The sequence below is a fragment of the Sander vitreus genome, chromosome 12, assembly GCF_031162955.1.
Source record: "Sander vitreus isolate 19-12246 chromosome 12, sanVit1, whole genome shotgun sequence".
In the NCBI taxonomy this organism is placed as follows: domain Eukaryota; kingdom Metazoa; phylum Chordata; class Actinopteri; order Perciformes; family Percidae; genus Sander; species Sander vitreus.
Genome location: NC_135866.1, coordinates 21062786 through 21295442, shown reverse-complemented (window position 1 = coordinate 21295442; position 232657 = coordinate 21062786). Strand labels below are relative to the sequence as shown.

At 41.0% G+C, this 232657-nt stretch overlaps 11 protein-coding genes across 15 annotated transcripts; 3 read left to right on the top strand and 8 right to left on the bottom strand.

Moving 5' to 3' along the window:
• Nucleotides 1-5481: 5481 nt before the first annotated feature.
• LOC144526923 (leucine-rich repeat-containing protein 52-like) lies at nt 5482-17761 on the bottom strand. Its single transcript, XM_078264669.1, has 2 exons — nt 16689-17761; nt 5482-10795 (listed from the first exon to the last, which is right to left on the bottom strand). Exons 1-2 carry the CDS (start codon nt 17335-17337, stop codon nt 10467-10469), a joined length of 978 nt encoding a protein of 325 aa, XP_078120795.1. The 5' UTR covers nt 17338-17761; the 3' UTR covers nt 5482-10466.
• Nucleotides 17762-22742: 4981 nt separating this feature from the next.
• Nucleotides 22743-24902, top strand: mgst3a (microsomal glutathione S-transferase 3a). The gene is made up of 6 exons (XM_078264546.1): nt 22743-22863; nt 23238-23363; nt 23539-23612; nt 23743-23800; nt 24008-24080; nt 24203-24902. The coding sequence occupies exons 2-6, from the start codon at nt 23247-23249 to the stop codon at nt 24337-24339; spliced, it is 459 nt and encodes a 152-aa protein (XP_078120672.1). The 5' UTR covers nt 22743-22863; nt 23238-23246; the 3' UTR covers nt 24340-24902.
• Nucleotides 24636-32297, bottom strand: LOC144526851 (uncharacterized). Its single transcript, XM_078264544.1, has 5 exons — nt 31892-32297; nt 30665-30961; nt 27818-28129; nt 27557-27723; nt 24636-26923 (listed from the first exon to the last, which is right to left on the bottom strand). The coding sequence occupies exons 1-5, from the start codon at nt 31956-31958 to the stop codon at nt 26879-26881; spliced, it is 888 nt and encodes a 295-aa protein (XP_078120670.1). The 5' UTR covers nt 31959-32297; the 3' UTR covers nt 24636-26878.
• Nucleotides 32298-32520: 223 nt separating this feature from the next.
• LOC144526853 (importin-13-like) lies at nt 32521-40963 on the top strand. The gene is made up of 21 exons (XM_078264547.1): nt 32521-32817; nt 33456-33581; nt 33787-34427; nt 34507-34647; nt 34805-34946; nt 35096-35262; nt 35473-35593; nt 35797-35944; nt 36162-36343; nt 36888-36914; nt 37040-37174; nt 38040-38186; nt 38425-38505; nt 38736-38873; nt 38964-39060; nt 39162-39214; nt 39301-39367; nt 39649-39707; nt 39823-39912; nt 40018-40199; nt 40861-40963. The coding sequence occupies exons 1-21, from the start codon at nt 32602-32604 to the stop codon at nt 40952-40954; spliced, it is 3054 nt and encodes a 1017-aa protein (XP_078120673.1). The 5' UTR covers nt 32521-32601; the 3' UTR covers nt 40955-40963.
• Nucleotides 40331-47941, bottom strand: fzr1b (fizzy/cell division cycle 20 related 1b). Its single transcript, XM_078264543.1, has 14 exons — nt 47738-47941; nt 47206-47388; nt 46460-46561; nt 46273-46336; nt 46027-46154; nt 45757-45839; nt 45203-45386; nt 44982-45047; nt 44753-44855; nt 44394-44575; nt 44013-44246; nt 43233-43337; nt 42325-42417; nt 40331-42038 (listed from the first exon to the last, which is right to left on the bottom strand). The coding sequence occupies exons 2-14, from the start codon at nt 47281-47283 to the stop codon at nt 41997-41999; spliced, it is 1464 nt and encodes a 487-aa protein (XP_078120669.1). The 5' UTR covers nt 47284-47388; nt 47738-47941; the 3' UTR covers nt 40331-41996.
• Nucleotides 47942-54502: 6561 nt separating this feature from the next.
• Nucleotides 54503-93672, bottom strand: LOC144526847 (3',5'-cyclic-AMP phosphodiesterase 4B-like). 4 transcript variants are annotated; one of them, XM_078264538.1, is made up of 16 exons: nt 93616-93672; nt 86556-86803; nt 80700-80894; nt 80570-80606; nt 78621-78691; nt 77859-77908; nt 68635-68747; nt 61114-61207; nt 59517-59734; nt 59328-59426; nt 58541-58705; nt 58130-58229; nt 57737-57891; nt 57391-57513; nt 57111-57293; nt 54503-57014 (listed from the first exon to the last, which is right to left on the bottom strand). In XM_078264538.1, exons 1-16 carry the CDS (start codon nt 93655-93657, stop codon nt 56646-56648), a joined length of 2262 nt encoding a protein of 753 aa, XP_078120664.1. In that variant the 5' UTR covers nt 93658-93672; the 3' UTR covers nt 54503-56645. The 4 variants fall into 4 exon arrangements, with proteins under 4 accessions (XP_078120664.1, XP_078120665.1, XP_078120666.1 ...); XM_078264539.1 differs by lacking the exons at nt 86556-86803; nt 93616-93672 and adding an exon at nt 82968-83068; XM_078264540.1 differs by lacking the exons at nt 86556-86803; nt 93616-93672 and adding an exon at nt 82398-82450.
• A 14069-nt stretch (nt 93673-107741) lies between these two features.
• LOC144526844 (leptin receptor gene-related protein) lies at nt 107742-110921 on the bottom strand. Of its 2 annotated transcripts, none has more exons than XM_078264535.1 (4): nt 110797-110921; nt 110341-110416; nt 109523-109709; nt 107742-109293 (listed from the first exon to the last, which is right to left on the bottom strand). In XM_078264535.1, the coding sequence occupies exons 1-4, from the start codon at nt 110810-110812 to the stop codon at nt 109177-109179; spliced, it is 396 nt and encodes a 131-aa protein (XP_078120661.1). In that variant the 5' UTR covers nt 110813-110921; the 3' UTR covers nt 107742-109176. The 2 variants fall into 2 exon arrangements, with proteins under 2 accessions (XP_078120661.1, XP_078120662.1); XM_078264536.1 differs by having other exon boundaries at nt 110347-110416; nt 110797-110920.
• Nucleotides 110922-114768: 3847 nt separating this feature from the next.
• Nucleotides 114769-121018, bottom strand: LOC144526444 (phosphoglucomutase-1-like). Its single transcript, XM_078263927.1, has 11 exons — nt 120761-121018; nt 119679-119841; nt 119267-119413; nt 119033-119158; nt 117564-117754; nt 117316-117470; nt 117001-117116; nt 116771-116906; nt 115966-116149; nt 115666-115794; nt 114769-114941 (listed from the first exon to the last, which is right to left on the bottom strand). The coding sequence occupies exons 1-11, from the start codon at nt 121016-121018 to the stop codon at nt 114852-114854; spliced, it is 1695 nt and encodes a 564-aa protein (XP_078120053.1). The 3' UTR covers nt 114769-114851.
• Nucleotides 121019-124601: 3583 nt separating this feature from the next.
• On the bottom strand, nt 124602-128117 carry LOC144526737 (angiopoietin-related protein 3-like). Its single transcript, XM_078264365.1, has 7 exons — nt 127611-128117; nt 126866-126976; nt 126274-126394; nt 125898-126011; nt 125446-125541; nt 124921-125193; nt 124602-124813 (listed from the first exon to the last, which is right to left on the bottom strand). The coding sequence occupies exons 1-7, from the start codon at nt 128115-128117 to the stop codon at nt 124602-124604; spliced, it is 1434 nt and encodes a 477-aa protein (XP_078120491.1).
• An 8293-nt stretch (nt 128118-136410) lies between these two features.
• LOC144526435 (KN motif and ankyrin repeat domain-containing protein 4-like) lies at nt 136411-149137 on the top strand. Its single transcript, XM_078263913.1, has 10 exons — nt 136411-136570; nt 141700-141779; nt 141886-143325; nt 144402-144486; nt 144972-145271; nt 145458-145542; nt 146213-146432; nt 146520-146662; nt 146755-146955; nt 148458-149137. The coding sequence occupies exons 2-10, from the start codon at nt 141761-141763 to the stop codon at nt 148548-148550; spliced, it is 2586 nt and encodes an 861-aa protein (XP_078120039.1). The 5' UTR covers nt 136411-136570; nt 141700-141760; the 3' UTR covers nt 148551-149137.
• Nucleotides 149138-152189: 3052 nt separating this feature from the next.
• Nucleotides 152190-231842, bottom strand: LOC144526940 (low-density lipoprotein receptor-related protein 8-like). The gene is made up of 18 exons (XM_078264699.1): nt 231735-231842; nt 230976-231092; nt 204614-204736; nt 191853-191981; nt 180886-181275; nt 178088-178210; nt 176568-176690; nt 172059-172178; nt 171335-171460; nt 167125-167296; nt 165714-165941; nt 163828-163946; nt 163318-163457; nt 159717-159858; nt 158769-158921; nt 157756-158046; nt 155966-156034; nt 152190-154173 (listed from the first exon to the last, which is right to left on the bottom strand). The coding sequence occupies exons 1-18, from the start codon at nt 231799-231801 to the stop codon at nt 153833-153835; spliced, it is 2973 nt and encodes a 990-aa protein (XP_078120825.1). The 5' UTR covers nt 231802-231842; the 3' UTR covers nt 152190-153832.
• Between the last annotated feature and the right edge of the window lie 815 nt (nt 231843-232657).

The window sequence follows — 232657 nt, the reverse complement described above, 5'->3', positions numbered from 1 at the left end:
AAACAAGCACCAGATGGGAAAAGGATATTTTACAATAACTTAAAATGCACCACAAAGCTGGCGAGTTTCAAGTGAACGCACCGTCTGTGTTGTTTTTCCGACAACGGCAGCTGCAGTCAGACTGTTACGTCCCGGTGTTGAAATCCTCTACAGGGAAATACAGTAACACTTTAAACCGTTTAATGTTAGCTGTCAGCATTTTAACCATTGTGTTTAATCCAGCTACTAGCTAACGGTAATGTATCGTCCCGTGCAGCGATGCTTCTGAAAAAAAAAAAGTCAGGCTCCGAAATGAGGCACCGAAATTTTCCTTCTTATTCGGTCTCGTTACTACTGTTTATGTCGGAACCGGTGCCCTATTGGCACTGCGTTTCGGTACCCAACCCTATTGCAGATACAGTATTAAAGTGCAGGCAGTTCACATCAGTAATCTTCAAATTTAAGTTAAACGGAATAAATTATTTGTTATATATTTAATATAGAGAAAAACTGTTTACAGACAGTAGTGAAAGCACTGTTTGAAAATGTTTGACCTTAGTGAAGTGTTCCAAATAAACTGAAGTTAGAGACAGCTTGTGTTGTAAATCATGCATAGAACCAACACCTGTCACTAGAGGGTGCTTTGGTACTGTAGCTTCAGGGCTGTTTTTTTACTTAAGTTTGCAAAATATTAATACTTGAATGCAAAATATTCAGTCATCAGATGTTTGGATTCAAGATCATAATAAGGAGCAAGATATCAATAACCTGAATCTGCTGTATTTATCTGTCTGTAATGAGGACCCCCCTTAGTTTGTTTTATATTTATGTTCAGAAATATCTCCCTCTCCTGCTCTCTCTCTCTCTCTCTCTCTCTCTCTCTCTCTCTCTCTCTCTATCTATATCTATATATATATATATATCTATATATATATATATCTTTCTCTCTCTCCTGGTATCCTAGATGCTGAATTCATTATATTTTATGTAACAGCTGGAAGACAGAACTGCTCGCAGGCATCTACAGAGTCTATTCTAAGTTGGCCTATTAATAAATCCTTTTGAAAGGTGGATTAACAACCTCTCATGAATACTTGAGTTGTACCACCATGTTCAACTTTTAACTGTCAAATCCCCTTTATTCATATTTTTAAATCCCCCAGAGGAATTCGAAGGGCTCTACTATGCAGAATATGGCTTTTGCGTGTTTGTGATTCAACCAGGTTAGTCATCCCTTTGCCAGTGGTAGGCTATATATCAAAAAAGAGCTGCAGTAACTGATCCAGGGTCAGCATTTAACTACCGCTTCAACCCCTAAACATCAATGTCACAGTGGCAGTCCTGTGGGGTCAAAGGTCAAGTGCCCTATAGTGAACATGGTGTGATGTTACCGTGAGAAGTTCAAGGCAAGAGAAATGTGGGAAAAACGCTGCTTTCCTGGGGCTGTGTAGCGTGCATGGTGACTTTGTACTACATGGAAAACGTAGCAACGTCAACGTGAGGAGGTAAGGTGAACAGAAGAGCCAAAACTTAATAGTGGTGTGCATTGCCTTACTTAGGTTTTATGTGTTTGGCTCAAAAAGCCTATCAATATTCAAGTTATTCACAAGGCAGTAAGACAGAAGGCAAAAGAATTGTAAGAGTGTTGTTCAACATTTTGGGAAAAGCGCATATACACTTTTTTTTTCTGTTCTTCTTAGAACAGAAGTGATGTCATTCTCAGGTCTGTAAGTTATGATAAATATGAAGTTACTGCCAGCAGCTGGTTAGCTTAGCTTTGCATAAAGACTGGAAACAGGAGGAAACAGCTAGACTGGCTGTTGAGCGGTAACAAAACCAGCACCTCTAAAACTCACTAATTAACATGTTAATCCAAAGTGTTAAAACCACAATTTGGAAGGTTAGGTGCTGGACTAAGTCCAAGATATTGTCACACTAACCCCTTGTAAAAGGGTGAATAGTTGGTTTTACAACTTTTGTTTTCATGGTTTTTAATGTTTTTAATATTTTGGGTTGACAGATTTTGTTATCCTCCTCCGACAAAGCCAAACTATTGGTTTCCCCATGTTTCCAGTCTTTATGCTATAAGCCAGAGATATTCAACAGGCGGTACAGGACCAAATTATAGTTTGATAATTTTTTGAAACTTAAACGGTCTTACACATTAACATGACATATTACCAGCAATGATAGATTGACGTATTTGTGAATTTTGTTACAGGATTACTGGCCTACAAGTAAGGTAGCCATCCACAGATACAGTTATGCTTAAGGATTCACTGTGTCACATGTGTGTTGCACATTAAAACATAATGTATAAATATATGAATATGTCAACAATTATTAATACCATAGTATTGTATGCACCATAAAAAGCTATGTGTAAAGGCTTTAAGCCACCCTAGACGTTATTGTAGGCCCTGTTTAATATGCAACTCAATTTTATACAATAGTAGTAGGGGTCCTTATCCTTAGCCTGAAAAACGTTGAGAGACCCCTGCTAGAAGCTAATCTGCTGGCCGTAGCATATTTACCATACAGACATGAGAGTGGTATCAATCTCCTTGTCTAACTCTAGGCAAGAAAGCAAATAAGAACATCATTTCAAACTATTCCATTAAGAGAACAGAAGGATCTGCACTGGCTAGACAGATAGAAATAGAGATGTCTATAGGTAAATTGACAGGTGCTAAAATAGGATTTATGGCCAAAAATATCTCTAGAGATAAATAATGCATGGGAGGGATAAAGAGAGACGTGCTGGAGAAAAAAGTAACAGAGTGAGTCAAAGGAAATTCAAGACCCTTACATGCTCCATGAGACTATTTGCAAAAATACCAGAGACCAATTTGCAGATTCCCTGTCTCAGTTTGAAATATCATTGTGCTGCATTTGAGTTGGAGCTTAGTGTGAGTAAGCATCTCGTTATCTCACTTTTGCAGCCAGCTCTAATGGATTAACATAATCGTGGACCAGCCTGGGCACCCAGAATATACTAATGTACAATGCAACACATCTCCAGCTGTGAGTGTGTGCGTGTGCCAATGCACGTGTGGGGCAGAGTTTGCAGGGTATTTGTGCAGCTATGTCTATGAGCTAAAAAAGCCCCAGTGTAGATAATAAGGCAGCCATACTTTGACTTGGATGCTAATTAAGACACCCGCCAACCCTTTAAATACCCAGAGAGCAAAAGAAGGGATAAGGACATTCAAAAAGCAGGACGAGAGGTTGAACAACAAGACAAAGCAATAACAAAAAAACACTTCTCCAGGCAGAACTGTGACGCACAAAAGGACACACCCTCTCCTCTCAAATGACCTTTTATTGCTGGGGAAGGATACAGAGTTGGCAGGCCCTTGAGCCTGTGTGCAGATATGTAACAGCAGTAGAACCATCCTTCTCTCTGCCAAGTGGAGGCAGGGGCTTACTCTTCACCATCAATCAATAGCCACTTTCACAGAGGAGGGCTAAGCAAAGCTTGTTAATATCAAGTCCTATAGAAAAAAAATACAGATGTAACATAGGATCGAACACAATCATTTGAAATAAATCCAGCTGACAAATAATTTCTGATGTGATAATGATAGAGAAAGTGATGGAAATGAAACTGGACAAAACTCACTCAAAAAGTCACTCTTGGCCTATAATGAAAACCAGGCATTTTGCTTATTCCTGTCCCTCTTTCTGCGCTTTAGTGTGGTCAAAATGTGAAGGTTCAAATAATTAAAGCAAAAGAAAGTACAAAGCAGGAACACTTATTATGCACGGTATGTTTACAATCGTAAGCATAGGAAATATATTTAAAGTGCCCGTATTATGAAAAAAACACTTTTTCTGGGATTTGGGGTGTTCTTTTGTGTCTCTGGTGCTTCCACACACATACAAAATCCATCCATGCTGTTTTGAGTGAGATACGGTTTCTGAACGTGTCCTGCCTTCAGTCTCCGGGTGAGCTGTTCGGCACGGCTTGTGACGTCACAAGCCGAAACGAGCTGGCTAACCGCAACCGTTAGCTCGTAGCGTGCTAATGCTAACGCTAGCATGCTACCTCGTTCTCAATAGCAAAGCACTGCTACAACACACACAAGTTCACCATAATCTACAAAAGAACTACTTACATGTGCGCCCTCATTTAGAAGTATCCCAGCTAATCCTGCCTTGTAACTGACCGAAGTTTGAGAAACAGCCTTTCTTTTACTGTCTATGGAGCTAGCTAGCTGACATGATCTACATCTGAGCTACTGCGCATGTGCGAGTGCAATCAAACATAGTACAGAAGAAGAAGAAAAGAGGTCTCACTCTGTAGCTAAAACAGAGACCAGGTGAAAAGAGGATCTGCAGCAGTGAGAGAGAGCTGTGCAGTACAACAAAAATATGGTGTTTTTTGAAAATTAAACCATGTAAACCTATTCTAGTACAACCTTAAAATACAACTATGAACCTGAAAATGAACATAATATGGGTGCTTTAACTTAATATAAGTTGCAGTAGTTCCAGCTTAGCACAGCAGTATGGGAGGTTGGATTTGGCTGACAGTAATTTGGTGCTGTCATCCATATGTGGCAGTGATTAATGATGACATTTTCTTGAAATAACTGAAACACACAGGCATCCATTTTCCAAGCACCAGTCTCTGGAAATCCCATAATTTTAACTTTGGTGTAAGTAATACCACTGATCCGTGATTTTCTTCCTATTTTGTGTGTGTTTGTGTGTGAGTGAGCGTGTTTTTAAGTAGATGTGTCAAAGGGGCTATTACGGTCAGTTAGAGCCACTCTTATGTGATGTCACATCGCCCATCTGCAGCATTTTAAACAGTGGCCGCTTTACTTTCAGCTCAGTAGATGCACACAATGGTGCAAACAACCACAACCATAGAGGAGGAAACACATCTGCAGGAGCTTTTGCATCCAATAGTGCTGTGTATTTCCTTGTCTATTCCCTGAACTGGCTCGCCGTCACAGCTGTGCTATTGATGTGACCGTAACCAGAGTGCATTTCTGTCCTGAAGCACATCCTGACTACTACCTCAGACTGGCTGGTAAATGATGGCATACAAACAGTTCTCAAGCACAACAATATACCCATTAGTGCCACTGTATGTCATCTTAAAGCAATAGCTCAATATTTTGGGAAATACGCTTATTTGCTTTCTTGCCAAGAGTTAGATGATGAGAAGATTGTTACCCCTCTATATGTCTGTACGCTGACACTACAGCCAGTAGCCTGTTAGCTTAGCTTAGCTTAGCATAAGGCTAAAAGCAGGAAGAAACAGCTCAGTCGCCCACCTGTAATTCTTTTTGCATTAATATAATGCAGAGCATTGCATTGTGGGATTCTTAGCACAAACTAGTGTACATGCCGTGTCTCCATTTTGTAATTGTATTAAATAAATTATAAATTACATAAATTATACATTCAGATTTGAGACACTCAAATAAAATGGGGGAGGGTAAATATACTATAGGGCCTATATTTACCCTCCCCCATTTTATTTGTATTACTACAGTATAGGCTATAGTAAATAGTGAGTGATTTCGGACACAGACAAGACAGTTCTGGTGTCACTATGAGGTTGCCAAGAAATATATATTTGTCCTCACAATTTGTCATTTTTACACTTCATATTTTTGAATGGATTAAACAAACAAGATAACAATGTGTTAAATAGTGAGCTGGGTGTGGTTGGTTGTTTTTTGGGTAGAACTAGGCTAGTTGCTTCCCCCTGTTTCCAGTCTTTATGCTAAGCTAAGCTAATCAGCTGTTGGCTGTAGCTTCATAACAATGCAAAAACAATAGAACAAACATGTATACTAGTTTGTGCTTACAACCCCACAATGCAATGTTTTTTCATATGCAAAAGAATTGCAGTTGGTTAACTGTTTCATCTTGCTTCCAGGCTTCAAGCTACAGGTTATTGGCTGTAGTTTCAGTGTACAGACATGAAAGTGGTCAAACCTCTCATCCTAGTCTCAGCAAGAAAGAATTTCCCAAAAGAAATAGCTCTTTGAAGTTTTAAATTTTGTAGTTTTGATGATCTGGGAAGGTGCTGTTCTGGTTGGTGTCAGTAATGTACCGTTAGTGAGAGCAGAGCACTCTTTCGAAGCTTTTACACAGTACATTGTACTCAGAGGTGATTTGTGTTGGAGTCGATTATGGATAAGAACTGATGCTTTTGTCTCTGTCTGTCTGAGCACATGCATACATGTGCCTAAATATGGTCTGGGTTTGCAGTGTGGAGGTGTAAAATATTGAAATTCAGGTCATCCATTTAGTACATTATATTATTGAAACACAGCATATTCAGCTGCTTTACAGTACCTCCAAATGCCCATATGGAGCAAAAACTGTCAATGATGAGAGTTTTCAGAGCCAGGTGTTACACAAGAACAGCAACTACAGTATGTACATGTTTGTTACTTGTCATTCCATCTGTGTCACTGTGCTGACATGTATTAGGGCAACCAGCTATCCTATTTCCAGGCACCCTCGCCTCTGGCATTACATGGCCTAATCAGCGTGCTTAGCAGAATGTAATACACCCTCACAGTTGAAACTAACCCATATTTGTATGTGTTGTATGTAGATATAGATAAGAGTTTACTACACAGACGTCAATACACATGCGATGCATTTTCTATATACTGAAGGAACCCATGCAAATATTACACCCAAAGCCATGAGAGCAACCAGGAACCAAATATTCAGCATCTCATCATACTGCTTAAGTAGGAAATTTACAGGTACAGTACAGTACATGGATTACTATCTTGGATTGACACTTTTGGCATCCAGTTACGTATGCCATGCCAGTAAATGTTTAGGTTGGTACATGCATAGTTATGCATACTGCCATGAGTCAAGATCACTCCCTTATATGATGAGGGAGTGCAAGCAAACACACAGACATACACACACGATTCATTCCTGACTGTCTTATAACAGTGGAAAAAGTACCCCACATTTTCACCAACTGCAACAGGAAAAACCTTACAAACAAAACGTTTGACCCTTCATTGCAGGGACAGCACAGGTGTAATACCTTTAATGATGCATGAGACCAGGGCCCTAAAAGTTGAGCACCTAAATGGAATGCAGCCATCATTTACATTATACATCTTTGCTTTTCATACAATAAGACGAATGGTTTGAAAATGGGTCTATAATGGTCAAAGCAGGAAATAACTTTGCATTCGACACTGACACAACCATCCATATCAACAATATGCACACGCCAGTAAATGTGTGAAGAAAGGTTTCTCAGTGGTATTGCAGATCATTACAGAAAGACAACAGATTGTGTGGAGTCAGAGTGCAGTTGAACTGCTCTATCTTCACCCCATTTTTATTTTATTGATTGTGTGTTTATGTGCCGCCATTCTTGTTCTCTTGACTGCCCAAGACAAAGTTTTTCTAAAGGAGACAATAAAGGCGTATCTTATCTTATCTTATTTTATCATAAGTTAAAGACACATAATGCCAAAATAATAGGTGTTTTTAACAAAGACATTTTGACTTGTCATTGTAGAAAAAGCACAGATGTTAATAATAATATTAGAAATGGCTCCGTTAAATTTGATAAGATATTGAGGCAGCACGCCAAATACCCGGACCCAGAAATTGTAGCAGGTAAATGAAATTCAGACATCATTCATTTTATTGGCTACACCTGTGCTTTTCTCACTGTGACATCAAAATGCCTTTTGCAATAAAAGGTTTATTTTACGTTGCTGGCACAGCTGCAAGATATCAATATTATTAACACTTTCATAATAAAAACTTGTATGAAGTAAAATCTGCACAACATAAAATGAGGGGAAAACAGCTGGTCCAAGAGGAAGTCCTTCCCCTCAGATCCCTCTGAAAAAAAATGTTCCTAAATCAAAGATAATAACAATTCAGAGACACAACTGACTGTACAAATACAGTACACACACACACACACACACACACACACACACACACACACACACACACACACACACACACACACAGAGGACAGCACAATGTTTTCCCCTAGTCCAACAAGGGTTTTACTTCCTGCTCCTTATGTTGATAACAGTCAATGTCAGGGGAAATGAAGTGGTACAGCCACATGATAAGCGGTCATTCTGGGCTAAATTTGTGATCTGGGACATTGCAAACTGGAGGCAAAGCCTCAAACAAACCAGGTGTTGGTACTATATTTAGCATTATGGGCTTAAATGATTCTGGTCCCTGTTTTTCCTGACAGCATTAGCTGTCTTATTGCTCTAAAACTTTACAGTTTTTTAAACACCAGGTTTGGAGTAAAGTCCTTGTAATTTCACTCAATGAAAGTGTAAATAAAAAGTGTAAGAAAAAAATAGGAGCATGTTTTTTTTTTTTTTAGAATAAGTCTTAAATGATTACACTTAGGATATTCTGTGTTTAAATCCTGTGTCCTTTAATTAATTGAATTAGCTTGTACACACCTCATAAGGCTTTTTGGTGCATCAACAGTGCATGCAGAAACATATAGGACACTGCAATTAAACTAGTTACCCAACAAAGAGAGGATGAAGTAGAAATCAGTTATCACATTCTCCTGTTTACTTGCTATCCAGCAGGGCCCACTGCCAAACAGACCTCAGCAGTTGGCACATGCTGGCTCTCAACTTCACTAACCGATCTTCAACAACAATCTGCCTTGACTGCAGATTGTTTCTGGGTTTATAGATTAGAACTATCAGTACAAAACCACACTCCACTGGAGCAAAGAAGGAAACCCTCACCCCTATTTTCCACCAGGCGCGTCTGCGTTGCGTAGATGTGATTGTTCTGTAAAATACTTTTAGAGACAATAAAATCTGCGAGTCTGGCAGCAAGCGCTTCTGAGACCTCCTGGTTTGGTATGGCCATAGACTGAAAAAAAGAATTATCATATTAACAGTCTATGGGTATGGCGCGTGACGGAGGACGGAACAAAACCGGAACGCAGCACAGACGAGCCCAGTGGAGAATTGGAGTCCACATCTGCAAAAGCTCAATCAAACCTGCAGCCACATGGTACACACTAGTGTGTACATGCGTGTGCACACATTTATTCATCTACGCTGACATAAATGCATTGAGTAAATGCATTTTATCCTTTCCTTTCATAACTAGAATGACCACCCCACTTTAAATTCCACATAGAGGCTGTGAAGCTGAGTCACAATTCTCCTACTATGCTTGTTACCATTATGGAGGTCCACTGGTATTTTTTTTTGTGCTACCAAAGCTATTCAAGTAGGGTCTAGAAATAGGCAGTCATATTATTTAGTACCAGATGTATCTATCCAATTTGTAACATTATATGTACAAACTGATTGTATAATATGACGTGCTTGTTTCTCAATAGCCCAATTATGATGGTCTGAACTGGGTTTTGATGAGTATTTCTGCTCCTTTGTTGGTCATAGCTGGACCCAAATGGTGTTAAAAGAGTAGTTGGACATGTTGGGAATTACTCTTATCCGCTGTCTTGCAAAGAATTTGATGAGAAAATAGATACCACTTTCATATCTGTCATTTAAATATGAACCTACAGCCTGCGAACAGTTAGCTTAGCTTAGCACAAAGACTAGCACTGTCCAAAGGTAACAAAATGTGCCTACCAGCACCTCTGAAGCTCACTAATAAACATATATCGTGTTTGTTTAATACATACATGCACTGAAGTGCCAAAATTACAATTCACCGTTTTATGGTGGGTTATGTGCCTGATTATTTCTTGGCTGGGAGCAGTTGTCAGGTGTCCTTGGTAAGTTGGGACTCCTGGCCAAGGAAACAAACAAAATAGAACATGTTAATTAATTAACTTGGTGCTGGAAGTTGGATTTTGTTAACTTTGGACAGAGCCAAAACAGCTGTTTCCTATTGTTATGGGCCAGTTTTTATTATCTAAGCAAATATGGCTGTATAGCTTCATACTTAACAGACAAATATGAGAGTGGTTTTAATCTTCTCATCTAACTCTTGGCAACAAAATGAATAATCACAGTTCCCAAACTGTAAAACTATTTTTCAAGTTGGTAAATGTGACCATTGATACTAGTACAGAAGCAAAAATGAGCTAATAATCACGTAAAACAATCTGCTACGGTCAGACCAGCTAGCTGCTTCCAAGATAACCAGCTTGGCTGATTTAGGCTCCTTTGTCATCCCGTATGACCTCATCCCAGTCAAATAATACAAATTGATAAACCATATAGCACAGTCATACATTTGCATACATGGTGAGTTAATACCCAAGGGCTGGGGACCTCCACAATGGCAGCGAGAGTGTGTGTTACATCACCTGAAAGCCCACTACAAATGAGAAGAATGACATTGTGCTGTTGAATCCTCTCTTTTCTCTTTTAGAGCTAGGGCTGTTAAACAGACTCAGTTTGACTGGAGTGTAATTAGACTTCACAGGCAGTCCTGGAAGTTGACAGGAGGCACTATGGGAATCCGTGATGGGCAGAGTGGGATGAAACAGTATTTTAAACAGTGTGTGATGTTTTCAAATTCCCGTTGCCATGGTCACTCCTGGCCCGCGAGGTACGACCCGTCTCACTGGATTCTTCCTCGTCGTCTACATCGAGCTGTTCATCTTTCTTCTTGATGTAACGCTCGTAGAGCACCATAATGACGCCCATCAGCCAGGCCGACACGGTACCAGCAGCAAAGATGACAAAGCCGATGACGACAAAGAAAAGGTAGTCCCAGGAGCCCAGAGTCTGGTGACATAACGTCCGTAGCTGGATACCCACCTCTCCCAGACGACGGCCCTGCATGTCAGCAGGTGAGCCACACACCGTCTGACCCTCATCTGTCACACAGACACACATCAGGAAGGAATGATTCAGGATTAGTCATAGCTCAAAAGATTATATCAACATGTTTGGTTTGGAAATATAATGTAAAAATATTACACTGAAGTGCACTGGAGGCAAAGATTTTTTTCTCTTTTCTTTACATAAAAATTCCAGGCTGGTGGTGTTAACAAACAACAATTAACAAACAATGTCACTCAACATCATTCAGACTATTGAGTCAGCTTGTTCTGGATTGCATAAGCAGAGTTAGCATTTTAAGGCCAGTGACACTCTTAATACACATAATTATCCAAGAAAATCTTTGTCTATAAAATATTGCTATTGTTTAGTATAGCGGGATAACCACATGCATACAGAATCAATTGTAAAGCCCCTGGAAAGTTAGTTTAAAATTGTAATTTTTTTTTCAATAACATTACATAGTCATTACTAAATAAGCAACAATCAAAATTAAAGTAGAGGAAAAAAACACCCTTAATTGTTATTATTTATTAAGTTAATACTCAAAAGCTAATCTGCTTCATCAGGTCTTTGATCGACACTGATGGTAACATAACCTGATTGGTGCTGACATCACCTTGTTCCAACAGAGCCCCGCCCCCCTCAAACCAGTGAGAAAACCAAGAACCAAAACACAAACACAGAAATCTTTCATGTGAAATAACTAAAACTATAATGTAGGACTAAACTTTACGTAGGACCCCTTCACTCAGAGTAAGCAGCTGATTGAGAAAATATATTTTCGGTGCCTTTAAAGTTCGTTTAACTGCTGATCAAGTAACTTTACTTAAATACAGCATACATAGAGACAACTTTGAAATATAATTATCACAAATCTTTATCATCATTTAAAGGATCCTTTGATGTTAGAGCCATAACAAAATGCACAAGTGACTTAGCAAAGACACATATGGTAATTTAACAGAGCAGCCTGTTAAATAATTCATATATTACGTTATATGGTTTTGCATAACATTTGTAAATGGCAGCAAACTGAGCTGAAGATGCCCATGAAATTATCAGGCACACACAGCCGCACTAGCATTACAACCTTGCCTTCTTTATCAGAGAACCACAAGGGTTTAGCAGCTTCACGTTTACTAGAGTCTTAAGTTGGTGCGGCATTGAATGAAAAAAAAATCATGGATGAATTATTCAAACCTCTTTTCTCCCCCACAGGATTAGATAAGGTTTCCCATCATCAGGCACCATGTATGACTAGGACTAAGACCTAGCTGAAATCCACAAATCGTTATAAAAAAAAGAGAGTAGATGGATACCATTTTACAAAAGCCCATCAGTCAAATACGCCACATGATGGATGTTGCTCTGCAGCAGCCGAGAGGACTTTTTTTCTGAAAATAATCCTGAAGCCTGGCTAAGTCTTTTATTACCGTGAGCAGAAACACAGCACAACATCTCCATACGACCACTGTTTCTAATTGGCTTCTGTTTTTCAAAGCTTTTGTGCAAGGGGGAAGTCCCACTGGGAGAGATTTTTCTCCCAGAAGTTTCTGCACAGGGAACAGTTTTCTGTTACTGCATGTAACAGCATTGAAATATGAATCCTTATTTTGGTGGCATATTTTTCTATGAAATAAATGTGGTTTGTGCACAAATGTAGACCTAATGAATAGCCTACAGGAACATTTGCAAAATCTGCTTTGCGATATTTTTGGAAAAGGTGAACCATGATGGAATAATTGTATAATTATTGTAAAACCTTACACAAATAATTCATTAATATTGTAATGGTGTTATAGAAATGGTGTTGTTGTTTTTCTTACCTTCTGAGAGTCTGATGTTATTTGGTATAGCATTATATTATGTTTCACTGATTTCTTGTTTCATACAATGACTGCAGAGGCACACACATTATCATCCTTTAGATCGGAGCTCCCGAATGACTTCCCGTCATGTTCCAAATGTGTCCATTTCAATCATATTTCAATGTGGATGTTAAAGTGCCCATATTATGAAAAAATCACTTTTTTTCTGGGATTTGGGGTGTTATTTTGTGTCTCTGGTGCTTCCACACACATACAAACTTTGAAAAAAAACCATCCATGCTGTTTTGAGTGAGATACGGTTTCTGAATGTGTCCTGCCTTCAGACCTGACCTGTCTCCGGGTGAGCTGTTCAAAATCTGCAGGGTTTTCTACGTAACTAGCCGAGACGAGGGGCCTAGGGGGCTAACCTAATCTACAAAATAAATTGTATAGAACTACTTACATGTCCCTGTTCTGCAGGTATTCCACACAAAGTTGGAAGTGCACCCTCATTTAGAAGAAGTCTCCCAGCTAATCCTGCCTTGTACAGGCTGAAGTTGCAGAAACGGATAGCTAGCTCATGTGATCCTTACCTAGCTACTGCGCATGTGCGAATGACAACAAAGATGTTTCAGAAGTTACGAGGTCTCACTCTGTAGCTAAAACAGAGACCTGACACAGGGTGAAAAGAGGAGCTGCAGCAATGTGCAGTACAACAAAAATATGGTGTTTTTTGAAAATGAAACCATATAAACCTATTCTGGTACAACCTCAAATTACAATTATGAACCTGAAAATGAGCATAATATGGCCACTTTAAGTAACACGAAAAAGTGTATAAATTGTTGTAAAAAAACAGAATTGTCAATGTTTAGGTTTGGTCTAGTTTGCATTCTTATGACAACCACAAAGTGGCACTATTTATCTATCACTTTAAGCTAACTTAACTCTTTTAAATTTCAGCTGTTTCACTTGTTTATCCTGTCTTAGCTAATCATTTTAACTGTTTAGGCCTATCTATTACTTTTAGATAACTGTGTCAACCAAACCATTTATCAAACACTTTTAACCCACTATTTTAACTTGTTTAGCCATTCATTATAGATAATTATATCAACTGTTTGTTTATTACATTTGGCTAATCATTCAAATGTGGATCGTCTTTTAGCTGACTATCAAATAACTATTTCCAAATTCTCTGCCAGCTTGCTAAATAGTTTTTATGCACTCTCAGTAGCAACACGTGGTGTTAAGGTGTTTTTACTGACTCAGGCTGGTGGGAGGTGTGATTAGACAGGGGGAGAGGGTTCATGCCGTGGCTTTCAATCAAATCACTTGATATGTTAACTTCATGGGATGACAGAAATGTATTTTATTAATTAGAAGCATAAATCTCCATTCTTATCCTCAGACAAGCTCTTCTGTAGCTCACAGATCTGAAAGCTGAAGAAGCAAGGACAGTCAGCCTCTCTAAGCTCTATCTACCACAGAGAATTCAAAGCATACTCTGATCCTCTCAAAGGCTGCTGCTGTGCACTGTTCACACAATATGCTGTTAGATTATAACAAACACACAAACCATGCATGCACACTCCGTCTAAAACATATATGAAGGCTTAACTTTCCCATCTTCTTGCAGAGTCTGTTAATGTGTATGTGTGTTTGTGTGTGTGTGTGTGTGTGTGTGTGTGTGTGTGTGTGTGTGTGTGTGTGTGTGTGTGTGTGTGTGTGTGTGTGTGTGTGTGTGTGTGGCTGTCAGCTAGGAAGGAACCCCTTCTGGCTTCACCCCCCTTTCCCACTTTCCACCCAAAGTGACTAGCATCAAAGAAGAGGGCTTTCCCTCCCTCCTTCCCCCATCCACACTCTGCTCTATTTCTAGACACTCTCCTTATATAACAGCTGAAAGCGTGATAATCTAGCCAGGAAGGCGAGACAGAGGAGAATCTGTTGGTTCCTTCCTGTAGCTTTCTCTCTCGCTCACTCGCTTGCTATTGATGTGTTTCCCTAAACCGAGGAGACAAGCGAGCAGTGTTGCATGGACCAGGTGAGACCCAGACGAGACTTAACAAGGCTTAGGAGACAGAGCTCGCAGCTGAAACACAGTTGTCTCCAAAATGTTATCCTTCTCTTTCCCCACTAAAGCATTACAAGTGTGCTTCAGCTCCGTTGGTGTGTCTAAATGTGTGAAGCAGTAATTGTTTATCAGTGTGTGTGACTTTCCACATGCTTTAGGAGACTAAGCTTAGGAGAGGATAAGGTATTGCCTGTGCTGTCTGCTCGAAAGAGATGAACAGACCGTGTGTATACATAAAAGAGGTAGAGAATGCGTTTGCCTTCTCTCTTGCTGGCAGCTGTCACTGGAAGAGGCTCCTCTCCAAATTAAGCAAGACGAAATGGAATGAGCAGCAGGAAAATAGGACAGCTCTTGCAGGACTTGTTTTGGACTTGGCCTAAGCAGCACAGGGACCATGGTGAACTATAGTATGTGTGTGTGTTGTGTGTGGGAGAGAGAAGCAGGGGATGCCTTTTCAGTAAGCGTGGTGAATGTATTATAGCTATGGTGTCAGAATTATGACTGGCTTCTTGCTCAGTAAGACACATTATAAATAGCAGCTGGCCTTTTGCATAGTGACACATCCACACCAAAGCATTAGCATAATAACTCAAGTAAGAAAGATTGTTGAATATCAGACACATCTATCAGCTTGACAGTAATAAAACAAAGGTGGGGATCGATTTTGATGGTGCAACTATGATCCATTAATCACATCTAGAGCACAGTATGGATGGCTGGATAAAATAGGGATTGATTAGTCATTTCAAGATAAAAGACTGTCTTGTTTTCCTCCCCAACCTCAAAAACAGAGAGCTGAATTAATGAACACAGTTGTCAGAAGAGAAATCGAATGACTCCCTGCCTCCGATCTTCTTACACCCTCTTTGCTATTTGATAGTCTGAATGCTATCACGCTTGACCGCTGTCACCTGCGTCTCATTCCACTGAAAGCTGAGAAAGGGGTGAACATGGCAGACTTCTCCAAACTGCATGGTGGTTTCTATGTGTATGTACGGTACATATGCAACAACATATTTTGTATGACACACATTGTATCTGCCACAGTGTAATAGTATTGTGGGTGATGATGGCATGGTTTCATCTGTTGCATGTGCTCAAAGGTGCAGACATACATTTAAGTAACATGATGTGAGGGAAATCCAGCAGTGAGGGCTCTGCGTGTGTTTGAAAAGATTGTTAGCATGCAAGTCATAACTTCCTTGAAGGCGTCTGATGGAGACTTTTACTGCCATTTTGTAATAAAATCACTTTTACTATTCTTATTTATTTATTTTTTTTACAGCAAGTTATTTTTTTAACTCATCCTTTTTCCTCATTTATATGTTTAATTGGTACCACCTTTTAATAAGCACCCTTTAAGGGTTTATATAGGCTTTATAAATGGCTAATACATTCTAGAATGTTTTATAATATATCACTTATAAAACAGTAGTAGCAACAGTTTTAAGGTTGTTGGGTTGTTAAAAAACAGCATGGCTGTACCAACCACTGCCTGCCCTGTGTTTTACTGCTAATTGAATTGAAACAGAGGGAGCACTAAAGCACAATATCAAGTGACATGTTAAGGTGGGTCGTGCTTTATTTTGTAATTTTAAGGCCTTGTCAAAATCTAGTTTTAAGACCTTTATTATTCCGGTTTTGCTCATATTTGTTTCATTTTATGAAATTTAAGGTTTAAAACATTAGTAAATTATAACCCCTTTATAAAGGGTGCATTATCAGAAAGTGGTACCAATGTTATCTGCTATATCTGCTTTCTCTTTCATAACTATTTCTAAGACGTTCCCAATAATATTTAACGCTGCATTTCTTGTATGGAAGATGCTAGATAAAAGAAGTTTTTTTAGGGGATGCAGGCCGATTACTGAGGGCAGCCACCAGCAAAAGGCCACTTTACACGGGCATTAGCGCTATATAATCATTAATAACTGGAGCAGCAGTCCAAATGATTGGCTCTCTGGGGCCTATCCACTTAGGAAAAAGCAACAGTAAAAGGTAATCCACCTTATATGACAATATAAAATAGAATTTTGATAAAACCTTGGAACTTGAAGCCCTCCAGGTGGACCCACAGACACAGGTCCTCGTTGTCGCACTCGCAGCTCCACGGGTTCCCGCTGAGCCCCACCGAGCGCAGGGCGGTCAGTGCGATCAGGGAGGTGATGTTGACCACCGTTAGGTTGTTCCGACTTACATCCAGCACCTGGAGGTTTGCGTTTTCCGCAAAGGCGTCCTGGTGAATCTCCGAGAGCCCCGGGTTGTCGGTCATCCTCAGCATCACCAGGCTCGCCAAGGGGCCGAACGTCCTGTCCTCGATCCGGATCAAGGTGTTGAAGGAGAGGTCCAGGTAGGCCAGCTTCCGCAGATTCCCAAACGTGGACTCGGATATCTCTGTAAGGGAATTGTTGCTGCAGTCCAGGTACACAAGATCGGAGAGGTAGTTGAGCGCGAGCGGTGGCAGCTCCACTATGCGGTTGTTGGAGATGATGAGCTGCCGCGTGGCCAGCGGCAAGTTGACCGGGAAGGTGGTCAGGTGCTGCCCAGCGCATTGAACCACCAGCTGGTCATCACACACACACCTGTCCGGGCAGCCCGAAGACAGCACCGGGGATGTGATCACCCCCGCGGTGAGGAGGAGCAGGACTATGAGCCGCAAGGGTTGCGCGCTTGGCTGCGGGGCAAGACGCATGACACCGCCGAGGGCTTCATCCACCCCGTCTGGAGAGAGTCAGACGCGGTCACATTCTTCATTGATACATCCTCCGCACCAAGTTGTTTGTCTCGGAAATGATTCCCACAGAGGTCAAAGCGAACGCGTGCCCGTGGCAACCTCTTGCGCGTAATGTCTCAGTTCATCCTGTCGTTGGATCTGGATCCAGTGCGCATTCACTGTCTGGAACTTGACAACCAGATGCCTTCATGTTGTTTCAAAGTTGATTGATGTATCGGGTTTCTTCCATCAGAAAACAGCTATTCACACATTGTAAACGCTCACAACGTCCTCTCTGCTGCGCTGCTTGAAATGATCACGGTCAGTTGTTCCACTACATGTTTGTCATCGCTCTCCGAAACCGAATCCAACGAAATGAGGGGGGCGCACTGAACTGCGCGCGGTTGGGGGGGGGGGGGTGCGTTGTCTAGTGATCTCACGCTTTGGAGTGAGCTAGAGCGAGAGGGGAAGCTCTGGGCAGCAGAGCTAATGGAAGTAAAAAAAATGGAGTCCAGAAAATTGTAATCCATGCATGTTTGGAACCCACTGTCATAAAGGTGACCCACAATGCCTCAGCTGCAGGTACAGTGATCACCATCTACACACACCTCAGGTGTGTGTTGTATATCCATATAAGATTTTAAAAAAACGTGTATGTGTATGTAAACATCTGTTTGTGGGCATATCATATATGTGTTGGATTTTTTTTTTAGCTGGCCTCAGGTGTGTGTGTGTGTGTGTGTGTGTGTGTGTGTGTGTGTGTGTGTGTGTGTGTGTGTGTGTGTGTGTGTGTGTGGAGGTTGAACAAAAAGCAGGCAACTTCTACCTGCGGGAACCATATTGTGGTCAGATCACATGGGGTTTTTAGGCTTTGTGAACAAGAAAGTGAGGCAGTGATAAAAATGTGTTGAGAGAGGGGATCAGTATCATCCTCTAAACCACTCGGACCTATATGTAAAAGGCCGCTTTTACAGTAATTTATTTTTTTTTAAGATCAATTTTTTATTGTCTTTATATTTTTTTTCACACAGAACAGACAAACACTGTAATTTCTGACATATCAGCCATAGGCAGCCAACCAACCAGCAGATGATGGGACAAGATGAGGTGGGACAGGGTGGTCTCAGGCAGCAGTTGTTTTTCTCCTCTCTCCAATCTCAGTATGAGCCCTGGCTGAGTCTATTCTTGGTTTTATGTGTAGGTGTTGAAGTGCTGAATCAGACTCAGCATGATGGAGGAGGAGGAGGAGGAGGAGGACAGATGTGCCGCAGACAGTCCGTGAAAGAATCTACCCCAAGTCAACAGTCAACAACCTGCTGTACAATCACTCTTATTCTCTCTCGCACACATCCACAAAATTAAGTTGAACATTTTCCCTGTATGAATTCCCTGGTGTCAAAAATAGAGCAGGAGGCCTATAGGCATGATAACCTAATGCCTTTTCACACTTTCCATCCTGTGGACTGAACTAATCTGCACAACTGTTTCTGTCAAGGATATTCAGTGACTTAATGAGGACATCTAGTGATGAATACTTGGTAATGTTTTACACAGTGAGCAGCTGCCATGCAGCAATCGTCTTACACACTTTCTTTTTTTAAAGTGTGGTTTGCAGCTTGACTGGTAATTACCCAAGACCCATACTTAGGACTATCCAAATGTATCGACTTTATTATTTTGGATGGCACATAAAGCACCAATGTGTTCTTTATCCTCTAAACAAGCAGTGGTTCATTCATAACTCATGCTGTTCAGAGAAACATTGTCCAAACCCAAAAAGCTTTTATTTAAAATTCTGGAGGAGATCCCAAAGTTGCCAAAGATACCAAATATGAATTTTTGGCAAATGTGTATAACAATGGTGCACAAGACATCTAGAATATTTCCACTCGATGAAATGGTGCTGTCATAACAACATGAATTATTAGACTTAAATATTTTACTAAAAATCATATAGCTTCATTGAGGAGTTGGAACCATATGATAATGTCAGACTTGGTAGAAGATGATTCTAACAGGCAGTCAGTACAACCAGTTTTGTGTGGCACATCCACTTGTTGCCTAAACATATGCTGCCATCACACAAACCAAATCTCTTCAATATACAGGCTACATGTTTTCTCTTCAGTAAACCATAAACTCTGGCATATCTTCATCTGCACTCTCATAACTTCCTCTCTTTGCCTAAGCATGGCCTAGTCGTTTGATTCACCTTAAACATTTTTTTCCACTGTCATGCTACATTAGCAAAATGTAAAGGAAAAACTGAACATACTGTTTGTCTTAAGTAATCCCTTAGAGTTGTCAGTCATGTTTTACTAGTTGCACCGACTTGTCCTCCATACTTCTCTCTATGGTTAATCTGTGTTCATGAAACCTGTTTTTGTTATCACCACTAACATGTGGGTTGATCTACTGTACTTCCAACAAGTGTTGGCATGTTATAGGTCAGACAAAGACAAAAAAAGACACCATCACTAGAGCACCAAATTGCTGTTTAAGTGACATGGCAAAATATAATATAATATGCAAATGGGCTGCATTTATATAGCACTTTTCTAGTCTTAACGACTCCTTACAGCGCTTTTACATACAGGCAGTGGTGTAGTCTACGTGATACGCATGTATATGCAGAATACCCACTAAGAAAGCTCCAGGATTTCCATATACCCACTTAAAAATGCCCAATGACATGTAACAATATACTTTGCATTGTAATTTTGAAATATTTTAAATTGTCATCTGTGTTTTTCTTCTTCACATAGGCTAAATAAAGGTATTTCCACCGCAAATTGGTGCATGAAAGTGTGTCAGAATGCAGGAAATGAAGTCGATGATGCTCAAAACTTCCCTGGGGGAGGACACCCAGACCCCCCACTATGAAATGCCCCCCCCCATGGGACATGGGACTGCAGGGCCAGGGACTGCCCTGCAACCACTGACCTCCTGATTGGTAGACGACTGCTCTACCACCTGAGTCACAGCCTGGGTCTGCTGAATAAGACACACCACTAACAGTGGTTTGCATACCTCAACTTGACCTGATATGTGATACAGGAAACTCTGACCTGTCAGATCCCTGGTCACCTTAATGGAGGGCAGATTTTCCAGCTGCCTTCCATTAAAAGGAATTAGAGCCCTGGTATTATGAACTCGCTCACTGGCACGGCGTACTGCACTACAAAAGGAAGGAGCCATCATTCATTTTATTACTTGCACCTGTGCTTTTCAGGTTATGCCAAGTAAAAATATCTGCCATAAAAAGGCAGCAAAAGTTGACACTGTCAGATAAATGGATGCCTTGTTGAATATCTCAATCAGTCACATACAGAGCATATTCTGTTTTCCTGGTAATTGGACTATTAGACCCATCACTTTATATCTGCAATATCTGATAATAATTAACCATATTGAATAATCTATTCTGTGAATATATTCAAGCAATGATACATTCAAGATTCAAGATTCAAGATACTTTATTGTCATTGTATGAACACTACGAAATTTCGTTGGTGGCAATCAGTGCAGCAGCAGTAAATAAATAATAAAAACAAGTTAAAAAAACAAATAAAAAGATTATTTTTTTTAAATACACAAAAAAGGCATTGCACATAGTACTAATATGAGCATTTGCAGAGTTTTTTTTGTAGGTTTTTTGTTTTGTTAAAGTGATATTGTGCTTTCATGACAGTAGTCCTTAGCAGCTACAGGTTGTATTTGTGTGCTTGTGCATGGAGAGGGAGGGTGATGGAGGCTACAGCTCTGGGGAAGAAGCTGTTCCTCAGTCTGTTAGTCCGGGTTTTGATGGTCCTGTAGGCTATCTCTTTCCAGATGGTAATGGGTGTGGGATGTGTTCCTGGGTGTGTTGTGTCCATGCTGATGCTACTAGCTTTCTTCTGTAGGCGGCCAGCATACACAGCATCTAGGTCTGGGAGCACTGCTCCTACAAACCTCTGTGCCGTTTTCACCACCCGGGCCATGTCCTTTTTGTTCTCTGCTGTGCAGCTGCTATACCACACTGTGGCACACTGACAGAGGATGCTTTCTATTGTGCTACGAGTTGCATATCTGTAGCCTGGATGCCAGCCGAATTTATTCCCGCCCACAACATTCGAGGTCGGGAAGTTACTTCCTAGAATCTGAGTATGACGCATGGGTGTATTAAGAGAACGGTATGACGATGTCAGGCTAGCATAGCTGCAGAAGGTGGAGCTAATTTAAACAATTTTATAATCTTGTTCTTTTGATAATGTTGTGTGTGTAAAATCTTTTTTATTTAAAGTAACTAGCAACTAAAGCTCTAGTGGATTTAAAAAGTAAATATTTCTTGCTGAAATATAGTATATCATATAAAGCTAAAATCAAGCAATCTGATTGGTTCATAGCCATGATATACAACCGCTATGATTCGAATTTTGTCCCTCCTCATCTGAGAAAAAAACGTTAGCCTAACAAATTGATAACTGGTGCCACGGAGGTAAGCCGTTCATCTGTACACACAACAACAGCGGTTTTACTTCGCAGAAAACGGGAATTGCTCTTTTACTGCTGTCTCGATCGGTGGGTTTGTTTGTGTTATTGTGTGCCTTTCTTTAGCTTTAAGCAAAATAAATACTGTACTCTGTGCTAGCTCAGCTGCTAGTGAAGGCTGACGTTAACGTTACCTCCATAGCAACCGCCCGGTAAACAGTGAGCCCAGAAGGGCCTATTTTATTGTGAACATGAATTGATACAAATGTATTTAAATTGGAATGTGACAAACGAATAACTTGCATATTTCCATCTTGACTTGATCTTTTATATAAAAGCAACAATGTTAGCTCACAGTCCGTGATATGTTGTGATTAACGCTAGCTAGCTATATCATAGCTAAGGTCTTTTCAGACGGTAAGCGACACTCGGGCGAACAACGCCCCTGGGACAATTCTCGTAGGGAAATCACCGTAGACAATTAAAGAAATCACCTATTGTTGCTGGTTACCAAGGTAACGCGCGTACCAGAGTGATAGAGGCTCTGGCGCGTACGTATACTAGCATCGTAGCTTTACCTGCGTCTATGGTCTAGAGTTCTCTTAATACATCCATGGTCTAGGGCGCATGTCAGCGAAGTGGAACTGATTTTTGGAGGAAATGTTTCTGTGGAGCATTGTATCACTCAGGCTGAGTAACTACATTTTAGACAAGTGAAACCGGATGTTCCAATATTATTGTTATTATTATTATTAAATAATAACATTTAGCACATATTAGCTATAAAAAGTATCGAGTATTAATTTCCCAAAAGACAGACATTCTGTAGTACAGTAGTACAGGCGGCCACCACGCCCTCACTGTGTGTGTGTGTGTGTGTGTGTGTGTGTGTGTGTGTGTGTGTGTGTGTGTGTTACGTAAGCCTCTACGCACACGGATACATTTGAGCTGGAAACTTCATTGGGGTCGGTTAGTCAGTCACTGTGTTTTCATCTGAGCGTTACAGCTGTCAACCTTGTACACTACATCCTTAAGGTAAACGCATATATTTTGTGAGTGCTTCCTTAAACTTGTTGGTCTAACATTAATGGCGTCGCTGGTGTGGTATCCTCATTTGACCTTTCCATTGTAAGGCGTCCTTGCTCTCCGCTTGGTTTTACAGCCTTTTCTCCTGTTTTGACAGATTTATAAAGCATTTGTTTGATAAAGATGGCAAGGAAACATTTTGTGCCTGAAATATAGCTCCTCTATTTTCTTAACTAGAGCAAAAATGAGAAAAGTTAGGCTAAAATAAAAATGTAAGAGGTATTACTATCAACATTTTTCAAAAGCTGAAAGAATAACACAATATATATGCACTTTTTATTTGGAATTAGGACTCTAATCCGGTTTATGTTTCCTCTTTCAAGTTTGCCAGGATGGTTGTGCTTTCCAAAGAATATGGATATGTGGTGTTGACTGGCGTTGCCAGTATGGTGATGATTGGACATCTGGCCATTAAAGTTGGCAAAGCCCGACAGAAGTACAATGTACAGGTGAGCAAAATAGCAGGATATAGTCCACGCTTTCCATTCATATTGTTTGAGAGCTGCACCCACCCATTCAAACAGCACCACAACAAGTTTAGCTTCATGCTTGGGCAGTGTCTTTTTGTGGCTCGTGTAAAGCACTTTTAATTGCTTATACAAATAAACTTGTCTTGCCTTGCAGTATCCCCAGATGTACAGTGACGACCCAGAAACTGGAAACATTTTCAACTGCATCCAGCGTGCACACCAAAACACGTGCGTATGAGCAGAAATATGAGCAATGCAACTTTTGCACCCACTATACTGATATTGGTACACTTTCATGATTCATGGTAACAATGGGAAAAGAGGTGAAAGTTAACATGCTGTTATCACGTCTCACCAGCCTGGAGTTCTACCCCGCCTTTCTTTTTTGCCTGGCAGTTGGTGGTGCACATGCTCCTGTAAGTTTATTATACTGCTGTAGCGCCAACACATATGTATGCATATACAATCTTTAGCAATTAAAACACATCATTTTTTAACTGACAGGATATGTAGGGATTGTGGAAGAATGTCTACTCTTCTTATAGAATCCTGTCATAATAAATTAGTGTTTTACATTTGCTTGTGTGTGTGTGTGTGTGTGTGTGTGTGTCTGGTTACCACAGCGTCTTGCCAGTGGACTTGGAGCTGTATGGATTGTAAGCAGAGAGGTGTATGCACATGGGTACTCCACAGGAGGTAAGAAAATGTTGGGCAGTCCATGTATTATTTTTTTTATTTTCTGCTTTTGTAACAAGGCAGGGTGGAAAGGTGATATTATTATTATTATTATTATTATTAATGCTACAAATCTCAATTAGATCCTAAAAAACGAAGGTGGGGAGCGTTTGGGAACGTGGCTTTTCTCGGGTTGATGCTGTCCACTGCCTGCTGCGGCTGCACCCTGCTTGGTTGGAAGGGACCACGGAACTCCTTCTGTGGTGGAAATTGTTGCTAGTAAGGACGAAGTCTTCAGGATGGACTCACTCAGTCATTCACCTTATAATAAAAGCCACTCTTCATAACCCCTATACATTGCAACATGTGTAACCTCTGACCAATATAACCGTTCTCCAGAAAGAGAAATTCCTCATTTATGATAATGGATGGGATGTATTCATTGGTCGGCACTCCCACAACATGCATGCATGCATGTTTGTCTTATATGATAGCATTTTCAACTGCACCCTGATTTGGAAATTTGAAACTAGCTGGCCACTTGACATGAAATATCTTTCATATTTTTGCAATAGAAAAATGAAGACGGTGTTATAAAATAGGGACATTTCAGAGGGAAATTGAACTTACATGTTGGATGGACTTTGTATTTGCTTAGCTGAGAAAAATCCAATTTTGGACATTAATGAATAACTTAACATGGCTAGTCAAAAATATTGCTGTTGTCCAGTAAAATGATTATAATTATTTTTTTATAGAGATATTTTTTAGATCTTTCTTTTTAGATCTTTAGAAAAACAGGGTTTATACTGACAATATTAAATATACATTGGTTATAAACTATATTGTGCTTTATTTGTTGGGAGGTGAATGGGTATTAAATAAATGTGAGGTTTTGTTAACATTGGTGTGTGTTTAAGGGAGGGGCTTTATTTTTCTAAGCAGAGTAATTGATCAAAGTCCACATTAATTGTTTTGGTGGGTGGATTTATATCTCTGCAGAGGCGTTGGGCTCAAATCCAACTGCCAAATAAAATGCCACACTGGTAACAATGACACAGCATAATGCTTTAGAACTCACCCACATCCTATAGCTGTAATATCTTGTACAGTATGCAACAGTATATTGTGGTTTCTGTTTTATTATCAAACAGGAAATCCTAATATCAGTACATTCTTACAGTCTACATTTCAATGGCATACTATCATACATTTACATACATTTATAGTGTAGTTGTTTTTAATGTTAAGCACGTTGTGATTTTGTATCTGAAAGGTGCTATATCAATAAACCTTACTTACATCACTGGTGGCACTTAACAGCAAAGTAACTCAGAACACACTAGGTACAAACTGTGATACAACAGCTAAGTTCCAGTACATTTGCAGGATACTCCAGCTAATACAAGTAACAACAATCTCAACTTTGGAAACTTATGCCTCTTCTCAGTCTCCACTTAAAGCATTTGAACAACCTTGTGCAGAAACAAATACAATCTTTATAAATATGTATTTTACAACACATTTAACAATAATAGTGTGTTTTACCGTTACAATTTGCTCATATTAAAGTGTTTAGTGTAGCGAGGTCTCTTCTCTGTGTGCTTTGGTGGAGTAAACATTTGTCATTGAAAACAGCATAACCTTATTCTAGTTTTATATACCAGCATCAGACCATAATGATAAAACTTCAATAACACGTGTAACTGCACATTAAAAAGGCTGCAACAATAAATGTTTTCCGCATATAATTTGGGGTAACTTGGTAAATTTGAATGCTATTTAGTGTGTAAGATATGGCTTTTGAATTGTAAAGTCACTTCAGATTTTTGTGTGGATTTTCTGCATGACCTCAGTTTTAAGACAACACGTGCAACCTGGCAATTTAGTTTGAAAGTGCACTTCACTTATATTTGGTCACCGGGATCATAATTTATATTCCTTAATCAATTTTAGGCATGTTGGCGACTCTCCCATTTCTCTCTCACTCTCTTATTTCTCACTGGATAACCTGAGGTTGTTAATTAATTACATCGGAGGACTTCATGCAACCTTGATCCACATTACCTCAGATGTCCCCTAGGGGGCAATGCGGCCATTCATGCCACATTAAAGTGCTGTGCATACATAGGGAGTCAGTCAGAGGTGCAGCTCAATATAATACGTCCATGGTGCAGAACTCGTAATAAAAAGGCAGAGCGCTTGCACACACAACAGGGTGTTCAACTCACCCCTGTTTCAGTTTAAAAAAAACATGTTGCTACGTTTTGTCCGGGCTCAACGTGGCCGTGGTAAATGTTTGTTTCAAACTTTACGCCCCCAGTTTGTAACATATGCTTTCTGTTAAAAATCTGAACTCTAAAGCCTAAACTGAGATAAACCCTGATGACATCATCAGGGGGTTATTTTCCTCGACTTAAAGGAGAAGTGTGTCGAATTTAGGGGGGAAATGTAATATAATATTCATTATGTTTTCGTTAGTGTATAATCACCTGAAACTAAGAATCGTTGTGTTTTTGTGCAGCTCAATATAATACATCCATGGTGCAGAGGCACTATTTACTCAAAGAGTTTCCACTAGACTGAAAATCTCCGGGAATGTGGAAAAAAGTAGTTCTGAAACCTCCTAATTAAGAGACTTTATGGATCCGTCTCATGGAACTGCAGATACATATTTGTTATCACTGACCCCAAACTCATCTGCAGAGATGCAGCTGCATCCAGGCAAAGGCTTTTCTTCAGATCCACACTGGTCTTCCTTTGGTGTCTGCTTTGCTTCTGTTCTCTAAGTAGTGGAAGGGGGTAACAGGATGCTTCCATTAGTAGGTGTATCTGGAGAGTGGCGTGTCCTCCATCAAATCATCCTGGAGAAGATGATTAAAACCAGATTTAGACTAGTTGTTAAGAAAGAGTTTGCAAATATGAAAATGCTGATACAGGATTACAAGGGGTTCTGTATAATGAGTTAGAGAGACAGAAAGAAAATGGTGCCGCAGAGGCTGCGATATCCTGACTTTTAATTTATAGTATAGGTCCAAACCTCCAAAACCATTACATCCTACATTTCCCATACAACACCTGGATAGTGTAGTTCCTTCGACCCTCCTTGCCTGGGGAACGTTTAATCTCAAAATGGTGTGCAACGTTTTGTTATATGATATCTGAAATGTGTCTGCGAGGGACTGGCAAGCCTCTCGTCTTGCGTTTTTTAAACTGTACACATCGCCCTTGAGTGCCGACACCCGAGCGCCGAGCCAACGCCGATTTGCTTCTGATCTGGGGCTTTTGTCGGGGAGCTCTAAAAACTATTGGCGAGTTGAAAATCAGGTCTATAGTCCCATAGTGGGAGCTTGCCATTAGAGCCACAGCAGAGATTATACAACTGTTTTCACCGGCTGAGTAGTGCTCCTAAGGACAAGTAAACTGAATAAAAAAAATCACTGGAGTGCCCCTTTAGTCACAACCTTACTGCATTGTAATTGACATATGTATCTTACCATGGGTAGATCCTGCAGCCGATGGAACTCTGGGTGATTTGTTCGCTGGCGGAACTTGAGGAAGAGGATGACGAAGACGATAGCAGTGGTGACGATGAACACTGACAGCAGACCAGCCAGCAGGGGGTCTAAAGGGGAGCTTGAGCGGTAGCGGGGGCCCTTGAGTTCTAAATGACACAAAAATGGATAATCATAATAAAACACTGAACACATTTTTAGAATGAAACAATAAAGTACAATACAATATACTCATCACCAGACCTTCATCTCCAATATTAAGCTCAGACGGGACCTCCCGGTGCGTTGGCCCAGCAGGACCCCGGCGTGGAGCTGAGGTCAAAGGGCGTCCTGTGGTTGTCGGCTGTGCGGTGGCTGTGGTTAGTGATTCAGACTGTGGCTGGATGATGGAGGTGTGGGCTGTGGAGCTTGTATCCTGCACTGTGTGGGTTGACTGAGATGAAAAGGTTGTGAAGGGATCGGTGGTCAGAATGGCTCTGCCATCTGTGGTTGCAATGTGCTGCAGAGGTGTGGTGCTCTGTACAGTCGGCGCAGAAGAAAGGCTATCTGTGGCAGCTGAAAGTGGGGATGTGAAGGCAATGCTGTATCAATTCAAAACAGTACAGATAATTCTTCAAAGGAAACAAACTATACACCGGCAGCCAGAGGTAACTCTACACCAACCTGCTCATGATAATGGATCCCTCTCACTGACATTAAAGCTGCTATATGTAATGTTTTTGTTGTCATGTCCCCCCTATCCTACATGACAATGCCAAGAAACCCTGTTAAGCACAATGTTACCTGTTTTACACACTGTATTTTCATGCATAAAATGACAGCATTCTAATGGTGGTGGTGAATGCCACACTTTGCCCACTACTGCATCTTTCTAGTTTTAAAATGGCTGATTCAGATAAACAACAGGTATCCACGAAAATGTGGTGAGGGCGACAATGTGCCAAACTCTCAGCTTTAAGTCTGTCTGTCCTTCCTAAATCCGTTTATGCTAGTCTATATCCACGACGTTCCACTTCCGGGATTGCTCCGGTAGCGCCGGAAATTCTGCCGGATGTCGCTCTTTTCAGTCGGATCTCCTCCGCTTTCTTTGTGTTGGAATTTTAAACTCCGGTCGATTTATCAGGGCTATGGTTAACTGCTCCTCAGATCTCTGCAGGGTAAATTGAGACGGCTCCCAGACCCTCCTCCGCAGCAGTGTGGAGGTAGGTCCGGCAAAGCGAGACTAGTTTATACAAGCAACAGTACGACCCATATTTACGTTTATTATTAGGCACCGTCCTCTAGTGGCTGTAGTAATTATGGTGGGAGTTTCACAACATTCACACCGACGTGTTTATAACCTGCTTCCGTAACGTTTAGCTATAAGGACGGAAAACGCTCCTGTGGGTCGTATTTCCTGCCACCGCTAAGCGTGGTAATTTATGAATGGCTCCTTTATTACAGGGGAACTAAGACATACATTAAATGATTGTGGTGTTGATTGATTTAACATCAGAAAATCCAAAACGAGATAAAGTTTTTACTCTTTTATGTCAGTAAACTGACAAAACAAGACATTTGAAAACGCAAGTATGGGTTTGGGGAACTTTACATTGAACAGACCAATTGATTAACCATATAACTGAGAAAATGAGTGGCTTAATCGATAATAACAAAAAAAGGTTAGTTGCAGTCATAGTGAATACAGTTAAAGGTTTTTACAAATCCAGTATTTGTTACAGAACTGTTCTGTTGCATTATAATTTACAGGAGTTTCTATTTTATATTTTTCAGTCACTGCTTTATTATTTTGATAATGTTTTTATTTTCTCTGTGAAACTGCTGAATATAAGATAAACACACCAAGCGTACTGGATTTTCCCTCTTTCAACATGAGTATATTCTTACTCCACCTGACATGTGGCTGTTTACATCTCGTTTGACAACTCATGCTGACAACGGGAGGGGGCTGGGAAAGGGGTGTGTTCAAGGAACTTTGTACGCTGTATAATTACAGTCAGACTACTGTTTACATGTAGGATAGAGTGAAGGGGCAGACAGTCATTAGTGCTCCTGTGGGCCAAAGATAATGGTAAAGAATTGTTTATAAGCTGAGAGTCAGAGACCATAATAGTATTATCCTTGTGCATATTCTGCATCAAGTCATAGAGCCATGAAAGTAATTAGTGATGTAATAATCTCGCATTGCCAGACCTTCCTCCACAGCGCTGCGGAGGAGGGTCTGGCTAGTCCACACAGCATTCCGGGATGGGAGAAAAACGTGCTCTGGTTTATTGTCATTTCTTTAAACCAATCAAAATCGTCTTGGGCGGTGCTAAGCGCCGGACAGAGCCACGGTGCCACTGCAAAATAGCCTCAGGAGGGAACTTGTTTTGGTGGAACGTGTACGATCAAAGGTTGTTTTAGTCGTGCAACAGAAAACTCAGATTGGACGGATAGTCTAGCTAGCTGTCTGGATTTACCCTGCAGAGATCTGAGGAGCAGTTAACCATAGTCCTCATAAATCGACCAGTGTTTAAAATTACAACACAAAGAAGCAATCCCGGAAGTGGAACGTCGTGATTGTGATTGATGTAATGTTTAGCTTTTGAAGTGAGAAACTCCCAACAGCAGCTTTTGCCAAGTGATAACTTACACATTACTCTACAGGGAAGTGACGACAGCAGCTAAAAAGGGGGCAAGGGCGTGATCTGGATGGCAATATGTCATGTTTGTTGTTTATGGGCTGTTCAAAGAGGCAACATGGCATCAGCGGAGAGGGTTATATTTATCTGATCTATAAAAGGGAAGCTCTAACATGAGGTTGCGACACACATTCTCAATCTCAATGCAGTCATGTGGGGGTCAGGAGGAATATGTTCCTGGAACGCTGCTGGCAGTGGAGCTGATTCTGTGTTTGCAAACAGGCCGCTTTTAATGTGTGGGATGATTTATTTTAAGAATCTGGACAAAGTAGACAGACTGGACTGGAAAATTATAGATGCACAATTATAGAATTATGGACAAAATGATGACTATAATTTCTATGTCTCTAAGTTAAAAGCCTATAGAAAGAAGCACAAACACAGTGCATGCAGGTTTTCTGGTTACCTGAAAGTGAATTCATGACGACAGGTACATTTGTGTGTTCAGATGTAGCCACTGCAGAGCTTGCAGTCAACAAGTGTGTTTTATAGACTGCATTTGTCGCAGTGTCTGAAAGGACCGTCCCTTCTGTCTTGGTAATGGTGGTGGTTTGAGTTGAAGTTTCATCCCCGCCTGCGGGATTATGTGTCTGCTGTGAGACCTCATTGCCAGGATCCTCTGTCAAGTCAGGAGATGCTGAGCTTCCAGCATGATTCGGGAGGGCAGCCAGGGTGAGGACAGGAAGCAAAGCACTGCTCTGACCTATGAAATAAAAGATTTTTGTCTTTTAGTCAGACCAACAGTCCAAAACCAAAAGATACTATAATAAAAGACTAAAATAACTGAAATGATTCACATGTGAGGAGTTGGAACTAGGGAAGTTTGGCACGTTTCCTGAAAAAAGTACTCAAAATGATTAATTACCTATTATTGCATATATGCTATCATAAAAGATCAACAAACTCTCATATTGTAGAAGCTGGAACCAGAGATTTTGGATTTTTTATTTTTTTTTGCTTGCAAATGACTCATCCGATTAATCTATTATCAAAATAGTTGATGATTAATTTTCTGTCTTTGACTAATCAATTAATCGGCTAACACATTTCAGTCTTCCTTAGCAGTGTTAGCAATTTTAATTCTTACTCATGTGTTTGACTGTTATATATTTTGGTGCTGTCCTGCATCACATTCTGTTAGTTAAAACATGAGATACAATGAGAAGTCTAAATTAAGTTGGCCTGTATTAAAACTTCAAATAAATAAATAAATAAATAGGAGCCTGGTGGACACAAATCATAGTAAAAAAAAAAGAGTTACCAAGAAACGCCCACCTTCTTGAACAAAGGAAATCAAAATGATCTGCTGAGGTGCTAAGCGGACTATAAGAAGTTAATAAAATAACTGGACATAATGATAAAATGCAACCAACAGCCTGCAGCTCTGCATGAACTTTCTATAAGATCAGTAGGCTGTCGAGAGCATCATGTGAGGAATCGATAACGGCTCCAACTCGCGTCAGCAGGATGTGAAATCCGTCCACATAGAACACAAAGACACACACACACACACACACACACACACACACACACACACACACACACACACACACACACACACACACACACACACACACACACACACACACACACACACACACACACACACACACACACCAAGGATGCCACCTACCTCTTGTCTGCAAACAGCCGGTAAGCACCACCAACACGCAAAACGCCATATTTATTTCAGATGTCATCTCCTTCGCGGCCTTCCCCTGCAGATCACAATAAAAACGAATCAGAGCGGGCTCTCCACAGAGGCTCTGCTTCTTTAGCTCTGAGGTTGTTTCCGTTACGTGATTTGACAGGGCACATCATCAGCGCTAAAAATATCCTGAGGGAGTCGGGCAGAAGAGAGGCAGGGGTGGGGCTGCACGGCAGGCTGCATATGCGGGCGGTGGTGGGAGCAGAAAAGGCTGCACGTGCTTTATTCTAAAGAGCAAAACGCGTCACCGATTTCACTGAAAATTTATGTTTTAGTCTACTCTACAGCTCTTTCCTTTCCCTACCAGTGTCACTCATCTCTGCATCTATTCCTCCGACAGTTTGCTGTCGCTGTTGCTCCGCTGCTCCAATCAGATGTCAGTGCGTCAGAGACGCAGTTGTCTGCGCCAGGAGCGCCTGTTGTAGCGCCTGTTATAGCTGTAGCAACTGTTACTGTATTCATGTTTGCTGTATAGGCTTGGCGGCAATGGTAGTTTCTAGACATTAACGGTGCTAGGTGAATAGGTGTCAGTGTTTGCTGGTGGTAATGTGAGAACAACTTTTCAACTCCCACAGAGGTCAGTGTGTCGTCATGCCTGAACGCACTGCCCACATGTGTACTGTATGGACAGCTGAATGACCCGCTGCGTCCTCTGTCATCGTGCTTTGACACACTTTAGAGGACAGCGTCTCGTTTTAATAACTAATTTTTTTTTGCCGATCAGGCTTTCATTTCTGAGGGATTTTCAACGACAACGGGGAGACAACTTTACGTTGCGCCAGATGGAGCCTCCAGCCAATCCGGGAGTCAGCCCGGCGGAGTTGGAGTTAACGATGGAGAATGTGGAGTCGGTAAGTTACTCGTCAATAACCAGCCACTTCACTGGATGATTGTTTATTGAACTATGGCCACAGATGGAGCTTCTGTAACACCATTCAGAACACGAAAGCTAATTTGAATACATATGTTTGTCAAAAAGAGGAGCTGCAGCATCATCTCATAGATTTTCATAGATGTAGATCTATTTTATTTGATAGAATAACTCAAGTAACAGGCTAAAACAAAGTTGGTCAAATAGAAAATGGGGGTTGTTTAATTGTAGTTCAACACAGGGAGATTAGACAAACTGGACATTTTGTAACATGATACCAGCTATAAGCATATGCTGTCCTAATAATAACTTACACCATGTGCCTTGGATTAGTTGCTATGACAACACATTTATTTTATTCTATTCAAACAATTAGACATTCAGCATGCATTATTATTCATGCTTGTTGTCAGTGCAACTCAACAATTCAATTAACAACCTGTTCCACAAGATGCATTTATTGTCATTACTATACCTCCTCTGTCAGGAAATATAAGGGGTACTGATTGTTATTATGATTTAACCAAATATGCCACATCATCAGTACTATCCTTATCAGTTATTACCAAATTACATTTTGTTCAAGTGTTCCCTTTGTGTTCTTCTCTCTCCCTCCAGGCTCTCTACCAGCTGTACTTTGACCCAGACATGGAGCATAAGAATGTGGCCCAGAAATGGCTGACCCAAGCCCAGGCCTCTTCACAGGCATGGCAGTTCTGCTGGGCCCTGCTTGGCCCTGACAAGGTCAGTTGTGCTTCTGCTCAGACATCTTTACAACTGCACCGTCAACATTTGCAACTATTGCATTATGCAAGAACATTAGGCATAATGCAGTTAAGAAAGACTGGTTGGATGTCAGTGCTGATTAAAGCTGCAAAACATAAATATTGTGTATATGTCGACAGCATCTGTTACAGTATCTCCATAATGTGAGTCTGTCGCTTTGCAGCTCCCAGAAGTTCAGTTTTTTGGCGCCAGCACCCTCCACACCAAGATCTCCCATCACTGGAGCGACCTCCCCACAGACCGGCATGAGAGCCTAAAGATGCAGCTCCTCTCCCACATCCTACACTTCTCCTCTGGGCCCAAACTGGTGCTAACCAGGTTGTGTGTAGCCCTGGCTTCTATGGCTCTTAACTTGATTCCACAGGCTTGGTCCCAGCCGGTGGCAGACATGGTGAGGGCCTTCCAACCGCAGAAGCCTGACTCTGAAGGCAGCTCTAGTGCAGAGGCCACCCAGGACCCTCATGCACACTGCCTCGCACTGCTGGAGCTTCTCACTGTACTTCCAGAGGAGTTTCAGAGCAGCCGGCTTGCTCATGCTCGTCGTTGCCTGCTGAGGGAGGCCCTGGCTGGGGAGTGGGCGGTGGTGTGTCCCATGCTGCGTCAGCTGCTCCAAAGCCAGGACTCCTCGATCCAGGTGAAAGAGAAGGTGCTCCGCTGCCTGTCCAGCTGGGTGGGGCTGGATGTGCCGATAGGGGAGAGTCATGAACTGGTCCAGGACTGTTTCACTGCACTGTCCAATGCAGAGCTGTTCGACACGGCTGTGGAGACGATAGTCAATGCAATCTCACAGCCTGACAGCCAGAGGTGATAAGCACACTGCATCATAAATTCATTCAGGTCACAGTCTATTTCCGGGTGTGTGAACCAGAACATGTGTGTGCAGGTACATTGAGGCTTTGGTAAACTTGATGCCTCTGGTGCTGGGTCTCCATGACCAGCTGAAGACAGCGGCTCAGGATGGAGACATGGAAACCTCACACGGTATCTGTCGCATTGCTGTTGCTATGGGGGAAACACACTCCAGGTACACATAAAGGGACACACACACACACACACACACACACACACACACACACACACACACACACACACACACACACACACACACCGCCATCCTATAACCGGGCCTTAGTGAATGGCTTTCATTTCTTAATTTGGAACAATGTGTTTGTGTATGACAGGGTTTTGTTGGAACAGGTGGAACACTGGCAAGAATATCTGGCTTTGGTTAACATGATTCTTTTTTGTACTGGCATCCCTGGGCACTACCCAGTCAGTGAGACCACCAGCTCCCTGACACTGACCTTCTGGTACACTCTGCAGGTAAAAATCATAAATGAATGAGATAAATATATATATTTTTGACATTAAATGTTTTTTCTTCTTCTTTTCTGTTAAATATGCTACTCATGTAACTGCATTAATGCATTAAATCACCAAGCGTTCTTTCTATTTTTGTCTTGCATGTTCAGGATGACATCTTGTCATTTGAGGAGGAGAAGCAGGCAGTTTACCTGCAGGTCTACAGGCCGGTTTACTTCCAACTGGTGGACGTGCTACTACATAAATCCCACTATCCCTCCCAGGAGGAGTATGCATCCTGGTCTTCTGATGACAAGGAGCAGTTCAGAATTTACAGGTAAGACACAAAACTAAAGCTGGTTAAGGAGCTCTTAAACTGGATTTGATCTTGTTTCTCACAAGAAAGAAAGTCTTTGGATTTGAGTGGACAAAACGTACATTTCATGGCAATCCAGCCAATAGCTGTCGAGACATTTCTGCCAGCGGGGCTTAAGATGGTAGCTATATATATCTCCAAATATGTTTCCACGTCTCTTTTGCATTTCAGAGTGGACATTTCCGACACTCTGATGTATGTGTATGAAATGCTGGGGGCAGAGCTGCTCAGTAACCTCTATGACAGGCTTGGCAGACAGCTGATGGACCCCCAACAGTCAGCAGTATGGCAGGTAATGTCATGATTAATCACTGATTAATCTACTACTACATCTACTATCTCTGTAAAGTTTTACCTGCACAGTATTTTACATAGCAGATTTGTTTTTTTCTAGACACTCTTTCTTACTGTGTGTAACTCTGTATTCCTTCCACCTCCTGATTGTGTTTTCTCTTCCCCTCTCTTGACCTAACGCATTTTTTTTCTCCTCTTCAGGACACAGAGGCCCTGTTATTTGGCTTTCAGTCCATAGCTGAGACAATAGATGTGAACTACTCTGACGTTATCCCTGGTCTTATTGGTCTCATCCCCAGAATCAACATCAGCAACGTTATGCTGGCTGACACCGTCATGTACACAATAGGTACATAACAGACACCTGTTTCCTATTGTGTCCCTATTAATATAGTCTCATGACTTTGTTTTGTTTAATGTTTTACAATAAAGCAGAATTTTACAAAATACAACCAGGATTATTTATGGCCATAGATGTAAATGTTGTCTTCTGGTCTGCACTCAAACCCATTTACACTCACTGTCAATGACATGTACCCCCTTACTGAATTACTCCTGTTGGCCAGGATCCCTGGCTGAGTGGCTGGCTGATCACCCCGTGATGTTGGGTGGCATATTACCAATGGTGCTTCAGGGCCTTGTGAAGGCAGAACTGTCTGTGTCCAGTGTATCCACTCTAAAGAGGATCTGCAGGGAGTGTAGACATGACCTCGGCCCCTACGCTCAGGACATCCTGACTGTGTCTCAGGTCTGACACGCAGCCTTTTTTTTTTAAACATCGGTGCGATTACTGTCTTTGTATTAAAGGTCACATATTGTAAAAAGAAAAAGAAAAAAAAAAAAGAAAAAAGCTGGTTGGGTACTATATAAATACTGTGAAAGAATTACAATGCTCAGTCCACAGAGAAATGTACACAGCCCTTATTCAGAAACTGGGCTTTTAAATGAGCTGTCAGGACTTCGGTACGGTTGTGATGTACTATGCTACTGTATATAATATATAGGTAGAAGAACATGACGATACAGTGCTTTTACAGTTATTCCCCTGTTTTAACGGTGCAGACACACTGACCAATCAGAACAGACCAGGCTTTTTCGGTAGGGAGGGCTTAAAGAGACAGGCGTTAAAACGGAGCGCTTCAGACAGAGGGTGAATACATGCACATTCAAACAGATAGCATGAGAATAATAATTTATTTTTTGAACATTAAGAATGTAAACATGTTCTAGTAGAGACCCAAAATAAGTATGAACCTGAAAATGTTCCCTTTAACACTTGTGTTCCTCTCCAGGATGTACTGGTAAAAGAAATCCACAAGGTGAGTAAACAGCCTTCAACATTCACCAGTTCTTCTCTATTCTGTGAACACTAGTGCACCAAGCGTCTCTCTGAGGACATCATGCGTAATGTGTGCTGTGTGTGTTTCTGTGTGTCTGTGTGCAGAGCAGCCAGTGCATGTGGTTGATGCAGGCTCTGGGTTTCCTCCTGTCCGCCCTGCCGGTAGAGGAGGTTCTGGGCAGACTTCACTCTCTTATCACCCCTCACGTCCAGCAGCTGGATACACTGGCCCAGCAGGAGGTACATCCAAAGAAACTCCACAAATGAAAACACAAACTAATAAATAAATATATTGTACTAGAGGTGGTTGTGCCTAAGTACAAATTGAATAAAGCAAGTACACTATATTATACTTTAAGTAATGAGTACATTAGAAGCACTTTATTATTTTGGTGCTGTATTTAAAAACATATTAATACTGTATTTTACTGAAAGTTAGGGTATTTGAAAACAAAAAAAAGCCCAACAGTTTACATTATGGTTACAAAAGCTTAAAGGTACAATTTCATTTTCATACACTATTAATGGGTACATTTGATTGATTGCTTTAAGAAATTTATGTTTGTTGCAGTATCTTTTGAAAGTAACGTTACAGTAGTTGTAGTCCCAGCCTGCATATCAGTTTAGGTTAAAAATAAAGTTGGGCCTCCTGCCGAGTCATACAATGTAGTATACTGTAAGTAGATTCGATATATACTTAAAATAAATATTGATAATAAATAACACTCTACTAGTAAGCAGTAATGATCAAAATAAGTACATTGAAATATTCCTTCAATTATAATAAAGTTTAAATATAGTCAAAAAGTACACTTCAACATAATGCAGTGCACAGTTATCAGAGTGCTGATAAAATACATTTTAATGAGCTAAGTGACACTTATCCAGGGTGACAGTCAGTAAGGAGGTCTGAGATGTCTGTTGACAGACTCAGATACTACTGGACACTTTTTCTTGCAGCATTTGACACAACTTTTACACTAACAACTTATAAATTGCACTCTGCTCTCACAACCGCTGTCACCTTTGTCAATATCTTTACTTCAGTTGTGACTGCTATCACAAGGCTACATATCAAACCCATCCTTGTTGTCTCCCTTTACAGCCTGACCCTACTAACAAACAGTCTATTATCCACATCCTGGGGATGCTGTCCAGTCTCTTTACCACTCTGGACATCAACAAACAAGCAGACAGCTCAGAGGGAGCATCCAGCCCAAGACTCACTCCCTCACAGATCACGCAGAATCCAGTGAGTTTGCCATAGAAATATACAGTATATATCATACCAGCTACTATGTCCGAATATTATCAAATTACCGTAACTGTTTCCTTAAACACCAGTCAAACAGTGGTTTATTCATCAATCCTCAGAATGGGCCTTCTGCATCTAAATTTCTGAACATGCAAAATATTTAAATATGCTAAATTGAACCAAACATACTTATTTTAAATACTATATCTCATATATATTCAAATTTTGTTTTTAGGTTGTTGTTGTGCTACAGCAAGTGTTCACGTTGATCCAAACCGTCCTCAGCAAGTGGCTTGATGACTCAGAGGTAGTAGAGGTAAGAGTAAGAGTTTTGTTTTTTACTGCTTGCATAAATATGTGTGTGTATGATGTTGATGTAACATCGTCACATTTTTTAAAAGGCTCTCCTTTGTAACAGAAGAAAAAACCTGATTGTGTGTGTGTGTGTGTGTCTGTCCTCACCAGTGTGCCTAGTGTGTCTGTGCCTGTATGATTTATCTATGTGTGCGCTTACTGACTCACAGCTCTCTCCCTTTCCCTCTCCAGGCAGTGTGCGGGGTATTTGAGAAGTCAGTTCGAACCCTCCTACATGATTTCGGGCCCATGGTGGCTCAGCTGAGTGAGATGCTGGGGCAGATCTATAGCGCCTATCCACAAGCCTCAGCTCTGGACCTGGCACGGCAGGTACGCCCCCAAAGATCAGAATGTGGATAAAAGCATTATCCCTCCAAACTGCAATTCAGACTCTTTAACATGTTCTTTTTTTTTTTTAAGATGGTTCACATATTTGCCGGAGAGGAACACCACATCTCTAACATCAAAAACCTTATTGAGGTGTTGACTACTGCCACACTCACTATATTTCAGCAAGGTAATAAACATATGAAAATATATATAATAAAATATGCACTTAATTCCTATTTACTTTTTAGACATATGTTTTTCTGGTCTTATCTTATATTTATTTTACAGGTCCACGGGATCATCCTGATATTGCAGAATCATTTATGCACCTTCATGCTCAGGTGGGTTGAATATTCTTGTCCATTGTTGTCCATTGTTATGTACATTTGCAGCACACAGAAAACTTAATCACTTTGTGTTCATTTAGATTCTTAAAAGGAAACCTGATATGTTCCTGTCTGACCAGCTGGATGTTAAGGGGCTGTTTTACAGCGGTGAGTATCACTGCATACTTGTACTGTATACAGGTCATTCGTTTTTTTGCATGTTAAAAAATTGTATCAAAACTGATTCAAATTAATTGTAGAGGATAATTTGACCCCCGACCCCTGTTGTATAAGTTTGATTCAATGCAATCTGAAATTTGACAAAGCTCACTTTTTCTTTTTTTTTTTTTTTTTTAACACATTACCGTTTAAAATCAAGACACAGCCTTCCTCGCCGAAGCGTTTTTTTGTGTGTGGAAAAAAATCTTTTTATCCTCTGTTTTCTCCAGGGATTCTATCACTGAAGTTCCCAGAGACACCCACAGTTAAAGCAGCCACTCTATTCTTTGTAAGTTGAGGCAGAAATGTGCAAGTTTTAATTGTAAGCTAGTTGTTTTTTTTTTAAATCTCATTTCAACTCATGGGCTCATAGATTCTTGTGATTTTTGCCCTGTCCCTTGCAGACAGAGCTGTTGCCTCGTTGCAAAGACATGCCCTCGCTTGGTGAAGTGTTGCACAGAGATGGAAAGCTTCTGACAGAGACCATACTCCAGGTGAACCAGTCATGAGATACAACTAGATATGAAATATTTATCAGTAGTACCCTGTAGGGCCAAACTGTTTTCTAATGGAAGCGTATGCTTTTATTTCTGTGTCAGGCGGTTGGGGGCGAGTCACCTCGCAGTCTGACGGATCACTTCTCGGAGGTGTTGTTGAGTCTAAACAGACACTGTCCAGCTCTGCTGTCCCAGTGGCTGAAAGAAATACTACAGACCCCAGGGTTCCCCTCTGCCCAGGTCTCCACAGAGCAGAAACACACCTTCAGTCAGCAGCTTCTGAGGTGATCATTATCTACCTGTTACACCTTAACGGTTTTTGTTTCAAAAGGTGTTAAGTACTCAAATCTCTTCATTCATTAAAAAACAAAATTCCATGCAGGTGTCTAAAAAGAAAATACTGTAAGAAAACTCATTCAAGAGAGAAAAATGACAAACAAACTTTATCAAATCATAAGTTCATTGGGTCGCCTCACAGCAAAAGGGATTCTGGGTTGGAAGCCAGCAGCCAGCTTGGGCCTTTCTGTGTGGAGTTTGCATGTTCTCCTTAGCATTGGTTTTTCCCTGTGTGCTCCGGCTTCTTCCCACAGTCCAAAGACATGCAGGTTTGGTTAATTAGGTAAATTGGCCACTTTAAATTGGCCTGTACGTCTGTACATTCTCACACAATGAATGAGTCAACACAACAGAAACACATTTCTCTTCATTACAGTAGGAACATGATAGGGGATATTGAGAGCAGAAGTCTCTCAGTCTGCAGTTGCATTAAATATTTAGCAAACCACATTTTCTGTGCAATAGTAAAGTGAAAACAGAACTGCAAGTAAAAAAAAACACAAATCATAAACTTGGATGACAGATTTGTGCCAAAGAGACACAAACATACAGTGCAATAAAGTGACATGTTTCGACAAAATTCATACATCTTTTTTTCCTTTCTTCCAGGGAGCAAACCAACAAACGTCGTGTTAAAGAAATCGTGAAGGAGTTTTCTCTGCTCTGTCGGGGCCTGCAGGGGTCTGGATACTCAGATTACTGAGCTGCTAGCACTCTGAGTTTAAAAGAAAGTTCAAGAGAATGAGAAAGTAACAAAAGAAAACCCAGAATCTGAATTTGTTTCAATGATAAATGGTGTCAAATAGGACTGTTCAAGTGGCATCCCACAACAAAAAACATACTGTAATACTTGGACTGAACCAAAGCAAAAACACGGATTAAGTGGATGTGGAGGTTATTAGGATGACTGGACCTCTGTGCAACATTCTTGATAAAATACCTTTTTAACTTCCCAAGCAGGATAAAAAGAAAAAAGTGTCATGTTGCCTTTTACTGATCTCCAGCCATGGATCTAAACTTCCACTCCTTCTGACAAACTGCGAGACGCCAATAAACAGTTCATTCTTTGCAGCTGCATGAGAAACTGTGTGTGTGTGTGTGTGTGTGTGTGTGTGTACCTATGTATTGTTTCTCTTCTCTTGTATACTGCTTGTACTGTAGATCATATTCACACATTATCAAAATATAGAAATCCCCCCCAAAAAAAAAACACACACACACACACACACACACACACACACACACACACACACACACACACACACACACACACACACACACACACACACACACACACACACACACACACACACAGGCTTCTTCTTCTTGTTACAAAGGAGAGCCTTTTAAAAAAATGCGACGTCGTTACATTATATAGCTTATAACTCTTGTACATGTATACTTCTGCTAATATATAATAAAAACAATTTCCTCACTTCCACAACAGAAAAAGAGAACAAGACCGACTTTTTTTAAGCAGACAACGTGTCCTGGCAATAGACTGCTTGTTTTTTTGTTTTTTGTTTTTTGTTATCAGTGACGTCACTGTGAGAGATGGCAGTTGTTGGAAGTTGGGGCCGCATCCTCTGTAGAAAACGTGGATTTGAGGAGGGCTGTAGTGGTGATTGGTGCACTGAGATGAGAGGACTCTAAGGGCTAGTCTGTGAGTGTCGTTGGTGACTCTGTGCATTTCAACCACAGCTCAGTAGGCTCCTCCTGAAAGCAGTCCTGACCCGGGCTGCTCACTATCGTATTCTTGTGAAGAGATTCAGCACGGACTTTGACTCCTGGGAATAAAAGGAAATTAAACGTAACGACAAAAATTAAAACACGCCATATCTTTCGTTCCAAAGATTTCCAAGATATCCAAGTTCTTGGTTGGTCAAATTCAACTTAAACTAAGACCTTATTGACATGTTTTTTATGATTTTTGTCAAATCAACTTTCAAACTGTTGAATCATCTACACAAAGAGCCCTCAGCGTTTACAGAGAACTGAGAGTAAGTGCTTTCAAGAATTCATTCAGTAACAAAGACATCAGACCTGTGTATATAATGGATATGTGGCAGGTACCTTGGTGCAGCGTGTCTTACTGAAGACGTTCCAGAAACGTAGCGTCTCGTCCCCAGCTCCTGTAACGATGGCCTCTCCATCTGGTGACACAGCCTTGAATGGGAGGACAAACAGAGAAGAAATGGTGAGAGGGTGAACATTTTGGTACGTGTATATCGGGAGAGTTCCCACATTATTTCAGGTTCATACTTGTAATTCTTTTTTTTTTTAATTCTTTTTACTAGAACATGTTTTCATACTTCAATGTTCAAAAAACATTATTTTTCTCATACTGTCCGTAATACTTTGTATTACATATGCATTACCCCAAAAATCACCCATGTAATAAGGAATAGTAATCCAGCATTAGTCATTTAATAATTATTTATCAACTCAGACGGATAGCGCTGTTTGTTGTGTGTGCGGTACTGAAACGGATTGGAGGAGATCGATAGGCAGCAGACAGTCACTTAGTTCGGTTTCTTCCCTGGTTGCTTTTTTACTAAGTGATAAGTATAACTATTTAGGCTCTACTATGTTCTTATATGAGGGCTCTGATTAAAGGCAGACTTTTCAACCTCCGGCTAAAATGCAGCCTGTCCTTTAATGCATTAGTAGTAATAAATCAATAATGTAAATTAAATATAACAAAGGGGGTCCACTCAGCATAATTACTTTTGATACTTTGAGTACATTTTTCTGATACTAGTTGTGTACTGATTTTAAATGCCGGACTTTAACGTGTAACAGAGTATTTGTACATGGTGTTATTGCATCTGAATACGTCTTCCACCACTGGATAAATGTATGAAAACATGACATGTGTATGCTTCCTGTGCATTTCAGAAACTAAAGGCAGGAATGAGTTGGCAGTCCAGTTACATTGACGCTGAACCTGCATGGCCATTGCTTTAAACCTGCAGTCTTACCAGGTACAGCACTCTGTAGGAGTGTCCTGTCAACTTAGCCACCTGTGTTAGTGACGGATACTTCCACACCAGGATCTGGTTCTGAGAGTAGCCGTGCGTGCTCACCTGTAAACAAAGAGAGAACAATTAACTAAAAATGCAAAACATGTACACGTCTACTTAGTTTGGAGTTCTGTAGTGCAGCGCTGTACTGTATTATATAGAAACAACTGTCAGTATAATTAAATCCAATACAACACTGACACTAAGTACAGTACAGTCTCACTATACAGCTGAATCACTTGAAACACTTACTGATACTGTACTGTAAGTGAACAGTAAGCTTCACATGCAGTAAATTGCTAATGCAGAAATATTGCATGGAATCATATGTTATTAAACATATGTTATGAAATATTGGAAACTAAGTGAAAAATGCAATAGAAATGTTAATTAATGGCTACATACCATTCTAACATCTCTACACTGGAAGAATATCATTTGTTTTCTGATAATGTAACACGTTTCACACTATCTAGCCTTACACTGTAGTAATACCATTCTACATGGGGGCTGGCTGTTCTCATTTTTATCCAATGTGATTACATTTTTTGTTAATTTATTACATTAATGGATTAAGAAGGATGCTATTTATTTATTTTTACGAAATATTAAATTACATTTAATTGATCATTATTTTGTCATTATCCTTACACTTGACAATTTCTGCTCCGGGGTGGCATATACATTTGTGTGTGTGTGTGTGTGTGTGTGTGTGTGTGTGTGTGTGTGTGTCCTCACCAGTTCGTTGGCGTGTTTGGACCATGCCAGGTTGCAGACCTGGGAGCCGGTGTCTGTGCTCTGCAGCGCCTGACCCGTCAGTGTGTTCCAGAAGCGCAGGCAGCGGTCGGCGGTGCCGCCCCCCGACGCCAGCAGCCCGTGTTGGTGGGGGGACCAGGCGATGGCCTTCACTGCCGCCAGGTGGTCACTGTACTGCTGCACAGGGAGAAGGCTGGAGCTGTTCCACACCAACAACTGGGCAGGAGACAACAAGGAATGGGTTCTTCAAACTAGAACATGTTCACTTTGACAGCCACAGATTATTTAGGCTAGTCTCCGGATTATTTCATGCAAAAATCACTGACAAAAAAACCAAAACATTTGAGTTTTAAACTCTCTCACCTTATTGTCGTTGCCTCCGGACGCGAGGTGCTGGTGGTCAGGAGACCATTTGAGACCACACACTTCTTGTCTGTGACCTTGCAGCCTCCTTTCAGCCGAAGGGGGGGTTCTGATGTCCCGCTGTAGGATCACTCGGTCCCGACTCCCTGACGACAGCTGCTCTCCGTTCCATGCCAGGGCGCCTTGAGCACAAGGGGGGGGGGGGTCTCATATTTCATTTCTTATATGATAATAACACGTTTAGTGGTACAATACACAGTATATGTTGGAATTTTGGGCTATTAAGTAACAAAAAAAGCAGACTCAAACTGATTTTAACCAGCAGTCTGTAATTCCACTTTACTCCTGCTACAACTGACCTACACGTGCCGAGTGACCCTCCAGGCTGGTCAGCTTCCTCCCTCCTGCTGCGTCCCAGATCTGAACGTAACCCTTGTGGGTTCCGACAGCAACAAGACTCCCCTGATAGGATAAGAGTCAAAGTCAAATCACGCTGTTATTTTCCCATTATTTCTGTCCTACAAGCAGTTCATGCTCTCTTATACTACTGTCGTAAATAAGCAGTTCAGTTCAGTTCTGGTAGCTCACCCTCTCATTCCAACAAACAGATGTAACAGAGTCTCCATCCACTGAAAGGTCACATAATCGTGTCACCTGTTAGAACACAAAGTACATACATTAACCATTTCCACTTTTCTCTTAGGCAGATCAGTCACAGACTTTCTTCCTTCCCTCCTAGGCATCAAGTGAGAAGAAATTCTGCAATAAAACTCAAAGTGTAAATGAAGTGCCTGTAGTCCTCCTCTGACCTGGCTGGTGCAGGCACTCCACAGGTAGACGCAGGCACCCAGACCGACACTGAGCAAGTTGCCTGCTGACCAGTCCACCAGGTTGAGGTAGAAGTCATCCTGCAGCTCCGGCGCATCCAGCACTTTGAAGGGGATCTTGGAGATCTTACGGGCTGGTTTACGAGGAGAGCGGAGCAGCTTGTGACTACAGAAACATCGAGACAAAATAGGGAAAGTTAAGTTATCTAACAGCATATTAACAGGGCCCGGGACCCCCACTGACACAGTCTCTTAAACCCATCCTAGACACTACACGTTACATTAACAAACATCCTGGACTGTCCATTCCATACTACATATCCTGAACTTTTGCACATCCCTCAACATTTTTGCACATGCTGCACTAAACCATTCAACATGTTTTCTTATTGTTAAACAGTTATATTGTACACACACACATATATATATATATTTATTTATTTTATTTACTTACTTGGGAATAAATCCTTTTCTGATGCTGAGCATAGTTTAAGCAGTGTTTCTGTTCAGTGTGCAGCATGTGAGATATGTCATACCTCTTGTTGCTAAGTGGAGAAAGGGAGTAGGGTGAGACTTCATTATCGCCATCGAAAGGCACTCTCTTAGTGTGGACAGTGTACTGCGGAGAAAGCAGAATTATAGTCTAGGATTATTTTTGCAGTTAAGTCACTCTAGCAAATGAGTTATTATCATTACTACTAGCTTTACAACTTCATCATTACAACGTCAGTGTTAGTGTCTTTAAGGAGCTTTTTGGAAACAAATTAGTCTGGAATTGGATAGCCATTTTTTTTCACGACTCATACCCTAAAAAGGCTGTGAGAGTCTTGGGAGAGGACTGCATGCCGCCGGTCATCTGTGTGAGGGTCTGGCACAGTCTCTATTCCTGCCCCCAGTAACTCATTCCTCAACAGGGCAGCATACGCCACAGCATCTGGAGGGGTGGCAGTGAAAAAGGTGATGGAAACACAGATGGTCGAGAGCTATATAGCTCAGAAAAAAAAGAAGAAAAAAGACAACTGGGGGAATTCATAGGTGTACAAATGTCTGACCTTTGCTCGAGTCTGAACTGGCATCCTTTGCTTTATGATTCTGATTTGGGGAGCGGCAGTTCTCCTGCAGAGAGAAAAGGAAGGTTTTGCAAGTTTTTTTTATACCTTTGACTATCAAACTGTGTTTTTGTAGGGCAGTGTAAAAAGTCAAGTAATTAGGTAACTGAGGAGATGAAGAACTGCTCACATTGGCGTAGTGGAAGTTGATGCTCCAGTTGCTTCCAGCGCGGGTGGGAATGAAGCGGTCCCCTGACTTTACACTGACAGGACTGCAGGTAACACTTACACACTGGGATGGAAAAAGAGGGACAGTGAATTTGCAGCAGGGTTTTTACTACCGGGCACAATATTATTCAGGGCATGTTTAAATAAACTAGTCTAGATTTATTTTACTGGTCTTTATCTTGCATGACAAGATGACTATCATGATTAAGGTGGCACATGTATGACCATGATGCAACAGGATTTGACTTCTGGGAGGACACAATCTACTTATTCACATTCACTATGTGTACTGTCCCCCCTGACCCACTGTAATCCTGTGGTCTGCCTGCACTGTAATCCACACACACACACACACACACACACACACACACACACACACACACACACACACAGTGCGTCTCACTATCTTTGTGGGGACCCGTCATTGACATAATGCATTCCCTAGCGCCTTACCCTAACCTTAACCATCACAACTAAATACCTAAACTTAACCCTCACCATAACCTAATTCTAACCCTAATCCTAAAACCAAGTCTTAACCCTCAAACAGCCCTTTAAAGTTGTGGGGTCCAGCATTTTGCCTCCACAAAGCTGTCCGGACCCCACAAGTATACTGTATTCCCGGTTTTTGGACCCCACGAATGTAGTTAAACAAGAACACACACACAAACATAAACACAAGATTTACTCACATACTCTGTATCTCACCTTTGACAGGCGGGCCTCTGTCGGCAGGTTCTGGTGGTTGATTTGCCTCAGCAGCCGTCTCTCGTACTCTTGGTCCATCTCCTCAGGGCTGACGAGCAGCAAGGCCCCTCTGCTGCCCTCCCCGCCCCCCCCTTTAAACCTCCGCTCCCTCCCGTTGAGGAAATCCACCCTTGAGCCCCATCTCTGTGGAAAAACAGGTTGTCTTAATACAGAAATACAAAGATACAAGCAGCTCTTTTGGCTGTGTTATTAACACATACCAGGTGGCCTGTTTAGCACGATGTCTGTACATGTCAGCGCATGTCAGGTGGTACTAACGTTACATGTTGTCGTTACATGGTTTAAAAACCAAGTGTGCATTTGCCGTTTCTTGCTCGCATAAACGTACACAGATATCAAAGTAAAATCAGATCCATAGTGCGCTAATGACAGCTGCGTCGTTGTCATGGCATCGTGCGCACACAACAACCCATTAAACAGCAAATGTTACATCAGCTCACGACCCTGCTGCTCAACAGCGAGGCTTTCTTACCCGACTGGCTCAGGTGACCAAATCAGCTGTCATCTTCGGTTGAAAATGTCAGCGCTGCTGCAGCGGGGAGACTATGGTCGCTTTTTTCCAAACAGCGGTACATCCAAATGCCAACGCGACTCACTGGTGTTGTTTATGTTCGCGACAAAAATGGCGACCGAATCAGCTGTAGCAAAAATTCTTTGGTTGACTTCTGCTGTCTGTGCAGTGTGTGCAGTCAACGCAGTGCGCAGCTCAACAGCGACGCCCGCTGGCGATAGGCCGGCCCTAAATGCTCGCTGCATTTCAAGTCACACTGTGATTAATCCCTGTGGCCACAAGGTGTCGCTACTGCACTGGTAAATAATTTACCCAGCGCATTAAAGAAGAAGTATTCTTATCAGGTATTGCATATTTGAAGTGGGAGAAGTGTAACAGAAAACCTGTAAAAGAAATTTGTATGAATTAAATTAGGCCATTAATGTATTTGATTCGGTTGGTCCCACATATTGAACATTGTTTTTAATCTTTATACTTTATAACCTTTGCTTTTGTGACATGATTTTGAATTGCTCATGTTTCAGAATATATATTTCAAACAAAAGCAATGTATACTTGTTCACGCATAGCCCATATAACATATAAAACACCACATATTTCCGTATTTGGTGCAATAACAATGCTGAATAGCCATTTCTATGTATTTTAAGGCACTTTTAAAACCAACCTCACTTAATTTGTATACCATCTGTGCTGTCATCAATAGCTGTATGTCAGTAGAGAGTGAGAGCACTGGTAGCACAGGCTTGACTGAGGGCCCCTGCCTGAGCAGGACTTCAAAGTAAATAAAGATCTTACATTTGCCCTCACTGACATTTGATTTTCCATCCCCTGCTAACAGCACCAGAGAGCACATTTTGCAAACAAAACCGGCAGATAAAGGTTTACTCTTTGAACTCTTTCATGTGTGGTTTTTGTTCTGAACCACTAAAACACTGAAGAGAGGGAGGGAGGGAGGGAGAGAGAGAGAGAGAGAGAGAGAGAGAGAGAGAGAGAGAGAGAGAGAGAGAGAGAGAGAGAGAGAGAGAGAGAAGAACAGGAAAACTGGCCTGCTGCTGTCTGGGGTTTAATGAGTCTGACATGGTAGAGTGGAGACAAGGCATGGCATATCTGGTGGCACTCTGATCTTGCACGTAGGCTACTCTGCCACGCTGCCCTTCGACATACAGCGAGACGCTCAGCCTACGTCTACGTTTACATTGTGCTTAATAATGGCGTCTCTGTTTTCAAAACAGACAAAGCGCATATACAGTATACAATACTCAGTTATCAGCAGTGGAAAGTATTAGCCTTTGTTGTCTTGTGAACCCTTACAAAAAAACTGTGTTGATCGGGGCCCTTGCTCCGTTTCAGATGTTTATGAGTTGTCAGCAGTTCAACCAAAGAGTTATTCCCTTCTTAATGTCTCACTTATCTTCATTTAAATAACTGCTTGCATCCCATGAATACCAATTTGTATAGCAGAATTAATTTTTTATTCCCATTTAATCATCTCCACCCCCGCCCTGGTTTATCATGTGACTATGTGGAGTAGAGTAGTTAAAACTAGCTCCAACTCTACCAGCTATAGGCCTACTACAGATAATTCAACTTGTGCAATAATGCATCAGTAACAATCTAACAACGTAATACACTGTAAAATATCCTTCTGCAGAATGAGTATGTTTACTGTTTATACTTTAAGTAGATTGACAATTTTGTACTTTTTCTTGAGTAGGATTTTTTAGATTGTAGTATTGGTTCTTTAACTTAAGTAACATGTACAGTATGAGTCTACCACTGTATAGGCATGTTTACACCACTCACCATGCACACATTCCACATTCCATGTGCAGACATGCAGAGACACAAACACCACAATTACTTGCAAGAAGCTATCTGACCATCATCAAATTTTGTTTTTAGACAGCCCAGTCACAACAGCCTCTCTTATCTGCATCCTCCATCAGTTCCACACAGAGGCCCACGTTGGAGAAGCCAGATGCTGACGTGGAGGGCAGCGTCTGGGGGTGTAGAGCAGCTGTCTGCCCCGGTCAGGGTGGAAGGGGGAAAAGCTGAGGCCTTATCGCTCTTATAATACAGTGCAGTTCAGTGGGCACAGAGGAAGCTGGGCCTGTGCTTGCAGACTGTGACGCTCTCAGATCCTTACTGGAATTCAAAAACAACGATGTGACTAATCACATCTCTCGTACGATGACAAGAAAAACAATAGTTTCAATATGATAAAAAAAAACATGGGAGAACTTTACTTTGTACTGTAGGTGTTGAACACAGAGCATTTTTCCCGGCAAACCTGTATAGCTGTATTGTTCAGAGGTAGTTGTTATGGAAAGGGTTGCGGTGGTGAATAATAATCTGAAGTCTGGAAAATACAGCAACAACAGGGTATTACAGTAAAACAACACTCTTATCTTTAATTCATCAGCAGTGACACATGTTGTTAACCATAATTAGATGTATGTGTGTAAGAAATAAAGGGACAATATGCAACAATAAAGCTTCCCCTGTTAGATTCAGATCTAAGCCGTGGGCGTAGATGACCTTTGAGTGCATGTGCGGCACCGAGAATGTTTTGTTTATCTCACCCCAATAGATGTGGTATATTTGATATTTTCATTTGGAGTAGGCCTCCTCTCTCTCTATTTTTCTCTCTCTCAGTTTCTTTCCCTCACAGACTGTTTCACTGCAGTGCATGTTGTCGAACATCTCCTCCCACGCACTCGCTCACTTTGACACACCAGAGAGCTACAGAGCTGCATTCCCTCCCCTTTCTCTCTCTGTCCTTGTGTCAAATAAGGACGATTATCGATGCGACCAAAATCAGGAGACGGACATGCAGGTTAAGCGTGATTTGGTTTACAGTAGATTTTTATCTTGATCTGAGCACCATGAAACCAAATTTCACAGAGGGAAAGTCTTCATTTGTGCGGTTGCAATGCTGGTGGGGAACATTGGCAATTTTAGACCCTTTTTGGATAAATTTCATCTCAGCCCACCCTAAAAATTATAATAATAAAAACAAAGAAAATCAATTTTAGTGTTTAAAATTAGAGAACTTGTCTGTTAGTGACAGAGGACAAACAATTACAGGTTCAAAGGGCTTGAAACAGGTAAATATCCTGTGTCGTTTTCGCCGATGCTATGGCCTACCTGTAACCCCGTCAAGGAAAGGGTTAACAGAAACGTAGTTTTGGCCAATCGGAGGTTATGGTGCCAGACTTCCGCCTTGTGCTGAGTCTCGCTCTATCTAATCTATCAGAGAGAGAGCGGGAACCCCGAGCAGGAATGTGGTTGTGAAGTTTAACGTTGGTAGTTTGCTGGTCCCCAGAGAAAGAGAAGAAGTTGGTAATTTCATGGCGCAGATTAGAACTCAAATTAAAACGTAAACCACCAAAATTGCATTGAGAACACTGTGTCATATTGGTCCTTGCTGTGACTTATAAAGTGTTCTGTTTAGTTCCGTCATAGTGTTAATAGTGTCAAAAAACGTTAGCTGACGTTTAGTAGCTAGCTCAGAGATTATCGGCTAATGAAATTACTGATTTAGCACTTAACTTTAACAATGATTAACTTAACTTTAACACTTTTGCAAGGCACTGTATCCGTGTCACATTCTCATTAGAGGCTGATGAGCCCCCCAAAAGGTCTGATCCTAGAATCGCCCCAGGTGGGGAAGTCGACATCCGCACCGCATATGAAATGAGCATGTTCACCTGGTGTTTGGATGGGTTCAGGTTGTGTGTCTGTACATGCATAATCAATATTCACCATTCCATCTTTCTTCTTTTCCCCTCAGGTGTAACAGGCTCCCTCCATCCTCAAGTGTCACATCTGTTCATCTTTTATGTCACACAATTTTCTGTGTGTGTGTGTGTGTGTGTGTGTGTGTGTGTGTGTGTGTGTGTGTGTGTGTGTGTGTGTGTGCGAGCATGCGTGTGCCTCAGTGCGTCATGTTTCAGTATGCATGTATGATCCCAGGGGTGTTTTATTTATTTATTTATGTTTGGACAAACAAGGATGACAGTGTGCTCTTGTGTGCCGCTGCGTCCCAACAGGGATGTTCCCTTCCATGTCTGAACAATTCCCAGGCTTGCTGCACGCTGGGTAAAAGAGCCCAGAGGAATCAGTACAAATGTCAGGCTGGTGCCATGTCCTTAAATGCATCATGATAAATGTGATTTGACACGGACAAGTGCTTTAGACACAGGCTAATGTCCGAGAATCCACTTATTTTTGTAATCACATCCAATGAAAGCATTTTAGGAATAATTCAAAAATGCATTCATCACACAGAATTTCCATACTATTTGTATCCCTAATAAAGTATTATTCAGTTTTTTTCCCCCCGTAAAGACAAATGCTGATACATATTATCTTATATGTTGGCAGTAAACACTGCATGCATGGTCCCCTTTTCCCTCATGGAAAGGTCAGAAAACCATGTCTTACATTTTGGGTGTGTTTTGACATTTCACATGCATTTGCTCATTCTGAGGATTATAGAACTGCTGCCATACACATTCCATGTATTTGCAGATATTTGAGGCAGTTGCATGCAAAGGCAGATCCACGCTGGTTAGCAAACAATGGCATATCAATGATGACTGCCGCCATGTTTGATAACTAGATGATTTGTGACATTTTCTGGGAAGGAGACATCCTGTTATTGTCCTAATCCTGCAGTTTACAGTCCATGAAACACAAGACACACACACACACACACACACACACACACACACACACACACACACACACACACACACACACACACACACACACACACACACACACAGTCCTCAGAGGATGCTGACTGCATAATCTGATCTTTTCCAGATTCATAATTTTCTTTAGAGCGAGGCAGAACTGTTTCAGCGCACTTCCTTACCCATCTGTCTCAGCCACTCTGAGCTGATCTCTGCCACACACACACACACACACACACACACACACACACACACACACACACACACACACACACACACACACACACACACACACACACACACACACACACACACACACACACACACACACAATCCTGGAATTAGCCTGTATTTCTCCAAATGACTGCCCAATTGACTTCAGTCCTTACTGTCAACTCAACTAAAAACAAACAGCAGCTGGCCAGGAGAAACTTCAGGAAAGACATTTGTTTTTATAAAGTGAATATGGAGAGAGCAGGTTTGTTTTGCTGGAAGTGGTTCTCTTCCTCTCTTGCCGTGGGCCCTTTCAGAACCTGGCTGGTAGAGTGGAGAAAGGAGGTTGACTGGCTGTCAGCTGGATCCACTGGCAGAAGGAGCCTCCGGCCCAGGCTGAACCCAGGCGGTTCACAGACACTGCCGCCGGGGCAGGGGCAGTCTGCCTTCAGCCAACTGACGTCAGTCACCAACAGACCACAAGACTTGTGTTAGAGACAAACAACCTCACTGCCCATTGCCATGGCAGTATGGACCACCACCATGGAAAACACTTGTCCTTGTCTGCGCCCGTGTTTACCATCAACAGTTGCCTCAGTTTTGCTGAATCTCAGAAAGGCGGTTTTCAGGTTTTCAGGTTTCTGGTCGTCATCCAGACATCGACAAACTCCAAAGTAAACTATATCTAACGTCTCCAAAATGTATGTGATGTATTAATTATAAATCACTGATGGAGCACATGTAGTACATTTTAGGGCAGTACACTTTTTGCATTGTGTCAGGAACAAATGACGAGTACTGCCAAGTTTTTTCTCCTACAGTATCAAGTAGTTTTCACAACTAAGTAATGACTTAGTAATGAAGTAATAACTTAAACCTTGGTGACATGGTGAATGCAATAAAATACCACATAATGAGCAGTGAAGATGAGATTAAATAATTAAATGTCTTCCTCCTTCTCAGAAACTGAAATCTTTAAGTCATCTCTGGCTTTGTGCCAATTTTACCCAGAATGCCCTCCTGCTAATCACGTATTCCAGATGCTTATCTGCTTGGGTCAAGGTGCTCACGGCCATGGGAGAGTGAATGCCCTGAGGGCCCGCCACATAGCATGGCTATCTCTCCCCTTCCTGTTTACATTGCTGGCTCAGTGTCCAGCAGTTACTGAACTCAAATCAGAGGGAAGATGTGTCACTGGTGTCAGTGCAGGCGAGTGACTGAAAACTCAATCACGTTGTTTGCCTTCTTTTGTCATTTGTGGTTTTCCCCTCAGAGTTGCAAAACTGGAACCATGAACAGAGTTGCAAAACTGGAACCATGAAATCTACAAAACCACATCAGGTTTCACGTAATTGCTCTGACAATGGATCTTATTTGTGTTGTCCTTAATACAGCCGAGGGATGGCGTTTAGTCTTGATAAACAGGTAAAAAATTCCAACATTTCATCCCTCCTCCACGTTGATGTAAAGTTCTGAGACGAGGATAAATAAATATACATATATAATTATAACAAATAAGTCCATCCATCCATCCATCTTCGTCCGCTTATCCGGGGTCGGGTCGCGGGGGTAGCAGCTCCAGCAGGGGACCCCAAACTTCCCTTTCCCGGGCCACATTAACCAGCTCCGACTGGGGGATCCCGAGGCGTTCCCAGGCCAGGTTAGAGATATAATCCCTCCACCTAGTCCTGGGTCTTCCCCGGGGTCTCCTCCCAGCTGGTATTACATTCAATAACAAATAAGTATTTATGTAAATGACATTCTTATGATTTGTTTGCGAATGTGATCCAATAACACACAGACCAGAAAATTCTGTAATACATGCCCATTTTAATAATCCGATAGAAAACATCTGTTGAGCACAACATACACCATTTTACCATAAATTGTGAGGAAGACACTGAAAAAATATAGTTGAAACAATGTTTATATATTTCAGCAAATATTCCTATCGCTGTACAATGACCTGTCACTGTACACAATATACTGCAGTAAATATCCATCCTTCATAATCCGCCACGAACAAAAGACAAAAAACAAAAGCCAGACTTCTTCTGCACCTCACGTGAGGTGTTGGTTTAGAAATGGTTCTGAAATTTCAAAAACAAACACTTCAAATTGTCAAAAGTGATCTGCGAAACTTCATGTTACGGTCTCAATAGCAAAACAGCTTGCTAAATACAATAAAACAGAACCACCAGACAAGTTCAGTCAAACTGTGGTAGTGCATATAAATAATATCAAATATACAAGGAATATTAACAATCAATATCAATAGTATCATATACAAGGAGAACAATAATAAATACACTGTTACAAACAGCTGAAGGATTGACACAACACAGCTGGGTGCAACAATATTGTGCAACTCTGTGACAACTTACACACACACACTTACGCGCACACACACACACACGCACGCACACACACGCGCGCACACACACACACACGCACGCACGCACGCACACACACACACACACACACACACACACACACACACACACACACACACACACACACACACGGGAGATATCGTGTCATGACGCGATATTGACCCCTCCACCCCTTTATACTGAAGGTTTCACCTTACATTGTGGTACCTTTAAGGTAGTGTTGGACAGATCAGCAACTAGCTGCGCAACTGTCGACATATTCAAAGTGCTGGAATAAAAACTACCATATACAATTATTCTATTACTAACAGGTGTTTTTTTTTAAATGTGCACACAGTCTTACAGTCATTCAAAGTTCAAAAGCTAATGAAACGGGGGAATTACAAGGTGGAAACAGATTTTCCATACGGGGATAGCTCAGCACAATACAAGGTGAGGAGATTTCTTTCCTTTGTCTTTTACACATTTGTGGTGAAATTTCACTTCATTATTGGCTTTCATTTGCCTGATATCTTCATGCAGGTGCTACCCGACGATGTCAAGGTTCAATTTGACTTCTGGTCGGAAGTTTGATTAGTTACAAGTATTATTATTAGTTACACGGGATCACACTCTTCACAGGCGGCAGTGGAATCATCAAAGTGCTTTCTTTACAGGATCTTTGTTTTTGGACTCAAAAATACAAAAAATGTTTTCCACTTTCAAGGGATTTGATGCATGACTTATTTAATTGCTTGTGAAATTAATTTTTGGAGAGAAAAAAAAAAAACTGTCGACTAAATCAAATTATTTTGGTTTTACATGTTTACAATAATGTAAATTACGGATGCTTTCCACGCTCTCTTCGTCCTATGCCACAAAGTGCAAATTGTGCTGGGAAGTCGTCTGATTTTAGAAATACATCCACTGAACGCTTTTGTTAGAACAAGCTCATACTATTGCCAGAACATTAGGAAGACTGTGTGAGACAAATGTGTCCTTTCTGTAGAAAATTTGACACATTTTACAGCTACTTGAATGTTTTCAATAAATTATAAAAACACTTACAAAAAGACACGGTTGTTGAAAAAAAAGGCACACAACTTTCTTTCTTTTTTTGTGTTAGAAAAAACTACTTGGGTACAAATAACTTGTAGCTTGAAGCTGACCAGTAGTTTTTGGTTGGACACTTTACCAGTTGGCATCTAATCCCAACACAATACAAAGAATCAAACATAAACATAAAAAACCTCCTGAAGTGCAAGTTTAGAATTTTTACTAGTCCCAGTACGTGGATCCATATCATCCACTTCACCTTCTTTGTCTGTGAGATTCAACCCTGCCTCTGCAGTCTGACGGTAGTCCCTTAAAGAACAGACCTCTTCCAGCTCCCTTCTAGGGGGCTGAAAAACAAACTGCCACAGGTGTCCAAACCTTGTTTGCAGGGGTGCCCCACATGCAGTCAGGCCCTCTCTGCCAGGCAGCTCCAAAGAGCCAGATTGCAGGATTGCTCTACTGCAATTAAATGAATTCAGCCAAAACAGCAAAACTTGCTGCACTCTAAGAACACCCTCAGTTCAGCTATGTTTCTGCTGGTGAGACGTCACGTGTCGCCATTTCTACCCCGTCCTGATCAGAGGCGTGATCTTGGAGTATCACACCGTCAGCTGTCTCCATCATCGCGCTCTCCTCGTCTCCACACTGTCCATCCTGGTCATCCAGCGTCAGCTCAAACTGAAATTTACCCCCCACAGGTCCGCCCTCCTCCTCCCCATGTGGGCCGCCTTCCCCGTCGCTGGCGTAGAAGGGAGGGGAGGGACTCTCGGGGATCATGCTCTGGTACCAGTTCCTGTTGTCCTCAAGTGTGTCTAGGATGTCCTGGGCGTCGGGGTGGACCAGGTCGGCCCACGTCTCCCACAGAGGGTGGACAATGTAATCAATGAAGCCAACCTAGAAAAGACAACAAGGCATGATGTCAGTAAAAACAAAAGAAATAACTACAATATTAACTTTCTATATTTGGAGCTAGATGTGCGTGCTCTCTACCTGTGTTCTCTCCACTGAAGCTGTGTGCTTGTCGCACATCGGACTGATCTCCATCCCCCTCTCCCTTTCTCTGTCTCCCTGGTGGAAGAACTCATCCATGATCCTGTCTGTCCACTGTCGGTACAAATCCAGAGGCTTGGTCGGGTTGCTCAGGTCCGCACAGTGAACCATGTTACGCAAAACCTGCAGAGAGAAATAAATAAATAAATAAAATCAACATCTTGCATCTCTTTCGTGTGTACTAATCTAGTCTGCATCATGTGGGTGTAAGAGCTCTTACCTGCATCCTGTCTGTGTAGTTGTCCAACAGCAGGACTCCAGAGCTGGTCACTTTCTTGGTTTCCACCATCGTCTTCAGATTAGCCAGCAGGCTCATGTGTTTAGACATGTCAGTTGCCAATACCTGGATGAGAGAAAGACACAGAGGATGATGTAAGAAATAATTTAAGAGGGAAGCAATAAAGCAATCAAGACATTCACGCACGCACGCATGCACGCACACACAAACACACACACACACACACACACACACACACACACACACACACACACACACACACACACACACACACACACACTCTGAAAGCTGTAACTGGCATCAGACAGTTATAATGAGGTTTCTTCACCATGTCGATGACCATCCTCCGGAGCGTCTGCCTCTGCTTTTTGGTGAGGTTTTGGAAGATGTCGCAGTTCTCCTCCTGCAGCAGCTTGAAGCCCACGGCCAGGTGGTGGTTCTCCAGCACTGACTCATCGTTGTACATCAGAGCCAGCTCGGAATCTGAAGGCAGAGGAGGGAGAAATGACAGGAAGAGAGAAATTAAATGGAGCTCTAGCTTTTTAAACTCAGGTCAGGTAACTATGGCTACCATGCAATGTCCCTTAAAACCCCACATTGTTGCATTTGGGGACAGATCCCATTAAACCATGCAAATATATCTGCCTATTTTATAAATGTAAACTAAACAAAACGGTGTGACTTTTTTGACGGACCACAAGTGCCAGTAAAGAGCACTTACTGGTGTTGATGAGGAACTGGTTGGACACTCCTGGGTGGTCCACGTCGTGAATGGCTGCAGCGAAAATGGCTGCCAAGATCTCCAGATCTGTGAAGACAGCCTGTGTTTGAGGAAAGGAAGAAGAATACAAGGAGATTAGCTTCACCGTCAGTAAACTGGCCAAACAAGGTAAGGTATTAGACAATTGTTTGAGGCCGAGCCTTCTATCTGTCATCCTCTCCGGCACGCAGATTCACTAGCATGCCAGTATTGGTGACGTTAATGCCAGTCACTTCAGTAAAGCATAATAAGTAGCTTGAGAAAAAGGTGTGAGCGATAGTGCCACACTTTAATGGTGTCAATCCGATAATTACCCAGAAATTAACTTATTAAAATAGTGACATTACATCACTATCCGAGTAAGTGACTTACATCAAGTGCGGGAGTGGACAGGAGGATATGTGTGGACTGGGCAACATCAGCGGCGTGCAGGCTGTTGTGGTAGGCCACGTCGGAGTGATAGTGGCCCTCCAAGGTCAGCATGAATGTCACAAAGGTATCTGTTGGAATCTTGAACGTCCTCATCAGGTCTCGCTCCTGCATGCGACACAGAGGGAGAAATTCAGAAAAAAAAATCAGAAAAAATACAACCAATCTTGGTTGTATTTTTAAGCATCTCCTACAGTCAATGCATTCGTCAGCAGGCTAGTGATCTGACCTTAAAATCGATTCTTAAACCATATTCGTCAAATTATAAATCATATACAACAGTTGGCTCTCCTGCCAGCTAGACATTTCTTTAGGGCATTTTAGGCCTTTAATTCCACAGGACTGATGAAGATGTGCAAGGGGAGAGAGAAGGGGAATGACATGCAGCAAAGAGCCACAGGTCTGAGTTGAACCCACGGCCCCTGCGTCGAGGAGTAAACCTCCTCTATATCCTGTATGTGCGCCTGCTCTACCAACTGAGCTAAACCACCCACTAGAAATCAATTTCAAGTGCTAATGTCCCTCTAGCAGATCGTAACAGACTGTACACATACTGTACACACTGAGGTGGCCTGTGCCTCATGACTTCTATAGCCGTGTGTGTGTGTGTGTGTGTGTGTGTGTGTGTGTGTGTGTGTGTGTATAAACGCTTTCACACTTTTTTTTATGAGCTCCTTCTGACTTGACGATGAGGTGGAAGATGAGGAGGATGAAGAGGCAAATCACTGACCTGAAAGATGGTGTACATGATGCATGTCAGCGGGCGGTGGTGGGAGTGCTCGGCCACTTTGAAGATATTCAGGCCCCATTTGTTGATGTCCTCCAGGTCCTGTTAGAGAAGACGACTGTAAGTGTCTCAGCCAGTCACATAACTTACATGTTATATATTTCGTTGCTGTACAATCTGTCCATCGCTTACCTTTGACAGCAGTTCCTCCTGGTCCGTCTTGACCCCAAAACGATTGCTGGTGCTTCCAGAGATGCTGGGCGTGTGGCTGACCTTCCTCACCCCACTGATCTGCGTCATCATCCCACCCTGCTGCTGCTGCTGCTGTTGCTGCTGCTGCTGGCCCTGTCTCCTCTTCCTTTCCCTCGACTTAGGAACTGGACATGGAAGTTCCAACTCATTCTGCTTGTCTGGAGAAAATAGAAGACACAAAAAGAAATTGTTTCAGTTACTCCAGAGACAGAAGAAGACTAGGCTAGGGTATGTTGTATAAACATCATGGCTTGTACCGAAAGTTAACACTGAGAAATAGTTGACCTCTCACACCTACGTGACAACACATTAAAGCTGCACTGACAGTTGTTTAATAAGCAAGCAATCCTTCGGTTACAATTTACTTAGCTAAAAATGAATTTCTCTTGACAGTGAAAAACTAAAAAAATAAGAATTTCAAGAAGGGTCAAGAAGTGCTGATGAGATGTTGTGATATCTGATAATGCTCCAGTGGCTTGTGCATTCTGAGAAACTGAGCCCTGTTGCAATAACAATCCACAGATTCTTGGAAAGCTGGCTCATAGTCGGCGAAAATGTTATTGTGATGTTGTGTTTTGGTTAGTATGCGGGTTTGTTTGGTGTATGTGATTCAGTCCGTCTGCGGGCTGAATGTGATTCTCAAATGCTCTATGCAGGTGTTTGTACTGTATGTAGGTGATTGCAAGACTCCCTTGGCCTGAATATGTGCACCACATACACCGCAGTGAGAGAAACATATCTCAGTGGCACCCTCCACAAAGCACAGAAAGAAAATGATCTCACTACACCTGACAGGTGTTAGCTGCAATACAGACAACAAAACCACTAAGCTTCAAAAGATAAGCTGAGTTTCTCTCTGTGCTGTTTGTCTCTTCTCTCAGCTCTATCATGCAGAAATCTCTTTCACTGCACCACTTCTATTGTTAGGAGAAGTACCGTCTTTTCACCATACATGCATCCAGCCTGTCTTCCCATGTAGGCTTTGCTTCTCGGAGAGCGAGAAGATGGAGGCATGTTTACTAGCAAGAGCAGTGCGTTAGTCTGCACACAGCCCTGATAAGATGGCTTGTCTGGGCGCATGCTGATGGTGAGTTGAATGGGAAGGTGGAAAACCTGAGGGGCAGACTGGCTGGCTGTGAGTCACAAAAAGCTGCCGGGCTTTTAAGAAACAAGGAAATACTGCTGTCATCCTGATGAATAATGCAGTGTCTATCTGAACCTGATGGCACCGCATGCACACAAACATTCTCCCTCTTCCCTGCTCGTAGCCCCTGATCTCTCCAGAGGGCAGTATTCCCCAAACCCCCCCCACATCCCTCTGCAGTCAGAAAAAGGGGACTCTCTGCATCTCCGATCCAGACCAGATCAGACTGGTTTAAGAGCAGTGAAGCAGACCAACTACGGGTTTCTCCACTACTTAGCAAATGCTTTGGGTAATCTCACAACCTCTGCCACATAAAGGCTGTTGGCTCATTTAAGTCTTACATTGCACTTGTGCAATTCATATTTGTGTGTGGATATGTGCTGCAGTGCTCACCTAGGAAGGTGTTGGAGATGTACTCTGACACTTGGTTGCCTGAGCGACTCATCTCAGACAGGTGGCTTAACTCCCGGTTCAGCATCCTCTTGAACTGGAGGCATAGAGATAAAAAATAATAATACATGAGGTTAAATGAACCATACAAGAAAATACACATTGGTTTATTAATTTTGCTGCTGTTTCCGAGCAGAGGAATAAAGCATTTTCTGTTATTTTCCACTGGAATATGTCCCATGAGAACATGGCCTCTGTTTTTCTATGCGCCATATAAGGTCTGTGTTTGTTTTCTTGGTCCTGGTTTGAGTTAGCCACTAAGAGTGACTTGACTGTCAAGCATTTCAACAAACAAAATACAGTGTCATAATGTTTATGCTGAATTTTTCCAGAGAAACTAAATGTGTTTCTCAGTGCACGCCACCACTGAGCTAAAGCAGGATGACAGGATCTTAATCAAACACATCCAAGTGTGCAACTGAAACACAACAAAATCAAAGTGGGAAATCTGAGACATTTCACGAGCTACAGTGAAAAGACATGAATATACAGTATGTGCATGTATATATACACACACACACACACACACACACACACACACACACACACACACACACACACACACACACACACACACACACACACAGTCCAATCTATGCCATCTCCTCTGGGACACACCTTGATGTATCCCCAGGACACAGAGAACAGGTAGTTGGCCTCAGGCATGGTGCTGAGCTGTGCTGAGCCCCTGGCGCTCCCCAGCAGAAGCCCTGTATGCTCCTCTCTGAGTGGATCCCCAAGGCTGAGCTTAGCTCTACAACCTGAAGCTCAAAGTGCCACTAAATCCCCGCACTCCACCGGTCGACTATGGTAAAAACGCCCCAGCTGAACTCTCCAAAGAGGGGCTGTGGCGGACCCCTACACCCCCGGCCTAATGCGCCTCCTCATAGCGTCGCCCACTGTTTTCCAGGATCGCAAGCCGCTGGCAAGAGTGATGAAATACCCAGGGATGCAATCAATATTTCCTTTCCTTTTCTTCGGTTCTCGCAGCCTCTGTCCTCTCTCTTCTCCTCCTGCTACCATACAAATGTTATTCAGTGACATGCAAGGGGGAAATCCAGCCTTCCCAAGCCCAGATTGAGCAAGGCAGGGAGGCAGGCTCTAAAACAGAGGGAGAAAGGAAAGGAGGGACGGAGAAAGGCAGAGAGGAGGATGAGGAGGGTGGTGCGCTCTAGCTGTAGAGTCCCCTGTGGCAGACAGGCTAATGGAGTCTCTCTCTCTCTCTCTCTCTCTCTCTCTCTCTGCCTCCCACCCTTGCTAAACACTGAGCCATGCACAGCACTGCAGAAAATCTGAGTTTGGAGAATCCCCCCACATCTTTCCCTGTCTCTCTCTCTCTCTATCTTTCTCTCTCACTCCTGTGCTCTCTGCAAACCCCCTCCCACTGTCTCTTTCCTCCACCTCGGTTTCCCTCTCTCCTTGATTGGCTCCCCCTGCTCAGTAATGCAGAACAGATCCAACGCATACTGCGCAATGTGAAGCTTCAAAGCATCAGAGCGTTTATCACATGGGTGAGGAGACGCCGGGTATTAATTTACCAGATTGGGGTTGAGTCTTTTCATGGCAGGAGTAGAACCATAAGCTGCTGTACACACTCCAGTCCCTAATCATTGCAGTACATCTTAAAGGCCTGTTCTTGTCCTCAATTTCAGCAATTGTCTACAATATTGTCCAAAAACAGTGCGTTTCCTGTCTCACTGCAGCAGTTTTCTGTATTAAAAGACACAAAAACGGATATTGATGAGAGACAAACAGATGAGAGAGTTTTCAGTCTGCCGCCCACCAGTGTACCACCAATTGCACGACAACCTGAACGCCATGGCAACAGAGTCACGTGGCCCCCTCCATCGCTCTAACGGTGGTCCCCACTCTAAACTCATTGCATCACACACACACACACACACACACACACACACACAGTGCGTTTCACTATCTTTGTGGGGACCCGTCATTGACATAATGCATTCCCTAGCCCCTTACCCTAACCTTAACCATCACAACTAAATGCCTAAACTTAACCATTACCCTAACCATAACCTAATTCTAACCCTAATCCTAAAACCAAGTCTTAACCCTCAAAGAGCCCTTTAAAGTTGTGGGGTCCAGCATTTTGGTCCCACAAAGCTGTCCGGACCCCACAAGTATATTGTATTCCTGGTTTTTGGACCCCACAAATACAGTTAAACAAGAACACACACACACACACACACACACACACACACAACTGTAGCAGATATGCACTGGATTGACACTACTAGGCTAGACTATTTTTTTAAGGAAGGCAGATTCTGATGCAAAACAGCTTTTCTTGTCAAGAAAGAGAAGCACTAATGCAAAAGCACATCCTAATCGTTATAATATAAACAATGGGATAATGAAGCAATCAATCTTTCCTGAAAATGTGATTGTAATGTCTTCAAAAGACCCAGCCATGATTATGCTTTTTGCCAGTTTTTTTTATTTTTATTTCTTACAATGTAGTCTTTTCTCTTCTGGTCTCAACAGCTGTCTAATAACAGTCAAGCAGACAGCTAACATCTAATTGACTGTGAAACTTGAATCCCACTTTCAAAGCATTGGCTGCACTCAAAACCCAGACTGCCAGAGGCAGTCCATAAAAATCAAAGAGAGCTCGTAAGGACAAAAATTTGAGCTTGGAATCAGAATGTTTTATTCTATTCAAAGGGAACTCGTAATTTATTCTTTAAAAAAAGCATAACAGCGTGGATTTGTGTGACCTCTAGGAAATGAATCAGGCACAGAGCCATATTTTAGTCAACCGGGGTCATAAAGTTCAGCTCAGACGCACAGCATACTCTCACAGCATGGTGACAAGTCTATGAGTGTGTTCAGGACAATAGATTACTCAATGCATGGTGTTAACTCATACATCCTTTTACGTTAGCAAAGATTACTCGCACTCTTAGGAAACTTAGAGAAGTTTCATGAACTAAAAAAAAACGTGGTTAGTTCTCAGCAGATAATGAGCTGATGCCTCATAAAGTTTGAATATTCAAAATAGATGCCTGGAGCCAGCAAAATAGCAATGTAAATGATATGTTTGAGCTCATTTAAATTAACAAACAAAAGTGTCAACAAGTTTTTTAAACCAAATATGGCACCACACTACTGTTTTTTCTTAGTGGCCTGAATCCTAAAACAAATGAGCCATAACAAGACAGGAACATCTCAATGTAATAAGTAAAAAAGAAAAAGCAAACTAAATTCAATATTTAATCATGTTTTCTAAAGAAATCACCTTAGATCAAACATTATTATGGCAGACCACAGTCCCACAGCACAATGCCAGCTGCTCGAAAATTAACTCACCTTTTTCCAACTCATATGCATCCCAAGGTTTTGCTTTTCCTTTTCAGAACAACATAGTCCCATTGTCACTTAACAAAAACCAAACACAACCCAAAAGAAATCTTGTAAAGTTTCACGAGCAATAACTCTGTTCAGTGTGTCTCAGACTCTGTCTGCTTCCTCTCTCTCTATTCTCTTTTCTGAAGTGGAGTCAGGCAGGAAACATATAGCAATAAAGCTGACTTGACTGACTGGCCCACACAGTCTAACAAGAGGTAGATGGCTCCTCCCTCCCGACACAGGCCCGAGCATGTGTCTCCACCTACTTCCCCTTCACTTGATAGAGAAATTCACTGAGGTCATTTACTGGTAGACTTTCTGCTTCCTAACAAGGCCTCAAGCACCAAACAATTAACATACCTGAGCTCATTACTGAAAAGTCCAAGATAACAAGTTTAGCACATAGCCATGAGGCGGAAAATCACAAATGACATGTATGTATTCCTTTGAGACAGGTCTTTAAAAGTTGGCTCAGTTCTTATAGCACACTCTGACCTTTACTGAAACAGAACAGAGATCGAAATGGGATTGCACGGGACCAGCTTGACCTCATATTGCAATAACTCGGCTGTGCAATCTGACAAAGCCCAGAGTGATCCAATGCTGCCTCTGTCCCGTGTGGCTGTTTACAGTGTCAACACACAGTGGATTATCTAACAAGTTTTCACAGTTAAGTAACATTAGAAAAGAAACATTTCCTAGAAGGTGTTGATGAGAACTAGATAAGAATAGGTTACAGTTCACCTTTATCATTTTGGCTTATTTTCCATGATAACAGCAGATTACAGAAGTTTTTAATTACATTTAGGTACCATAATCACTACTGCAGCTTGTCTGATCTGCTCACCACCCTTTCAGTCAAACCGAATCACAACACTATAATTTAATGTACATTACCCATGCTGCAGCTACAGACCCACCGCTACATCTGTTTCAATAATTTTGTCATTTTTTCCCCTCTGAAGAAAGCGGTGCTTCAAAGTTGAAGTGACCACACGTGAGTTAAAGTTTCCTACTCGCTCGTGCTCTGCTCGGGGGCACGCTCGCACGCAAACCCGCAAAGCGCTAAACTCCTCTAACTGGATTCAGATGGCAGTGTTTGCCCAAGGCCATCACAAGCATCAGCATGGAAGTGTGGCGAGGCTAATGATAGTGAGGGGCATGGGAGCAGCTCCCCGCTCTGAGGTCACAGCGACCAGGCTGGCGGTCAGCAGGGTGTGTGGTCCCCGTAGCCCCGGATACACCTGTGCCCTTGGACACTGAAAGTGGAGACACCCTGGGTTTCATCGTGGGATCAATTACATCCCCTCTGCTTCTGAAAAGAAACGGGCTCTTTGTCAAACATCACGTCATATAAATGCTGGGAAGGAGCAAAAGCCTGCAGATGCTGCATTAATGGTGCAATAATGAAACTGTATTTGACACCAATTTTGGAATTTAAACATAAGAGGATCAATAAATGATTTCTTTCCATCCCTGTACAATTGCACAACAAGCTAGTACACTGACACATCATAACTCTAACATCATAAACTGTTGACCTCCGTTCTTTAGAAAAAACACCATTGGTCAACAATGCTTGGTGGTGGTGCTGGGTCATACTGGGAGGACTCTGACTCAGGGCGGACAATGTGTCCGGCCTGCCTGCCCGAGCGGCTGTGTTGCTGTGCGCATTCAGGGCCTTGTGCTCATTGTCTTGACAATCCCAGTGACGTGGTTGTCTGTAAAGACTCAACCTGGCTGCATGGTGCAGCTATTGTCGTCTGGTAACCAGGGAGCAACAGAAGAGAGGGGGCTGCGGGGGGCACAGGATATAAAGAGACAGGAAACGGGAGTCACGGTCACAGTCACCCGTTATGGTCTGACAACCACCCTCCCCATCCCAATCCTCCCTCAGACCACAGTGTAGAATACAGACGGAAATGGACAACACCACCCTGGGTGTTTATAATTGGACGCCGCCATACAGTCTCCACTGTCTGCGCGGGGGTTGAGTAATACTGGGCACTGTAGTAATTTGGTTGAGTTCTGCACAAATGAAATATGCACAAAAAAACATTCATCAAAGCAAGCAAAGGGAAGTAATTAGTTCTAAATAGCTGCTTTGTGTTGTCTTGAAACACCACAATGTGTTTATTTAGATTCACTTAAACCAAACCAGAAAGCTGATGTTTTTTTTTTAAGGTTTAAAATAACTGGATTTATCTAATCTGTCAGTCCAATTGATGAAAATGGATGCTTTATCTTTTTAGCCATGCTGGCAGGGTTCTCCACGGGTGGCAACATTTATTTGTCTGTGTTTGGCAAAGACCTTCATGGTGCCCAGAGGGCGTTCCAATGACTTGTCCTTGACTTTTCCTCCAGCATCATCATAACATTTCTGTTTTTTTTTGTGTGAAAACACTTCACAAGTATTGGATGGGTTTCCACAAAATGTGGTACATACATTCATGTCTCCATCAGGATGAATGTAATGACTTTGGTTATCCCATAGCTTTCCATATAGCATCATCATCAGGTCAGATTTTGAATTTGTCCAAAACCTTGGTAAATAATTAAATATATGCAAAACTAATTCCAAACATTTCCTTCAGGCTCAGCTGTACTTAGACTATTTGGTAATTAGTCTTAAGCGTGATTTATGGTTCTGCTGAGGCGCCACCCAGAGCTTTCGCCGTAGCCTACGTAAGTGGCCTGAAGTTCATACTTTTGCGTTGGAGTGTGCGTCAATCCAGCATGTGTGTGTGTGGGGAGTGTGTGGTAGAGCGAGGGAGAAGTGAGAGAGTGACAGTGATTAGCTTCGGACTCTAGAGACAAGGTGAGAGAAACAAAGTGTCTCCCCTGTGCTTTCTGACCACAGTTGGAAATCTATAGCAGGAAAAGTTAACTCTCTCCTTGATTTCATGTTGTTTATGGAGAAGGAGAACCAGGAAATAAGTAGGGGGAAATGCAACAATGCCAAGACATGACGTGCGTCGTGGCGACGTGTTAATTTTTTGAGAGGTGTACGTCAGGCTACGGCGTAGGGTCTGCCGTAGGTCAGTATCTCCAACATCCACAACACACTAAAATGAATGACAAATGCATCTGTGTGCACATCTGAAGCTCAGCCTGGTTGTACAACATGCCATCCGTCTCAGGTAGTCTGAATACCGTAATTAAAATGAAGCAGAACAGCACCTTCCATGGAACACAGGCAATTATGCCATTAAAAGACAACAAGAAGTCAGTAGTCAAGTATGCAAAACACTTTTACACAAGTTCCATAAAATTATGCTACCTCATACACAACCACAGAATGGCTGTTACTTTGCAAGTGCGTCAGTGTGGCAAAAAGCAATTTACATTTTTTATACATTATGAATTGACAACCACACTGCAACAAAGACCAATTGTACAGCTGTGTACAAGTCAGTCAGGTCATCATCATAACAAGTTCAGTCTCAATTTCATGTCTTCTGACAGCGTATTACAAAATACATATTGTGATAATAATAATTATGTAATATTGATCAGCTATTAGATGTAAGACTGAACCTGTGAAATTATCGTCTGCACTAAATCTTGTTAATTTTGGTTTGGGAGACATGACACTGTATAGTGGCGGTGTGCTGTGTGCCTGGGAGGTCTGCTGATCACTGTCTCAGTGGATAGAGCAGGCAACGGCACAGTTAAACATATATTTCTAAGAGTTTAAGCTGCACTGTGAGACGTGATCATAAATATCGGTCTTTAAGAGCATATTAATGTTTATATGACAACTTTACAACTTGCAATTTGGAGATTAAAAAGGTTGAGTTGATAAAATCGTCTGATACCTTGTAACTTCGGAGAGGCGCTATTTACAGTACCTGAAATCCCTCTATACATGATACATGATTCCCTTCAGGTAATTGTCTAAAATATGACAGTGTAATGTTTTGTTTTGAAGAGAAATGTATCTTGCATAACAAGCAGCTCAAATGAAAATCCCATCCATCATTGACAGACTTTTTGAAAGTCACATCATTGGATATGTGGATGCAAAAACTTCCTAGCAACAACAAATTTCACTGTTTGCACACATATAATAATATGTGGGCTAAATTGTCCTACCTTGGTGGAGGCCATGTCACTGACGGAGCGGTAGGTCTGAATGGTCTCCAACTGGTCCAGACACCAGTCCAGCTCCTCCATGGTCTCCATAGCAAGCTTCTGGTAGGACTCATCTGCCAAGAGACACATGGACACGTAATCAGGCCCAAGAGGATCCATATCCATAGTGGAGCCCCCTGACACCATGCGTGGAGGTCCAAGGGTCCCAGTGTGGCTTGATCTTACAGAGGACTGGCCTGCAGGACATCCGGGAGACGCAGAGGAAGAGGGGGAGGTGTGTACACACAGCTCCTTCATCTTGTTACGCTCCACCACCTCAGAAAGTTCAGGGAAGTCGTACTCATAGGCAAACTGAGGGCTAGAGTTACTGTTTGCAGACTCTCTCTCTCTCTCTCTCTGTAGTTTTTCTCCGTACCCTCTTTCCCTAACTCTGGTGCTCTTCAAACCCCCTCCCACTCCTGTCTGGTTCCCCCCGCCCCTCTTAGGCGCTCTGTCGTTCGCTTATCCCCCTTCTCAGTATCACTCTGCTGAATGAGTGGCGTGCAAACTTGGCAGTCTGCTGCTGTCTGTGTCATTTAAACACATGCAAAATATGTGTAAAAACAAAATATGGGTTTTTGGTGAAAAAAGACCAATCTGGCTTTGCTTTTTTATACTCCCTTCATTATGTTTTTGACCCAAACAAATTCATCTCTATATCTAATATACTAAAGCTACGGAAAGAAGAAGGGGACAAAGGAGAGTAAGAGAGAAAAACCTACATCAACTTATTGGATGCACTTTGTCACTGCTGCAAAGAGAACTGCTCAAATGATGACTTCCTTTCTGAAACATGCAGACCACTTCAAGGGTGTACTCTGTTGAACTGCAGCAGCACACACCACACCACCATGCTTCACAACTGGCTCTCTCCCCTCTGTACCTCTCTGAGAGAGAGAAAAAATTGTATCAAACACCAAACTCGGTGTTTGCACAAGCAACACGAGAGGCAAACTTTGACTCCCTGAATTGGGGGGAGGCCAGGCTGGGGTCTTGCTGTGTGCCAAAGAAACCAAAGCACTTCCTCTTTGGCCCTGAACTCACACAAAACATGGAGCGGATTTACTGAATGGCGGAGTGACTGCTGAGGACAATCATAGCTGTCATTCGATGAAATAGTCGTTAGTGGCTATGACTCACATGTGGTAGGTGCAGAAGCTTCAGAAGGAAAAAAGGAGTTTCTGAGAAATGCACTGAGTTGATAACATATGAAACAACACATTAAGAGGCATCATTCTCTGATATACCAAGGAGAATGTTGATTCAACAAATTTCTGCCCAGAGGGAGTGAACGCTGAGCGCATCTGGATCTCCCCACCTTCCTTTTTCTATGGAAAAGACTGATCTCTACTTCATAGGGCTTCACACATGGAAGAAATTTACCCCATATGCTTAGCACAACAGGACAGCCAGCGTGCTGCTCCCCAATTTACGTCAATATAGTGGATCAAAGCACTTCAAAGCACAGTGATGGCGTACAGACTCTGAATTACCGGTGTTTAACAAAAAACTTTACTGAAATCTCAGACAATTTATGTGCAGTTGAGGAAACCTACTTTTGAAAGATATCAAAACAACATGATGACAGCGACTCTTGACCAGTTGCGTTTCAACCGCTTAAGTTTGACTGTGTTTTTTAGAAATCAAGCCACTGGCTCCTCAGATTACAGGAGCACAGCTGCTTGCACTAGCCTCATTCCTCAGGTTGGACCAATTTTCCTTTACTTGAGCTCCAGGTTGGAGAATTCAAAGAACCCTTGGCTACAATATACCGCTGGACGCCAAACTTCGCGGTTCAAACTATTCACAGGAACAACTGGCATCCAAGCCATGTAAAAGTCAGTGACACAGAGCAGAACGTACAGCATCAAAGCAGCTCATGCACAAGGCGATGAGCTGTTGAAACTGGGTATACACCAACGTGCGGCCGTCTTGAGCCATATGGGCAGGAGACGTTGCCAAGAAGGTGTGACCACATCCTGCCCCCGTTCCCTCCAATGAGGGCATATAGAGACATTAGACATTTTAACAGGGAAGTCGAGAACCATCAAAGGCTTGGCTCATCCACACCGCCTGTATGACCGGGATTCAGGTCATTTTGAAGCTGGCGGCTGATTCATACACCCAGTCCAGAATCTGATGGCAGTAAAAACCCTCTGATGTTGACTGCAGAACAAAAGTTTTACTGGTTTTGCTGTCTGGCTTCACGGCAAGATCACTGAAGCAGAACTTCACATATTCATCTGTTGTTGTTTCCTAAAAACGATTACAGCTGGATGCTTCTCTAACATGACACATGTTATAATTAAGTTTGAGTTGAAGTTGTAATTAAAACTAAGTTATGCACACACATATGCACATAGGAGTAGATGGGACTGCTGACTGCATCATCACCTCTGGTTGATCATAAATACAGTGCTAAATGGGCTGACAGACGATTTGACAATGTCACCAGTCAAAGGTGGCGTGACGCAGTTCCAGTCTGAAAACCTGCTCCCAGACAGAGTGCGAGGTACTTTTCCGCCTGTTTTTTTCTGTGGAAGTATTACTTTTTTTCTTCTGTGAGACCTAATGCTTTGGCCATATGCTGGAAGCTGCCGAGAGGACAACAGACCTCAGTGTGCAGACAGACCCCGTCTGCCTCCCCTCTCCCTCCCTTTTCCCTCCAACTCTCTCCCCTATAGGGCCACAAACCGGCCTCTGTGAGAGCCATCAACTGCACCAACGACCAGGGCTGTGCTCAAACATCCCCCCACCTCCATTCCCGCCCGAGACACCTTCCGCTCAAATCCACCTCACACTGCCCTTCTCTGTGCTCTCAACCTACCCCCAAAACTGGTTTCCCTTGCTGTCTGGCTGAAGCTTGGTGTGCAGAACTGGACTGCCTCATCTATTATACCACCTACTGATAAGTAATAGCCAGTGGTGGAAGAAGTATTCAGATCCTGTAAAAGTAGTAATCAAAAAGTAATCCATTACAATTAAAAGTCCTGCATTCAAACATTTAAAAGTATTATCAGAAACAAATATTTTTAATTTCTGTCCAAAATTAAACTAGTTAGTTAGTAGTTAGTAGTGGTATATATATATATATATTATATTATTTTTTTTATTAATGCAATAACGTGTAAGGAGCATTTTAATGTTGCAGCTGGAGGAGATAATTTCCCCTACTTTATATGCTGCTGGGTAGTTCAATCTATAATAATATCTATAACAATGCATTTTATTTCATATTTTGTATGTCAAATCTTAACATGCAAAGTAGCTAGTAACTATACTGTAACTGTACTCTGGGGAAAAAAATTACTATATTTCCTTCTGAAATGAAGTAGATTAGAACTATAAAGTAACAGAAAACTAAAACACTCAAAACGTTCTTCAGTACTTGAATAAATGCACATAGGAACTCTTGCTGTTGCCACTGGTGGTAACTGAGTAAGCAGCTTTACAGGTTCACAGTAAAGTTGAGGTGTTCATGTAGTATTTGTTTTCATGGCGAGGTTGACTTTAACACAGTGACTAATATGGCTTAAGTCTTGTTATTCATACTAATGTTACAGGAAATAATGGGGCCGGTGAAAAACAGAGGGACAATAAAAAAAAAACCTTGAGTCATCACCATCATTTAAAGTGTAAACAGCTCTGAGCTATCTGCAAGTACGTAACCACATTCCTCATCTTAACCTTGCCACATTGTGAAGGAGAAAAGAAACTTTGACACTGATATGTGCATATACTGAATCACCTTTGTATCATGCCCAATGTACGTCAACGACATAAGGAAACAGACTAACAGAATTGAGAAAGAAAATATGGGAAAGTGCCTTAATTTTACCACATATTTGTCCAATCAGATAGCAAAACAAAGGAGTTATCAAATGTATACAAGTGAACACTCAACTCAGTACACACCTGATGGGAAAATACAGTAAAAGTGTAAATATCTTAAATTTGCTCAGTGACTTTCATCCAGCAAATTTCACTGTTTGTGAGTAACACAAACTTTGCTCTTGGGTCATGGAATTTGCATCGTGCCATTGCTTCAAATTCATAAAATTAATGCTCTTCTTTGGAACATGTTCTTCCAAATACTGTTATGTATTATAAAATGTATGTTTTATGTATTAGATTGAAATATTTATTTTTATTATATCATGTATGTGTGCATTTGTGTCTGTATATTCTGATTACTTGTGTACCTGTTGTCAGAACAATAAAAACATTTTTTTTTATACCTCACTAAAATAAGTGACAACTGTATGACACATTTGATACTGTATACTGTAATATAACTGTAGGAGAAGGATGTGATGTTTGAAGGAAGTAATCTCTGGGGAACCTATAGTGTGATGGACATTTACAGTATGTCCAGCCCCGAAACCACACAATCACCCTTTGTCTTCTCACACAAACAGCCTTCACTGCTGATTATGTCTCTTTATAGTTTACAATTGTGGCATAATCTCCACACCTGTCAAAACAAAATGCTTCAACAATTATACCAACAAACACACAGCTCATCAGAGGCCTGTTTGACAGCTCCTTAACAGTGCACCATGGAGGTGTGTTGGCATGGGCCAGCTTGAGGGATGGGCCGCAGCGAGGTTTATGACTGTGCTGACGTCAATGACATAATTCAAATACTTAACCAGGCTGCATGCTTCCAGCCCTTTGGATCCTGTCCTCTGGCTACGAGCCTGGAAAACCTGACATGGATTGCAGCTGCGGAGCAGAGTAACCACAGCAGACAGGAGTGGAGCGGACTGACAAATGACTGGTCAAATGTGTTCTGGCTGTCAGTTTGTGGTCAGCTGTCTGTCTGTGTGTCCACCCACCCGTCTGTTTATCATTATTTTAAATGTGACAGAGTACACTTCATCATCAGTAATGATATGTAAAAACCTGTCTCATGCACAAACAATATGGGCTTAAATAAGAAATCAATAAATCATCACACTAAGAGGTTTGATCACTTTGATCAGAATGATACCACAGTGTTACCAAATAGCATACTGAATGTAATTTCAAATTTTGGAAAGTTTTCTGCTTTGCTTTGTCTTTACATAAGGCTTCTACAGTATATGTCATGGTACATATGTGTATGCATGCACACACTGACTTGAACATGCACAACTATACATGAACAATCCTGCCCTGAAGTTATTACTCCCTATTTGGTATCAAAGCGCAAATTACCGGTGATTAACATGTGCTATTCTTCCTCTTTATTCTGTCAAAATAACCCGTTCCAGATTAGTCTTTCATTATTTCTCTTTCAGGACATGTTGACAAAAAGAGACAAAAGATAAATGAGTAATGCTTGTTGTGTGGGGCCCCACGCCCTAAGCAGTTTACGCACATAGTCACGTGTCTGTTTAGTTTCTAAGTCTGTAGGAATTATTGTATAGAAAAGAACATATATAGTACATCCTATGAGCTTGACGGGTATCTACAGTACAAGTTCCAACAATAAATGCTACAATAGATATAGAAATTATTTAAAGGAATAGTTACTCACAGTTACTTATTGTACACTTATTCGCTTTCTTGATGTTAAATTAAAAGATTGATACCACTCCCACAAATGTCTGTTAAAACTACCTGCACCTTTAAAGAATCTCACTTGTTAATCTGGATTTTTGACAAAGTGTAAATGCAACAACTTGTTGTTTTATGGGGGGTTTTGTGCTGGACTACTTCAAACCGCAACTTCTTGTTTTTACACTTCGTTTTTTGTACTGATTAAACTAATTAGTAACCTTGCTGCTAGGTGAGCCAAGCTAGTTTTTTCCCTTGTTTCCAGTCATTATGCTATGCTAAGCTAGGTTAACTGGCTGCTTGCTGTAACCTTCTAAAGTCTAAAGAAGAAAGCAAAAAGTGAATTTTCCCAAATGTTGAACTTGAATAAATGGCTTCCTTTGCCGAGTTCAGTAAAAGAGGTACAGTATATAAAAAACGACAACTGTATATGGTGAAACTGTGTGACATTCATAGTTCAATTTACACAAAACTCCATTAGTTTGTTTTCCTATCATTAGTGTAAGTCTTGTAGTGAGATCAATTAGAAGTATGTAGGTCCAATATTAGGCTTCAATCAGAAATGCAATTAAGCATTGTGGAATGTTCATATGATGGGCCAAATCTAAGGTTAAAGTGCCCATATTATGCTCATTTTCAGGTTCATAATTGTATTTTGAGGTTGTACCAGAATAGGTTTACATGGTTAGATTTTCTCTCTGTTCTAGCTACAGAGTGAGACATCTCACTTCTATCCCATCTCTGTTGGGAGTCGCACATGCGCAGTAGCTAGGTAAGGACTACTAGCTAGCGGCGCTAGCAGCAGCGCTAGCAGACGAGGGACATCAGCCACTTATATTTTTTACCAGCCACTTTTTTGGAATTCAAATTCATAAAAGAAAGTGCACTAGCATATTTTGAATTGCTTCAATACATTATTTTTTATTATTAATACATATTTTAGCTCCAAGGTTTTAAGGTAGTGCCAACAATGGATACATTGTGCTTAGAGGTAAAGAGATGGTAAAGGTTTCTTTTACCATCTTCAGTATTGATGATGATCTAAAGCCACCATGGTTATGCGCCACGAAAAATACCTTCTCTTTTTCTTTACTTCGCTCTCAACAGCTACTGCTGACTCTGCAGCAGGCCTCTTAACACCGGGGACATGTCGCCACATTTCTTTTACCAATAATAAACAATGAGGTGGCTAATCTCAATGGCAAAACACTGCTAAAACACACACAAATTCACCCTAATCTACAAAAAAAATTGTATAGAACTACTTACATGTCCTTCATCTGCAGGTATTCCACACAAAGTTGGAAGTGCGCCCTCGTTTAGAAGAAGTCTCCCGGCTAATCCTGCCTTGTACTGACCGAAGTTGGAGAAACAGCTAGCTGATGTGGTATTAGCTAAAGTGGTTAGCACACACCAAATGTTTCGGCCGATGATGTAGATAGCCCTGCCGATTTTGACCAGGTCACCCAGAGACTGAAGGCAGGATATATTCAGAAACCCGTATCTCACTCAAAACAGCATGGATGTTTTTTTCCCCAAGTTTGTATGTGTGTGGAAGCACCAGAGACACAAAATCCCAAATCCCAGAAAAAGTGTGTCATAATATGGGCACTTTAACTAAAGCGTCATACTTTGGCCACCAGGCCCGACTTTGAACAGCGAAGCCTTAAACATTGATTTCTTAAAGGCATTGTGTAAACACTAATTTCTTAAGGCCAGTCAAAGGGAACATTCGCTCCAAGAACATGAAGCGGTTTCACATCCCCTTCTTGGTTAAATGACTAACCATGTGACAATATTAATATAATGCTAGTAATAACCATCACAGATTAATCACCAGTCATTGGCGGTGAAAGATGTCATGATCAAGCATTTTCCCCAAAAGTGCTATTTATCAGGCGTAATATATAGAGCAAAGCCTTTAATCTGAATCAGTCAGGGAAGAGGGAGCCCTTTGTTGGCCGCGGGGCTCACGGGACTCCATGTGATGGGGCCAAGATGGTTTGTGAAGCGTAAACTGCAAACTCACATGAGGAAAACTACAATCCCCTCACATTACTGGAGTAAAATCCATCTGAGGACACATTTGAGGTATTTCCAAGTTTCATAGAGCTCCTAATCAGCCATCTTTGCTGAGCTCATGCCCAGAAAGACGCATGTACTCTATCTTTTTTCACAACTATAGATATTGCCTCACTAAACACAGATGCAAAACAGGAAAAATCTGTTCTCCTTTTCCGGTCAAAGAGTTGACGAAAACGACACAGAAAGCAGCACAAGGGAGGATATGAGGGCATCTTTCCTTGTGATATTGTTAATTGTTGTAGTCTTCTCCTGAACAATTACTATTATTTACTGTTGTGGCAGGTGTATTGTATGTTCTTTGTATGCGCAGGAAAAGCGGATGACGGTGATATTCTATAGTGGGACTAGAGTAGGTTGGACGCTGTATTAGAAACACAGGTCTACTGTGTGTCAGAGGTTTCAAACTAATTAAAACAAGAGTTAGGCCAAGAGTTAATCATACTTGTTTTTCTCATTCCATCTTCCTCATGCATCATAATGGAAGTCAACAAACGGGATGGTTTTACTCGTTAGAGATTACTTTGAGTAGGTCAAGGTTTGTGAGAAGTGTGGAGAAGGACGGAAAATAAGAGACTCGTAGTTGTCTGTATTTTTTCCTGCTGTGGTACGCTCCCAGCTGCCCATCTGTGCTGATAGGAAGTGGAAAGCACCCGTGTGCAGGCCGTGCTGACGTCAATCAGGCTTGAAGAACCAGTGCAGCAGGAACCAATATCCCCAACTCCTTTTCTTTCACCCGTTCTTTTCTTCCTTCACTTCTACCTGATATCAATCTCAACCATTAAATCTCTTTACATGCTTCGCACCTTCTTTCTTTCCTTCTGTCCAGTAACAATGTCAGTGCATTGGAATGTTTGTATTGTTATCAAGTCATAGTTTCCTGTATTAATAACTCAAAAGATTACAGTTTTTATTTGCATGTGTAAACGATAACAACATTTCTGCTGGTTGTGTAATTCTGTGTTGACATGGAAATGGTCATTGTTGTTTTTACACTTTGATTTTATCATGTTAGCTGTTTTAGGTTTCCAATTTTAGTCTCGCCTTCTCTCTATTATTGTCTTATTATATTACATTATGTATTATTACCTATAATGCACCTTTTATTTCTTTAATCGTGTGTACCTGTATTGAGACAGAGCCTATCCCATCTGCTCCGATTGGAAAGCCCTTTGGGTCAACTCCTGTTGTTATTAAATGTGCTATATTAACAAAAGCAATGACAGCTCAACCCAAAGCCCATGCACACTTATAAAGCATCTGCATGTTGAAGACTGAATATGAAATGTGAATGTGTGCTGTGTTAGCACAGTCTATTTTATTGCCTGCACAGGAATGAGACTGTAGTAACTTGCTGTACTGTATGCCACTGCTATTCATTCAAGTTATAAAAGTTGTTTACAACTGTGCAGATTCTAGTCACATGCAAGTCAAATTTTATTTTTCATTATTTTGTATCTTTCAAATCCTGTAACAGCCAAACTTAACTATTGACTTCTTTGAAACTCATACAACTACCACAACAAAAATTGCATTGCTAATTGCAGGCTGATGGGACTTACCTGACAGACAGACTTTGGTGAGAGAAGGCTGATTTGCAGCAGGAGACCTCCTGCAACCAGTGAAAAACAAGCCAGTAACTTTTAAAATCAGATGTGTAATACATAGTTGCCTATTTATTTTATTTTACAGGAGTTATTGTTGCCACAACAGAAAAACAAAACATATGCTCCCTCATTTCAGGTCAGATTTTCTACCATATGACATTGTCACGTTTAATTTAGTTTTGTCTCACAGTGACCCCTCTCTCTGAAGGTTGTATTGACTCTGTGTCCACCTCTGGCAACCCTGATGCAACTGCAGCAGCCACTGACCTGGTTCAGTGATAAGCGAGAGCTTTTATGCACTCAAATGAGAAGAGGTATGCCCCTTTTCCACCAAAAATTGATTGAAATGTTACTGTATGCTGCTGCTGCAAACCAGTTTTCACATTAAAAGCACATCTCTCTCTGGATGTCTGAATCTATACTTTTTTAATGTGAGTGCTCCCTTCATGAGACAATAGCATTAGAAACGTTTTTGATGCATTGGCGCCCCCAAGTGACGCATGTTGGCATCTTGAATTGTAACATGTTCCTGAAAGCTAAAATCCACACGCAAAACAAAATGTTGTGGATTTTTGCCAAGGATTTCTATCAACTTACAAATGACAAAAAAAAGCACCCAGTACACAAACCTTCATTCCATATTAAGACATTCTACAGCTTGTAGTCACACCCACAAAACACAAGCAGATACTATAATACAATTATGAGATAGCTTACCTATTGGATGCACATTGTACATTTGTCAAGGTGGTGAAATTGTTCCTGACAGTCCGAAGGCTTGCAAGAACCTTGAAAAGCAAAACAAGAAAAATAGGATGAGAAGAAGAAGCCACATGTGGCCAAGGTTGGGTTGAAGTATGAGAAATATCAGCATGAAAATATAAAGAAATATCTGAAGATATAGATTGCAGACTGAGATGACTAATTGTTGAGTAATTAAAAATTGTTAATAAACAGTCAATTTGGTACAGTCTTTGCAGCTGCCTCTCAATGTTGAATGGTGCCTGTCAGTCCCAATCCCACTCAAATCAGCACAATGAAATCATTAAAATTTAGGAATTGCTGATACTTTTAGATTAGGTTGAATTCAGCACGTTCATGAACCTGGATTTTCTCTTACATATGTTTTACAGTTTTTTCCAACTGTTTACACACGTTTTCAAAACTATGTCTCCCTTTTTCAAAACTCTACACACAATTCCTAAAACTGCACACACAAAATGCAAAATGCCTCACATCTCCTTCAAAATGAAACACTGCATTCAAAATACCATAAACACATCTCAAAATGAAGCATTTGCATCAAATGGCAAACACTTTTTTCATAATAGTACACACTGTTGTTCTAAATCTAAAGCTCTTTTGTCTTTCATAGGCCTATATCTACATTTACAATGTTCTAGAGAGAAAGTAATCTGCTGAGAGGGGTTGAAAAGTGCACTGTAAAAAACAATGTAATGTTACAGTAAAACATGGGCAAAACATCACGTTTGTAAGAGTAGCACAGTGTTGTATACAGTAGCATGAAACAAGAAAACAAAAGTACAAACATATGTAAACCAAAGGTATCATTTGTAAAATAAAGAGTGTGTGTGTGTGTGTGTGTGTGTGTGTGTGTGTGTGTGTGTGTGTGTGTGTGTGTTTGTGCGTGCTTGTGTGTCGTGGCGGGGGGGTGGGGGGAATTGTATGCACAAACAAAGTCTGATTGATTTGTAATGCTGAAATAGTCATTAGATAGTTGCATGCAGTATGGACGCCATTGTAAAGCTACTCAAGATGGGCTTCTCTCATTGGTCAATCCGTGGTTGATCACATGATGAATAAGTGTGGCCCTGATCTCATCAGAGATGGCTCTCCTTCCTCTTCTTCCCTCCTCCTCCTCCTCCACCTAGTTGTTGTCCCCTGTCTGTCCCTCCTCCTCTCCTTGCTCTCTGTCTATTGTTGGCATCCATTGTTCACAACAGGTAATACCTTTGACCTATGTATAGGCCTATACTAAAGCAGTGATTGGTTAGTGTTCAGTTATGACATAATGTGTTTGCACATGTGAGGAGTATGTGTGTGCCCTGGTAAATAAGTGTAGCATTTTGATTGGTTGTGTTTAGAAAAGGAAAGCAAGTCACTTCCTGTTAGATTTGTGTGTCTTAGGTAGAGAATTGTGTGTAATGTTTTGAAAAAAGTGTTTAATGCAATTGAAAACTGAGTGAAAGGCTGAGAAATAGCTTATGGTTTTGGAGATTTGCTGTGTAGTTTTGCACTCTGAGTGAGAGGTTTCAAAAATCGTGTGACATGAAAAGATTTTGTGTGTAAGCAGTTGAAAAAAACTGCAATATAGGTAAGGTAGGGAACTATAGATGCTGCATTCATTAGGCTGTAATCCGAAAGAGTGCACGTTATGTGCCGCAGCACGAAGTATCTACTATCTTCCAAGTTTCAATCATCACATCAGAACAAGCAGAACCCTTGCCATGCCTACTAAAGGCCACAAGGGGGCAGAGAGTTGAATCATGCCTGAGTGAGTGAGTTACTTTCTGGATCCATGAGGTGCTTAAAATCTTAAAAGCCCTTGGGCGTTGAGTTGTTTGCCAAAAAAATCTACCTAGCAAAACATCATTAAGCTGACTTTGATGTTCTTTGGTTCAGATCAATTTATAATGAGTTCTTACCTGAGCAAATGGAGTCACAATCATGTCCTCTCCATGCCTGAAATGGGATGGGATTTGAAAACTATTGAAGACACATACACAGTTGAACATAGTGAATTTACAGTCTCTGTCAATAATCATTTCAACTCACAGTTCTCCAACAATGGAAGAGTTTCGAGACAAGGACTTCGGCGATAGTTCGTAGTCGCTGTCAGAGCGGTACAGGAAGGACTCCCGGCGCTGGCCATGGCTCGCCAGGTTGGGATGTAGGACCAGACCAGAACCCGGAGATGCCAGCAGGTCTGAAGGACTGCAGCACAATGATGGACCATTTCCCCCTTCAAAGCTAAGAGACAAACAACAGTAATCAGTTATCAGTTCCTTTTGTATTTAGAGAGCATGTACTGTATAGTATTCAATGGAATCAGTGAATGGTTCTTGTTTTTTCCCCTAGACTGTAGTTTTTTTTTATCATTACCTTTATACAGTCATGTGAAAAAATTAGGACACCCATGCTAAAGTTGACTGATTTTTTGTATTCCTCTTTTTAGTCAACTTTAGCATGGGTGTCCTAATTTTTTCACATGACTATACAGTCTATATCTGATCAATCTAATTATTTACATTGACTATCAAATCACCATCATCATATTTACATAGTACTTTCAATAAGCTGCCAGTAAGTACTGGCTTGCGCAAAATGTTCACAAATCCCATCCCGAAAGAGATGGTTGCATAAACTCTAAAATTATTACTCAACCATCCATCCATGGCCTAAAAACCAAACTATTGTGCTCATTAAATTAGTATGCTTTGCTGGTCAGTGAGAGAAGAGGTTGTTTTATTGTAAACTGTCTAACTGGAAAACTGTCCATGACACCTCTACTCATTCATCCCCACTCAGGAGCAACAAACAAGCAAAGAGAGAGATTATCTCCTTATCGTGTGATGTCGAGCATTATGTGTTTTTTTTATTTTATTTAGCCTTGTTTAGTTTTATAGTGACAGATACACTCAAACATATCCAGTGGAATTATTGTAAGTTGTAGTGTCTTTATCTCTCAGGGAGTACAACTGGTAAGTACAGTAGTTTAATCTGGAACAAGCATCTCCTCTCATTGTTTGAGATTAATGTTTGTGTACATAGTCCTTGACAAATAAATCTAATAAGAATAAAAAGAAAAACATGGAAAGTCTAATGCAAACTATAATCAAATAGTTTAAAGCCTAAGCTCATTTTTAATGCTTGTCCCTGACTTTGAAAAAATACATATACAGTCCAAAAGAAAAAAAATCTAATTATAGAAAACAAAACAAAAAAGTGGAAGAAGTCCAAACAATGAATTCATCAAGAAAAGAAGAAATGCTAAGAGCAAAAGCAAATCAACAAGCAGCCGATTGCCATTCGTTTTGTGTCAAAAAATGCAAACATCTACAGTCCACCTACCCAGCATGTTTGCTGATGCCACAGCGAAACCAGCACAGACGGATATAAATCGGTTTGTCCCCGTTGAGTGGGTGCAGGAGTAGAGGACAAGCTATTGTGTAACCAGATGATCAGGTCAGATGGACCGAAGTTAGAGTGAAAGGTCAAAGTATCAATGCCTCGCAGGCCCAACAGATGCCACAAATCATAACTCACTCTTGCTAAGTCCTGAGTTTAGCTTGAATATAAGACACATTACTGTAACATTTTATTTCTTAGTCCAGTTGCAGTAGAAAAGTTAACATTTTATAGCTTTCACAAACACACTCAGTATTCAACCAGCCCCTATTAAATCTATCTTGTAATGGACTGTCTGTCCAGGTCACTTCATCATTTGCCTCACACATTGCTGCCCCCCCATACCTGTCATTCCTGCGACATGTGGGATTAACCAGGCACATCTCTCAGTCCCACCTCTGCCAGTAAAGCTCAGATTAATGTAAAATCTGCAAACTCTGATTACGCACGGGGAGAGCAATAAACGTTGTCTGTGTTGCACTTTGCGTCATCCAAATCCCAACTTCACACAACATTAACAGCATGCTTTCCTGGCAGCAATCTAGTCTCTTTATCTGACACAAACAGGAATCCACAGTATGTAAACATTGCAACATTTCTGTAGATCCTGATCCTAGATACTGTAAAGATCACAGCATTAGTCTGATACAATAAATCTAAATAAAACTCACTGTTTATCTGCTTTTTTTGGAAACAATTTCTTTTGGCAATGTACTGTAAAGTCTGATTTTCAATCAATCAATCTACCAATGATGCATTCATTCTACAATATCTACAGTAGACACAGGCAGAGAGAAAAGAAAGACATAAAAGGCTCCAAATATTCAAGTAGACAGTCTAGATTAACAGTTTTGCTCAAAAACATTTTTTCAAAAGAGAAAAAGACAGAAATATTTTGAAAGACTAAAGAATCACCTGGGAGCCGAGAGGTGTACTCTACTGACCACTTCCTCGCTGAAGTCAAAGTGCCCAACCCTGCACCTAGGGGACCTCCGCAGCATTCTTCAGAAAAACCCCGATACTGTGGCTGCTCACTCAAACACACACACACACACACACACTCCGACAGACAGACCCCCTTTCTGTGCAGTAACAGGCCACGTGCTGGAATAATGTAGGCTTGGCAGATGCTAACAGGCAGATCTGGGCTGGAACTCTCGCAGTTGCTCTGTTTATCTGACCGCCTGTCCTTTTCCCCTCTATATTATACCACTGCAGATTAGTCAGTGCGGTCATCATCCCACCCGCCCTTCCCTTGTCTACCTATGATGTCCTATAAAAGCATATGCTAGAGAGTTTATACAGTATAAAAAAGGGGAGGTATTAAAGTGGAAAATCCTGATTTTTATTTATTTGTCAACTTAGAAACTGTCACCAATGCCCATATGGTGTAATGTTGATATTTACCGGAGGGGATATCTGTTTGCATAGAACAACGGAGAGCCCCTTTCTATCTTGGTTATGGCTTTCAGGTCACATCACATCCCAATCACCACAATAACAGACCATTTCAGGCAACACACTGACCTTTTCATGTTTGCAAGTCTCTTTATGTACTTGATGTACTTTGAAAATGATCAAGCCAATTCACCAAGGTTTATTTTCCTCTATTAGGAATTAAAACAGCATTATCAGGAACACAGGGAGAGGAGAGGAGGGCTGAGATGGTCAGAGGAGAGACTGTTAGTAGAGTAGAGGCGTGTGGGACAAGGTTCCCAAGATGCTGCTGATCGATATTACAGTCCAACATGTGAAGCATGTGATGCACTTATTGTCCTGTTTAAGAGTAGAACAGCCTGACTCTAAGTGTTTGAGATTTCAGTCACAGTATTTGACTTCTTTGTCAGAATGCTATCCTTACAAAATGACCAAATGTTACCTAAATTAACATAATGTTCTGGCAGAAGACAGTGTATCAGAGTATTAGAAAACATCAGTGTTTGAAATTAATTCAACACTATGTCAGTGTTTATATATTGTATGTCCAGATAAGTAGAGTTTATTTAGCAGTAGAGACTCAATAGGCGGAAAGCAACCCTCCCTGACAGTCTGACATTTGGAAGCCTGAGAAGAACCAGAGCCTCGCATTAGCATCCGACTGGAAACAGAGAAAAAAAGAAACAGGCTGGCTTTCTTAACTTAAACCACTGCTATATAAATATATATTTTCAAACCCCCAAACTGCACACACTGTATCCAGAGAACAAACTACGTAATTATGAGCACTGACGATGAACATTTATTCATGCAAAGGTCAAGGAAGACATCTCTCTTCAGCACAGCACATAGCAGATGAAAAACACTTGGCACTATGCTCAGCTTGTACGTTTTAATGTTTCAACAATAGACACATTTAATATAAGCGAGCGGCTCATTATTGCGAATTAGAACCTTGTTAGGCTGATGCAGGACAGGGTCTTTGATCAGCCTGAAGGGGTTCAATTTGCAATAATGACTGGCTTGCTCTACATTATCCCGCTTATTACACAGTTTATTACACAGCTTATTAAACGGCTACTCATACTGAGGTAACCCACTGATGACGCTAGCGTTCCGGTCGGGTCGGTCAATTTTACCGTTGATGAGCACAGCTCTCCAGTGGAAGCCACATCGCCCCAGTGTAAGCTAAACACTGAGTTAACTAATGCTGTATGCAGTATGACCTCCGTATGAGCAGAAATAATAATTTAAAAACGATTTTATTCATATAAAAAAATACTCCATCCATGGCAATGGTCTGTTATACAGAAATAGCAGACCACAGAATGCTGTGATTGGCAGAATCAAGTTTTCAACCAAGCCATGTAATAAGATGAAAAAATGTCATCATCTTTCACACATTTCAACACATAAAGAAGAGTAGAACTGTAGCAGCACAGGATTCTGGATGAGATTTTGTCTTTATTTGTCAAAACTGCCAAACTATTGTAATTCTACTACTACTGCTACTTCTGTGTACTCTGTAGGCCTACGGCATCTATTCTCCTGAACTCTAACTCACCCTGGAGCAGGGCCATTTCTTTTGGCAACTTGAAATAAACTACTGCTAAATAAGGGTCTCTGTGAGTTACTGTAATAAATAAACCATGCATCAACTGCAACTCTTTAAGAACACAATACATAAACAGAGTTGACACATCTCTGTCTCTACCATTCACACATACACACCAAGGAAATTCTTACCAGGTATTTGCTACAGTGAAGCGCCTGTATCGACGGAGATGCTTGTTTACCACCTGCTTGCGAAAGCATCTCGGTGAGGTGTGTGGTGACAGTTTCTGGTCAGGATTAATAGCAACAGCACTGCAGTCTGCCTGGTCCGACCTGAGCTCCCTGTTCTCTCCCCTGGCTTCCATTAGTGCAGCTGCTTTACTACCAAGTCTGAGGCAAGAAGAGTGCCGGCACTTTCCTGGTGTTTAAAAGCTACAGTACGGCCTTGAAGAAAGAGTTCAAATCACACTGTTTGGAAAACTATCAGAGGCCTTTCTCACTAGTTTGAATGTGATAAAGAATAAGGAGTTGTTGTTTTGTAATAAGGTGCCAAAAAAACATATTGAAGAAAAGATATCCTTCCCTGAGATCAAATTATTCACGATACTGCACTATATTCACTCAAATACTCAGAAGAATGTGACTCTTGAGTTTATAAATATTTGTATTTGTAGATAGCTTTTGGACGCCCCCCCTGCAATATTTATAATGCAAATCCAAATCCAAAACAACATCATCAACAAGCTGATTGGCTAATCAACAACAGCTGGAAAATAACACTAAAAGTCATGGAGAGCCCACAGTGATGTGCAATAACAGAGCAAAACTTTTCCAGCTCCTGACCTTTAATCCAGATAAATGCAACCCATGTTTTTAAGAATCAGTAGAGCAGAGTATGACGGTTATAGAGATAAAAGCAACTTACAATACATCTCTGAAGAGAGCCATAATCATCTGTAGTTTAGTGGGTTGAGTCATAGGAGGTTCAAAGAAAAGGGAGTATGTGGCAAATTGCCATTCAATAATTAAAGTAGTAGCCATAATAAAAGCTCTTTTTTTATACATATAACAGCAGCCCACTGTATTCTGCCTCTGAGGTAGACACAACAATAACAGTGTATTTAATTTAATTACTGCCAAATTATTTTGTACTATCTGATGCCCAGGGCACAGGATTACACTGTAAGAAACAACTAAAAGTAAAAAGAAAACAAGGTGCTGAAAACCCTATGGTGAACCAAAATAAAAATATAAATGCCACGGCCAACTTTACTTAATTTGCAAATCTAATGTCGAAGGCAGACGGGAGAAAACACCAGCCTCCCACTGTTACCAACACACAACAAAATACAAACTAAAAACTAGTTCTCAAAAAACTAAGAACAAAAAGCAGAGAATGTGGTATTATAATTCTCCACACACAACACATAATATGAGTAATATATTACATGGTGGCATTTCTTCTATATAAAAACTGCGTCGTAAACATGGTATCCCAGTGATGATCCTTACCTGTCAGGGTCAGCCTCTGTGATGTCGATGCGGGGCAGAGAGGAGATGGGCAGACTTGTGGGTCTGGTACGGGTCACTGGATCTTCTTCAGGTGTTAGCGGCCTGCCCCTGTCCCTCTCCTTTTCCGCCTGTCGCCATGACAACGGAGGCAGCTGCAGGTTGCCAGAAAACCGCCTGTGGACTTTGCACACCTCTACCCCGAGTGTGCTGCCTGTGGAAAATTGCCCCACAGGAGGATCCTTATTCTCCTGAGTATGAAAAAAAAATGACAAAAATGACAATTTCATGGGTTAGATTTCCATGAAATTGGCTCATAATATTCCCTCTGGGTAGGCTTTGTGGTGAATAAACATGAAGAAAATATGGGTGAAATGTGTTTGTGCTAATGACAGTGGCACAAAAACAACAACATTAAACAGAAATGAGTATTCTCATAAAATTAATTCATATATAACCAATAGAGCAAAAGCCAAAAGTTAAAGCAATGAAAAGGAAATTAATGAAAGGAAAATCAAGAATTAAGTAATTTATAATATAAAGGCTTGGGGGGTAAAACAGGAGAGACTTCCGAGACTAATTCAGCACACATAAACCAAAATTTTCTTCAGCAACTCAAGGTACAAATGTTTTAACAAACTAAACAATCTGCCTATCCTGCACATGTCCCTAAAGTGCCCAACTGTATATTGGCTGCATTTATGTTTTATGCTTTTAACAACACAGAGACAAATTAACCGTTTGATCAAAGCCTATTTCAGACCCTTGACACCTGAGCTACCAATTGACATTTTGATGAAGCAGTGCTGAATATAGATTGTGTGTTTTATGTGCCTGGTTGAGTGTGAAGGTTCCGGTAAGGAGCCCTGGGTGCTTTCACTGTAATGACAGGTTGTAAACAAGCCAGGGCACTGAGGAAACAGAGGCAGGCTGCCAGAGCTCATTCTGCATACATCACCCTCCACTTTATGTTCACTGTGCGAAAGTGTAAATGAATCTTGGCGACAGGTTTTAAATAAACAAGGGAGATGGGGTGGCACGATGATGCCCAGGGAGGGGGGGGAGGGGGTGGTGGAATGATAGGATCGAGGAATTCCTTGAACATGACTTTGGCAAACAAGAAAACATTGGTCCATTTTTGTATGTGGCGCAGGAGACGATGAAGATGAGTGTGAAAGTAAAAGGTCAAACTACTTATTAGCTTGATTGACAGTATTAACCTAAATGCAGTTACTTGTTGCACGTATACTATAGCCTGACCGAGACTGGATTTTTGAGGCCATTACTAATATCCTTATTTACGAGTTTTAAAAAAAATCAAATATATCGGTCGATAGTTATTTTTTAAACATTAACAACTTTCTTCATACTCATTTTTAGTGGAATATTTTACAGTTGAAAAATGAACGTATCAGTGCTCTCCTGTGGACAAACACACAACATATGTAATGATGCTCTGTACTACAATTCCTTGTTACTTATATACATATTTATATATCTGCAATCTGATATATTGGTCTAGCTCTAGTAGGTACCAAGGTTAATAATTATTTTCATTATAGATTACTTTTCTGATTAGTTTTTCAAATGACTATTTCCTTAAGCCCAAGGTGATGTCTTCAAATGTCTTGTTTTGTTGAATCAGCAGTCCAAAACCTAAAGGTATCCAATTTACTATCATAGAAGATTGAAAAAACAGCAAAGCCTTACATTTGAGAAGCTGATTGTTTTGATTCGGGGTTTTTTATTCATTAATTAAGCAACCAATTGTTTCAGCTCTAGTAATCAAAGAGCTGCTAAAAATAAAAATAAGGACTAGTAGCATTTACCTAAGCTTGGTAACAAGTCAAAAGGACCACTGTGAAAGCACATGCACATCTGTCTTGTTGAGGTGATGCGTCCAAAACACTGTGACCGTAAATTACATCTCCCAAGGGGCTGACAGCACTGATTCTGCTCCCATTAAAATGTCCTCTTTATTGCATCAAGAAAAGTATGTTCCAAGTCGAAATTGGCTCTTCAAAGAGGACAGTGATCCTCTCTGAGATTTGGAAATGACTGAGTCCTCTGAGAGATGAAGGTCAAAAGGAAAAACACTAAAAGAGAGAAGAAAGTGAGATAGAGTGATGTCACATAGAAATAAAAACAGATGGAAAGAGGAAGTCATCCCACCTTCTCTTTCCAGTGAAAGCAATGGACAGTAATGGCAGGGACACGCCAATTGGGAAGCAAAAAAGACACATGAATGAGACAGTAAACTGCTAAATAGGGAAAGTTTTTGAATAAGAGAGGGGAAGACAGATTGAACGCTTGAGACAGTTAGAAACCACAGACAGGCGTGTGTCTGCCTTTCTTTCTGATTGTCCATAAATAAAGCTATGCTGACTCCCCTGCTCCTTCTAGGAAATGCAATTTGTCTGATTTATTGTGTCTGTCTTTTTAAAATAGATTCTTCCTGTCCCGGGGAAAAAGGGTGAAAATTAAATAAGGCAAAACATGACTCTGTTCCGACGACTCTGATCTGGGGCCATTTCCACTTACACAATCACTCTTGTCAAACGTTATAATCAGACATCTAAATAGTTTCTTGTCAATATGTCACAGTGCCATTGCTGGTTTACTGCCAAATCATGTATCAATCGTGTATTGACCGCACCTCTCACATTTGGACATGTAATTTCCGTTGATTGATCCCACATCTGTGGTCGAAATGGCACTTGGAAGAGGAAATACTGCTAATTCACTTTGAGTGTATAGAAGCCGGGAGTAGGATAAGGATGTTGAGAATTTTAGAATTCAAAACAACAGTAAATTTAGAAAGCTGGATTTATCATATGTGCCTGAACATGGTCATAAAAGGACAGGAACTGAGATGAAAGGTAAAACAATGAGTCTGAAACAGAGGTAGTGTATCTCCACTGTCAAACAGAGGTGGAGTGGGTGTTTTCTCGATGAAGATGAAAAGCCTTTCTTGGCAGCAGAGTCCAAACAACTCCAGTGTTCTCTGGGATGCTTCCAAAAAGCCTTTTTTGAAGAAGGTGGTAAGTTCTAACAGCATGACCTGATGAGGTGCCTGAATTGTTTAATCTAGGAGCCAAAGAGACAAAAAGACAGACTACTTTAATTATTAAGGAAGTATGGAATCAGAATGGAAGGCGGCAGATAGACACTCGAGGGTGTTGAGGTGTACAATGGCAGATATCTTTACAGAATCACATTTCACTTTTCTGTGAAATGAAGAAAAATGACTTTGGCTTGAAAATGACCTTCTACTGTATAACCACGATGAAATACATACATATAATTTAACTGCTAATTCATTGATATTTACATCTTGATCTATGTCACATTAGCATTGTCTTTTTATGTGATTTTTGAAACGTTTTTGATTGTCTGCTTTCTAAAAAAATTTATCTATTTTTTGTTTATATGATTCAGTTTTTTTCAGTTCTTTAGATGTTTTTTATACATCTTAATGTCACACACTGAATGCATGTTCATGAACTGTGTTAACATCAAGGGCAATGATAGAAATATGTCCAGTACTTAATTGTTCTATCCCCAACAAAGTCTATTGTATTTTTTATAAAATATATTACAATGTTGTCAACAGTGTTGTGCTAGTTACTGAAAATAGTAATTTCTTACAGTTACCTAATTAAAAAAGTAACTAAATGACTTTACAGATTACTTTAACCAAAAAGTAATTTGTTACTGTGATAAGCAACTTTTGATTTACTTTCAAAATGCTGCCAATGTGGCTTTAGCTTTCATTTCAGTATTGGTGTTATTGTCATCTCATCATGCGTTCGGTCGTGTGTGTGTGTGTGTGTGTGCGTTTGTGTCTCACTGTCCACAGCTAATCTTGAATACTACTGTACGCATCAGCCTCATATGTTTTTGTGCACATTTATGACTGTATGCTCAAGGACCTCTCGTGGTTATGGTGGTCATTTAAAACATTTAATAATGCCAGCTGCTGAAATGCCTTTGTCAGTTAACTCCCCACTGGCGATACACTGCGCAACCTTTTGGTCAACATGACAGGGCAATGGTGCCAACAGGAATTAATGCTGAATGCCTCTGTACATTTTGCACTCAATGACGGTATAAAACAGAGCAGTCAATAAAATAGTTTTTTTTTTGTGAATTACTGCAACCATGAGAGGTCCAAAAAATATTAGGCTGATGGCATCGAACCACAGGCCAGGTTTGGGTATATGTACTAGATAATATCACGAGTTCAGGCGGGTGGGTCAAAAAGTGAAACAGCAGCATTCCGAGTAAGTTATTAATAACTTACAGAAACATTTGTGCAATAGTCCACCCTCTCTTCCCCTCACTCTGTCTCTCTCCCGCACGCACACACGCACACACGCACACACACACACACACACACACACACACACACACACACACACACAAGAGCGCCACAGGACAGATACACACATGGGGTCCGTTTCAAGAAGGAGGTTTAACAAACTGAGTTGATTTACCCTGAGATGGGAAACTCAGAGTTTTTGGTTCCAGAACAGCTGATTTGAGTTGGTTCAATCAACTCGGAGTAGGTTCACTCAGAGTTAAGCGCGTGCACCACCACAATAAAAAGGCAGCATGAATGGAACCATGATACTATGATTCACCATGGCAACAACCACAAACAAACTGGTCGGCGGAAATACTCATGCGCACGTACAGCGAGTTTGAACATGTATTTAGTTAAAAAAAAGTAACGCAGCGGCAGCTGTAAAATATAGTGTATTAATTTCATATTTAATCACAGGTAACCTATAATATTACTGGTGAAAACTGGAATGGTAGTAGGCTACACCTATAATTTCATTTAGGTGCAATCCTGCTGGCGAAAAAGTAAACTACTACTAATCCCATTCTGAGGTTGCAGCACCATCATTAACAGAATTATGATTTACAATCATTTATTTCTTTTTAATGTCTCTTACTGGTTTGTGTCCAGGGAACTCTGCACAAACGTTTAAAACACGTTTCAGAGCGAGGCACACTTTTCTGATGGCTCTGCATACAGTGGCTTTACTAATATGCTCCCCATCACCAATATTATAAAGAAAACTGCCGTTTGCAAAAAAACATAATGCGACACAAAGAATCTGGTGGGATGTAGAGCATTTCCACGACGGGTGACGTTAGTGATGTGAGGACGGATAAGGTCATGTAGGCTACATAACTGATAGACTGGGAAGACAAACGATACCGCTCAAATAGGTGGGCTAGTATCTAGAAATGAAAAATAGTCGGGGCCTAAATATCATCTCCCGACGTATGTTGAACTCCCTGCAAAGTAATACAGGTTCTTCATCAACGGGATCGTCAACACAAGGAAATGCCATGTTCGGAACAAAAACGTGTTATAGTCTGCTAGCCTAACACAGTTAATAAACCAACCCTGTTTTGTATTCATGCAGATAACAAACTGCACTAAAATGTGCCTGATACAGACTGAATGAATGAATGAGGAAATGAAAGAGTGCTGTGTCAGAGGGAGGAGACTGAGAGAAACTCAAGGTTTCTTGAAGAAAACCTGCTCCCAACCAGGTTAGGTTCACAGGCTCAGTTACCATAGTAACTGACTCTGAGGTTAAGTTACCTCTCTTTCTGAAACGGGCTGGAGTTTCAGGTTTGATTAACTTCCCTTTCTGAAACAGAAAACCCAGAGTTTCCCTCATCTCAGGGTTAACAAACTCAGAGTTTTCACTACACCTGCTTTCTAAAACGGACCCATGCACACACCAGACCGAATGCATGATTCCGTCCAGGCTTACGCATGGCGGATGGCAGAGATAATAACGAACAAGCCTTTTTCAGTAACGGTAATTTAGTTACTTAATTTGAAAAATAATGCTTTAGAGTACTAGTTACTGCCTGAGACACGTTAGTCCCAACGACTCTAAAGCATTATTTTTCAAATTCAAATGTTTGTCAATAAACCAAAAAAAAAACATTGACATATAAATTGGTACGGTTTTTCCCTGGTGCTATGGCATGAGACGGGAGGTCTTCAGGCTTCAGCCATACACTCTTGAAGAAGCCTGCAAACATACCCAGTAGATTGAATAAGCATTTAGGTGCTGGCCTTTCGGAAAATGTGTCTGCCATTACCTAAATTACTGCTGTTATGAAAGTAAATATTACCATTAATAATTCCTGACATTAATGGTCATTATACTGGATTAAATTGTGTATTTTCTCTATTAGGAGTGAACAAATTAACACCATTAGATGCGTTTTCCTTTCCTATTCCTATATTTACTATCATAAATATTCAGTAACTAGCCAGTCCTGCGTTCTAGGGGGGTTGGAGGGTGATGGAGGCCAGTCACAGCAGGAAAACTTTCATCATCCAGGATGCAGCTTGGCCTCAGAGCTCCTGTTGGACAATGTCAACGTAAATGATCTGGCCTGCCTGCCCAGTCATAAACACCGGTGGCGTGGAGGATAAACAGATGGGCCTCTCTGTCGGATTTCTGTCCTTCCTCCTCATGTTTCCACTCAGTCCATGCCCTAAATGTCTCCTGGTGTGAGCTGTCTTTTAACACCTTTCCTCCTCTTCCCCCTCTGCCTCCGTGTCAACACTGCATCACTCAACTCTCTGTCTCTATCGTCTTCTTAACTCTCTCTCTCTCACATGCAGACACACACAACACATTGTCCTTCATCCCCAAGTCTCTGTTCCAACAAACAAACACACACACACACACACACAGACTCACACACCAATCTCGCTCCCTGCAGCATGTCCTGCAGTCTGTTGTGTACAGTACAGTCATCTGTTTATGAGTCACCGACCACCGCACAAACATACTGCATCTTGCTGCCTTAGTGTACTCCCACCAGAGCTCACTGTATCTTTGTTCGGGAGGAAACATTGCACAATTTATAGCAACTGTGCAAACTGCAGAATTGGGTTGTAAACTTTAGAGGCAAGATGCGGAATTTCAGAAAAAAAGAAATCACGAGTGGCTGTGTAATGAATGCATGGATGGATCCACGGTTGCACAGATGGATGGTTGGGATGAGCAATACTTACGTCGCCTGGTGTCAGCCCCTGTGCACTCCTGCTTTTCTTCATCCTGCTGGGATGTTTAGCCAGACTCTCTCTCTCTCTCTCTCTCTCTCTCTCCGCGTCTCTGAGCCTCTATCCAACAACGCAGCTCTTTCCTGCTTCTCCTGCTCTGGGCAGCCTCACCAGTACGCCTGCACATGGGAGGCAGATAGAAGGGGAGAGCAATGATAAAATAACCAGTTCCAAAAGTTATTCTGCCTGCCTCCCTCACAGTGGACATCATGTCTGCAATTATTGTCAGAGTTGCTTTGACTTGGTAATGCAATTCTGTGTCCAGAACGTTGACAAGTCTCTAAACTGCGTTGCATTACGGACTGCAATAGACAGCTTTGACTAAAAAGCAGACATTATATGAACTGTAATGGATTACCTATCTCAGCAGTAACAAGTTTGTACAAGAAGACATTCATACTGTAGTAGAATAGAAATATACATTGAAGGTAGAAAAAACACAGTAAAAGTTATAAAACAGAACTCTATGATTTGGGCTGTAGCAATGAAAAAGTGAGCATGTTAGCATGCTGGCGTTAGTATTTAGTTTAAAGCACCACTGTGCACACTGTAAGTACAGTCTAACATAGCCTTAGCATGGCTGTAAACTCTGTCTTGTGTCTACAAAACCTTTTTTCTATTTAAAAAATAAGCCAAACTTCTTAAATGTTAAATAAAAAAGCAGCTGTACAAAACTTTTGCCAAAAGAAATAAATTAGTAGGTTAATAAATTTTACAAATGACTAAACATTTTGTCAGCTTTCAATATTTAATACTCTGTCCTTACACACAGTTCGGTTGGTACAAAAATAATTGAGGTTCAGCTTTGTGGCTACGTGTAATGTTAAAGCTATAGTGCGTAGTTTCTGTCTCTCCCATGAGGAATTCTAAGTAATGACAACAAAACTGTCGGCGCGTCCACATGATACAAGCCTTCCGTGATCGCGCACCGCCCCCACTCCTCCTCCATGCAGTTGCTTGTAGCCAAGGAGGACACGGAGAATTAAAAAAACATGATGGACTCTTCAGAAGAGATAATTATCTTCACTCGAGTTTCTGCTCGGGAAAGTCGCCAGACGCCACAATCTTCTGAACATAGCCATACTGAGAAATACAGAGAGAGTTGTGTGGAGCTGATAGTCTTAATTAGCTGTGTAGCAACTAATTTGGCAATGGCTTGAATGTAACGGACGTTCATTAATATCAAAAAGTTACGCACTAAAGCTTTAAATACATGCGATTTGTAGTAAATGTGCTAAAAAACGTACAAACCCCCCCCCCCCAAAAAAAACCGTGTAACCCTTGTACAGTATGTATTAATGCATAAAATACACTCTGTGATAATGGTTCTGTGAAAAAAGGTTGTTATGTGATAGAGTGCATGGTGTGTGTGCCTGAAGGTCTGTTAGTCCAGTCCCGTCTTTCAGCCTGTTTGGAATGCAGTGACTGTACACTCATCAATAATAGAAAGACACCAGCTGGTAGAACACCACCAAAAGGCAGACATGAGTGACTAATCTTTGTGACAGAAATGAATCGATATTTTCCATGTCACTATTGATCACCCTCCACCTCCGTGTTCCACCTCACATCACCACTTATTTAACAGGCACTCTGCTCTTGTGTTAAAGTCAGTGTTGGACTCCTGGTGAGGGAGGCTGTTGTTGGTGCTTTCCAGAAGCTGCCAAGTCAAGTTGCATGAAAAGAGAATTTCTCAGCTGCACAAACAACCCTATCTTGTTTGTAGCTTCACAAACAAAATCATTATTGTGGCTTCCTGTTGTCCTTGGTTTTTTATTTGAAAAAAGTGATATGAGAGGGAAAATGACAGCAGATACCAAAGGGATTAGTGTTTTGAGCATCTGTAAGATTCAGCTGCTGGTTCAAATCTCAGCATGAGAGAAAAATTCTCAATAATGTATGAGTTTGCACAGATAAGTCCATTGTAGGTTTCACATTCAGATTCTTTATACTTCATGGTACAGAGGTTTTAAGTAGATGGTAAAGCTGTGGTGGTTATTGTGACCATAACCAGAAAAAAACAACTATCTATAGAAAAATTTAACGTAGAATCAGTAATCTATTTAAAGACTTAATTATGTATTCATTCATTCAACCTTTATTTATATCTCAGACAGATCATTGAGAGCAGGCCCACATTTACAACGATGCTGAGTTTACAGTAATATAAACAGAAACAAAGAAATCAGTTAGACAATTGTGCACAGGGATAAAACAAGGATAGACACAGATGAAAACAATAAAATCAGCTTAACCAATTACACACTGCCACACAGTGGTCCGTGATCATGGCCCTGAACTGTCCATAGGTGAGAGTACCGATCCTCAAGGCAAGGTGTAGGTCATTCAATGAGTTAGGAGCACTGAGTGAAAAGGCTGACTTTCCAAATGCAGAATGTTAGTGGGATCATAAGTGTAAGTCAGTCATGACAGCATGTTAGATAAGATCCTAAGTTCCAGTCCGCATCATTGTGATATAAAAGGAATTAGCGTACTAATGGGGGCTTTAAAGATAAACAAATACCAGTGTTTATTACGCCTCTCTGCCAGGGAAGTCCAACCAACGTTTTTATGTAACAGACAAATTAATTTTAATGCTAGTATTGTTTTTTCAAGAACTTTAACTACCCAGTATCTCAACCACAAACGTTTCAGGCGCATTTTTCACCTGCACGTTTCACGCTACAGATACACTTTCGTTTTAATTTTTTTTAAATTTTGTGAATCTCTACATTTGTAGCACACTGCCTGGCTATACATATTGTAGTACTGCTACTTATAGGCTTACTAATACTACTACAACTGTTGTCAATGGTTTGCCTCATTTTAGATAATCTTCTGTGTTAACATAGTACATTTCAAACACAACGTCTGGAATATATATATTTTTAGGGTAGACTGACAGCAGATGGTTGAGCACTTTGAAAGGACACATCAGTGATCACTTTTGAAACACATTATCTACAAGAAACCTGCAGCTGCATGCAAGCAAAAACAATCTTCCCAGTAGTGCCATCAGCACTTCAGTGAAAAGGTCAGGGCTCTGTGAATACATCCACGGTCGTAATGAGCCTGAGACTCTGAAGAGCATTACAACCTAAAACCAACGAGACCACTTAAATCAAAAAAGATCACTGACAACATACACTGGACTAGAAAATGCACTGCTTCACCTAGAGAAACAAACTTCAAGTAAACTCTTATCCCTGTAACCCAAGCAATATGTCATCCCTTAGGTGGCTGCCTGTACCTCTACAAATAATTGATTGTTGATGTGAAGCGGGCAACAGAATGAAAAGCCATGAGGCAGTACTTGACATGCAGATTGTAAGGATTTGACTTGGATTTTGAAGAGAACACAAGGGAACATTGTGCTAGGAGTACACCATCAACTCAACAACAAGGACAAAGCAAAGGCCATGGACGTACTTTTCTTTAAAGCTATTATTTCTTCCATTAAACATGACTGCTTAAAGTTTGAGTTAAGTATGTTGTCTCTGGGCACACTGGAGAGAAAAAGCTCTGCAGCTTTACCTTGCCGCAACTGTGTTCTGCAAGGTCAAAGTACTGTTTTTGTCAATGGAGTCTAGTGGCTTTGACAAGAGCATAGAAGGGCGTCAGTTACCCGTGTAAACATATGGCGTTTTTCCATTACATGGTACCTGCTCGACTCGCCTCGACTCCACTCGCCTTTTTTGGTTTTCCATTACAAAATAAAGTCCCTGGTACCTGCTAACAGGTACTTTTTTTTAGTATGACCTCCATCGAGGTTCCAAGCGAGCTGAGGCGATACCAAAAGGTGACGTGAAAACCTGCAGTCTACTGATTGGTCAGAGAGAATCGTCATTAATCACTGCGTCATCATTACTAGCGACAGACAATGTTTTTTTTGCTGCCTCCAGCTTCTTTTCAAACAAAATTTGCCTTCTGGCTGTGGCAACAGACATCAGCCCCTCATTGGCCCTGAACAAGAATAAGTGTTTATAGAGAATGGATGGACAAGTGAATAGTTTGCACTTGTGTCAGCAGGTCAGCAGGGCTGCATGTCACCAGTGAGAAACTTTGCCCATCTGACCAGTCAATCTATGTCACACAGCGTCTGTGCACAATAGACGGATGTAGAGGCGACTCGGTCGCTGTCATACATTTAAAATTGCTGGGACACCCACACAAAGGTAGCTTTTGTTGCGCCAAAACAAAGGAGGCTCAAGAAATCATGTGTGGAACTGCGTTAATATTACATTCTCTTACTCTGTAGTCCAACAGTGAGAGCTTTCAAAGCCATCTGTGTGCCACAACCATGATTAATTAACTTTATAGTAGTCACTCATTAACACCCAGATAAGATAAGTCGGAGTAACTGTTAACTGAAGGAAATATTAAGGACAGAAATCAAAGAACATACTGTACAGTATTATGCACTTATGAAGCAAATTTACTTCACTTACCCAACTTTTGATCAATTCAGTGGAAAACGAACATGTATTCCATGTAAGTCTCCAAATACTCTCTTGTCAAATTGCGAGTGCTAAATGGAGAAGTAAGCAGCACTGGTCACAAGACACGACAGCTTCTGAAATAACTATGGCAGGTCCTCTTTGTCTTTTGGGGTTGCCCACATTCATTCAATCAAAACAACACCACACCGCTTTATTCACACCTTGAATAAACAACACTGATGTCCACTGATAGCACTACTGATGGGATGACATTACTCATCTATACTAATTGTCACTGTTCAGTGTCCACAAATCTATTTTGAAACATTGTCTCTTCTCCAAAGTCAAATCATCTTAAAAAAAAAAAGCCTTGGAGTTAGTTTGCTTATGTTGACTTTAGAAAGTATTTCAAAATCGTATTGTTTGTCATTAATAATCTTTCATAAATTAAGCTGAAGGTTAAAAAAAATTACTGTTGACAACCTCTCGAAGCAAATAGAAGAAAAAGTAGAATAAGGTAGGCGTCCTTCTCTTGTGGCCCCCAGGTTACAGATTGAGCTGCCTGAAACATAAAGTCTTTAAACTCACAATCTTCTTTTGATTACACAGTCACAAGGTACTTACAGTATAACAGCACAGGTGGCATGAAAAACAGTGCATGTTGTATTGCTGTCAATAGTCCCATTTACTATGATACTGTGGCGTGTGCCGCCTTTTGTTTCATTTGTTTTGTAATATGCTCTATGAAAAAGTTATTTTTGATGTAGTAGCTGCAGACAACAGAAAGCAAATGTTAGATGAATGGCCAGAAGGCTACATGCTAATTTATTATTGCTCATAATGTAAATCACACCTGCAAACACACTGCATTCCTCCTGGACTATTTTGTGACTATGCCTGAAAATATATTACAATTTAATTGCAGCTATGCAGATTACCAACTGAATTTGACATAATGACATACATGTGGTGACCCAGGGATGAATAGACTTTACACTGACACTGCATGTTTCATATTTCTGGAATATCTACATGTATAATTAATGACATACAAACAAACATTACATCAAAGCTGAGCTGCTGGGCTGTTACTATACTAGCATAGGGACATTCACAGACTCCTACCTACAACAAAAACACTCTCCTGTATTCACTGGGTGTTTTTTGCCCGTTTTTGTTTACTTTCAGACACTTTGTGCTTAAAGTCTGTACGTCCCATCTGGGGTGACAACCCTCTTAGACACATCATCTTAATTTGATTCATACAGCACAGAATATGAAACTAATCAATATTTAGGCTGCAACAAGTTCTTTTCTAATCTTATCCCTCCTTCCCACACTGTTTGTGTGGGCATGTATTACACACAAAGCAGTTGATGCACTCTATGCGGATGTCAGACTTGCAATAATAACCACAGAATAATATATACATTCTAGCTTATTGGAATTATTACAGTACATCTACAGCACAGAGAGGGATGGATAAAATTATAGATTACAAACATGAGAAATATGAGTTCACCAAAGCTCCTTTCCATTCAAGTAGAGCTAAAACGTTTAGTCGATTGATTGATTAGTTGATCAACAGGAAATGAATCTGTTACTATTTTAACTTTTCAGTTAAAATAAAGTGTTATCGTAAAGCAAAACTGTCAATGTTCATTTAACTCTCAGAATGTAAATGTCAACATCATTTCTTCTACCGTGCAATCTGAGTTGACATCTATCAAACATCATTCAACAGTTCAACACGTTTTTAAACACTTACCCCAAAGCCACATTAGCTATATGACTGAAAGAAAAATGCAAAACACTTGTCGACTTGGATTTCTTGTCAAAAACTAATTAAAAAATCAAAACACCATGGAAACTCATCATGGAAAGCCGTTTGTATTTGCATTCAGTGCAGAAAAGCAGATTCCAGCAGAGAGACGGGTGAAGGCTGAGAAGAGTTTGTTGAGGAGGGAGAGAAACAACACACCAATTTGTGCCAGCTGAAAGCTGACGTCAGTGTGGAGGCCACATGATGGCAACCCACTGCCCTACTGTACAGACAGAAAGAGAGGCCAGACTGTGAACCTATTGCCACTGGGCCACAAGACCATTTTAGGTCGGTTCTGCTGTCACACCATGTGTTTGTTAGAAAAAGAAAGAAATGAGAAATAATTGGTGGGTCAGGACACATGGCAACTTTGACTCTGGATGACTCACTGTTTGATTGGAGCTGCTGAGAAAGCCTAATAATTGAGGGTGTGCCATTCTGTCAAATTCAAACACCCACCCACACACACATATACTAATTACCCCATGATATTCAAGTCACCCAATTTCACGCCCATTGAGGTATTGTATGAGTACGGTCTGTGTCAGCACTTACACAAGACAAAACTTTCTATTGCCGGTGTGATTTATAACAAATGACTTGGAGACTAAGGAGGTAACTGAAGGCTTGGCAGAGTCTTCAGGATTTGGGGCACAGAGGGGGCCTTTTGGTGAGTGTCACCAGTTGGCATCCTCAGTGTCTACATGGCTCAACATGAATCCTTCAGATGACAGCTGAGACAGAAATTACTCAGTGTGCAGCTATGGACTGTGCCCCTGAGGTTATTGTGAGCAAACTGATGTGATTCACCATAACCTTTACACACAGGGTGGCTACCGTACGGTATATGCTGCTGTGGAGCGACTGGTTGGGCCTTTTATAGGTGCAGTAGGTAAGACTTATAAAACTAACTTTCTGTCATATTTGCTGAAACTGACCCTATGTTTCAGTAGAACTACATGAAGCAGGTAATAAAAAAAAATCCAGCTCCTCTGGCACCACCTACAGCCTGTAGTGCGATTTGCAAAAACCCACCGCTCCCTGTTCAGATACACCAATCGGGGCCAGGGGGGGTGTCTAACTGCGTGTCAATCACTGCTCATGCACACGCATTCATTCTCCTTTGTCGGGGGAGGGGCTTAGGAGACCGTTTTGGGCTTTACCTGAAAGGGGGGAGGGACTGAGAAGTTGTCGATGTTCACATTTTTTGGCTAAGTCATGGATCTTCACAATCCTACCTACAGCACCTTTAACCCTGATAGACCCCACACACATCATACACCTACCACTTCCTGTTCACCACTTGTATCTATATCAATATCTATATTAGGGCTGCAAGGGCATGCTCACAATCACATTTATCGTATAAGCAATCTGAAAGTGGTCAAGTGCTAGAAAGGATTAGGCCTATCTTTAATACTGACCAATGTACTGTACTGCGGACTTACTGTGATGTTTTCAGCAAATAGCTCTGATACATAGAAAACAAATCTCTTCTTGCTTTGTCAGCAACAAGGCTCTGACCACAATATTCCCACCCAAGCACTATGAAAGTGTACTCACAGCTGAAGCTCTTCTCCGGGAGCAAGTGGTGAGAAGATGGGCGGGAAATTCACGTCAGCAGATTGTCAGCCTGAAAGACAAACAATGTATGGATTACAAATTTCACAGATCACACATCACAGCAACAGTGGTGGTTGCTGGTCTTTCAAAGAGGGGAAGCTCATTTTTGGCCTACATCATAAAAATTGTCCATTTATTTATATTATAATAATTAGGGCTGTCAATCGATTAAAAAATGTAATCTAATTAATTACATACTCTGTGATTAATTAATCGAAATTAATCGCATACATAATTAACGGTGCCTGAACCGATACTTTTTAAAAAAGTAAAGTACTAAACAACAGTTGATGACATTAAAGAACGGCTTGTTTATTGCTAAGGCCATATGGTCAAAATGAAATGTTTAATATTAATGTATAACAATAACAATAACTAATTTCAGTAGTAAATTGCTGTTGAACCATCAGATGGGAAAAGGACATTTACAATAACTTCAAAAGCACCACGAGGCTGTAGTTTACCAGTTTCATTGAACGCACCGTCTGTGTTGTTTCTCCGACGGCAGCTGCAGATTGTTACATCCCGGTGTTGAATCCTCTACAGTAAAACAGTCACACTTTACACCGTTTAGCGTTAGCTGTCAGCATTTTAACCGTGTTTAATCCAGCTACTAGCTAGCGGTAGGCTAACGTTAGCTGCTGTCGAGTATAGTGTTAACTAGCGTCATGTGCAGCGGTGTTTGTGTTTCAGAGCAACAGAGAGAAGCGCAGACATATCAGTGGCACCAGATTTCGGTAGCCAGGGTTGGCAGGAAAAAGGTTTTTACAACCTTTTTTAGGGGAAGCCTATTATGGCCAGCAGAAACTGTGTGATTGATCAGCAACAAGGACCCCTGACAATAGCGCAATCTAAGGTGCAACATGTTTGCCTCTGACAAGAGGGCCATGAATCGATACTAGAGTAGCCTACTTCCTTGTTTATTGTTGCACAGGTATGAATGAAATTCAGAGAAGAATGAAACTAAAAGCGTCTGCCTCCACAGTAAATCATCTGTTGAGTGTTTGATGGTTATTTATTTTGCTTTAGATTGAACCGCTGTGGAACAATCAGAAAATAAAGTTTTATTTCTCTCATTCACAGCTCCTTGTGGGGAAGCCGACAGCAAAGCCTAACTTTATTTGTAATGTTTTAAAAAAAGATAAATGTTCTCCCCTCGTCCTAAAATTGTCATAAATCGACAGGAGAGTACTTCCTTGTTTTATGAATAAAGCTGTAGTCGAGTTGAAGCAGCCATGCTGTGTTTGTTTGACCAATCAGTGACAGTCATCCCTGCGAACCCCACCCCGAAGGTTCCTGTACTTTCGGAAAGTACCTCCCTCTACTAGGTTCCTGTTCCAGAGAAAATTTCCTGCGGTGAAAAAGCGGCCTAAATACATGACCGTTAATCCAATCACAGTTCAGATTACCATCCAACACACACACACACACACACACACACACACACACACACGCACACTGCTTTCTGTATTCACAATCAGCTGTTTGTTTATTTTTAATCACAGTTCCCACTATGACAAACACTCACCCAGTCTGCAAACCTAAATGCCTAGCGCAGACACGGCATGTGTTCATCAGCTGGAAACGGAACATCAGTGTTCAGCAACAGAAAAGGCAGTATGGCAACCACAACTCCAGTAAAGCCACCAAGCAGCCAGTCAAGTGAGTCATCAGTCTGGTAGCCAGAGCCCTTTTGACACAAGCCTGGATGTATGTGCCCTGTTGTTTCAGCACTGACTGAGAATAAAAGGACAGTGGCCAGTTGAGTTTAAACCACAACATGCCCAGGGCACTACACAGAACTGCTATGAACTGAGCTTACAGTAAACGAAAGTGCACGTCTGAAATTCTTTCCTAAAATGTAATTAAAGACTAGCGAAATGTCACTACTGTCAACCCTTTCACAGCCCAAAAATGATTTATAAAAGAGAAATCATACTCTAGGGTTGAATCACTGTAATGTTTTTTTTAAATTCTTATGTTTTGTAATTGAAATAAAACTTGTTTTTAAAAAGGGGAAACATTTAAATAAATGTTGTTAGCATAGTAAAACTCCAGCCTTAAGATTGTAAAGACCTTCAGAGTTGTAGAGTTGGAATATTATAGAAGTTGCGGAGACATTCGGATGGTGGTAACACTGTCCATGTGAGCTGGCAGAAATGAATCGCTTTAGTGTGACCAATACACACACTTCCTTCTCAGTGAAGCTTGAACCAAATTATTCTGCACACAAAACCACATGCTCATACGTACATGAAACATATTAAGAAGGTAAACTAAAAAAGAAATAAGGTTTGAATGTTGAACACGTATGCCAATGAAAAGATTATGTTTGTTCAATAACACAGTTTTACAGAATATGTTAAGAATTTATAACATGTTCTGCTCCCAGTTGTTTCAACAATACCTTGCACTTATTATTAATAGTAAATCTAGAGATGAAACCTAATGATCAATAATGATAATGATAATGACCAATCCCAGCTATTACATCCTGACTAACTTACACATATGCACATATTTTGTGTTCATTTTATCTATGTAAAAGCAAGCAATGCCTACTTTTGTGTCACTGGAACAGTGTTGCAACAGTAGAACACTGCCAAGGAAGGTATGTTTTCAGTTTGGTCTGTCTGTTTGTTTGTTGGTTGGTTGGTTGGTTTGTTTGTCTGTCAGCTGGATCCCGGAAAATCTACTGGCCCGATTTTCATGAAACTTGGTGTAAGGGTGTAGCATGGGCCAAGGAAGAAAACCATTACCTTTTGAAGCTTTTTCGAATCACAGGGCGGATGCAGTAATTTTGTTTCACTTGACATTGCGGGATTGGGTTTTTGTGCTGCATTCATGTGGTGTTTAATTCACCAGTTGTTCCCGACTGGAAATATTCACACTGCATTGTGTGAGATAGGGCATGCCTTGGCAGAGGTCAGCGCTCTCCAAGTGCCCTTTTAGTTGTGTACGTGTAGCAAACAAACGGTGGTAGCTTTAATCTAAGTTTGAAAGGTTCAGCACAAACAATCACTAACATGGGGATGATCAATACAAAACTGTTACAATTATCCCTATTCTCCCCTATTACACAGACTATAAAAAGGTCACTATTGAGTCTCTATATTGATATAAGTAAGACACATTAAGTCCCAACAGAAATATGATGTGGATTTTTCCTCTAGGGTGAAATCTAGGGGCTAACTAGTGCCATTTATTTTCTGGATGTTTTGGTTGACCTCATTTAACTCAGACGTCCTTGCTAAATTTACAGTGTTTGACTGTGTAATGGCATTACCATTATTTTTTATTTATTTTTTATTTAAAAGGGATAATGCACATCAATTGACATTTTTTGTTTACACTCAAAATGTAAATGTGCCAGAGTTAGCAAAAAAAGCTAATTTTCATCTGTAGTCCCTTGAGTAAATGTGTTTTCCATCACACCATTTACACGAATATTCACTCTTCTTCCACCATCCACACCTTAATTGTCCCAAACTCAAATAGATTCCAAACTCATTTGCTTCTCTATAACATCTTTTCCTCTGTAGTAAGAGAAAACACGAAGTGAGAATCACTTGACCTTGTTGGATCATCATCATCATCATCTTCATCATTGTACTTCATGGAAAGTGCCCCGAAACGTGTGTGTAGGCTGTATCCATTGCAGCCTATCATTCTTTTAGAAATATGTTCAAACTAGACACACACTGACAAAACTTAACACGTCGGTTTAGAAAAGGAAGAGAGATGCCCACAATGGGCTACCAAGTCCTGAGAGAGATGAGGAGCAGTATACAGACAAGAAGCCTACGTGATATGACTGAATCAAAAGACCTTTCGGTGCAGATTTTTTGACTCATGTTAATTCGAAAATAGCAAATGTACAGCTCAAATGGCGGAAACCTGCCACCTGCGCATCGTGAAACATATTATTTATTTATTTTTACAAAAATCTGAATCAAAGAATTCCTTTATCATTTAGTTTAATTAACTTAAGATGGATAATGTGCAAACAGGGTTAGGTTAACCCAATGCACGATGAGGTCGATTAAACCTATAGAAAGGTGAATAAATATACATTTTTTTCGCTAGGAATTGAGGAACATTTAAATTGTCTTTCTCACAAGACGGTTAAATGCAGTCTATAGTCCTACCGGTGGTGTATCCGCTGTCCCAGGCGCTGATGCGGTTGTGGTACCCCGTGGTCTCCTGTTTCGCTGCCGCGCTTCTGAAGCACGCGCCCCTTTTTATCAGGTTCCATTTGTGCCATTCGCGCTAGTTCCCCTTCCCGACCCCGAGAGCGCATCGATTGGCTGTGACACTTCCGTTTACCAATGGCTGTCAGTGCACACGCCCTCCCTTTCTTCCCCATTACTGCCTGCCCAGCGTCCATTTGATTCCCGGCCAGAGGGGAGCACTGTATGGATGTGTCTGCTTCACATAGCCCGTCCCCAGGCTATGTGTCTTTTATTGATTCCCTGATGTGTTGTTGTTGATTGCCTCTTTAGCAGTTATGTATAGCCTGCTGCTGTAATGAAATGTGTACGCATCGTCTGTCTGCATTTGAGTACTTGAGGCAAAGTTAAATCTAAGTTGGTGTAGGCAGCTAATATATATATATATATATATATATATATATATATATATATATATATATATATATAAAAATTAAAACTAAGATAGCAAAATAATCAGGTTTTAATTTAATATTATTGTAAATGCCATAATGCTTCGGTGTTTTACATTCCCATAACTGTACTGTGTTACTCTGTTGTAGTGTTCAAGGCCATACTCAGTCTTTTAGAATGCTCTTGATGCCTTTACTGTTGCCAGGCAACAGCTGTCCTGGAACAGAGATGAATGGGTGTCCCTAGGCTCTTTCTTCCATCTCCATACCTTCGTCATTTTTCTTCTCAGTGTCTCTCACTTGCATAGTGTAAACGCGTGGTTCTGACGGACCTCAACTTATTGGCCGAGGAGTGTAACCTTGGCTTAGAAACCCTCTCTTTGACATGTCAACTCATTTCTTAAATTTTACACAACCAAGCATTTTCATGCAGTATATAATACATTATGCATTGTGTAGTATATGAACATTATATAACTTTCTATAAACTTTGACTTAAGATTTGCTATAAGGAGATGCATGAACTTTACCCCACTTTTATTGAAAACCTATGGAAACTGTTAACATAAGCAGAGGGGCCCCCAAGACAGAAGAGTCCTTTTTTGGAGTTGTGCCAGATAAAAGGCATTGATTGGTCAGTTCCCTACTCCAATCATATACTTACATAAATTACGTCTTATGTTAATACAATGCACAGGATATATACTGTGTTCACACAAAGAAAAGGCAGAGCGACAAATTTTGAAGATTGGGTCGGTCGTCTCTCCAGATGTCCATGGAGTCTGTAAATTGATGCTGAAATAAACAATAACAAACCTTTTTATAATCGAGAACAGTGTCAACGAAGTTCCTTTTCCACACATCGGCAACGCAGTGCTGCAACTAAATATACAACAATTGTACATACGCACCTGTGTGGATCTTCTCCGGAGTGCTTCTCACACAGCAGCATTGATACAGCCGCTAACCTCTGGGATCCATGTTATATCCTGTTAGCCCATACATGCTGCGTCTTCCCCTTGTGAAAGGCAATAACTGGAGGCGGGAAGCACAGATGTTTTTCATAGAAATAATATATTAACTTGCAGAGTGGAGTGTTTTTGGTGAAAACGCACTCGGCTTAACACGCAAATTGTAGAGGCAGCTTCGGTGCATTCCTCATGTGAACAGAAAATAAAATGAAACCACTTAATTGATTTGATCACATCCTTTTTAACCCTGAATAGATAACGTTTGCTTTTTAATCAGTCTTTCATTATGCAGCTTTCTCAGAACTGTCCGTGTTGTCATAATAATGTTTGTGTTTGGAAACAGCAAAACAGAACACCGGGAGGCAGACAGATGTTTTTCAGTGAAAATTATAGGCTGTTAGGCAAAATACAGAGCTTTTTTCACACTGCTTGTTGAGTATTGCAACACACACACGCACACACACACACACACCTTTGAATGCATCATCCCATCACTATTGCCCAGAGACGAGCTTTACTTAAGTCAAATCTCCATCCACTTCACAAACCACTGTACGAGTCACTTCTGTCATCCCATTACCAGCAGTAAACAGCAAGACAGGTTTGTTTCAGTATACAGAGAGTTTTAATCAATGTTAGAAAACAAAATGCAGTCAGGAGCTTATAAAATAACCTCTGAGCTTTTTTAACACTCATTAGTGTGGGTATGCTTTCCTTTTTGAACAGGTCAGTTGTGAGACATAAAGTACATTTCCTTCAAAAGTAGTTATGAAATTAGGGAATCAGAAATTATATAGGGCACTAACTAGAATTTTCTCTATGACGTAGGCTTATCGTGCAAACGTCAGATACTCATTCATAGTCGGTTACTGACAATGATTAAATATAGCAGGATGTAATATTGATTTACAATTACAAATTCCAATGGCCCCTGATGATGAAACACAAAAACAGGACTCAAAAACCAAATCACAGTGATTTTTCTATTAACCAAAATACACACTGTGGATGACAGGCACTTATGAATGAGTTTGCCAGTTAAACCCTCTTTAAAAAAGGACAAAAAACAACTTGGCCTAAAAACATTCTTCTCCCGCATTTGCCATTCAACATGGCAAAATAGCATACGTAAATTAATATCATGCTCTTGTCAGTAGTATGATTTTCTTTTTCATCTGCAGGAACATAAAATGGATATGGGTGTTTTCTCTGGCCTGTTCACACAATAACTGAACATAGACACTTAGATGTATTGTTTTCACTAAACCGCGCTTTCTACTAATCATATTAGTGCATAGCACATCAATACAGTTCAGCGGTGAATAATATGCTTACATTTTGCACTCTAAAATGATCTTTGGTGAGAATGTACTGTAAACAATTGCACCAGAACAAAAAAAGGCTTTAAAGTCTTGTAGCAAAATGAAAACAAAAAACACACATCTCCATACAAATATATCTTTACCTGATGAGGAATCCTTCAACTAGTTGTCAGATAGCATTGATTAAGACAACTTGCCCTGCCATCACACTTTAAACAGCAAACAGTGCTCATAATAAGCAAGCCATAATTCAGTATAGCTACTTCCCCCTTGAACAATGAGGACAGATAATGCAGTGAGCATTGCAGTGTACATTACAATAGAGTTACTCTTCAGGATTCCTTTATATTGATTATATGAAGCCTAATGAAATTGCAGGCAGCAGCAATAAGCAGGGTGATTTGGAGGTTGAAATAAAAGCGAGACAAGCAAAAATACATGGGTTTAGCTGGATAGGCATCATTGTCTTTCTAGTCCCAGACATAAGGCACATTAATAGGGCACATAGTGTTGTCTCCAACCCAGATACTCTTAAATATAAAAATCGACCTGAAAACCCAGTCATTTTGACATTTTGCAGCATGCACTGTACATGAGCATCACCCCTCAGTGCAGGACACATGTGTGCCTCAGTCTGCTGTCTATCCATTCAACTATCCACCTACCTACCCATCCATCCATCTGTCCTCCTGTCTATCCACTGTCTGACGGCACTCTACCACTGCTCCCAGCTGAAGTCGTCCCCACCTCCAAACACAACAAAGAAGCCAAGGATAGTGAGAAAGATGACAACGTTTCCTGTCATCACCAGACCGCAAGCACCCCACTGGATCTATAGAAGAAAAATATTCATACTGAATCAGATTAAAAGGAAATCCATAGTCTATTGGGTTTCACAACGCTCGACAGTGGATATCTCTCAAGATACAGTGCAAGAGAAATATACTAACATTTGAAATGGTGCAGACAGAATATCTGCACAAACTAATAAAAGCCAACGATGGTGGCTGCGTTTGCCATTTGAAAATCAACTTGTGTTTCAAAATGGAGAGAGAACTCACTCTGCTAGTGCGGGCAAGCACAATGGGAAGCCCAAAAGATGATACCACAATGCCAGTTGTTAAGAAGTAAGCCAGCTCTCTGCATGCATTGCTGGAGGAGTCAGTGTCATCACTGAGGCGTCTGGATATGAAGGTTGGAATGGGGCTTAATATGTAGAAAATCAGGACAAACAGCGGCCAGTATACCCTACAGAAACAGACATGGAACAGTTAAAAAGAAGAACGATCCACGTTTTATGGCATACAATGGCATGAGTTTGCAGCTTGTCAGATAAAAATTAACAGGTGCAGATTTAACAAGAACATAATATCCCAAAACAAACTACTCAAAAATATTTAACCACACACAGAAGAACATTTTTAAAGGGCATTCCACAGATTTAACAAATGAAGCTCAGTTTACCTGTTGTAAGAAGTATGACTTTGCTTGTATAAAAACGTGTATAATGTCTTTGGGACTATGGCGAAGGAGATTATACCAAATTGCAAGTTGAGTTGCATTATGGAAATTTTAGGATTCAGCATTTATGGAGCTTGACCCAAACAGGTGACTGCATTTCTAAGCCTCTGTGACATTCATTTATACTATTCTTTTTAAATCTGCCTCTTAAAAGTCCCTCAACTTTATGGATGTGCAATACTCAATTGCTGGAGCACCACTTTAAGGGTATTTTGAGTGGTGTGTTGTTTATGTTAACTGCTTCTTCACTGCAAAAAAATGTCAAAACTATCCCTTTAAGCCTCAATATTGCACGTCAAGTCGAGTATACGTCATGCAATAACACAAACAGGCTACTTATTAGTTAACTAACAACTACCCGTACTGTTCCAGTGCACAGCCCAGAAGAAGAAAGGTTAGTCCAATGGCACCACTGAAGGACAACCCAACCAGTGCTGAAAGAAGAGAAACCGTACATTACATTAAATTACACCGACAGCGATAGCCTACTTGTGTCCGTCCGTAGACAATAACACACAAAAACAGAAATAGGCTAATTTGTAACGTTAACACTTGCTGTGGAATTTGTTTGTATGCAAAAATTTGTTTGTATGCAAAAATAGCGATTACTTTGAACTTAAAACTGATTGATAACGTTATAAAGCTTATAACAAATCGTAATATCCTTGGCCAGTGTTGTGATGATAGCTTTCGAAATGATTCAGCAAAGGTTTTCAAAAATGTTGAAAACTAGGCTAACAAAGTTTTTGAAGCATTAACGTCTGCGTAACTAAATGAGCTGTCGAATGACTAATAAACGCATAAAATACAATACCTTTAATGCCAGCCATTGCGATGAAAGTGTGAAACTTTTGCTCTGTGCTTTGTGTATTGTTTATGTGCTCTCCTTCTTGGTAAACGAACTTCCTGCTTCCTCCATGGGGTTTTCCTTCTTTGTCATCAGGTGTTTTAAAGCTACAGTAGCTCAGCAGTCTGCCTGTCATTTAAGCGTCATTGCCAACCGTGTACTGAACGTGCAGCCACACCTGAACACAATTAGGTACTCCCATCGTTAGCCGCTTGTGGGCACATCTTATAATACATCCATGGGGCACATCAAGAATGTGCTTGTTCAGCGAACTGTTCAATCAAGTTCGCTCTCATGGTTGTTGCAATCCCTCGTGAAGAGGAGCACGCGCGTTGTTATTATTATGGGAGCACGAGACCATGCAGCGCTGTTTCTAGGGGCTTGATAAACACCCACATGATATCTGTGGTGTAATGTTGCCTGTTACTAATAGGTACATTTGTGAGGTAAGCTGTACTTCAGTACTTTAGTATTTCCATTGTGTGCCTAGGAATATAGCCCACTTTTTACTCCACTACTTGCTGTGTAGTTACTAGTTATTTTGTTGATTAACGTTTTACATACTAAACATAAGATTATTTTATAAAATATGTTACAAATTAAACTACCCAACAGTGTGTTAAGTAATTCTAAGTAATTCTCATGCTCGACCAGCAACATGTACATGTTGTTTAGTGCTTACACATATGCATCAGTTATAATCATCTAATAATATAATCTAATACATTATAATCATAAAATATATATCAACACTCACAGGAGTCATTTACTTCATAATGAATACTTTTACTTTTGACACTCTTAAGTGCATTTTGCTGATAATACTTGTGTACTTTTGCTTAAAGGGGTGGTTCAGAATTTTGGACATAAGACCTTATTTCCAAGTTAGCCAGTGTGTTATTTATCAGTGGAGACCGTTTTCAACACTTTTCATTCAGTCCTTCCAGTTGCAGAGTTCGCTGGTGCTAGGCTAGCGCAAGTCAACAGTATCTGCTAACCTGCCATCAAAAACAGTCTTACCCACGCCACAGTACACCAAAGGCAAATAAATTATAACGCCAGACTATCGATGTAAATGTCTGTTGATAGAATAATGTTGGAAATAAAACTATTACATTTTGAGGGACTAGTTTCTCAGCAGCAGCGGAATTTTACTTTGCTCCGATTAGTAGTACTGCGCCGAAAAGTAAACAGAGAAGCGCACTACAGTCAGGACACCTAGTAGTAGCCTAGTACATTGGTATTGAAGCATTGGATTGGAAACTAAGGACTAGGCAACATGGTGATTCAATGTGCATTTACAAATTGTAAAAATAAATCAAACAGATGGGCACCACAACGTTTCCACAAACTTCCATTGCGAGATCCAGAAAGGAACCAACTGTGGCTTCTTGCTGCTGGCTTGGACATCATGACACCGGCGGAGACTCTACTCAAGTTGTGAATTTGTATTGATCATTTTAGCCCAGACAACTGTGAAAAACCCTGCAATCTAAAGGACCACAAGTCACTGACAACGAATGCAGTTCCATCCGTCTTTCCAAATGCACAGCTATTTGATGAACAGGTAATAACTTTTGGTAGGCTACTCTAGCTAATAAAGCTAGCCCCTTTCATAATGTTAGCCTAGTTGCTACTGATAGATTGAGACTGACAACGTTAGTGGAGATACCGTTACAGTTCAATGCATTGTGGAGAGTGACAATAGTATAGCTAACGGTATAACTACACCCTTGGGAGATACCTGTCTGGACTAATCGCTAACTTTAGGTAATTGCTGACAGAAAAGTCATGTAAACTCGGACATTTTACATGTTATAGCCTGGCAGGAGGTAAATAAACTTGCGTGATTGTCATGTGAACTGGCTTTCTCGGTTGCCTAGGTAATATCACTCCGCCGCTGCTGTAGCCTGTGCTACCAACTACAGGGAACAAAGTATAACTATTGTAATGCGATGCAAGAGTAGTTTTATTTCTAACATTATTCTATCAACAGACATTTACATCAATAGTCTGGCGTTATAATTTATTTGCCTTTGGTGTACTGTGGCGTGGGTAAGACTGTTTTTAATGGCAGGCTAGCAGATACTGTTGACTTGCGCTAGCCTAGCACCAGCATACTCTGCAACTGGAAGGACTGGATGAAAAGTGTTGAAAATGGTCTCCACTGATAAATAACACACTGGCTAACTTGGAAATAAGGTCTTATGTTCAAAATTCTGAACCACCCCTTTAACTAACACTTTGAAAGCAGGACTTTTACTTGTAATGGAGTATTTTCACACTGTTGTATTCCTATTTTTACTTAAAGATATAATATGTAATATTTCTGCATTAAAATGTCTAAAAACGACTATACCTATGATATGTATTATATTTTTCTGTTGTGTACTTACATTTTCCCAATATGTTTACAACAATGTTCAAACCCAGAGAAATCTGTCATTTTAATCAGTGACATGGAGCGTGTCATTTGCTTGCCTATCAATGACGTCATATAACCTTTGACCCCTCTAGTTGCTCTAACTTCCGGCAATACACGGGAAACACCCCGAAACACTACATGTTACGTTAGAGAGTAACTGTAAATCATACAATGTAATATAATTATACTCAGTAACAGCATAATTTTTTCTGCCATACAGCATCATTTTTTCATTAATTACATGTCACATTGCAACACAGTACAGTAGAGACCTAATTTATTGATGTGATATTTCAATATAGATCCACTACAATGATATGATATGATATGAATAGATTACTACAATGTGCTACGTTGCTTATGCTAATGCTTGGTTGCTAAACCGCACGGTAACGTTATAAGGTTTATTTTTAGTAAAATAGTTTTGACCACGTCAGCAGCGCTGGGCTAACCCAAACCCCGGTCCGTCTGCCTCACACCCCTGCCGCTAAAAGACTTCATTGGGATAAGAGTGGACAACATTATTTAGTGCAAATAGAACCCACAATAAGATTAACTCAAAGGAACCAGAGCGAAACTCAGTGTGTCTCCTTCTTGTTGGGCTTCAGCATCAGTGTAATATGCAGATGAAACCAGGAGAAAGGTACAGTACTTCAAAGGGCATGTGTGATCACAGAGCTGGACCAGATGTTAGCAGACTGATGTTGCTGCTGTCCAGATGGATGTCATGTAGCCGCCAGAGCTGGATAAGTCTCTTATACATGTTTCCTGCAGAAAAAAAGGTTTAGTAATGGTAAAAATATCTAACCAACTCCACATGGGGTTAAAGGGAATAATGTTTAATCTAAGATCACAATATTCTAATGTTGCTTTGTTGTAATTTCAGAACAGTTACTCCTGATATGGAAAGTTTGTGTCTACACTTGAGCGAGCAGGTATATTGTTGTTGCTCATCCTTCAGCACCAAGCACTCGACTGCAATTTCAGATTTTTATTCGCTGATGAGTTTTAATTTTCCTGAATGAAGGAGTACAGATGATCCAAATAATGTGAGGCTTCATTGCAGGAAACACACAGTTTTTTACTTTAGGAATGAGCACTGGGTGCATGAGGAAATGTTATTCATGTGAGAAACGGTTACTTTCTTATTATTTTCCTAATAAACCTGAAGCTAACTTCAACCATGAAGCAGACATCCCGAGTGTGCACAGTCAGAACAATGTGACAATACGCAGTGTTATGACAGAATTTCAGAGCTTTGATCACTAGGACTGCTAAACCCTGCTGCTTTTTGCCAGTGACTAAATGATTTAAATTACATTTGGAACAATTACAGATAACAAAAGTGAAATTGACAGTTTAAAAACATTGACAAGACCAGAATGCATAGTCTGTTTGCTGCTATGCAAAAGACGCACATGCCACACATGACCCAAAAAATAAAAAGCAGATAAAATCACTGAATATATTTTAGCCTAAAATGCAAACTAGGCTAGTGCAGCTACAATTGGAATTGAAGCTCAGTTTGTACAAAAATCTGGAAAGAAAAACAAAAAGGAGATTACTTAAGCAATGATGGAGCAACATATGGGAGGAATCATGTGATGACTGATGGGCCACTTCGACCTGTCCTGTGATGGAGCTGGGAAATCTTCAGAGCGATGGTTGCCAGGGGTGCCAGCATCACCTATTCCAGACAAGGATGATATGGTCAGAGACTGAAGCATCTGGCTGCCAGATGCCACTGGTGCATTTCCTTATTAATATTTAACTATAAGCAGGCATACTATTTAAAACTGTTGCAACAATTTTATTCATGTTTTTATGTTCAAATTCAGATATTTTTCCTTAATATTTATGGTTGATACATTAAAGGAGACATACCATGCTCATTTACAGGTTCATACTTGTATTTTTAGTTTGTACTTGAACATATTTACATGATTTTGTGTTAAAAAAACACATTCTTTTTTTCATACTGTCTATCTGAATATACCTGTATATTCACCCTGGAGATACTAGCAGGTGGTATATTCTAATGAGCCTGCATGTGACATGGGAAGGGGAGCCAAATCTGACTGGTTTTCTGATCTAGGCAGCCCACAAAAAATGACTGCATGTCTTATTTCACAGTTTGTGGGTTGGTAGGCACTCCTGATACTTAAATGTATGTGCACAAGCACTTGAAAAGTGAGTTTTTCATGATATGTCCTGATCAAGTATTTTAATGAAAACATTAGGGCCTGATATGTGAGGTTATGCCTGTCCTGTTCCTCTCAACCACACAGCACTATCAACACTTCATATAGTGCAAAAATATATGTTCATGCAAATTACAAGACTTTCTGTTTTTCAGTATTGTGGACTATTTGGCAAAATTAGTCCTGAAATCTTCGGAATATATATTTTACCTGCGTGTCTTCAAAGATTTGCTCCTTCTCATAGCTGTCTATGTAGATCCGAACTGTCGCCCCATCACTACCTGTCCCACTGAGTCTGTAGATGATTCGAGAACCATCAGAGAAGATTATCCGCAGACCCTGCAGTGAAAACAGCCCAGTACAGACTTTGTGAAGCTTTTAGAATTAGCAAGCACAACTGAGTAGCTCCAATGCAAGAAGAGTCCGGATACCTATTGTGACCACTGGCTACATCCAGTATCTGTACACATGAAAACTTCAGCATTATAGGAATACAAGCTCAGTGTTTACCTGGTTCCTGGAGATGGTGCTGTCTACCGGGTCTGTGTACTCAAAGTTGTCTGCTTTTTCCACTTGGTAGATCTTGTCCTCCACAGCAAATCTCTGCTTCACGAAGGACTTTCCGGCGATCAGAATCTCCAAATCCTCCATCATCTCACAGGCTACATCTATGTCTATGTTCTCATAGTCATATCTGGACAAAAAAGCAGCTATTAATAACATAAGTGCTTTATTGTTGTACATTTTATGTAAGTATATTATTTCATGATTTAGGTGTAAACAGTCAAAAAATTGCTAATGAAGGGTTTTTACCATTATTTGTAACCACTGTAAGTCAGCAATTACAGTGGACAACTAAATGGTTGTGTATTTTTTTCTTTTCTTTTATTCAATAGACAGATATGAGCCTGAAGCTGATGTGGTTACAGTGAGTACTGATGTCAACATAGGTAGATTAAGCATTTAGGGAAACACTGGATGGTAATTCCTTGGCATTATCATTTTACATTTTACTGTAATTCACTTGTCAGTGCATGGCTAGAAAGAATACGTAATGGGATATATGTACCACTAGATGTCAGTCATGTCCTGTATGTATATATGTATATGTAACATGTATCTTAATAATCAGCTCAACTTTTATCTATTTCAGATAAATAATGTACCTCATTCCTACTTAGAAATAATTCAAGCACTGATTCTCACTTGTTCTTTTTTAACTTTTGCTGTTGCTTTTGGTAGCTTTTGATGGATGATGGAGTACACCTCTGAATACAGACAGAAAAACAAACAACAGAGGTGGGTCACATCTCACCTGGTGAAGTAGTTTCTTCCATATTTTAGCCAGTGGTCCTTTAGAATATTCTCCACACTCTGCCTTCTAGTGGCCAGGATGGACAGCCATGCCAGCACGGCCCAAAGCCCATCCTTCTCACGAATATGGTCTCCACCTGAAAGAGGAAATGAAATTACGAGAATTCACACATTATTTCAATTGAAATGGAGCATCTATGGATCTAATAACATGCTGGAGAGATTAAGTACCTGTACCAAAGCTTTCCTCTCCACACAAAGACAGTCTGCCTGCATCCATCAGGTTCCCAAAGAACTTCCACCCAGTGGGAGTTTCATATAATTCTATTTTTGTTGCCTTGGCTACTCTGCAGGAAATACAAGAGAATGAAAGAGTATTCTCAGAAAGCACAGTTAACCATTGACACAACACAATTTGACTGTTACATGCAATGATTTTATGACTTATTCAAATCTATCTGCACTAAAAGTACTGTACGTTTTAACTAGGGAAATCACTGTCTCACTGGTTTTGGCAGTGATGTGAAAGCCAGGCTGTATTTTTACCTGTCTAAGGCTGCGCTTGTGGGCATGCTGCGGGCGAAGCCTCTCACCCCTGTATGCTGGAAGTATGGGATGCAGAAGATGTTGTCAGCAATCACAGCCACAGAGTCAGGTGGGGTGACGAAGAAGCCGTGTTTACCAAGGATCATGTTACGGTCCTAGAAAGCCGACAGACAGACCGAGGTTAGAAGTTAGAAGTTTTATTTTATTTTAGAAGATCTAAAGAAATAGATAAGCAATAGGACACGCACCCCATCACCATCGAATGCTGCACCAAAATCATACTGTCCTTCTTTCATGCTGTCAACCAGATCTGCAGCATAGGTGAGGTTAGGATCTGGGTGTTGACCCCCAAAGTCCTCCAATGGGACACAGTTGACAGCAGAATTGATAGGGCAGCCCAGCTCCTCACAGAGGATTCTCCTCACATATGGTCCTACCACTGGGGAGCACACAGAGGTGACAGAGACAGTGATGAGGGAAGACTGGTATAAAGACAATGATGAACTACTGAAGTCCAATATAGTGTCGTATAAAGTAGAAAGAGACCTACTAAAAAAGCAACAACGAAAAAACCTCAGCTTGTGTTGCTCCGGGTTAAAGCAACAATTCAACATATTGGGAAATACACTTATTCGCTCTCTTGCCAAGAGTTCTATGAGAAGATTGATACCACTCTCATATTTGAACGGTATATATGAAGCTACTACTAGCAGCCGGTTAGTTTAGCTTAGCATAAAGATAGAAAATTAGGTATAACGTGCTAATTAGTAATGCATTTATGTTTTGAAAGTGATTGAAATTAAAAAAGCCGGGGCTATAGTGATAGGGGTGTGGTATCTTGTCAAAATGTACACCCTATAAATAACAATAGGTGACTCATGTCTTTCTGTTAAAGTGTGGGGAGAGGGATGTGGGCACCAATTAGTTTCAGTTTCAGTGTTTAGGGACGCTTTAAATAGCTTTAGTAACCTGATCATTATGAATCAATCCAAAGTCGACAGTTCCTATAACCCCATGCCACCTCTCTAAAGCTATATCGAAGCCTAGAAAAACCCTTTATTAATTTTTATATACAAATCATTAAAACATTATGCAATTGTTGTGTATATGTTGTAGTGACTGAGAGGACAAACTGTACTGTACTGTACTGATTGACGGCTGGTGTACTCGACATGTGAGAATATTTGACCTTAAGCAAACATTTAGGGAACATGAGCATTATGTTGTTTTTCCTGAGAACCCATGACTCAGTGGTGAGTCACTGGACTCCATGAATCTAAATACTTTGCCCTGTGGTCAGTGGTGGAAAGAAACTAAATACATTAACTCAAGTATTGCAATTTAAGTACACTTTTGAGGTACTTGTACTTTACTTGAGTATTCCCATTTTATGCTACTTTACACTTTTACCACACTACATTTCAGAGGGAAATATTACACTTTATACCCCACTACATTTATATTTATATATACAATAGTAAAATAACATTAGTAATAACAATCCAATAATATAATAACACTTAACGTGTTTTTTTTCTCTGCATAATGAGTACTTTTACTTTACTTGTACTTTTGTACTGTATTCAAACCAATATAGTTAAACATATTTTAGAGCTAAATGTGTATGTTTTGACATGATAATCTTTCTGTCATTTGCTTTCAGAGTAAAAGAGAATCTATAGATGAGATTACATGCTCTTGGTAAATATCCTCTCACCTCCATGCATGGCATCTAGTCTTATCTTGATGTGGTTTTCACCAGATAGAATCTCCTTCAGAGCAGCAAAGTCAAAGATGTTCCTCAACAAGTTAGCATAGGATTCCACAGAGTCTACAATTTCCACTGGATACACCCACAAACAAGAAACAAACACGTATTTTTAATCTTTGATTTCATCAAAATCTTCTCATAATTTGAGGTGATAGATGACAGACTAAAGCTGCACTTCACCTGTGAAGGGTTTGAACTTGTTCTCCAGATCAAACATCTGTTTGCCCAGGGTTGTCAGATCCACTTGTATTCCAGGGCAGATGGCAAACTCCTCAATGGTCCTGCTGATCTGATAGATCTTGTTTGTGACAGCCTCCTTGGCTGGGCCTGGATTCAGTAAAAAATCTCTAATATTACATTTGACATTTGGTGTATTATAGAACCACAGCTACCACCACTGATACTGGTTATAATATTGAGGGATGTTTAGAATATTTATTGGTATTTATTTTGTCCATGCAGACAAAGTCTCAAACTTGATCTCAGTACTGTCTGTGCCACATATCTGAATGAGGCCTCATACAGCCTCTCATAACACTATTTTTCACTTGGCCGATGCCCCTGCATGCTTCCTCCTCTCAAGTTACCATACCTCCATTTGCAGTATTGAACTTAATGCCAAAGTCTCCATCAGGTCCACCAGGGTTGTGGCTGGCAGTGAGGATGATGCCACCGATGGCTTTGTATTTCCTGATTACACAGGAGATGGCTGGTGTGGACATTATCCCGTGGTGTCCAATGATCATACGACCCACCTGAGAAAATGTCACACAGGTGTGTGTGTGTGTGTGTGAGTTGGCTGGCATAAGTGTGAATCCTAATTTATCTGAGTGGGGGAAGGGAGAGATTAACACTGAATATCAGGTTTGGTGTGTGCATGCTTCCTTCTCAAAGTAATTGGGACTAGACTTTCAGTTAATGGACGACAGTTATTATGGCACATCAAGAGCAAGTTATATTATGTGCAAGTGTATTTTAAATCCCTCTAACCATCCTATGAAGAAAGCATCAGAATCTCAAATGTTATGTAATTTAAACTCTGGGGCCATGGAGAGCTCATTACTGGTGCGAGCTGCAGAAGCTGCAGGAGCTCCAGTTACAGCAAGGATATCCTTTCATTTCTCAGAGTTGTACATTGTACTACTGTTGTACTGCATTATACTGTCTTCTCTCACTGTCTTGCATTGATTGTGACTTACAAATACTGGCCATTTATATCATGTTTTAAATTGATAATAGCATCAAAAGTGGCTGCAAATTACAATTGTAACTATTACAATTATAATAGTTTATAGTTTAGTTTAATTATAATATAATAATAACTATTATGAAAAATACATTACTGCAAAGTCAACATAGCACTTACTTTTTACAATATGGGAACTTTAAAACAATTCAATTAATTATTATTTTTCTATAAATACCACCATGTGTCAAAGGCTGAAAATGGAATACTAATAAGACATAAGGCTGGTACATCTAAGGAACAATAACAGGTGACATATGTTCTCACACAAACACACACTTCCCAGCAAGCACAGAAACAAACCCACATAGTATGCAAGCACACATGCACGCACGCACACACACACACACACACACACACACACACACACACACACACACACACACACACACACACACACACACACACACACAAACGTTGACACTGACCCCGTTGGCAGCTGCCATCTGCACAATGACCTCAATAGCTGTTCGGTTGAAAAAGCGACCGTCTCCCCCTACCACCACTGTTGATCCCTGGCGGTCACGTAGGTCAATAGAGGAGAAGATACTCTGGATAAAGTTGTGCAGGTAGTTCCTCCTAGATTGGAATACATAGACCTTTTTCTTCAGACCGCTGGTACCGGGTCTCTGGTCAGGGTAGGGAGCTGTGGGGACAGTCAACACCTGCAGAGGACTGTTGTCCATTGTTACAAAATGAGAATCCAATCTAATGCAACAGCTTTGAGAGCCCAGTAGAGAACCTATTATATAGAGGGAAACCCCCTGTCAGTTGACATGGGGAACCGTACACAGGGGCAGAATGGAAGGGTATAATCTAGACTCCGCCTGTTATTTCACTGGAAGCACAGGGTTACAGTGGCTTCTGAAGCCCAAAATAACCTTTCAAACTAATGTGTGTGCAGAGGTAGGGGGAGTAACTAAAAACGCTGCTTCACACATGTGCAAGGAGATCACTGTCAAGGCTGCAGGCCCAGTCACAAAGAAGTGTATGTGTGTGTGTGTGTGTGTGTGTGTGTGTGTGTGTGTGTGTGTGTGTGTGTGTGTGTGTGTGTGTGTGTGTTTGTTTGGGTGTGTCTGGGTGGAAGTACTGAGGTGATTTAGGAGCTATTTGTCCATCTGTTAACGGGTGCAGCTTTGCTAAGATAAAGGATGAAATCTCTTAGCAGAGAGGTACTAAGCTCTCTTTTAGGAGGGGATATTTACCCTTTCTTAAAGCTGAGTGTGTAAACAGAGTGTGAGAGGAGCAATCAGGTTATTAGATGCACATAGTTTGTAGATGTGGTTTTAAGACAGTGTCTGTTTACAAAACAAATATAATTTGTCAAATCTAATTATACATGCAGTGCAATTAAATCAGAGTGGGAGATACATGCATGAGACAGACCAACACTGCCCTCTTAAGTTTATTTAGGGATTCAACAAACAGTACGAAAGAGTGTGGCATCACAACCTACCAGTGCAATAGTACATAGTAATAGCATGAACATGCATTAGTCATTCATTTACTAGACTTGGGCATAAAAAAGTTGGTTTAGTTCAAGGATTACATTACTCTGGGCCAAATCTCTGTTGACATAGCAAGACCATGCTGTGCCTGACCAATGTCAGGACCGCAATCAATCTACAGTCTTTAATAACAAACAGGACATTATGAGTTCAGTTAGGTTTGATCAGGGTTTTCATTATGTTTTCAGGTACGGATATCCACACTTTTATTTATTTAAATTAATAAAACATAGCAAATATATCAAAAATAGAGTATGTAAGGTAATGAGTGTTATCTATAGCAGTGGTTTGTTGCCTTATAAAGATGAAGCAATATTTACTAAGGATGCCTTGTTACTCATTACAGATGGCAGTGAGTTGTAAGCTGCTCCATCAATGATTTTCAGATCATTACATTTAAAGGTAGGCTACTGTACTAAAAAAGTGTTCTGGGATTGTCTCCACGCGGCTCTCACAGACCGTTCCCCAACTTGTCGCTTTGCTTTGTCACTTCCCTCTGCGTCAGATACCAATGCACAAGGCACTCACATGCACTAACATGAATTCACAGATGGAGCAGCTATCAAAATAGACACAATAGACTGTAAAAATTCACTTCATCGATGTTAATAGGGACATTTTGGTTGCCTATATGTCTTGTTCAGCATTCAGTTGCACCTTGTAAATCAAGGCTAGCTAACTAGCGCTAGCGTTAACTGGTAAATTTAGGGAAAGTCTGCCGATTTTCTGTACTGCCGTACATGCAGATAAATGGCGCCAGTACCCGAAGGTCCGTGTTTACCCAACGGGACAAGTCCACTGGATGACTTGCTTTAGCTGGTTGACTCGCTTTAGCTGGTTGAAAATTGACAACTTTCCCTCTTTAGCATCTGGCTTAGCGCAGTGCCATTGTAACCATAAACAACACTGGCTTGGCTGCGTGTGTCATCCTCCCCAGCTCCACCCTCTCGTCCAAAAATCGTCACCTCCGGTTTCAAAAAAACAAGATGGCGACGGCCAAACTGCCAAACTGGAGGCTCCAAAACAGTAGTCTACAATCCAATCGGTGACATCACTGATGCTACGTAATTATTATTACAGTCTATGATTACAACACACATAGAGAGAGTGTGACTTCATTCTCTGCTCAGGACACCATTTCCCCACCATATCTCTCTATAGCAAATAGTTGTTTACTGCTACATTTATAAGAATATTGAGTACAGCCCCTTTAAGTGAATTGAAACCATTTGTTGACAAATCAGCAACTATTGTGAGCTCTTAGCAATTATAATGGATTCATTATTTAAGTGCATTTTTTAAATAAAATGCAAAAAAATCCAAAATCCAGCCTGTCAAGTCAGAAAGGTCCATTGTGTAGAAGAACTATGTCTTTAGTATGCTGTTAATTCTCTCCCGAGTCCTTAGATGTAGCTTGTGACTCCTTCAAGAGTTGGGAACCACTGCTGTATACTGACAGTCACTGTGACCCAATACAAAAACTGCTCACATATAGCTGTATGTTTTAATTTCTTCTCCATAACGTTTGACCTCTGAGATACAGTGAGTGATATAGTAAGATATATTGCATGCTAACTGCATTTCAGTGTATTTCAGATTTCACAATACAATTGTTCTATTAAATTAGAGATTACCCTGGTTTTAGGCAGTAATACATTCTTTTGGCTTTCTCAGTTTAGCACACAACAGCACTCAGAATTTTAAGGCCAGCCACACACTGGATGCGTGGCGTGAGCGTGTCAGCTGCGTGGCGTGTCCTTTTTTATTTCAGCTCCGATGTTAACAGATTAGAGCTTGCACACTGCCTGCGTGACATGCACGTCTCAGGCGCGGCTCGAGTATGGTGGCCCAATGGTTAGCACTGTGGCCTCACAGCAAGAAGGTTCTGGGTTTTGTTCCAGGTCGTTCTGGGCCTTTCTGTGTGGAGTTTGTATGTTCTCCCCATGTTTGCGTGGGTTTCAAAAAACATGTACTAGGTTCTCCAGTCAGTGCCCTTGATCAAGGCACTGGCTCAGATCTGGAGTTGGTCCCTGGGCGCTGTAAATGGCTGCCCACTGTTCCCTTGAGGGATGGGTTAAATGCCGAGAATGAATTTCGCATGTACATACACATGTATGTGTATGTGACAATAAAGTACCTTTACCTTTAAATAGGACCGACGCCTATTTTTCACGCGACACGCAAGCGTGTTGGAAGCGTTTCCAGGCAAAATAGAATAGGAATAGATGTTTATATGTCATTTTGACACAAATACATTTCATAAATGACATTTTGATGTTTGAAAGTCTCTAGGTTTTGACATAAATGCAGATATAAATGTAATTTAAAAAATAATAATAAATAATTATCGATTTTCAAATATTGCACCTGTCAATACAGAACAAAATATTCTGTAGCCTATTTTGCCGTCAATACTGCCGATGTTGTCTTTGCTGTAATCAAATCAGTATATATTTATGTTTAACATGAAGTATACTACTGCTTGAGTGCAGTTTATCAATGGGAAACATACATGTGTACAGACAAGGCTAGCAGCAGCACCGCAGCAGGCACGTTTCTGGTGTGCAAAGACATAGAAAACGCCACGCAGCTGCCACGCAACTGACACGCAACAGAAACGCCACGCTCACGCCACGCATCCAGTGTGTAGCTGGCGTAAGCCTTCTTAAACTATGGCTGGCCCAAAGGAAACATTTCCAAGTCTCTCCTGAAGAGGCCACTGTTAAATGCAAATTTCACTGGAGAATTCTGGTGCTGGATCTCAGAAAGACTCAGATGAGGCTGAAGTGGAGGAGGTGGTGCTGGGGGAAGCCATAGGGTGTACAGAGATCTGAGTGAGCTTGAGGGAGTAAGAAGCCTTTTGGCCCGGCCTCCATTGAATCCCTCTCCTTCTCTCTGAGCGCCCCTTAGGTCTCATGTGGAAATATCTCCCATTCAGATTGGTCTCTCCGCAGGCATTGAACCACCATCCACCTAGAAGAAATTACATGTTGTGCAAATGATATTGGATGACAAGTATTCATTAATCTCCCTCTTTGCATCACATGAGGACATGTCTACTACATGTGCACCTGCTGTACCTGTGTAGATGTGGGCACAGTTGGAGTCCTGGTGGTTGTCATTGTCCCTGTCCTTGGTGGAGAACATCATGCCTGTGTGGTTGCTCATGGGGTCTGCGAAATCTCCTGACAGATGCGTGAGATGAATGGTGTAGTTGCTCTCAAAACCATTAAGGTAAAATCTGTATTCAATGAAGTGCCTGCCCTGTTTCCAGTCTTCCAGCTGGATGCAAAGGACAGAGTTTCCCTGAGCGGCTAGAGCGTGGATCTTCCTGAGACCAAGCCAAAACTCCCCTGTTAGACAGACATCATTAAGTGGTCAGAGCTGACATGATTTAATAAGCATCTTTGATAAATAAGTGATGCACAACAACTTACATACAGAGGTGCAGGCATACTTTTGCTTACAGAGGTTATACAATTGCAAATGTTATAATCGTAATATATACGCCAAGTAATTTAAAATTTGGCAGTTGAGAATGAATTTTCCAATGTTAAATGGGTAATTGCGCTTAAGAGTCCCGAGAAGGGAATAGCATCTCTCACCTTGAAAATCTCCAAACCCATTTTCATACTTGTCCCAGATTTGATCAAAATTCACTGAACCATCCCTCCTTCGCTGAATGACTGTTGCTCCATGATCTAAAACGGATTAAATAGAAAAAACTGATGTCTTAATTTAAAGTTATAATCCTTCAAACTGAATCCCTTAGTTTAATACTGATACGGTCGACATTTTTTTCAGCATTTCCTATTTAATGTTTTTAAATACTGTAATTATTTATATTTGTATACGTTTTAATTGTTAGTGGCGGAGTCCTGCACTGGATTCAAATAGCCTTTAAACGTTTTAGAAATTCTTAGGAAAAGATTACACCTTTAAGTAAGATAAAAGATAGTCTCAACAAAGACTAAACAACGATTAAAATGTCATCTTTAATAAATAAATAAAAACTAGTGCTGTGGTAAAGTTAAATGTTTGTTGGACAGTACAGTACTTTTGCTCATGTCACAAAAGGCCATGAAGGGCTCTGTTCCGGTGGGTCTGATGGCATAGACGCCGCTGACTCCTTCCCCTCTGTTGAACAGGTCACTGCAGTCTGATGGCAAATCTATTTAAAAAAAAGTCACAAACATAATGTCAAAAATCCATACATAAAGATTAGCTGTAAAGTAGTAATCTGGAGCAGAGAAGTGGAAGTGCACTTTAGACCAGACAGTCAACAGTCCATATCAGCTGCATTAGCAGAAATAATGTGTGCAAGATCTGAAACTGTGAATGTACCAGGCAGGTAAGAGTTAATATATAACGTATGACAAATTAAAGATACCTAATCTGAATATCAGTTTCAACATTTTTATTATATATCTTACTCATAATGTCGGTGGTGCTGTTAGAGCTTGAGGTCAGATGAGGGGTGAGTGTTGGTGCTTCGCTGTTCAGGATTTCAGGCATCCTCTCAATGGTCTCCTGGGTCAATGTGTTGACTGCAAGCTGGGGAAAGTAGTTATGGTAAAACTTTGGTTTACAGATATAATCCTCAGACTGACCATGCAGAAATACCGAGGATGAAATAGCAATCCACACATTAAAAATCTTTAGGTTGTTATTCTGCAAAAGTAGAAATGTTCCAAAGTGTTTGAGATATTTTATAGCAACAATATACATTTTGAATTTTGAAAATGCTAAATGCTAATGTATTATAGCACTGAGGCCCTGGCTGAGATTATTAAAACATGGACAGCTCCTTCTTATGCAACAGTTATATTGTATGTATATATTTGTTTTCTGTATTTATTGTTTATTTCATATTAATGTTTAATATCTTTGTTTGTTTATGTTTGCACCATTCACCAAGGCAAATTCCACATAAGTGTACTTATTGTGGCAATAAACCTTTTTCTGATTTTGATTCTAATGCGATAGAGTGATATGGATGACATCACGTGCCTCTCCGTCCATTACCTTTTCCTCCAGAGTCTTGATCATAATCCTTTGGTGGTTGAGCTGGTCACTCTGCTCCCTCATAGCCTTCAACAGCTCCGTAATGCTCTGCTCCTGGCTGTGGATCAACTCCTGATAAGGGAAGAAAGTTGAAATCATGGGAACTGTTAAAGAATGGTGTTATTTAATTGTTAATATCATGCATAATACTCAGCGTCTGTATTATAGCAGTCATACATTGGGTGAACAAATGCAAAAAAAAAGTTTTCTTTCTTTATTTAGTTTCTTGGGCATTTTTAGGCCTTTATTTGACAGAACAGCTCAAGACATGAAAGGGGAGAGAGGGGGAATGACATGCAGCAAAGGGCTGTAGATTGGACTTGAACCCTGGTCCTCTGCATTGAGGAGTAAACCACTATAGATGGGCCCCCGCTCTACCAACTGAGCTATCCGGGAACCCGAAATAAAGCATAGTTAAGGACGAAAATACATGCTACTTCTTAATAATAGTGTCATTCAAAAAAATATATGTCCTGACACTTTGTTCAAAGCTCGTCTCCATATATATTTCCAATCATTAGTAGGATATTTTTGTTGGCTTCAAAAAAGTTTTTTTTACTCTTCTTATTTCTTCTTTAGAAAAGTTGCCATCCCACCCAGAAGGGGTTCATGGGACAAGGTTTTAGTGTTGTATCTAAATGATCTTTCAAAGGGTGTTTTCACCTCAGCAACAAGACACCATGCTTAATAAAAACAGGTGACTCACCTTGAGACTATTGATCTCTCCCACTTGTTTGCTCGTCACCAGGCCATGTGTCAGGCTGCGCAGCTTCTCCTCCATCCCATCCACCTTGTTGTGTAACCGATTCTTCTCCTGCAGGATGCTGTCCACTTTGGAGCTAATCTCAACAGACAGGCCCTTGATCTCTTCACTGTTAGCCTTCAGTACCACGGTGGTCTTCTTCAGCTCCTCTTCTTCCTCTTTAATTTTACTGGCGAGCACTGATAGCTGGTAAAACGAATGGTCAAAGATGTTAAGCTTCTGGAGGATGTCATTTATCTGTCCCTTTGTCTTGTGCACAAACTCCCGCAGGCTCTGACCCAGCTGAAGGAGGCCGTTCGCCAGAAGGCGCACATCGTCCAGAGCAGCAAAGCGGGAGCGGGTTCCAACCGGGGCCTCGGGCTGGGGGACAGGCTGCTCCTCGTTGCCACAGAGGGCAGGCCCACAGGCAGCAGCCAGGGCCAACAATAAGGGAATTAGTGTAATTCTCATTTTGTTGTCAAGCTGCTTCTCCAGCTGTGTGTCGGTGATGTTAGGTGAACAACTGACAGCCCTCTCCCTCAGCTGTGACCGGACAAACAGTGAGGATCCTGGGCTTTATACACACTGTCTGGAATCAGGTCAATGATTAACCTGTTCATCTGAACAATATCTGCATGGATGATGTAGTCAAGTCAACTTTATTGTTCTGCAATATGTGCCAGGCATACAAAGCAATTGAAAATATGTTTCTTTCCGACCTAATACTTTGTTTTGATATCATGGGTATCAGTTTAATATTTAGTCATCATTCATCAAAAAGGAAAGTTAATGATTTGACAACATACTTGAATGTTGTTAAATGTATCATGCATTACACTGGAGTTGTTAAACAATAATAATAATGTTTGTTATTTATAATAAATTACTCTAAACTCAAGAGATTTTCCTCTCAGCCAGGACAGTGTGATTACGGTAGTGTTTTCAACTGACCTTTAGTAACCTGTGCTGCAGGCCAGGGCTGGTCTTGTTGTGTGGCTGGTTTATTTTTTAACAGGAAGATGACCCAGTTTACATATAGGATCGATTGAAAAATATGACTTACTAACAAAATTAAATCAAGCAACATGGATTGTTTGCACTATAAATCTCCCTTTCAAAAAGTGGGAGTATGAGGTAAGATATAACCACCCATCCACATAGAGTGATGACCCACGTTCTCTTCTGTTAAATGTTAACTACCCATATGAGAGCAGGGTTGCATGAGTGTGTGCACACAGTAAACACAGTCCACAGCCCTGACTTCAGCATGCGGCCCTGCTCTCTGGAAGGTAAAATGTATAGGTGCACAGTGGCCCACACTTATGAAATCTGTGACACAGCAGCCACACTCTAGCTTCAAAGAGTAAGGGACACACACATTGGGAGTTAAAGGGTGTGTGTGTGACAAATAAAAAAAGGGGATAGGGCAATGATACTCATACCACATCCATAATTCTCCCAAATGAGAGCAACTCTATTGTAGGGTTACTCTAGAGGTGAGGATGATACTGAACTCCATCCTAAACAACCCCTTCTACACTTTTAACATCAGGGATTCACCATTGACCCCTCAATTATATATAACTTTTAACTAACTTTTATTTTGTATTATTACTATGGGAGTAGCAGTATAGGTTGTTGTCACAAATCTATTTCCAACGAGAAAAAGTCAATTCCCGCACACACTTCTGTTCTGCCTTATTTTTGTATGATTCTGCATTGATTTGTTTGGTCGACGTTTCGGTCACAAGGCATTTTCTTAAGACAAGTAGTAGCCTAACATACCTAACAATATGTTACAGTGCATTATATTACTTATATCATTATATTAAATAACTATATTACTACTGTATTTATATTATGCATGATTATGATATTCTTTCCAGTTCTATTATATACATTTCATAGTATTATTGTTGTATAGTGCATTTATATTACAGATACTGCTTATATTATATACTACATCCATCCATCCATCCATCTTCGTCCGCTTATCTGGTATTGGGTCGCGGGGGTAGCAGCTCCAGCAGGGGACCCCAAACTTCCCTTTCCCGAGCCACATTAACCAGCTCCGACTGGGAGATCCCGAGGCGTTCCCAGGCCAGGTTGGAGATATAATCCCTCCACCTAGTCCTGGGTCTTCCCCGAGGCCTCCTCCCAGCTGGACGTGCCTGGAACATCTCCCTAGGGAGGTGCCCAGGGGGCATCCTTACCAGATGCCCGAACCACCTCAACTGGCTCCTTTCGACGCGAAGGAGCAGTGGCTCTACTCCGAGCTCCTCATGGATAACTGAGCTTCTCACCCTATCTCTAAGGGAGACGCCAGCTACCCTCCTGAGGAAACCCATTTCGGCCGCTTGTACCCTGGATCTTGTTCTTTCGGTCATGACCCAGCCTTCATGACCATAGGTGAGGGTAGGAACAAAAACTGACCGGCAGATTGAGAGCTTTGCCTTCTGGCTCAGCTCTCTTTTCGTCACAACGGTGCAATAAATTGAATGTAATACCGCACCCGCTGCGCCGATTCTCCGACCAATCTCCCGCTCCATTGTTCCCTCACTCGCGAACAAGACCCCAAGGTACTTGAACTCCTTCACTTGGGGTAAGGACTCATTCCCTACCTGGAGAAGGCACTCCATCGGTTTCCTGCTGAGAACCATGGCCTCCGATTTAGAGGTGCTGATCCTCATCCCAGCCGCTTCACACTCGGCTGCGAACCGATCCAGTGAGTGCTGAAGGTCACAGGCCGATGATGCCATCAGGACCACATCATCTGCAAAAAGCAGCGATGAGATCCCCAGCCCACCGAACTGCAACCCCTCTCCACCCTGACTACGCCTCGATATCCTGTCCATAAATACTACAAATAGGATTGGTGACAAAGCGCAGCCCTGGCGGAGGCCAACTCTCACCTGAAACGAGTCCAACTTACTGCCGAGAACCCAGACACAGCTCTCGCTATGGTCGTACAGAGATTGGATGGCCCTGAGAAGGGACCCCCTCACCCCGTACTCCCGCAGCACCTCCCACAGTATCTCCCGGGGCACCCGGTCATACGCCTTCTCCAGATCCACAAAACACATGTAGACTGGTTGGGCATACTCCCAGGCTCCCTCCAGGATCCTTGCGAGAGTAAAGATCTGGTCCGTTGTTCCACGACCAGGACAGAATCCGCATTGTTCCTCTTCAACCTTTGACTATCGATCGAACCCTCCTTTCCAGCACCTTGGAGTAGACTTTACCGGGGAGGCTGAGAAGTGTGATACCCCTGTAATTGGCACACACCCTCTGGTCCCCCTTTTTAAAAAGGGGAACCACCACCCCGGTCTGCCACTCCTTAGGCACCATCCCAGACTTCCACGCAATGTTGAAGAGGCGTGTCAACCAAGACAACCCCTCCACACCCAGAGCTTTAAGCATTTCTGGACGGATCTCATCAATCCCTGGGGCTTTGCCACTGTGGAGTTGTTTAACTACCTCAGCAACTTCCACCAGGGAAATTGACGACAATCCCCCATCATCCTCCAGCTCTGCCTCTACCATAGAGGGCGTATTAGTTGGATTTAGGAGTTCTTCAAAGTGCTCCTTCCACCGCCCTATTACCTACTCAGCTCTGATAGCTCTGCTTTGCCTCTTTCACGGCAGAGGCTGCAGCCCTTCGGGCCCTTCGGTACCTTGCAACTGCCTCCGGAGTCCTCTGGGATAACATATATCGGAAAGACTCCTTCTTCAGTCGGACGGCTTCCCTGACCACCGGTGTCCACCACGGTGTTCGTGGGTTACCGCCCCTTGAGGCACCTAAGACCCTAAGACCACAGCTCCTCGCCGCAGCTTCAGCAATGGAAACTTTGAACATTGTCCACTCGTGTTCAATGCCCCCAGCCTCCACAGGGATGCACGAAAAGCTCCGCCGGAGGTGTGAGTTGAAAGTCTGTCGGACAGGGGCCTCCTCCAGACATTCCCAATTTACCCGCACTACCCGTTTGGGCTTACCAGGTCTGTCCAGAGTCTTCCCCCACCCCCTGACCCAACTCACCACCAGATGGTGATCGGTTGACAGCTCCACCCCTCTCTTCACCCGAGTGTCCAAAACATACGGCCTCAGATCAGATGAAACGATTATAAAATCGATCATTGACCTTTGGCCTAGGGTGCTCTGTACCAAGTACACTTATGAGCATCCCTATGTTCGAACATGGTGTTCGTTATAGAAAAACCATGACTAGCACAGAAGTCCAATAACAAACAACCACTCTGGTTTAGATCAGGGAGGCCGTTCCTCCCAATCACGCCTCTCCATGTGTCTCCATCATTGCCCACGTGCGCGTTGAAGTCCCCCAGCAGAACTATGGAGTCCCCCACTGGAGCCCCATACAGGACTCCACTCAAGGTCTCCAAGAAGGCCGAATGCTCCGAACTCTCTGAGTTTTCCCCCCCACAACCTGCAGGCGTAGGGAGGCGACCCTCTCGTCCACCGGGTTAAACTCCAACATAGCGGCGCTCAGCCGGGGGCTTGTGAGTATCCCCACACCCGCCCGGCGCCTCACACCCTGGGTAATTCCGGAGAAGAAAAGAGTCCAACCCCTATCCAGGAGTATGGCTCCAGAACCGAGACTGTGCGTAGAGGTAAGCCCCACCAGATCTAACCGGTAGCGCTCCACCTCCCGCACAAGTTCCAGCTCCTTCCCCCACAGAGAGGTGACATTCCATGTCCCCAGAGCCAGCGTCTGCTGCCCGGGTCTGGTCCGTCGAGGCCCCTGACCTTCACTGCCACCCGTGTGGCAATACTACATTAAATACTTAATTGGGAATTGCACTCTTGGATTTCTTTTGCACAAATATTGAATGTGCTTATATAGCTGAAGGTATCGTAATGTATATATTGTATATGTCATTTCTCTAATTTAACTTCTTAACTAACGTATTTTATATTTGTTGTACTGTTTCTGTACTGCTTAACTTGTCTTATCTTTTACTTTTGGGGGTCCCAAAATTCTTTTAAGAGAAATTAGAGAGCTGTCAAGTTGCCATAAAATTTCAGTAAAACATGCATATTCTATTTCAGGAGTATGGAAAAAGCTCCAAATGGATTACACACAAAATGTACAGTATATTTCCCCACTGGTTTATTTTGTCCTAAAATATTACCCCTTAAAAGTCAAAATCCCATGGGTGCAAAACGGCATGGTAATCTGATGCAGCTACACAGAATCTTCAAAGCTTTCTTCATCTACCTCAAGGGCAAAATAAAAGCACCTGAGGGGTTGTTTTTCTCACCAACAGCCATCAGACTGTACAATACTCACTACCTGCTAAAGCAAGTCTTCTGCAATATCTATTCAAACGGTCCTGGGTTGCTTTGTACACTTAGGACTGATCTGTAAGTCATTTGCTTCTAACATGGAAACATTTCTCTATGCAATTTTCCTCCTGCTTTCATTATAACGATATAATGACAGTGACATTTAGAAGAGATGACAATGCACATGCATTTGTCTCTCTCTAAACATTGGACTAAATAGGATTTAGTTTAGTGACATTTTCTTCTGCTGGTTTTTCTCAGCCTAAATAGACAAATGCAGCACCATGACCAGGTTTAGCTCTTACAGTTACTGCTTTCTGTTTTTGGCTGCTGCTAAAACATAGTTAACAGTTGTATTATGTATGTTATTTTCCAAAATACTATTCATCTACGATACAAACAGACTGTTAACTTGTTCATTCAAACTGCCTAAAACAAATAGATCTTTGTGCAGCTGGCATTTTTGAGGTCAATCCACATTTCCTTGGCTTGTTTTCAGTGAACTGGGATAAACTGTCCTACGCTGTTTAATTCCAGAAAGAGATATAGGCCTATACTAGTGTTAAATATGTAAGCCAACAATGAATATCATGAAATACGAAAATAATCCATTATACATCCTACTGTAGATGTTTAATTATAAAATATCAACCTTTTAAAATCACCTCCATGAGCTAAATTTATTTTCTGTCATGGAAAAAAGTGAGTAAGTTTATTAGTAGATGATTTTTAGAAAGCAAAAGTGACTGACTTGTCAATACACACATGACTCCCATGGACATTGCCTTATTGACAGAGAAAATAAACCACATTCTTTCTTTAAGTTTTTTTTTTTTTTTTTTACACATTCAGTAGATTTCTGCTACTAGTGAGCTGAACACTGATTTTATTAAATGCCTTGTATGACACAGATCAGCTGGAGAACTATACCATTCTTAAACATATTCTACTTACTGCAGCCTCAGCCTTAACATAAACGTTAACAGTAATACTGATAGACCTATAACCTGTAGCTGACTCAAATGAATTCCAGCTGCTTTACTTACTGTAAGACTTTATGCATCTTTAATTTCAAATAACCTCTGTCTGTCAAGGGTCTGTAGCCTTCTGGTCAAAAGGACATTATTGAGTCATGGTATCAGTTGTTGTGCTGTAGCCAATGCAGCTACAGCACAACCTGTAAAGACCCTGACCACAAGCCGCAGTTACATAACATACATCAAATGGGGGAAAATGTTGGTTGTGACAGACCTTTAGATGGACTAAATTATACCTTAAACATTTCCACCTGTTTTGTGTTTTGTTATTTCAGCTGTCCTCAAAGAACTCCTCAAAGAAGTCATTGAGCCAAAAATAAGCATATGGATATTAGAATTACTGACACAATTTGAAAATGAAACTCCTTTAAAGCCTCCAAAAACATCACATGGTTTTTGCTAAAAAGAGCACATTCCTCCTGGCAGTATTTAATTTACCTTCAGCTACTTTCCACCAGGAGGCAGCTGGGGGTGGGGTGGGGTGGGGGGTGGCAGCCTCATACATTTCACTTTGTGGGCCCAAAACGTCTTTTTGTGTAAGTTAATATTTAATGACTAATTTTTCAACTAATATTTAAGTATTTTATTTAAATGCCCTACTCTGCATTTCCCTTCAAATATGATGCAACTCTAAATCTTTCTTTGAAACTGCCTTTGAGCAGACCAAGATTTTTTGCCTTAACTGTAGGCCAAGTTTTCTACAGTTTGTGGTCAGTCCGTCAGCAATCCTTTGGTCCAATAAAGATTGTTTTTTCTCTCTCCCTCCCTCGAGTCAAACCACAATCCCTCTTGGAGTCAGTTGTCTGCTTGGGTAATGGAAAAGGGGTAGTTCTCGCTAATTTTTGCTAATTCCTTTTCCATCCATGTTGGGGCACAAGGCGGTGGCTGCAGCTGCTCCTCGAGTGGCTCTCCCGCCTCATCATGTCATATACCCTTTATTACTATTGCCCAGTTTATTTCAATTGAAGATGGGCTCAAGTTGGATGCTGCCATTTTTGAGACTGTATTAAACAGTTTTCACTGCACATAGGCTGTGATGGTAAACACATTTCTCTTTGCCTGAAGAGACACACTGAGTGGGCTGCAACACAAACATAGACACACAAAAACAGATAGAGAGAGAGAGAGAGAGAGAGAGAGAGAGAGAGAGAGAGAGAGAGAGAGAGAGATGAACTGTAAACATAAGATTTAAGAAAATAAATTGAATGAGAAGTAAAGAAAGTCTAGAGCAATGCTAGCGGCTCTGTGGTAACATGCTCACAATTGGTCAATGCTTTCATAATGATGCTTAGCAGGTGATTACAATGTTCACCATCTTAGTTTAGTGTGTTAGCATGCTAACATTTGCTAATTAACACTAAACACAAAATACAGCTGAGGCTGTTTTGCAGGTATTTGGTCATAAGCCAAAGTGTTGGGCAAAATTTGACCTGATGAATGTACTAGATGAAAAGTTAAGGGATCTTCAAATTCATCCTGAGAGAAAATAAATGTCTGTACATGTTATGGCAATCCATCCAATACTGGATAAATGAAAAATTTTAGCTGGTGGTGGTGCTTTAGTAAAAGTTGGGAGAACACTAGGGTCTGGAGGCTTAATCCTCTGGGGACCATGAATGTCTGTACAAAACTTTACAGCAATCCGTCTTATAGTTGTTGAGATATTTCAGTCTGGACCAAAGTGGTGGACATACAAACAGTCCAACAGACATTGCTATCCCTAGAACTGTGCCGCTTGCATGGCTACAAAAGCAATTTCCTCTTTTTCACAACGACTTTGGTGATAAAGGACAGACAACCAGACCAGACAGTTGTTACGTATTGTCCACTGCCCTTATAAAGAGCAGAGGAAAGGCTTTTCTGGCATGATGGTAGTGCCCCAAGGAAGAGGCTGGGTGTGGGTTGAAAGAGGATCCATGAAGAATGAGAGGTATGCACCAAGAGAGAATTAACCCCCAATGGATGGCACCAAGCCCTCTGCCCCCCCCAACCCTGTTTACTTGATTATAGAGGACAGAGACCACCACTGGATAGGGTTGCACATTCTGAACGAGGGAGGTCTACCAGGCACTGGGTGGTCACTGATGTTATTTGAGGGGATTCTGGACGGTAGACAGTAAGGTGACTCTGGTACTTTCTCTTACACTATGTCAGATGCTCCATATCTTAACATGTTGTCACCAGGGTCCCAGAAGAGCTGCTGTCTTTCCTGGCTGGCTACACCTCTAAACACCTATTGGCTGCAGTCTGAAGGAGTAGGCGTGGTTCTGTATGCCTATAGCCTCCCACTTGTCAGTCTCGTCAGACAGGAGGTACCCTAGTAAGGCTTGGTCACAAGCCCCTCCCTGCTCCGTGCTCTCTTTTACACACAAGCAAACCCAGCTTCTGTTATGGCAGGGGCTGCACATTGGCATTTACCAAACAGCCGTGGCATGCCACTCTCCCTGACAGCACGTCCCTGCCTTCTCAGGAGAAAGACAGACAGGCTGAACTGAGCTGAAAGCAGACTGTAGTGGACTGTCTGACAAACACGCCCTCACATCAGCAAGACAAAGTGGAGAAAACTGCTGAGCACATGTCACAAGGTAAGCTCTGGTTTAATATTCATCTCGTATCTCTCAACCAGTGGAGGACTGTTGGATTGGATAGTTAATCAAAACCGAGATGCTAAATGTTGACCTTGAAAGTCTTTTGATTTGGGACAGGCTGATCTAAATTCAGGGTCAGAAAAGCTTTTGACTCTAAAGTGATTTAACAAATTGTGTGGAGTGGACCTCTGGGCCTGTGCTGAATACTAATCAGACTTTCTGGATAATTACTTTGCTTTTCAAAGATTTATAATATATATATATTTATATGATTTATAAATTTATATTTATTTTTTAAAGAAAATTATATTTACATTTTATTTACACTTACTGTACAGAAATGCACTTGAACCAACACAAACACACATGACCATGTGAGCACACACACACACACACACACACACACACACACACACACACACACACACACACACACACACACACACACACACACACACACACACACACACACACACACACACACACACACACACGGCAGCACACTTTCTATTGTAACCTTGCCATGTTAACATACCATAGTTTTCTTCCTTGCATGAAGCCCCTGGCAGCTGTTTCATACTATGAACTTTGGCTCCACATACCACACAATGAGGCTTAGATGCCACAATGCAACTCTGACCCTGTTGCTGTTGGACAACCACCAGGACTCCAGCGTGTCCAAAATCCCAAGACTAAAACATACAAACTGAAAAAAGATCATAGAACTTAAGGGATGTCAAGGAAGTCTTTATGAGACAGTGAGTGAAAATATGAGTTTGACAGAAAAAAGAAGAGACAGATAGAGCAGGAGGGGAAAGGGAGCTAAGTCCAAGCAGTTGGCTTTGGTTTCTAAATCAACTCCAAACAGAAGACAAGGTTTAGAGTTATGTGATGGAAAAAACCGCAGTCTGTACAGCCAAAAAGTGGAGGAGAGGAATGATTTTTCCGGGAACAGAACATGTAGTTATACATACTGTACAGACAGAATGACAGAGATAGGCAAAGTTCATGGGGATAGCTCTGAAACGTAGTTTCTCACTGTAAGGTCACAAGTTCAGGACAAAGGTAATTGTCTCAAATTTTAGAAGTAAGGCACCCACATGTTATAAAAAAAAAAAAAAAAACGTTATGAAAACGTTGTTCTGTCCAAACACAGAGTACAAGTGAAAGGCTGAGACAATGTGATAGTATCCACATTGACAGTTCTGCAAGTTCACCCCAAGTGAAGCCATGGAAACAAAAACATGAAAAAGAATGAATGTATGTAATTCCATAAGTTGTAATAAAAGACTGTATGACTCTGTGAGGCTGCACTTTCAGAAGGCACAGCTAGAGCTTTGATCTTTGAGCTAGATACTAACATCAGCATGCTAACAATGGCAATGCTAGCAAGTTTATGTTCACTGCTAATTAGCACCAAACACAAAATACAGCTGAGGCTGATGGGAATGCCATTCGTTTTGCAAGTATTTAATCATAAACCAAAGTGTTGGACATATTACAATTTTGACTTAATGGAACTAAGTGTTGAATGAAGTTATTACAATTCATCCTGAGGGGAACATGAATATGTATTAATTTCATGGCAATCCATCCAATATTTTTGGAGACATTTTACTCAAATCAGCAAATGTCAACATCATAGTGGAGATGGAAATGAAAAGTCAGCGGGTCATCAAAGTCTTTAGGATTTATCCTTTGGGGACCACGAATGCCTGTACAAAATTTCACCACCATCCATTAAACGGTTGTTGAGATATTACAGTCTGGAACAAAGTGGCAGAACAACCAACCAACACTGCCATCCCTAGAGCTATGCTGCTAGCATGGCTAAAAATGATCTTTGCTGGAAACATCAGTGACTAAACCAAATGTTACCTGCTACTGACTTAAATTTGAAATCTAAGAGGATCCCTTCATCCCTATCCGAGGTTTTCAAGTTTCTATCATGACTTCATTGGGAGGTCGCCCCTCAAAGTTCATATTTAATTTGTGGCTTTGGTAAAGAATGCTGTGGATAGAGATGTTGTGATTATGAGGTTTGTGCTTATACAGAAAGTCTGAAAGGCCTGTGTAAGAAGGGACACATTTATCCAGAGGAGAGAAGCTGTTGTGGGAACAGAAAGATGAAAAGAACCCTAAAAAAGTAAAAGGGGTGCCTAAAAAACGTGACATTTTCTAAACTGAAAAAACCACAAGAGCTTTAGGTGGATTAAAAGGAAACCTTGAAAAAAAAATTAAACTCACTCTGATGCTTGACTTTGGATTGAGTTCAGTGTGTGCAGAGGCAGCATTGGCTGGGGCCTGTTTGGGGTACTTTTCACGTTTCATTTCTTGGGTTTCCTGTGAGGTGGGCCGACTGCTCTGAGCATACACAATTAAAACCTGTGCCACGGAAATGTGGAGAGAGTTAGGCAATGACTTTTGGGATTTGCCTAACCCTAACTCTGCTATATTGTTTCCTCTGTGTTGTTTATCTGACAGCAGGCAATAAATAGTCTAAAAATGTACATTTCTGTTTCCGAATGTTATACAGCTTTCTATACAGACTACCGATACCTCTCTCATATCTGTACGGTAAATATGAAGCCACAACCAGGAGATGGCTAGCTCAGCTTAGCACAAACACTGGAAGCAGTGGGAAACAGCTAGCCTGGCTCTGTCCAAAGGTACAAAAATCAGCCCACCAAAACCTGGTATCAGATTTGTTTAATCTGTGCAAAACAAGTTTAGTTGTGATTTTACAGGGGGTTATGTCCTGGAGCCAGACCCAGGCTAGCTGTTTCCCCTTTTTTTAATCTTTGTGCTAAACTAAGCTAAGCTAAGCTAAGCTAACTGTCTCCCAACTGTAGCTTCATATTTAGCGTAGATAAGAGAGTGGCATCAAAGTCATCTAACCTCAGCACGAAAATTAACATGTGTATTTCCCCAAAATGTGCAATCAATCATTTCGTAGAAGTAATCTTTTTTTTTATTAAATCTTGAATCATCTTTTACTTCAAAGCACAAATGTAAAATAATTTCCTGAAGGTGATTCCATTCTGTTGAACTGTAGCCAGAAGCCTGCATTCTCAACTTGATGACTGAGCCAGCAGTGAGACTGATTGAGATGTCAGCAGTAACAGGTGCTCTAAGTGCTGACTGAAAGAGTCTATGCTGGATACAGCCTCTGCTTGTAATCAACATTAGGCTCTTTTGTTCACCTTAATGCCTCACTAGCTCTACACCAAATGACTTATTTTGTTGTCCTTACAGTTTGTTTGTCTACCTGGAGCACATAGAATAATCTTCTATTACTCTGTAAAATGAAAACACATGTCTGGGTTTCTTCTCTTGACATGTACTTTAGTGTTACACTCACGTGTATAGGCTAAACTTAGACTTGTCAGATCGAGTGCTAAAAGGTCCCACTCAACATTATAAAAGCCCACTGGCACAACAACATACATACTGTCAGTATCAGTTTCAATATATACACATGTATAAGGTTTCTGTAAGGGCAACAGAACTGACCATACAGTGAGAAGAAATTATATTATGATCAATCCTTTTACTAGATCAAGGGTGTCCCGTATTTGGTCAATACAGAAAATATATTACAACTGGGGCTGTATATCAGACTTTTTACTAACTTATTTTTACTTCTACTTATTTACTTTTTTGGTACCAAATAATGTGTCCCGAGCATCACGTTATGAAAACTGTCAAAATCTGGCATCAAATGTTACTCAGATTCATTCTCTTCGTCACAATCTTCTTAGATCAGTACTCAGGGATGATAGCGATAATAGTATCAGAAAATGTCAAGCAATACAGAGCCCTGTATATATGCTCATATCATTTCTTGGAACTACCAACATTTTTTTGTAATATTTGCACATCCTATATGTTAAACTCCACCCATTTGGAAAATAGAAAGGCCCACATACTGTAACAGACATGGTATGCATAGTGTGCATGCGAGGCCTGCATGTATGCATGCATGTACATTTGCAACATGTCAAGCATATTATATATCAGTGTGTTCATCTTAGCTGGTGAAAATGTGCGCAACCGTATCTGTTTATTGCAGATTTGTTGCTGTTTATCGCTCGTCATCAGAGATTCTGTGAATGACGGTCACAATTCCCAGCAGGGCCATTTGGTGGTGTTTGTCTGTGTACTGCATAGCTGACATTGTTTAGGGCTGCGGCTCAGTGGCTGCGGTGCCTCAAGAGGACAGCGAGCTACCAAGGAGGCTGGTGGTCAGGAGGGCGGAGGGAAGAGGTGAGGATGGAAAGGAAAGACACTGAGAGAAGGAGGTAGGGGAAGCAATGACTACATAGAGTATAGACTATTCTCTATGATATAGAGAGGAGAAGGGAAAATCAGCAGAATCAGAGGGCAGCAGAGCCATACTGTAAAGAGAGGAAAGGGAAGATCCAGTCAGAGACAGTTCAATAAAAGTAAACCAAGGATCTGGCAGAAGAATGTAGACCTAGTAGTAGGCACAGAGGAGACCAGGAAGATAGGAAAGTAGAGAGTCAGAACAATGGCTGTCTGTATTTATGTCTGTAGGAGTATATTTTGCTCCGCTGGCCATAGCTGCTGGGCCTAACAGCCCCAGGCTATTTTCAGCTCTCGTCCTGGATGGCAGGGCTGTAATCAAGTGAACATCAGGCCTGCCACTGTTGAATAATAGCAGCCTGATGCATGGAAGAAATGAAGCAATAAGAGTGTGAGAAAAACAGAAGTCTTTTGGAAAAGAAAAGAATGAAAGGGAGGAAGAGAGAAAAAGCACTTGAGCATAATTGAATGTTTGTGTTTTGAGCTTTGCGCTCTTGTGGGAGAATGAACAAGAGGCAGATTGTGAATGGAGTACAAAAAAGGGTTATTGCTTCTCATAGTGATCTTGCATCTGGCCATTAAATTAAGATGGAGTCTCAGACCAAAAATTCCACAGCCAAACCTCAAATGAATGTTATTGCCAAAATCCATCTGTTTATCCCTTCAGATATCATGAATACGTTCATTATTCTATTAGATAACCACACAGTAAATACTTCTGCCACTTGTAAAAATGTCCAAACGTGTTTTTCATGCTCAATTCAATCTCTTATATGATTTGATTTTGTTTGTTTTTTCAGACACCAATGGTCCAACCAGATAATGTGGCAACAAATTGTTTGAACGACTGATGACAAAAAAATGATGGAAGGACAAAACGGTAAAAAAAAAAAAAAAGTCTAAAACTTGACAGAATTCTACAACATTTGCAATGGATATTAAATCACTGTTTTAATGTTAATGTATCTTGCCTCATAAAACAACAGAGAATGGAATCAAAGGGAAGCCCCCGTACTCAGTGGAAACCCCTTATGGCTTTCGACTTGACCTGGACTTCCTAAAATACGTAGATGACATAGAGAAAGGCAACACAATCAAAAGAGTCCCCATCCAGCGCCGAAGCAAAGGCCCCAGAGCCAGCACTCTACCCAGGCACCTCAACCCTTCTGGGTGTGGCTACCGCTCCAGCCCCTGGGGATCTACTGGAGCTCTTGGCCCAAGGTCCCGACTGTCAGACGGTCATCACCATGGCTACGCTTCTTGGGCAAATGATCACAGGTTGCAACTTTCTCCCACAGGGCTCAGATCCCTGGCAGACATGGAGGCCAGAATCAAGGAGTTTGATGAGCAACCTCTCGGTGAGCACATCAGACCTCATCTCCTGCGTGCCTCCAGTATGCCACTCACAGTATTACTGAGACAAGGATCAGAGTCCACAGACGACCCCGGCAGCCTTCGGAGTTCGAGGGATCACCTTGAAGAAAGAATCACATCCTGTGAAGACATCTTCTACTTACCGGACAGCCCTCGACCCCAGGACTGCTCAGGGCTGATGAGGCGCCTGACAGAGGCCCTCGAACGTGTGGGGGAGCTGGAGATGGAGATGAGGGTGATTCCAGAGCTCAAGGCGCATATCTGCATCCTCCAGGAGGAAAGAGAAAGGCTCCGTCTGGGCCTGAATCCACATATGCCACCTCCCTCAATAAATGGAACCACAGACCCTTACACCTCGTCCCACTACGGCACAGTGGACAGCAAAAGGCCTCGGCATGAAAGTCACATCATGTTTCCTAGAAAGTACAGCGTCAGTCAAGAAGACTCTAATCCCACACATGAGTGGAGGACTAGTACAGATCTGGATGAGCTGCTGACGGTGACTTCGCTGCAGGCTAAGGTAGCTGTGCTGGAGCAGAAGCTCCATGAGACTGGCCTGGAGCTTCAGAGGGCCTTAGGGCTGCTGAGGGAGCAGCAGGAGGAGAGCAGAAGGAAAGATGAGAAGATGGAGCACCTTATCAGGAATCCTGCGGTGTGGGTCCGTGCAGAGAGGGTGGTGGTAGACCAGGATGGAGATGAGACAGCGGTGAGGTCCATTGAACCATATAATAAAGTGTCAAAAAGTCCAGATGCAAGACCTATTACCACAAATGGACAAAGAAATCAAGAGCCGCTAGTGTCTGCGAAAGCTGGAGACGCTTCAGATGAAACAGCAGTAGTGGTCCACCATATAAAGAAGATCAAGAGGCTTCTGGATCAGCAGTGGGAGTGTTTGTGTGCAGACCGCGAGTCAGGAGAGGAGGGTAAACCTCTAAAGCACCCAGACCCTAAAGTCAACTCCCTGCAGCAGGAGATGATGGGACTCGCAGACATCCTTACCTCCTACTATACCCAGCATGGACACAGTGATGGAGAAAGGATTCATCATAGAGGTACTGTAGTCCACAGATTGTACATTGATTAAAACATAGTTGGATTATAAAGATACTAACGGTGGTTGCCCTCTGTCTGAATCTATTCCACAAGCGTCATCTAAAAGCAAATTATGTAACTGAAAATTACTCACCACCACAAAGTTGGACTTCACAAAAGCTTTGCCCTCTTACAGACTTTTTTGAGAGGCAGTGCGCTTACATTATATGAAGGGAGATGGAATCCTAATGTTGTGATTTGGACTTATGCTGTATATGGGAAAGAAGAAGTCAATCTATCTGCTACAAGGCAGAACTACCACTTTAGTTTAGGCACTGACTTCACAACTATCCCTTGAAGGTGAACTTTGCTCAGCATGCAAAGCTGAAATAGCAGCTGTGAACCTCGGAGATGAGTCCGAAATCAATACATTGCTCTCTAAAAACAAGTTCTTCAAATTTTCAGTGGGCATGGACAGAAACTTAACTTAAATTGCAAAAATGGCAAACATTATGGATATGAAAATATGTTACGTTAATACGAAATATTTTTTATCCAAATTTCAGTGTTGTGAGATGAGCCGTTGGAGCTCTGTGTAGTGGAAAGCCTGTGTGTAACAGAGCTGGAATTGTTGTCGATGCTAACAGTTGTAGCAACACAGGAAATAGGAGCAAGTTTATGTGTGGACTTTGGCTGTTGTTGAAAAACCACAAGCTCATTTTAATTTCAATAAAGAAACTTTATATGTCTTCAAAGTGTTGCTAAATGTGGAAAACGTCAAATCCACACATTTGTATCACTGCACAGAAGTCTTTTTCTTTTGCTCCAATTTGAAAGTCAATACTGAAAATGTAATTCTGTTACCATTTAGGCTACATCATGATGTACCACTGTCAAATTCAGGTCCACAATTTACCTGTTCATTTACTCTCTTCTTTATCAATATGTGTGTTTTGTGAAGAAATGGTTGTGTCCAAAAGTACCATAATAACCCATAAACCATGACACATTTTTATTTCATAAGGAGCATGTAATGTTGCTGTTCAGCTGTGTTGTAATATTTCATCATTATCCTCTGTGTTTGTCTTCCATGCAGCTTCTAAATCATCCCCCCCAATCATGAGGACTGACAGAAGTGCCTGGATGTCAAAAAGCCTACATTCTGTTTGTGTTAATGAAGGGTTAGTAAAAAACTCTTTCTGACTTCAGCAACCTTTAGGGTTATGATTATTGCTTAAAACCATCGTTTGGGTTGACAGACATACTAACTTGGGGTTATTTAAGCTACTAGCTGTGTGGTGCTGACTAAGACAAACATCATAATTTAGGATTGAAAGATGAATGCCACTCTCTCGAAAATTGTCAGTTAAAGGAGAAACGTGAACGTGTGCCATTTCCCAAAGCCTCCAAAGAGAGTTTATTTATTATTTTTAAGTTATTATAGTCAGAAAATATGGGAAATGTGACCGTAACGGTTTCCAGGATGGTTTCTTGGGGCTCAGGGTGGGGGGAGGGAATGGTTGATTGGGTTTAATGTGGATTCTTGATGCTATAAATGCTGGCAATACATTAAAAGTAGTAATTTTTTTGAGACATTTGAACAATATGTGGATTTTTGACAATTCTAATTTTCTGCTCTGCTTTCATTAATTAATTTTTTTTAAAGATGCAAAAGTGGATATTTGGTTGGGCAGGACTGTGCGGATCAGAGCGGACAAAAGGAGAGCAGCATCAGCCCTACAGAGATGGCTGCTGTCCAGGTGGATGCAGACCCAGAGAAGAGACGGTTGTCGGGAGTGAGTCAAATGAGCCCAGACGGACAGATGATATTGGGAGGCGCAGGATCAGGGCAGACAGATGGAGGCGTAGCGTGTGTGGAAGCTGAGAAAACAGCCATGACGAGACCACAGCCCCCAGGAGAACAGATGGAGGGTAACTCTGGCTCAGAAACCACCACCGAGGGCAGGTGAGAGGACCAGAACAAACCTTATCAGTGTTTGTTTGGAAAATGTACAGTGTTGGTGATGTTTATTCTCTAGGGAATAGCTCCTGTGTTTAATCTCAAGGGGCAATGTTCCTAATGCTATGAGACAAAATGTCTTTCTATTCTCTTCCCTTATGCATACATATACACACATGCTCTTTCTTCTAGAGAGACAGTGAATGCAGATTTTTTGGCTGCTTGTCAGTTCCTCAAAGATCACATGGACAACATGGATAACCCCAATGATGACATGGTGAGCAGTCTTGATTCTTTCACAGAAACCTTCCTCAATCTAACCTAAATAAACAAATTAATTTAATTTACAGTAATGGAGTTCGTATATCTTAAGGTTAATGAGAAAAATCTCTCAACTAACTAAACTTTATTTGATCTTAAAGCTGCTCTGAATATATATCAACAATGTGTACATTGTCTATGTGTAATATGAAAGTTGTTTCTATAGTGACAAACCCACAGATAATTATTACTCAACTCTGCTGCTCCCCTCAGCTCTACGGAGAATGTTAGCATCTTTGAGCTCATTGTTTTGGTTTTATGGCCCACTACTTTACTGTTTTAATTCACTCTTACAGATCTCATAAACCTTTCAGTAAAAAAGTTCTAATAAACCAGTCATACCTAACCTGCCCAACACCAAGCAGCAGACAGACAAAGTTAGCAACTTGCTGGTGAACACAGTGGAGCATTTAGCAGCTAAAGAGCCAGATATTTGTTGGTGGAGCCCAAAACAGAGCTTTAAGGAGAGTGAATATTGGACTTATGTTCGACCGTTGGACAAAAACACTCCTCCAAATTCATTCTAATGTTGCTCTGTGTCTGCTGGATGTCTCACTATTGACAATATGACATATAGTATACACTGTGTTGTCCAAATCCTTTATATGTTCCCCACTTTTTTCCAGAGGAAGGCCCTGGTCATGTTGTTCCAGCACTGGTTCAGTGCGGCAGCAGAGGAGGCTTCAGTGGCCAGCAGGGTGGCTGTGTACCTGAGAGAAGTAAAGAAGGCCACACCTTCACTGCTGGCCTTCTTGATCAACCTAGCTGATGACAACGGCAACACAGTGCTACATTACAGCCTGTCCCACTGCAACTACAGCATCGTCAGCCTGATACTGGACACAGGTAATAGTAGTGTGTTGCACGAGCTTGTATACAGGAATAGTTGGCTTGCCAATACCGAAAAAAATTACTCTTTCCTTTGTTTACCAGGTGTGAGTGATGTGAACCTTCAGAACAAAACCGGCTACACAGCAGTGATGCTGGCCTCACTGACGGCGCCTGATAGTCCAGGTGGCATGGAGGTGGTCCGCAAGCTAATGGAGCTGAGCAATATTAACATTCGCTCCAGCCAGGTAGTACAAAGTAGTACAGATATAGTAGTTTTTTAACAAATCCCTAAATTTAAATTTTCTGTCTCTGTCCTGCTGTTTGTCCCTCTCCACAGACGGGCCAAACAGCTCTGCACTTGGCGGTGAGACATGGACGGGTTGTGATGGTTCGCCTGCTGCTAAGCTGTGGAGCGGACCCTAACCTCCAGGACAGCCAGGGAACCACAGCCCTGATGTTCGCATCTGAGAGGGGCCACACACACATAGCAAGGCTGCTGCTGGAGAGGGGCCAGTGTGACCTCACCCTGACTGACAAGGTGATACTGCAGAAAACCCATATTTTACTTCCAATATAATCCTCTAACCCTTTGACCGGAGAAACCAGAATAAGTTTTGTCTTCATTTTAACTGCCACTAGTGTGAGATGCAGGTTGTCTTGTCAGTAGTATTACTTGTACATGGTCATTATACCGAAAAAGTCACAGTTAACTGGACGGAATTCTCAAAAAAAAAAAAAGTTCTGCAGGCAGTAGTATTAATTAATTAATATTAAATAATATTTCAGAAATATAGAGTCCATAGGAGTCCAACTCCATTTCTCTTGTGAAATCCTGTTGTTTGTTGACCAAACGGCATATCTACTTTTCTATTCACATAACTGAACACAAAAAGGAGCTTAGATGTATGAAAGCTTGAATGTTTTGACTCACACTGTGTGGACGTGGGTGGACTGACAGTTTGGATGCAGAAGAATAGAGCTTTCCCAGGATTAATCAAGGCTACAGTAAGTCAAATCTCCCTGGGCTGAGATGAGCTAATCCGCTAACAGTACCTTATCTGCCATTCTGGAGCGAGTGGAGGCAGGGAGGAGAGCAGAGGAGAGGATGCAAATGTATCTTCTACTTTTTACACAGCCTGCATTTAAAGTAGAGTTTACCAGAGAGAGAGAGAGAGAGAGAGAAAAAAACCATCAACCACAGGCGTCCTATCTCGACTCTAAACCATGTTTCACCTTGACACAACCCAAAATTAATTACACTAATTAAAGTCTGATGAAATTAAATCTCAACCCATTTATTTTAAGGACATAAAATGCAACCTTGCACATATTTTAGTTATTTAATTTGTCTTCTGGGAGCCATAATTCTGCACCTTGATGCAACTATTCACATGAAAACAAAAACAGCCATGCTAGCAGATCTGTTAAGCTTTACTTAGACACAGTGGTGCTTTGTGCTAAATGCTAACGTCGTCATGAAAATGACAATGCTAACATGCAGGTTTGTTTACCATATGCTATATATCCACGACGTTCCACCTTGGGGATTGCTCCGGTGCCGCTGGAAATTCTGCCGGATTTCACTCTTTTCTGCCGGATGTCCTTTACCTTCCGCTTTCTTTGTGTTGTAATTTTAAACTCTGGTCGATTTATGAGGATTATGGTTAACTGCTCCTCAGATCTCTGCAGGGTAAATCCAGACAGCTAGCTAGACTATCTGGCCAATCTCAGTTTTCTGTTGCACGACTAAAACAACCTTTGAACGTACACGTTTCACAATAACAAGTTCCTTCCCAAGGCTATTTTGCAGCGGCACCTTGGCTCCGTCCGGCGCTTAGCTCCGCCCAAGACAATTGTCATCGGTTTTAAAAAATGCCAATATACCAGAGCACGTTTTTCCTCCCATCCCGGAATGCTGTGTGGACTAGCCAGACCCTAGGAAGGTCAGGCAATGTGAGACTCACCATATGCAGGCCTTTGTCCACTCAGTCTAACTTAATATTTAATTTGATTTGTTTCTTTCCTCTTTTTGTCCCCCAGCGTGGTCAGACTGCACTCTCCATCGCTATGCAAGGTTCCCACATTGATACAGGCGCCCTCCTGCAGGCCCATGCAAAAGCTCGAGCTTCGTAGTACTGGGAAGCTGAAAAAGAATCCGCAGACATATGATCCTCTCTCATTTGCTCTTTTCTGTCTGATGCACCTGATAAACCCAGTTTAATGCCGACGCTGGGTGCTTAGGTCATATTGTTTCTGAATTCGGGACATCTGCACGAGCATTAGCTTGAGTTTTGGATGCTATGACATCATTATAAAAATACTTGACATCTTCAATGAGTGAGGTAAAGCTTAGATGTGTCATGATTGCTGATGCAGTACACAATAAATAAGCTGTTTTCTATTTTCTTTACTGTTGATGTAAAGACATCATACTGTATGTTTGATCTTTGCACACCCAAGTAGAAGCTTAGCCTTGCAAACTATGCAATTAAAAAAATATTTATTATGATAAGTTTATGTATTGGTCACATAAATATGTTGACAATTATCAAAAGTTCTGTGTTGTTTAATGTTTTCAGAAAAGTACAGATTGCTATTTGCATCTAGTGAAGCACTTTTAAAATTAAATGTGTGTAAAATATAAAGAGAAAAGCTAAATACATGTTGCATGCCAAGCACATGAAAGAAAGACAATTTGTTGGTGCTAATAAACCTGTTGATTTCTCTTACTACTAGATGCTATACTGATGTATAAACTGCCTGTTTGTAGTAAAATGACAGAAAACTGAAGATATTGTGTCGTTTCAAAGAGCCAAACATGCCCTTAAGTATGGTGGCTGAGCTCACAGCCTGCATTATGAACTCATTCATCAGCTTTGTTGCTGTAGTGACCTGACCAGCAGGTGGCACAGCGTCTCCATTTCAGTAGCGCTACAGCCAGCCAAATCAAACACAATAAGACACATACAGAAAGCAACAATATACAGAAAGCAACAATATACATAAACCTGGAATTCTAAAATGATCATATCCAAGGGCTTAGATCTAATCCCTTTCAAGTGTGACAGACAATTATAATCATGACACCCACAGAATTGTACTAATTCCACTGTGAGAGAGGACACAATGAGATTCACCTGCAATCCGACTGTATGGCAGCTGGTATGGCCCAGTCAGACGTGAAAGCAGATGTGTTTGAGTGGCCTTTGTTCTTCTAACCCCCTGGGAAACAGTAAGGGACTGAGGTTTAGTTTTGCTGCTAAGGACTTGAGATTATATTGGTGAGATAAAACAAAAAAGATTGAGTGTGGAGCACCCATTTGCTGGATTTCTGTCTGACAGAGCAAAGCCAGCTCATATCCCCTGGGGATTTTTTTCAGCCTGGCTGACTGACTGTCCTGGTGCTGTAATGACCCTGAACAAATATATATCCTCAGAAAGAGAAAGAGATGGAGATGGAATCAGCTGCTTTTCTATCATACAGTATATGAAATGTGGTACAATCAGACAAACACTACAATAAAATGAGTAAAGTAGTATGGAAATCAGTATTGCTCTGAATAGATGATCCATGTTTATAGATGAACCATAGAATTAAATCATTTTCACAATATGTATTCACGTATACATGTAGGTAAGGCTATGTGCCTATTCCACAGATGTATATGTGTAAAAATGCCATCCCCCACCCAAACAGGCCTTCACGCCACAGCGAATAAATATGTTTATCTTTGCCTTTCTGCAGCAATGAACATCTATGAAACCTTTTTGCCTGCTGTAGGAACCACTGGACTAATAACAAAAACATATTACACAATATCCTAATTGGGAGTGGTACAAGGAAGAGTTTGAAGGAATTGCCCTACTTCAGTTTAATAATGATAATGGGCTGGATTTATCTACGACTGTTTTCCTGTCTGCTGATGAATCACTTTGTAAGTGGATGACTGTAAAAAACAGCTCAGTCAGAATGGACTCTAAACGTGCAGTGAGAGCAGCTTCTTATCTGCTTTAACATGAAAAGCAGAACTTTAACTGGCCTTACTTGGCCAGTTGACTAGTCGCCTAGCAGCTAATGGTAGCAAACTTAAAGGGGAACTATGCCAATTTTTCAAAATTCATACATGTTATTTCCTATGGTCAAAGATGGTCCAAAATATCAGTAAACATGAACAACTCTCTCCCAAATCCAAAAACTAGTGATAAAACTCAAATTTGTGATGTCATCAAGTATAAGTCTGGAACTGCTCCATAGACAATGAATTGGGAAAGATGTTATAGATGACACTTAGAGCACTCAGGGGAATGTTGAGTATATGGGTACAACACTATAATAGAATAATGTTCATTTGGGTATTAAAAAAAAAGTCTCTCCCATTCATCTATAGAGAAACTCCAGACTTTATTACTTGATGACATCACAACTTTGAGCCTTACTTCTCTGCTTTCTGGCTTTGAGAGAGAGTAGCTCATGTTCACAAATGTTCTAGGCCATGGAAATAACATATTGGAATTCTAAATTTAGGTGGAGTTTCCTTTTAAGACAGAATTTGCTTTAAAAAAGAAAGAAAAAAAGACTCACTTATTCAGTCAGTTTGCTGGCTCTACTTGTGCTACATGTTAGCAAGTCACTCAAACAAGACAAACACACTGGACCTTATCAGGATATCCAATATTAACACACACACACTCATGTGTAGTTTTGTTGACCAAATCCTACTGAAATTATCCGTCTCTTTAGCTTCTAAATTCTCATCTAGGTTATTTAGCTAGTTGCTAACTTTGTCTGTCTGCCATTCGGTGCTGCGCAGGGTGCTTACATTTGGTTTATCAGAGCTTCTTTGCTAAAAACATCTGAAAACATCTGAAAACAGGGTGTGGTGTGAGGACCCAAAAACCAAAACAATGAACCGGCTTTAAAGCTCCCTAGAGCTGAGAGGAAGTGCAGAGTTGGGAAATAAATCTGAGTTTGTTATTACTGTACTAACACCGTTTCACATTACACACAGTTGTTTGACCCATTTTTTTTAAATAAAAAAGTGCTACTTAAAACAACTACTGTAACTGAAATATGAAAGGAAACTCAATATGTCAATATGTTATTACAGATCTTCGAAGACACAAAAGTATTCTCTATGAGAAGCAGGTCCGTGGCATTTGATATTTTGTAGAAGAAAAGACGGCACACATTAAGGAAATTTTCAGTCAGATTTTATATATCAATATATAGAGATATTCAAAAGTAATCCATTACAGAAAATCAAAAAGTGGAACCAGTTTGGTATTCATACAGTTTATCTTTCATGTACAGTAGATGCCGTATCCCTGTCCTTTTCATGAAAAAAACTTACAGGAGAACAAAAAAGTAAACAAAATAAACAAAAATCAATCATCTCATTAACACCAAGGTTGAGAAGCGTTGCAAAGATGTGGGAGTTTTTTTTCGGGAGGGGACATCATGTTTTACGTGGGCTAAAAAAGAAAAAAGGGTCGCACACAGAAAGGATGCTAAATGGTGCACAGCAAGAAACAACACAAACCACTTTGGTGGATAATTCAGATTTCTTACAATCAGGGAATGCAGTGCTCTCCTTGTATACAAATAAATTAATATACCTGTTAACACTTTATCTAAAATCTTATGTACATCTTTCTCTTTTACATAATTGTATAATACATTATCAAAAACCTTATGAAAACATATTTACAAATCAATGAATCAAAAAGCACCCTCAAAGCTTCTCCAGTGTCACACACTGTCGCACACATACAACACACACACACACACACACACACACACACACACACACACACACACACACACACACACACCTGTGTATCTAAACACTTTTACACACTGTTTTCTTCCATGCAATACACAATACAGAAGGCATTCTAAGAGGGTTGTGCAACAAAGAGCATACAAAACAGTTCAAATATGGCTGTGGGATGAACATTAGCACTCACATGCATAATGACACACACACACACACACACACACACACACACACACACACACACACAGTAACAGTGTTAATGATGGGACTAAACCAGCATGAAACATGTTCACTGATAGGACAAGTTGGCCTCATTACATCAGAGTCAGATTTTTGTTTTCTGTTACATCACATGACGGGTCTTTTTCATCATGCAACCACCAGCTGGGCCCTCCCACATGGCACTATTCAAAACTGTCTGCTCAGATATCGGCCATCTCAGGAGGAAGGGAATCCAGCTTGCTTTTGTGAATGTGTGCATGTATACGTGTGTGTGTGTGTGTGTGTGTGTGTGTGTGTGTGAGCGAGCAATTATGCATGCTGTTTGTGTTTTCGGAGGGCAAGTGCACATTGTCTCCGTCCTCTGGAGAGCAGCGTGAATTTGCTATCACTGCACTCCGTGTGTATTTATATGCACATTTGTCACAGTCAAAAGCGGGTGATCAGATAAAATTCTTAACACTTAAGGATTTTTGTCAACCACAAAACACTGCAGCCTGACTAAAAAGTAGAGTCTATTGCTTTTCTCAAACCATTTAACATCTAAACAAGTCACAATAAGACACAACTCCTGCGCAAAATTCACTTCCACCTAACCTCACATCCTCTCTGCTCATACGTCTAAATATTCAATTTTCTCCTTTCCACTCCGCAAACCTGCTCTCCCACAACTCTGGGGTGTTGGAGGTTAAATAAAAACTGCACGCCAATATGTTAGACAACTCACTCTTAAAATGTTTGCCTCTGAACAAGAGAGAAAGCACATAATGTGGGTGGTAACCTTTCTTTAAAATCAATCAGAATGGAAAAAAAGATAGGTCCAGTAATGACATTTATGAGATTTGTGATTGATTCTAACATGAATCTGTACAGATTGTCCCATCAACGCAGTTGCTGTCCCAGTTTCAGAGCTCCTCCTTCCTAAACAGTGTTCCCAGAGCTCTACGGCCCACCAGGAATAACACAAAGCCCAAATTAATACATCAAGGATGAAACAGAACCTATCACCAGCCCCGTCACAAAATATAGGACACACAGCACACACCTCACTCAGTTATCAATGCAAAAGACTCAAAAACAGGAACCAGTCTGACTCCAAAATGTAGTTTAGGTCAATGTTGGGAACACATAACACATTAATAATTTTGTAAATAATTCTCAGCTTTACTGGAGAAAAAAGTAGATCCAGCTCCAGCACAGAAAAAAGGTAGAAAGGATTTTTCAAAGAATCATGTTAGTCTTATTAATTCTGCTGTTTTTCAAATGGAAATTGGCATAGGACATGACTGTAAATGGCTGCATGTAACACTTTATGATATGTTATTCGTACCTTCTGCAAACTCAGTCTAAGTCACCCGTGACCTCACTGTGTGTGCGTGTGCCTGAGCGGCCATCTTCCCCTGAATCTGCTCTGGTGAGTCACTTCGCAGTGGAGAGCATGGGCTGCTCCGTGTACCAGTGAGTCCCCGGATCAGGCATGTTGCCCCCGAGTGGCAGGGTAATGAACTGCGGGCATGTGCCACCTCCTGCTCCTACAACCCCCATGTTGACACCCTGTGGGTACGGGTGGTGGTGCGCATGGTGTCCCATGCCGTCAGTCCGTCCGATGTGGATCTCATCCTCCTCTCCCTCGCCAGTGGTCTTGCGGTAGACGGGGTTGTCAAAGTTCATGCTCTTGGTGGAGTCGCGCCGCCAGTTGCGCCACACCAGGTAGACTCCGGCGCACACCAGGCCGAACACCACTGTGGCAACGATAGGAACTGCATGCGTTTAACACACAGCGGCAGGGACACGGGAAGGGGGGGGGAGCGTTAACCAGGCATAACGAGTCCATGGCATGAAATGAGAGGCAGAAGGGAGCAGAACAGGCATGCGGGGCACAGAGAGGGCAGCGATAGAAAGGTTGTGTGTGTGGGTGGCTTGAATAAACATCGGGTCAAAGCCAGGTCATACACCAACCAACAGATTTTTAACACAGACACTAAATCAGCTGTGTGAAGCACCATCAGTGGCCTGGCTTTGGAGTAAATTCGTTTTAAACTATCCTTGGGGAGTACAAATTGTAACATTACATCACAATCTCTTGGCAACGCATCCTCAGCAAATGTGTCCTTGAATAAGCAATATGATTTAATGATGCTTTATTAGATCACACCAATAAAGCACCCATAAAGCTTTAATGGTCTTTTTTCTCTCCTGTACTGTCTGTTCACCTTATGAGGTATATCATGCGAACAGTTCATCTGAACTAATTGACTGACTTATTTTGTTTAATTTGGGTGATGCATTGGTTTTACTTGTTTATACCTCGAAGATGCACAGAATAGTCTCCACATATCCTGTATGGTTTCATTTGTTTTTTTTTACAGCCTTTATATACCTGTTTTACAATAAGTGGTGTCAAAGTAGGAGCTTTACACAAATATTTTAATCAAATATTCATCTTTAAAAAGGTAGTTCCATTACCCGACACATCTTTTTGGAAAAAGATGTTGCTGTTGAACTTGTTATTGCTATTTTAAAATGCTCTGCAGCACCACAAACACAACTGAGCTATGAAGCCAAACAGTTCTGTTAGAACAAATAACAGTCTGAGCTTACATTTGTCCTTAAAATACTTGGAGTAACTAGCTCTAAGCTGCAATAAACAACAATTAATAATAAACAATAAACATCACTTGTTACTCGTCTACATGCATCATCAACTGGTAAGAATGCGGACCTTGTTCCTGGGACATGAAGCTTTTATATATGTGTATATATATATATATATATATATATATATATATATATATATATATATATATATATATATATATATATATATATATATATTAAATCACGATATCATGTACACGTAGCCATCAAGTATTATCTAGTTAAAGTTAGCCACAGACAGTATCGTCAACCAACTCATTGAGCTAATGTTAGCTTAATTAGCTACCTAGCTATGGCTGATAAAATCTGGTTGCTACAGTTGTCATTTCAGCTGCCAAAATCGACAGTTACCGGAAATGAGAAGCTGCCTTTGTCTGAAATCAAGGACCTATTGTTTTAAAAATTACCTAGAATGTTGAGTGTTAAATGTGCCACCATTATCACTGTAAACTGCATGTGTGCCATGTGAGAACAGAAAGCTTGACGTGTAGCAAGTAACTAAGGGGGTGCTGAGCAAATGGTCAGTTCCATGCACCTCCATTGCATTGGTTTTAATAACATGCACAATAAAACCAAAACTAGCTGGATGGCTATATACCATTATTATTGGTAAGTGAGGACATCTTTTTACAACTGACAGCCTTTATGTGCTTTCTTGCTGCACACTATTATGCTTACCACACAGAGACATAAGGTCTGGCTGTAGCAGAACCCAACACAACAACACAGTGCGAAGTGGATAATGCAGTGTTGCAGAAATGTCAGACACAAAGAAAATGACTCCTGATAAACCTCAAAGAGGAAGACCTGTGGGCTAGACTTCGCTCATCCTGCCACAGCATGGTCAGTGTGAATGGACTACACACACAGACAAGAAGGCTTCCGGTGACTTACCGATGGGAATGACCACTCCCAAAACAGCCACTGTCAGGTTCTCGCCCAGGAGGAAATGGTCGTTTCCAGCTGAAGAGAGAGATGGAACGAGAAAGAGAAGTATGAGCAAGAGTCAGAAAAGACAGCAGAGCGAGAGAGGACAATAGCGAGGAAGCGTATGGGATGAAAAGAATGTGTGAGGAATAGAGTGAGAGATAAGCAGGAGAGGCAGGACGGGAGAGCCAGTGGAAGAGAAGGGAGATAAAACAGAGAGGCGGGGAGCAGCTGATCATGCGAGCACGGGTGTCAGTGTTTTACAAAGAGAGACAGATAGTGCAAAAGAGTTTGGAATTAAAATGAAAGAGGGAGAGGAAAATGAGTTACTTGGCATTTGCCGGAGTGTGATCTTGACACTACCCTTGACCTTCTACACTTCATCCATCCAGGCCTCCATCAGGCTCCAGTGTCACCTCACACTCATTAACATATCACACACTTATTTATGTGCAGTTATGCAAGAGCATGCATGCCCTCACAGACATACAAACACCCTGCAGCTGACACAGAGCCCAATTTATGGAGGGAAAGACGACATTTTCAAGGCAACAAGGTACCATTAAGGTCAGTCGAGCATGGTTATTGGGGCTAGTAGATACCTCACTTTAATGTCATCATTACATTGAGGCTGAGGTTGTTAGCTACATTATGAATGTGAATAGGATTGTAGAATGTGGTGCTTGGCAAGAGATGAGGATGCTCAGGTGAAAGTGTCCCTTCATCAAAGAATTGGACCCCATCTTTTGATAACTCCTGAATAAGACATGCTTCCCTTTGCAAATCATACAGAGGACCCCAGCAGGCACATGAAGAATGTTAATCACACTGTGCTGGATTTCTAGAAGTGAATGTAAGAATGTGACAAGGAACGAATGCTTACATATCTGCTTATACGTCACTAAATGAGACCTAATTACAGTACTAGTGCAGTGCCCGTTCAAAACATGCCTGTTTGGAATGGGCTGATTGCTTGGCCTCCTGTATTGCAGCTAGCTTTCTCCATAACCATTGTACTCTGAAATAACTTACAGAGGGACCCCAAAGCACTTAATATGCAACTAACTGTATACTACTGCCTACTGTGCACTTTTAATTCAGAAGAAAGCATTGTACTCCTACATTTACCTGACAGTAAACATTGCAGATTCAGATTCTACTCACAAAATATGACATATAAAAATATGACATCTAGCACGCCAACAATGCCTCTCTTTTTACTTTAATTAAACATTTGCAGCAGAACTTGTACTCTGCGGTCACAGGCGGTTTTACCATACGGCTAGTGACTGTGTGATTTTTTGTAAAGAGATTCAACGTGTCCACTAAACGGCCGGAGAAATGACAGCACAACCACAGATAACACAACGACGTGGCCGATCATGCACCTGGCTGTTCATACCAGACGGGCATGTCTCCCATGCGTGTGTGTCACTGTCTGTCCGTCCGCCAGTCTCTCTCTACGTGCCTGATAGCCTGTCTTACTCTAGACACAGCTGAGAAGTCAAGACAGCCAAAATCACCATAAACCTGGGTGTTTTATTTTGAAATTTGTTTTATTTTGTAAAGTATCCGGCGGCGCGGTGGCCTTCCTACCTGGTTTGACACTGCTGTACTGCGCATGTGCTGTACTCGGATGTGAGGACACACAGAGATTTCCCGATTTATAGATTATATATAGATAGAGCAGCATTTTCAGTATCTTCACACACAGGCAGAATTCACTGAACATTATTTTGAATTCACAGCCCACTTACAGTGTTGAGAGACGCTGCTGTCCCCCGCAGCTGTGGTGGAGATGACCATAGCGGTGGCGGTGTAGTGGGAGCCCAGTGCCTTTGACTCTTGTGACGACAAAGGCTTAAGAGTGGAGAGGGGTGTGAGGGGCTCGGGGGCACCAGAGGGAGCTGTGGTCAAGTGGGGGGTGGCGTCCGCCTGCGATACTCCCCCTGAGGGCGGTTGGAAGTCTTCCTCAACAGTCGCTCTGTTGCCAGGTGTAAATCCAGTAGGAGGGGAGGATGTCGGTGCCATGTCATTTCTTGGCGCTGCTGCAAAGAAAGAAAGAGCACCATAGAAACCTTTAGCTCAAGAGTTATTGTTGTAAGAGCCATAACAAACATATCATTCACCACTCATAAGACCCAGTACCTGTATATCATAATGCAATGAGATAAAACAGATGTAGTATTTGCTCCAAGGATGTGGTGTTAGATTGCATTACATTCCATAGTGCTCCATGCTATTGTATCCACTGCCTGTATGTGTTGCTTAGCAACTATCTTTTCTACTTATAGGTTCAAAAACTATGTTGCTTGAAGGGAGCATATTTAATCATTTATTATTATTTTATACTAATAAAAAACAAATGATTTAATAATTATTGAATACCTACTACATCATATAAAATATGAATTGATCTATTACATGTGTATTAGCTCTGTCATAAAATGCATTAAGCCTATAATATGAAATAACAAGTCCATTCATTTTGAAAATTATTATTAGTTACTTATGCTGAGCTGGTAACAATACAATATAGAAGACATGCAAGACATATTAGCTACATTAGGAACATTTGTCAGCACTAATCCAGTAAATAACTGCCCAAGTTTCCCCTCTGATGAAACTCAACACACAAAATAAGACCTTCCTTAAGTGAAGCAGAATCTGATTATCTACACAGTAAGCACTGTGGCGCTCTGCCCAACAAATCCTTTTAGGTGCTATTGATTACTTAATACTTTCAATTAACACTCCTAAACAAGCTCACCTGGCACACAGCCCCTCATATCAGGACCCAGGTCCTGCCCGTCGGGGCAGGCGCAGGTGTATTTGGGTGAGTGTTCGGTAATCTGTGGAGCCTTTAGACACAAGTACTCACAGCCTCCATTGGCCACACTGCCCAGATTACAGCTGTCTGGGCCTGAAGACCATGACAGCGAGAAAGAGAGAGACATGGAGAATTACACAGTTATGGTTATATAAATAAGATTATCACTTATTCAACATGGGGCGATAGCAGAGAGTCAGAGAGAGACAGAACAAGTTGCCACACTTTATTGTTCACCACTGTGAACACGACAACAAAGCCCATTACAATGCGTAAACGCAATCTATAAGAATACAAAGAGTAAAATCTGGCATTATACAGTTACTTGTTGTAAATATTATCCAGATCCTGTGCTACTGGGCCGGGTACAACGCCACTGTGTTCATCCTTAAGTCTTGCTTGGATACAGTATGAAGATGGAATTGGAAAGCCGGTGAGGAAACACAGTGTAAGATTAAAATATGAATGGGCATGTACTTGAAGTAAGGAATAAAAAGAGACAGACAGGCAGAGATAGATATGGAAACTGACACACAAGAAAGGAAATACACAGGCAACACATTCATCATTAAGAGCTCTGTTCAGTTCAACTGAAATCTGGATTGTGAGAAAACCGGGCTGGTGGGCAGGGTTTTGACAGATGTGTGAATGTACTGCTGCCCCCAATGCTTTGATCCCTCCACCACAGTCACAAGCCTCACCATCATTTATTCATATGCCTGGGTCGACATGGATCCACGGAGGGAGCACGGTCACAGAAACGCGACTCAGCTCAGACAACCACAGTGAGGGGAGGGAAGTGAACAGACGTGCAGACATACATGCAAAGTCCCTCACTTGTACTGTGCACACGCACACACAAACACACACACACACACACACACACACCTTGCGGCTGGCGGAGCTGGTGGAAGACCACGATGTCATGGGGGTCGTTGAGGTTTTCAGCCAGCGTGTGGATGTCTTGTCCGGTCAGCCTATTGGCCATGAAGACCGCCGCCCTGTCTCTGTCTGTCCAGTAGATACGATCCTGAAACACAGAAAATCATTATTAATAATATGGGTAATACACAGAACAAGTTAGTCAGGGTTGTTTTGGGTTTGAGCCCTACAGCACATATTGGCAAACAGCAATTCCAACAGCTTGGTTGGTAACCTTTGAAGGACAGAGCTATACAACTACAACTTACATCTAATTCAACAATCTAAAGAAGATGGTCACTTCATGGATTTAGGGAAACTCGGAAGTGCAAGCATCATTGACTTGGAGTGATTTTATTGCTGATGATTTTGGTATTAACGTAATTCTGTTGGGTTTGTTAGCAGCATGCTGTCGCCCGGTCGCCTGGACTAGTGGATCTATTTATGATGCTATTTTTAGCCATGCTAGCGTCATGCGGTAACGGCAATAGCGGTCGGTTGGTCCACCACTCTGATCCAGACTGAAAAATCACAACAAACATTAAATTGATTGTCATTAAGTTTGGTACAGAGTGGACATTTGATGAATCCTCAACATTTACTAGATGGTTTGGCACAAACAGTCGTGGTTCCTAGAGGATGAATTCTCATGACTTTGGTGATCCTTTGACTTTCCTGTGAACATTTGTGGGTTTAGGTGAGATGTCTCAAAAAATATTGGATAGATTGCCATAACGGAAACAAACTGTAATAACTCCAATGATCCCTTAACTTTTCTCTAGCACCATCATGTGGTCTAAATTTCAATTTGTCTTGATGTTTGGTTTATATTTGGCTTGTGCTTGTGACCAAATACTTGCAAAACTAATGGCATTCCCAACAGCCTCAGCTGTACTTTGCCAACACACTAACCTAAAATGGTGAACATAATAAACATTATACCTGATTAGCAGCAGTATGATAGCATTGTCATTGTGAGCATGTTAGCATGCTGATGTGATCCAAAGCACCACTGTGCACGGCCTCACATGAGATGCATGCTGTGGCATACACAGCATACATACACAGCACTAACAGCTGTAAATAGCTCAGATTACTCACAAGTCTAATTTATTTGAGAAAGAATTAGGGCAAGTGGAATTTGCACTGATAAATATTTGTTGCCACACAGAAAAAATCATTATCTTGTAGAGAAGAAAGTGTGCTCATTTGGCTTTTAATAAAATGAGGCAATGAATCCATCAAAGAAATGCAAATGCAGAGGTTTAAGGGTAACTAAGACATGTTTTAATTCAACTGAAGTGCTACACTACGCAGTAAGCGGCAATAAATGGAGGTGTGACTTTGTGTGGATTTTTTTAATCGGTCTTAAATGATTAAAACACATCCTCTTTAGATCAAAATATCGTAGCTCAAAGGCAAATTTTAACCATGCTTGTTTATTAACTGATTTGATTGCTTTGTTTCTCCCGTTCCTTCCCTCAACAGTTTAAAAAGACATTCTGACATTTTCTGCAGTTGCCTTAGAAACTACAGGCTAATCTCCAGCGAGACAATAGGCCTTGCCGTGTGTTTGTGTTGCGTCAGTCAGTCGTTGAGTCAGAAAGAGATGGTAATGTGATGTACACTACAACAAGCTCCACTCAATAACACGGGGCTGGTGAATGTTCAACATCCTGAACAAGAAGGTCACCTTGTTGCCACAGCAGGGCAGAGAGCAGAGAAGCCCCGGATCGATTATGTATTACACCAGAGGGAATTTGTCATTGTTTCTGTGAGTACAGTGCTGCCTGCAGGCTGGACTAACAGCAGAGTACAGTAAGGAAAATCCTCAAGGTCATGCTTTGGACAGCTTACCTCTGTTGGTATTTTCATTTTTAAAGGTTAACACTGTGCAAAAAACAAGAGAGTGGTGGAATGTACTGCACCTATAATCCATTTTACTCACGTACTGAACTTAAAGCAACACTATGTAACTTTTCCCGCTTCGGTCCCCCTACAGGTTGTCTCATTGGAACTACAGCTCGTGCTAAAAGTTACATAGTGTTGCTTTAAGGGCCTTTTCACACCTGAAAGTCTGAACCATGGTCCAGACAAAGGTTCATGTTTTTGTTACATTGTATACATTTGATCCGGTTAATTTTGGTTTCACATGTAAGTTATGCAAGCGCACTAAAGAACTATACATGACATAACTACGTCCTGTCGTCAACACATACGCGAGCCACGTCTCCCGATACTTAATTGATTGGTTTGTAGACGGGCTTCCCCTTCCTCTCGTATGCTCTCCTATTATCCTCTCTCTGGTGTCAGAATTTTTGTGAGTTTTTTCCAACTGACTCTCGCTCTCCCCATGCTACCACAGCTATTTTTGTTTTGTTGCATTGTTTAGAAGCAAGACACAGGACATTTACTTGGGTTTTGAGGAGCTGCAGCATTTATTCAGAGACAAAGTGAAACCTACAATGTAGATTTACTACCACTTAACAAGTAAACTGCTAATTTATTCTCTGCTCTGATTGCCGACAGCTGTCTGCTCTAAGCGCATTCACGTCACTCTCTTGCTCAACCACACATTACATACACACTAAGCACTGAGCTATTCCTTAAAGGAGCTACGCTTGTCTCATAACACTATGATAGCCTGCCAGAACTTCCTGTATTTGGCTACAAAGTAACTACCTCTTTTCGTGAGACCAAATTTCGGCTGTTTGGTCCGGGGGAGGTTTCACACTTGTAATTTTGGTATGGATCAAACTGAAAAGTCCAAAAGTCCGGACCAAATGAGGTAGGTGTGAAAGAACCTTAAAACATTTTAGGTACTTGTACTTTAGTTGACTAGTTGCTACTTTATATATATATTAAAAATATATATTTTAATATATTTTATATTTTAATATATAAAAATATTGTATTTTTTTACTCCACTACATTGATTTGACAATTAAAGTTACTGATTACTTTGGATCTGAATTCTCCTCCACCTCCGCTTTTTAGATCAGGTCTGCATAGTTGAGGCTTCTTTACTTTTTACTGTAAAAATAAGGACATTTGAATCCAGTGTTGGTGTTTTCTCTGGTCTGCGGCTGAATGAAATGAGAGAGTGTCCCACAGGGGAATAGGCCACTTGGGTGATCTGAAACTGGCTGGGACTTTGTTGCAGTGGCAACAACAGGGACAAGCCAGACATGTGTGTGTAAGCAAAAGCATGCTCGCACACAGGCATAAACACACACAACATAGAAGCCACGAGGCAGCAGATTTGTTGATCACCTAAAGCATGAGTGTGTGGGTTGCTTTAGGCTGCTCTATACTCCCTATAGCTGCCTTCTGTTTAGTATGCTCAGCTAGTCAATCCCACAAGTGAAAACAGACAAAACACACACACACACACACACACACACACACACACACACACACACACACACACACAGTACATTTAATTTAACAGTCACACTGCAGGCCCCTGTGACACTAATGAGAGAGATGTAGATATGATGAGATGTGGGAGGCCGGGTGATCCCATGGACAACAGCCCAAAATCATTAAAAATCAGTTGCACACAAACCTCAAAAACAGCCAGAGCGTAGGGGTGTCCGAGTCTCTCTGCGGACGACATGTGTGTTCTGCGGTGAGCTCCGTTCAGGTCTACACTGGCTATAAGGTGCAACTTTGAATCCACCCAGTACAGACGCCTGTTGGCTACATCTGAGAAACACACACACACACACACACACACACACACACACACACACACACACACACACACACACACACACACACAGGTGGATCAGACTTTCAAGTTGAGTAGAAATTGATTGTCTTTGCGGTGAGAACTCTGACCGACAAATCCCTTTAGGTGATATTGATTACGTTTTAAAATGTCAGATTCTCACGATTACACCTCCGCAAGTTTCACTGTGCCAATATCTAACTTCTCAAACACTTCACGTCATTTTAAAAGCAACTGTGATAACTTTATTAATCTTACCATTATCATTAAACATTACCCTTATAATTTCAATTACTTTTGTCCTTTACCTACATTGAGTTGAAAAAACAGCTGTTCTCCTCTCACCTAGCGTGATGCCATTGGGCCATTCAATGTTGTCAGCCACCAGCACCTGTCGGTCCACTCCATTCATCCCGGCCTTCTCTATCTTGGCTCGTGTGCCCCAGTCTGACCAGTACATAAAGCTGGATTGAACAAAGGAAGCATACTTATAGTGGTATTATGGAGTGTTCATATACTGTAGTGCTGCTGCACTCAGCAGGACATGTAAAGGTAACACTCTTATACTGCACAAGCATTATACTGTTTATAATGATATGGCTTCCCTTTTTCAAACTAAAAAAGCACTGAGACACTTTCCCAGTGTTTCTTGTCTGGAACAAGAAAAAAAGAAGACAAAGAAAAAGAAACCGCTTCCAGATAACAGGGGGTTGATTTACTAACTTTATGCCACATTTTTTAGGTACTAACAAGTCAGTCAGCATTCTCTATATTTATCATGAGAACTGCACCGACATTTTCACACTGGCAAGATGACAGTACATGATGGCAGTGCTAAAAATTGCCTATGCAATATACAGCCTATTGTAGAACAATCCTATATAAAACTGCAAACAATAAGGGAATGTCATTTTTTTTTAAATGCCAGCTGAAAAAAGGATTATTTGCTAATACTGAACACTATAGCAGAGGCAACACTGACTCTGAATCGATATCTGGGAGTAGCACCTGTGAAATTTGTGGAACTGTGGTTTTGAAGGGGGGACAGAAATTGAAATGTATGTTAACAACTAGGCATATTACAAAACCATGTTAGTGACAAACAAAGACAACTGCAGCAAATCAACAGATCTGAGTAGTGTGCACTCTGTGGGAGCTGTCTGTTCAGCACCATGAAATCACAACACAAGTCAAAAGACCAGCAATGCAGTAACAGTATTATTTTCCGTACAAATTGTGTGTGTTGAGTGAAGCCTCTGCTTTCCAGCTGTATTCAAGACAACTCTTAAGCTGTCTGAACATGTGTTCAAACCACCAAATGTAAAACAAAATGTTATTGTATAAGTTCTGTATAGTTTGAATGGTTATTGGGCAATATCAGTCAACAATCACAGCAGCAAACTCGTTTCTTTGTAAATGTTTATTACTGACATCAAGTGAATTTTCCTGCAAAGACAAAATTGTCATTTGGTGTCAGAGTAAGAAATCTGTGTGTGCTGGATTCCTGTTGAGTAGTTATGATTGGGTCTGTAATGTGCAGAAGATGCCACTGTGTTAATGCCTCGATTAAGTGCCTGTTTATTTTTGTGTCTGTCTGTTTTCATCTGGGTTTGCATCACCAGAACACAAAAGCTGCAGAAGCACACGCTGGCACACATTCCTATAGCTTCCTAGATTAAGAGTGTTCATCTGGGACAGAAATTCTGAAAGGATGCTAAATGGGTCACAGGCTCGTTACTCTGGATTCCCACATAGAGCAAGATGGTTTCTCTTATGTTTAGCATTAGATGTGGTCTCAGAGGAGGATTATGTTTATTAATTTCCTAGGTCCCGGGCTGAAATCACTTAACAAATCTTTATCCGGGGTCATTGACCATCATCTTCGATAAAAAATAGATCAGTATAGTGTGTGTCAGCATATTCAAAGAGATATACAGTAGAGGAGGGTTACCCATATAAACTCAGTTTGACACTATTTTTTTCTGACATACTGTAAATTGTTATGTAAATTCATAGCATACAGTTGAGTAATTAGCATTCATTAGAAATTGTGTAGGTCAGTGGATGCTAGCATTATAATGACCGATAGAGATAATTGTTTACCGACCGTAATTATTGATCCTGTCATTTGTATCTTCTCTATTGGGTATTACATAATGTGGCCAATGCTTGGTTTCAAGGCATTTTGTGTTCCTGAACAAGGATCACACATCCCATCCTCCAGTCCTTACCCGTGGTGGGGATCCAGCGCTATGGCCCGGGGTTCACTCAGGTCCGTGTTGATGAGGACGCGTCTCTTGGTGGCGTCCACTGAGGCCACGGAGATGGATTTGTCGCCGGAGTCGGTCCAGTACAGGTTGTGTTGGAGCCAGTCCAGAGCCAGACCCACAGGGGTCTGCAGGAGAGATTCCAGCAGCGGCACCTGCTGAGAGGGGTCACTGGCCTCATGGATGAAGGCACTGCAGAGGAAGGGGGAGGGTGGTAAGGGGAGAGAGGGAGCAGGAAGTATTTCAAGGGGAGGACAATATGTAAGTCGTTCTCTACAGCAAGCTAGCCATTAGTGCAAAATCAATGTGTAGTGGAGGGATGTTGACTGCCTGGTGGGGTGCAATTTTTGGTGAAAATTAGTCTGTATATACTAGTCATTCCATTACAAGCTAAAGTATTTTACAAACTTTTACCAAAAAGCAGTTGACTGTAACTATAAGTGAATGAATGAAGGAATGATGATAGCATTAAATGGCTTTTTTGTTTGTCTAAAGTAAGCAAAAAAGTCTTTTTGGCACATGAATTGGATAAAATGGTGAGCTGATATAAAGTGGATATATGAGCACATACAGGACAGTGGCAGGACAAGTGAATAGCCAGTTGATGGTTTGTGTATTGTGTATCATCACGACTAACTCTCCACTCTGCAGTCGCTTTACAGCAGAGTATAGGACACAATAGGACCGGTATACGAGCTGTTGCCTTGGGCCATGCGCTAAGCAAGTTCATCCGGGGGCTAGCATCCTTCTCAGGTGGACCACTTATTAGAATAGACAAGGCCTAACTCCGGGGCGGCCCTGCTCGCTAATGATTTGGCCCCGGCAGAGGCGTGAGGTGAGGGTCAGGCAGCTGTGCTCCCGAACAAGAATTTCAATGTTACTTTCCCCAGAGATCTTTTCTCTTTAACATCCATTTTATGAAGAGAACACAGTGCTCCAATTAGAATACACTCCCCCAACTACAAATGTAGTTGGGGTAACAATAGAAATCCATTTTCAGTTGATTCAATTCAAATAGTCAAAAGACTGAACAAGGAGATGCTCAGTAAATCAAATACAGGAACATGTCAGGGTGCAACAATACAAGATTTGTCATATCAAGTGTCTGTAATGTCACATTTAGATTGTTTAGTTTAAAATCAGAAGTATGACATTCTCAGTAACTTTAAAAATAGTATAAAAAAGTACACGTTAAAGATTATGAACACTTACGGTTATTCAAAATGTTTGACGCATGCTGCAAAGTAAGACATGACATAACTGGCCTCAAGGATACACACATGCGTTTTGGTGAGAAACAGTAAATGTAAACATAACTTTGTTTACAAATAAACTTCAAATCTAAATTAAATAATGTAAAATCATCTTTTTTCACCTGTAGATTTTCCGGTGAAAGCGATCGCACCAGAAGACACGGTTGTTGGCCACGTCCAGATCCAGAGCCACAGCGTTCTTCTGGGTGGACACCACCTGGCTGTAGTCCCTCTTCACCAGGTCGACGCGGCGGATCTCATGCCGGTTGGTGAACAGCAAGTAAGGGCTCTTCCCTGCACACAAAGCAAAGGATATTTAATGCCCTGTTTTTGTGAAAATGGGACGATAGGCAAATGCCTGTGTGAACTTGCAGCCTTAAGACTGTTTTATACTTCTGCATCAACTCCACGCCGTAGCTACGGCGTTGTGACCCTTTCGGAGTTCTGCATTGGGGTTGAACGTGTTTCTTTGCATCGCGGTGCATTTCACCGCCAGAACGCTAGGGGGTGTGTGATTTCCGGAGGGTCAATCATAAAACTCTGCCATTTCCGATGAAAGAGAGAGAGACAGTTTGTTATGTTGTCGCCTCGACGCAAAGTTAAAAAATTTTTGGAGGTGCATGTCGAGCTACGGCGGAGGGCTCGGAGAGGGGTTTGCGTCAACGCAGAGGGGTCTGCAGGGGTACGCCATCGATTCGACGCAGAAGCATAAAACAGCCTTTAGTATAGATGAGTTAGCCAGCTAAACTTTACAATCGCAGTCACAGTGCAAAGCAATTTAGAAAAGGGGTTGAAGCAGGATGAAAACATTAGTAATTTATTGGTAAGTGGAGTTATAATAGCCAGTCAAATCAGCTTTGATAATTTGGTAAAAGGCCAGAAGGATCCAAGCCATTATCTCTTATTAAAAAACTTGTCTATGCACTATTCCCTTATATGATTCAAATTTAGCAAGCTAGTATAGTGTAATAAAAAACCTTTAGCCAGTGGAATTAACCACTAAAAACATTCTGAGCAAACATGGTCTGGATTTAGACTGGATTAGAAATAAGACGTAATGGCTGTACCTGCATGTGTGTCAATAATATAACCCAAAACACACAGCATTATTCTGCTGAAAATGAAGGACATAAAAAAAGAAGATGCCGATAAGCCTGAGAGATTGTTTTTTTCAGCACAGCATGGAAATGTTTGTGTGCTGGATAAGACGGTTGACCATGATGGGAAATGCTGTGTGTCAGGAGATGATGTAGCCATTGCTCTACAGTAATAACACTGCAGTGAAGCCTCAGTGTCAAAAAGCATTGCAGCTTAAAGTGCTGCTGCATATTTGTAGCACCAAAGTCAATACTCTAAATGTCATTTTTTTTTAAACAGATAAATAACACAACAAAGCTTGTGTAATACAGCTCAATATCCTCTTCTATCAAGAGTGTGGGGACAATAATCCTTCATTAAAAAATGCTGAATAGTTGTATTGATCAGTGTCTCCATGCATCATTAAGTTGTACACGCCTTATTATCTTCTCCTGCAAATATAGATCAGTAGTACCTTAGCAATTGGCAGCACCTCTTTAAACAGCAAGCTGTCAACTTTCACACAGGCGGTAGAACTAAATAGATACGCACGTGCACACACACACACACACACACACACACACACACACACACAAGACGCCTGCATGCTTGCTGCATCTTAGTTTACTGTATTAGCATGCTAACATTTTCTAATTATCACTGAACACAAACCACATCTGAGTTAGGCAAGTATTTAGTCATAAGATAAGATAATACTTTATTGTCTGTTACACAAGGGTTACAGAAAATTGTCTTTGACAAGGCTCCAGTCACAAAGAGACATTCACACGGACATATAAAAACAAGATATGGGGGTGTTAAGTATTAGCTGACTGTGGTGTTCATTTTGTGCTGTTCAGTATGGCTATTGCAGAGGGGATGAAGGATTTCTTGTAGATGTTTTTCCTGGCCAGTGGTACCCTAAAACGCCTGCCTGATGGTAATAGCTGGAAGGAGTGATGGAGGGGGTGATAAACTAAGTATTGGACCAATTGAAGTTTTGCCCAGTATATGGCACTAGATTAGAAGGGATCACCAAACACCACTGATTACAATTTATCCTAAACGGGGACATGAGCTATACAATAGTATAACCTCCTGGTGGCACTAGAGGAAGAGGTTAGGGCATCAACAAAGGCCTTATGATTCATCCTCAAAAGAAAGCATGGATGTCTGTACAAAATGTCATTGCAATCCATCCCTTTGTCAGTAAAAACTAAAACTGTCAACCTCATGGTGGCGCTAGAGGAAAAGTCAGCGTATCACTAAAGGCGGATAGCTTCATCCTCTGGGGACCATACATGCAGAGATATTTCAGTCTGGACCAAAGCGGTAGACCAACTGACTGACCGACCAACATTGCCATAGAGAGAGACACAATAGATAGTTTATGCGTCTTCAGGTCAGGTATAGACTGTGTTTGGTAGCTTTGTCATGCTACAGTATTAGCACACATAGCTATTAGCACTGAGCATCTACACCACATTGTGTCCTTGTTTCATTTTGTGTGCACTCACACCTATTTTTAGAGCTGTCCACTTGTGATTAGGTCACCCAGGATGTATTTTAATTAGCCCCAAATGAACGCCCTGAACAGGGGCCGTAGAGGCATTTATATTATCATGCCTTCATGTTTATTTCCTTATAATTCTGGCAGGAAAAATCCAAGTGGGTAATATCTGCCCGCAGGGAAGGTTTTATCACTTTTGGCTGGCAACTACAGCCCACCTTTGTCTTGTAACATCTATATTAGGCCTATCTATTTCTGACTTTGCATAGTAATAGGATGACAGCTGCAGCCAGTTATCTCCAGAGGCAGATATGGTATTCTCTCATTAATGGCTCCCTCGCCTCAGTTTCCCTTTTGACAGTCTGTGTCATAGCCTCATTGTAGTATCGTACCCCTGCACATCCCCTCTTCCTTCCTTTTCCTTCCTCTCCCAGCACAAAGTCTGAATGATGACAGTGCTGGTCAGACTAAGTGTCCCCCAAAACTGGCCATTACAATGACAACATTTCCAACCCCTCTAAATGGGAAAAGGGTCCCCTGCTGGTTTAATGGGCTGTCACGGCTGCAGTAGTTTTCATTGCCGCAAAACCAAGCGGTGGAACTGCTGCATTCACCGGGATTCTGCTTCCGCTGCGTTTGACACACAGACAGACACAGTTCTCGCCTGGCCATGATGAACTGATACCAAACACACTGGGCAGTCATTCACAGAGAAATACACAAGTGCAGACAGAGGCAGGGGGGCAGATAAAATCCAAACACATATCCAGTGTGTACAAATGCAAACACACACTTGGGAGTCCCGAGCTTTGATATCAGCTCAGCTTAATTGAGGGAAATGAAATCACAGCATTTGACAGCCACAGGGACTAAATCACCACATTTCATTTGACTCACTGTTTCCTGTCAATTAAATAATGAAGATTTTTGGGGAAATGAAGTGTAAACATATAAACTGGCCTCTCTGTGTACGCCTCTTGCTAATAGCTTTTGGCCATGGTTAGAGGTCAAAGAAATTAAACTGGCCTCTTAGCAGTTTACTTTGTTCTCCACTAGTCCGACAACTGTCAACACACCTAACGGGACACCAGTTTCAATTTGATGTAATTAGCCTCCACAGTGACTCAGCCAGGTACCCGTGAAGAGTTGCTATACCTAATTATAAGTGTTCAGCATGGTTGCACACATCAGTCCGTCACTCATGAAACTGTCTAATGTGACGGGACACTGGAGGACAGATTTGGCCTGGGAGAAACTGAGTGGTTGCCTAAGTGATGCTTGCTTTAAAAAAATATATAATTTAGCAAGTATGTCATATACACAAGCACGTGCAGAGCAATGATAAGAACCTAATAGAAGAAAGATGTGATTATGATATGAGGAGGGTTTTGACACTGTGGCACAAAAGCTGAGTGTGAAGTGTTGCACTAATGAGGCAGCGCAATATCTGAGAGAAAGTCTTGTTATTAACAGTACAACACAGCTTTTTGAACTAGGAGGAAATGTATCTTGACCACAGCAACTATGCAAGTTATAAACTGCATAAATAATAAAAGAACAAAATAATATTCACCCTATTTTGCAGGAACAAGAAGTATAATCACAACACATTCAGAATCTCGGGCATCCTTTCGGATCCATGTCTAGATTTTGACTAATCGCTTGTTCTCATTTTCAGCCTCAAAATAGGAAATCCCATAGTCTCAGACACCTTGCATTGTTGATAATTGAGCATTGCGACTCACCTTCTGCCTTGCAGGTCTTAGTAACAGGGTCCATCTCATAGCCTTCATAGCATTCACATTTAAAATCTCCCTTGTAGTTGATGCAGATCTGGCTACAAGCATCAGGGTTCTCACATTCATCAATGTCTGCAGGGAGAAGAGGGAAATGAGGTTATCAATCGACTGAAAAACAGAGAGAGATAGATCCCAGTCAGACAGAGTGACTAATTTATCCTTGTGTGCTGCACTATATAAGAATGGCAACTTAATTCCCAAAATGTTAATATAGCAATACATTTTTGAGAATAAACCGATGGAATGAGTGAGTTATAATGCACATTATATATACTGTAACTGAAAGTGCTGGAGAAACACACAGACATGATGTCATTCAGTTAATGGGAGAAAAGAGGTCGACAGGGAGACAGGGCGTGTCCCTGTTGACTTCCAGCAAATCTTAGGCTTTTTCCTTGGGTGTGATGTGGAAACATTAGTGTTAAAAGGATGGGAAAGGGTGTGAAGGACAGAGTATATATGTGTGTATTAGAGAGATAGTATGACTGTGCTAGTTTCCCTGTGGGAGTGACAGGCTGGGCACATTATACAAAGACAGACAGAGAGCTGAGAGCTTCCCAAAGCAATACAACACACATACACACTAACAATCAAAGTAGCTTGGTCAGCAGCCGACCTGCCACTCATGTTTTTATATAGCTGCCTGTCTATCTAAAGTTTCTTTATTTACCACCACAAGTCTTTTTGTCCAGTAGCTGGTAGCCAGTGGGGCACTGGCACTCAAAGCCGATTGGTCGGTCCATGCAGACATGGGAGCAGCCACCGTTGTTGATCATACACTCATTCAGCCCTGGGAGATAAAGAAAACAAGCTAGTGGTCAAATGCAGCCAATCACAGAAGAGGTAGAGACATTATGTTCACCCAATTGGTCATTTAAAAAGGTCAAAATCAGATTTAGCCTCATTGACTGTAAAATAGTTTTGAAAAGGGGGAAAGTGCAGTGGAAAGGCTCATGATATTTGATAAAGGTGTATTAATATGGATGGCATATAGGTGTGGAAAACTGATATATTCATAATCTTCCATTTTATCTGGGCTCTTGTACTCAGCTCTTTTCCCATCCTTTTTGAATCCTTATCAGATGTTCTCAAAAGTGAAAAGGGGAATCAAAGAGTCACAACATCACACACAGTAAGCTCTTCTGCAGGGATATAAAATATGTGTGCAGAGAGGATTAATGCTGTGAACTGGGATTCAGAGATGTCCCATAAGGATCTACCACAGGAGTGAGAGAGGACATCAAAATTAAACAGCGTGCCGGTTTCATTTTGAGGCAGAGTGATCTAAAAACATCAGGAGAATGAAAGAAGCTAAAAAACAAGATGTAAAAACACAAACACTCTCATTTTAAACTAGGTCAAAGCAGCTGGCACAAGGTTGGCACACAAAAAAGAAAGCAGAGGTAGTTAGATTTGATTGTGCTGCACACAATGTCTTTATGAATTACTTGATAGCAAGGACGGTTCAAAAGTCACGGAATGAAATTTTAGGGTCCTATTTTTTATTTCCTCCCCCAGTTTATTCAATACAGCTAAGAATCAAGTATTAACTGTGTATGCAAGCGGTTACATGTAGTAATATTTTTCTATAATTATACTGTGGCAATGACTTAGCATTTGACAAGAAATCCATTGAATCATGTGTGAAGCTCAGCACACGTTTCTGTCCATGTTTGGTTTAAAAAGAAAAAACAACCTATTGTTTGAATGACTCACAAAACAGAAGCCAACTGAGTGAAAGCTAAGATCACTAGAAAAAAAATGTATCTCCAACATTTCATTTAACAGCATACAGGCTTTGCTTTTCACACAAACAATTAAGCATGGCTGCACAATAAACTACTGACAACTGAAAAGGGGTGATAAAGAGACAAATGGATTAAACTGCAAGAGAAACCTCCCTCCTCAATACGAGAGTGCTTAATTCTGTCAACAGCATCCTGCCCAATCTAGTGTAACACATTTGTCAATAGGCCAGGGAGCTTTATATCACCTGTCACTGAAAGCAGGGATAGTATACTGTATACAGTATGTGTGTTAGTTAGTACTGTAAACAGCTGGCTCAAAGCAAAGCGACCTCCCCACCAAGACATTGGTTTCAAAATGAAGCTTCATTAACCTTTAAAAATTATGACTTGAGTTTTAACACCACATAAACACTTCCGTTGTTATCTTTCTTAAAATGTTGCTAATATATTCTAAATATATAATAGAATCTAAATATATTCTAATGCTATACGTATTTTTAAGGGAATATTTTGTCTTTAGACATGAAGCTAAACAACTTTGTTTACAAATTATGTGTATGCAGTTCCGCTAGCTTTAATTCCTCTTTACGTTCTGGACTTTTTCAGCACTTTACTGTCAATATTTTTTTTGCTGTATATGTGACGTTAAAGGAATAGCAAATAGTTCATCATTTTGGAAAAATACATTTATTCGCTTTCTTGCAGTTAGGTTGCCTGGCAACCTCATGGCAATGATAAAACTCCAGGAAGTTACTGTGCCAGTCCAAGAAATATTTAACCATCTAATCCCCTGCAACACTGCAACATTTCGTTTTTACACTTGCATTTTAGATATAACAAAGATACAATGTGTTATTTAGTGAGCTTTAGAGATACTGGTAGGTGGATGTTGTTACCTTTGGTAAGAAGCCAGGCTAGCTGTTTCCCCATTTCTAGTATTTGTGCTAAGCTAAGCTAACCGGCTGCTGGGTCCAGCTTTGTATGCCGTTTATGTTGTTACACACTGCAGAGGCACAAAGAGCATTTGTGCAAAAGACCCTGTACATGCTTTGTTTTTCTACAGTGTCAGGGAAGTTATTCCGATGCCATTTCCTGTGCCTTGCAATAAAATGTTGCAAGGTCTGTCCTGATAAGTGCGGCCCTCATTTAATATACAAGAGCTAGACCCACTACAAGCAATACACTGACTGCAGGGATCCAAGATGACCTGTTCAGCTTATCCGAATTTTTTTTTGGACAGCTACACCACATTATTCTTTATGTATCGTAACAAAAGTAAAGAAAGATAAAGTTGACTCTCTAGAGATTGACTGAGGGTTACTTTTCTGAGGAAATTTTCATCTCTGCTTTGTATAAGTGCCAGCAGACTTTGAGCACTGCAACTGCCAGCATTAAATTCCCATCTCTAATTCAGCTGGATGGGTGACAGCAGCCTGCCACTCACAGAAGCTTCAGCTAACTCCCTTCATGTCAGCCCAGAATTAACTGCAGACAGAAAAAAGATGTGACTGTATTTGAGGACTCACTCATTCCTGTTTCTGTGAGTCGGGCTGGGTGGCTAACAAAGACACCTGAGTAGACACAGTGTGACAACATCAACACCTTTTTCTAGACCACTTCCAAGGACAGCCATGATTTAGAGGTCACTCTCCCATGGGCAAACAAATATGGCATCTCTCCTTCTCTACTCCACCTCCATCTCTCTCTCTCCCTCTCTCACCATAGTAACCCATTATGTACTAGCTATTTTCAGCCGCTCCTCTCAGTGAAAGCTGGAAGTGATAGTGCAATGTTAAGAAATGAATGGTACGCCCAGTAATGAGTCAGTACTGTGGTACTATTTCTAATGAGATGGGAAACACAGAAAAACATGTGCTTGAGCACAGAGAGAAATGCTTTATTTCCCCTTGATGTAAGGCTGATGCGGTAAATGCAATCAAACCAAACAACTACGTATAAGTGTGTGTCAGTGCAGCGGGGAGTATTATCGTCTCTTTGTGTTTCGTTTTTTTTTGTGTCTGTGTTTTGGTTTGGGAAACATCTTGCGAGTTAACGGTTGAGCGAGCAATGCGATGAGCTAGGTGTGTGTGGACATGCTTTTAATGAGCTGAGAACAAGACCTGAGTTAAAGGAGAGAGGGAGGGAGGTATGAGGAGAGAGAGGGAGGAAGAGGAGGAAGACGAGGGACAAAGGGACGAGAATTACTCTCTGGAATACCCATTTCGGTCTTGTAATTTCCATCCCTGGCAGAGGTCAGTCTACTCTGCCTTCTGTCACTTTTCCTTCTCAACTTTATGTTCCTCTGAGATGTCATGTCCATTTCTATGAGAGTATGTGTCTGCTTCTCACTCTCTCATATCAGAAACTTTCATACTAAGTGTGGTGGAATTTCCGGAAATGGTAAGACAAAGGGAAAGCTTAGATAACATCAGGTCATTCATAGATCACAGGTCAGGGGACGAGAATATTCGGCCAGTCTCTAATAACCAAACCTGTTCATGTATAACTATGTTGGTCTCTCTACAGATTCAGGGAATCTAGTCAGCTGTATGATAAGGGAATGTTTTGTCTCAGGACTGTCTCCGTTTGGAGGTAGGAGGGCCAGCCACACTTTAGTGTACTTCCCAGAGAGAGAGAGAGAGAGAGAGGCTGAATTAGGCTTCAGCATCTTTGTTTATGGCGCCTGCAATATCTTAGTTTACCTTAAAGGTTCTGCTAAACGTAACACCTCCAGCACGAGTGTAAATACACCTTCAGGAAGACAGAAACTTCAGAGAGTTGGGACGGCACTGCACAATAACACATCGTGATTAAACTGTACTGCCTGCCTTATTGTCTCCTCAATTGAGTGTTTTTTAAATGCTTCTGTGTAAGTCATCAAAATCAACTGAACATTCTTCATGTATGTGAAATGATTTGTGCTGCTCCTGAGTTTTTCCTTACTAAGCTCTTCAGCACAAAGTCATAAACACAATGTTTTTGTTTCTTTAACTAAGGCATCACTTTCATTTACTCATGGTAAAATAGGTTAAGAGATGAAGGTATATAGAGACAGGTAGAGAGATGGAGAAGAGAGAATATCGCAGAGCAGAAGAAGCCTTTTTTTCTACCATTTGATGGTAATTAGTACACACAGGCTCTTGTTCTGATCAACGGAGGCTAATGCTAATTTGAGTGTGCCTCTGAAGCCTTTGAAATGGAAGGTAATAGGAGGGAGGTAGCCGCATTTTGTTATGGCAAACACGATTACGCTTCTACATTAACTGCTTGAATCCATTGACAATAGTCTGCATATACTCATTGCACGGGGCTGAGTCAAAAGCTCTGCCAATCTCCTTCATTTCATACCACTGCATCAAGGGGTAAGAGAGCGTTTCTTAACAGCTGACACAAGGTTACAACCTACCTGTGTGCACAATAAGTTCTCTTACCACATTCCTTCTTGGGCTCATCTGATCGGTCCTTGCAGTCCTTGACAGAGTCACACACCTTGGAGCTATCAATGCACTCTCCATTCTTACACAGAAACTTCAGAGGTCCCTCACATTTGGTGGCTGCGACAGAAAAGCAGACGATAGATCAGAATCTACACTATAAACTTCACGGACATTTATTTTCATAAGCTAATGCAAATTGATTCAGAACCTCATGCATCAAAAAGTGTGTGAAGTCATATTGAATATCTCCAGGGGTTCACAAAATGATTGAAGGCTCGCATGAAACAAGTGGCAGCAAAAAAAACTCTTTAATTTAGTCCAGTTTCACAGTGCTCGGGCTTTATATCCTGTAACGTTATTTTGCAGTATGCTGGTAAATTATGCGTCATAGTCAGAAGAGGGAGAAGTAATTTAATCAGCTTACAAAAAGCACTGGGCTGGATCCATAGGCCTTCTTTTGACATATTTCCGGACAACGCGGGTCAGCAAAGCAGTTGGGACGGATTTCAGTGCAACACCATCAAGGGTAGAATGGCTTACAAGGAGCTGTCTCTACATTTTTTTTATTAGTTCTCTTGTTTAAATTTGCACCTCCACTCGTCTGCCAATCAAAACAATGTCTGCGACCAGCTGACCACGCCAAGGCTGGTGGCCATGTCATCGGACAAGAATGCCTTTCAGTGCTGGAAATTCAACAAAATATATATATATATATATATATATATATATATATATATATATATATATATATATATATGGGTAACTAGTAAACTGCAACCTAGTAAACTGCAACATTTCACATTAGTGAATTAGGGAAGTAGTAGGGAAGTCCAGCCAACTCCTCTCACCATGCGGTGCTGTGCACAGCATGAAATCAGATCGTTGTACAATTATATTTTTGACTGACCTCTTTATTGAAACATAAGTTTAGCTGCCCTGTAAACAGATACACCTGTTGTTATTCTGTTTCATTTCTGACAAAGTAGCTGCTCAAGGAGTGTCGCCAAATCTATCAGAACTGAAATCTTAAGGATTGCAACTTTAGATTATTTACTATGAATCAATTTTCATGACTTTTTGCACAATGAGACATTATACTTAAACTCAAGCGGAAAGACATTCAAAAGTAGTGGGTGCAAATATTGCCTTAAATTCTCTTTATTTCTGCCACAAATACAGCTGTGAGGATTTCAACCATATTACACAGATCACACAGGTACTGTAGCCACACAGTTATCAGAGGTCATTACAAACTCCCTCCTGTTTTCAAAGCATTTCACAAAGGCAGAAGTGTGCAAAAGGCAGTGACACACTGAACCAAATATATATATATATATATATATATATATATATATATATATATATATATATATATATTTATTAAAGACAGAACAACAAATAGGAAGACAGATTCAAACAGACACAGGCAAAAAATCAGAAGACAGGTAAACAGACAGAGAGGAGGACAGATTCTGGCAGCAGGACATGCAGACAGCAGTGACAGGTGTACCCACCATTGACACAGCCAGATTCATCGCTGCGGTCAGGACAGTCATGGACCTTGTTACACTGCTTGGTGCCGTGGATGCAGGAACCATCACCGCACTGGAACTCATCGGGACGGCATGTCAACAGGGCTGTAAGAGGCACACACGCACATAAAGACACTTGAAATTGGACTTGTAAATCCCCTTTAAATCCCTTCAAGAGGTACACAACATCCTGGGGTTGAAACCAGCCCAAGACCTTTTCTTGCATATTACTTTTATCAGTTTTTCACAATTCTCTCTACTTTAACCAGTCTAATAAAGGCAAGACATGCCTAACAACCTATTTTTTTAAAATCCTTTTGTAGAAGCATGCATGAAATCAAGAACGCAGTGCAATAACTGTACTGTACTTCTGTCCATTCAGAGCCTGTGTTACTGTAGGTGCAGCCTAGGACAGAGACAGTCAACCTGAGGGCGTGTGATGAATGATTTTCAATATAGTAATGCAACGATGGAGGCTGCATGAAGCCACACCAAATTTCATTAAAATCCCAAGCACAGACAAGCTTTTCATCAACGAGGCCCAGTGTGCTCCTATAATTCCTTTCTAAACCACACTAAAACGCAATATATATGACTGAGGGGGATATGATTTAGTGTTATTACAAGATGAAGAACAGAGGGAATAAAATGGAGACAGGGCCGCTGTAGCCTGGACACACATGTGCACATATAAACACATGACACTAGGAGCATACTCTTTATACAGTGTACAGCGTTTCCCTGTATCTGGGAGATCAATCTATTGATCTGATTGGTCAGTAACTTACAGACACAAGCACACGCTTTATATTAAATGTCGGAAATATTTTGATGAATCACAATAGTATCTGTCTTCAGCCGAAGAGTTTGCAGAACACTCTATTTAAATGGCAAATGAATCCTCACATAGACATTAAGCATGTGAATATAGCAAATGTATTGGAGGTAAATGGTAGTAATCTCTGGACAAATACGAGGTTGGTCCTCCACCCGCCTCCAGGCTGCTCTCTAAATGCAGCTATCCAGTTGGCTAACAAAACATCAATCTCTTGTAAGTGCTGCCTATATGACACCACAGAGTGGGAGAGGTGGGTTTGATGTGTGCACCACACATCTTGATAATGAATAGTGGGACTATCTGGGCTTCACACTCTGGCTTAGTGAGACAAGAGCTTCAGGGCTCCCCCATCCATGACCACCTAATAGGAAAACCTGCTTTATCACAAGGCCCGATCTTCACACACATTCTTTAGCAGACACATTTAGAAAAATAAGGAGAAAAAAAAACGTATTCCAACTACCAGCAGAGTGGAAATGTGCTATATGTTGTTTTTTCCACTCTCCAGTCTCAAAGCAAACATATCTTAACCGACTGTCTATATAAGGATAATGTAAAATAACAGTTCAGTGTAATTATTTCTGAATGTGTCTGTATTTCTATGGTTTGAAGCTAGGCCTATCTTTGAACAAGATGAGTATAATACATGTAAAACGACTTGATGCTACTGTTTAAAATATTCATAGTGGCAATGCAGTATATGCAGAATAAAAGAAAGACAAACAACTTAAACCCTCAACATAATTTGAATTGTTAGATTTAAACTAGATTTAAACAAAACTACCCATTGTAAACAAGAACAGAGTTGTGTGTGTAACCATGGTGCTACGAGCAGCCTCCAGCTGGAGAGATGTGCTGTGTTCCGATTTCATACTACTTGTAAATCGAATGCACAATACTATATAAAAAGTACTTTCTCTTTGAAGTTAGTATACAAGATTTTGTATATTTGTAAAATAACAGGAAAAGATGCAATTTGTGGGGCAACTGAATTCAATCAAACTGCTGCTTTGGAAACCTCTGCCAATTAAAGTTCACAAAGAGAAAGCAATATTGTTTCTTCTTAAGATTTTATACATATGTTTGTTTTTTTTAATCTTTTTTACAGCTGTTTTACCAACAACGTTTTGCAGCTATTAATAGCTTCTCCATTTTCAATGCATTGCATTGTGGGACTATAGTGTAAATAAACAGCACACTCAAGAATAAGCATTTGCATCAGTGAGACGGAAATTAGAATTAGCATGTAGTATGGAATTGGAACACAGCTGGAACTTCTTCATGGTTACCATTCACTACTGTCCCATACCTGTCAAGTATCCCGTTTTGGCCGGGAAAGTCCCGTATTTTACCCTTCTTTCCTGCCGTCCTCCCGTATTAGTATTTTCCCGTAAATCTCCCGTATTTTAATGGGAATTAACTGCGTTATTAAAAAATAATAATACCCCGGGCGGAGTAAAAAAAAAAAAAACATTCCCAATCTGAGCTCTGTCACTAGCCTCGCGATAACTGCCACCAAATACCGCGATCAATGGGACAGCGAATTTACTTTTCTGAAGAGGAGCAGGGTGGGGGACAGTCACGCGTTTTGTAAGTTTTGTAACTGCGACTTTAGCATCTCACACGGGGGAAGGAATGATGTATGTCAGCACGAGAAATCCGCCAAGCACAAGCGCGGGCTAGAGGCACAAACTTTTTTTTCCCCCCTTATTTTCAAATCCAAAACTTGACAGGTATGCTGTCCTGAAACTTTACCTCAACCCAGTTACATATTCCATATGTAGAGACACTCTTTCAGACAGAGAGGACAGCCTTTCAAATATGAATAGAGGAATAGTTCTGATACAATAGAGAACATATAAGCTCAAGAGCAAGAGCAGGCCTACAGTATGAGGGGAGGAAGGCAAGGAGATGTAAAGAAAAGACAGAAGGAGAAACTCACGGCAGTCAGACTCATCAGACTTGTCCTTGCAGTCTGGATCGCCATCACACTTCCAGGTTAGCCGCACACACTCCCCGTTTGCGCAGCGAAACTCCCCAGCGGTGCAGTTTGTTCGGCGGTTAGGCAGATACGGGACGCCGTCGCCGCCACAGCGCTCCGGCCCCTCGTCCGAACTGTCGGAGCAGTCGGGGTCTCCGTCGCAGCTCCATATGAGAGGCACACACTCCGAGGTGTTACAGCGGAGATGGTTGGGCCCGCAGGTCAGAGGGGAGGTACACTTGAGCTCATCACTGCCGTCTCCACAGTCGTCGTCACCGTCGCACACGTGGACGATGGACAAGCACTTGCGGTTGGCACACATGAACTCACCGCTGGGGCAGGCTTTGGCATCTAGGGAACGAGCAGACATTGAATCAGGAAAGGTGAAACATTTATTTTGGGTTTAAAGTTTTGCTGCTATCTTATCTCCGTCAATTGCTGAAAAGTGGAATTTAATTAATATTTAAAAAGACCAGCCTTAAAACCAGGGTTTCAGGTTTTGCTCATTAGGTAGATGAGAGAAACCAGAGGTGAGGAATATATTGACTCAAATTAGCTCCAAATATAGGTACACGGTGACCGTAATAGAGTTTCTCAGGTAGGCTTAAAGTCAAAATGGCTATCATAACTAGGGAAGAGACAGAAAGAGTGCTGGACGGGAGCAGGGGGATAATGGTGGTTATCACAAGAAGATGGTAAGAGACTTTCTAGAGCTCAGCTCTCTCTGCCATCAGCCGGTCCTTCTCTCTCGTGACCGATCTCTATCATGGTACTTCCTCCTCTCTCAAAAGATCTCTCTCTTTCTAGTGTGTTTGTTTTATCTTGTCTTCTACCTGTCTCATCTTTCTCTCGTCTATGATCAACAAAGAGACACTGCAGGGTTTCCCGCAGCACTTTGCAGCTAAGGCGGCCGCCTAAGCAAGACACAATAAAAAGTATATGAGCGATATCCGCCGTGTTACTCTGTCCTGTTTTCTCCCTTTCATTCCAAACCACACAGTTGACAACCTGCAGGTGGAGACAGGCTCGGACATAAACGCCACGGGCTGCTGTGGACTTGTCAGTCTCGCAAGCGGTTTCAGCAAAGTGGCTGCATGTGTCTGACAATGCACAGAACATTAACCGGTACAAGCCTACAGCTGTCCGCGGACACGGAGTGCGGAAAATGTGTCAGAGCCTCCCGGACAGTTGAACGGAGACTCCATTTCCTGCTTGTCGGTCAATGGTTAATGATTGGTTAACATTTCATTTCATTGTTTCATTCAAGGCTGTTTGCCAAAAATCGCCACTTACTAGCTAATTCATTAGCCTGAGGTAAACGATAGCTATCAGTAAACAGAAGTGACGTGGTGGCTGGCGTCTGGTGTGTGCGCCAGTGTTTGTGTGTGTCGGCCCGCCCCCTCAAAGCTCCGACATGCAGACAGCAGAGCAACAGAAGAAAGTAGCTGCACCTTCGCCAAAATGAAGACTGAAAAACAGAACTATTTTGGTACAAACATTTACTCACCACGTGGCAGATAGCAACACATACATATATATATATATATATATATATATATATACTATATATATATATATATATATATATATATATATACACACATACACATATATATATATATATATATATATATAATTTATTAATTATATATTATTATTTAAATGTAATATTTAGTGTTTAATAAATAATTGTTAAATGTAGTACAGAGTCTGTGGTCTATCGCACAAACAAGCACAATTGTTTTACACAGGACCCATAGACATACAGTTGTTGTGGAGAGATGTAGAGAAATGGGGCTAGCAATGGTCAGTCACCCTGAGTAGTAAGAGGGTTCAGTGGCTTGCTCAAGTGGCACCTCGGCAGTGCGTAACAAATGTATAAATTGCAAACACTTTTATACCTGTTACCTGCTCCTCCTCCAAAAAACAAAAACAAATCATTGCCACAGCCCTTGTACAAGACCTAGGACAATGTAAAGGGCACAGGAAAAACATTATACCTACAAACAAAATGTCCATTTAAGTAATATAAGAAATACGAGAAACCTAATTTTGACTAAATACATAGTTACTGCGTTTCGGCTTTGTAGGGCAGGATTGACTTTGTTCCTTATTGCCTGAAGATGTTTCTCTACAGGAAGGACAAGTTTGGACTGTAAAGTTACCTCTGCCCTTCACAAAGCTAACCTCAATGATTCTGTAAATCTTTTTTCTCTCTCTCTCTCTCTCTCACTTTTCCAACTTTCTCTGTCTCTACTCAAGTCAGTCCAAAAGCACCCAGGATGTGAAGAGAGTCGAGGTTCCCACTGTAAACCAATAGTAGCACAGAAGCCAGCACAGGGAGAAGCAGAATTTGATATTTAGACAAACCACAGGGAGTTCAGCTTCAACACCCCTGCCTTTGGCTGTTAAGGCTGGTTACAGGAAAGGATTGCAGTTTTAAAACATTCTACACAGAATCAGCACATTTTAAAGCAGGAGCATATTGTCAGTGACCGGCAGTAGAAAGCCCACATCTCTCAAAGATTGAGTAGTGGTTCGGTCCTACAGTCAAGATGTTACGTGCATATGACGTTATTTGTAATTCTGATTAGCGGTATAAAGCTCAAAACAGGGATCAGCATTTAAATTGCTACAGATAAACCAAATTGAAATGTTCTGAGCAGAAATGAGAGACATCAACATTTAACCATCAGTTACAAATAATGATAAGCTATGATAGACACTATCAACTAAAGAAAAGTAACGCACAGCAACGGGTGTAGTGTAGTTTCCTACTCATAAGATAAAACACTATGTATAAGCTAACGGAATAATACAAAAAGATACATTAAATTACATGGTAGAGTGGAAAATCATATGCATTTCCACGTGCGGAGTCTAACTGGGTGAATGAACATCAGATGCAAGATAGTGTCCTAATTACTATCCTATGTAATTATACCATATGGTAAAGTCTCTATCTGTTTTCTCAGTGTTTAATTAAAAAAACAAGTGTCAACATGCAGTTCAGTGAAAGGGTTTATATTCATTAATATTAAACAAGCTCCATCTGATAGGTTTTATAACTAGTGTCCGTGGTATGCCTCTACCCTCACTCCATACTAATGTGGCACTAAATAATTAAGGAGATTTAACAGACATGTACATTGTTACACAGGGGGCAGACCATTAGTAATGTACATGAGTGGCCTGGTTACACTTGAGAGAGACTTTGTTTCCCAGTGGGGCCACGGAATAGTCTTGAAAGTGAATTTCAAGACTATGGAGCAACTTTGAGCCCATATACTGCCTGCGTGTATTTTTGTACAAGTCAGTGGCTTTTAAATGAGAAATAAATCACAGAGGGACCAAGTTTTTTTTTTTCTTCATCTATTTACATAATTTGTTATGGCTGCTTGAATAAAAGCAGGAAAATACTATAGATACTAAACACTGAATGGATGTTTATACTATATGTATGCATACATTGCATGTACAGTATGTACTCTAGTACACAGTACACACATAGTAATGAGACATAGTGTATGCTGTATTTGTGGCCCTTAATTATATTTCTCAGGTTATTTTTACTGTTTATTACCAAAAAGAGTTCACTTACATTTTTAATTATCTCCTGACGGGGTGGCTACTTTACCTCAGTTCTTTATGTAATCAAACACAACTTTGCTAGCTATAATGAATAATAAATAATTGAACGGGAAATACAGAATGATGTGAACTAATAAAAACTCCATAAAAATGCTAAATTCACTGAGAGCTTTACACTGGTGGCCATATATTGCCCCTTGCTTAATAACTTGGGTGGGAGAACCTTTTCTATGACTACCACAGTGGTAGTCAGAAGCTGGCAGCATAACACACTTTACTTTTTCTGGTGGCTTTGATAATGGGAGATTGTTGCCAGCAGCAACCAGTGGCTCAGCTGAAAAGGCAAGAGATGACTCGTCGTTCCACTGACATTAGCATTACAGCTGGTGTGTGTGTGTGTGTGTGTGTGTGTGTGTGTGTGTGTGTGTGTGTGTGTGTGTGTGTGTGTGAATAGTCAGGATGCACAAAGGAAAGACAGAAAAAAAGGATATTATATAATATGTAATATATTTTTAGTGTAGGAGCAGGGGAGGAGGACGATGTGAGATAAAAAGAAAGACATCCAGGTTGCGTGAAAGCATGCAAAAACAGAGTCATGTATCTTTTATCTGCACACGCATAAATACCTCTGAGCATATCAGTCACTGTCTGTGCAGCTTAACGTCCTCTCAGCTCTCTCATAGATATTCACAGACAGATATTCATAGATATTCACACTTTAGATTTAACTAAAGGGACAGTTCAGACCTGTCCACTCTGCTCAGAGAGCAGTGGCTGGGTCCACTACAGCCCCAGCCACTGCAGCAAGGTCACTGGAACATGAAACATCCACCAAAGAAAAGCCTAGAAAGGTAGAAAGGCACACACTCACACACTGCCTGCCAGTTCAGACTGGTCACCGTGCCTCATCAGGGAAATAGCTCAGTGGCTGACCTTTGTGATGCCACACAAACATTTACAGAGGAAACAGCTGTAATAGAGAAGCAACAACTCTCTCATCTACAGTAACAGGGCAAATGGGGGAGACATGGAATGGGTGCTGGGACGAGACAAAACGGCCACCGGATTTCGATTAGCAGAATGAACTTAGGGAGATTTTTGTTGTCGGTGGAAGCACTTTTGTCCTGTAAAACGCTCCTGTGTGAAAGCTTAATCGGTGGGGATGAACAGTAACTGCCAGTTCAGTTTCACTACAGTGAGGGGGAGACAGCTGTGAGTAGAGCAGGAAGTAATTGTTTGCCTCATACTATCCAAGCAGCGTTGAATATGAATAACGAAAACATGCAAAAATACAACCACACAGAGACATTATATGCACACACCAGGCAGGCAACTCAACCTGACACTAAGTGCAAATGCAAACACACATGAAAAAACACAAACCCAGAGCGGCTCCTGTGCTGCGCTGTACAGTAGATCCTAGCAGACAGGTGAGCTCAGGAGAAAAGCCTGGAGAGTGAGTGCACAATAATCTCTACCGCTGAGGGTCGAGGACAGTTCAACTTTCTTGCGGAGCCTATTTTGAACTGCTGCTTAATGTAATGTTTGCTGATGTTGATCAAGGAAAGCTTACTCTGGTGAGGGCTAGATTGTACTTAATACATAATTCAACATGTGGTTGACTCAATTAGCAGGATGCCCCTGCAAGTCTCCAAGTCTGCGGGGGGCTATGGACTCTGTAAATTTCTACTAATAGCAGAGCGCGCTGGGACCAACTGTTCCAGCTCAGTCAGTTTTGGGAGTGCAGCCTCTCTACTCATTTTTGGGTAAACACAAGTGAAAGTGTAAAGTGTGTTTGAATGTTTTGCTCACCATGAGCAGGATTAAGCTTGAGCATGCTGACCAAAGCATGAAAGATATGAAAGATGCCAAAAAGCAGGCTCATATTGAGGGTGCCTTCACAACTCAGGGATAGGGTGCTCTTCCAACCCAATCTGATGTTTTTGCCAAGGACTAACTAAAGACTTGTGTGGTAATGGACTTGAGTTCAAAAGCTAAACAAATGTATGCATTTCTGCTGATCATGAAACGTGTAAAGGAATCCATCTTCAACTTATTTATCCAAGATCAAATAAAAAAAAAAAATATTAGAAAAGAGTTTTGGACAACTTCACAACCAACATTTACCTTTTTTGACCACCAGAGACACAAGGTGCAGTGAATTGGAGCATGACTTGATGTGACAGTCACTTCAATTCTCCAAGGTGAGTCCACCCAGCGCTGTAGGAGGCCCAAGTCGACAAAAACTGTCCAATAAATGATTTATGTGTGAGTGCTTGTGAATGCATGTCTAGAATGCTTGGCTTGTCCATAATAAGTCAGTCAAAGACCCATTCAGACCAGGTAAAGCAATCTGGAAACTTGTTGCAGGGTTGTGCGGCAGTGGGTGTTTCACTTAAATGGCCCACTTGTGTGACATCCTGTTGTGTTCTTTTACCCTCCAATGTAGCACAATTTGACTTTATATTTCACAATTATTGTTTCCTGTCAGATCTTTAAAAGATCTCAACATTTCCGACCGCACTTAAAGGCAGCTTCATTTCACGGAGAAAGAGAGAAGGAAAAAATACGGAGGGACTGTGCTTTGTTGTTGCAGGAAACATTTAGTTGTTGCACAACCTCCTGGCCAGTTCAGTGCTTGTGTTTCATTTTTTATCCTCAATAGTGTTAGCGATAGAGGCAGTGATGTTTCCTGTTTACTATACGGGACTCTCACGCCGCCTCAAAATGGACTGCCAAGTCTGATCGCTGATTACATGACATGACGTCAGGTTGCGTTCCTCCAAAAGTTAAGATGGTCTCAACTTTTTTGCTGCTGTGGGTTTTTGGCTCCCCCTGCGGCTCCCCGCTGCAGCCCCCACCGCCGCAGACTAATCACACTCCCTCTATTTAAAATGAATGGAAATACCTGCATTTTGTCTGGACCGTCTGAGGACTGCAGGAGTGAGTGTGAACGCAGCCTAAAGAGGAAACAAGTTACCTGCATTTGCTAGTGTAACACTAGCTGTGAATAGTGAGAGGTTAATTCAAAAATATGAAGTCTTTTTAAAGCATGCCAGGCACCTTAGGTGGGGTGGTGCGATTGTTTTCATCACTTCTGCCTAACAGGGACGTGAGAAAAAGATGGTGCAAAGTAGACTGGGTAAACCCAGCCCGCTCTGCCGGCAATTTGATTTCACCCTGCAGCTCAGGCTGGAAACCTGTACGTTTATCTATCCTGCTTCCGTTACAAATTTGCGGGAACCAATCACAAACTGGCTTATCCACCTGGCGCGCTATTGGCGGGTTAAACACGATGACGATAGAGAAGTGACGAAGCAGCTTTTTGTTTACATTCAACAAGCCGGCCACCGAAGCGCAGCACTCTATGGCAGCAACCCGTTGATGCCACTGTCGCTGCTACGTCAGCCGGATCATTGGTCTGATTGGTTGAAGGACTATACAATTGCGTACAGAGTCATTTGAACTATGCTCCTTGATCATGCCTCTTGTGCAGAGGAAATACAGAGCAGACTCCCCAGACTAATGTTCAATCTTAAAAGATTGAGCTTTGTCTGGTGATAGCCAGACTAGGTGCAAAGCTTAAAGCTTGTAAACCTGTGCACACCTGGCCAGTAGTTACAGAAAGAGGGCATTCCTGTGGGCTTTTTTGGTTTCATAAAGTACCAAAAATTCGTGCAGAGCCCAGACCTCCTGAAAGGGGCTTTTCACCACTTACAGTCTATAGGAACAGCATGTCTGAATAAGCATGTAACCACAATTACATGAAAGCCTTCACAGATGACAGAGCCACTGACTTAAGTCAAACAATGTTGATTCTGCTGTGGAAGGGATAGACATTTTTGTTTCTTGTTTAGACTTGGGGAGTCCCTTTTACATTTGATGCTCAATGGTGCTGACACTTTCCATTTATGCTTCAATATTTTAAAGCGCCCATATTATGCTCATTTTCAGGTTCATAATTGTATTTTAAGGTTGTACCAGAATAGGTTTACATGGTTTAATTTTCAAAAAAAACACCATATTTTTGTTGTACTGCACAGCTCTCTCTCACTGCTGCAGATCCTCTTTTCACTTGGTCTCTGTTTTAGCTACAGAGTGAGACCTCTTTTCTTCTTCTTCTTCTGTATTATCTTTGATTGCACTCGCACATGCGCAGCAGCTCAGATGTAGATCATGTCAGCTAGCTAGCTCCGTAGACAGTAAAAGAAAGGCTGTTTCTCCAACTTCGGTCAGTTACAAGGCAGGATTAGCTGGGAGACTTCTAAATGAGGGTGCACATGTAAGTAGTTATTTTGTAGATTATGGTGAACTTGTGTGTGTTGTAGCAGTGCTTTGCTATTGAGAACGAGGTAGCATGCTAGCATTAGCATGCTAACGCTAACGCTACGAGCTAACGGTTGCGGTTAGCCAGCTCGTTACAGTTTGTGACGTCACAAGCCGTGCCGATTTTGAACAGCTCACCTGGAGACTGAAGGCAGGACACATTCAGAAACCGTATCTCACTCAAAACAGCATGGATGAATTTTTTTCAAAGTTTGTATGCGTGTGGAACCACCAGCGACACAAAAGAACACCCCAAATCCCAGAAAAAGTGTTTTTTTTCATAATATGGGCACTTTAAAATAACTGCACCAAAAGGTGAATTGCAGCCTCACTCACTGAGGTCTGCAGCTGAGCCTTTTGCTGGCTGGCAGGAGCATACATACACTGCTCATAAAATAGCTTTATTCTGGAGTTTATCCGATTGCTGCATCTGCTGCATTTTACACATCTTCATTCATTCATCTTGTCCTTCTAAACCCAAACATACAGCTGAGTAAATGCTGCTTTGAAGTGAATTCTCCAGCTGCCCTTGTGCCAAAAGCTAACCTTCAACGAATAGACACACTGAGACATACTCAAACCAATTGGTAATTTCCACCACTCCTCTCTCGCCTCACTTCTTGACTGTAAATGTGAAAGATCTAAAGCCTTCTGCCTGCGGTACTTAGGAGTAATACAGCTAGCAGTGCTTTTGACACACAAGGCAATTATCATTAGTGCCCAGCTCAAATTCTGTGAACTATAACTAACTTCTTTTTTTTTTTTTTGATTATTTTTTGGCCATTTTTAGGCCTTTATTGACAGGTGAAGAAATGAAAGGGGAGAGAGAAGGGGAATGACATGCAGCAAAGGGCCGCAGGTCGGAGTCGAACCCAGGCCCGCTGCATCGAGGAGTAAACCCCTTTTAAGTTTGCATTTACATAGGGTTTGTTTCACTTACAACACTTTTAAACATACACTCACCACTGAGAATGCTGATTTGACAAGTCTGCAAAACATGGATTATGCTGAATGATTTGAATGTTCACTGTGAATTTTTTTCTATTGTTTATTCCAATAATAGCCAGGCAGTACAGTATGGGTAAGGTCTGGTTAGGTTTAGGCATTAAAACACTTAGCTAAAACTAGAAGGGCACTCGGCGAGAGCAGACCTCCGCCAAGGCATTCCCTATCTCAGAATGTTTTTAATGCAGCATGAATTTTCCCACTCAGGAACAGATTTTTCTCAATGTTGCCGCCCTGTTATTCGGATCTGCTCCAATATTTAATGGGTTCTTCCTTGGCCCATCCTACACCCTTCTACCAGGTTTAATGAAAATCGGCCAGTAGTTTTTCCATAATCCTGCTGACAGACAATCAAACCAACCAACAAACACACAGACAAACAGACATACCAAACCAAAAACATAACCTCAGTGACAGAGGTAATAAGGGAAACTCTTTGTTATTGTTAAATATTCAAAGCAAGCTTTCTTTCTTCTAAACAAGGTTAAGAAGTGGGAGAATGCTTGGTACTTTCAAACTGATCAGCAGTGATGTAACGGTTAAAAGCTTCTTGCATTTGATGACATCATCTTTCGAGCTTACATAGGCCCTAATCAGTCTTCACATAAACTGGCCTGAGCAACACTTAATAGGCCTAATTTGTGATGTGTAATTAGCACTGTGGTGCGCTGGTGTCGGAGTCAACTTCTCTCTCCTGGTCACGCTGAGCAGCGTTTACCTCTGGAGGGATTTTGGCCTTTGCCTGTGTGGGTGGCAGCCTGCTGCCTGCCCTCATGTCACTACTGAGAAGCTTAAGACTGCTGCATCAATACAGACATTAGAATAAAAAAAGGATTAGCGCAGGCTAGACTGGGTCTTAATGGACAGTGCAGTGAAAAGTCATCTAACCCAAGAAGGCATTAGATCTAACGTCAATGGAATCACTACCACTTGCTCAGGCGTGAGTGTGTGGGACCACTTTGACACGGGGAGTCATTGACAGGCCACTTGCAGGCTGATCTGGCAAAAAATATCTCTATTGCACCACAAATTAAATCCCTTGTACCAGGTATCCTTTAAGGGAGGAGAGGGTAAATATATATTCAAGAGGAAACTATCCCTTATTTGTGTTTTAACATTAAGCCAAATTGATTTGGCTTCCTCTCTAAATAAAAACTCAAACTTGTATGTATTCCTAACAAATAAACATGAATTGCTTAAAAGCCAGCCAGTCATAATCTCAACACCCACACACAAACAACTGACAGGAAGCAGATGCCTGAAAAGAAAAAAAAACCATCATTTATATAGGATAATAAGGAGATGGCTTTTTTTCTCCCTCTGTGCATTTGCCGCTGCATGCCATTTTGTGCAATCTTCAAAGTCTAAACACCACACCCCCTACAGCTCTGTTGCCTCAATCAATGTTTGACATGAAGAAGCAAGGGAAAGAGAGAAAAGAAGAAGCCAATTCTTCACGGCGCCTCAGAAGTAGGGCAAGAATAGTCCCTGCAGGGGGCTGGGGGTGGGGGCAGCACACGGTTGACTTGTCTGATAGGCTGAGAAGGAGGTGATGTCATTTGGATGATGGTTCTGAGGGCCCATGCAGTGGAAAGGCTAAAGGTTCAAAATGTGATGACAGAAACCTAAACCTCAGAAACCTAAATATCTGAAAGCTGCAAATATCTGATACTCCAAACCAAAAATCTTTCCACATCAAAGAGGACTTTGTTGTCGAGTACAGCTGGATTGAAACTCAAACCTCACTTCAAATCCTTCTAATTATATAGTGTTCCCTACTGTGCTTTAATGTCTAAAGCCTCTGGGTGATACGTGAGATCAGAAAGGATCAAACCCCATACACTTCTGCAGATCTGTCATTGCCCCTATTTGAATTAAAGTACCCTCTTGAAATGCAGTTTGCAGCGGAGAATGTAAGTAAAACCAGCCGGAACAAAGGTTGATATGTTGCTTTGAGGTTATTTCCATTATAGAGGAGAACTGACAGCCAACTTTAACAAACTCACCAGACGCACAGTCCTCCTCGTCAGACCCGTTCTCGCAATCCTTCTCCCCATCACATCTCCATGACAACGAGACACACTTGTTGGTAGATCCCCCACAGTCAAATTTCTCTGGAGGGCACGTCTGTTTGCCTGTGGGCAGAGATGAAAGAGATGGGGAGATTACTGCAGTGGTTTTATGGTCCCATTAAAGGCAGCAGAAAACAACTACAAGACACCGCTGGACTCAATTTCTACCGGCCCCATGATGCAGTTAAAACTCATCCAAAAATCCACCACACTGGCCAATTGACTTTAATGTCTGGACTGCCTCTAAAGAGACATGCCGAAAGATCGTGAAATACAGCAAATGCACAATTGGCTGTAAAGCAAAAGAACAAGGCACCCCCTTGCTCCTTTTCCTGCCAATCTGCTCTAGTTGGCACAGCGTAGGTTTGATCCAGATTACAGTGCGTTTAATATGAACCATGTTAATTATACATCTTTGCTTACAGTGCAGCCTTAAGCCTCCCAGTAGGAAATCAAGGGGTCAGCCTAAATGGCAAATCATTTGACATTTTGGAGGATTTTATTTTCACATTTTAAGAACAATGGGCCTCATTCACCATATCTTCTGAAGTTTTTTCTTAAATTTGTTCTTGAGAAAGATCATAAGAAAAGTGTCCGTCAGATTCATGATGTATTCTTAAACCAAAGATTTGTTCGCACCGGGGTTCTTATGATCAATCCTATTGCCCTTGTAAATTCAATGTGAGTGCCAGTTGGTCATATTTAGCATAAGTAAATGCAATAAATAATTTTTTAGCAAACATGTCAGCACTTAAATGTGCCTAAGTGTGCTCTGTTTTTACCTAAGAACAAATCCCACATACTGTAGAAGACATTTTTTAAGACACTTCTTCTTTAGAACGGTTAGCTTTTGAAAACTTTCAATGGTCATATTTTCTTTTCGACATGAGCTCACTGAAACAGCACTGCAGCTGACAAGCAATGCAATAAGAGGATCATTAGTAGCGTGATGACTGAGATCAAGCTCTATAATTAATATGATATATGAGGTTAGAAGAATCTCTGATACTGTCACGAGCAATGTTAGGTGTAAACTGCATCGTCGGTAATTGGACCTGACAGGGAGAAGGTCTGCCAAACCATCTTTCTACACAAAGCAGTTCATATGGAAATGCATTGTTAGAACACTGCACTTAGGCTCAAATTAAATTCCTTTTTTCTATTCTAAATTCAATATGCAGTACATTTTAATTATTAAATAAGCTACTGTATAGCTTTCATGACAATTACAGAGTTTAAATTGCAGGGTGCATCTCATCTTGCATTTGTGATGCTCCTTTTTTACTGGGTCTAAATGGTTTCAACATTAATTTGAATGTTTTTTCCTGTCGGTTATATGGTAAAGAACCTTTTCTTCCAAGTCGGAATATACCAGTCAACAATACAACAATACAGTGTTAATTTGCTTTGTAAAGGATTAGTGTAGCTGCCAAGTGCAACCAGATTTTGGGAACTAATACTAAAAACAATATTTGAGAGTTATCAGATATTGGCTGATATTCATTTAGTCTTTTGAAAAATATTTCTACTAGTTTCCGACCAAGTAATACAATAACAATGTTCTCATGATGACAGGTCATGTTCTTCAACACAAATCAACAATACACTTTAGCACATGATGAACAGACTTCTTCTTATAAGGATTCCTTAAAGTTGGTTATTAAAGAAATGGGGCACTTTACAGTAGAAAAATAGACCTGACAGTGCTTACTGGCAGACAAACTACATAATGGATATAGTATTTATTAGGGGTGAACGGATCACAAAACTCACAGTTTTGATCGGATCACGGTTTTGAATTACGTATCGGATCAATTTTCGGATTCAGCACAAAAAAATGGGGGACAATATTTTTTTTTAAATGCTTTCCATTTATTACCTAAAGAACTGTCATAGAACACAGCACTTTCAAGAGCAGAGCGAAGTTTGCTTTCCTGGGGAAAACAAAGGACCCTGGAAATGCGTGATCCTTGGGAGTGTAATCCAAACCACGATCTTTTTCCTAAAATGAAATAGTCGTTTTGGTGCCTATAGTATACTGTCGTCGCCTCCTAACGCTCACTTTTTGTCACCTAAACTTAACCGTAATGTCCGCCAAAATGCCCAACAGCTCGCGGTTCCGTGTACCCGGCTCAAAGCCTCCTATTCTCGGGTAACTAAACTACCAACTTTGGCTGATACGACGGAGCTCTGTAGCCGGCGTCACGGCTTTTCAAATCGTTAAGTGCATGACAGCTCTTTCACAGACTTTTTGAGCCCTTTATGCACACTTTGTTGGTCCGCATTTCTGCAGACTTGAGACTGAGGGAATAACCCACAGTTCATAGCGTTCTGACATTAAACACAGGTTTACCAGGGAAAGCCCAGAAGTGTAAAAAAAACCCAGATATGCCAGGTGTGTTCAGCCTGGCATTTAGGGTGCACTGTAATGCATACATTTACACAGAAACACTACATTAACAAGGGCTTAAAATGGAACATAAAAAACACATGAAATGTGTGAATGCAAGCATAGGCTACTGTATATTACATATCTAGTTTATTAATCAACCATTTCTTAAAATGTTTGCTTGGTGATGATGTTTTAACCGAAACGAGTAAATTGATTAGACAATTGCCTCTCATCCGCTCTGTAAGGGAAGAGCCTGGGCTGACTCCTTAATTACTTTGGCCATAAAGAAAGTAAAATAAGATGCCCCAAACCCACAATTGTACATAACATGTTTTGGCGCTGTCAAGGTAACATATGTTGCAAAGTGCTGTCCCAGTCCTATTTACAGTATACCATTTCAAGCCCTTGCAGCCTATCGTAATCACGCGTTTATTTAACCAGGATATGGTATGCATCTTAACCACTAGGCTGGATGCATGACCAGGATGCATTACATTACATTACATTCATTTGGCAGACACTTTTGTCCAAAGTGACATACACGAGCTAGAGATCATCAAAATTGTAAGTGCATCCCTCCCAAATAAACAGCTGAAAGCGTTTGTGCTACATTGATTTGTTTGTTTTGCTTTGTGTGTTTTAAAAAAATGGAATTGCTAGCGTGGGGTGTCGAGGTGGAGCCTGAAAAGGTGGGGGGTGGGGTTTTAAGTCTGCAGCGAAAAATGGGACGTTACTCTGCTGTCCTGACTTCACTTGTTAGTTCATTCCACCAGGTTCTGTCTGTCCCTGCAGGATGGCGGGGTGATGGTATAGGGATGGGGAGAGAAGGAGAAGGCCACACACACACACACACACACACACACACACACACACACACACACACACCACTGCAATGCTACTTCTAAAGGGAACACTCAGGCTAAGAGAATATTGTATTACTCCGTTTGCTGAGTAGTGACATTCACCTAAATTTGGTCGGTGAACAAAAGCTTACTGTAATTCACCCTTTGTCCGTCTTGACAGTTTATATATATATATAAAAATATATATATATATATATATATATATATATATATATATATATATATATATATATATATAAAAATATATATATATATATATATATAGTGTTAAACAATGTCCTGCTGTTACACTGGTACAGTAAGTAAAACAGCAGGATAGTGATAAATAAGTGGCCCTCATGGCTTATATATGACAATGAGATATAAAATGGGTATTTTAGTTCTTCTGTGAGTGTCTTTGATGTTTTTTGCATCAGTCTTCATGCAAGCAACAGAGACAATTATGCCCTATGATTTGTTTTTTTCAGTTACTTCTTTCCAGACATAGCTTTCCAGTGTGTTGAGTGAGCAAACAAGCTTAATGAAGACTGAAGAAACTAAAGACGGGAAGGAATGATTAGCTAAAATGAATGATTACAGCTGAGTAATGTCTGAAAAGACAGCGGCTGGTCAGGGAGGCAATACAGGAAACATTTATCAGAAATGACTGTGGAATCTTTAAAAGAGCAAAAAACATGCTGTATAAATGAATTCAAACTAAGGTAAGTCCAAAGAGGGCCTGACAGAAAACAAGAATAAGACTATAAAAATGAAAATATAAGAAAGGGTGACGAAGAGAGCAGTGCAGAGAAAGGAGAAATAAACAAGACAGCTTTGGAGACAAGTCAAGAGCAAGAAACTGTGTTAAAAGGGAAACGGATGAAGAGACAAACTGCAGCATGACCTTTTCAGGTTCTTATCCTAAAGCCAAATCAAAGCTTTCCATACCAAGTGAAAAGAGATGAAAGAGGCAGAGCGCAAACTTGAGCAGAATCTGAATCCACCGAGCAGACTCTTTAATGAACCATGAGCTCCGTTCCTCCCAAATCTAAACAAAGACACCAAACTTCACTACGAAACAAATCGGCAGTACCTCACTGCTCCTCATGACAGCTATCGATTAGTGACACCTCAGATTTTTTTTGCTTAAGAAGGGCAACATAATAAAAGCCAATTACTCACAGACAAACTGACTGCCTGGCTGTTGTTTGCCACCAGAGTGAAAAATGAGGATTCATCTCAACTGTAGCATTTTGGCAGATCGGTTGAGAATTCATTACCTTTTATAAGACCCAAAGCTGCGTTCATCTCAACAGTGCAATGGTTTTATAGTTTTAGTTTTCATTTGATCGTCATGATTGACCTTGTTATTGTTGACAGCCTTTTACCCTAAACTTGGCTTTCCGTCAAGAAGTGCAGAAACTCTTTCATTTGTCAGTTGTCATCAGGCATGTGATATAATACTGTGATAAAGGAAAGCCTAATAAGTGCTGTGGAGCTGAAACTTATCTAATATAATGCACTGCAGCTTCATAGCAAATGTGCATTACACTACTGCCTGACATGGTGTTCCTGAAGTAATCATTTGAAGCCTATTCATGTAAACAATGTGTATTTTGCTGCTTCCAATTAATAACAGATATTGTACATTTGGTGATTCATCTTACAGCCAGTTCAAGACAACTTACAGTATGTGGATTGCGACCGGCTGACTTGTCTATATAGCTCGTTGCAGTTAGTAACCTTAAAATCATCACAAACATCCTGATGTCTCACAAACCTACTCCTGAGTAACCCTCACCCTCTATTCCAACTGTCTGAGAAAAAAGGTTTTGAAGTCTTTGTGGCTATGTGTGCATGCATCTGGGTCTATGTATTGTGTATGCGAAATGTTCAGGTTGTGATGGAAGAGAAAACTCTGCATCTCTGCCTCAGAGCGAAGAAGGCAAAAAGCGCTCCAATAACACGAGTCATACTCAGATTTTCCGCTTCATTAAACCGGGTTAGTGTGGCCATGTCCTCCTCTCTGAATTATAGATCTGGTACAGCAGAGAACATTTGCTGCTTGCAAACTACACGATGGGAAATACATTATAAGTTATTTTCAGCAAAGTGCATTATCAAGTAATGTACTGTGGCATGCACCTGCGCTTAAAATCAAGTGCTATACCTGAGCTCCCTGAGTGTGACTTCAAATCCCAGCAGACACTGGGCGACTGACAAAACCCAACTGTTGTATTGGTAACTGGTGCATATTTTTCCATGTAGCTCTCAGTCTCGGCCCCCTAGCAGATGGGTCTGACCGCATACGCGGAGTTTGCTGGGGGGCACCCTCTGGTGGCTGAAACAGGTAATTGCATTGTTTAAAAAATGAGTGGAATAATTACATCTGGCATGACCAGATATTTTATAAATATTTTAAGTAACACAAAACAACTAAATGGTGGTAGGTAATACATCAGATTTCATATACTGCTTTAGTAAAAAAAATATTACCTGGCTGACGATGGGAGCAGCAGGACGCAAAAAACGAAAATGACTGTTGCACTAGTCTGGACATCTTGCCATGCCAACGTTGCAACAAAGGTTTCCTAAATGCAATGTATATAAATGTGATGTCAGCTTACTAATTGATTGCGGGATTTGTGTAGATTTGGACTTTTATACGTTTATTCCACTTTGTTTAAACGGCAAAGTGGAGAGGCCTCGTTCACCTGTTTGGAGCTGGCTGGTGAATGTGACGCTTGTATAGGCCTTACTTGCTGGATACACTGTGACCCTTTTTGTGGATCTACTGATCGCTGTGGATTACTTTTTTTTTTCTTTGTGTCATTGGATTATAGCAAAATACGGATCTTTTTTCTTAACGTGTCTTAACGTTTTATGGTGTGATTGCACTTTCTGCGTTTGGAGAGGCATCTCAACAGATTGTAGGTTGAACACTGATTGTTCACTGTTATATTTTAGTGGAATTATTCCGCCACCGTCTGTCTATTGCGTTCCAAGACAGCCGTGCCTCGATTGGCGATTGGTTATTACCCAGTGTGCTTTGCTGAATGGTCTCAATGTTTTATTGTTTTATTTCATGTGAATAGTAGTTTACTAGAGGAGTAACTTAGTATTTGAAGTAATGCAGTAATGCAGGAAGTGTGCATTTAGTTTCCATGCTTATTCTGTTTCCACAACAATGTTAGTGAGTAAATCTACTGAAATGGCCACCACACCATAATAGTGGGGTGTGATGTGTAAGATGAGAAAGCAGAGGTTAAGTCACTTATCTCATTGCTGTAAAAAGAAAACAATGGGCTTCTGTATGTTTGCTAATCACAAACCAGTACAGAAGGTATCAATAAAACGTTGGGGAGGGTCATGCTTCTTTTCCCAATTATTTTGGAGGGTCATCGAAAATGTATTGCTGGAGAAGGGAGGGTCAAGTCTATTCTGACGAAAGATCCCAAAATTCCTCCGGTGGCCCCTTACATAAATAACAAACAATCCCTAACAAACAGTCCCTAATAGTTATTATTTATGATTTATTTTTAATGAGGTTACTGTTCAAACTTTACTGTCATCTGGTCTGTAATCAACATCAGTCGGTAAATTCATTGTTTAATTAATCTTTCAAGCAAAACAATTCATAACATTACCTTGTTACGGCTTTTCACATGTGAGGATTTTTTTGTTGTTGTCTTTTGTGATTGTAATCTGGGTTATCAACAAATTATTTTAGGACATTTTGATAGACATGTTTCTATATTTTAATACACAGAAAATAAATGACATAACAGTACTGTAATCATTAGATGGAGTCCTACTGTTATCTAATAGTTATTTTTGTGTAATTGTTGTGTAAAATATCCCACCTCAATACATATCTTTATCACTACTAAACCTGACAAATTTGTGGGATTTTTCAAAACATCTACTACATTTAATTTACTTGCAAACAGTCCATCTAATAACACCTACAGTAACATATCTCCGCATGAAAGAAAATCTAAACATGATTTGATGAAACACACACACACACACACACACACACACACACACACACACAGAACTGTAGCTTCCAGAATGTGCAACGCAAACACATTTACCAAGAAAATCGTCCCCATTATAAAGTCAATAAAAAAAAAGCAAGAAAACTCCCCAAGAAAAAGCTTCACGGGGTTTGAAGCTCAAAATCTACAAAGAGGTTTATAGGAGGAAGTTTTCTTCAAAACCCCTTTCAGAGAAATATCTATAATCCACTACAAATTATATAAACTTAAAAGACCAAATTGAAAACACAAAATGGTGGCTTTAAAAAGAAAAGTTCCACCTTTTTTTGAATAGGCCATATAAAAATAAACAAATATGCCAGTTCAGGGTCATGTCCACATAATAAAAGAGTCCTTGAGAAAGATGAAACTATGAAGTTCCCTCATGCCTGTCAACTCTTAGAAATGAATTGACAAGCAGAAACTGAACTCTGCAATTTAGTCAGAAAGTGTCAAGAAGCTAACCCCCAACCCCCTAAATCCTTAAAAAGGAATTTGGGCAACTAAGAGCACAGAAAAATGCCACTGCTTTGGCCAGGGAGCAGAGAAGCTTCTGCACAGCTGGCTGCAGTGGCCCACTTCCTCCATGATTATACATTAATCTAATACAAAAACTATGAGCTCTGGCACTCTACATGTTTCTCCAAAGACACATTCATTTTTCAGCGCTTGTGAGTAACTCAGTGTGGCCGAAATTTTAATTCTTAACAACGCAGTGTAACGCTACTCCAGCGTGTAATTGGGAATCCACTCAGTGAGCCAGAATGATTGTGGCACAGATGTCTGCAGCAACCGAGTCCTAAATGCCTTAGCCGAGTGTGTGCGTGTGCAAATGTGAGTGTGTACTGTATGTTTGTGCACATGTGGAACTGAAATAGACAGTACAGGAGAGTTGGGGGGCAAATTGAATGAAAGAAAAAGATGAGTGTTGTCTGCATGTGAGAGCACAGCCTAACTTATCAGGCTTCAGTATAACTGGAGCATGATGCATTAAGGTGTACGCTGTCCTATATGTAATTAACCCGTGTAAAACGGTTGTGCAGTCACTGGTCTCTGCTATTTACATAATGGCAAATTTCATATCTCTATCACATTAAAGATTGGATGCAGTGTGTGTGAAATTCCACCCTTCCCTCTGCTGTTAAAAACAGCAAAACAATCCCCGCTTTAGCTAAGTTTAATTGATAAGCGTGGCGCTTGGTAGCTTTTGACTTTAATGTGAAGTGTTGCATGGGATTGGGGTGTTAAGTGAAACGCTAATGGCATTTCAGACTGGATATGCTAAATGGTCATATCAGAGGTTGTTTTTTTGCATTTCCAGTCTAATCAGAAAAATGCAGCACGTCAAGAGGTTTTCCCTGACAGATGTACAGTTCTCATTATAGCTTTGTAATCTTAACAAGTGGCTGGCACAGGCAGGTGATTTACCAGTGAGACGAGACGGATAATAAGCGAGCCATCCACGACGAGTAGGTTGGTTGCTGTTGTTTAAAAGATGCTGCATGCATATTCGCACAATGTCCATCTTTGAGCCTTTTTGCCTATTCTTTTCTCTTCAATGTGATTATGGCACAGTTGGATCCACTCAAACTGAAAGGCAGCTGTGATTAAGTGGATCTCATTAGCAATCCCTCTGTTCAGACAACAGCTCGACCTGACACTTGTCGTCTGGAACACATAATCAGGAGGGCTGCACAGTGGTGAGGACTACCTGTACTATAGTTCGCCTTTAAGGAAAGAGGAGGAGGACATAAATGTTTCCAGTTAAAAGATAAATTATTGCCCTACACCTAAAAAGATACTTGGTTAAAACAAAACCACGATATTTCTGGCAAATTGTGTCAAAATCGAAAATCTATACTGATTATTGTTTGCAAAAAGAAATTAAAAAAAATACATAAGGGATTTCCATACAAATGACTTTCTTCTCGGCCTAGATATCTATCTCTTGAGTCTACAGCCGAGAGATGATCCTTCATTTATCTTGGATTTCCAATATAAACTGTTATCTTTTAGGGGCCCCTTTGTGTCTCCCTCCTCACACTTAACTTTCTGGGGGGGATGTGAGAGGCTTTGCTCGGCTGCTACATTATTAATCGAACCAACCCACACATCCACAGCCAATAAAATGGACCAGAACAAGAATGAATAGCCTCTGATTTGTTTGGCTTTTTCTTGATTCATTTCCCGCTCATCTTGACTGCTGTAAGTTATAAACAGTTACCATTTACATGCATCTTTGGGAGATGACTTGTGTGAATCAAGATTATAACCGTGAACGAAAACGAACGAAATAACGAAAACTAGGTGGGAAAAAACATTGTTGTTAACTGAAATAAAAATAAAAACGAGGCATTACAAAAAAACGATAATTAAACTAAAACTGTAATGTCTGTTTGTAAAACTAACTAAAATAAAATAATCGAGTAAATTACCTTATTTTTCGTCTTTGTCGATGTCTTTCATAGAGCAAATAACGTTATATCCTTCCGACCATGACATTTCCCGTAGACATGTATAGTTTCCGACTGGGAACCCAGAAATTCCGACATTCCATGTCAAATTGAACACAACATGTCCATGCCACTCGCCTGGCATCATGGCGGTACTGAAAGTCTGAAGAAAGCGGCATTCCTATTTGATTATGACTGTGTCAGATAAAAGCAAGTGCCTTGCAGTGGAAGGTGGTAAAATATGTGGACAATTTATTACAGGGAAAAATCACACGAATTTGAAAGTACATTTGAGAAGCGCAAACAAGCTAGGAGGCTAACCTAGCTTACCTTAACAAGGTAAAGGAGAACGAAAAGCCCCCTTTCCCCGAAACAGAAGCTAACCCCGGTACAGGGCATGGATGTATGGATACAGGACCAGGCAGCATGACAGAGACAACCGCAGGACAGAGAACACTAGAGGAGGGCTTTCACCGGCGACCCGATAGCGTGGGTTAATACGTGGATTGATACTGGGATGTCTACACAACTGTGTGAGTCGATTGACTTCAAAAAGTTCGCCACTTAACACCTGTTCATGTATGTCTTCTTTAGTCTGTTGGCTATTTAGGTTTTTTTCCTGGAACACGTCACTTACACATTTTGCACTTACTGCGGCGTCTTGTGTAGACTGTTTACATATTTCTGACCATATGTAGGCTAGGGATGTAATGGTATGAAAATTTAACCTCACGGTTATAGTGACCAAAATTATCACGGTTTTCGGTATTATCGCGGTATAAGTGTGTTGTTTAGAAAGCACTGATAGCCTACACAAGCTGAAATAGTTTAACGCACGACTGTTAAAGTGCTCATATTATGCTCATTTTCAGGTTCATAATTGTATTTAGAGGTTGTACCAGAATAGGTTTATGTGGTTTAATTTTCAGAAAACACCATATATTTGTTGTACTGCACATTGCTGCAGCTCCTCTTTTCACCCTGTGTGTTGAGCTCTCTGTTTTAGCTACAGAGTGAGACATCTCACTTCTGTACCATCTTTGTTGGGAGTTGCACATGCGCAGTAAGCACTGCTAACTAGTCAGTTGCAGAGCATGAGGGAGTGCCGTGGGGTTTTTCACTTTGTAAACCGATAACGTGCACAAAAAGATAAATAACACAATAAAGGAAAGGGGAAAAGCCAAAAAGCATAAGATGAGCACTTTAAAGCTCTTCAAAACCTGGCTTCAAATCTTAAGTATTTTTCCATAACATTAAAATTCTCTGACCATGTACGGACGATGAGAAATTATTTCTTTTGAAAGATAAACTTAGTAGAGTCAAAATCAAAACATTTGCTGCTGCCGCCTTTCGCTGAAGGCAAAGTCGTGGTTCTTTTATTTAAATCGGGCAGTTAACGTTAGTACTGCCTTTGTGTACTTTTGGCCCCCTACAATATAGCCTCTATTTGCATGGCGGAGTTAAAACGTTCAGTGTAACAAATTTCTGGAGCTATATTCCAGTGAGTGGATACTCTCTGCTTTTCCCCAATACATCATTATTCATCAATGCAGTGCTTTCAGGTCCATCTGATATCTGTAACCCCAAGAGAGAAGCAAGCAGCCATGAGAGAAAACTAAATTAGCATTTCAGATAGAAAGAAAACAATTAATAACTGATTCAAGCATCCCACACACAAGCCCCTGCTTGGTTGCAGAGACGTCAACTCACCTAACTCCCATCAGGGCCTGTGTGTGGGTGCGCTAGACTGGCACAGGCTATAAGTGAGCCAGCCAAAGATCCTCAGCTCTAACAGCTTGGCAGAGAGGCAATCCAGGCCTTTATATACACTCTTCATCAGACAGCAGAGTATTGAAGTGTGTGGGCGAGTGGAGGCATGCAAGGCGACTGAACGGCCGCCGGAGCCGAGATAACGAGGTAAATCAGCAACCTGAATACAGGTTCTAGGAGAGTCAAATTAAATCTTGTCTAAAATGCATGAGATGAAGGGCAACTTATCCAGATGCAAAATGCCACCAGCCAGCCAGACGTTCTTCTTTTTTTCTTAGTGTAAAAAATCTGTAAAATCAACTGTAACAGTATATCCCATTGTGCGACTTAGATGGTCCAGATGATTTCTATCAATAAAGTTAATAAAGAGATTTCGTAACACAAAAAAAGTCCAATGGGCAAGAAGCACAAGCAGTTTGATAAAATGTATATCCAAACTGCCCGTGGTAAACATCCACCACAGTGTATGGAAGAACCCTCTCAGGTTGGGACCCACTGGGGTTAGTCTCACATTGCCAGACCTTCCTTCACAGCGCTGCGCAGGAGGGTCTGGCGAGTCCACATAGCAATCCGGGATGGGAGAAAAACATGCTCTTGTTTTTGGCATTTCTATAAACCAATCACAATAGTCTTGGGCAGCGCAAAGCCCCAAGCGGAGCCATGGAGCCGCTGCAAAATAGTCTCGGGAAGGAACTTGTTTTGGTGGAATGTGTACGTTCCAAGGTTGTTTTAGCTGTGCAACAGAAAACTCAGATAGGACAGATAGTCTAGCTAGCTGTCTGGATTTACCCTGCAGAGATCTGAGGAGCAGTTAACCATAGTCCTCATAAATCGACAGGAGTTTAAAATTGCAACACAAAGAAAGCAGAAGGTAGCAGATATCCGAAAACGGACATCCGAAAAGAGTGACATCCGGCGGAATTTCCGGCAGAGCAACAGCAATTCCGGAAGTGGAACGTCGTGGATATAGATTACACTGGTGTAGATAATGTAGCTAAACCGCTGACTTGTTATAATCTGGTCTGGTCTGAACACTTGTGGTTCTAGCCCTGACAGACGTTGTAGCAGTTACTTTGGAGAGTATTATATTCACAACAAAACCATGGTCAAGTCTATGAAAATAAGACTGGAAAGACAATAGACTGAAAGTATCCTTTTAAGATGTCCTTGATGTGAGCAGCCAAATGGTTTCACTTACTGCAGGTCTCCTCTGCCTCATCAGAGCCATCGGGACACTCTGGCTCCCCGTCGCATCGCCAACGTCCCGGGACACATTGGCCATTTAAGCAGGCGAACTCTGCAGGGGCACATGTCTTCCTGGCTGCTCACAGAGAGAGAGAAAAAACACAGACAGAGAAAAACTGAGAATTAAAAAGACAATAAGACAGGGTGAGAGCATGGTCAGTCTGTAGTAAGGTTTAATCTCTGTCATGAAACTGGTCACATTATCTGAATCCTGGTAATCATCCCCTTCATCAGAGGAGATCAGGCTCATCATCTCTCACAGTATTCCTATGCAGCTGTCTCCAGTGCTCTCTCTCACCATCTCCCTCACTAATTATCTCTACTTTCCCTGTTTTCTTGACTATTCCCCCTCCCCTCCATTCATCTGGTGTTCTCCAAAAGTCTAATCTCTCCTTGAGGTTTTCCATCACAGAGCAGTGAAATGGATGCTGATTGCTGAACACCGTAGGCTCTGGGAGGTTAAACGTTTTACCTCCCAAACCTGTTTACCACAGAAAGCAGCACGCCAGCAAGGACACAGGCTGATAAACATGTCAAGTGTGCTGAGAATTGGAAATCAAAAACATGTCACTAAAAGGCCCGTCTAAGGAGTTAAGGAAAACCGAGTGATCAAAACTTTCACGTAACAGCCCAGAGCTTCACACGGTTGCTACCCAAATCTTGCTAACCCACTGTGTTCAGAGAGTACCGTGTACGTTTTGCACAAAAAACACACTCCCCACCTGAAGCAACTAGGCTGCATGCTCGGCCAGTGACTCAGAAGGAGACATAGGTCAGAGCCATTCGATTTCCTCAGCCTTTTACTCCAAGAGGACCTGCAGTACGGTCTAATAAATCACCGACTAAAAAGGCCCTCAGCTGAGCTCTCTGGTGTTGTTATACAGCCCCAAATGTTCCTAAACTGGCTCTATCTTAGCTCTGATGCTCTGCAAATTAGATAAGATACAAGGTTTGAGATGTGCAGGGAGCTTAAGGTTACCTGAGGGGCTGTAGAAGAGCAGGCAGGGAATTTTTAAGTCTATCTTTTCTGTGCTGATACACTACTCTTACTTCTCCAACTCTTGTTCTTTCTCAACCTTGGTATCAAAGAGCAAAAAGGTATAAGTTCAATAGCATTAGTTTGAACTTGGTATAGGAGTTATACTTTAACTAGTCAAAATAAGTTGCACCATTAAGTAAAGGTAGAACATGTGCGTCATTTCTTATCAACTGCTGTCATGGTGGAATAGTTAGGAAAATGGCAAGGACTAATGATAGAAGAGCAAGATGCTGCAATGTTTGTGACACTGACATCCACACTTTGTATTGTGTTGTAAAGTTACCATTAAGCTGCCAGTATGTTTCATCAGTACTACTTATCGGTGATTAAACCCCTCCCTCCACACCTTCCCAATGTCAGAATTGCTTTTAAGCTGCATTCACTTCAGATGGGAGTTTCTGCTGGCCCCACTTGGTTTCTTGTAACAGAAGCTTGTAAATCTAAAAGGTTGTGACTTCGGACAAATCTTTTCAGCAAAAAAAGCATGTAGGTATTTTTATCAACATAGACCTCAGTTATTATGACAGCTGGACAGTAAGGACGTGATTGCTTAGAGACATTTCAGTCAAGTCAATCAGTTTAAACCTGTTAATGTAGTCAGGACAAAAGTGGGATTTTGAAAAGTGAAGGGAACATGTCCAGCTATAGACCCATTTTCTGTCACCTTTTCTGTCTAGTTTTCTCTGGCTGTCTTTTAATGCCCACTGAAATTTAGTTCGCACATTTACAGCATATGTCACTTAAGTGTTATCTATGATGCAAATGTAAGTTTTTACTGCAGTCCAGCAGCTACGGTACAGGATAGCCTGCCACCGAGAAGCACTCAGATTAGAAACTGCTTGTCTCTCATTCTAAATCTTGTTTAATTGCCCCATTCTCAATTATCTCCTGTGTCAGAGTGCCAAAGTCAAACCGATAAAGGCTCATCTTTGCTTGTTGACGCTATGACAAGAAATTATGAAATGTCTATTAAAGTCGCTAACAGGACATGCCTTTCAGCGGTAAATGTGTTTTTAGCCTGTAACCACAATCAGCAACCCTTGTTTCATTTCACTTCATTTCAAATAACATTCTTTCTTGCCTTTTCTGCAAAATGTAATGAACTGGCCCCATTAAACTACTGAGACAAACACTCCCCCTCCTACCTTTGTTTCATCAGGTCTTTCCCGTCTCTAAATCCTAAGCCTCTACGTTTGCCACCACAAAATAATGAACACATTTTTGATTGTTGTTTTTCTTAGATCACATTAAGCACTTAGGTTTTCTGGAGTGCAGCTTAAGTGCCACTTGTGTCCTCATTAGAGAGCAGGAATGTGGGCCTTTGGTAATGGTGAAAACGAGATGATTATGGGGCAAACGAGGATTGTGACATCCTTTTAACCAACACCTCCCTCAAGTGTATAAACGTATTAGTGGTGTGTTCACTTTTCTTGAAACAACAAATTTAGGTGTTTCCTGTAACACGGACAAGCATGTATTCACACAAGGCGTGCATATGTTATCACTCATGTAAGTAGGTGTGGCGCTGTAAGAGAGAGAGAGACACACATACACGAGAGACCCTGAAGCATAAAACCAGGTTTAAAGATAACAGAATAATTAGATTCATACGATACAAATCCTGGAAGATACAACACATTCAAATTTGTATTCAATGTATTAATTAATCTGACTCCCATGAGATGAACAAAAAGAGAGTTGAGGGCAGAATTGAGATTTTAAGGCAATGCAGTATGTGCTGGTTGACAGTGTTTAAGACTTTACTTGATCGCATGAAAAAGACCTTGAAAATCTGTACGTGGCCTCTGCAGGTCAGATGTGCCCACGTTGTGCAGTTTCTCTCCACAATAAACTGAGATTCTTACCCAATTCAACTGAGCTTGCTACTCATTTGAGTCAAGGTCCACAGGGGCCAAGGCAATAATTACCTAGGCCAGCTCATACCATCTGGTTGGATTGACTTTCTGTTTTAATTAGGAGAGGTTTTAAAATGTTAGGCTCATGGAGGGGGCTGAAGGTGAAAGTGACAGGAGAATGAGAAGAGCCTTTAGATAGAAAGCAGAGAAATAGCAGAAGTGAGTAATAGCAGCAGAGATGGAGAGTGGCATACACAGTAATAATGCTTCATGGAATCCTAATGGAAAGTGTGATACTGAATAAAAATGGGCAATATTACTATAGATGGCAGGGATAGCACCTACTCAACGTTAATCTCTATGACATGCACTGCACATGTAAACTCTCTCTCTCACACTCACACACACACACACACACACACACACACACACAGTCTCCCTGGTCGATAGGTGGTAGATTTTTACATAGAGAAACAGCTCCAGTGCATTTGAGAAAAATCTAAGAAAAAACAAAAACAACAGTGATTCAGTGTTGTGTGAGAAACCTATCGGGAGCATTGCTAATGTGATGTGACACAGACAGAATGGAGGCCCTGCACAGGGGAGCTCACCCAGCCATGTTATGTCTCCTGGAGGAGGTACAGTGGGAAGAAGCTCCACGCTCCGACAACTCCACCTGGAGCTTTCTCCTCTGGGACCGATGTTGTCAACATTTCACCACTTCTAATCCTTTTTATCTTTCTTAAAACACAATTCATGTCTATGGTAGACCTATTTAAAGTATGGGTTTGCAGTAAAGTTGGGTTGATGTTGAGGTTTATATTATTTGATTAGATTATTATTAACAGATAGGGAGACGTCAGCTTTTCTGATGTAATTCTGATTTCTTAACCAGCTTTTAACATTTTTAACCAAGCTAGCAGTGTGGCTCTAGGGATGAAAATGTCAGTCTGTAGGTTGTTTGGTCAGTCCACCACTTTGCTACGGAAGTATTCTTCCCAATTTTGTATTGAAAAAAATCTTTTAATTCTCAAAATGACTTAACACAGGAATGTGAGACCCTCCCAGTTAATCAATTAATTAACTAGTAGTCATATAGGTTTCTGTTATAGCAACTAGTTATAATTATTTCAGCTTTGTTTCTGAGAAATCAAATCATGGCATGGTGAATGGCTTAAACACTACAAAACCCAGAAGCCTCGGCCACAAATTCAAATCGCTTGATCGTTGACTGATGAAAACTGAATATGTATGTATAAGTATAAGGCTGCTGAATGTACATTTGAATGTGTCCTGTCAAGAACTGAGCTCACTCAATCATTTAGTAATGTTCAAGAGCAGAGCAGCAGACTGCCTTCAGTCATCTGACTTTCTCACACTCACACACACACACACACACACACACACACACACACACACACACACAAGCACCCTAACCCCTTGAAGAAACCTTTTTTTTTTTTTTTTACCATGAAGGATATTAATGACAGCTCTTTCCATTTGGAGGCCACAATAAGCTTAATAGGTAATGCAGTGATAAGCACATTCTCCTGGGCATTAGAAGACAAATGGCCTCATTAGCTCAGAGTGAAGTAGGGGAGTGTTGTCGAAGCAGGAAACATAATGTATCCGGTTGGCTTAAACCGGCATGGAAATGACTAAAACTTCCTAAATTAATGGGATATCATGGTAGCATACAAAATACAGCATGGCATCAACAAGACGTGGGACAAGCTGCTCTTGAAACTGCTTTAGCGAATGATTATAGAATCTATTTAGGCCAATTTGAGTGTCTAATTTATATTTTAATATATCGCTGTTATCGTATACCTACAGTAGAAGCTCCACATAGGTGAATTAAAGGTGTCCTTTAGAGTTTTCACCCCCTTGTCTGGAAGTCACTAATACCTCTTTCACACAAATAACCAGGGTCAGAACAGGGTTATCTGACCCGTGTTCAACTCTTCTTTTGTTAATACAAACTAAACCAGTCAACAAGGGTTAATCCCTGAAAAAACGTTGCTGCCATCTCAATGTTTGTTTATGAGCTAAGGCGACCTGTGACAATTGCGTACAATTATTGCGGGGTATAAGTTGTGTCTGCTGTCAGTCAGGCCTGTGTGGAGAGCTCTGGAACCAATAGAAAGACAAGAAGCCAAATGGGACTGAGCTCTAACTCAGTACGGGTTCATAAAGTATTGATCTAGCAACATAGAGCCCCGAAGTAGTGGCATCTGCAGATTAAATCTCTCTGTCTCCTGCTGTGCCTTTTTTCCCTTTCGGACAAATTGAGCAAATCAGATGTTAAAGATAAAAATTAGGTAGGTATGGCATCATATTGTTTACCTTCTTAGGGTAAACCCAATTTGGGCTGCAGACTTAATTACATGTAATTTTCGTGATCGAAGGTGATTTAGGACTATATACATCAAATTGACTTAACTTGAGTCAAATTGGCTGGAAGGTGTGCATTATAACATATATTGTATTTTTAGATAGTTTAACAGTACATATGTGTGAATGAATTCTTAGTCTACTGTTGTAAGCGCAACCCTGCTTGGAACAGCACCGTAAATCCTTAATAAACCACCTCATATCTTTATCTAACACACAACCAGAGGTGGGTAGTAACGAGTTACATTTACTCCGTTACATTTACTTGAGTACGTTTTTGAAAAAATTATACTTCTAGGGAGTAGTTTTAAATCACTATACTTTTTACTTTTACTTGAGTAGATTTGTGAAGAAGAAACTGTATTCTTACTCCGCTACATTAGGCTACAATGAGCTTGTTACTTTTCTTTTTACCTCTTTGATATTCTACGCGTCATTCTTTTTATCCCCCCCCCCCCCGCGTACGCCTCATTTCTATGTTTTATTTTGACAGAGAGAGAGACTTCCGCTAAAGGCTCTACCACGTGACTGTGTTTCACCAATCAAACGTAGTTGTGCAGTCTCGTCAAGTGACCATACTCAATCTCAGCGGTGGGACGGGTTAGCTTTACAGTCGTAGCAAAACAAAACTGTCAGAATCAACAGTCGGCAATGCAGACACAGGCGAGGAGGAACACCCCTGGCCTCATATTGAAAGCATGTTTACCTTAGTAAAAGTGCGAAAACAGCAGCTACATTATGCGGTGTCTTCTGTGTCTACCAAAACAAACAGACATTTCAGCATTCAAAAACTCAACATCTAACTGTAAGTTTCCTAAATTCTTTTTTTTGCTGTGGATAGGCAAATGTTTGTCTTTTAGGTTAGCTACATATGTTTTAAACATTTCCTATGTATATGTATATCTATATATCCATCCAAATTTGATGTGATAAGTTTATTTTAATGTCTTGATCTCCCTGTAGCCTCACAGATTATTTTTTTTATCCACAGAGGGTTCACCCCAACAAACTAAGTACACAGACTTACTAGAGAACCACAGAAATGATTTCTCACTGCTTTGTTTCTGCATGTTTATACACACACACACACACACACACACACACACACACACACACACACACACACACACAGTATGAGAGTTTATGGGCTGCCTTGTTCTAGTTCTGCCTGCAGAGCCTGGTAAAAAAAAGTATAAAGGTTTGGAAATTTGTGTTTCTTGTGCTTATTTATTTTTTATTTTTTTATTATTTTATTGATTTTATTTTTTAAGTACTTGAATGTACCTGTATTATTTTAATTTAAGCTATTTTGTAATTAATTAATTAATTAATTAATTTTAATTTATTTTGCCTAAAGATGATTATTTTGTATTTTTGTCTGTCTGATTGAATGCTTGTGTTGAAAAATAAATCAGACGTTACTCAACAGTTACTCAGTACTTGAGTAGTTTTTTCACCAAGCACTTTATTAATTATTTGGATGACTAATTTTTACTTTTACTTGAGTCATATTATTCTGAAGTAACGGTACTTTTACTTGAGTACAATTTTTGGCTACTCTACCCACCTCTGCACAAAACCTCATCATCATCGTCATTACTTTGTTTAATAAAGATAGCATTAAATCAGCAACACTGAAATATGCCCAAAAGAAGTACTGAGGCCTAATAACAATCACAATAAAGATAAACTTTACGGCCATATTTACGTGACCCACAAAGCCTTCTATCAGGTGTGCATCACAACACATTCAGGATGACAGAGGTAAGGGAGGCTACTTGCTGCTGTTCACTGCCCAGCATTTATTCTGACCTTGTGTACTAACTAAAGACACATACTGTTCTAATTATAGCTCCCAGCCTGCTACAAGACATATTTCACATTGGCACAAACACCTCCTGACTAGGAGGAGACTGCGTAAGCTAGCAGAGCTCCTTAGTTCCTTCAAGGCCGCCTGAGAGGGATTTATACTGAAGCCAAGTTTGGTTCAGCTTGGCTAAACCCCAAGAGATTTACCTCAATGTCTGAAGTATGAGCAATATCAGACAGTGGTACAGGTGGTTGTACACCAGCATCTGTGAAAAGGCAAACAGGACACCGCTGAGCCACATCGACATTCAGAAGTCTCAATTTATCAAACTGTTTTCAAGCTTCAATGAAATTATTTTATTCATGCTCATGTGACGGTCCACTTCCTTTCGCTCTGCATGCTCATATGGAGCATGCATGGGGGTGAACACGACCCCCCACGCACACACACACACACACACACACACAAAAGCGGTGAAATAAAACTGAGAAATACTGTTAAGATGATAACATATTGGTGTTTACAAAAAAAAGCTTGCTCCTGCTCTGACTATCAGCAAATACACACACATGTCCCTGCCCTTCACCGCATGGTGCCTGCACCATGTGTCTGCCCTTCTGCTACTCTACTTTTTTCCTGTGTTTGCTGGTTTAGAGAAGCAAAATATGGTTGATAAACAGCCATATGCTAACATTTTCATCCTACAGCCTAGCATCTTTACTGGGACACACTGTTCCATTACACAAACTACAGGGCAGACCAAAGCTGCAGAGGACACTACACAGTCAAACAAGCTAAACACTGTTTAAATTAAGTTTAAACAGTTAAAATGTAAGGGCGATGAGGTAATATGAACGGCTAGTAAGACTTCAGGATTCTGGACAATTAGCAAAAATGTTATCTGCTATCAAGTTGCAACGGACAGGAGCTTCTACCAGTGTAGGTACAGCAAGTTTATAGTGATAGTGTCACAGAATACTGTGGCACTGTGTTATATGCAGCATGTTATATAGTTGTAATCCTTAAGCGTCTCATGAAATGAAACCTCATTTTTGATATCATCTATGGTCACGTTTTACACAGCAATAATCATTCAATATATTTACATTCAGTAGTTACTGCTCTATGTAGTATATCATTTTCACTGTTAGTGGTGGAGTCCGCCTTCACAGGAAACAATGCATTTAATCCAGAGTCCCTGATTGTTATTTTATTTCATTGATATCAGCTTAACCATATCAGAACTGTATTAAGTTACTGAAATGTGAAAGATCATGCCCTTAAAGTGCTTGGACATGACTGAAGTTAGACCTATTATAACTCTGGCTTGTTGTCAAATGATCAATAATGGATATAAAATACATTGACCAGACATGGCCATTTATTAACTGTATTAAAAACAGAGGAGGAAGCAATAAAACCCTGTTTTTAGCTCAATGACGTGTTTGGTTGACGTAGAAACACTCTGAACATCTTGTAGGGCCGCTGTGACTCATGTTATGCTGCTGAATGAGATGAGTGCAGTCAGATAATGAATTGACCTACATTAGCTAACAATACTTGCATATGTTTAGTGCTTATCATGTGTTTACTATACAGCCACCATAGAGAAATGCCAGGTGACATGCATCAACCTGCTTCTGTAAAATTCTGTAGAATGGTATCCACATTAACAAGAAGGCATCAAGTTCATCAGCAAAGAACAAGGCTGTGAACATAGAAATAGTGCCCATGTGACCGATTTATAGCATATCTATGAATATATGAGATCAGAATGTCAGAATAGAGACGAGAACAGACAGAGGAACATGATTTAGATAACCACATAGGACCATAGTTGATCCGTGGTTCGTACGGATCAACACTCACGATTCGAAATTTGGATTAACTGCAAAGTTTAATCATAATAATCGTGTGAAATAAATTTTTACTGTCGCTGTTAAAGTAGGCTGATAAATCTTTATGGAGGGTTGCCGTGAAAAGATACAGGCAACGCAATTTTCGTGTTCACGTGAACGGAGCATGTTAAAAGCAGTTGATAGAGACGGTCATGGCTACTGGAGGAGCGGAAGAACTCAAAAAGTCGTGCCGCCGGCTACAGAGCTCCGTCGTATCAGCGGCAGTTGGTAGTTGAGTTACCCGAGAATAGGAGTCTTTGAGCCGGGTACAGGGCACAGGTGCCACTCGTTTCGGCGGACATTACGGTCAAGTTTAGGCGACAAAAAGTGAGCGCTATGCGGCAATGACAGTTAAATTTAGGCACCAATCCAAGACCGTGGTTTGGATTAAAACACGGAACACCATTCCAGGGTGAAAATCCTTTGTTTTCCCCGGGAACACAAACTCTGCTCCCTGGCTTGAATGCACTGTGTTTTATGACAGTTCTTTAAGAATTAAATGGAAAGCATTTTAAAACAAAATATTGTCCCGCCTTTTGTGTGCTGATCCGAAATTATCCGATGCACCCCTATACAGCACATTTCACTGTACCTCCTTTACAGCTTGCATGTGGTATTTCAAAAAAAAATGTGTACACCAAAAATTTGCACTGTATCTTTACTACACCTCAGCATTTATATACATTCTGTCTATTCATGTATACTGTGATATTACTGATCTACATCATCATCTAGACCACACTTTGCACCAACTGTATAAATTGACTTTCAGTACATTCAACATCTACATAGACTAGTCTATTCCGGTTAACTGCGTTATTACTGACCTATATCACTAACCAGACCACAATTTGCACTGTATATCGACTCTTCACTGCATTTCAGCATTTACATAGACTGCCTATTCATATATATTGCGTTATAACTGATTCAACACCTCTAACTAGATCATAATTTGCACTGTTTTTGTTTTGTTTGGCTCTTCACTACATCTCAGCAGTGTTATAGACTGTCTTTTCATGTATATTGTGTTATTACCATATCCCTTTCGCATATCCTTCGTCTTACTTACACTTTGCACCGACTTTGTAATGCCTACTTAATCTCTGCACTGTATGTAGCCTTTTGTATTCTGTATTCCTGTATTGTACTGAATGTGAAACTGTATGTTGTCCTGCACGCTAATGCTTTTCTTGGCCAGGTCACCATTGCAAATGAGAACCCATTCTCAACGGCCTACCTGGTTAAATAAAGGTTAAATAAAAATAAATCAGCATCAGTGATGCAACCCAGCTGTAATGTCAAGTAATCCTTAGTAATTATTACTTCTGCTGGAAAGTCTAACTTGGATACAGCCAGGAATTTTACATCTCATTATAGAGTTGAAACAATTGTTGTACAAGTGGTTATACAGTTTTATTTGGAAGTACAGCTTCTGCACTCTGGGGTATTCGCTGCATGAAATTCAGTAGTCTGCTAATGATTCAGCAGGGAGCACAATCAACCCCCAGGGGTGTCAAAACAGACACATACACACACACACACAGAGATTTGAAAGACATAGCTTCAAGGATAACGTCACCAGAAACAGATGACAGGAACCTCACAGATGTGACGGGGGTGATGATGAAGGGAGTTAACAGCAAAACCAATCGGCAGCAGGTAGAGAAGTGCAGGGATACACCTTATTATCTCACACCCATATCAAAGGCCTTGTTTTATGTGTTGACAGAGATTAGTGTTTCAGCTTAGAATCGGCTGATGCACCAATGACTGAGGCCACGTCCACAAGTACCAAAATGATCTTTTTTTTACCCGTCTTCCCTGGATTCGTTTCAAGGATTTTTGCATCCATATGGGTCCAGGTGTAAATGACTCAACGTGCTACTTCATATTCCATGCCTATAGGCGGCGCTGTTTCTGCTACAGAAATTCACCAAAACACGGAGAAAATGACTCAACGTGCTACTTCATATTCCATGCCTATAGGCGGCGCTGTTTCTGCTACAGAAATTCACCAAAACACGGAGAAAACGAGTTAACTTCCCATCATAACATGACTAGCTAGACTAACCATCTCTTAATACATCCATGGACTATAATAACTTTCACCACTCCTCATTTTATAAAGGCCTCCGCAAGGAAACGTGTCTTTGTTTACATTGTATAATGTGCTGTTGGATTGCTTTTTATTTTGCAATTCTGTCTGCCATCGGACATGATTGCAGCGCACTAGCTGGCAGCTCTGCCAACATCGGGCAGTGAAATAAACATCAATGATCCAATGTCTTTTTGATAATCTACACGTTTTTCTTGCAGTAGCTTTTCTACAATAAGCCGTGGTAAAAGTTACTATAATCCGTTCAAGGAGTTGATAAGCAGACAGATTAGCTAGCTAGCTTCCACTTTATAAACAGCTAGCTAACCATAGCAGCTAACGTTAACGTTACGTCACTGCTGTAGCGGTCAGCTACTTTAGCGATGTTTAACATTAGCTACATAACGTTAGCAATATATCTTGTGTAGAATCCAGGACCGGCAGAGCAGAGGGAAGTGTCAGGGAGCAGAGACAAACTATTTAGCTAGATGAAGTGAGCTGGTTTGACCATTGAGATGGGATATGCTCGCTTAGCTTCACCGCAGTTGTGTGTGGCCATGCACTAGTGCGTGACTGCGGGTAAGAGGTCGAGGGGTGTGGCGATGACCTCATCAATACGATAAATATCCGGCTTCACCATCCAGACGAAGCCAAAAGAGAGCCGTTTTCGAATTTTCGTTTTCACAAAAGTGTGTTTTCAGGCAGTGCGTTTACTGGATTCGTGTGGACGAGGGACCCAAACGATGCTAAAAATGTGCGTTAGCACCAAAAAGCATCTCCGTGTGGATAGCCCCTGAATGTCCTGTGTGAACTAGGGCAATGTTTCTGTACTTATTCTGCAAGAACAGTTTAAAAATATGAAAAGCTGTGATGAAGAGCCAAGCAATTACTGAGCATTTCATTTAAAAGAAAAAAAGAATTTTGGCAGAGGAATCTAATTATGGCGAGCAGTGGCGGAAGCAGGCAAGGTTTTAACAGCGGGTGTTTGCAGGAACCAGTCCCGACTGCTGTCTCTAAATCCATGACAAAGGTCAGATAATGTGCACTGCTCCACAGATAAAGCTAGTGCCTGCACCCCCAAAATCCTTCTTTTATCATAAAAGGAGCAGCAAAACAGGAAACTTCCTAATAACTAATCCGGCCTCTTGTGGTAAGATACAATGTTGAAAGCTTTATTTTGATAAAGGCCTGATTCTCTGCCAAGTTTATACACAAAATCCCAAGTCTCTGCTAAAGGAAACAAATGCACCATTGAAACTAACTTTGCAGATGATAATACGTTGTCAAATATATACAATAAAGTCTATATCTAAAGCTGGGAACATTCCAACTTAAGTGCCATCCAATTAAAAGAAGACCAGCTGGTTGGTGCAGTCTGTCACCGGCCCCACAGTTTTTGGTAATAAAGTGGTGTAGAAAACAAGGAGATACATAATTCGAGGACGGATCTCTCAGCCAAACAGCTGATACCTTCACTGCTGCTTTTCCATCCAGAGCTTCTCCTGCACGCTCCAGTGGAAATCCAAATCTACACAGCAGCCAGAGGCTCCTTCTGCTTGGCCTGAAACACCACAGTCTGCAGTACAAACCAAAATTGCTGTAAACTTAACTTTCACACTCTGCAGAGGATGCACCCTTCTGCTTTGAGATGTCCTGTGTGTTATTGAGTCCTGAGGTCTTGTATATGTCATCACAGCAGTCCACCCAGACATTTCCCCTAGAGATGTATTGATTAGACTCCAGATTTGTAACTTTAATTATTCATGAAAGCTTGACACACATCTCAGCAATGCCTTGCTTCACAAGTTTTCACTATAGTCTTTTATACTGTGTATCAGCTACTAAGCAATTCCAATGGTGCAGCTGGGGGTTCAGAAGCTTGCTTAAGGCAAATACTCAAAGAAATTTAGGAAGAGAAAGGGAGGGTGTTAAACTTTCCAAAAAGTAAACTCAAATCTCCAAACTCTAGGCTATCACCGCCTGTACATTTCATTAGTTTTGAAGTTACAGAAGAAATCTGGAATAAAAGCTTTCACTACAAAGATACAACTTACTTTAAAATCTGACATGCCAGTTCACAGATTAGAAGCAGACAAGTTTCAAAGCCTCATAGAGGATCTTGGGGGAAGATATCAGCGCTGTGAGTTTACAGTACAACACTGTAAACGGTGCAAGTTTACTGATAATGAATAATGACTCATATGAACATACACTTTAAAAGACTGACTACCTGACATCTCGAATTCAAGACATCTAGGGTTACAAAATACCATTTGAAGTGTGCCTGGGCTCCAGCACACACTCAAATTGTACTTTTGCATGGGCACACACATTAATCTTTCAAATCACTCTTATCCAACCTTACAGAATTTGTAAAAACAGCCTTTAACCCTCTTTTACACCAATTTGAGAACAAGTATGACTCAGAAATGAGAGTCTGCGCTGCTGAGCGATCAGATGAATAGAAATTAATGAGGAGAATCCCAAAGTGATTTCCCCCCTTCACTTCAATGTAGCTGCACAAAGGAGACCCTCTTCTTAAAAATTATTATCCATCTGTCAAAAGTAATTATGACTGCAGGACCAAATGCAATCACTCATCATTGAGACCTGACTGACACAATCCATATAGTCTGCAACAATGAGCCGGTGGGTCTATAATTATAAGATAAATTTGTGATGGGAAAATGTTACCCCAATTAAACACTTTGTGTGTCTTCCATTACCATTTCTACCAATTATGTTCCATTGGTTGCTTTACCAAATGACTGACCAGCATTGTGGACCCCTAGAGCCACACCACTAGTGTGCCTAAAAAGCCAAGGTGCAAATGAGACACATTGTAGCCAGATGTTGAAAAGGTGTAAATATATCCAACTCTCCAAGGCGCATACATACATCTTACTCCTCCCAAGTGTTACTATGCCAGTAAGTGTGGGGACTTACAGTTTGTCCCATGTGATAGTGTCAGCTAGTGTGACACAAATGATCCGTCCTCCTGTCACATACAAAGCGACAGGAAGGAAGCCCCTCAAGCAATTTTAACATGTCATATAGAAGGTGTAGCATGCTGTTGTAGGGTTTATCCTACAACAGCATCCCTGATCCCTGATCAGTGCAACCACTGAATAATCTGTATGTTTGAGGGAGTGAGTGAGAGCCCATGAAGATGAGCAAAACTACAAGCTCACTGACAGTCTATCAATACGAGTCCCACATGTGTTTGTGTTCATTTCTGGATAGCTGTTGGCAAGCTAGCTAAACAGTTTTTGGATGTAACTAAATTGCTAAACTCTTCTGGTGTTATGTATCCGAATATGTACACCTTCAGCATTATCACCACCCTGGACTGGTGTAGGGTCAACCCAGATTTGCATGTAGCCAGATCTTATGTCTTACGTCTGTTTCCCCTTTCGAAAAGTGTTACCCTGTGCTTTTACCAAAGCGTTGTTGTCTCGGCGGGGAGTGAAGCAGAGGGACCGTAGGCTCTGTGCTGTTGCTGGCTGATTCGCGCAAACGCTGTTTTGTTGTATGTATCATAGCAACGGTTTGTATATCCATTTTCCCTTTTACATACAAGCACAGAGCGTAAGTGGTAGTTAGCCGTCGGCCGTAGTCTTTGGGGTGTGTTCAAGTGGAAGTTTTTGGCCAAGACACAGGCAAAGAAAGGTGACGCCAAAGTCAGGCTTCGTCGCCACTAGTTCTTTGCCATCTGCCTAGTGTGTCAGGGCATTTAGGTTATGTTAAGAATAGGTGTCGAGGAGATTATCTGGTTGGGGTCAGGGCTAAGGTTAGGTTCAAGTTAAGGTAAGGGGAAACACAAATCGATGCTAGAATACTGGGAAGACTAACATTGTAATCTTGTATATACATATGTGTCTAATGGTAAAAAAAAAAAAAAATCACATCTGGATTTTATATAAACATGAGACACAAGTGTAAATAGGGAATATGATCCATTACAAAAGTTATTTTTCATGGGTATCTGGGTCTCTGAGATTTCTCTGCATTCAGACTGCTGATCATGAACGTATAAAATAATCTATTAAAGTGCTTGTGGGCAACCTAAAGTATGTCACTACATTGCTGTTTTTGAACGCAACACAGAAAATAAAATAAGTTAAACTTTTAAAAGGGTTGGTCTTCTCATTACTTTCGAGCAGTCTTCCATTACGCATCTTAAGTTTACAATAGGTCTGGATTTAAGAAGAACATGCTAAAGGTTCCTTGCCACTCTAAGTCACAGGCAGCCAAAAGCATTAGAAGAGCCTACAGAACAGTCACTCCTGTATATAGAAATGTGTGCCACAGTGGATTATAGTGTCTGTCTACTAACCATGGGACTGTAATGGGAATTGGGAGATTAGTCTTTTACCCTGCAAAGAGAATGAGCCACATATCTCTCTTCTCTCCTTCCTTCTCTCTCTTTCTTGAGACCTGACTCCAATAACACGAAACACAATGCAGAAAGACCCAGACTGGCCTGAAGACTAGGGCATTCAAATTGCTGTGACAAGGCACTGGGAGCAGGATTTTACATTTGCCACTGCAGACGCAAATTAACATAACTGTAATACTGCCTGAGGTCAAATTTCTTGTTCTAGAAAATCTGCCCCTCGCAAGAAGGAATCACACACAGACACAGCCAGATTTTAGTCCCAACTGCTGCTTGCTTTTGAACACAACCCGACAGTTGTATGCAAACACAATTCACAAGCACATTTACCCACTTCTGCAAGTGTGCGAGTAGACCTTCTGTTTTAAACTTCATGCTTTGTCTGTTTTTAGTTTAGTTTTTACTTCTTGTCTCCCACAAACATAAACAGCACACTGGTGTCAGACAGGAGGAGCATGGTCACAGACAGCTATTGATGGACTCTGTGAGGGCAGATATCCTCTCGTGTGGGCCCACCAAAGGCCCACTGTCCAATCAAAGAGTCCAGCAGCCACCCACCATAGAAACAGATTACTCAGACCGTGACTAAAGGCTTCCCTCTTACCACCAAAGCTGCTGAATGTTAGCAAAGTAGTACAATGCAGCTACTGTACAGGGTGGGCCCATCACAGAAGCTGTTGCTAGTAATGCCTTAGATGAATACTTCATCAATGGATTTTGAAGGTACCTTGAAGCCCTGAGGGTTAGAAGGGTATGTGACGTTGTAAATACTCCATGTTAATTATTAATTCTTAATGTCAAAACACACAGATCGCTTCCTTTTTGCAATGCAAGACTTTACACATACGCATGTGCTGAATACAGTATCAGTATGAACAAATACACTGTATCTCCAAGTAAGTATGACACAGCAACTGCGCTGTTTACTGGGGTTTCTCTCATGCATGTAAAGCTCAAATGGCCTCATTGCATGGTACATTTGTTACACATCGGATATAGTATTTCGGTTTGCCTCACTTAAACTAATAGGAGAGAAGTGAAGTGCTTCATAAGCTGTTTTCATAAAATCTTACTTGAGCCAAATTGTCTGATGGATATTACAGTAGCATTTGTCTACATTCCTAAACACCAAAATGTCACAACACAAAACGTATTCAACGCAGTACTGGGTAGACTGACTAGGCATCGACTCTAAAAGTTATAGAAAAGTGAGATTTGGCAGTATAACATTACCATTGAAGAGATTTTGAGTCATTTTACTCCACTTGAATCTGTTGGCGCAGTTTCGGCATTTTCAAAGCCATTTTTACAAGCCCCTGGCATAAAATGAATGCAAGCTTGCACATAAATGTCGAGATCATGACATTTTTTACAATGTGTAGTGTGAAATAAGTTGTAGCTTTCAGATGCAATAGCAGCATCCTGTTGCATGAGACAATTTAATGAAGGTTTTTCTGGGGCATTTTCGCTGCTATTTCTACCCTGTAATAATACATGTGGTGTCGAGATTCAAAGTAGGCCATGGTACTGTACTGTACAGTATGTAGGAGTGAGGTTTCTGCTATAACAGATCTTTGAGGGTCAATACAAGTGAAAAGCTACAGTAGATATTGGAGGCGGTGAAACAGGTGGATACAATAAAAGCAACATCTGCATATAGTGCAATAATCCTGCAACAAATAATAAAATGTTTAAGCTCCAAATTATATTTTTATATTATATATTTTTTGAGTTTACAAAAGGTAGCGTGTATGTCGTTTATAAATGTCAGCCTGATTTGCTACCATTTTGACTGATAAATACAGAAAATGCAGCATTGTAAGTAGAGCATGTGTGCCTGGTGTTCCCAGCTGTCGGATAGGACAAGCAGATGTTCTGCAGCGAGTTGGAGCCTCCTATAAAGATGCTCTGTTTGTCTTCATTTAAACCAAACGGGCACCATTGGTTTCACTTTTGTACTCTGGCTAGAGTAGGAGTTTCATCTTTCTTTGCTGTCTGGTTTACTTTGTTTGCTGTGGTGGCTTTTCTACCTACATCTCTGTAGATACTCTTTCTGTTCACTCCATACATGATAACCTCAAGATTGTGTGGCATAAAACAGAAAACACATCCTCAACTTTGACCTTCCTGAAGGAGAGACTACAGGTGATTTTTAATGGGCTGTCTGTGTCTTTTGCTACCCTTTATCTGATCTACATCACAACAATAACACTGCAAAACAACCACTCTAAAATCAATGACACTGCAGCACTCTTCATCACTGCTCCCACCCACCCCACCCGTACCACAACAACACCCTCCTTGGCCCGCCTCTCTACTGCCTTCTCTTCCTCTCCCTTTATTTTTCTCTACCCTCCATCGCTCTTGGTCTTTTTCTTCTCTATCTGGTGATCCGTGTCACAGAAGATTACATCACTTTTGGTGTACGATAGGTGCACACAAACCAATACAACATCCTATACTATGTATTTGTGTCAAGCTATTCCATAAGTATCTTTTAGTGTGAAGCCTGTGTGTGTGACTGTGCGTGCCTATGTGCATACATATTTGTGCGTGCATGTGACTGGCCGATGGCTATGCATTTAAAACATATCTATCTCTAGGCAGAGCTTAGCTGCTGCGCTTTGATCACAATATGCCTCCCTAAAGCACATGAGGTCAGGCACAACTCAGAGAAACCATCTGCCTTCTTTTTTTTTTATATATAGCCTATGATTTAAATATAAGCTTTCTAAATTAAAGGCATGACTGACCTTTCCTGATATGAGATCTGCTTTGTCCTTGAAGGGACAGGGAAATCTATTTAAAGCTCCACTTACACTGTGATTAAGGTTAAATGCTAAAAATTTCATTTCAAATTTCAAAAAAGGCGACAACAAAAACAAGTTTTAAGCGACAGCATTTGGAAAGATTCTGCAATTTTGGTATTGCACAATCATATTTTTTAGTGCGTTTACATGCACAGCAGTAACCTGGTTATGCCAGCTCTCTCCTCTGACAACTTTGTTTGGTTTATTATCCGTAACCAGTGTCGCCCAGTGCCGGGTGGAATTAGCAAGCTAACATTAGCTAACTAACGTTAACATTAGCCTGGGGCCACAGCGGGGGCTGCTCGGTTCCTCCACTTTTTTGCAGAGAAACAGCGTTGACAGCCCCGGAGATGGATAATTTGTTTAGCCATCTCCTGGTGTCCGCTGCTGCCTCGGCCGAAAGTAAAACAGATGGACCGTAGGCTCTTTGCTGCCAATGGCCTGCTGCTTATTCGGCCAACGCTGTTTTGTTATATCATAGCAACAATTTCTATTATTTCCAGGTCAAAGAATACTCCAGTGGAGTGGGGAGGGGCAGTTGGAGCATGCGCATATGCTTAACCCGATCATACTCCGGTTAAGGTGTATACTTTCAGGAGTACCCTGGTTACGAAAGGAGTTCTCTAGGTCTGTTAACCTGGGAATGAGAACTCTGATTTTAACCAGGGTAAGGTGTTTACATCAAAAAATTACACAAAAATCGGGGTATTGCCTTAACCCGAATATAATCTTTTTTTTAAACTGCATGTAAACGCACTGTATATGAGAAAACTGAGCAGGTTTTCAAATGATGGCAGATTAATTGATAATGAAAATAGCCAATAGTTGTAGCACTACAGAGTAAGTTTGTATTGAAGATTGCTAATTATTAAATCTTTCAGCCCTAACTGTAACTACATCTTCAGTAGGTGACCATTGTTTAGTCTCTTTGTCTGGCCTTTTAGAAGAAATGCAGCCACAGTTATAAATGGGTCTGAGGGGTGGGTTGATGGTGGAGACATGTAGACAGGTAGACAGGTGGAATGACAGGTGGAATGATTTCAAGGCAGTGATGGCCTGCATGTGAAGCTTTAACGTGATGGTGGCAATGTAATGAGTCACTGTCTAGCTGTGCAAGAGGAAGGTGATTGTTGCTACTTCTATGAGTGGAACTGTCATAATTCATCCAGCCACACTGAATCATCAAAAAAAATAAAGAGACTGAAGGCTTTGGTTGCTGTGTCACAGCCATTTGCTCGTCATTCCAATTCCCTACCACGAGCACTTCTGACTCTCTCTGTTACCCTGGCTTGACTTCAGAGTGGCATATTGTCCTCTGTAGGTCTGTGATGAGTGTGTGTACTCATCCACAAACAGATAAATCAAAATAAAGTGAGATTCGCAGCCACACTCAACCAATCCAAACATCCCCGGAGCCTTCAGCAAAAATTCACAAGCAGGCCTGTTGAGTCACATGAAATGACATTTTTCACAAAAATGAATCACAATGCAAAGGGCCACCACAGTTCTTGCAATGTGGGCCAAAATCCTCCCTTGTGGGTCTGTTTTTTTCTGAAAGGCGCTGTGTGCCTGGATGCCTGTGGCCCTAAGGCCTTGGTTTACAGAGCAAGCAGCTTCTCTCAAACATCCAGCATGTGTGTTATCGACTTTCATGCTGGGTTTATTTCACTGCCACCCCTGTTACAAAAACTATAGCCATGTGTACACACTAGAGGTGTTGAAATTAATCAAATAATCGATGAATCGAATCACGGACATGGACGATGCTGCATCGATAATCAGCCAGGCCATAATCGATTATTTCTGTTTATAATTTAATGTATGCCTAACAACCTTTCTGTTTACATATTCTGTTATGTTTTGCACATTCAGGAAGTGCCATGTGCTCAGTGCTGTAGTTTTATGTATCCAATTTATTTAGTATTAGAGCACTGCAGAATGTTTTGTTTTTGAAGCTTGAAAAGCTATGAATTAAATATCCTATATGGTTTAATAGCCATAATCGAGATATCGAATCGCTGACATGATAATCGTAATCGAATCAGGAGATCAGTGAAGATTCACACATCTAGTAGACACATCACTTTATCAACTCATAAAAAAAATATACATCTCACCAGATGCATGCAGAGACTGTCCTTATTTTTTATAATTTTACAACAGAGAATATTTGAAAGAATTAACTGCTTGATGTCCACAACTGCTTTTTTACTCGACATTTACTAGTGTTCTAAGCTCCATTGTGCTGTTGAGGGAACATATTTTGCAGCGTTAATTGAGAATCAAGAAAGCTCTAAATATGCAAGAAAGGAACACAAAATACGAGTGATCCATTAGTCGTGAGGCATGTGGCACAAAATCTTGCATTTGAAACTTGTCGGGTTCCCCGCAGCTTTTAATCAAGAGTAAAATAAAGGCACAATGATGCGTTAGTTGACTTAAAAACATCAAGTTTAAGACCAGAATCCAGTGTTGAACCACACAGAAGAGTATTCTGTTTAAAAACCAGTGTTGCACAGATGTCCAGTTTATGCTGTTGTTTTAATACCATGGCAATATTTTAATGATTCAACTGAACTAAAACAGCATTTTTCATGAGGCAACTCACACTGCTAAAAGTATCCTCAGAGAAATATAACATTTTTTTAATTCTGAGATTTCTGGGAGGTGTAATGTTTAAAATGATGCAAATGAGTGCTTTCTTTTACGTGTTAAGCACTAAAAACCAAGTGGAATGGGGGATAAATACATGGTGAGTGGGGGCAAGGGGTTGAGGCTGAGTGATGTTTTATATCCCCACATTAATCCCTCTCTCTCTCCCTTTCTTTCTATGAGCATCTTTGCACTAATCTGAGATAATAGCTCAATTGCAGACTTCTTAATGATCACTTCGGGCATGCTGGCTTTGAGACACGCAGACACAGGCCAGTAGGCCAGTAGGGCCAGCGACCAAGCAAGCAAACACAAACACAGTTATACACACACGTGTGGACAGGGATTAGACTGGCTGTATTAGAGCAATGGCTTCTGAGAGTTTTAGACACCTGATGCCAACAAATGCACTAAACACTAAGTGCACCCAGGGAGAAAATGTCTAGTCACTGTCTAGCGGTCAGATTGGCAGCTGATTTAAAACCTGATTAATACTTAATCAACTACTGGAGAAGTATACCATTACTATTACTATTACTGCATTTACTGCTTAATGGTAAGGTCAAATATCGCCGCATTTCATTACTTAGTTACTTATGTATGCTGTGCATCTTGCTTAAAGTTGATCTGAAAATCTAATTTATTTTTGCCAACACAATCTTTATGTGTGTTTAAATCCTTAGGTTGCTTTGACTTGTGTATTTATTTGGTCAAAACTGTAATTACCAAAGAGAAGAAATCCAAATCTTTTAGTTGTTGTCCTAAATCGCTATAACTATCTGGGCTTGGTAGAAAAGGGCGAAAAACTTATTGCATCAACATTAACAGGCTATACAGGGCTATGACATGTTGACTGCAGGTCTTAAGCAAAACTGGCTCTAAAATGTCAGATTGCTGCTTGAATGAAAAAAGATAAAAAGGATACAGTTAATAGAACAGAGGTTTTTACTTGCCGTAAAATGTTTGCTTTATCCAGGCTATTACATTTTTTTTTACACTAATTAAGTCTCTTATCATGATTATGTGAATGTGGGTGCGAGTGAGTGAGTAATTTAACAGGACATTAATTGACCACAGACCCAATGGAAAACATGCCTCATTACAGTACATGGAGAGATAAAGACATAAACCTTTCCACGCTGTTGTCAACAGACGTGGAGCTTATGATGAGAATTTGATAGGAACACAAACAACCTTTCGGACTCGCCCTGCAGGCCAGATTTATTTCTTTGCCCGCTCTCTATCACTTCAACTTTATTCGTTTTATCCAACTCTCTTTGTTCATCAACAACGCCTCACTGTCAAACACATCTCTTCACGCAACACAAGCTAAGACTGTGGAAGCTAAGACTGTGGGAGAGGGGGGGGGGGGGGGGGGGGGACATGCACACAGACCAAGACATGTTTTCAACACTGCTAAGTCAAAACACAACAAGGTTGGTGGGTCTCTCTCTCTTTTCCCCAAAACCTCTATGACAAAGAGCAGAACATCCCGGGTAACGGTATTATTCTGCTGCATTTACAAGTGGATCCCAGTAGTTGGCCAATCTGCTTCCTCGTTTACAATCAGTGGACATAACTTCACATATATTGCTGTCAACTAGCCTGGCACTGTGTCCACACAGCGAGGAGAACTTATAAACAACATAAAAACAGAGCCATAAGTACATAGAAGAAAAAAGAAGAATGATACAGATGGTATCTATAGCTAGATATAGGTAGCTATATTATAGATGGTAATGGGGCCAAATTGGTTCCAAATAGGTACGCTTAAACAGATAAACAGAGATGGAGGTAACACAACTGTAAGTGAGCATTAAGACTTCTGAAGGAGATTTCTGGCAGCAAAGTCTTGTCTCTTTTTGAAAAAGGAGAAGACAGTTGAAAACATCAAATGCAGAGGATAAGCAACACAAAAAGCAAATCCCATAATACATAATTACTTTCAGTTACCATTGAATAACTTGTTTCTCAATTTTCTGTCATTTGTATCCCAGCAACACCTGAAGCTTCTTAAAAAAAAAATGGTAGTATTTCAAAGTTAAAGCCAGTGAGCAATTGTGACTCTTGTCGAGAGATGGAAAAAGCACTCAGAAGAGCTATATGGTGCCTTTCAGTGGGCATGGCATAACCTCATCCCTGGAACACACAAGAGGCCAAACTAATCTTAGATAATGTGATCAATTTACAGACTGTGCAAGAAAGTGGAGAATATCCACTTAACAGACCATGTTCTTGAGACAACATCATAAATAAAAGATACCTGCACACTGGATTCACATTCATGGTCTTACTCTTTAGTCTTCAACTGGTGTCAGATATAAGTTGAGCAAAAAGCAGCTGAGATTTAAACACTGTTGAATAAAGCATTAAGCAAGGGTGGAGGGATACTTTTTCCCTTTTCCTAAAACTTGCTACTGTGTGTTGGCAGGACTTCAGTTACAACTGCAGCAGAGGAGGCTGCATCCACTGAAAGGCTTTGGAATAAAGAAATTAACAATGACTACAGGAGGTGTGGGGAAGAGTCAGCAGTTTCAAAAGTGAGTTTGCCTCTTAAGGAATTTATTGGGATATATTGGGTGAAAAAACTCAATGGGAGGAGGCACACAGTTTGTTGCTGACTCTGCATGTCAGAGGAAAACAAAAGAATACTTTGAGCTCTACAGTATGTGGCGATGTAAAAAAGCCTCCCTGCAGGTATCGCTGTTAAATACAAAAAAACAAACGGATCGTTATCAAATGCAAGGATGAGAAGAAAGTCAAGCAGATGCACTGGACTTTGCAGGTAATGCAGATAGATGGAAACTGGGTGATATGCTGCTATAATCAGGGGGAGGATTAAACGGAAGCTCCATGTCAGAGTTGGCACAAATCTGACTTTGAGAATTCAAGGCAGAATTCTTTTGTTGTCTTCACTACTGTCAACTGCAGACGAGGCAAGAGGCAGGGTGGCTTGGCATCTCATCCTCCCCAGAAATGTTATGCAACCAGTAAACAAAATACACATTTTCTATTATGGTTTATGTAGATTCAACTTTTCAATTCTTTGTCAGAAAAGTCCAGAGTTCATTGGTGTGCATTCATTTGTGTTTATACTCACGTGCATCTGGTCCATACTTGTGTCTGTGCATACCTATGAGTGCAATTATGCATATATGAATGTATGGGTGCATGCAGTGACTGGTCAGTGGGGAATAGAGTTTGGATGATGGGGGATGGGATGGAGTCTGGGGGAGGACTGGTGGGGGATGGGTGAACAGGAACAGGGTGAAGAATGAAGGAGGATCATGATGCATAAAGGGTATCAGCAATAACAGTGTTTTAATATATTTACACCCTGTGAGGTTCAACTACAAGCACCAGTCAGGTTGGAAATAAGGTGACACTGGTATGATAAATAAGGAGATGCAGCAAAGGTTGCTTCCTGTCAGCATATTTCATAACCATGGTCTGGTGGACACATTCAATCACTGGATTCTTGCTTGGCATTGTGTTGTAAAATAATATATTGTGAATACAAGTACAATAAAAAGTGAGACCATCCATTCAACCATTCAGAACTTAATTTAAAAAATGCAACCACTTCACAGTCAACAATAAACTAACTGTGTAATTCCTGCACAGGATTTGCTGTGTGAACAAGCTGAATCCTTACCACACTCTCTCCCCTGTGCAGCATATGTTGAGCAGGTTTACACTTCACTGTACTACACTGTCCCTCTGTCTTTTAGCCTCCTCACATGCAGAAATAGAAAAAAAAAGTTTACAGAAGCAACCCTGAAAATGACTTAAATATTGCCAGAGCTGCATAGTGTGCCAGAGAACCTCTTCTCTAAATCAAACAGGGTGAAAGTTGAACAACTACTATCCTTGGCCAATCAGTGGTCCAACATTACCAGAATTTCCTATTTCATTCATAAAAGAAATACTGAGGAAATAAAGCCTGGCAGAGTAATGAGTCTCTCCAAACATCAGGGGTTTGTGTGTGTGTGTGTGTGTGAGGCAGTGACACATGAATGTTTTAGGCGCAAAGATGCTCCAAATGACCGACTTTGTTTTGGCATGCCCGAGGACTCGTCCTGCTGGCCTCAGAAACAGGGTAACAATGGCAACACCTCCAGACTAACGTGCAAAGGAACTATGAGGTGTTTGTATACAACAAGTCTGTGTGTGTGGGAGTTTGTGGGAGAAAGACACAGAAATAAACAAAGACAGAAAGAGGTATGAGGAGAAATAAAAGAGTATGTATATATGCACGTGTGGAGAGGTGCAGGAATTCCTGCCGAGCTACAATTAGCCCAGACACAAAAGAATATTGAAGCATGGCAAACAGGGCTTGGATTCAGCTTTCGCACAACTTCACTGGTTTCAGCGCAAGCATTCCTCCAAAATATAGGCCACTGGCTCACAGTCAGAAAGGAAACTGAAATTCTATTATTTCTGCGCAGAACAACACATCCAAGCTACCTGTCAGAGCTTTGTGGACTAGACCAATGCACCACGCAGTCTCTCAGCTGGACAGCTTCTTATTTGAAGATGATTGGAAAATGGTTCCACCCAATCAACCCTCATTTAAAAAAACATGCTTGTTGAGCATATACTATATAAAGCTTCGTATAATAGACATATATGAAATATATATAGCAGGGATAAAATCACCTGCACACACTTTGGGCCTGAGGCCCACACACTTAATCCCTCAAAACATGATTTTACTTGTTCATCTTTGTAAAGCTTTTATGTTGCCCTAAAAATAAGGCACTGTCGTGCTGCATAATGCACAAACTGAAAAAATAGATAAAATGCTAATAGGATAGCAAATCCATAAAAAGAATACGAAATGGACAGATGCCTAGGGGAGATATGCGTGTATTTCTGGTTCATAGCTGTTAACATTGTGAGAAAATACAGCTCATTTAGATAGAGGAGCTTTAATACACATTCCAGTCATGAACAGACCATTACTGTAAGTCAAGCTCTAATGAATAGCTGATGGGAACAGTTCCAGGTATTGTCTCTTGATGAGATTAATGAGATAGCCTACATCTAATTAGTTTTTTAACTTTTGGACTATTTTTCATGGATATAAAAATACCTAATGGACCATCTATAAGATCATAAGAATACAATATGATGCTTTTATATTTTAGTACAGTTAATTGTTCTGGGTGTGTGGCATGAGGAAGGGAGGAGTTGCAGTGACCTATAATTATGTTTTTATTCTTTTGTTCTATTTTGATTTTAATGTAATAGGCTATTCCTATTTATTGTGATATTTGCATAACACCCCAATCATCACAGGTCTTTTCCACAGTTAACAGACCTTGTTTGCCTAAATGTGTCCACCGATTTTAACACTTACGACAGTTTTCTTCATCACTGTTGTCTGAGCAGTCGTCATCGTCGTCGCACCTCCAGATTGTCGGTATACACCTTTTGTTGTTGCACTGAAACTGTCCATCCTCACACTCATCCGTTGCTGGAAGAAGAAAAGAAAAAAACAAGGAGGGGAGAACAGCGTCCAGATGGATCAGCATCAAAAGGATCTAGTGGAGTAGTAACCGCTTGTAGTTCAACTGTCATTTGCAAATGAATGCCTAATTGATATTCAGCATTCATTCAGACCAATTGGCTGAGGCGCTGGTAGCGTCATGGTCTGTGTTTTCTTTCAGTTATTGATCTACTTTACCATGATAATTAAAAGCTGTTAAATGGGAGAAGAAGGAAACAGGAGACGAGGCCCCGTAATTCTCCACAACATGAGGACAAAGATTCAGTCTAGGCTACTACAGAGCTACTATACCTCTGATGCAGTATGGACGCTCACAGCCGGGAAACACATGACAGATCCTGAACACCACACAGCCATCCATTCAGAGACCAAGCAATCACACATTAATATCGAACAAGTCATATTCGGGTGTATTAATGATAGAGAAAAATATTTTTTTGTCTTTTCTCTCTTTAGTATCAAACGAACGCGCGCGCTGAGTAGACTACCCCCGGCAGCGCTTCTCACCTCCACAGCCCCATCACTCACTCACACATACACTCACACACTCACACCACGGTTAGATTAATTTCGTTAATGTCTCACACGCAGGGGAAAAACACTACTGACCTTCCGAGAAATAAATCCTCAGGACTAATGAATGAAAAAGTAGCAATGTCCTTATATCCGTCCACATTTCTAAAGTAGGTGATGGAGCTCATTCACATCCACAAAACAAAGCCCGAAAGCCGCTCTTGTTGTAACGCTGCGACGCTGCTGCCTGCCTCTCCGCTGTGAAACACCCCCTCCCTCCGCCTCACTGGCTGCCCGGGGCGTGACGACAGCGCGTGGGGCGGGGAGAAGAGTAGGAAAAAAATTAATATTTGTAGTATTTATATTTTAAGTATTTTGAGGTTGAAAAGTCATCCTTGACATTGGAAACAGTGGTTGACAAAACAATTGGTCAATATATAGCTTTTCCGAAGCTTTCGAGCAGTAAGGCAACTAAATGGGCCTTGATTTAATATTTTTATCAACTACTGTTTAAAGATCAAAAATAGATAGACAGATTTTTCTAAAAAAAAATAGAAAAACTAACAATTTTTAATATTACGCTGTAGTCTAGTGATTGCAAACAAATATCATAGTAAGACAACAAAACACAGAGGTAACCAAAGATCCAATGCTGACACAGCACTGTGGAGACTTGCACCAAATTGCTTCACAAATACACACACACACATATATATATATATATATATATATATATATATATATATATATATATATATATATATATGCCAGCCACTTGGTTATGGCGTTCCAGATATGTCAAGTAGCTGGCATATTGAGGTCCCAAGGTCAAAGTGGGAGGCTGAGAATGACAAAAGCTAAGATCCTGTGGGACTTCCTTATCTAAACTGATGAAATGGTGATGGCTAACCAAGCGGACATCGTGGTGGTCGACAAACAGCAGAAGAAGGCAGTTGTGGTAGCAATCCCAAGCAACAGCAACATCAAGAAGAAGAAACATGAGAAGCTTGAAAAATACA

Bases quoted from the DNA above. Each gene is read 5' to 3' on its own strand.
- LOC144526923 (XM_078264669.1), bottom strand. From the start codon at position 17,337: ATGCGTCTTGCCCCGCAGCCAAGCGCGCAACCCTTGCGGCTCATAGTC. The intron at 10,796-16,688 runs GTTTTATCAAAA...TCTGTGTGACAG, and splicing joins GGAGGGCTTCAAGTTCCAAG to ATGAGGGTCAGACGGTGTGT.
- mgst3a (XM_078264546.1), top strand. From the start codon at position 23,247: ATGGTTGTGCTTTCCAAAGAATATGGATATGTGGTGTTGACTGGCGTT. The intron at 23,364-23,538 runs GTGAGCAAAATA...CTTGCCTTGCAG, and splicing joins GACAGAAGTACAATGTACAG to TATCCCCAGATGTACAGTGA. The intron at 23,801-24,007 runs GTAAGTTTATTA...TGGTTACCACAG, and splicing joins TTGGTGGTGCACATGCTCCT to CGTCTTGCCAGTGGACTTGG.
- LOC144526851 (XM_078264544.1), bottom strand. From the start codon at position 31,958: ATGACATCTGAAATAAATATGGCGTTTTGCGTGTTGGTGGTGCTTACC. The intron at 30,962-31,891 runs GTAGGTGGCATC...TTTATTTCATAG, and splicing joins CGGCTGTTTGCAGACAAGAG to GTCAGAGCAGTGCTTTGCTT. The intron at 28,130-30,664 runs GTAACCAGAAAA...CCCCACTTTCAG, and splicing joins CGTCATGAATTCACTTTCAG to CTGCCACAGATAGCCTTTCT.
- LOC144526853 (XM_078264547.1), top strand. From the start codon at position 32,602: ATGACCCGCTGCGTCCTCTGTCATCGTGCTTTGACACACTTTAGAGGA. The intron at 38,506-38,735 runs GTAAGAGTAAGA...TTCCCTCTCCAG, and splicing joins ATGACTCAGAGGTAGTAGAG to GCAGTGTGCGGGGTATTTGA. The intron at 38,874-38,963 runs GTACGCCCCCAA...TTTTTTTTTAAG, and splicing joins CTCTGGACCTGGCACGGCAG to ATGGTTCACATATTTGCCGG.
- fzr1b (XM_078264543.1), bottom strand. From the start codon at position 47,283: ATGGACCAAGAGTACGAGAGACGGCTGCTGAGGCAAATCAACCACCAG. The intron at 46,155-46,272 runs GTCAGACATTTG...CCACCCCTCCAG, and splicing joins CAGTTCAGACTCGAGCAAAG to ATGCTGTGGCGTATGCTGCC. The intron at 45,387-45,756 runs GTATGACATATC...ATGTTTCTGTAG, and splicing joins TCTCCACTTAGCAACAAGAG to TCACAAGCTGCTCCGCTCTC.
- LOC144526847 (XM_078264538.1), bottom strand. From the start codon at position 93,657: ATGAAGAAAAGCAGGAGTGCACAGGGGCTGACACCAGGCGAC. The intron at 86,804-93,615 runs GTAAGTATTGCT...TTTCATACTCAG, and splicing joins AGGGGCTGACACCAGGCGAC to GAGAATAAGGATCCTCCTGT. The intron at 77,909-78,620 runs GTAAGCTATCTC...CACTGGTTGCAG, and splicing joins GTACAATGTGCATCCAATAG to GAGGTCTCCTGCTGCAAATC.
- LOC144526844 (XM_078264535.1), bottom strand. The intron at 109,710-110,340 runs GTAGTTGTTAGT...CTGTTTCTGTAG, and splicing joins TGTGCACTGGAACAGTACGG to GGTATACTGGCCGCTGTTTG. The intron at 109,294-109,522 runs GTGAGTTCTCTC...TTTCTTCTATAG, and splicing joins TGCTTGCCCGCACTAGCAGA to ATCCAGTGGGGTGCTTGCGG.
- LOC144526444 (XM_078263927.1), bottom strand. From the start codon at position 121,018: ATGGACAACAGTCCTCTGCAGGTGTTGACTGTCCCCACAGCTCCCTAC. The intron at 119,159-119,266 runs GTGAAGTGCAGC...GGGTGTATCCAG, and splicing joins CAAGTTCAAACCCTTCACAG to TGGAAATTGTAGACTCTGTG. The intron at 117,471-117,563 runs GTGCGTGTCCTA...TCGGCTTTCTAG, and splicing joins CAGCATTCGATGGTGATGGG to GACCGTAACATGATCCTTGG.
- LOC144526737 (XM_078264365.1), bottom strand. From the start codon at position 128,117: ATGAGAATTACACTAATTCCCTTATTGTTGGCCCTGGCTGCTGCCTGT. The intron at 126,395-126,865 runs GTAATGGACGGA...TACTTTCCCCAG, and splicing joins TCAAGACTCTGGAGGAAAAG to CTTGCAGTCAACACATTGAC. The intron at 126,012-126,273 runs GTAAGATATATA...TTTTTTAAATAG, and splicing joins CAGCACCACCGACATTATGA to ATTTGCCATCAGACTGCAGT.
- LOC144526435 (XM_078263913.1), top strand. The intron at 146,433-146,519 runs GTAATAGTAGTG...TTTGTTTACCAG, and splicing joins CAGCCTGATACTGGACACAG to GTGTGAGTGATGTGAACCTT. The intron at 146,956-148,457 runs GTGATACTGCAG...TTTGTCCCCCAG, and splicing joins ACCTCACCCTGACTGACAAG to CGTGGTCAGACTGCACTCTC.
- LOC144526940 (XM_078264699.1), bottom strand. From the start codon at position 231,801: ATGTGGACGGATATAAGGACATTGCTACTTTTTCATTCATTAGTCCTG. The intron at 204,737-230,975 runs GTAAGTGTTAAA...CTCTGTGAGCAG, and splicing joins CAGTGATGAAGAAAACTGTC to CCAGGAAGACATGTGCCCCT. The intron at 181,276-191,852 runs GTGAGTTTGTTA...CTCGTTCCCTAG, and splicing joins CGAGGAGGACTGTGCGTCTG to ATGCCAAAGCCTGCCCCAGC.